General features: G+C 40.1%; 12 protein-coding genes across 23 annotated transcripts; 2 read left to right on the plus strand and 10 right to left on the minus strand.

Moving 5' to 3' along the window:
• Positions 1 to 18,457: 18,457 nt before the first annotated feature.
• Positions 18,458 to 27,757, minus strand: and1 (actinodin1). Of its 3 annotated transcripts, XM_085286754.1 has the most exons (7): positions 25,974 to 27,751; positions 25,434 to 25,514; positions 22,813 to 22,857; positions 22,306 to 22,451; positions 20,592 to 20,981; positions 19,963 to 20,169; positions 18,458 to 19,884 (listed from the first exon to the last, which is right to left on the minus strand). In XM_085286754.1, the coding sequence occupies exons 2-7, from the start codon at positions 25,504 to 25,506 to the stop codon at positions 18,910 to 18,912; spliced, it is 1,836 nt and encodes a 611-aa protein (XP_085142880.1). In that variant the 5' UTR covers positions 25,507 to 25,514; positions 25,974 to 27,751; the 3' UTR covers positions 18,458 to 18,909. The 3 variants fall into 3 exon arrangements, with proteins under 3 accessions (XP_085142880.1, XP_085142879.1, XP_085142878.1); XM_085286753.1 differs by having other exon boundaries at positions 18,458 to 20,169; positions 25,434 to 25,508; positions 25,974 to 27,757; XM_085286752.1 differs by having other exon boundaries at positions 18,458 to 20,169; positions 25,974 to 27,757.
• Positions 27,758 to 28,896: 1,139 nt separating this feature from the next.
• Positions 28,897 to 36,184, minus strand: cops9 (COP9 signalosome subunit 9). Its single transcript, XM_085286755.1, has 3 exons — positions 35,998 to 36,184; positions 34,690 to 34,762; positions 28,897 to 29,082 (listed from the first exon to the last, which is right to left on the minus strand). Exons 1-3 carry the CDS (start codon positions 36,058 to 36,060, stop codon positions 29,045 to 29,047), a joined length of 174 nt encoding a protein of 57 aa, XP_085142881.1. The 5' UTR covers positions 36,061 to 36,184; the 3' UTR covers positions 28,897 to 29,044.
• Positions 36,185 to 36,562: 378 nt separating this feature from the next.
• otos (otospiralin) lies at positions 36,563 to 42,220 on the minus strand. The gene is made up of 4 exons (XM_085286756.1): positions 39,431 to 42,220; positions 39,211 to 39,277; positions 38,731 to 38,754; positions 36,563 to 37,004 (listed from the first exon to the last, which is right to left on the minus strand). Exons 2-4 carry the CDS (start codon positions 39,266 to 39,268, stop codon positions 36,817 to 36,819), a joined length of 270 nt encoding a protein of 89 aa, XP_085142882.1. The 5' UTR covers positions 39,269 to 39,277; positions 39,431 to 42,220; the 3' UTR covers positions 36,563 to 36,816.
• A 496-nt stretch (positions 42,221 to 42,716) lies between these two features.
• LOC146567134 (apolipoprotein D-like) lies at positions 42,717 to 46,204 on the minus strand. The gene is made up of 5 exons (XM_085286770.1): positions 46,163 to 46,204; positions 45,844 to 45,959; positions 45,163 to 45,284; positions 43,892 to 43,977; positions 42,717 to 43,119 (listed from the first exon to the last, which is right to left on the minus strand). Exons 2-5 carry the CDS (start codon positions 45,952 to 45,954, stop codon positions 42,890 to 42,892), a joined length of 549 nt encoding a protein of 182 aa, XP_085142896.1. The 5' UTR covers positions 45,955 to 45,959; positions 46,163 to 46,204; the 3' UTR covers positions 42,717 to 42,889.
• A 367-nt stretch (positions 46,205 to 46,571) lies between these two features.
• LOC146567135 (apolipoprotein D-like) lies at positions 46,572 to 58,469 on the minus strand. The gene is made up of 6 exons (XM_085286767.1): positions 58,453 to 58,469; positions 49,360 to 49,420; positions 48,598 to 48,713; positions 48,352 to 48,488; positions 47,573 to 47,658; positions 46,572 to 47,447 (listed from the first exon to the last, which is right to left on the minus strand). The coding sequence occupies exons 3-6, from the start codon at positions 48,706 to 48,708 to the stop codon at positions 47,221 to 47,223; spliced, it is 561 nt and encodes a 186-aa protein (XP_085142893.1). The 5' UTR covers positions 48,709 to 48,713; positions 49,360 to 49,420; positions 58,453 to 58,469; the 3' UTR covers positions 46,572 to 47,220.
• Positions 58,470 to 66,119: 7,650 nt separating this feature from the next.
• LOC146567136 (apolipoprotein D-like) lies at positions 66,120 to 81,066 on the minus strand. Of its 4 annotated transcripts, none has more exons than XM_085286763.1 (5): positions 80,355 to 81,066; positions 67,903 to 68,018; positions 67,681 to 67,811; positions 67,399 to 67,484; positions 66,120 to 66,807 (listed from the first exon to the last, which is right to left on the minus strand). In XM_085286763.1, the coding sequence occupies exons 1-5, from the start codon at positions 80,413 to 80,415 to the stop codon at positions 66,575 to 66,577; spliced, it is 627 nt and encodes a 208-aa protein (XP_085142889.1). In that variant the 5' UTR covers positions 80,416 to 81,066; the 3' UTR covers positions 66,120 to 66,574. The 4 variants fall into 4 exon arrangements, with proteins under 4 accessions (XP_085142889.1, XP_085142891.1, XP_085142892.1 ...); XM_085286765.1 differs by lacking the exon at positions 80,355 to 81,066 and adding an exon at positions 73,302 to 73,569; XM_085286764.1 differs by lacking the exon at positions 80,355 to 81,066 and adding an exon at positions 73,302 to 73,569 and having other exon boundaries at positions 66,122 to 66,807; positions 67,903 to 68,131.
• A 3,565-nt stretch (positions 81,067 to 84,631) lies between these two features.
• LOC146567137 (apolipoprotein D-like) lies at positions 84,632 to 92,788 on the minus strand. Of its 2 annotated transcripts, XM_085286768.1 has the most exons (6): positions 90,175 to 92,788; positions 89,811 to 89,880; positions 87,018 to 87,133; positions 86,813 to 86,934; positions 86,109 to 86,194; positions 84,632 to 85,126 (listed from the first exon to the last, which is right to left on the minus strand). In XM_085286768.1, exons 3-6 carry the CDS (start codon positions 87,126 to 87,128, stop codon positions 84,897 to 84,899), a joined length of 549 nt encoding a protein of 182 aa, XP_085142894.1. In that variant the 5' UTR covers positions 87,129 to 87,133; positions 89,811 to 89,880; positions 90,175 to 92,788; the 3' UTR covers positions 84,632 to 84,896. The 2 variants fall into 2 exon arrangements, with proteins under 2 accessions (XP_085142894.1, XP_085142895.1); XM_085286769.1 differs by lacking the exon at positions 89,811 to 89,880.
• A 147-nt stretch (positions 92,789 to 92,935) lies between these two features.
• arhgap21a (Rho GTPase activating protein 21a) lies at positions 92,936 to 194,394 on the minus strand. 6 transcript variants are annotated; one of them, XM_085286761.1, is made up of 26 exons: positions 194,006 to 194,394; positions 193,062 to 193,317; positions 145,237 to 145,425; positions 141,604 to 141,625; positions 125,536 to 125,628; positions 124,622 to 124,700; positions 120,808 to 120,862; positions 117,441 to 117,464; positions 114,041 to 116,009; positions 107,346 to 107,492; positions 107,153 to 107,255; positions 106,595 to 106,631; positions 106,181 to 106,300; positions 105,583 to 105,882; positions 103,828 to 103,892; positions 103,592 to 103,734; positions 102,580 to 102,722; positions 102,331 to 102,489; positions 101,955 to 102,033; positions 101,792 to 101,865; positions 101,589 to 101,678; positions 101,291 to 101,416; positions 101,171 to 101,212; positions 100,076 to 100,181; positions 96,620 to 96,651; positions 92,936 to 95,253 (listed from the first exon to the last, which is right to left on the minus strand). In XM_085286761.1, the coding sequence occupies exons 2-26, from the start codon at positions 193,137 to 193,139 to the stop codon at positions 93,568 to 93,570; spliced, it is 5,961 nt and encodes a 1,986-aa protein (XP_085142887.1). In that variant the 5' UTR covers positions 193,140 to 193,317; positions 194,006 to 194,394; the 3' UTR covers positions 92,936 to 93,567. The 6 variants fall into 6 exon arrangements, with proteins under 6 accessions (XP_085142887.1, XP_085142886.1, XP_085142885.1 ...); XM_085286760.1 differs by lacking the exons at positions 193,062 to 193,317; positions 194,006 to 194,394 and adding an exon at positions 183,016 to 183,449; XM_085286759.1 differs by lacking the exons at positions 193,062 to 193,317; positions 194,006 to 194,394 and adding an exon at positions 149,922 to 150,479 and having other exon boundaries at positions 107,153 to 107,225.
• A 6,575-nt stretch (positions 194,395 to 200,969) lies between these two features.
• On the minus strand, positions 200,970 to 215,938 carry prtfdc1a (phosphoribosyl transferase domain containing 1a). The gene is made up of 10 exons (XM_085286774.1): positions 215,817 to 215,938; positions 215,586 to 215,674; positions 215,045 to 215,151; positions 214,133 to 214,316; positions 210,832 to 210,897; positions 208,566 to 208,583; positions 205,577 to 205,659; positions 205,171 to 205,217; positions 203,698 to 203,774; positions 200,970 to 201,177 (listed from the first exon to the last, which is right to left on the minus strand). The coding sequence occupies exons 2-10, from the start codon at positions 215,634 to 215,636 to the stop codon at positions 201,130 to 201,132; spliced, it is 681 nt and encodes a 226-aa protein (XP_085142900.1). The 5' UTR covers positions 215,637 to 215,674; positions 215,817 to 215,938; the 3' UTR covers positions 200,970 to 201,129.
• A 1,863-nt stretch (positions 215,939 to 217,801) lies between these two features.
• Positions 217,802 to 220,787, minus strand: enkur (enkurin, TRPC channel interacting protein). The gene is made up of 5 exons (XM_085286773.1): positions 220,613 to 220,787; positions 219,484 to 219,629; positions 219,165 to 219,397; positions 218,914 to 219,060; positions 217,802 to 218,129 (listed from the first exon to the last, which is right to left on the minus strand). The coding sequence occupies exons 1-5, from the start codon at positions 220,693 to 220,695 to the stop codon at positions 217,953 to 217,955; spliced, it is 786 nt and encodes a 261-aa protein (XP_085142899.1). The 5' UTR covers positions 220,696 to 220,787; the 3' UTR covers positions 217,802 to 217,952.
• An 89-nt stretch (positions 220,788 to 220,876) lies between these two features.
• Positions 220,877 to 227,349, plus strand: thnsl1 (threonine synthase like 1). The gene is made up of 3 exons (XM_085286772.1): positions 220,877 to 221,342; positions 222,249 to 223,652; positions 224,155 to 227,349. Exons 2-3 carry the CDS (start codon positions 222,279 to 222,281, stop codon positions 224,956 to 224,958), a joined length of 2,178 nt encoding a protein of 725 aa, XP_085142898.1. The 5' UTR covers positions 220,877 to 221,342; positions 222,249 to 222,278; the 3' UTR covers positions 224,959 to 227,349.
• Positions 227,350 to 233,022: 5,673 nt separating this feature from the next.
• On the plus strand, positions 233,023 to 240,342 carry LOC146567142 (patched domain-containing protein 3-like). The gene is made up of 4 exons (XM_085285941.1): positions 233,023 to 233,742; positions 235,838 to 235,959; positions 238,116 to 238,261; positions 238,490 to 240,342. Exons 1-4 carry the CDS (start codon positions 233,023 to 233,025, stop codon positions 240,058 to 240,060), a joined length of 2,559 nt encoding a protein of 852 aa, XP_085142067.1. The 3' UTR covers positions 240,061 to 240,342.
• The last annotated feature ends 5,173 nt before the right edge of the window (positions 240,343 to 245,515 follow it).

The following is a 245,515-nucleotide window of genomic DNA, read 5'->3' on the forward strand; positions in this document are numbered from 1 at the left end:
GCTGCCCCACTTTTGTGGCCCTTCAGATTTAATTTCCGGAGTGTTTCATTACTTAAAATGTGTCAGAGGTGACACGCAGTGGGAAGTGGAGCAAATGTTACTTTTGTTCAGAGAGAGCCAAGTTTGGGGGGGAACGAAAAAAGAACACACACACATCTGGCAATGTTTTAAAAAGCGATTAAATATTAATCAGGTCCACTGTTAGCAAGGGATGTGCCCGCTTTGAGCTGCAGGATGATGAATGAGCGCTCATGGCGAAGGATAGTAAGACAAACACCGCAGCATTGCCAAGAGACAATAGAAGGCTGGGAGATCTATCACAACAGTTATTGTCGTGGCAACCTGTCGCCGGTTGTCGCCATGCGACCGCTTCATGCTGCTCACTTCTAAGGGTCGTGGCCCTGGAGCATCACACGACGCAGAATCCAACAAATCAAAGCAAAAGGGGGAAACTTTTGAGTGGATCCCCGACACACACACACACACACACACACACACACACACACACACACACACACACACACACACACACACACACTTGGCCTTGAAAAACTAGGCTTTTTTCTTTAAGTGCCAGCTTACAGCCTCGCACAGGGAACACAAGCAAAATTACATTTCCATAATAATGTTTGTATGTGGATCGAATAATTGTTTCCAACATGCCTAATATCGCCAACTAATTAATAGCAATTTTCATGTAAATTTGGTATGAAATTAGTTCATGGTTTTTAGTCTCGGAGCGACCCTGCTCCACAATGATAAGACAACCCCACACTGCGTTTCCCTTTCTGTCTCTCTTCCTCGTCCTTGTTAGAACCATTTCTGTTTCCCTAGGGAACACGGGGAACCTTAATGACTGAACTATAAAGAGAAGTGATCCAGTGCCTCCACTGCAAACAAACAGTACAATCAAAATTAACTGCTAATGGTGTAACATTTATTAATGTCTAAACAGCTTACAGTAAGTTCATTCCTCACCTTGAAAACAGTGATTTTTGTTTTTGTTTTGTTTTTTTGGGGGGGGGTTGCCGACATTGACTATCTTTAATTTTGGCAATCAGGAAAACCAGGCTCTCTGATGACCTTAACCAAGGACGGAAGCAAATTCAAAGTGCCATAAAACTTGAAAACCTGAGGACAACGAATGAATGAAAACACTGTATAACACACAGGGCAAAGTTTTCCTTTAAATCCCTTCAATATTAATCTTGTGGCCCCTTCTCGTGTGTAATCCTGCAGCTATAGGGGCCTGTGTAATCTGCCTCTGGAAAACGCTGACTCTGTCTTGCTTTGACCTCTTTATCTTGTCGTAAAGTGCAGAGATGATGCAAACATACAGTATGACTCCCTTGCTTTCTATAATACTGTATGGGATTGACCTTGAGCTTTGAGATGAGGGTCTGTATGTTCATGTAAATGTAACCCAGGCCACCGGTGAAAGAAAAGCTTAACCGGTTAAAATAGGATTTTAGTCCAGTATGAATAAATGTATTTGTCTACTTTGTATGTGAAAGATGTTCTGCTCATTCTCACTGCTCTTTCCTACATAGGTCACATAACATTTTTGGCAGCACAAATAGACTTTTTGTTTTTGTTGTGCACAAGCTGTGATCGTGCTGCTGCCCTGATATTCAACTATCTTTGTGGATTTAATCAACAAGATATAAGCACATTTTTATTTTTTATTTATCACTGTAAAGCAAGTGTAAAGAGGTAAATTTCAGTGAGCAAATGTAATTTAAAATCATCCGTATATATTTAGTATATATTTTAGCCTTGATGTAACCTATCACTGACCATGAACACCACAGCCTGCTCTGCACCAGTCAAACATAGTGGCATCAATGTAAACTTCACTGCAGTAGTCCAAGTTAACGTGTTTAAGTAACGCAACATTTCATTTAAAAATAATTCAGCAACTTCTCATGTTCTTGTCACGTTCCATCTTTCTTAAAAATTTCCTCATCTGTCAGTGCACAGTAACTTTTTTTACCCTCTCCCTGGAAAACACAGCAGCTGTACATTTAGCTCACAGACACACTTTGTGACAAACTGCACAGAAACGTTTGTGTGTTTGCTGATATTTTTTGAAATATTTGAAAAGTTCCATTTGAAATGTCCTGCCACTTAAAAAAAAAATACACATGTATAATATGCATTAACCTGCGTGTCAGAGTTAATTGCTCATTAACTGAAGGAGTCAGAATGCCGTTCCAGACCTTTCCAGCCCACTTTAACCCCTGCAGGGAAGGAGTAGAAAATGAATTGACTGATGAGTGTGTATTTGGATTAAAGTCACAAATATGACTCCCATATCACACATATATATATATATATATATATATATATATATATATATATATACATACACACATATATATATATATATATATATATATATATATATATATATATATATATATGTGTGTATGTATGTATATATATATATATATATATATATATATATATATCTCTATCTCATGTTCTGCTTTCCTGAGGTGAATATAGGGTTGTTTTTGCGCCATTTTTCTTTAAAGCATTGGTCTTTAGGAATAAAACAGAGTTGCCCTGCTGCTCAAGCTGCAAGTGCGTGATTATGTTTTTGAAGCAAACAATTAGATGGTAGACAACACGACACCCTCTTATTAGCTCCAACAAAAAAATATTTATTTTGTAAGCACATTTCATTAAAACTACCCCTGCTGCTTAAAAGAATCAGTCTAATTACGCACATACTTTATGTGGCACGACTCGTCACCTTGTAATTTAAAGTATTGTACTGCTGAACAAAGTACAATAATTAATAAAAGTTATCAGAAAAGACTCATTAGAAGCTTTCTTTGTTCAACCATGATTTTAAAGGGCAATGAGTCATGTATGACCTTTATCGACCTCCATTGCTATGTTTGGCCGACTCATCAGAGGATGTTCCTGCACGACAGTTATATTTCTACAGCCAAGAGGAAGAAAAGCGGGAAGGTGACAGTTCAGTGCAGGAATACGGAACATCTCTCATCCGCATTGTAATCAGTAACGTGGGCTGGAATATTTTTGCACTTCCAGGCACTGTGAATTCAGCCTTTTTAGCCACACACCTGTTTCCCTCTTTTTTCACACCTTGTCATCACCTTGCTTCTCTCCTCTCTTTTCTTTGTTTTTACCTACCTTTCACCTATTTTTCTCCCTCATTCTTGCTTTGGGTCACTAATTGGAAAGCTGGACCCCCTAATGTTTCTTTCTACCTGGCACTACTTCCCAGCTCTGTACATAAGGTGAGAGATATCACACCTTTTTTCTTTTTTTATTTTAGGTGATGCAGCACGCTGACAGATCTACTCATTTCTAGCTGTCCATCAGGTGGAAGACCTTTTTACCCTCCCTCCTAATCTTATTTCAGAGCATGTCACCTTCTTTATTTTTAATGAAGGTTCGAATTAAAGGTTGATTAAATAAATTTTTCTCTTGTCAACGTTGGCTCTGTTTATCTCACTGCCTTTTCATTTTCTTAAACATTTTAACATTTTAATGTAATGTTTTCACACATTATTCCCATTTCTTTTATTTATTTTACTCAAAATTTTGATTCCAATTTAACAAGGGTAAGGAGAACAAGGTTGTGGACTTGTCCTCTTCTGTATCATTTTTGCAGTTTCAATTAAGACCAGGGCAATATCCACATCTCAGAATATGAAACAAATTACTTTTTTTTTTTTTATCACTTTTGCTTTTAAAAAAATATCTGATATATCTGAAATATCTGATCACAGCTCCAATATTTCAGATTTAAAGCATCGCTCCAAACGCTGTCCTTGGAATTGCTTTTCTCGTTACACTCCAGATAAAATATGGATCCAATCAGCGGCACACACTTAGATCCTGAAGGTTCCTGCTTATTTTCTTTGGATTCCTTTCTTTGTCTGACCTGGGAAACATCACCAATCCTCATGGACGTCCTTCCAAACTGCAGTCTCAGATCTTTGTGCATTCTGTCTGCCTTGCTAGTTCAGTTAACCTTGTCTATTCATACGTAAGCTGTGGTCCCTGTTAGTAACATTTTTTGCATGCTTTTGATTGATTGATTGATTGATTGGTAATTTATTTCAACATGTGAACAATATACAAGTACATTTAGAAAAGAAATAAGAGAGAAAAAAAAAATACTATACAAATTACATACAAAAAAACATTCTGATTAATTTACATGTTGAAAGGGAGTGGGAAGAAGTATACACTTATTTAATCCCACCCCTGTCCCATAAATTATCAGTGAATATTTAGTCAGCTTCCTTACTGATATAATTTGTAATAAAAATAGTGAACAGATTTCTGATATACTATATACTATAATATCACATCATGAATTTTTTGTTTGTTTGTTTTTAAATAGAGACATTCACTTAATTTAAATATTTTCCTTTTCTTTATAGATCGAGAAGATCATATTTTTATAACTCTTTTTGAACAGTTTTATGTTTGGACATTGCTTTAATTCCATATTCAGTTTGTTCCATAGTTTCACTCCTTGAACAGAAACACAAAAGCCTTTTCTTGTAGTACGTACCTTCATTGTTTTGAAGTTACAAAAACCCCTTAAATTATAACTTCCTTCTTTCAAAAAAAAAAACATACTCTGAATATTACCTGGCAGTTCTTTATTTTTTGCTTTGAATAGAATTTGTGCTGTTTGGAATTTCACTATATCGTCAATTTTCAATATTTCAGACTGCAAAAATAGTGAGTTTGTATGTTCCCTATAACCTGCATTGTGGATGATTCGAATTGCTTTCTTTTGAAGAGTAAAAAGTGAATGTAATGTGGTTTTATAGTTATTGCCCCAGACCTCTGCACAATAGCTTAAGTATGGTGAAACCAGTGAACAGTAGAGAATATGAAGTGATGTTCTGTCGAATACCTGTTTTGCCTTGTTTAGTACTGCAATGCTTCGTGATACTTTGGAATGAATATATCTTACGTGAGCTCTCCAGTTAAGTTTGTCATCTATTATTACCCCCAGAAATTTATTTTCACTGACTCTTTCAATATCAACACCATTTATTTGAATCTTTGCATTTGTATTTAAACTACTATTTCCAAATAACATAAGTTTAGATTTATTCAAATTTAATGATAATTTGTTTTTATCAAGCCAGAACTTCACTTTACTTATTTCATTAGTCATATCCTCCAATAAATTCTGCAGATCATCACCAGAGCAAAAAATGTTTGTATCGTCAGCAAAGAGAACCATTTTTAATACTTTGGACACTTTACAGATGTCGTTAATGTACAAGTTGAAGAATTTTGGACCTAAAACTGACCCTTGGGGTACACCACAAGCAATGTCCATACATAAGGAGCAACCACCATTTATTTTCACAAACTGCTTTCTGTCACTTAAATAACTCCGGACCCAATCTAAAACTACCCCTCTGACACCATAACGTTCCAGTTTTCTTATTAATATATCATGATCTATAGAGTCAAATGCCTTTGTCAAGTCTATGAATAACCCAGCCACATATTGCTTTTTGTCTATGGAATTTGTGATGTATTCTATTGAATCTAATAGTGCCGATGATGTTGATCTGCTTGATCTGAATCCGTACTGACTCTCAGTGAGTAGTTTATGTTTATCTATAAATTTTTCCAGTCTGTTTTTAAACAGTTTTTCAAGAACTTTTGAGAATTGAGGTAGTAAAGAGACAGGCCTGTAGTTTGTGAAATGGTGTTTGTTTCCAGATTTGTATAGAGGTATAACTTTTGCTATTTTCATTCTGTCTGGAAATCGACCAGTTTGAAATGATAAATTACAGATGTATGTAAACGGTTTTATAATAGCCTCAATGACTCTTTTAACCACTATCATATCAATATCATTACAATCCAAAGATTTGTGATTTTTACATTTTTTGACAATTTCAAGAACTTCATTTTCATCAACGGCTGTGAGAAACATAGAATATGGATTTCTGTCAATCAGTGTATCGGGTTTTTCCTGTGCTTTCCCAGGATGAGTGATTGTTCTTGCTAAATTTGGTCCAGCAGTTACAAAGAATTCATTGAGACTATTTGCCACAACATCCATATTGTATTCTTCATGGTCATTACAAATGAAATACTTGGGATAGTTCTTTTGTCCAGTCCCACATTTTATAACACTGTTCAGGATTTCCCATAATCTTTTATTATTATTTCTATTTATATCTAATTGCTTCTTATAGTATTCCTTTTTACTAAATCTAAGTATATTAGTTAACCTATTTTTATATCTTTTGTATCTGATTTCAGCATCTTTAGTTCTCGTTCTTAAGAACTCTCTGTATAGAGCATTTTTCTTTATACATGCATTTTGCAGACCTTTTGTTATCCATGGACAGTCCATATATTTCTGTTTCCTACTATATTGCTTTATTGGACAGTTGGTATTGTACAGTAATGTAAATATTCTAAGGAATTTATTATAAGCACTATTAACGTCCTGTTCCTGATATACTTCACCCCAGTTTTCCTTCAATAAATCTTTTTTAAATGCATTCATTCTTTCTTCTGTTCTTACTCGTCTGTACTCTTTTTTACTGTCCATTTTATTGATCTTGTAATTCCTATCATAGATTGTAAAAATTGGAAGATGGTCACTTATGTCGTTAATCAGGAGTCCACTTACAGTCTTATTTTCAATGTCATTTGCAAAAATGTTGTCTATGAGAGTTGCACAATGTGATGTAATCCTGGTAGGTCTAGTAATTTTAGGGAATAGATTCATACAGTGCATTGTGTTTATAAATTCCTCAGTGGTTTTATGTTTATTTGGGTTTAGCAAATCAATATTGAAGTCTCCACAAATGAAAACTTTTTTGCGAGCTATTTCAATAAATGTTTCTTCTATCCAGTCTTTAAATGTCTCAATACTACTACCTGGAGCTCTGTATATACAGCTAATGATTACATTTTTACTTTTTTCTTTACAAATTTCAACTGTAATACATTCTAGTACATTATCAATCACCATCGTCATCTTTTCCACCACATTAAATTTCAAGGATTTGTCCACATACAAGGCCACTCCTCCTCCTCCTTTGTTTCGCCTAGTTATAAATGTGAATTCATAACCCTCCAGTTCAAAGTCTGTTCCTTTTTCCATATTGATCCAAGTTTCTGATAAGGCAATGACACTAAATGGATGTGAAAACTGGTTAAGATATTCTTTGATATGACTAAAATTAGCATAGAGACTTCTACAGTTAAAGTGGATAATTGATAATTTATTCTCAGTTTTAATCCTCTGATTGTAGTCTTTATTTGTATAGTAGCAGCAATTGTTATTGTTAGATGAGAAAAAGTTGTTGTCTGGATCTATTTCATATTCCAAGTCGTGTGTATTGTGATCCATATAGTTAAATGTTTTCAGTTCCAATTGATCATATTCTGCAACTGTCTGACTGATGCAGCTGATTCTTCCAGATGTATCTGAGTTCTTCCTTCCAGTGTGTGTCATAAGTGAGTGTGTGGTTGTCTGTTACCTTGTTTGCCGTCCAGATCGTGTTGCTCACTGATATTTTTCGAGATCCGCCATATTTTTAATGGTCAGAACTTTGGCTTCCTCTGGTGATCCGTTTAGTTTAATGAATATTTTGCAGTTCGTCGTCCAAGTGCCTTGGATTTTTCCCAGCTTCTTAAGGTGTCGCGCTTTTTTGGCTATTTCAGCGTTGTGTTTGGTTAGATGTTCATTGATAAAGACATTAGATCCTTTTAATTTTCTTCCTTGTTTCAGCAGCGTAATCTTGTGCTTTCGATTTACAAACCTTAATATAATAGCCGGTATGTTGCCGTTCCTCCTGGGAAGAGGGTGGCATGCTTCGACAGAGTTACAGTCCAGGGCAATCCCTTTGGACCGCAGGAAAGCAGCCACCTGTTGTTCCGTGGAGCTAATGTCAAGCTCTCCAGGTTCCTCGTTGTTGTCAGCGGTCACCGCCTGAGCGTATGACCGGGGTTTAATATGGAGCCCAGTGATGATGACGTCGTTTATCCTGGAGTATTGTTCCAGGTCAGCGACCTTACTTTCCAGGTATGCAATCTTTTTATCTTTTTCGGCATTTTGGATGCGGAGGAGCTTTACCTCCTCCACAATTTCAATGATATTTTTCTGCTGCAACCTGATAGTAGAAATTTCCTCCATTATGAAGTCAAGGGACTTTTTAATGTCCTCGACTTCCTCAGCTTTATGGGGCTTTAAATATAAATGTTTTAATATTGTGATGTCAGTATGTGGTTCCACTAATCTTGTATCCTGAATACAATGACAGTAAAGGCTTTCTGTCCTATTCTAATGTAAATTTCCCATTAACAGCTGTTGACAGGATGGAGGGTGTTGACGATAGTCTGTAATTGATTTGACAGTGCGATCTATTGTTAGTCTTTAACAACTAATCAGTTTGGACTTGTTGACAGCATCAGTGGAGTCGCCTCCTAGAAACAAGAGGGAGTCCCAGCTTCAGCGTGTGTGTGTGCTCTGACTAACAGACAAGCGTGATTACAAAACACAAGTTTGCACCGCTCTGATTTCATAAGTGATGAAAATTGGGCTTTTGTTGCAGTTGTGTTTGTGTGCAGGGAATATGAAACTCTCAGCATCAGGAGGCTGAGGATGCTTTTTCTGTTGCATGCAAATGAGAACTGTGTCACTATTTACTTCTCCATTCAGCTGGAGTTTGTCTCACACCATCTACCCCATGATTTGCTTCATTGTATTGTTTTGTTGCATCAACCCTTTGAACCCAGATGAAGGATACAAACACAGTACTGCAAGGAAATATTTACTGATATATTTAACATGCGAACTCCTTCGTTAGCTCTTCCGGTGTTGTCGTCCTGTCTGCAGGAGAGGAGGAACTTACTGTGCAGAAATTGTCCCTTGTTAATCTCAGCTTCCTCAGCAGGATCTCTGTTAGTGAGATCTTTGATAAAAATAAATTTCTTGAGAGACTCTTCCCCACTTTACAGGTGTGAGAATTGTATCACAGTCTGTGTGGAAAAGTCCTCTTTCAATAAGTAGTAATGAAGTTAATTAAACACAAAGAATCTCTGGGTAAGAAGGTTTAGCATCTACATGGTGCTGCGTGCTGGGTGAGAAGGAGGAGGAATAAGTCTGGATTGGCAGGGGTTCAGACTACGATTGAGTTATAGGCACATGTAGTTAGTGATCCAAGACATGTTGTCAAACAGCGTCTGGGCATACTCCACCAGACTCCGGAGCAGCTGGTTGTGCCGACCCAGGAGGATTCCTTGGCTAGAGATGGCTTTTTGAGACTGTGGCTGGAGTCGAATAGTTGAAAAAATTACCTCCTATGTGTTTTTATAATCACTTTTCCTTGGATTTGATGGAAAACGTCATGAGGTCCAGAAAAGATGTAAGGGGAGACGTGGAGCACTGAGGTGAACTGTAGCAAAAACCTGACTGTACCTCTAATATATTGCTTAATACTCTGATGTCTATCATGTTTAAACTACGATGACCCTAAAATGAGCTACAAAAAAAGTGCATTCTTAGCATGTTGTTTCATGCAGGCTACACGGCATCGTTATTATGGACAAGCCTCGGGGGTCCAGGCTTGCTCGATAAAGTCACTGTGCCCTCTCAGCTGAATTCTACTGATACACTTTGACTCTAATTCATGCAAATTGATTAAACACCCATTTTGACTATAAGTTATTGCAGTGCAAACTCAGTTTAATTATTCAGTTCAGAGTAGTTTCGTGCTTCTGCAGAAATCGTGGTAAACAGCATGACTCAGATCAACACTGAGTGTTCACCCCTCATGTTTCTTTGAAACTAAAAAGAGATCCTACGTCTCCTTGTGCAGCTAGTTTTGAAGCATTACCCTACTCAAACATTTCAAAACAAATGGAAATGTGTTGAGGAGATTGTGTGCTCACAGTTAGCTGTTCTTGTGTGTGTGGTGAGTTCATTAATCCACTTCTGCACCTGGAAAGAACGTCTCAACTGACTGTTTCTGCTTTGACCCTAAAATCTGAAACAGGTATTTTTGCACTTTTCTAAGTGTGGCTTTCTTCTTCTATGGTGGCAATTCTGAATATGTTATGTGAGTGTAGAATAGCAAATTGACTTGAGCTGAATGCTCCAATGTCAAAGTTAGTTCCCCATTCAGTTCAGTTCATGTGCTCTGTTGCCGACCCTGAAGCTGCATAGATGGAAACATGCTGGTAAAGAATTTCACTTCATAACCAAGGCTGGAATTTAGAAGAAAAATGGAAATCAAGTGAAATGAGTTTTAATTTGTTGTTCATATTTTATCTTCTGTGAAGATATGATCCAGTGCAGGACCTAACTGTATTTAAGACTTTCAAGATTAAACTACAATTTAAAATACTATTTTATTTTGCTAATGTGACCCAATCCCTCGTATGCCTACAGAATTCATCCAGCTCTTATTTTGGCTGCCACGCAGATGGCATGGTAAAAAAAAAAAAAAAAAAAAAAGGCCTGTATTTGTATAGTGCTTTACTAGTCCCTAAGGACCCCAAAGCACTTTACACATTCAGTCATCCACCCATTCACACACTGGTGATGGCAAGCTACATTGTAGCCACAGCTGCCCTGGAGCGCATGATAGGAAATCTTTTAACAGAGCAAAATAACCAAAGAAAAACTGAGTTTTAAAGGTGCAGCCTGTTTTTGTGGAGCCTACTTTGGCCAGATTATGTAACAATTAACTGGCTGAAGCGCAGAACAGAAATGAATTAGCACCTTTACAATGTTTTGCTGATGAGTAAATGGAAGACAGGTGTGAAGGCTAATGAGCAATCAGGAGTCCAGGTGGAGGTGAGGACATGGACACAAACATAGAGACGAAGCAAAACAGTAAACACAGGAAATGGAACAAGAGCTGAAATGAGCACACACACAGAGACAGGTCTGTGTGCGCCCGCAGCAACTCTTAAACTACATTATGTGCTCTCAGATGTTTATGGACCATTGTTGGTGCCGTAATGTGGGAAAAGCCTGACTTTGAAATCCAGAAAGTAATTTCACCCATTACAGAGGAATGTCCGTGGCTTTCAGATGGCACACCAGGCGCTCACACACATGTAGACAGCCAATCAGAGGGCTCTATTACAAAACAGAATTTGGGGTTATCAAGGTAACTAGAAGTTTAACCACACCAGTCCTTCTGACCCGTCACTGATTATGTATTAGTTTGAGGACTGATTTTAGCACTACATTGCAGTTTTTTAAGCCCTCCACGGTCTGGCCCATTTCTATATAAGCAAGATGCTGACTCCATATGAGATGTCAACGTCAGAGTAGGGAAGGCGGCCGGTGTCCTCTGACGTCTCCAACCTATTTGTAACCCGACCTCCCTGAATCTTAGGATCAAGATCAGACTATTGAAGTCTATCGTCATTCCGACTGCACTGTATGCTAGCGAAACCTGGCGCTCAACAAATGCGATCACTTAACGCCTGAACTTGCTTCAACAATGTGGCCTGCAGCGAATCGTGAGAATTTCTTACCGGGACCGGATAACGAACAATGAGGAAGGCACCTGCCCTTTAGCTGACGTTGTTGGAGAAAGGCGCTTCCGCTTTGCGGGCCATATTCTACGTCTACCCCCTTATCGCCCAGCCAAGATTGCCATTACATGGTTCCTGCGCACTGGCCAGCGAAAGCAAGGCTGACCAAAGTTCACATGGTGTCGAACGTTTATGGATTATCTGAAAACCGTCGACATCGCCTGGGACAAAGCCGAGGCAATCGCCGCTGACCGGCATCGATGGAGATCGTTAGCTGTCCAATGCCGGCGGCGTAGGAGGGACTAAATGCTTAGTAAGTTAGGTGAGATCTGTTGGCATGGATTTGTGGAGGGCACTAAAGTTTGTCTAGTAAAAGTTGATCAAGCCTTTGCTACTGGGGTTCCATGACTTTGGAATTCCCTGCCTGAGGATCTCAGAGACTCTCTAACCTCTTTTAGAGCTCTCTGTATTGGTTTTTCCTTCGTTTTTCTTTTTCTTTTAAAATTCTTTTCAATTTCATTGTAGTTATTTAAACTTTAACTTTTCATAGCTGTTGCTTTCATTACTATTCAACACTTTGTAACTTTGTTTTGAAGAGTGTTTTATACATTTAAGTTCAACCTTTGATGGTGAGTATTATGAAGGTGGTTCTTTTTTTAACTAGGGTACATAACTATGGTAAGTTGTGCTGCAAACCTAACTTGCTCCAGAGCTAGCTATGTTCCAGATTAGAAATCAATAGATTTGAAATCATTGCTAATAAATTATTCATAAAATTGCAAAATCACTCGTAGAAGATTTCTTGGACTTCACACATCGGTGCATGGATGGATAATTTGATTGCCCTACATGGATTAGTAGAGCAGTCCATGTCTGTTATATGCTGCCAACCCCAACATCACTCATATCACATCTCATTTTTATTTCTTCACCTGCATGAAAAATAGTACTTTTGTGCGTTGGACACTGACACAAAAAATCTAAATTGCTTTGGAATAATCCGTAAGTAAAGATCAATGTTGTTGTGATAGAAGCCACAGAGAAATATGAAAAAAGGTTTATTTTTTCAGTGTTGACCTCTCAGAACATCCAAGTGCATCTAATATTTTCAAGATAAACTGTGCATGTGTCTATTTTGATATTATCACATAGTTAATTTCATAGAAGCACAATATCCTTAGGGTGGAAAAAAAATCAGATAAAGCAGAGGACACGGAGACGATAACCAGCCCTGTGAATAAACAGTTAGACATGACCTCACTTCCAGAAGAAAGTTAGAGCAGATTTACGACGCTGGCTTTGAATGAGCAATGAATGATTTCTAACTGGAAGACATTTAACAAATAGTTCAAAGAGGAGTACGAATTAGCTTGATGACGACAGAATAATTAAAGGACTCTGGTTTAGTCTGTACAGCGTTGCATTGGACAGGATTTTTGTCTACTAAGATGGTCACTGAGACATTGAGTCATGTTGTAGCTTTGCATGTTTCACTATCTACATGATGCATCTTCTCCTCCTCCTGCTGCTTCCTCTCTTTACTTTCATGTATCCTTAAATTCTGCTCTGTTCACTCATGATGCTAAGCCAGGGGTGGGCAATTCCAGGCCTCAAGGGCCGGTGTCCTGCAGGTTTTAGATCTCACCTTGGGTCAACACACCTGAATCACATGATTAGTTCATTACCAGGCCTCTGGAGAACTGCAGGAGCTAATTTAGCCATTTAAATCAGCTGTGTTGGTTCAAGGACACATCTAAAACCTGCAGGGACACCGGCCCTCGAGGCCTGGAGTTGCCCACCCCTGTGCTAAGCCCATCCCTTGAACACAGGGTTGTTTTGAACATGCAATAGCTCACTTAATGTTTAAAATCCTCCACAGTAAATGAGCAATGCCAAGGAGGATGATCTTCTGAAGCTCTTGTATTTATGTTATTATATTAAGATATTTTGCTGGGACTTTGTTGGTGTGGTCTTCCACCCTTTATTAATCAAACCTAAAGCAAAAATTGAGAAACCTGAATGGCATAACTCGAGAACGAAGCAACGTAGGAGCTTGATGCCGTGTATCTACTAAAAAGTTTAAATCTCAGTGACCTTGACCTCAAGGTTAGAGGTCAAGTTTTCTGAAAAAAAAATCTTCTGAATGCAATAACTTGTGAACATACTTTGAAAAGAGATTCTTTGCTCCTTAACTCATTTGTTGTCTTGTTCACGTTGGGTATATTTAGTAGAAGAGAAGCTTTGATTTGTTATCAGTACCTGGATTTCTGGTCCAGTTATTTTTCTCGGATGTCTTTAGTTAAGACATAAAAGGTCATGTTATTTTAGGTGAAGCATTTTACTCGCTGCACAGCTGTGAATCCACTCAGCAGGAGAAGACTGAAGATGTGCCAATGTGACAGGATTTTTTTTCTACTCTTTTATATTTCACAAAATAGAGTCAAAATTTTACTCTGAAAAGAACGTAATTAATTTGTAGTGATGCAAATTGTGTTTTTCTTCCCACAGCACCTCTGTTTTGTTAGATAAAACCTTTTTAAAACTTTTGAGTGGATTTTCAAATTTTTAGAAGCTCTCCTGTCAGTTTTTTTTTTTTTTTTTAATATTTTTATTTCAGTTACTCAAAAAACTGAGCCAATATTTGTAACTGTGATGATAGAAGACAGCTTCTTGTTTTACTTCCTACTGCTTTTCTTTCGGTTTATTCATCAGGCTAAATACACATTTCAACTAAAACGTCCCACTTCATTTAATTTATTTTTTTTAACTGTGTCCACAGTAAATAAGTATTCCAAAAAGAGGATGATCCAGCTTTATCAGTGCAAGTATCATCATTTTCTCCTACTCATACCTGACAGTGAATCATCCGACACATATTACAAGTCCATGATGTGTTGCTTCCAGATTTAGGTCCTCATTCTTCATTCCAATCTTAGAAAATTACTTAACCAGCCTTTACAGTGAATCGGGTCTATATTTGCTTTTGAGCATGTTGTTTGACAATGTTCCTCCTCTTCAAATCTATAAATGCTACCCTGCTGGATCCCTTTTACAACCATCCCTCTTTTAATTAACACCAATATGTGATGCCTCAAAGGAGTTCATCTCTGTTTTTATAAAAGAAATTCTCATCATATATTCATCACAACTTGCACCGTATCCCCTGATTTTTATTACCTAATTAAAACAAAACAAATCCTGCATACCCTTTGTCCTTTTGTTTGCAACTGAATGGTTTTCAGCTGAACTTTGAGGCCTACAAGAGCTTCACTCCAATCTGCTGAAGGCATGTGGCGTTAATGTGTTTGACGGCTCCTGGATCAATGAAAGTCGGGCCTCTCACCCTCCTCTTGCTGTGTCTTTTGGAGCTAACTGAGAGATCCAGCATGGAAAACAATGGAGTCACAGTTTGGATAAGAGTAGAGCAGAAGAAACCTCAAATTCAAAAAAAAAGAAGAAAGCATCAGTCCTCACTTAGAGGAAGCGCAAGTAGTGACTGACTCGACCAACATAAAAATAATCTAGGTTAGGACATACGAATAAGTAAATTTAGGAAAGTGATTACAGTTGTTTTGACACTGCACGCACAGCACTGGAAACTACAGCAAGTTGAATGACAGTTGCGATTGTTTAGTGTGAATCATGCAGTTCTTTCCTGCATGACTGTAACACTGCTGGAAGTAGTGATGGCCCGCTTGAAGCTGACGCTCCGGAGCGTGTGTCGAAAAAAACAACACACTGGTTCAGAAGCACTGTGTCGAGGCTTGCTTCGTTTGGCAAAAGTCACGTGACCAGTGACGTCCGAAGCTTCATTACGCACGTAACTGCTTCGGTACCTGATTCAAACAGATATAAGGAAGTGAATCATCCACGGGATTCGTGGAGTGTGTTGATGGTGACAGATAGCGACGAGGTGATCATTCCACTGACAGATATGGAGCCAGCGAGGAAGAGAGGACGTTATGGCGTGTGGAAATATTTTGAGTTGATTTTGCTCAATTCATTTTATCTGCCGAAGTGAAAAACTTGAAATGTCCAAAATCATGTTTTCATAATGTAAATATCATTATAGCATATGACTTTAGGAACACTTCCATGTGAATTAAAGCTAATGAAGACTACAAAAATGTATTTGGCACTATACGTACATTACATTGCTACAGTTTAGAAAATCATTTTGTTTATTGTTTTTAGGTGATAGTCTGCAGGACCCAGGAATACCTGCATATCTACCAGCTTGCAGTGTGGTTCCTGCACTCCACAGCCTCTTCTGTTCCATGCAAGTGGATTTTCTCCAGGGCAGGAGAAACTATTTCTAAGAAAAGAAACAGACTCAGCCAGCGCACAGTAACACTAATCCTCTTTTTAAATGTAAATAACAAAAGGGCTACCTTACATAGATCATGTTTTTACTTTGCAAGTTCTTGATTAGGGGTGGGTTTTGATTATCGCCTTTCTGATTACAATCCATGCTAAATTGAATAAAGTGATATTGATTCATTACAATCCTGTGTCGATTTGTAAATTAACGTTATTATGCCTGAAACGCCAGCATCTCAGGTTAAACCTCACAACATGTCGTCAAACACCATGCAGCTAAAACAGTAACTGGGAGCAGGTTTACGGATTCTGCATACAAACGTGAACACAGAGCGCGGACCCGACGCGTCAGAATCAGATTTTGATGTGTCGTCAGGTCCGCGCTAGCTGTGTTTGCCTCTTTTCTTCGCTGGCTTCTGCAGCTGCAGGTTTCATAACTCTCTGTTTACATCTCTAATTAAGTCTCACATGTGTCAGCTTTCTTTTAATAGACACGAAATTATGGATATATACTGTTAAATGATCAGAATTGTAATATTTCTGACTGAGGCAAAACTTTCCAGATTCCAATCAAATTGAATCGGATCCTGTATCGAATCAAAAGGATTCTACAAATCAGTGACGATGCAGCCGTACTCAGCCCCCTAAGCATTTTCCCTTTCCAGTTCACAATCAATCCCACCCCTAGGTCAAAAATATGTATAGGAATTGGCCTAATCTAATATTTTGTATGAACCTGTCCAGCTGTCCAGTGATTAAACGACAAGTAGATGGAGGCAGGACTTCACAGCAGGGGCATACTCCATAATGTGCTGTGCATTATCATATGTATATTATATATATTGCTCACTTATTGTATTTACCAACATCAAGGAGTTATGAGCAAAGAAAGGCCACACCATAGTGCATGTTTAAATAGGGAAAGTTTATTGATCAAAATGTATTACGCAGATACGCATTACATTTTTTTCAGCCCCCCAATCGAGAAAACAAAACCAATTACATGTTCAAAGCAACGGAACGGTGGCCCAATATCAGAGAGAACTCCACTCTTGAGTGAGCAGTGATAATTGAGCAGTCCGTTTTATTTTGCAGATTCAAGCTGCTCTTCAAAATTTTCACCACCAGATGTCACCGGAGAGGACTGTGTTGAAAAGCTTCGAGTAATGAACCGTTTTTCAATACAAGCTTCAGTGCTTCGGAAAGCTTCATTTGGCCATCACTAGCTGGAAGTGTAGTACAGCTCTGTCTCCTTGTGCCTTCATTTACAACAACAGTTCACACTCCATTGTGAGTGTTCATATGCTCAGGAACTCTGGCACGGCCGCACGCACTCAGTGTCAGGTCGCTCAGTCATCTGATGGTTTCTACCACACCGGCCACCATGAGTGCTTACCGGGGGTTCTAGCATGCTGCTGCATAAATAGGAGAGACTGATTAAACAATGTGCCACAGCTGTGCCACTCAGTCTCTGATTGGCACTGAGCTCTGAATCTCCTGTTCCACCTCTACTCCCCACAGCTGAGCCAAAACCACATTTTTGAGAAAACTAACAAGCACATTCCTAAAAGAAATTCTGTTTCGTGGAACAGCTGAACTCTTTTTTTCTCCTTCACAGCAGGCGTTGGGCCCCGAACATTTGGTGTACACCGTGTAATATACAGTACTCACAAAGGTTTTTTGGTTTTTAAAGGAAGACTATTAAAATCCCATGTGAGTGTTTCTCAAAAAGCAATGAGATGCATGAATTTATGTTAATGGTAAACACTCGTTCGTAGTATTTTCTACTTGACTGAGGCATTCAAACTGCTTTATACAACAGTCCTCATTCAAGCATTTGTTTTTCTTCTTTCTGCTTCACATTCACAGTCCAATAAACAATTCAGAAAAAAACCTGAGGGTTGCACGCTAACGATACTTTACTTTGGCATGCAGACTGGGACAGCCAGGGACTAAACCACCAACCTTCCAATTAGTGGATGACGTGCGCTACCTCCTGAGCTACAGCCACCCCTGTGTGTTAATGAGACAGAGAAAGGGAATAATTGACAAAAGAAATTTACACTTTTTGCATTTACTTCAGGGCATCAGTAGAAATAATAATAATTTTACACTAAATGATAAACCCTATAGTCTGTGTAAGTGAAGTATATTTAAAGTTTTGTACACGGTATGTGAGTGCAAATTGTCATTTGAGTAAAGCCTGCTAATCTGTCCAGTGTTTATTCAAATGGTAACCCTGGACCAGAATATATATTTCTGTTCAGAAGACTTCAAGATTTTGGCAGACAGCGTGCAATACCCAAGAAATGCTTGATTCTAATTAAAGTTTGCTTTTATTTATTTTGGACATATAATACAAGTCGGGATTTTTTTTTCCCCCCCTTTGCATTCATTCAAAAGAAATGAAAAACCAAAAATCAGTGGATGCTTATATTTCTTAAAACTCTACTTCAGCTTTTATATCATAGATGTAACCCCCAAATACCCATATTATGTTTTTTTCTTTCTGAGTGGATCCATTTGTTCCAGATTATAGTAGCTAGTCAGTATGTCATGGTGCAGTAAAATGCAAAAAAAAAAAAAAAAAATCAAAGCCAACAAACATATTTCTGTATTTTTTATTAGAACAATTAAAATGAAAAAAATGACAATCCATCTGTGTCAAAAAGCAATAAACAATATTTCATTTTAAAAATAATGCACAGATACAGAAGCAAAGCTGAGAGCTGCGAGGTCATTACACACTTGAAAGCACAGAGGAGAGTTTAAGGTAGAAAGTAAAAAGCAATAAATCAAAGCATCAGGCCTGAAGCAACTAAAGTTATAAGAAGGCGTTCCAGGAAAGTTTTTAGCAGGCTCCCAAAGCAAGAAGCTGTGTTTGGGATGTACATGCATGTACTTGCTCTCTGGGTCCATCAAATTCACCTGTGTCCCACCTCTGGTCCAGATAGAACTGGTTTCTCGGGGCATGAGGCGTTCAAGGGCTGAACTACAGGAACGCATTGGGACTGTGCATTCATGTCCATCTGCATGCTTTTGTGCGTGTTAGCCTGTTTACTTCTTGTGGTAGTTGTCTGCATAAGCTCTGTGATCCTCCTGCCCGGGATACTGGTCTCCATAGCGCCTCAGTATGTCCTGGAGGCTGGGCATGCCTTGTGAGAGAGGCTGGTAGGGTGTGTGAGATTCCTCCTGGCCGCTCTGGTAGGGCTCTGCTTCATACTGGTCCTGATTAACCTGCTCTCTCTCGGCTGCCGTCTGGCTGTGGTCCTCTGCAGCATGACGTTCAGGCTGGCTTTGAGGCTGCTCGGTCTCATAGCGACGCAGGCGGCAGTCACGGTCATACTCGGGGTCACAGTGTGGGTTTACAGGCTCCAGGACGCCGTTGCGGGTGCCGTCAGAATTCAGGTGGGGCTCATAGGCCTCAGCAGGGTAAGGGATGCGACGTTGAACTCCAGAGCGAGGTGCGCTGGGCTTCACGGGATAGCATTCACGGTCATAGCCAATGAAACAGTCGTAGCCCTCCTTGGTTTTGCCTGGGGGACCCAGAGGGTGGCGTTCCTCCTGGGCAGGTTCCTCATAACTGGGATGGGAATAAGGGTGCTGCTGCCTGGGGGAGGGAGGGGTGTGCAGGTGCATAGCGCCTGCTGCATCACGCATAGTAGAGTAAGGATCGTTGGAGTTTGACTCAGAAGCAGCCCCCATACGTGGAGCATATGGGTCATTAGTGTGAGCTTGGGCCATGTATTGGCGCAGTACAGCAAAGAGATCAGTAGCTGGAGGAGAAGTTGGGGCACTGGCCTGGCGATACATAGCATAAGGATCAGTGACTCTGTTAACATTAGAATAAGAATCCCTATACATGGAATAGGGGTCATACTGCTCAGCAGGAGGGGCAGCACGGATGGCAGCGGCCTGATCTCTCTCGTTACTTTTGTATGATTCTGGAGAAGTGGAAAATCTGGTGGCGGTAAGAGGGTTGCAACCGTCTTCAAAAAGAGGATTGCAGGATCCTGGTGCAGCTTGGGGAGCCTGGAGGGATAGAGTAAAATTAAAATACAGTAATGCAGAAAGCTGTTGAAGGAAATTAGTATGACGAATAAGACGTACCGTACTGGAGGCAGAATAGGCATTCATGTAGAGACCAGCAGGAGCTTTCTGTAACATTTTGCAGGCAGGATCTTTCTTGGGGTCACAGCCAAGGTGGGCATATGATGGACGGGACCCACCAGAATACCCATAAGCAGCTTTCAGATGGTACTGCAGACACTCCACATCATCAGAGCCACAGATCCGCAGCAACTCTACCTTCTGCTCCTGAAGCACGAGAAACAAGGATCCATATTATGAGATGGGTGCAAATTTTTTCTCATCGAAAACATTTGTAAGCAATTAAATTATTGCTCCTGCTGAATGCATCCATCTTGGGCAACAATTATAGATATAGGTTTGCAAATCTTACCCATGGGAGCTTTCAGATGCACCACTGCCCAGCAGTCTAAGGTTCTATTAACTAATAATAACATAAGTTTCAACAAGAACTCTAAATTCTAAATAAAGAACTCTAAAAACTCTCTAAATTACCTTAAATTTAAACAATAATCAGTTTTTCAGTTGTAAACAGTTTGAAAAATTGTGATATTTTGTATGCCATGATACAAAACGTGCAATGAATAATTAATTAATTAAAATACAGTAAATATACATGTATACTATGCACAAAAAATACTATAGCATACCATGGTCAGGAAAGGCATCGTGGACGGCGAGTAGTAGTAGTACCCTGACTGAGGGTCCTTGGCTGGAGCAGGAGAGTGGACGTACTGAGGAGCAGGGGTGGCAGCCGGGAGCACCAATGGCTTGTAAGGGCTCTTTCCCTGGACTAAAGCCATGTACATGCAGTAGGGGTCCTTGGTGGGGTCACAGGTTTTTACTGGGGCAGGTTTGGGGGGTTCCGCTTTAGGACTGGCCCTGCTGGTGTAGGAAGCCACGCAGTTGGGGTCTTCAGTATCGGAGCAGGATTTATAAACATCTCCCAGGTGTCTCAAGTAGGCCTTGTAGGAGCGACGTCCCTCAGCACGGTTCTTGTTCTGGAGGTAGGCGAGGAAGATGCGATCCATCTCCTGAATCTGAAGGGAGTAAGGGTTTATTGTTTTTTCACTGATCGGATGACATGTAACATCAATAAAAGTAAAAGGCTTCTCAGAGAACCACCACTCTCTGAACATCCAGTTTTACAGGGAGGCGCTCAGAAAGAAACTATCTCTGGCCGAAATGATAAACTCTGTGTGGTCAACATTTGTACTCTGGCAATTTTAATTATGGTTTTTTAATATAAGAGTATGAGACTGTAAAACAGCAGTAATAACCGGCTTCTTCCTATTCATAAACACGATTGTCCTCCTAGCCTCTGTTTTTGAAAACTGGTGCTATCAAGGAAGTAACTGACCAATCAGCATGCATTAGCAGAACGCTAGCTTTTTGTTGGTAACCCTGTTTTATTGATTATAATGTTGACATGTAAGAGAAATGTAATTTTTGTTTGTTTCTTTTGTTTTATTGTGTTTTGTAGCAGGTGTGAATCTTTAGTTTAGCTGTTTAGGTGAACTGAACCTTCTGGTGAAAGAAGCTGGACAGGCCTGTGTAGATCTGGTGCCTGCTGCTGAGTCCTTTGAAAGGACATTTGGTTGTGTGTGTTTAATTCCTGTTTGATAAAACTCACTCCGTCAACTTTTCCCAGCAGAAATTCACGCAACTTTTCAAACTACTCCTGATTTTACTGGCTCATTAACTTTATATGTGAGAGTTGTTAGTGATATATTCAGGTTTAGGATGATAATAATATTTGCGACTTCTTAGTGACTCCACTCATTTTTCCTGAATCCAAATTCCGAGTCCTTCCTTGCCCCCTTGTCATGTCTAAAAAACAAGGGCAGCAACAATAAATCAAAGCAGTGAAGCTGAAAGGAACCAAAAACTGTGCTAAAAGGTGCTAAAACAGTAGAGATCAGATTTAATTTATGGTTTGGTCACTGCAAAAGACTCAAGTAATACCTATAATACCTCACATTTGATACATACAGTTTTTGTGAGTTATGGCAACTTCTACATCATCAACATGATTATTTCCCCCACAAAAAACCTAAATAAACTGCACAACACATTTTTAAGCAATACATTGCAAAATAAATGCCAGATTTGGCAAATACAATACAAATAAGTTGGCATGTACATTAATATATTAAAAATCCATTTTAATTATTTCATGGTTCAGGCTTTAAAGGGTTAATATAAAAGCATTAATTAGAGCAGCTTTAAATATAAGAGAACCAATCATCTCATTAACAACTTGTCAATACCAAAGAGTTTTGTTTCATATTGAACAGCTGAAGTGTTACATGGAAACTTTCATTTCATGACACCGTTAATGTCGAAAACAAAGCGTTCACTCACTGCCTCCTGGTTGCCGTTGTCAGTAAAGTACTTGTACCATGCCCAGAAGTCAGAGTGCTGTTTGTACCAGCTGATGTTCCTGCGGTTGCGGATCAGCCTCCTGTGTGCTGCTGCAGCAGCCGCCTTCTCCTGGATGCTTTCCCCCGCTGAGGGCAGGAGATGAGGGGAAAAAGCAAAGACACGGCTGATCCAAAGGCTTCCACGCTGACATCATATTCAAGGACTTTCTAGTGACTTTTAAAGTTTCCAACAAAACATTCAAGGACTCAAACCCCTTTTTTTTGTATTCGCTAGAAAACGGCTTCCATCTCACATTAGCTCTCAATCACAGGGTCAAGAGTTGAAGCTACACAGAAGCCAGGTGAGGTGGAAGTCATAAATCTGTGTTTACTTTCCAATCACAAACCTCTTCCATGGACAAACTTTTCAAAAACTCGGTCACCGTGCACTCTTTAGAAACAAACACACATGTTGAAGTATCTTTAAAGGTAAAAACCACATACTTACCATCTCCTCTGGGCTTTTGCACAATTGGTCCAGCAGACAAGAATGCTGCAAACAGAGAAAAGCAAAAACAGATGTTGCTGAAGTCAAAATTGCTGATTCTTTCTAATCTAATTTGTCTGTAATATCCAAGCGATAACATGACATTAAACCTCAAATGCTTACGGGCTGATAGTTTTCATTAAATAGGGCTGGGGTAATTGGCACTGCCTGAAGCACTGGTTACTGCAGTTCTTTGTAGATTTTTATAGGGGTGCTTGTAACACGAAGCCCCACGCTGTGCTTTCAAAGGGCTGTGTGTATCTGTATGCACATACATGCACACGTGTGCACAGTTTGAAGTCGAAGGAACAGCAGATTCAGATTCAGCTCTGCTCCGGGTTCCTTTCATCTCCGCAGGGAGAAGGTGTTAGTCCCTCACAGAAGGGGAGGAAGAGGAGAAGGAGGAAGAAGAAGAGAGGAACAGATGACAGCCTTAAAAAGATCCACAGGGGATAAATTAGGGTTACGTGCCGTGTGTTTTAAGTGGAAAAAAACATTAATCTCTTGATTTTTCTTCTTCTTTTCTTCTTTTTTAATGTTGGGATTGGAAGAATGGATATGCACTGTCACCTGTGAGGTTAAACTAAAGGTATGGATCCTAAAGTTAAAGGAGAAGGTGGGAAGGTGACCCATGGTGATGTTTAGGAGGAGGAGGAGGAGGAGGAGGAGGAGGGTGGGCTGAATGATGCTGCCTCAGTATATCCACTCTATTTCTCTCTTTCTTTCTTTTAACAAGCCTGTAAAAAATGGCAGGCACATCTGGAAACAGCAGCACTTTAAGAGGGCATAGAGGAGGTGATGCTGACAGGTAATAATTTTTTTACTGATCAAAGTAACTCCTCCTCTTCCTCGTTACTGTATTTTTTCCCCTTTATCCATCAGGGAGCGTAACTTTGAAAACCAATTTTAAAAGAAAGCATGTCAATCAAGAAGAGAGAGAACTGGAAACAGGTGGTAGGGGAACAAACTGTCTCCATGTTGCAACATCGCCGGTGATATATGAGCATCACAGGCATGTTATAGAGCCGCGTGATGATATATGTGAAACCCAGTTCTCATGAACTCATCAGATGTACTGCAACTAAACTTTAGCTTTAACAAACTGAACCTTGAAATGAAGCAATAGCTCAAGGCAAATGCATTTTAAGGAGGCTCGAACAATCAAAGGAAAGTTGGAAAAATAAGCTGCTAAACTGATCCACAAAATCAAAAATGTTGTAAGTCTAAAAGCTAGATCCTCTGGCTCTGAATAGCTTTATTAGTATCACACTGATCTATAGCCAGCTGTGTGTTTTTTATTGGTTTAAAATAACTGCATGTCAACCTAAATGCAAAAGGTAAAAGCTCTGATTCATGAATATTTAATTTTTTTAAAAACAAACAAAGAAAGAAAGTCACTCATCACTGCTGTGTCCCTGCTAACATTAAGAAATAATGGCTGACATTCGTCATCAATGTGGACTTGAATGACTCATTCTTACCCACAGTAAAGTCTACCCTTCACCTCACGATTTACTCTTCAATCATTCAGTTTTTCAACTCGTAAAACTGGAAACATGCTTTTATGTCATCATTGTTCTTTTGTTCTACCCATCAGTCGGGACATGAATGGACTCTTATTTGCTCAAGGACTGTATTTAAGAACAGACTTGCAGTGCGAGAAGTGAGCATTCACCGGAAACTGCAGTCTTTCAGGGATGTTTTTTCACTTTAAATGGCAGCATCTCAGCACTGAAGACTTTTGGGGAGTGTGCTTATCTTTCAGAGTATCCACGTGTCATAGAGGCACCGTGTTTTACAGGTAACTTTGCTTTAAAGTGGAGCTAGAAAAGTAGTTGAAAGTTGCTGAGGCCTGTTTGAATAAGATGAGTTTAGACAGATTTTTAATTAGTTATAGCTTTGTATACACTGAAGTATTAGATAAGAGTGTAAGATATTAATAAATTTTGTTCTGATGAAAGATACGATGGGTTGCTGGTTTTGGAGTGTGAGGTTTTAGTGCTTTTGTGCCTTTAATACAATTTCAAAGTGATTATCTTTAGGTTTGGGGTTGCATCTAAGATATCTGATGACATTATCTCAGACTTTGTTGGAGGCACTTAGAAACAAAACCCTCAAGTTTGATTAAGAAAATATTTGTTGCAGACCTACCAAAAACCCAAGCAATGTATATAATATAAATAAAAGAAAAAGCTCCATCTTTTCACCACTAACACATTTTCATTTGAGATCCTAACACTGTCACCGAGCTTGGAATGCACCCATAAAGCAGACTAACCTCCAAACTCTTGGAGATCTTGGAGCTTTGCTGTCTTGCAAATATTTTTTAATAATTCTTTAATTTATTGGGCTCCTAATTGTGCATCTTCTGATTGTGTTATTGTGATTGTTTCTTCCAATAGAGATTTCAATCTGCAGTATTATAGAATATGAATATATTTACACTGTGAGATTACTAATCAACATTATAATTTAGCTACCTGTCATCATTTCCATAATTCGCTATAATATAATGTATAGCTGACAATCTGGCCTTGTTATCTGACGCCGTCTGTAATGTCCCATGTCTGCTGGGTACTCACCAGGCAGCAGCATCACAGCCAGCACAATGGTGATCAACACACCGGAGAAACTGGTCCGTCTTCTTTCAGCCATGACTGGACCTCAACAAAAACACAATCTTGAAAACCACTGTCACTTTGATCCTTTCTGTGCCTGTACCTGTTTGACACTTCACATGATGCAAAATCCTTTTTTTCACATATACTTTGATCACTGGCTCCAAAAATATGGTCCAACCAGCCATAGTAGTAATATTTTAGCCACGAGTCACTATTTTTCTCACAAAGATGCATTTTAAAGCTCAAAAATAGCTTTACAAAACTTTTAAAGCTCTATCAAAAGCCTCAACAGTTGGAGAAGTGACCTCTGCCTGTGGCTTGGAATTGAACTTTTGAAACAAACATGTTGCCACAACGGCTCCTGGCTGGGTTCAACCTACTGGTTTGTCATAGTAAAACAGAACCAGGTGTTTTTCAGCAGAATTTCAGCAGAATTTTAAGCCTCGGAAAATACCTGATTCTACCAAAAGTAAACACAGACTGCACTGTTTGGTCACTTACCTGCGGTTGTTTGACTTCAGAGTTTCCTTTCAGAGGATCCAAAGTGGACTCGGATGAAGCTCAGTCCACCAGGTGTGTACGTGGGAGGTGTTTGTGTGTGTGTTAGGGACTCCTTGCCTGCCCTGCAGCTCTTCTTACAGACTGATCTGACAAAAGGATCCAGCAACGTTTTAAAGTGAGCCCATCATCTCTGACACGCACTAAAAAAGGCTCAGCATGATTACCTGAGGGGGGTCAAGGGCCACCCCAAGAAGATGCCTGATTGGCTGAAACTTTCAGCCAATTGGAGGCACTGTAATTAAAGACAGAAAAGCAGAGACGGTGGGAGAGCTCTGAGTAAAGATGAAGACGTGGAGTATTGGGTGAAAAGAAGAAACCTCAAGTTGTTAATTTAAGATACTTCACGGTTGATTGTTTAATTATATTAAATGTAAGAAATCACATCTGTTTCAGAGATGCAACAATAACTCATGTAAAGTAAAATAAAGACCACAGAGGAGGCAGAGGAAAGACACAGGGCTGTAAAATAAAGGGGCGTTGAGGTGCCACATAAGCACTTCTCAGAGACCTCAATGAGGGCCAAACCACAGCTTCTGTCTGAACACACACAACATGCAAGCACAGCTGGTCCACACATGAGGAATTTGATAATCTACAGTTTCCTCCTGAGTTTAACTGTGTTCAGGCATGCCAGCCACGTAAGACACACACAGGTACACAAACACACACACACACAATGATTTTAGTAGAAAAACGATGTATCTGAGATATATGATGCAATATCACCACATCTGACTATATAAGCCTATAATTCATTTAGGCCATTCAGTAATGTTATCAGGTTTATGTCCAGAATAGCTGCAGGGGTTTTTTATTGTTTTTGGTTCTTTTACTGAAAATATTTTTGACACTAAATGTAATTTAATTTAAAACAAATATGACTTTTAAGAGAAAATCAGTTTTAAACATTGTCTTATTCCAGAGAGAGAATATGTTTAACATTTATGGAAGTATAAGATTTTGAACACGGTGCTTAAATGACTGATTGTGAAATAGCTAAAGACTGAACTACAGTTGGAGGATTTTGAATAGCTTGAGGTGTTTTAGTTTGGTCACCATTAGAGAAAACTGCAAGTCCTTGTAGAGCAAAAGGAAGAGGCCTGCTCTTCTTTACAGCGTTGCTTCATTTTGGTTTGAGATCTGGAGTTTGACTGGACCATTGCAACACTTTTTCTTTTTTCCAAACATTCTGATGGAGATTTGCTTCTGTGCTTGGATCATTGCCCCATTGCATGGCCTAAATTGGGCCAAATGTTAGTTGTCAGACTTGTGGCCTTACTTCTGACTCTAGAACTCTTTGATATACAGAGAATTTCACCATCAGCCTAATGGGTTTAAGTTGTCCAGGTCCTTTGCCTGCAAAACAAACCCAAATCATTAGCCAACCAAAGTGCTTAACAGCTCGTATGAGGTGTTAGTGCATAACATCTCCAATGTAGTTTTGCCTGTGCAAACGGCATTGTTCCAGACTTTAAGGTTTGTTCCACTGAATTTTTGCAAACCTAAGCTGTGCTGCCATAAACAATACTTGTTCAGTCTTTATCTTACTGCACTGTCATGAAGTTTAACATTTAAAATTCTAACTGAGGCCTGCGTAGTCTGAGATGGAGTTCTTGGGTTTCTCTGAGCATTGCATTGTCTGCTGGAATGTGTACTCCTGAGAAGATTGTGACACTGACACACACCTGAATGCAAAATTTCTGATTTAAAGATGTGGTAAAGGGATAAGTGATTTATAAAGTGCATTTGATTAGCAGCACTTGGATGCTTAGTACCCTCTTAACTTTTAAAGCTGTAAGGATCAAGCTAGTTTTTCACAGGCCTACATAGAGCCCACGTGACTGTGTCAAAAATACCACTGCGCTTCAACTGGTAATGTAACTACTCATTACAAATGTTATTTTATTGACAGTATCACCTGTGTAATTGTCCTTTTACAATAAAACACTAAATCTTACACATGCATTTACTGTATATCTCATTTATCTGCTATGCAGAAGAGCTTTCTTTTAGTAACCTTAGTGTTTGACCTGATTGGTTTTAATCTGGCGTTAAATTGTAAAATGTTTCCCATAGCAAGTTTTCCACTTGATGACCTGCTGTAGTTTGGAACTTTCCATAATCCGAGGCCTATACTAAATACAAAATCTGCCTTTAGTAAAGTAAAATTAAACTTTTTATGAAGCATTAGGTAAATACTCTTGACAGCATGCTACTTGTAAAATATAACATACAAACTTCATTATTTTCTTTATCCTGTACAGAATGTAAATCTTTCCATCCACCTGTTTTTAAAGCCTCACTACAGATTTTCAGTTTCATTAAGATTTGGAGTTTTCCTGGCCATGAATCCAAACTCTGATCTTGTGCAATTAAGTTATTGCTTTGTCTTGAGACATGTTGCTCAATCATGCTGGAAAATTCACAAATTGTCACCAAAGTACTTGGAAGAAGTTGGTTTTAGTATAGTCGGCCATTAAAAAGAGGGTGGACGAGGAGAAACATCTTTTTTCCATTTTCTCTGTTTACAGTACTTTGCTGTTCCTGCATAGTCATACCTTAATTATTGCACACTGGCTTTTTATTTCTTTCATGTTTATTTGTTCTGGAGTTTTTGGTTTTTTTTAGCATTTCCACATTTTTCCAGCCCTATTCCTGTCCCATCATGCTCCCGCTGATCATTGAGTGATCACGTTAACACATATGTAATTACGTCTGCTAACAGGTGGTTCTCAGGAGAAACAAGCCTACAATCCAGGCAGGAGCAGATTCAAACAAGACGACACCAAAACCATACTCATAATTTTCTCTTCAGCAGGAATGTAAGAGATTCTCAGAATTCAGACACCTGGTTCACCACCACTTTTTTTGTAAAAACAAAAAGGTTTTATTTCAATATTCGGCTGAGTGATTTACACGAGGGAAACTGTACAAATAAGAGACTTGTAGAGAGAATGGGGCAATTTCTTCATTCCTTTTATGTACATGTTCAGCAGCTCAAACAGGTGTCATCACTGCAGGTCATCGTCATCAAACAGATCCTCAAAATCTGCAAAAAGAAACAGGAGAACAAAGACAAGGAAAGAATTACAGAGTTTAAATCTACTTTATATATTGATCACAATTCATGCTGCTCTGTAGATACTTAAGAATTTTTTTTTTAATGCACCACCAACACAACACATACGTAAATAAATAATTATCTTATACCCCAGTGACGCAGACCTACACACTGGTTGGTGACTGCCTGGCAAACACTGGTTGTTAAGAAAAAAAAAAATAGGTATTCACCAACAAGTTGATGAGCAGTTCCACAGAAGATGCTGACATATCTGCAAACACTTGCCAATTACCCACTAAGCAGTAATTGATCTGTGAGTGTGAGCAAAAAGTCTGAGTTCAAAGCAAAATTTATGTCTTCTGAAAAGAGTCGATTTCACTGACTGCTCTCTAGGTCTGTGTAACTGTGGCCTTAAAAAGACAAGGAAAACTCTTATTTACATATCTGTTCACACAACGAGGTAATAAAGTTATATGACTGGTCTGAGCATCACAGGTGGAAACATTTAATTTTTCGTGATTTCTATTTTATTATCTTGGGACATGAGTGTTGGGTAGATGGAAACCACTTAAATATACTTGGAACCCCAGAAGGAAGAGGAACAAATAATCGGCCAATGGATTGTTTTATTAATTAATGACATAATGGAAAAAAACAAAAAAAACAAGTTAATGACAAAATTTGTTAGTTGCAACCCTAGAGGTTAAAAATAAATAACAATACTACTAAAAAGCCAGTATTTTCACATCTGGAGAACGCATGGTATCTAAACCACTACAGATGACTTCATTAGAAGACATTATGAGGTTCTTCTGAGACTTTTCCCCCACTTTGACAAAACTCTAACAGGCCAGTTAGCAAACTTAACAGTCTGACTGGTGTGAAAATTACTCATCACCAGAGGATCTAACTGGCTCTGACAGCTCGATATTAAAAGGTTAAAATAGCACACAAGTGATTTCTCATCCAGGGTCAATAACTGGACTTTTAACAAGACATTTAGGGAACAAAACGAGGCAGTATGTTCGCTCTAGTGTTGCCATGTGCCACTACTACTGGCCAGAAGGAGAAAGTCACCAGAAACTTATCAAGTGAATGGGGGACTGTCTATTAATATCAGTTACATTCCCTCTAATCAAGGTGGAACTTTCCTAAAACTGCCTTAGATGTGACACTATTTTACACATACATTAAGATGCAAATGCACAAATTTGAACCTGCTTACATAAGCATGAATCAAGCATTTCTTCCTTAAGTGATGAATTTTCAGTTATGACAATTATGACCATTATCCGTCTCTCTCAGTGCTCATACTGCCGCATACTAACTGCTCTTGGATGCAAAGCTGTGAGGTTTTGTTTGGTGTAAACTAGGGATGGACCGATCCGATATTACGTATCGGTCCGATACTGACCTAAATTACTGGATCGGATATCGGAGAGAAATAAAAAATGTAATCCGATCCATTAAATATCACACATAACTCAGCTCATCACCTTAGCACATCGGACCAGTATGCGTTACTTGATAGAGCGGCTGTGGCGTGCGACACCTGTCGGCGGTCTGGTTGAGCATTTGGAGCCTCGCTACCAAACCGGCATTTCATCTCTGAGAAAGTTATTCCCGCGAGAAGTAAAGCAAATGTGTAAGTTCATCTCTGAATGTTTGTAAAGCATTCCCACGTTAAGTTTAACAACCGATATATGGAGCAACTGCCTCTTCTCTCTCCCTCCCTCCCTCTCCTGCTGCTACTTCAATCATGAAACTGATCAATGATCAGCTGATCGGCTTTTCTGTTGCGACTCCCGTCTCTCTTCTTTGTTTTTGGCCCACTTTGCACTAGAGAGAGAAAGCCAGCGGCTAAACAACAGCAGCACGTTTAAGCTTGATAAGCTGTTGTTAGAACTTATTTAATATTACTTTCTACACCAGAATCCTTTTCTACGAATCTGACGGCTGGTAACTGTGCAGGGGCGGATCTAGCAAAGTTTTGCCAGGGGGCCAGGTGGGGCATTAACAGGAAAGGGGGGCACAAAGACATACTTTTCTTTCTTATTCTCATTTAAAATGTCTAGCTTTTAATAAATAATTGTCTGAATCTTACACCCAAAGCTTTAATCTTATGTAAAATGTACTTGTACTGTGTACTATTTAATTATTGTAGAAAAATAATTTGTTTCTGTGCATATTTATTTATTTATTTTACACGTGCATTAATCAATGCAATCAACTTTAATTTAAGCATCACGAGGCAGAGGGTGGTTCCCTATTTTTGTTTTGCTTTGAGTTGGCAACCCTATTAGTTAGGTTGTTTAATATTTCTTCTAAGTACTCTTTAAAATACCAGAATAGGGAGGATGGTGTAGGGTTCAAGTTTATTAGCTCAGTATTGATGAACTATGAAATATTTTGGGTGCAGCGTATTTTTTTTGCATACAGGTTTAACAGAATAGCTTTAGTGTTTTTTTTTCTTGAGTATGAACTTATACAAAATGCAGCAAGATATTAAAAAAACAGTTTTGTTGAATAAAACATACACTATATCAGATTCATATCGGTATTGGCAGATATCCAAATTTATGATATCGGCATCGGACATAAAAAAAAGTGGTATCGTGTTATCTCTAGTCTAAACTGCACTCTGACCTTCCAAGTTTTTAAGAAATCTGCACCAACATAGTGAGACAGAAAATACCGATACAACTGTGCAACCACTTATGCCGGTCATATGTAAGAAGGTTTGCAGACTAAATTTAATTTGTCAAAATATCCAAAGGGTGGCTATGATTTGCAACAGCAGGCTTGAGAAACTGTTTGACGAAGTGAACATTCTTCAGTCTTCAGTAATGAGGGACAGTTTGCCCTCGGCTACCTGTAATGACTTTCAGTGGTGTAAAAATATGGCATAAAAGCCAAAGCTTCCTTGACACACCTCACTTTCACAATCTGTCTTCAAAAGAAAAAAAAAATCTCATGTTTCACACTGTTGCATTGACCTTATACCACACTTACAGAGCCCTGTCTCTGAAATAAACCAGCAGTTCTGCATGGTCATCCAGCTTCTATAAACAGATAGAGCCAGTATTCACTGACCATAAGAGTAAAGTGAAATCTCCAGAACAATGGCCTCATTTTTAATTAGCATGATGCGACTTGGCTCGATTTGACTCGGATATTAGGGTTTTCCATATTGGGGACAATACCTGGTACCAGGTAGAGCAGGGCAATAGGACCAAAAATATTTATCACGATATACATTTGAAAATTTGCGATAACAATATAACTGACGGTATAATTGACACTAAACAAAATACTTTACAACTCCAGCAAAGTCGTACTAAAACATTTGACAGATTTTCGAGCGCCGTGTATGACATAAAATCATTTCGAGGTCAGTAAACACAACCAGAGTTCATACATAAGGCACACAGGATTATAAGGGGCACTGTTGATTTTCAGAAAAATCAAAGGATTGATTTTAAGTGTGCTGTATTTTCAAAAAACACGGTAATAACGACGGCCCGCTAGCATGCTCTACCAAAAATAGTGCTTTGTTGTGTATCTGACGGACAAAAGCTAAACCAGTTCCACATCACTGAAGTTGCAGCATTTTTACAAACCAATTCTGGTTCATCTGTTTCATTCAACGATCCGCTTTCGCCCTTCTCATTCTCCGTTGCCGCCTTGCTTTTTCTGCAATGTGCGTATGAAAACAAAGGCACTGTGCATGCGCGTTTTACCCATATTATTGTTGCCCAACATTATAACGGTATTACCATGAACGGTATGATATGGCCCAGTCCTAGTACCAGGTACTTTTTAATACCCAGTAGGCAGGGATTCCAAGCAGACTGAGCTAAACCAAAAATGTGACGTCAACAAACTGCATGCTACTGATTAGCCAGGGAGTGATATCACTGATTCAGTCATGTCAGTGACTCATTCACAAAAATTAAATTCAATATCCCTGGCAACAAGGAACGGTTACACACAGAGCAACACCATGGCCCAGTGACGAGGTGCAGAGACTTACAGTCAGTTTAGCACCAGAGATAACATTAACTTGATATCCTCTGTTGTTGTTGTTGTTGTTGTTGTTGTTGTGTTTGTGTCACGTACAAATTACATCACAGGACTTTTGAGCTACATTGCTATAATGACTTCACCCACACTGAGATGGTACCCAAATTTAATGGAAAACATCCGAAACTGACTAGAGTCAAATCAAGTCAAGCCAAACAAAGTAGGTTATAGTGAAAAAGAGGCAAAAGAGTCAACTACAACTACCTGAAAAGAGGTTCTGGCTCCAAACCAAACTTTTATGTCAAAGTGTGAACAGCAAGTTATAGCGGAGCTTAAAGGTGTTAATGCTGCAATGGGCTTCAAAATACAACGACTAAGGCCTCTATTACATATGCATAAGACGTAACATAACTGCACTCACCCTGTCACGTTTAAATGTGATCTGGGGACCTTTGCCTTCTTCAAGTCAGCACAACCCCTTCTTTAATTACAGGAAAAAACTAACAACTTTAAAAAAAGAGCTTTAAAATATGATGATATCTATAGTTTTACAATACCCTTAAGTACAGAGCTTATTAGGTAGAGGGGAACCAGTTCTAGCAGTGTTAACGACCCAGGTGATGAGTGCCGATGTGTGTGTGCAGCTGACTGGCGAGGTGTCCCGCTGAGTTTCGGTCTGACAGCAGCTATAAACTCATTTTACCATCCTCTTTCTCTCTCATTTCCCTCACGCTCTCTTTTTAACAATCAGCTCTTTTCTATCTAGGTCATGTGCTGCTGAGCCAAAAATTGTTCCACCGGCAGCCAGCACAAAACAGATTTGCTCGGTGTTTTATAGTGTGTCTTCTGCGTCTGTGTTTGCACATAAACTGGTGTTTACAGGGGAACAATGGGATTGCTGAGGGTTAATGTGAGAAGATAACGTGGTTAAAGGAAGAAAATGGGTAACAGGTTTAAGGCTTTCTCAGCCACAGCCTTTCAAATTACTGAAATAATATACTGGAACATATAGGGTTTATTTCACGTCTTTGAAAGTTTATTTGCTGACTTTTTATGTTTGTTTGAGTTGTTCATATTTACACCTTAAGTTACACTTTTAATGTATTTTAAACTTTAAATGAAGGTTTTGGAAAGGCAAAACGTCTGCTTGTCCTATTAGAAATCTAGATGTTTACCAGTTTTCTGTTATTGCCTTGAACATTAAAGAACCTTCCTCTCTGCATGCAAACACAATCTTGCTTAAACTAGGCAAATTTACAAACTGGGGACTCTTAAATGGGTTTTTACTTGTTAACATCACACGTTTTTCTATTAGATGTGATCAATAAACAGAGAAAGGAGCATGCCGTTGCTTATTTTTGGAATGTTATACCATGTGTTTTAATCACATTTGTTTGCCTCATGAGACAAATTAAGGAATCGTAGCTTAGCCGTGCCATATGAAAACAAGATTTATGTTTAATTCCAGCTCGACTCTGTAAGCCCTAACCTCATTAAATTGAATCAGTGAAGTAAATTTAATCCTCATCAAATTTAATAATTTGGGAAGAGATGCAGAAACCTATCCCTTACCATTAAAGAAATCGGAGTGCACAGCTTTTTCATTAGCTGCCAGGTCCATGAGCAGACCGCTGCTGCCTCCTGCCTGCAAACACACAACAGTGCAACCAGTCATACCACATGAGAAAGATCTACATGTACACAAACTGCTACACTTACTGCATCACAGCAGTGTATGCTATGGAAATTTCCTCCAAAATCCACAGGTTAAAAGTTCAGGTCTTAGAATTTCAACTTACCAACTCAAACTTCTGAGAAATAAACTCAAAATTGAGAAAATAACTTGAAACTTCAGTTATTAAGTTGAAATTCTGAGATAATAACCTGAAAATTTGAATGTTGCAAATGGATGGGATTTTTTTCTTCCAAGTGAAAACAAAAGCAATTAACATTAACAATTTAGCCAGAGCTTACTTAGAGCTTTTAACTAATATCCAGCACAAAGATTTAATGTTACACAACAAAAAAATAAACACTCAATTATATTTAAAACTAAAGATAACAGGCCCAATATAAAGTGAGATAAGACAAATCTTATCTATGCCAAAGTTGTAAAATACCCTTGTTATAGCAATTAAAACTAATTAAAAACAACAACAATAATATTTTAGGACTGAAGTCTCAGCTGTCAGAGGCGGTTTATACCCAGCACAGATCACCAGACAGTCTCACTCTTACGTTAGTTTAAAATCTCCAGTTAACCTAACACACATGTCTTTAGGATGTGGGAGGAAGTTGGAATAACAAGAGAGAAACTCTCCATTTAAAAAAACAAAACATATGAAAGCTGGAGCCTATCCCAGCAATCGTAGGGTGAGAGACGGGGTACACCATGGGCAGGCTGACAGTCAATAGCAGGGCTAACACATAGAAAAAGATAACTTCCTACTGACACTAATGGGCAATTTAGAATCATCAGTTAACCTAACCCCATTAACTATATGTCTGTGGACGGTGGGGGAAGCCGGAGTACCCGGGAAAGCCCACTCAAACACGGGGTTAACATGAAAACTCCACACAGAAAGATGGTGAACTCAAAATCAGACTTCTTGCTGAGGCAACAGCATAGACATGCACGCATTTAACGGGATGAGCTGAGGTGTTTCTATCAAGAACACTGAATAACCCAAAATGTAACGTATTAACGCAGTTAAATGTAAAAAAAAAAAAAACAACAACCCCAAAACAAAAACAAAAAACAAACAAGCTAGGCGATTATATTCATCGCTTCCGTTTCATGTCATTTTAAACATATGGAGCTAGTTAGCGTTAGCACATCTAGACGCCATTTAATTTAAAGCTCTAAATCTGAGAACCTACCTCGTCCAGGTCCACATAGGGACCAGCTCCTTCAGGAAACATTTCATCCACTGCAGGCTTCATGTTATTCTAAAAGCAGTTCCGCCGCAATTAGGTCAAACGGTGCGTTTGCGTTAGCAGTTATCGAGGCTTAAGTGGTGGTAAACAAAACAACCGTGTGCAACACTAATTCATGCCCGGTTTTCGCTGCTGACTTGCCGCTTTCGGTCCGCCCTCAGAAAAATATGGGTGATTATAATATTCCTCAATATGACCACGCGCAAAGCACGTTAAATCATTTCTAATAAATTAATAGATCAAATTAAAGTTCAAGTCTTTAAAGTTAAAACGGTAAGTGCGGTTTGCTCCATTTAAGTCCTGTTTTGACAGCCTGCAAAATATACTATAAATAGTGATCGCAAATTTTGAGTCTTTTTGTAAGCCTCTTGTTAAAGCAAAAATGGCAACAACAATAATAACAAATAAATAGATAATAACAATAATAATAATAATAATAATAATAATAATAGCAATAGTATAGAGAAAATACTAGATCTCTAAAGACTAAAAGAAATCTCAGACTCCATTACATATTTGAAGAATGGTTTGTTTATTTATTTGTGGCACTTTATATGACATTAAGAGGGCTATTTATGTCTAATTCTATTGTATATATGTGACTAAGCTACTAAAAAAAATCTGTGTTCCTTTTCACATCCCCCTTTTGTTTCATATTTATAATAATTTCCTTATTTCCCTTTAATAAACCCTCATGATAACATTTTTTTTTTCATGTCATGCTCTTGTTACTTTTTCTCTCTTTTGGGTCTAGCTCCTCTCTTAGTGTTCATGTCCTGCATTGGTCTCATATCCTAGAGTGTCTCCTATGGGCTGGTGGGCGAAGAAGGCCCGGGCCATCTCATTGATGTAGTTGTAGGCACCGATGGATCTGAAGTACTCAATGTAGTTCCAGAAGTCAGAGGTGGTGTACGGCCAGTAGGGAACAGCTGGTGGTTCATCATAAGGCACTGAAAGACACATGGCATGTCAGAAAGGACAGGGTACATACAGTCTCAAACAGATGCTGTTACAGACCATAAAGTATCATGTTAGGGATTTACTGATGATATTTTGTAGTAAATATAGTTTTTGGTAGTAGTTCATATTCACACATTCAGAAAAGCACCAGGTGTTTTTAACTCCTGATATATCACAGGCACCGTTTCCCACATATGAAAGTGAAAAGAGAGGCAATGGCTATTTATTTTTCACAGAGAACAAAGTGAACCACAACGCTGCACAGGCATTGCCTTTGTTGACTTATTTAACATATTCTATGGAAAATGTGGTTCTTACAATGCTTTCATTTCCACCAGGTATTTAGATCAGCAAAGGGTTTTGTTGCTGTCCCAACTCAATCACAGAACAATGGTATTGTATTAGGTAATCCTAAGTGTAAAAGCTTTATTTTGACAGCTAAACACTGGCAAATCATAACAACAATAGTTGCCTCATATTTTAAAGTAAAAAAACAACAAAAAACCCTGCAACAATAGAGCAAAACCCCCAACAATCAGATGACCCCCTCTGAGCAAAAATAACAGGTGATAGTGGGAAGGGAGAACTGGTGTTTACCACTCTCAGAGAGATACAACCAACATTATAGCTCATTAGAAACATCTTTATTGCATTTAAAATCATATATTTGCTCTTGCTGCTAAATGCAAACGTTAATTCAGGTGTCCAGGTAGAAGCCTGTTTAAAATGAAAATTGAATGTTAGTTTGTAGAATAAATTCCTACAAGTCATGAGTTGAAGAGATTATTATAAAAAAAAAATGTGCATGTCATATCAACGCTCCTTTTAAAGGCTAAAAAGACCAAATTATTAACTAATATGATTTGTCTCTAGTATTTCTCTCTAAATAAATACCTGATCTATGCATCCTGATTTTTTTTAGCATTAAAAGTGTTCTAGTTTATTAAAGTTGCTTTAAGATTCCATTTGAAGACTGTTACCACCCCATCCACCCATTTATAAGCAAGGCTTATATCACTGTGGAGAAATTCTTTTCCTTGGTAGGGTCACAAGAGTCTCAGAGGTCACTCACCGCTGTTGGAGCCTACATGTGAGAAAATAATTACTTAGCATCTGTCATGTGAGTCAGTATTTAAGGACAAGCATAGCTGACGCGCCCTTTCTCCTTTGTATTCTTGTATTCCAACAACAGTGTGTGGGGAGGAAATTCAAATATACATGAATGGCTTTCCTTTGTGCGAATGCTCCCTGTTGACATAGTTGCTTTGAGTCGAGCTCAGTGCTATAAAAGGCTGTGGAAAAAAACTGAATGTCTTCAAATAACCCTCATGATGAACCTGGTGTTGAGTCCACATGACTCATTTGACCAAAAGACATTGACTAATTTATGGATGCTTCCCAATATTTATTTGAAATAAAAAAAATGTAGCAGTTCATTTTCCTATTTGTAAACATTATATGCCATGTACTTGTAATGTTATCTACAGAAGAGTTGTGAAAAGTTATAGAAAACTTTTGATGCAGATATAATAATAATAATAATAATAATAATAATAATAATAATAATAATAATAATGATAGGACATATATTTCAAAGAGAATGCAGGGTTTGATTCACCGGCCGCATTTGGCTACTTCTGATGTACAGCATGTATGCAAAGTTCATTGAGCTTTTTTATATGTCTGAAGACGTCTAAAAGAAGTTTGAAAAGTTACCTCCTTCTGGGATGATCCTGGCCTCTGCAATGAGGAGATGGAGAAGGAAGGGGGGAAGGGAGAGAGGGAGAAGGGGGGGAAAAGTTAACATTTCAGGCATTCCTTGAGCACAAAGATGGGATTCAGGTCTGGAAAAGAGAGCTTTTTCCTAGGGGACTACAAATACCTGCTGCCTCCTCAAATATTATTGTTAACTATTCACACACACACACGCACAAACAGACTAAACCAGAAGGAATTCATCATGGAGACTCAGTCAGAGTCCTCTTTGTACACAAAACAAATCCTCTCCAGCAGCACTGTTACATCACATGATTTCCAGCTATTTTCACCGACATTTCTACATGTACATATATCAAACTTAGTGTTAAAACTTATTAATGTTTGCACTGCATGAATAAACTCAACTTTAGCTACAACACACCAACTCTTGAATTCAAGGGAACATATTTTCTGTGGATTAAAAAAAGAAAAACTCACCACTGAGATGACAGGCAAAGAGGCAGAAGACAATACCGAGCAACACCAGCAGCTTCATGTCGCCCTCCTAAATGAAGAAAATGCACACCAATGCTGTAGTTTGTTTGTTTTTTTATCTATGTTGCAAAAGTGAAATCTCTTAAACATTAAATAAAGTGAATATCTTGATATATATACTAGAAATCTTCTGAAACCAGAATCAAACTCTGCAGCTGTTTACCTGTGAATAGTCTGTGAAGCCGTGCAATGAGATGCTGCTGATCTTCTGCTGGTTCACTGAGGTCTGTGGTGTGAGGGGCTCAGTGAAGGAAGAGGCAGCCGACCTCCAAAAACACACTTAAGCAAACACACACATGCAAGCACATAACCCCGCCAGGCCTTGCCCAGATTATACTGTACCCTGTGTACTCAGAGGGGAGCTGTCCTCATATTTTCACAAATATTTCTCTCAGCTGTGTACACATCGCACCTACTAAAAAAAGAAAAAGAAGAAGTAGTTTGATTTGTTTTGAATTTCAGGCTCATTTATAGCTGTTTAATTTGGGAGGAAAGTAAAAAATTGAACACAATAGCAAGTTGGTCCTTCTGGACCACCACTGTCTATCCTGCTACTGATCGAGTCTAATAGTTAATGCTGTAAAACAGTTTTACTTCTGATAAAGTAGAGCTGAGCTGAATGGCTTTTATTATTTTTAAATGATTATTCTTTGTTTATAGAAATAAACAGACAAGCATTTTTTTGATAAACAGATAAACATTTTACCCCAACAAAACCTACTGCAGCAACTGTAATGTAAACTGAGGTGTAAATTCTGATTAAAACACCCAAACAAAAACTGGGAAAGAGAAAAGGCAGCATGAATGGCCACAAGTGTAAATCTCTCCTGACTCTTTTAGTAGAGCAGTAACATTTGGTTCCCCATAATAAATATTTAGTTCCCTGTATAAATAGTCAATGAACTGGTAATCTGCAAACATTTTTTTTTTTTTTTTTAGTCACATTTTTAAGGATGAAGCCAAATATTTGCTGGATCCACATTCTTAAACCTGACAAATAAAATTGTCACCATTAAAATTAAATGGCATCCTCACAGCCCCACAAGCTACGCGTCTGGTGCCTTCTTCACTAATCCAGACACAATTCTCAGTCCATGTCTCAGCTGCCAGTTCAGAGTTGGCTAGTTCTGGTTGCCACTCAATCCCAGGACTGACACAGAGAAACAGGCAGGCATTCACATGCACATTCATTTATAATGTCTTTAAAGCAACATCTTTGTGATGTTTTCATGCCACAAAGAAACCCCTGCATCACTGTGCTGCAAGAATAATCTGTCGACTATATAAAAGTGATACTTCCCCCCTTTATATAAATCATGTCAGCGGTAACCCTTAAAATCTAAAAATTTATTGAAAATACTGCATTTCCCCAATCAGAGTGAATCAGAATAGAATGTTCAATATATTAATGATGGTTGTAAAGAGTAACTGTAATATACACAGAACCTTTTTTTCATCACCAAGGAAAATGATCCACTCTAGTGTCAATATGCAAACATGAAGTTCAGAGAGTAATGTACATCATGATATCATCTTTCTAGCATCTCCTCTATCTTTTTTTCCTCAGTGTTGTAGTTATTTGCCTTTTAGGCACTTTTTCATGTTCTTGTCTTTGTTTTACCTGTTCCTCAACTTTCTCTACAGGGAGTGCAGAATTATTAGGCAAATGAGTATTTTGTCCACATCATCCTCTTCATGCATGTTGTCTTACTCCAAGCTGTATAGGCTCGAAAGCCTACTACCAATTAAGCATATTAGGTGATGTGCATCTCTGTAATGAGAAGGGGTGTGGTCTAATGACATCAACACCCTATATCAGGTGTGCATAATTATTAGGCAACGTCCTTTCCTTTGGCAAAATGGGTCAAAAGAAGGACTTGACAGGCTCAGAAAAGTCAAAAATAGTGAGATATCTTGCAGAGGGATGCAGCAGTCTCAAAATTGCAAAGCTTCTGAAGCGTGATCATCGAACAATCAAGCGTTTCATTCAAAATAGTCAATAGGGTCGCAAGAAGCGTGTGGAAAAACCAAGGTGCAAAATAACTGCCCATGAACTGAGAAAAGTCAAGCGTGCAGCTGCCAAGATGCCACTTGCCACCAGTTTGGCCATATTTCAGAGCTGCAACATCACTGGAGTGCCCAAAAGCACAAGGTGTGCAATACTCAGAGACATGGCCAAGGTAAGAAAGGCTGAAAGACGACCACCACTGAACAAGACACACAAGCTGAAACGTCAAGACTGGGCCAAGAAATATCTCAAGACTGGTTTTTCTAAGGTTTTATGGACTGATGAAATGAGAGTGAGTCTTGATGGGCCAGATGGATGGGCCCGTGGCTGGATTGGTAAAGGGCAGAGAGCTCCAGTCCGACTCAGACGCCAGCAAGGTGGAGGTGGAGTACTGGTTTGGGCTGGTATCATCAAAGATGAGCTTGTGGGGCCTTTTCGGGTTGAGGATGGAGTCAAGCTCAACTCCCAGTCCTACTGCCAGTTTCTGGAAGACACCTTCTTCAAGCAGTGGTACAGGAAGACGTCTGCATCCTTCAAGAAAAACATGATTTCCATGCAGGACAATGCTCCATCACACGCGTCCAAGTACTCCACAGCGTGGCTGGCAAGAAAGGGTATAAAAGAAGAAAAACTAATGACATGGCCACCTTGTTCACCTGATCTGAACCCCATTGAGAACCTGTGGTCCATCATCAAATGTGAGATTTACAAGCAGGGAAAACAGTACACCTCTCTGAACAGTGTCTGGGAGGCTGTGGTTGCTGCTGCACGCAATGTTGATGGTGAACAGATCAAAACACTGACAGAATCCATGGATGGCAGGCTTTTGAGTGTCCTTGCAAAGAAAGGTGGCTATATTGGTCGCTGATTTGTTTTTGTTTTGTTTTTGAATGTCAGAAATGTATATTTGTGAATGTGGAGATGTTATATTGGTGTCACTGGTAAAAATAAATAATTGAAATGGGTATATATTTGTTTTTTGTTAAGTTGCCTAATAATTATGCACAGTAATAGTCACCTGCACACACAGATATCCCCCTAAAATAGCTAAAACTAAAAACAAACTAAAAACTACTTCCAAAAACATTCAGCTTTGATATTAATGAGTTTTTTGGGTTCATTGAGAACATGGTTGTTGTTCAATAATAAAATTATTCCTCAAAAATACAACTTGCCTAATAATTCTGCACTCCCTGTATATTTGAGTTGTGTGTGTGTGTGTGTGTGTGTGTGTGTGTGTGTGTGTGTATATATATATGTGTGTGTGTGTGTATGTGTGTATATATATATATATATGTGTGTGTGTGTGTATATATATATATATGTGTGTGTGTGTGTATATATATATATATGTGTGTGTGTGTGTATATATATATATATATATATATATATATATATATATATATATATATAAATAAATAAATAATTTTTTTCTTGGAGTAATTAATAGATAATGGGTTACCTAACTCCTTTGTACAATTTTAACACTTTAACTTAGTGATCATTTTATTTAGAATTTACATGTCTTTTCAAAAGGCAGCAACAATTAAAAACAGATATATTGAAGTGGGATGAGTTCATAAGAGAGGAATAACTGAACGTGTCTATTGGTTATTATTTATCCTTGCAGTTCTGATCTGTGTGTGTCATCCTGAAAATGTCGATTCCTTCATCAATTAGCAGCTGTTTGGCGTAATGCACAGTCTCTGGAGGCAGATAGGGCGACCGGGCAAGAATCCAGCTGTAGTTGAAATGAAATATGCGAAGGATGTCTGTGCAGGAGTACACGACAGACAAGCTGGTGTAGTCAGTAGTCAGAACCCAGTATGGCACATATGGAGTGACTGAGAACAAAGAGGAAAAAAATGTATAAAAAACAAACATTTTTCCAAAGGAGAATCTCTATATTGATTTTCTGAATAAAACTGATCCAACTTAAATGTGTAATATTATGGAGCCTGACAAATATATGATTTTTAGTGACTTAAAAATCTGCTTTTGGTTTTCTTTTTCTCCGACAAATGAAACAAACAGATTTTGTGTAGTTTTTTTTTATTGAACTATTTATGCTTTGCCTCTGCTCTGATCTGCTGGTTGATTTATTTGTGGCTTTCGAGTTTGTTTCAAACAGGGACATAGCATGGTGGAAGAAACAAGCAACATCAACATTCATAGCAAGTCCCAAGGGTGTTTCTTTTATTGGCTAAAATGCTAATACTGATAGATCAGCAAATATGTAATATGAGTTGATAAAATCAGCCCACTGATAAATTAGTCAAGGTAATTACAAAATTAAAACATCATGATGATACAACAGGTTCAATAAATAAGACCGGCTACAGCCATGACATTAAAACTGTACAGTATCACAGTGCTTTAAGGCAAATGCTTGTATCAGCATGTCAGTATACTCACAATCTCACACTATATTGTCATCAACTAAAGTATTGGACAGCTCCAAATTATAGCCAACAGAAGGTGTTTGAGTGAAAAAATACAAATGTCAAGATGTAATTTCAAAGGACCACCAGACTTCGTACAATTTGATCTCAGTAAAGCAGGAATACTGCAACGTTTCATCAAATAGTTGATAAAATAAGGATAATAAGTACTTACAATATGAGAAACTGACTCCCAGTTTGGCCGGTTCTCGTGGGTCTGAAACTACACCTGTCCCTTCTGCATGCCTCTTCTTATCTTTGCTGAAATGAAAAAATATGTCAACAAAGATTTCAAACAGACTAACTATTAATTCAACTAATTATAAAATCTGCTGCTGGAGGCGTGGCAGACAGAAAGACAGAATCCCTCATGTAGGTAAACTCCACCTCGGGTGTGCCGGCAATCAGCTTTAGGTCAGTTGTCCATGGTCAGTGTCAGCTTTATTACTTTTTGCTCATCATACAATACACACCCTGAAGGAGTCTAAAAAAACTCACAAAAAAATCAAATCACCCATCATCATGGCTTGGACCAAGGTGTGCTTTGAGCTACTGCTGTAAGCCCTTTGATTTGAACATAGATGTATCTTCCTAACCACGCTAGAAACTGAGACAGACTCACTATTCGTGGAATCTTTTGCTTTTAACATCCTGGTCATAATACCTATAACCAGATGGCAGTTGCCTATCCCCTGGAATGTTTGACTCTTAGACCTTATCACCTTTGTTTTACTTGTTTGATGTTTCACATGCCTTTTGCCTATGTTTAACACTCACTTGTGCATTGATGTAAATAGCATTCCTTTTCAGGGTTGGCTTACCTATTCATCACTTGTCACTTAAAGCCGATGGTTAACTGTTTGTCATTCCAGGCTCTGGATGTAATCTCTGAAAGTAATCCTCAAATTTATATTGTATTCTGTCATCTGTGAGTCGCCAATATACTGTGCTCCTATTGGTTGTCTTTTTCATTACTTGCATCAAAGTTGGGAGAAGTTTGTCACTGTGGCAACATGGCAAACTAAAACGGCAAAAGTCCTGTGCAACGTTAATTCAAACAAGAATCTTTTTTCAAATAAGAGGAGTTGCCCATTGCTGACCATAACAAAGGATTTAGATTTAAAGCACTTTTACGCTGTTTACTTTCTTGAATCTGGGACTATATACAGACATATTTCATACATAGAGAAGAACATGATTTTTGGTACAATGAGTTTTGAAACAAAGCATTCTTTCTGATTCTTTACACAGACAACAGTTTTTATGCCAGAAACAGTAGAATTATTTTTGTCTCCAGCATCATATCAACCATACAAATGAGAGTGATATCTTTTCAGTGGTATCAATATTCCTTCAAAAGAGTATATGCTAAAAGAAAAATGGAAGTTGCAGAGAAATGTGGTGTCAAGCGAACCAACAATAAGAATCCTTTGCTATAGTACTTACTAGATCTGCGAGGTCAGCAGCTGGATGGTCCCATCTCTCCTAATGGAGTAGTTTATCTCAATGCACTTTCCTCTTGCAAAGGGAGCAGGCAGCTTCTCAATCTCATACCATTTACCCAGGTACTGTAACAACCATAGGCAAGTCATTAGATCTGTGCAACTCTTTGTTTAATAATTATAATTATTTCATTTGTATATCATTAAATAAAACACAGTTAGAAAATGCTTCACAGTTTGCATAAAATCACACATTGAAGATAGGTGTACATATTCAAGCACACAAAAAACACGGTCAGACATGTGGTCTTACACTCATTCTTGCATACGCACTCACATAAATACATATTAGAAGAACAAAAGCCAAAAATATTGGGAATAAATTTGAGGAAATGCTAACCTATAGAAATTAATTTTCAGAAGGCTAAGGCTGACCCAATGTTTAGAATTGCAATAGCCTCTAGATTTAAAAGAAGAGGGTGTGTGAGAGGGTGTAAAAGAGCCCAATCAGATGATCAGAGAGGACGACTGTAGTTATAAGGTCCCAGTAGCTCAGCTATATATATATATATTTAGGAGCCTTTATATTTAGGAGGTCTTTATATGTAAATTTTTTTTAATGGATTTCACTGAAAGGCGGAGAAGGAAAGCCATTATAGGAGTGTATGCCTTAGTTTGTACTCACCTGCTGAAGGTTAAAGTTGGGCTGCACCTTCGGAGTAGGACAGGGACCCCAGTGATAAGTCTGAGCTGATAGCAGAGGGAGCATCAGAAGGAGAAAGCACACACCAGACATTGTTCCTTCAGGAGATTAGGGTAGAAGTTACATTAGACGAGAGCTATTGCAGGAGTGTATATTTTCAGTAGCAATAATGCAAGAGCTGCATTAATAATATACTTAGAATTTCAGTAAAAAGATACACTATGGGTATTAAAACATAAATCTTTATGCTCAAGATGTTTGTTGTATTTCCATTTTATTAAAGTTATTAAAGCGTTCTTACCTGAGCTCTGTACAGATGTCAGGTGGAAGTTAGAGGCTGAGCTCTCGGTCACTGTCTGAGCTCTCCAGACAAACACAGGTCAGCCTTCGCATTACGTCACTCGGACAGCATAAGGACATCTGTTTAACTAATTGTAATCATGCGCACATTCCTGTATGGTGAAAGTGCTGTCACTGTGAGAAAGGATGAATGTCGTTATTCATTCAGGAACCGCTGTGTTAATGCTGGGTTCATCCCCGAATTAAGCTGATTTATTTCTTTATCATTTTCATTTGAATTGTTTGTCATACACCTGAAGATGCCACCTTGGAATGAGGGAAATTATATAAATGATATTATTCTTCATCACCTTTAAATGGTTTACAGATAAAATAACTAGCTGAAAATCAGTACTGCTGGCTCTTCAGTTGTACCGCTTTATTGTGATTTGAGGCTAGGAACAAAGATGATTTATGTGTGATATTTCTTCCACTTTATTACAGTGAAATTGCAAATACTTTTTTCTTTATTAAAAATAAAATGCCCCTCAATTATTTCACTGTGGGTCAGGATCGTATAGCATTTTCTTCATTTAATGACAGTTATAATGAATGTAAGCCAAGCCAGTGTTTAATCGGTTCATCTTTAATGCCAGCAGAATCTTAGCAAAGTTTTTCCTACACCAAGTACAGCATGTTTCATGGATTATTACATGCAATCAAGGATATGCAAACACTCTTTAGTTGATTAAATCCAAAACCTTTAAAAATAGGACAGCTTTTACTGAATAGTTTCCAACTATCAGGCGGCTCACACAGAGTTCAAACCATTTCTGTGTTCATGTCTGTATGACAGCACTTTGATTTTTGAAGAACTGTGACATGAAGATGAATCATGATGGAAATAACTTTTGCTCGATGAGATGATCGTTTAACTGCAAAACATATTAAAACACAAAAATAATGTACTTTTTAAAAACAAAGGCTCATGTAAAAAGTTACAGGCGTAGGTAATCAAGGAAAAAACCCTCAGAGAGAAAAACACACTCTACAATAACCGAACATCTCTGCCAGTTCTTGCTAAACGCTACAGCTCTGATCTGTGGGAGTCATATTGGAAATGTCGATCCCCCCGCTGATCAGCATCTGCTTGGCCTGATCCACCATCTGTGGAGGCAAAGAAGGTGACCGCGCAAGAATCCAGGCGAAATCAAAGTAGAAGATCCCAAAGACATCTTTGCAGGAGTACGCAATGCTATAGTTGGTGTAGTCGGTTGACAGAACCCAGTATGGGGTGTAAGGAAGAACTGGGAATAAAGATCAGAAACAGAAATAAAATGTTAAAAGGAGTGTTGTAACAGTTAAAACAAATATATATATATATATATATATATATATATATATATATATATATGATAAAGGAGGTACCTACAAGACAAGAAGTTGACTCCAAGCTTGGCTGGTTCTTGTGGGTCTATAACTTTGGCTGTCCCTTCCAGGTACCACCTTTTACCCTGACTGAGAGAGACAAATATGCGATTTCATCAATCTATTCATTGTGTCATATCTCTTATCATACCAAGGTCTGTCTCTAGTGCATTTGCTCCTAATCAAAACTTCACTTGAGGTGTGTCACCACTAAGCCTTTTGTCAATATAGATTACATGGCATTTTTTCATACTCAACCCAGCTCTTCAGAAGAAAAATACTTGTGCAAACATTAAATCAACACTCGGAACAAATCCAAAGAAAAGTCACTAGAAGTAAAGTTCAAGGTTTCACCCTGCAGACAAACACATCCATTATTAGCCATCTATTACCAGCGGCCAATTGCTTCAACAACATTAATGCTACTGCAAGAAACTAGACTTTTTTTCTTTGTTTTTATAGTTAAAAGGATTTTTTGATATCTGCAGGCGGAAGTATACTAGCTTTTCCCTGCGTTATTCTCCTTTATGCTAAATGTAGAATGTTTAGCTGATTTTAGAGTTTAGAAATGTGTTAACATAGAATGTAGAACTATTGTAGAGACTCTGCCCTTAAAGTAATAAAGGCTGACTGTGTCGTGAACTTAGGAGTAGAGTGTAGGAGACCTCCCCCACTGAGTGGAAATTCCCCAGCTTATCTAACTCTACGGACAAATGAATAGTATCAGTCCATCTAACCTATATTCCAGTCATCAATCCATCGACCTGATCCTTCAGTACTTACTGGTTCTGGGGGTCCCACACCTGTGAGTACGACACTTGAACAGACCCATCTTCCATCATGGTGTTTTCCTCCCTGATGCACTGTCCTCTTCCAAAAATATCGGGCAGCTTTTCAATCTCATACCACTTACCCATGTACTGTAACAAAAAAAAAAAACAAAAAAAAAACAAAAAAAAAAAAAAACACCCAGCTATGAGTTCTGCACTAAAAAATGTTTACTCTGGATGCATATATCTCTTTGCTCACCGGTTGAAGGGTGAAGTTAGATTGCACCTCTGGAATAGGGCAGGCACCCCAGTGAAAAGTCTGAGCTGAGATCACGGGGACCAGCAGGAGAAGAAGGTACGTAGCAGACATGGTTCCTTTAGAAGATAAAGGGGGGGATTGCAGAAGTTATGTTATGCGGCATTTATACCTGTCTCAGTTCATCCAGCCTTTTTAATACATGTAGAGAGTGTGTTTCACTCTATTTCTAAAGTTGAAAAATATCATCACCTTTTATACTGAAAGGTTAACGGAAACTAAATACAATACATTTTTTCCTCACTCTTAAGATTTGAAGCAAGTTCCCCATTTAGTTGTGAAATGGTTAGAAGGTCACAGATTTATTAAATTAGACAGAAGAAAGCGACAGAACAAAGTTTTGCATTCTGTGAGGGTTAACTATTGTAGCAAATATTGTCACACCTGTTTTCCTGGTTTCAAAAATGCTTTCTGTGAGACACTGCGAAGCATGTGTTCAGCACCATGTCATAATCATTAAAAATATATATTTTAATACGGACAACAAGCATATGGTAAATGCAATCTGCAAAGATATCAGAATACATTCTGATTTAGGATAACACAAAAAAAATGATAAAAATGAGTGAAAATTAATGCTGGAGTGAGTATTACAGAAAACTGTATTTAAAAATATCAACATTGCTAAAACAGTACAAATTTTCAATTGAGTTTGGTGTTTTTTCTGTTAAAAAAAAAAAAAAAAAAAGTAATTTAAGATCTTACCTGAGCTGTGTGCGAATGTCAGGTGAAGGTCCGAGGCTGGGAGAAACTGAGTGTGTGAGCTCTAGGAACAAACATTTTATATACAGTTCACAGAACAACAGAGGTTGGCCTCCACAACACGTCAAACAGCACTCACCAGCTCCTTATCGCTAGTCATAAGAATATTCTTTTGTTGTGAAATGTCACTGGGATAAGGGTTAAATATTATTGATTACATTTTTTCATTCAGGCCTCATATGTTAATGCTCACTTTATCTCAGATTTGCTTTGTCATTATGCAATGTGTTTTTTGCTATTATTGAAAAATGTACCTTTTTTTTTAGGTAAATTACATGATAGATAAACTGTCAGCTTTAACTATTTGAAGCTGACATTTCTCTTCTTTACATAAATCATAGTTCACTGTCACTCGCAAGGTTAATAATAGTTAACATAAAAATAAACCAAGCTGCTGTTTAATGTGCAAGAAATTTTAATCTATACTGAACCTTAATAAAATTTTTCAATCTCAAGAACAACTCATTTGACTTATTGTAGTTGTTGTCAATAATAATAAATACACTATTAGGCAATGAAACCAATGTCATGTTGAATCTATAATATCCAGAGACAGTAAGAAGCTAACCCTGAGTTAAACTACAAAACATAGATATCAATGGAAAGCCCAGGATGTCCACTATTTAGTACATTAGGACTTAGTATGGTAGCTCAGATAACTCAAAAGAAATAGACCAAAAGCAAATGTCCAATACAAAGGACGTAAATGAGCAGGCTGGTTCTAAGGAGGATATGATGAAGATGCAATTTGGTCATTTAAGTGGAAACACTATTAAATTCTCAGGATATCATAAAACATTAAAAGACAGCAACAAAGTAAAACAGGTACAGATCTGAAATCTGAAAAGATAAAATTACTTATATCAGTTATTTCCTATTTCTGCAGTTCTGATTTGTGTGTCATCTTGGAAATGTCAATTCCTTCGTCAGTCATGAATTGTTTGGCATGATCGACCATCTCTGTTGGCTGTTAGGGCAATTGTACAAAAATCCCTGGGTAGTAGAAATGGAATATGTCAAAGTCACTTTTGCAGGAATACATTCTTTACAGTATGGCTGCTAGTAGTAATATGATGGCACTAGTCCAATATAGCGGCCAACCAAACCCGTTTGACAACCTGTTTGATCGGTTTCGTGCGTGTGCGCATGCGCGTTCAGGTGTGCTGGGGGTATGCGAGTTCATGTGTGGAAACACACAGGGCTCAGAGAGGTAATATGAGTTCATGTGTTTTTAACTGGGTTTTAATTTAATCAAACCATGGGTTTTTAATTCAACTACTTTTATTGCTTTGGCGTGTCTCAACATTTAGTTATGCAGACATATGTGTTCTTAAAAGCAATTCTTTGTTTTAGCGTGGAGTGGTGGAAGCCATTTTGGTTCACAGTGTGCATTAACATGCAGGAATGCTTCTTATTTACATCTAGTCAAAAGTGTTGGTAATAGTGTTTTAATCACACTCATTTTGTGATTCTGACAATGTCTCAGCTTGCAGTGATGGAAGCATTTTATTTTAAAAACGGCACAAAATGGCAATTTCTTCTGAATGGGCAATTTCAGCCTGTTCACAAGCGTTCCGTTTAATCAAACCACTAGTTTTAGTTTAACTAGTTTTTTTACGCATCTACTGGGGTTTCTTTCACGGGTTGATGCGATCATTTTATTTAAAAATCGGGATTTCGGGATGTTGAACTAGATGGAGACAGAGCCAGCTAGTTGTTTTTAGTGGCCGGTATTGGCTCTTTTTGTAATTCTACGAGAAGGTAAAAGCCCCGCAGATGTACCAGTCGAGCAGGGTCTCGCCTATTTTCTGAAGTAGCCAGCAACAGCGGACCCTTAGGCCTATCTTGGCCAGTTACACCGGAGCTCAGCAACAGCCTGCCCCACCCTCATTGTTTTAAACTTGCACAGCAAGGTGCCCTGCAGGTGTATCGCCCCCCATCGACATCTCATCTATTGTTTTTGGAAGCACCCGGTCCTATATGAAGCGTGCACCAATGCTAAGTGCATGAAGTATACCTTTACACCTATAGCTGAAAAGAGTCTGCATCCATAATTTGTGGATCAATTGATTTGTTTTATAATGTGGCACTTTTTTTTTCCCCACAAACTGCAGATGATGAAATCCTCTTTATTTGAGAAAGTGTCCCTAAGGTATTGCTGCTCACTGAGTTCCCTAGCTACTTCTTTACTATGTCAGTAAACTTTTTGAACAAGGCAGGTATCACAGATTTAAAGGCACATCTTAATTGAAGCAAAGGCAAAAAATTGGAATGAATTTTATGTGGCTGTTCATATTAAATCCATCAAAGAGTGAAAATCCAAAAAGCTGCTGCAATCCTTTGTATTAATGATCTCTTTCTGTGTGTGTGTGTGTGTGTGTGTGTGTGTGTGTGTGTGTGTGTGAGAGAGCGTGCGTGCTCGCAGAACGAAAGTCAAGGCAGGGTGGTTTTTTTTATGCATTTCCAATCAGCTTTTTTGTTTTGTTTTGTTTTATTTACAAGAAGTGTACACTGTTCCAAAAAAATAGTAATGTCAAAGTATCTTACTGTATATTTTACAGTTTTGTACTGTCTTTCTAGAATATCTTCAATTTACATAAGTAGACTGTGATTTTACATGTCAAAGGTAAAATAACATAACATCACTGTAAATATAGTAAAACACAATTTACTTGTTTTTTAAACATATTTTTTGTACATATGCATATTTAGATTGTAAAAATACATTCAGAAATGTATCATAATTTCACAAATATTTGTCTGTTATGTGAGAGAATGATCTGTTAAATTCAAATGTAATACTATGGAAAAATATATAAAATGATTGAAAATTAATGAGAATAATCAATAATTAAAGGAGTATTTGAATTATAATTTTGCTGAAAATTTCATGTCATCTAGGTCTGATTCAATAATTCAGAGGTAACAAGTGAAAATATCATTGATAGGAATAAAAACTAAAAAAAATTGCACGGCCACGCTGTGCTAATTATATATTTCAAAAAATAAATGTAGAGGTAGGAATTGCAATTAATATAAATCTCAAAGTATTCACAACATTCCTGAACAGAAATAGGCCTCTGCACCTGGGGTGAGGGTGTGGCCATGAAAACAATGTGACATTGTTTTCATGGCCACTCCCTCTGCATATTTCTTAAGAAATGAAGCGTCTTTACTGGGATATTTATTGTCAAACTATGCGATTTTCCAAATGTGTGTGGAATAAAATGTTGTGACCAAGAATCATTCAGGATTAACAACACAAACTGTTTTGATAGCAGAAACAGTCTGTCTTATAGTTCCCATACTTTACCGCTAGTTTTACAAACACATTCTTCTTCATGTCTGTTTACATGGTTTTTGTGAAACTGATTTTCAATAGTACAACCAATGTCTAACTTTTCTTTGCTCCCCAGTATGAATGCAAGAATTTTGCAGGCTTTATTGAAACAATTTAACACTCAATGCCATAAACAGAGTTGATCCATGTCTCTATAGACACTGTTTCATACATCAACAGCTCTGAAAATCACTTTTAAAGTAATGTAGAACATGATCTCTCTCACTCTGTGTCTCTAAACCCAGCAAACTGACAATCACCTCTAAACAAGGGGTTAGTTTATTGGTTTTTTGTTTGTTTTGTTTTGTTTTTCTATCAGGCGCAACCACCAGACTAAGTTTGTAGTCTCACCTACTAATATAATAATAATAATAGATTTTATTATAGCACAATATTCAGTTACTACTTTGACTTTCTTACTTTGAGCACATTTCTGAGCCCATACATTATCAGACTTTTACTTGAGTATTTCTGACGTTAGCAGCTATACTTCTACTTAAGTAAAAAATGCCTGCACTATCAATATATAAAGATGTCTGTAATTCTTGAACAGTTCATGCAAAAATGATAAATTAAACCTGCACCACAGCTAACGCTTTTTAATAACCAATAACAGGTGTATTTCTTAGATCTAGTGATACAGTCAAAACACTCTGCTTGTATAATGCCATATTCTCTCCCAGCGTACCCTTGTCTCACTACAGGGTGATTCCAAAAGCACAACTCAATAAACAGAGACTCTAAAACCAGAACAGAAAGATAATGTTGGAAGATCAAAGATTAAGGTTTGTGTTTTTATAGCACGAAGTAAACTGTCCCCCATAGTCTTCTAGGGCTTGTTGTGCGTACCTTAGAGGTCAGATTATACATTAGTCATACTTCCAAAACCATTTTGAATTCCATTTATAACTGAGATGTCAAGCTGTTATCAGACATCTTATGCTCACCAGGAGCATGTATCCCCAACTTCAAAACCTTAAGGGGTCAAATTCACAAACCCAACATGGGCTCATTCAACACAGAGGCCAGAAGTGAATGTCGGCCTTTACTGACACACTGTAAATACAGGGAGTGCAGAGTTATTAGGCAAATGAGTATTTTGTCCACATCATCCTCTTCATGCATGTTGTCTTACTCTAAGCTGTATAGGCTCAAAAGCCCACTACCAATTAAGCATATTAGGTGATGTGCATCTCTGTAATGAGAAGGGGTGTGGTCTAATGACATCAACACCCTATATCAGGTGTGCATAATTATTAGGCAACGTCCTTTCCTTTGGCAAAATGGGTCAAAAGAAGGACTTGACAGGCTCAGAAAAGTCAAAAATAGTGAGATATCTTGCAGAGGGATGCAGCAGTCTCAAAATTGCAAAGCTTCTGAAGCGTGATCATCGAACAATCAAGCGTTTCATTCAAAATAGTCAACAGGGTCGCAAGAAGCGTGTGGAAAAACCAAGGCGCAAAATAACTGCCCATGAACTGAGAAAAGTCAAGCGTGCAGCTGCCAAGATGCCACGACCACCACTGAACAAGACACACAAGCTGAAACGTCAAGACTGGGCCAAGAAATATCTCAAGACTGATTTTTCTAAGGTTTTATGGACTGATGAAATGAGAGTGAGTCTTGATGGGCCAGATGGATGGGCCCGTGGCTGGATTGGTAAAGGGCAGAGAGCTCCAGTCCGACTTAGACGCCAGCAAGGTGGAGGTGGAGTACTGGTTTGGGCTGGTATCATCAAAGATGAGCTTGTGGGGCCTTTTCGGGTTGAGGATGGAGTCAAGCTCAACTCCCAGTCCTACTGCCAGTTTCTGGAAGACACCTTCTTCAAGCAGTGGTACAGGAAGAAGTCTGCATCCTTCAAGAAAAACATGATTTCCATGCAGGACAATGCTCCATCACACGCGTCCAAGTACTCCACAGCGTGGCTGGCAAGAAAGGGTATAAAAGAAGAAAAACTAATGACATGGCCTCCTTGTTCACCTGATCTGAACCTCATTGAGAACCTGTGGTCCATCATCAAATGTGAGATTTACAAGGAGGGAAAACAGTACACCTCTCTAAACAGTGTCTGGGAGGCTGTGGTTGCTGCTGCACGCAATGTTAATGGTGAACAGATCAAAACACTGACAGAATCCATGGATGGCAGGCTTTTGAGTGTCCTTGCAAAGAAAGGTGGCTATATTGGTCGCTGATTTGTTTTTGTTTTGTTTTTGAATGTCAGAAATGTATATTTGTGAATGTGGAGATGTTATATTGGTTTCACTGGTAAAAATAAATAATTGAAATGGGTATATATTTGTTTTTTTGTTAAGTTGCCTAATAATTATGCACAGTAATAGTCACCTGCACACACAGATATCCCCCTAAAATAGCTAAAACTAAAAACAAACTAAAAACTACTTCCAAAAACATTCAGCTTTGATATTAATGAGTTTTTTGGGTTCATTGAGAACATGGTTGTTGTTCAATAATAAAATTATTCCTCAAAAATACAACTTGCCTAATAATTCTGCACTCCCTGTAAGTTCAATACAGGGCAACGCGGCTAACAGCCTTGGAAACGCTTTACATGAAATTCAACTTTTTAGAAAACCCTTTACAAGAATAAATGTGATGATCTGTTTTAGCTGAATCAAATGTATTTGTTTGTTTACTTGAAATAAAACTTATTTTGGAAACCCTGTACATGAAGTAAAAAGTATTGTGTTGTAAGTTCTGGCTTTAATATTTCCAGCTGATAAGGAGACATATTGCATTTCAAACGCTTAATACAAAAGACTTTTAAACGTCCACTTTGTCTGTAATGACAGTATCAAGCTACAAAGCATTGTTTTTACTAAAATTCAACATTTTCAGATGAAAATTTTACTGCTTTTAAAAAAAAAATTATTTTACTGTAACAACCCCCCGAATGCCGTTTTAGGATGATGTTCTTGGAGATTCCAATTATATAGATATATGCTTTTGGAGTGAGGGTGTCTAATACACAAGTTGTCACGCCACCGTGCGGACTTTGACGTCGTCCATTTTGATGTTGTGGGCAATCAGCAGACGTTGAATGGAAGGAATGAAACGAGGGGTGAGGAGACTCTCTTGCACGAACTGACATCGGTAAGGAAAGTCTTTGACGCCATCGCTGAGGCATACCACAATCTGGTGGGGTTGGACGAGGTGAAAATCGGGCAGCTACGGTTGGTCACAGAGTGTTACAAAGGAGGCTGCTAATGTTTTCTCTGAAACACTGATTCTTTCCAAAAAACAAAAAACGTATTGTACCGTATCTTTCAAACAGCTACCCTGCTTATTTTTTCAATGGTGTTGAATTGTGAAGTTACAATTCTTTTCTGTAAAAAAGAAAAAAGCATTTTTATTTTGTATATAAATAAATGTTGATGTTGTGCGACGGGATTGTGTGCTTCAATTTTACTTATAATGTGCCAAATCACTACAACATCAACATTTATTTTAAAAAACAAAAACAAAACAAAAAACATTTTGTGTTAAAAAAAACAAAACAAAACTAGCTGGCTCTGTCTCCATGTAGTTCAACATCCCGAAATCCCGATTTTTAAATAAAATGGTCGCATCAACCCGTGAAAGAAACCCCAGTAGATGCGTAAAAAACTAGTTAAACTAAAACTAGTGGTATGATTAAACGAAACGCTTGTGAAAAGGCTGAAATTGCCCATTCAGAAGAAATTGACATTTTGTGCCGTTTTTAAAATAAAATGCTTCCATCACTGCAAGCTGAGACCGGTCAAACAGGTTGTCAAACGGGTTTGGTTGGCCGCCATATTGGAATAGTGCCATCGTATTACTACTGCTGCTGTAGTCAGTAGACAAGTATGGATAGTAGGAAAGAACTAGAAAAAAAAAAAGAAAACTGAAAAGAAAAAATAAAGACGCTATTCCAGTGGGAGAGATTATCAACTGACTAAAGAGAAAATATCTTTAGTCAGTTTCCTCCTCATTATAGCTTTATGAACTTTTATGTGTCTCATCTAATTTAAACTGTATTAAGGCTAAAAATCTAAAAGACCAAAATGCATTTTGACAGCGACAGACAGAATGTCATCAAACTGATGCTGCTGTGTCATTAATCACATGATGTTATTGTTATTCTACAGGCATAAGTGTCTGTAGTAGGTAGTTTATGATCATTTCAAGTGCTTAATTATGCTTAACAAAATAGCAACCAAGGAGAACAATAACATGAAAAGTATGTTGAAAAAGATGACAAACATGTGGGGATGATTAAAAAAATGTTTGCAATATGAGAAGCTGACTCCAAGTTTCCCTGGTTCTTGTGTGGTCCATAACCTTAGCCCTCTTTCGTCCACCTATTCACCTTTTCACACTCATCAAACCTACCCAGGTACTATACACAACGACAATTCATTTATGAGGGTTTTTTTTAAAGCTTTTGTTTTGGAGGAAGGAAGGTTCAGGGTTTAAGTAGTCATCATCATGGGCTCATCCGATTAGAATGAGAATAAGCAGTCAATCATTAGGGATGGGTATTGATAAGATTTTCACGATTCTGATTCCATTTTCGATTCTGTTTAACGATTCGATTCTTTATCGATTCTTTTTTTTTTAAAAAGGAGAACACTAAGGTCGATTAGCTTAGAACTTTGTTTTATATCTTCTCTTTGAACAAGATAGAAATTTAGGAGTAACATGGCCTTACAAACCCAACAGTGAGATCTTAAGAGATCCAGAGCCTACGGCTCTTTGATGGGGTGTCACAGGGTCCCCAGGAAAAAAAAAATTGTAAATGTAAAATAATAAAATAAATATTCTTCTGTAACAATAACAAAGTGTAACATAAATTATTCAGCAGCAATTACACAAGAAGATCCAGTAATGTCCCTGCCTACAATTAAACACATTCACTTACCAAAAATCGGGGGCATCTGCTGTGGCAAATGGGTGCAAGCCTTTTACCACAAACTTAGTCACTGCTCGGTGACATTCGTCTATCCTGGCCTGAAAGGAGACGCTACCGGTAGACTGCAGCGAGAACTGCCAGCATCTGAGCCAGCCAGACTCTGTCTGTCTCTCTCATCATGGTCACCTAAATGCACAGTAATGGCAGGTTTTGTAATAAGGCAGATGGCGCTAACATAATATGCACTGTTGTTGGTTATTTACCTGCCGCATTAACGGGAGAGGACGTGCAAACGTTACCGCTGCTGCTGGGTTGAGATTCACGAGTCCGGAGCAGAATTAAAAACACGACATTCATTTAAGGTCATCGTGTGTTTTTTGCATATCCGTAGTGTTTCCTCCCTTAAATGAAATATCTACTTTGCAAGTTGCCCTGTTGTCATCCGTTCTCGTAAAGTATAACCAAACTTTTGAGCGTTTGAGCCGCTTAGGTACCATGTTTCCTGCCAGGTAAATGACGCTCCTCAACGTGGTGACGTCATTCGGGGCGACTGGAATCGATAAGGGAATCGTTTGCAAAAATGGCAAACAATTCCAAGGAATTGAAACAGTGGGAACCGGTTCTCAACAAGAACCGGGTTTCGATACCCATCCCTATCAATCATTTACAGGTTTTGTCGTTTTATTGAATAATGGGTAAATGAAGGAAAGACACACATGGACTGCTATCTCTAAAAAGGACATAAAGTATGATTTAAGTAACTCGAAATGATACATGAACTCAGGAGACTCAAAGAGATACTCACCTCAGCTGCCACCTCATGTGGGAGTGAGGAAAGAGTGAGGGGTAGGTGAGTGCAGTCCTTATATAACGAGTGACAGGTGAGTGCAATTAAGGCCAAGCACCACACCCAATCAAAGGTGAGGAAAAGAAACAAGGTGCATCTGGTGAAGTGAATATGCTGAAAGGTGAGCCTTTACAACAGCCGCCCCCATATTTCTACTGAGAAATATGTTCAAAGGATTAGAGATGCTCTTTTTCACAAAGCGGGGACAGAGGAATCAGACATGCTACAGGTCTAATATAGGTTCAGGGGGTCGACCTAGAGGTCGACAATGCAGGCCAGACAGTTCAGGGGGCCGACCATGTAGCCAGCGGTGGCAGCAAAGCAGGTCTAAATGCCAACCGCGTGGGATGCAGCAGCAGGCCCAGAACTGCAGACCTTCAGGCAGTTTTGCAGGTGCTGGGGGCAATGTACGGGGATTGGCAGAGGCAGGACCAGGTGATGCAGGAGCAGGCAGCGCCCTGACCACTGGCGGAATGGCAGCCACAGGCGGTGGAACTGGTGATATTGGCACTGCCGGTGACGACGTAGGTGCTGCTGATGGTAGAGTATGAGGTGGCTGAATGAATTCAGAGTCATCAGCGGACACAAGGATGTGCTGGAACGGTTCTCCTGAACTGGAAGATGTGAACAAACATTGGGCATGCGTGGAACTGCTCTGGTGTTGGAAGTCTGTGATTGGACCTTGGAGTGTCCATCCTAAGCGGGTTTTGACTGCTGCAGGAGATCCAAATGGTCCATGTCTAACTGTTGCAATAGGCGTAATAAGGTGGGTATGATCAGAGCAGTAGTGGAACTGTTTTGTTAATAAAGGGTAATGGAATACCTTGGAGATGCTTGTATCTCCGTTGGAGAGATGATACGGGGTAGGTGTGGTCTGAAAGTGTTAAGTGACTTGTAGCGAAGGCATTATTGTGTAAGTTTTCTCTGGATGTGCGATGGGAGAAATCTGGAAACTTAAAGAAGAACCTTGAATAGTTTCAAGTTCTTGATGGACAGTTCTGAGTGATAATTTTTCAGCTTTCCCAGTTAGGTGGAGATGCTGAGCTGCTGATGTCAGAAGCATGGTACATTGGGAGCCATCATCAAGTATTGCATATGTTTCCAGGGTTCTTTTGCCATTACGCAGGAGCACTTTCACAACTTTTAATAGTACACTAGGACAGTCACTAGGTTTATCAAAGTACAGTGTCCTCACTACAGGATTAGTTCCAGTTCTAGGTCTCTGATTCACCTCACATAGGATCTGTAAATGTCTTTCCATGCAGGTGGCACATGCTTTCCTCAGATCACACTTCGCAGCCTGATGAGTTCTAGCACAACGCCAACACTGTTTGTTTCTCTTTATCCAGTTTATTTTCTCCTCCTTTGTCTTGTTAATGAACTCAGGGCACTTGCTAATGTGGTGTTCAGGTGAGCAGCAATATGCACATCTTGCCTTAGTCATTATGATGGGTTGTGCTGCGTGTACAGGATCGGATGCATTTGAACCATGTAACATTGTTGTGAGTGGAGAGGTGTACTTATGGGCAGGTCGTGGCTGGTTAAAGGATGAAACAGGACTGTCCTTTCTTGGTTGACACTTGCATTCCATTTGCAACCAGGATGAGAACAAAGGTAAGTCATACATCATATCTCCTTGTTCCCTGTAAATGTGCCGTTTGAGGCGACTGGAATGCTCTGCGGGCAACTTTTCAAGTAGGCGATCGACATGGGAGCCACAATTTAGTTCTGTCTGTCCATGATCACCCATAGTGCTAAGCAAACCAACTAAAGCTTGCACACGAAGAGCAAAGTTATCCAGAGTCCGACCATCACCTGCTCTGATAGGAGGAAGCTCCAGTATATTCCGTAGCTCTTTCAATGCTAGCTGTCTTGGTTGCCCATAACGCTCATCAAGAGCTTTGATGGCTTGAGTGTATGGGTCAGGAGCATAGGAAAAGGAAATAGCTAACCGTTTAGCTTGGTCTACTTTCAGATGATCAAGAAGGACATGATATTTAAAGTGCTCCGTCTCATGAGGGCCAATCAGGTTAGTAAGGGCCATTCGTAACAGCCTATACTGGATTTCATCTTCTCTGGTAAGGTCTGGGAAAGACGGACCCTCAAGCTTATACACATGTGTTCTAGTGCTAACAGGGTGACTAGAACTAGCAGTAATGGGTACCGAAGGTTTTTGTGCATGCAAACCATCAGATGTAGCTGGTTGCTGCTGCCTTGGTTCTGGAATTCAAACAAGAGGTTGAGCGGGGTCTTCTTCTAGATGAACAGCAGGTTGAACACAGGAAATCTGGTGCGGACCTTGCAGTGGTGTGACCAGTAAATTAAAAGGAGTCTCATCTGGTGTAGGAAAAACTGGTCTAGGCAAACCACTTGAAGGAACTGCAGCATCTAATATTGTTGAATTAGGGACAGGAGGGCTAGCAGCCAGAACTGCACCAGAGTGACGGCTAACCTGTGGGGGCTGAGAGTGTGATTGACATGTTGCTGGATCAATCACTGGGAACTGCTCATGTTGCTGATGTGTTTGGGGAATGGCTTATAAACCGCATACAGAGGATTTGCTTTCATCAGATGAGACAGTGTGAATTGAAGATCTGGAGGAACTGCGAGAATGGGGAGGAGATAACTGAATCATGATTTGCCTAATCTCCCTCATTGTCATCAGGAGTTCCCTCATCACCTCATCTTGATTGGTGGGTAAAGGAGCAGGGGATGTCTCTGGTAGACTTCCTGACTCCCCGTCAGGATCCTGTAGCCCATGTGTGTCTGTGTCACTATGCTGGCATTCTGTTTGACTCTCTGTATCACATCTAGCACTTCTACTTCCAGGATACTGAACGTCATACTGCTGCAGGTGGGCAGGAGGTCGCCTTTCACGACCGGAACGTCTCAAATCTACATGACGCTAACGCTACTCCGGCTCGGAGGACCATGTTTTGGAGGAAGGAAGGTTCAGGGTTTAAGTAGTCATCATCATGGGCTCATCCGATTAGAATGAGAATAAGCAGTCAATCATTTACAGGTTTTGTCGTTTTATTGAATAATGGGTAAAGGAAGGAAAGACACACACGGACTGCTATCTCTAAAAAGGACATAAAGTATGATTTAAGTAACTCGAAACAATACATGAACCTCAGCTGCCGCCCCATGTGGGAGTGAGAAAAGAGTGAGGGGTAGGTGAGTGCAGTCTTTCTATAACGAGTGACAGGTGAGTGCAATTAAGGCCAAGCACCACACCCAATCAAAGGCGAGGAAAAAAAACAAGGTGCATCTGGTGAAGTGAATATGCTGAAAGGTGAGCCTTTACAACAGCTTTGTTTAATTTGTTTTTTTAATTTGTGTTCATACAGGTTTTGATCCGGGCTGCACCTTCAAAGTTGAACTGAGATCACAGCATGCTTTCTTTGTTCGATTACAAAAGTTATGTTGTGTAAGAGCTGCACCTAGAGCTTATTATAGCTTCAGTATACCCACTTTTTTTTTTTTTTTTTACATCTGTGTTTAGGTACACAGTCAATATTTACTTACTGGATATCACACACACTGATCAATCAAGAGAAGCATGCTGTACAAATTTGATTGATCATGAGCCAGCTTTACAAAATAAAACTGAGGATTAAAAAGGCAATATCTACTGCAGAATAAATTGATCGCCTTTTTGTTTTTTTAAAGAAAAATGATAAACTGAACACAAACAAAACCTTTCTATCGGGTTTTTTTAATTATTAGAAAAATTTCCTAAGATATTGTCCTCACCTTAGAATAAGAGAACTTGCATCACCTGAGCCTTTTTTAGCAGGAGATAAGATTACAATATGAAATAAATTATTACAGCAGACATTTTCATGTTCAGAAAATAGTTCATGTCTTAACTGAAGACTTTTCTAATGTCGGTTGCTTCATCTTTATATTGACTAAACAACTAAAGCTTCATCCACAAAGGAAACGATTCCCAGTGAGTCGAAATCAGTGACATTCGGTAGTGATTACAGACGGAAATATTATTTACAACACAAAGTGAGCAGAGGCAAGGCAACTTTCCTCAGATCAGCAATTTAGTCGCCTACAAATGAGAGAGCAGGATACCAGTGATTGACTTATGGTAAGGTAGTAAATACATTAGAGCTTTACCTAGTCAAATAGAGCCTGCTAGCAATCATTTATCACCTTAACAGCTCTCCCTTTGTCAATATCTTTTAACACAACGACAATGTCTAAAAGAATTTCCAAAAGGAACTTGGAAATTTTCCATATCTACATCACTGCACAGTAACACTGTCAGGATGATTTATTTTTAGATGCTGATGGAACTCAAAGTATATGGTGATGTTTTACAACAATATATTTTATAGTTTATCAGCTCCTTCCCAAAATTTAAGTATCTTAATCATTTATTGAAATATTGATCAAATAAGTGAAAACTGTGGTGACATCTTTCACTATCATTAGTTTCTCATATTTCATTTAAGGTGTAAAAAAAAGCAGGGACAATGTCATGAACATATACTTATACGCTAATATACTAAAATGTGCCCATCTCTGTGGCCAATTCTCCTCATATTCCTTAAAAATTCTGATTCGTCTTGATTGCAGAACACTAAACCAGCTCTTGAGTCTCTTGAGGATGCTCAAGGGTGCATGGAAATCTACTAAAAGAAAGAATTTTTGTTTTTGTGAAATGTGTTTTGGAAGTTTGGGTTATCGGGCCCCTTGTTATTGGAAATTCAGTCACTGTACAACCACAAGTTTTGTTCATGGCACAGTTTTTACAGTTCAACAGTAGAAACGGTGTAATTCTTTGTGTAATTCTTTTCAGCACAACCTCAAATGTCTACTAACTGGGCTGTTCAGCCCTAAACAACAGAACTAGTTCATAGGTAACAACAAGACATGTTACCCCAGGGCAATGAACTCTGCTAAGGCCGCCCTCTCTCACTGATTCTGTTTAAAACTTTTCATAAAAAGAATTTCTAGGTGCAGCCAAAGGGTGTGACTTTTGTTGATCTCTAGATCAGGACTGTCAGGACTGTTTGGGTTTTCTTTGACAGCTACGTTCTGTTGTTCCAGGCGGCAGCGTTACGGTTGCCATGGTTACAGGGCGACGCTCTCTCTCTCTCTCTCTGAGACTGTGTTTCCTGGGTGAGAGAGCGCCTTTTTGTTGTTGTTGTGCTAAGCTAACAGGCAGAATGCTACAAGCATATCTCTAAAGAATGTAGCATCATGGGCAGTGTAGTCCGTGTTGCAGGGAGAATGGACTGCCATACACGTTATGGGTCTGTGAGCGCGAGGAGCGAGAAAAAGGGGAGTGGAAAGGTACGAGTTGTCATCGAGGAAAAACGGGAGCTGGAAGCATGTAAATATAATAATAACCACTGCAGCCAAGAAGAGTGCCTGACGAGCCCAGTTGTAAGTAAGCTATTAGGACTCGACTGTACACCGTGTTCGTGTTTTCCTCCAAAAACTAAGTTCCGTTGGAGCAGCCTTTCAACGCCTCTCTCTGTCTCTCACAAGAAAAGTTGACCCACACAACAAAGTAAAGCTATTTTTCGGCTACAAGCCGACAGGGACCCCGCCGTATTAGTCAGAGGTCCCTTTACTACAGTTTGGAGTCGCGGACCTTCAGTAATAGTAATAAATCACACAGCAATAGTACATTCACGTTGTTGTAAAAAGCATGATAATATATTAAGTAATCCAAAGTATTCAGAATACGTTACTCTCATTGAGTAACGTAACGGAATACGTTACAGAATACATTTTGGGGCATGCATTCTGTATTCTGTAATGGAATACATTTTAAAAGTAACCTTCCCAACACTGGTTGTGACAGAGCCCCTTAATATCAGTGACATTACAAACATTACAAACTACTGCATTACATGTTAACTGATGTTGTTATTGTTGTGTGTGCCTTCAATCAAGATGAGTTCAGAAAAGCTTATTGAATGGTTACAAGGTAAACAAAGGTCCTATGAGTGAGGCAAAATATTGTTTTCGTTGTTTTGTCTTTTCATCAGTTTGTAATGATCTTAAGAGCCTAATTATCCTCAGGAAACAAAGAAGAAAAACAAAAAGAGTAATAATGACCAAAAAAAGGACAATTAGCAAGAAGAAATGAAAAGGTGCCAAAAGCAGTATATTTACAGCTGTAAAGAGGAGTGATAAGAAAACTACATACAAGGTGAGAAGTTGACTCAAGTTTTGCTGGGATCCACAACTTTGGCTATACCTTTTATGGACCACGTATCATCACTCCTGAGAAACACAAATAGAGTACTATTAATTCAACTGTGAAGTAGTAGGAAAGGGACTCCATTAATGTGTCTGAGCTGAGATCACAGGGACCAGAAGTTATATTACAAAGTTATGAATGTTGATTTGCAACATTTTTGCTTCACTTGTTCCCTATTAAGATGTAATAGTTATGACACATTGTAGTTATGTGGGTCTTGTTTTCGTGAACTTAGATTCCAGTAAAAATGTCAGAAATCTTTCCTTTGTTCAGGTCTGTTTCCTTTTGGGTGTTTTGCATACCACATGTTGCCACACCAGATCTTGTGGATTCACAATCACTATTCTATACTGTGTAACAATTTTAAAAAAAAAAGAAAAAACTAAAAAAAGAACAATTAGGAATCATTCAATTACATGAAACACCTGTTGATATTCCGAAAGTACTTGTACGTGTTTTATAACATATTTAAATAAATAACATCAAACTTTTAAGATTGCAGTTTGGTGTATTTCCCTTTGACGCTATTAAAGTTTTCTTGCCTAAACTGTTCACCGATGTCATATGGTGGTCTGACGCTGGTAGGCACCGAGTGTATGAGCTCCTACATAGCAGCTGACGTGCCCAAATTATGAAAACACTAACTATGACAAGCAATAAAATATTTAATTTATCCAGATCCCATGTGTTTCTGCTTCTTAATCATTATCTGGTTTGATTAGATTCATATAAATATCTTGAAAAACACGAGGATGACTGCCTGTTGACTGGCTCTAGATAAGGCTCTACTATGCCCATTTTCTGATTGGGTGAGCAGCCTACAGACTGTGTACAAAGTCTCCCACTGCTAACTCTTCACATGATCAGAAGATAAAGTCAGTGGATCAGGTGAGTAATCACAAAGTACGAGCATTGCGAAAAAAATACGCGCACACGCACACACACACACACACACACACACACACACGGTGTGATATTTATAATATTGTGATTCTAACACCTTTAACATAACAGTAAATACCAGCATGTTTTGGTTATGCATTGGTGTTATTGCTGGTAGAGAACTTGCACTGTCAGTCAATGACAACCTTTCAGTTTGCTCCACATTATAGTTTTGAATTGTTATTTCTCACAGTCCTACATGCATAACAACATGAAACAAATACATTCCTTATCTAACAAGCATACATTTTTCTTCTTCTATGAACCAGAGACATTCAGTGAAAACCTACATTTTGATTATTTTAAATTTGCAAACTTTGGAACAAATGAGTGTTCTAAATATTAGTGACTATAAGTTTGTCTAACACTTCTGTCATCTTCCACATTAAATACCATCTAACCTTGTTGGCTTTTCACCTCCAAATAATCAGATAGTATTCGTCAGGCTTTTGTTTTTGCATTTTTTGCTTTTTCTTAGTTTGTTGTTTTTTTTTGTCTTTGTCGGCCTAGAGAACCCCTAGCAACCAATTACAACGATCAGTTATAAAAATGTTCAGCAGAAGAATGAAAAGAGATGAAACAATTGAATAATGGATGTAACTTTAATTTATACAGAAGCTTTATAGTTTTTTAATTACCAAAAGTAGCTTGTTTCACTGATTATTGTAAGTAAATAAACATTGTTCTGTTAATCAAATAATATCTTAAATGAATACCTTAACATGCTGATATAGTACCAAATGAATATTTTAGATGTAACTTATCATTTAAGTGAAAAATGTACTAAAATTGTGACAAAATTCTCTGGCCCTAAAGAATTCAAAGGATTAAAAGGCCACAGGTAAACTGAGTAGTTTATATAAAATATTCAGGAAGGAAAACTCTAATGAACATCTGTATTAGACCTCAGTTACACAATTCACAGTTATGATCTGTGTAGGTCATCTTGGAAGTGTTGATTCCTTCTTCATTCAGCAGCTTTTTAGCATAAGCCACAATTACGCAGGGCAAGGTGGGCGACCGTGAGAAAATCCAGGCGTAGTTGAAATGGAATCTCTTAAAGATGTCTGTGCAGGAGTACACTACAGAATAGGTGGTGTAGTCAGTCGACACAACCCAGTATGGAGAGTAGGGAAGAACTGGAAACCAAAAAAAAAAAAAAAAAAATCAAAGATACTCAGACAAAAATGAACAAAACAATACAATTTTCCATTTAAAGTTGACAGGCTGTAAAGAGAGAGATTTCTTCAATACATATTGTACATTTCTATGTAGCCATATTTGCTCCTCTCTTTGGGCAGCATAGACTATAATACTTTGATTACATGACAACATTTTCAGAAAGATTTCATGTCAAATTTTTACTTATATAAGTGGCAGTATAATCTACATGATGATGATTTGGGCATTCATTAGGCTACAGTAAGAATAGTGATCACGTGTTTGGTGTCACGGTTTTTTAACGTAAATACTACTGTTAGCATGCTAACATACGAGCAGTGTTAGATTATTTATTCAACACCTTGTCCTAAAAAGTGCAAAAGTAAGCTTGTTATAGCCTAAATCAAGCAACAATTTCCAAAAGAAAAATTAAGCCAATACAGACATGCCATACAACTTTTAAGAGCCTGATCATCCTTATGAGAATAAAAGGCAAGCGAAAAAAAGAAAAGCAAAAACAGATAAAGAAAAACACTGTTATAAAAGAAGTTGATAAGATGGGTACTTACAAGATGTGAACTGGACTCCAAGCTTGGCTGGTTCTTTTGGTTCCATGACTTTGGCTGTCCCCTCTACAACCCACCTACCGCCATTCCTGAGACATACAAACATGTGCACAACATTATATATTAAAAGACTAATTATTTCCCAGAATTTTAAGTCTACCACACAGACAACACAGTGGTACGAGTCTCCTGATCTAATCTGCCACACCGGCAGACAGACAGAATAAGTTAAAGATAAATTTTGCCCTGCTGAATCAGCATATGGCCCAATCCTTCATCACTTACCGTACATTTAACACCTGAGAGGTCAGTACTCGCACAGTCCCATCTTCCCTCATAGAATAGTTTGCCCGGACGCACTCTCCTATTGCAAAGTAAGCAGGCAGCTTCTCAATCTCGTACCACTCTCCCAGGTACTGTAAACAAAGACAAGCCATTAGTTCAAACTCTTTATATACCGAGTATACATAGACAGTAAACCAAAAATATTATGCTATTTGTGCTCACCGGTTCAAGGATGAAGTCAGATTGCACCTTTGGAGTAGGGCAGGGACCCCAGTGAAAAGTCTGAGCCGAGATCACAGGGACCAGCAGGAGGAGAAAGTAGACAGGAGACATGCTTCCTTCAGGAGATCGGGGAAGATTACTTGACGTTATGCTGCACGGGTGTGCCTAAAGCTCATCGTTTGTGTCCACTTTGTTATTAACAAGGTGGGGCTCATGTGATTAGGCAACCCTTGTGGCACACCAATGAAACAAAAAAAATGTCACTCAACAAGTTTTCAGACAAAACACAACATCCTCGATTCTGACATGAAATAAGGGGAATCACCTTTTTTTTTTTTTTTTTTTAAGAGAAATGACAAACCCTTGTTGCTTGTGTATAGTGTAAGGGTTACAAAACACCCCACATTATTCTCAGACTTATTTTATGATGCGAGTTGCTGAATAATGTTTTTATGCCTGTAGTCGTTTAAGTAATGACTTGAAGGTAATGTGCAACGTTAGGAATCTCTTCATCTCTCTGTGTGGGCTTTCAATCTTTGCAGAAAAATCACACAATGCTACACCTGTTCTTCTGGTTTCACACGAAACCTTTCAAGGTTCTCCTTATGTTCAGCATTATGTAAATAACAAAGCTCAAAATATTTAAATCGGAATTTCAGGTTAGAAGGAAAGAAAAACTGAATTGGTGGCTGCTCTACTAAGCCTACCTCCCACTCTCAACACACCATTCTCAAGCTTAGGATTAAGCCTATAGAGCTCACTACTCTTCTTCACCTTTTCACCCCTCTGCAACCTACTGATCTCATCTGAATATCTCCTCCTTTGACAAAAACAAAGAACTGCATTCTCTGCCTTGTTAAGTTCTTTTACCGAGAGAAATCCTTTAGCAGCATGGTCCTTGACAGTTTGCAACTCTTAAGATTTTCCTCAAGATTTTCTTTAGTCACGCTAGACGCAAAGCTCTCTTTCAGCCGTTTCCTCTTTTTACTAAGTTCCTGCAGCAAATCTTTGAATCTAAGAATCCATGCAACCATCTTTTTCAGACGAGTCCACGAAGAAAAATAATTAACTTCATCGCACCATCTTTGTATTCATTTGCATCAACAGCATTAACTAAAACGGCCATTTTAATCTCTGGATCATTTGAAGAGATCTTTCCAAAAATCAAGGTTCACTGGCCAATTAATTTCTGGTTGAGCAAGAAACTTTGGCCCTGACAACCAGGAATCATCCATTTTTACCTGATTGCACCTAAAAGGTAAACCAATGGTGTAATGACCATCAACCAACTTAACAGAATCCATCACTGACTTCATAAACTGCTGATCTTCTCTAGACAAAGCAAACTGCTCATCCTGAATACATTCTGGAAAAATCAGCCTTCATTTGACGTTCCCACAGCTCATCCAATCTTGCCACGGAAATCCTATTGACACTCACATCAAAAATGTCAGTCTTACAATCCTCTCTGAGAGGACCATTCACCGTCCAACCCAGCATAGTTTTTACTGCACAGGGACCTCCATCCTGACTTCTAACAACCTCCCATGGCTCTAAAGCCTTGGGCACATTAGTCCCGATCAACAGGTCTACCCCGGAATTTATCTCCAGTATCTTAATATGGCACAAATGTGGCCATCTGTCGAGATCTTCCTGTCGGGGAATATTACATTGATGAACAGGCATGCTTTTCTGAGTAAATAAGTCAGGCAAGTCACAGTAGTGATCTAAATCCAAACCAGCTACTTCCAAATCTGAAACAACATAACTACTGACCATTTTCTCCTGACCCATTGTCCGCAAAAGAATGCCAGTTTTCCTTCCTGAAAGATTCAGCCTATTCATGAGCCCTTCAGTACAAAATGAAGCTGAGCTCCCAGGATCTAGGAAAGCATAGGTTATCAGTGACTGATTACCTTTCTTGGCCTTCACTCTAACTGGTATTATGGACAGAGCACTATTTTGCTCACCGGCCCCAGTAACACCACTGCTTTGCACAGCACATGAAGGACCTTCATCTGGTGGTTCTCACCCTCCTATAGTTTGCACTGAAACACTTTCCCTCTGCTTGGAGTGGATATGTAAGAGTGTGGGGTGTTTCTGTTTACAGACTTTACACAAGAGACGTTTCCTACAGTCCTTGCTTCTGTGCCCAATGCGCAGACAACCAAAACACACGCCATTCTCTTTCAAAAAAGATAATCTTTCAAAGTGCAACTTTCTTTCAAATGAAGGACACAAATCCAACATATGCCCTGCTCCACAAAACAAGCAAACCTTGGTCACAACTGGACCACTCTCTCGCCTCAATACTGGCTCAATCTTCCCTTCCACCTTGGCCACAGTAGTAGCAAAACTACTCCGCTTAGCCTTAGGGTAAAACTGAGACTTACCATTCCTAGCCTCTTTTCTGATGGCTGTCAGAGGATCCTGTATATCTCCAAACAATGGGTCACTTGTGATCTTAACTTGCCTTTCGACAAACTCAACATCGCAAAAAACCACTTTACGTTGAAACCTCTCCTGCAGATCGCAGACAACATTCCTCCACTTATCCCTGAGCTTATAAGGCAACTTCTTTATAACTGCTTGCATATTAGCAGAGACATCCAACTCATGCAAGGACTCAACGTCTCCCATTGCATTACAACATTGCCTTAATAAAAACCCATATTCCTGCAAAGCCTTCACATCATCAGATTTTATAGGTGGCCATTTACTGACCCTTTCAATGTAGGCAGCAGCGATTTTCAGCGAATTGCCAAAGTTCTCCTGGAGCAAAGATTTAGCTTTAGCATATCCATACTCAGCAGGGATATACTGACAGCTTCTGACCATTTCTCTTGGATGGCCTCTAGTATATTGCTCGAGAACATATAAACAATCCTTAGCACTGTGAGCTTGACTCTCCACCATGTGCTCAAAAGCTCTCATAAATGTTTGATATTGCAAAGGATCGCCATCAAATAACTGAATGTCACGCCTTGGTAGCAAAAACAGAGACTGCTGCTCAGCCAATAAACTTGTAATTTCATTTTGTTTCTTCAAAACTGACTAGATGATCATGACCCTCACCAACTTGCATTGTATGTGTAAGAGGTTTTGATTGTGCGTGAGACTGCGACATCATCTGAGTAGTTGAAACTGCACCTGGAAATACTTGATATAACTTCGCCTCTGACTGTTCCTTTTTTTTTTTTTTTTTTTTTTTCTCTAAATGAAGTGTCTGACTGTTCCAACAAAACGACCTTAGGCTGAGAAATATTCTTAACCTTGGGCCTCACATCCAATACATGTGCTTGATGATCACTTTCATCAACACCCTGATATGGTCGCTCTGGTAACACAGTATTGAACGTCGGAGCATTAGGATTTAAAATGCCTAAAAGCCCCTGCTCTCGTTCTAAATACGAATTCATTCCATCAGATTTACCATTAACAGCACTTGAGACTCGGGACATTTCAGAAGCTTTTAAAACATTCACCTTTGCTGCTGAGGCTGCTATTTCAGTTTCTAAGTCAAGCAGCTCCTTTCTTTTCTTAAGCTGTATTTGTTCTTCCAAAGCATGCTTTTCTTTCAACAACCTCTGTCGAACAAGAAGGGCAGCCATGTCAGCTTCTGCCATTATGAGTGCTGACAAGGCAGATGAAACCATTGAGCCACTGAGTGATGATTTACTTTTCCTACAACTTCTGCTTGCAACATTAGAGATGCTATCACTTTGATTAACATCATCTATCGCAGCACCTTTACCAACATTCCCGGCGTGCCTAGAAGCACCAGAACCATTTCCAGCAGGTAATACATCAGAAGACTCAACACCAGGTGGATTTAAATGTGGCAAATCAAGCTCAGACACCTGATTTCTACTCTGCAGGTTTCCCTTTGCATCATGAAGCCATTTCTTTATCTCTTCCATAAACTCAGTATTATGTGCTCGCACACTTCTAAACCAAGCAGTTTGTTTTTCTTGCTCTTATTGAGGAAGCAAAGGAAGCAAGGTTTCATGCAGACGAGTTGCCTCATTAAGCAACACAGACAAATTCTCTGAGCCTGAACAGTGGAAACATTATCTTCAGATTGCTTTAATTCTTTAATAACCTTTATGACCTTTTTAATTTTATTAATCTTAGTGGGATGTTCTGTTTGAAGTCTTTCAATCTGATTCTCCAAAGCCTTAGCAGTCGGTTTCAGCTATCTTTTTTTCCATCCACATTACCACATTGTATTAATTGGTGTGTCTCCATTTTTTTCACAACATTACAAAATCCAAACGCTGAACTGCACCTATGCCACACAGCCTCATTCCAACACATCAACTTGATGACATTCCCTTCAATAAACCTTGGACACACATAATTAACAGGAGAAATATCCCCCTCTGCCTATTAAACCTAACTCACTCAACCTAGTCTTCCGTACATACTAGCGGTGGGTATTTATGTACCTCCATACCGTCAGCTGTGAGGAAGACAAACTGTCTTAAACACAAACTGCGGCGGTACTCCCAAGCCAATGGCTTCAGCCGCCTGATGCACAATAACTAGAAAGCAAATCAGTACAACGCCTTGTGCAGCTGTACTGCTAAAACCTAACAGGGGAATATGACTCCTGACAGAAATCTATTTTGTGTAGCCAAAGGCTTAATCTAAAAGCTGCGTGGACAAAGGCAACAGCAAACTATCATCAATAAAACTCATCTATATATGGTAAATGGCCTGTATTTATATAGCGCTTTACTAGTCCCTATGGACCCCAAAGCGCTTTACATATCCAGTCATCCACACACACATTCACACACATACATTGTAGTCACAGCCACCCTGGGGCACACTGACAGAGGCGAGGCTGTCGGACACTGGCGCCACCGGGCCCTCTGACCACCACCAGTAGGCAACGGGTGAAGTGTCTTGCCCAAGGACACAACGACCGAGACTGTCCAAGCCGGGGCTCGAACCGGCAACCTTCCGATTACAAGGCGAACTCCCAACTCTTGAGCCACGATCGCCCGGTATATAAACAATCTAATAAAACCTAAAAACACTTTCTGTTGACAATTTGTTGCGGCTCCTCCAACCGCGGCAGGCTAAACATGAGGACACAGATGACGCGCAACAATAAAGGCATAAAATACACTTCTGTACCATTTGCTCCTTTTATTCCACATGCAACTGTCCAATATATAAATCAGCACATGGGATTAACTATTAAACAAATGCACAGATTGCACAAACAAATAACTGCAACTCAACAATAACTGCACTAATTACAATGCCAACTTACAATTTGGCCTATGGCATCAATTAGTGCACAAATATACATAAACCATCAAGTTCCAGTGAAAATACATCAAAATCATTCAAGCTGCGGGCAACAGAAAGTTTTGCTTCATGCTCACCCTGCCTTTCTGCTCATCAACATCAGGTGCCGTGAACAGGTGAGTGCAACCACATTTATCATCTACCACACCCATGAGACATGCCCCACACCCCTGCACTTCTTCTTCAGTCAAGTTTAACGGCAGCTTGCATCCAAGACGGGTGTGTATGGCTACGTTCACACTGCAGGCGAAAGCGCATCAAATCCGATTTTTTGGACCCTATGCGACCCATATCCGATCATGGTATGACAGTGTGAACGTAGCCTATCCGAGACTGTAGATTACAAAACCGTTCTGACCCACACTCCTTTCCAGAAGGTGGTGGTAAATGCACCTAAAAGTTGTTTGCCAACCGCCATTAAAATGTAGAAGAAGAAGCTTGCATCCAAAACTGTTGCATTACTGCCATCTCCTGGCTGTTAACCATCCGTCACTCCTGAATCCTCAGATCCTCTTGATGAGACCAGTACTTCTCAAAAAACGAAAAGCCACCACTTTCCCTTCACCATGACTTACATTTGAACAAGTGGTTAATAAGTTAAGTTCCCTTCCACCACTCATTTCACCCCACATCACCCTCCTGTGACTTACATACTTCCTACAACTAAGGAGTACATGCTCAACTGTCTCCATATCAGTGCACCCATCACACAACCCAGTCGGATGTTTCCCTATCTGAAAAAGAGTACCATTTAAAAAGCAGTGGCCCGTTCGTATTCGACTGATAACAACCTCCTCACGTCTCTGCAATCCGCTACTCCTCTTAGCTTCTATTGTGTTTTGCACCCTATATAAATGTCTCCCTTTTGTTTCATTATCCCATGCCATAAGTTCCGACTTTCTGCCCAAACTACACTTTTCCCTTCAGATTTTGACAATGGTAACTGTACATCTATGTCGACTCTTTTAACAGCTGCTTTTGCCAACCTATCTGCGCTTTCATTACCCAAGATACCCACATGAGCCGGAGTCCACATTATTACTACATGTTTATCTTGGTCAGACAGTCTATGATGAGCAAAAAGAATGTCATACAGAATTTGCTGATGGGTAGTTGTGTAACCCTGTTCAATACTTAATAATGTGGAAAATGAATCACTGCATATCAGTACTTTTGAGACCCTGCTGTCCTCCACCCATTCTAGAGCCAGCAGTATGGCAAACAATTCAACTGCATATACACCCAGACGGGGTGATGTTCTTTTCGCAATCTTGATATTCAACACCGGAATTACCACTGCTACACCAGTTGCTTCTGTCTTAGGATCTTTTGACCCATCTGTATACACCTGTAAAAAGTCACTGTATTTGCTGTCCAATCTGTTATAGAATTTTTGACAAATATCTGTGGTCACTTTCCGCTTTCCAGTGTCCGTTAAAGAGCTGTCCACGACAAGACACTTCAATGTCCATATGGGACGTAAAGGCCACAACACTGTCTGATTAAAGACTTTGTCAGACACTTTAAAAGTTCTTGCACTATCATCTCCAACCCACCCAAAACTATTTTTAAAAACCTTCCCTCTTTCCCAACAAGCCCCTAACGCTTTCTTAACAGGATGGGTTTCGGCATGACCTTTCAAATTTATCCAATAATTAACCAACAGCTGTTGCCTTCTAATACACAGCGGCATTTCTCCTGATTCCACTTGTAGAGCACATATTGGCGTTGTTTTAACTGCCCCTAAGCAGAGTCTCAGTGCTCGAGCTTGAATTACATCCAGCTTCTTCAAGGAAGCCGCTGATCCATATACCACACACCCATAATCCAATCTTGATCGAATCAACGCGAGATAAATACTCTTAAGTGCAGCAAAATTAGCACCCCATGACAGTCCTGCTAAACACCTCAAAATATTAAGAACCTTTTTACTATTCCCCACAACGTGCTCTACGTGATGTTTCCAAGTCAATCTCTTGTCAAAAACCACACCCAAAAACCAAAACAATCCACCCTTTCTAACTCTTTCCCATACAAGTACAACAATTCATTACCCCCAATTTTCTTATTTGTGAAAAACATTACTTTAGTTTTCTCAACAGAAAATTTAAAACCCCAGTCTACACCCCACTTTTCCACTTTACCTATCCCCTCTTGAAGTTTCCAGACGAGATGGTCAACATTCTTCCCCCTCACTACATCAAAGACAGCAACCACCACCTCTTTATTAACTTGCGCTTTCCTGATATCATCTTCCAGACATAAGACAGGATCCATCGGCCCTCTTCCTCTACGAAAATCACTCTGACAGGGTGCTAAGACATTTCTTGACTCCAAAAAGTGAACCAATCTCACATTCACCATCCTTTCCATTAGTTTACACATATTGGAAGTCAGAGCAATGGGCCTATAGTTTCCAGGATCGCTATTGTCTTTCCCTGGTTTCTTTATTGGTACAATTAGCGCTTCTTTCCATGACGTGGGAGACGCCCTACTGTCCATACCTTATTAAAGAACATTAGCAATATATTTAATGCTGCATCACTTAGATTTAGGTTTCTTCCTGTTAAAAGGGAGTTTTTCCTTCCCACTGTCACCAAAGTGCTTGCTCATAGGGGGTCATATGATTGTTGGGTTTTTCTCTGTATCTATGAAGCGCCTTGAGGCGACTTTTGTTGTGATTTGGCGCTATATAAATAAAATTGAATTGAATTAGATGTTTCAGCATAACATAAGATAAGATAACCTTTATTAGTCCCACACGTGGGAAATTTGTTTTGTCACAGCAGGAAGTGGACACTTGATCTCATTCTTCCCTGGAGCACTGTTCCTAGTTCTGCCCAAAGCTCTTTTCAGTTCCCCAATAGAGAAGGGACAACCCATTACATCCGCAGTACTGTCCTTCCTCCCTAAAGCGTCAAGATATCTTTCTTTAGTTCTCTCACGTCCTCGTTTACTTTCCTCTGATAAATTTCTCCCACTATGTACATCAACAAAAGTACTTGCCAACAAATCAGCTTTTTCCCCATCAGTAACAGCTACTCGACTATTCTTTTCAAGAACTGATAACTCCAGCCTCTTCTGTCACCCCCCATTTTCCTGATCATCCCCCACACTTCCCCCAATTGAGTATTACTACCAAGCGTACTACAGAAGCCTCTCCAGTAAGTTCTCTTAGTTCTTCTTATTGTACTTCTGACTCTTGCTTGTGCTCTTTTGTAATCAATTAAGTGTTGAAAATTATGAGACCGTTTGACCAACTTAAAGGCTCCATTTCGTTCTCCAACTACTAACTGATATTCATCATTCCACCATGGGACGTCTCTCCTTCTAGCTTTCCCTGTTGTCTTTGGAATAGCCTCCCCAGCAGCACTTAAAATACATTGACTGATTTTACGAGTCATAATTTCGACACTCAAATGACTTTGAACTTGTAAAAGCTTCCTCTCACAAACCCTACTAAACTTCCCCCAATTCACCTTCCCAAACACCCACTTCCCAAATCCAAAAAAGGCTTCAAGTATGTTTCCTGAATACAAATTAGGTCAAGTTTTTCCGCCTGTGCGTAAATAAACTGCTTAAAATCTTGACCATTTGACAAGAAACTCCTGGCATTCCACTGTAAGAGTAATATGGTTATAAGAACTAACCACCACATTATCCCTCTTGACTTGCCTGACTAAGTAGTTCACCTCTTATATCCTCCCACCTGATATTCTTCATGTCTAAACTATGACATGCCGCCTGTAAGAGCCAAAGTCAATGTTTATGTTTTTCCTTTTTGTTTTGGTGGCACAGGTGTATAGCTTTACCTGCGTCTCAGGTGATGGTATGTGGGTGTGGTCACAGTTACCTGATGTCGGTGTTCGCAGCAGGTGTGTTGGGTGAGTGGTTTGTGGGCAAACTTTTCTGTTGACTGTCATTTTTTGGCACACCAGTTAATCCATGCGCTATTTGTAAATTGATTGAAAGCGCAAATGTTTGTTTGTGTTTTGTTCTTAAAATAAATGCGCAAAGTACAAGTACGACTCATTATGGATTATTGGAGGCGCGTCACAGGGACACAACCAACTCAGCCGGCTTTATTTACGGCTTTATTTACGGATGAAAGTTGCAACACCGCCTTCACAATAATCTGGATCCTCTGTCTTGGACTTCACATCTGAAGTTGCATTTATTACCCCCGCAATAAATGTCACCATCTTCTTCCTCTCTTCTTCTATTTTCCTTTCAACCATTGCCATAACCTTCACCATTACGTGTTTCTCCTCCATCCCGTGTTTCCCAATGCCTCTGCATATGACACTCTCTGCAGTACCCTGGTTTTTTGAATGACTGTCTGCTGCCTCAACACTTCACATCCCCAAAAAGCAACACTGTGCTCCTCTCCACAAGTACAGCATTTAGGTTTTACTCCCACACCACACTTCCCACATTCATGATCACCAGAACATCGAGCACATCTCCTCTTCCCTCTACACACTTTGGAAACATGTCCAAATTCTTGGCAATTGAAACACCTCATTGGTTTAGGCACAAACTCCCACACACTGAACCTTATTAATCCAAAGAAGACCTCTTTTGGCACCTCTTTCGTGTCAAATTCCACCACCACAGTTTCTGTTTCTACTTTCTCAGGACCTCTTGTCATTCTCCTTGCTCCTTTAACTTCCCCATTTCTCAGTGTTAAATTCTCCATCAGTTCTTTCATATTTACATTCAACGGCACACCCACAATAACTCCTTTATTTCCACTAGTGCTCCTTTCCCCTACTCTTGCAGTATTCTTCACTTTGGCTTTGCACACCCCCACAAGTTTCCTAGATCTTTCCACCTGCACTTCCATGTTACAACCCACCAGTAAATTGCCATCCCTGAGTATCTTAGCATACTTGATTTCCCCAACTTGTGCCTTAAGTGCTCTTGTCAGCTTAAGTGGATCTATTTTCTTCACACCCTCTGCCTCAAACCTGACAATGACATTCATACTCTGAGTCGTTCCTTCTTCATTACCTTCACTGTCAGTCCCTTCCTTACTACCCTCAGTTCTCCTTTTCCTCTTCCTTTCACCAGCTCTGCGCCTCTTCCCCCCCTTTCCCACTTTTTCCCACTCATTCTCACCACCCTGGACAATCTCTTCCTCTTCACTACCATCCATACTATTCCACTCACTCCTCCCGCTCTCCATCGGTGCCAACCCTGGTCTATGAGAAGAAGTCTGCAGGAGACCGTTACCAGACCTGTACAGGCCTTCGGCCGACTCTCCTACTTACCTCACTCACACACCAAACCACCAAAAGACGAATCACAAAACACGCCAGTTAACTTAGTGGACAGATGCGTCCTTGATCCCCACGGACTTCCTCCTTCACTCTGCAAACCGACCGACCTCCTTCCTAGCTAGCCGCCTCGTTTATGTGGTCTCCCCACACCCGTGGGCCAATACAGTGAGTCCATTTAAACCAACCCACTTAGTCAGAAAGGAACAACTCATATGGCTCCTACACAGTTTATGAAAGACTCCACACAGCTGGGGGGCACAGGTCTTGAGGACGAGGGGACTCACTCCGTCTGGTCCAGCAGACTTGCCTGAGTTGAGTCTCCTCATTTGCATCTCAACCTGGTATTGCGTGAAGGTGATGGGTGGGGGAGGGGTGTCAGGAATCTCACAGGAGGCAACAGCGCCATGTGAAGAGAGAGGCTGGCACAGCGGTGTGGCTCTGGATTCCAGGCTGACTACAGGTGAGGTTAGGGTTGCCAACCGTCCCTTAAAAAAACGGAATCGTCCCGTATTTAGAAACAAAAGTACACGTCCCGTATTGAGCTAATAAGGGACGCACTTTGTCCCGTAATACAGTGAGAATCAAAAGTAGTCTATAACTTTTAATGGAATTAACGCTTTGTTTGAAAACATAATTCCCAGCCCCTCTCCTGCTTTGTGACCAATGAGCTGACAGCACACTTATGACAATTCGAGTATGACAATTCAGATTACCGCTCATCTCATTGGTCGAGGAAAGGTCGCTTGCGGAGAAAATACCGGAAGACAACAGATGACCACAACAAGAAGCATGGCCAACAGGGAAACAAACGCCGACACTGCAGTGCAAGTCTCGGACGACAGTACACCTAAAGCTGGGCAGACACTGTGCGATTTTTTTTAGTCGCGCAATACAGCTCCTGCTCAAACTGCACGATTTACTCGCAGGGGTTAGAAGTTGGTAGGTCACGATGCAGGGTCTCACACTATACCGCCCGATGCTCTGATGCGACCTGAGAGCTCACCCTGTGCGTCCATAAAATTAAGGTTATAACAGAAAATCTGTCGCTCGCTCTCTCTGTCTTTCACTCACACAGACACACCACCATCAACTTTGCTAAACTGCTAATGAAAAACATTGATCATGCAGCTGTGATTGAGCAGCAATGTAAATCCAACTATTTTCACGGTTGTTGTGGTCGTGATAATTTTGTGAGGCCACATAGAAAAGGCTCGGATGAGCTTTCCAAAGTTCTACAAGTTGTGCCTCCATCGCTTGTGTCCAGATCACACGCTGCACAGCCGTGCTGCTCCGTCTTTTTCACCGACGTTTGCGCGTGAGCAGTGTGAGCGGCTGTGGTGGTGTAATACCTCAACTGAAGCCAATTGTACTAAATGTACTAAATGTGCACTGTTACAAGAATGTTTTTCTTTCTATTATTTTAAGTTAAGCAGGACAGAGTTCTTTTAAAGAAAGATTTACTTATATTCTCAAAAGTTAAGCATGACAGGCTTCTGTTTAAGAAAGACCCGTTTTATTGTGTTAATGTTGTCATTTTGAGCTAAAAATAAATGGCTAAATGATCACTTGTTTGATATGTGGTCATATCACAAAGAATAGAATATGCATCTACTTAAATCAACTTCAAGTCAAAGGGTTAAAAAATAATAATTTCACACAAAAAAAAAGAGCTAGAAAATTCACCACACTGGGAAGGGTGAAGACAACTGGGTTGCCCGGCCCTGGCCACGAGGTGTCCCTTATTTTTCAGGGAGTTGGCAACCCTAGGTGAGGTTGTGGGGGTGGGAGCAGACACTGTGGTGTCGAATCTATTGAAAAACAGATTCAACTCGTTAGCTCTTTTCTCACCTCCCTCAGCTCCCCTGCTGTTGGTTGGCCTGAATCCAGTGATGGTCTTCATGGTGACCATGGTGGTGGTCTTTCTCACCTCCTGTCACAGCTGGGCAGCAGTCGTGTGGTGAATTGAGAAAAGGATCCAAAATGCAGGCACTGGCTGGGGTGCGAGTGAGTGTTTATTCACAGAGGTGATACGGTGACAAAAACAGGAAGAGCAGAGCTGAGAGCAAACAAACCTAAACTGGGGAAAACTAAAGAACTAAACTTGAACCAAACACGCACAGGAGGAGGAACAAAATGCACAAAGAAAGATGGCGGAGAGACGCAGAATGAACACCGGGTTACACAGAGTAATGCAGACGGACATGGCGTTAAACAGACGACACAACAGAGAGCACAGGAAAACACAGGGCTTAAATACACGGGGAGTAATCAGGGAATGGGCCACAGGAGGGAGACACAGCTGGGAGCAATTAGGCTAACGAGACAGGGGAGAGGTAAACTTGAACACACTGACATGAGACATGAACTTTCAGAATAAAACAGGAAACTAACAGACACAGAGAACCAGACAGGACACTGAACTTGACAGGCAGACTCATGAGCAGACACAATAACACCATGGGCAGACAGAGAGAACACAGGCAGGCATGGACAAAAACACTAACACATAGCAAACCTAAACAAAAGACAAAACAGAATAACCGAGAACAAAGAATAATATAAAGAAACACAAAACACCGAGTCCTCAGACTCAGGACCATGACACCTCCTCTTTATTGCCCCCTCTGAAAGCCCTCTTGTTGTTGTTGAGGGGGGCTTTGATGTCCTTAGTCACCCACGGCTTGTTATTTGGGTAACAATGAACAGTCTGAGCTGGAACAATGGAGTCGGTGCAGAAAGTTATGTAGTCTGTAATACACTCAGTAAGCCCACTGATGTCCTCAGCGTGAGGCTCACAGAGTGTTTCCCAGTTGGTCACCTCGAAACAGCCCTGTAGTTCCGCTAAGGCCTCGTCTGACCATCTCCTAACGCTCCTCGTGGTCACAGGTTCCCTCCTCACAATTGGCACATAGCAGGGGTGAGATGAATCAGGTTATGATCTGACCTACCAAGTGGGGGGAGGGAGGAGGAGCTGAGAACCAGGGGAGAATTTTTTCTCCCCTGGTTGGACAGTCCACATATTGTCTGAATGTTGGTAGTGTATTGTCCAGTGATACATGGTTGAAGTCGCCCGAGATTACAATAAAGGCACTCGGATATCTAATAGAGGTCTGAGCTGAGTGAGTGAGCTCTTTGGTCAAACCTTTCATAAACAGTCTATGGAAAAATACAAGAGAGAATTCACATTACATCACTAACTGTGATGCACGGATCACATGCCAGCATTTTTTTGCAGGAATGTCTCATGACAATGACGTAAGCGAGTGTGATGTTCGTGACAACAGCTGTGTGCAGATCAACAATGGATCATATATCAAGTGCAAGAGACAGTATGAGCGTGCAGCGTTTAAAGCGTGGAAGTACTGACCTTACTTTGAGTTTGATTCCATAAAAAGTGACAAAAATATTAGCATCCGTTGTGCGTGGGAAGAAAACTTCCTTTTACAGCGAAAAAAAAACCCCTAAACAAGCACCGAGTGCGCAACGACGTAATGTGAAATTCACAGAGAAACTCGCGGATTCTTCCACTGACCGCTGCGGCACACCTGCACCAGGGCAAACCTCCGCCTACCCCACTCCTGCTTTCCAGGTGAAAATAGAGCAACAGTACCGCTAGTCTTTGATTTTATTTATTTTCTGCTGTGTTTTACTTGTAACCTAGAAAATAGGTTTAAATGTTAAACAAATTTCTTCCAGTCAGAGAATGTTGCATATAATTACATTACATTACATTAATTACATTTACATTAATGCATAAAGTTAAAAGATTAAACCAATAAAACAAGTTTTAAAAAGAGACTTTTCCACTTGATTACATTTTGTATGATGGATTATGTAGAAAAAGTAGAATTGGGCGGAAAGATCTATCGCTTTATCACCTATTCAGGATGTAAATCGTGTTTTTAAAAAGTAACTAAGTAATTAATTACTTTTGAAAATAAGTAATCAGTAAAGTAACGGGATTACTTTTTGGGGGAAGTAATAAGTAATTAGCTACTGATTACTTTTTTCAAGTAACTTGACCAACACTGCCCATGAGTCACTGAGTCATGTGAAAACTTCATCTTGCGATTCAGTCACTTGTATCTTTGGCAGTGATGCCTTGAGTAATTATTTTCCATTTGATTTTATCAGTTGCTTGTGCAGAGTTTGAGCCCACTCAAATCATCATCCCTCCATCACCAGTTTGCTTTGCAGTTTGTATAGGGTGTTTGTGCTGATATCTTGTATTTGGTTTTCTCCAAATGTGGAGCTGTGTGTTTGTTTTGGGTTTCTTCTTAGGTTTTGTTTGTTTGTTTGTTTTTTCAATTTTATTTAAGCGTATGTGTGTGTATTATTGTATCTGTTCATGTAAGAAAAACTAACAAATATGTGAGGGGAACAGATTGTATTGTCATTGTAAACTAATGTACACTTGTCTATTAATTAATAGACCTCTCTGCATTGAATCATATCTGTTATGAACCTCTGTCTCTCTTCCACAGCATGTCTTTTATCCTGTCTTCCTTCTCTCACCCCAACCGGTCGCAGCAGATGGCCGCCCCTCCCTGAGCCTGGTTCTGCCGGAGGTTTCTTCAAATCAAATCAAATCAAATCAAATCACTTTTATTGTCACATCACATGTGCAGGCACACTGGCACAGCACATGCGAGTGAAATTCTTGTGTGCGAGCCCCACAAGCAACAGAGATGTGCAAACACAACAACACAAACGAGCAAAATACAAGAATGGCCAACCTGAAACTAATAAATATATGTACAATATATAATAGTGTATGCATTTCTGGATGTGTATACTAAATATTTTCCTTCCTGTTAAAAGGGAGTTTTTCCTTCCCACTGTCGCCAAAGTGCTTGCTCATAGGGGGTCATATGATTGTTGGGTTTTTCTCTGTATCTATGAAGCGCCTTGAGGCAACTTTTGTTGTGATTTGGCGCTATATAAATAAAATTGAATTGAAATTGAATTGAACTTGTCTCTCAATAAAAATATTTAAAAAAATAAATAAAAAATGTGGACCTGTGGGTTTAGGACCAAACATCTTCATTACGGTCTTGTGTGTCCAAACGACATTGTTCAGGAGTCTTGAGCTTTGTTCAGATCCAACTTTGCAAGCCTAAGCCATGCTGCCATGTTGTTTTTAAAGAGAAGAGGCTTTCTCCTAGCACCCATTCCCAAAAAGTCCTATTAGTTCAGTATCTTTTTTTTCCTGTCATGAACATTAACATTTAACATATGAGGGCTGTGTGCAGGCAAGATAGGGCCCAAAGTGCCGACTCTCAGAGACTTTATTGCTGAATACCATAACTAAACTGAAAACTAAACAGACAGGCTGGCCGACAAAACACACAGCACAGCGGGTAAAGACTGAGAACTAAAATACACAGGATGGAAAACGAGGAGATAGGAAACAGGTGGAAACACAGCTGGGACTACCGGTAATCGGACAAAAAACGAGATGAGGAAAACCAAAACTAGACACACTGCAGATAGGGCAGAGCATTCAAAATAAAACAGACGTGTGGAACACAGGAAGGGGCACAGAAACAGGACAGGAAACCAAAAACTCAAAACACAACCATCCTAAGAAAACAAAAGTACAAGACTCAAAACACCAGGTCACCGACCCAGGACCGTAACGCTAAATGAGGCCTGTAGAATTTGACGAGTAGCTCTTGGGTTTTTTGCAGTTTCTCTGAGCAATGCACAGTCTGGCTTTGGAGTGAATTTGCTGCAATGTCAACTCCTGAGAAGACCCTGTAAGAGTACAGAAAGTCACAGTAGGAGTACACTTAGTTTCTCACCTTCTTTGTCACTGCACAGTGTTGATGTTGTCACCCACTCATCAGTGAATTCTGATTAATTTCATCAGTATTTAAAGTTGCACATAGAATCATTTATTGCATCACTGTGAGACAGGACTACATGTTCAATAGATTATTTCCAGTTCAAATGGGGGAAAAAAAACAGCTCTAATTTAAGTAGAACAGATCCACAGTTTCTTTTTCCCTCCATCACCAAGAACAGCTTGATTTGCTCATTGTTGTAAATAATAAAAGATGCACTATAGATAGAATATAAAAAGGATGTTGCTATTTTCGTTGACTAATTACTATGCAAACCAATCACTTTTTTACAGATTTAGTATTTAATTCTTTGCAAGAATATGTACTATATAAATGTTTTAATTATCAAATGAATTTTATCTCAAAATATTACTTTAATCCATTCACTTTGTAATCAAATGACAAAATTAAAATGATGAAAACAATGATGAAATAAAAAGAAACAACAATGTAACAGATGTACTATGATTTCATGGCTGGTAGGATAAATAATTAGTTCTACAAACAGAAAAACCCTTTAATGAATGAACCTCTCTGTCAGTTCCTAAATATTTCCACAGCTCTGATATGTGGGCGTCATCTTGGAAATATCGATTCCTTTATCAGTCAGCAACTGCTTGGCGTAATGCACCGTCTCTGGAGGCAGGGAGGGTGACCGTGCGAGAATCCAGGCGTAGTAAACGTGGAATATGCGCAGAATGTCTGTGCAGGAGTACACAATGGTGTAGTTGGTGTAGTTTGTCTCCAGCACCCAGTATGGGCCATAGGGTGTAACTGGTAACAGAAAGCACAGCCACAGAAAGATAAAATACAGACAATAGCAAACTTTTATATGGGTGAGTTTGCAAATGATTTAGATTTGTAAAGCAGAATTGATGCAACATGATATACATTACTCCAAATACAAAGCCATAAAAAGTAAAATGACAAAGCCACTATATATGAGGTCTAATGATCCATACAGCTGCAGTGAGATCTTGGTCCACATTGCCCCTTTGCTGCATTTAGATGTCAAACAGAGCATACAGTGACACCTTTGGTCATCTCAGGATCATGTCTCCAATTTGAATTTGTTATCCTGCTGACTTGTTGACTAATGATCTCCAGCTTGCACTAAAGTGGTGTGTGTCCTAGTGTGAAGTGTTATGGATGACACTTAGCACCTTGGCTACAAATTGCAGATCTGCGCTATCATCCGATCCAAAAGGTGACTGAGTTTCTTAGTTTTTTGTTTTTGTTTTTTTTTTTTTAAACATGAATTTGCCAGCTAAACCTGAAGTTGTGAAATGGTATACCACTACATTTGATTACTCCTTCCATCTTTAATATTCAGTTTTTGGCGTGACATTGCCATCTCTTGGTTGCTGGCATTCTCAAAGCCCTAAATAAGGGGCACCAAATTGTTTCTGAGAGGTCACTGGCACTGAAACTACTTCCAGCTGTTCCCTTATTCACAAAGGGCTCCCACAGCAGCTGGTTCCACATGTCTCATTTGGCAGGTTTTTACACCAGTTGTTCATCCTGACACACCCCCAAACCCTCCTAGAATTAAACCACAAATCTTTTGCTTGCAAGGTGAATATTTAAGCTACTACACTAAAGAACCACAATCTATCTCTACCAACGCTACAGAGAATGATTTTATGGTCATTTTTAATGCGGTCCAATAAAAATGCCATAAGTTATGTACTTTTTTTGCCCTTTAATGATGATAGAGTACTTTATGATTTAAATGGGATGATAACAAAATACTTACAATATGAGAAGGAAACTCCAAGCTTAGCTGGTTCTTGTCGGTCTGGAACCACAGCTGTCCCTTCTAAAAACTCCCTTTTACCACCCCTGAGACACACAGATACTGTATGAGTTTATCAAGCAAATTACTTGTTACCACAATCAATTACAGCAAATTAGACAAAATCTCTTTCCTTTGTGCAAACTTCTGTTCAGCACGAGCAAGCACCCTGTGTCATTACAGCAAACGCCACATGAGGTGTGCCGCCACCGAGCCTTCAGTCAACAGTTCAGGGTCAAGATGTTAATCATGTCACTCAGGTTTGTTTTCATTCTCCTCGTACAATACATAAGAAGAAAGGTGCCTAGTGTACACGTTAAATCCACACCCTGAACTGCACCTTGCAGGGGAGAAAAAAAAATACCCGTCATTGTTGCCAATATTGAGGTTTGTTTGGTGAAAGGTTTTTTTGTCTTTGTTTGTTTTTTCAGTGATGTACATATTGATACAGCAAATACACAGGTGCAATAATAAAACATCGATTCACTGATCCACACCACCAGGATATACAGCAATGACATCGGAATGTCGTTCGGGCTGGAGAAGTGTAGTGGCTGGACTGGTCGTCCGTGCAAAAACATAATGAAAATCAATTGCTATGTTATCACCTGTTACAATTAAAGTGGTGTTTTCCTTTAGCAAACCACAAGTTGCTTACTACTTACAAAACCTGAGAGTTCAAGACTCGGATGGTCCCATCTTTCCTTACGGAATAATTCGCTTCAATGCACTGTCCTCTGGCAAAAGAAGCAGGCAGCTTCTCAATCTCATACCACTTATCCAGGTACTGTAAATAAAGATGAACAATCATTTCTGTACAGCTCTTTGCTTACTTTGTATGTATGTATACAGAATACTGTTTGTGCTCACCAGCTGAAGGCTGAAGTTAGACTGCACCTTCGGAGTAGGGCAGGCACCAAAGCGAAAAGTCTGAGCCGAGATAGTGGGGACCAGCAGGAGGAGAAGGTAGACAGCAGACATGGTTCCTTTAGGATATGATAAGGTATGTTACACAAGAGTTGCACCTACAGCTCATCCATTTTGTCCACTGGCAGTTTAATACAGCAGGCTGTACAGTGCAGTATTTGCAGGAAATACCGAAATCCATTTTTTAAATGGTAAATTAATTTATTAAGGGGAAAAAAATGTTCAGATCTATCTGGCTCTGTGTTAAAAAGTAATTTTCTCCCTGTTTTCTTGTTATTTAGAACCACTCACATACTCTCACTGAGTATGCCAATTGCTGTACTACTGGCCTGCTGTTGAATCAGTTAATGTTCATTAAAGTATATCTGGAAAGCACTCTCTGGGCCCCACTCTCTGATCGGAGTCCTTGTCCTCAGGGAGTTATCACACCAGCATCCCAGAGATAACTCTCTAACACTAACCTAAGAACGGATTGTGTCACCCTTGGCAGCAAGAACTGCATATCAAGTGTTTGTGATAACTGGCAATGAGTCTCTCATACACTTTGGAAGGATTTTGGCCCACTCTTCTTTGCAGAATTTTTTATATTCAGCCACGCTGGAGAGTTTTGAGCGCAAACAGCCCTGTTTAGGGTCATGCCAAAGCATCTCAGTCAGATTTTAAGTAGCCCATTCCAAAACCTTCATTTATTTATTTCTTTATATTTTTGAGCCATTCAGAGGTGGACTTGCTGGTTTGTTTCAGATCATTGTCTTAAGTATAACCCAAGTGTTTTTGAGCGTCAGGGCACAAACTGATGGTCAGACATTATCCTTCGGGATTTTCTGCTAGAAAGCAGAATTGGGTTAGAATGTTAGTATGATCTTCTTTTTATAAAAAGCTTTGTTAGTTTTAGATCTGACATAACAAGGCACAAGACTTCCAAAAAGTTCATTTTTTTGTCTTGTCAGTGGACAGAATATTTTCCTAAAAGTTTTGGGAATCATGATGGGTTTTTTGGGGGGGTAAATGTGTTCTTTTTTGTTCAGCAGTAATTTTTGCCTTGGAAGTCTCTCATGGATGCTATTTTTGTCCAGACTTTTTTTTTGTAACTGTATCAGCAACATTGACCTTATCTGAGGCAAGTGAGGCCTGGAGTTCTTTAGATGTTGTCCTGGGTTCTTTTGTGAGCTCCTGGGTGAGTCAGTGATCTTGGACTAATTTAACCTGGGAAGATTCACCAGTGTTCCAAGTTTTCCTCATTTGTGGATAATGGTCTCAATGTGGCATTGTAACCCTTTGCAGACTGATGATGGCATGTCAATGACTTTGTTTCTCATCTTCCGTTGAGTTGCTCTAGATCGAGCCATGACGTGTTGCTTTTCGAGATCTTTTAACTGATTCTATTCAAGTAATTTCTTGATTCAACTGCTCTGGCAGTAATCATGTCTGGATAATGCATTTTGTATTTAATCAAGTTATCTTTAGTTAATAATAAACTTTACTTTCTGTGAAACATTTAAGTGTGACAAATGTGCAAAGTTAAGAAATCAGGAAGGGGCCAGATACTTTTTTCACAGCACTGTATGTTCACAAGAGTACTGATTGAATAACACTGCAAACAGCCGGGCCCCAGGTTTATAAGATATAAAGCAACAGACGAAGAGATATATGTGAACACTTGACCAAAACTATTGAGCCTAGATTATAAAACCTTTGTGTACACAGCTAGCTAACAGGTGGTACAATCTACATCTATTATTGAAAACTCTCATGATGTAAACAGCTGCACTAGCTGACATGTTTTAAAGCATATTCTTATGATAATTATTCTTATTGGTAATTGGTTTTGGCTTAAATGGCTGACATCTACTACCAATAATTTTATCCTACAAAGGGAGCTTATGCAGGTGAGCACAGTGTCTTGTGATTTACGGGATGAATCAGTTTGAAAATTCTGAACCCATGTTGTCGAAATCACTGTGATTTTACTTTCCACAATAATTAGCTAACACGACATAACACACTTTTCAGCTTTCATTTATTTTGAAACTGTGTTGTTGTTGTTTTTTAGATCTGGAATGTAAAAATGTTTGTCTGTTTAAATGTGCTGTGGGCTGTAAATTACACCATCATGAAGATCACCACAAAAGGGTTCAGCAATTTTTCACAGTGTATGATTGAGGTTTATTTATTTATTTAACAGAATTTAGTGGGCTACATATTGAACTTCTCAATATTCCCCTGAGCTGACTTCTTCCCAATGTGGAGGAGTGGCAGCTTCACTCCACTCAATCTAGGCCAAAGAGCCTAATAATCTCTCAAGTGTAATGAAAATTTCAACCACATGGAGGCAGTATTCTACTAGTATGTGTGCTTGATTTTTACAAGAACTGGGTTTGCTTAAATAAAGCAGGAATGTGTCATGTAAGAGTCAGGGTTGAATGTTACCCTGACTTAATGTGGTTTAAAAACAGAAAGTAGTATTAGTGAGAGTCCAGCCAATGTCAGGTTCAGGGTATTGTTTTAACACAAAACAGCATGGCTGTTTTTAGTAGTTTAAAAGCTTTCAAAGTTAAGTAAATGTTTTAAACATGATTGTTTTGTAAAAAGAATTTAACTTTCAATGGTAGACACCATGTATACACAATACTTGCTTTTTTGTAATTGTTTGCATTGTTTTACTTTATTTTACTTGAGAAAATCTCTGCTGCTCGGTGTTTTAGTTTCGGACAGCAAACAGGTTGTTTGTCGCACCTGTTACACCTGTTCTTCTGGTGTCACGTAACAAATTCCTGTGGGACTCAGGTGCTGCTTCTTCTCAGTGCTATGTAACAAGAATGCAAATATTTGAAATATATCCAAAGACGGGATTCCATAATATTATTAAAGAAAAATCACAATAAACTCTCATCTAAGACAACGGACGGTTAAACCAACGAGAAGAAAAGAAGATCAAACCGTAGAAAATAATCTTTTGTTTTGTTATCTAAAAATTGAATAAATAAAACAAAACAAAAAAAAAAAAAAAAAAACCTTGCCAAATAAACGCATGCCATCTTCCACTTTCAGATAGGTGCTCTTTTCGTTTCGTTTATTAAAGTAAATAACTCTGTCTTACCTGAGCGGTGCACAGGCGTCAGGTCAGGTGGAGGCTTGCATAAAGTGAATGTCTCCAGCTCTACGGAAAAACACGGGCTCGCCTTTACGTTACGTCACGCGAAGCAGAGTTTTATGTGCGCTTTATGTGGAAGGACCGTGACAATTGTGCATCTTGGTTCATGGTTATTGCAGCTTTTGATGATTTGGTGCAATGACAGGGCAAGGCTCAGTCTTTTGCAAAACATACAATCAATAATAATAAAGCAAAATATGCTAATTGCCTTGCTGTGTCAGTGTAGTAAAGGATCCATTCAGACCCCACAGGGTTGATGTTGTCAGCTCTGATTCGCTTCTTCCTCATAATGGAGTTTACTTTTATGTATTTTGAATTGTTCAACACGCTTATGTATGCTGATTACGGAAGTGTGAGGCTGATTGGTATGTCACCCAGAAACAGGAAGTATAGAGTTGCCATGGATACCATGAGTACTGCCGTACTGTGATGGGAAACGACATTTAATAAGCCATTATTTATTTATTTATTTATTTATTTATAACACATATCAAGAAATGAGCGAGATTTGTGTCATTTGTATCTGCGTCCTAAACTCCAGCCTTCTAATTCTAGGTTTAAAAAAAGAAGAAAGGAAAAAAAAACAATCGCGAGGCATTAGAGTAAATATAGTGAATGAAAATGTCCTTCATAATGAAAACAAACTCCATCTCACTCTAGTAAAAAATTAGTAAAATAAAAAAAGAAATTCTTCAGGAGCAGTTTAATCCTCTAAACCAGTTTTCATGCTGTATTTGTTAATATAACTTTATTCTGATTTTAACCACAACTAGCAAAGTAAGACAGGGTAACGACACCCATTCAAACCTTTACTCTGATCAGCTCTGATCATTACAAAAGCAGAGAGCTAAGTAGTATCTGTCATATTCTGGGTTATGTTAGTGCCTACATTGAGCCGTGGGGTATTGTGGATTTACGCCATATGATATGCTTTTGCGGCAGGGCTGTCTAGTAGTTTATTCCTAGCTGTCGTACCCGTTATTGTGTTGTTCTAAGTGATGGATGCTGAGCTGCTGATAAGGAAAGCTACCGAGTGGTCATTCTACAGTATCCTTTGCGTTTTCATTTATTCATTTAGTTCTTCTGGTGTTTTACTTGTTGAAATTCATGCTCCGCAAACAGCTTCACTTTCCAAATTAGTTCTTCCCAACTAATAATGATGGACCAGAAAAGAAAGTAGTTCTTTTCAGAAGAAAAAATAGAAAAATCAAAAAAATTAAAATTCATCAGATCCTTTTGGTTTACTGTGCAACTTATCCTACAATTTCATTCTGTTTTATTCTGTAGGATTAAGTCATATAAAAGAGTCGAGAATAAAAATATAAAAATATACATTCCTATTTTTAAAAGATACAATCTTTAATATGATAATAATTCATATTGCTAATTATTTAACTGAATTTCAGCATACGTCTCAGGTTTTCTGCATTTTTAAGAAAAGTTACTGTAGTTAATGAAAGCAATCTGTCAGCATGGCTCTTTGACATTTAATATTTTGAATCAATTTATAAAACTACAGGAAAAAGTTGGTGGAAAAACAGGAACTTTTCTCTTTACTAAATTACTTTTGTTTAGTATGAGTGGCCAATGATGAGGTCTTCATCAGTAGGAAAAGTTGTAAAACCCTCCTTCCCGTTTTCCAAAGCCTTTCTTTCTGTGGGCTGCTTCTGGACCCCGAGCCTCTGGTTTGCCACCCTAATTATGACTTTTGTTATAAAACAGGAAAATCTACAAACTTTGGCTGTAAATTACAAGAGCAGTAAGTTTTTTGTGTCAGTTATTTGTAATTTGTTTATTTCTGCAACTATTTATGCTTCATATTGTTTGCAGCACATGACCTGATCTCAGATTTCTATTTAAACTTCTTGGAATGAGGCAGAATTTTATATCTTGAAGGCATCAAAATTAAGAAACATTTGTCTACGATCCCTGTCAGTTTCACCCCATCTGTTTAAAGCAGGAAAGTAAGCCAAGAGATCATTGTATATTCCTGAGCTTTGAAGCTGGTGTTGCATTACAACAGCTGTCATGATTGTTGTGATTTAAATCAGGCTGTTGTAATATTTCAACGTGATGCAAGCATACAAATCTGAAGAGCAACACAATGCTTTGATAAAAACATATGCGATTTATTGTAATAAATATATTTGTTTGGACAAAAAAAAAATCTGGTCTATTATTCTTCCCAGATGTTTTCTGAGAATAACAACAATGACGCCAAAGAGACGAGGGTCTAAATAAAGGTTATTTATTTCCAGTGTTTGTTGAGGGGAGGACGTGGTGTTGCGCCCATGTTTTTCTGTAAACACGGGCGAGATGTTCACTCTTCAGCAAACATTGTCTCATGCAGTTTCAAACATTTTTTTTTTTCTCCCAGCTTTTTAAAGCACCCGTTCAATTTTTACTGCAAAACCCGGGGGGGGGGGGGGGGGGGGGGGGGGGGTGGAAAACTGAAATAAAACTATAATGAAATATTACCGCGATAAAAATCCGATGTTGCTCCGATGCTGCTGTGAGTTTAACTAAAAACAGGATAAAATCTGGAATGCCTGTGAGGTTAAAAGAAAAAAAACAACCCTCCTTGTGTTTCCAACCATCCATAAAAACAGTTTAAAAACAAAACAAATAAAAGAGGCACTTTTTTTTCGTATGTAAAAACTCACTTTTTGGACTATACCTTCACAAAACTACTGTACCAAGCATTACATACTGTAGTATCAGCTTTTATTACTGTTTTCTCAGTCTTTTATTTCATAAAACTATAATAATCCCCCAGTTCCTCAAGCTAATATCTGGCTGTTGTGAGTGTGCTGTGAAAATACAAAATAAAACGACAAGAAACATAAAAAGAAAAAAATAAACTTCCCACAGCACTCAGCTCAGAAAGCAGCCCTCAGTTACTTCCACGTACTTCAAGTACAGCCGAGAAAAACACAGACATGCCGTTTTGAAAAAGACATTATTGTCACAAGCAACTCATGTTAGTCCAAAAAGTGTAATACATTCTTCATACCGCTCCAAAGAGGAAGAACTGAGTCATGATTCCTTATTAAAAAAAACTCTTGCACCTGCTTTCCTCAGTAATACTCGAGTTGACCCTTATATTTGTCATCGTGTCCTATTAAAGTCAGATTCTTGCACTCGTTGGGTTCGATCTTACAGGAGAAAAGTCTGTGTTAGACATCTCTTCAGTCGAATTCCAGTAACAATCATAATAAGTATGTACAGTAGATACATAAAGTATACTTTGTAGAAAAAATATTGTGCAGTAACCTCAGCTAAAATACCCACATTCATACACGTACACATTCATCCCGGTTTTGTTTTTTGTTTTCCATTTCACAGATACTGGTAGAACCGTGAGCGGACAACTTGCGCTCCAGAGAGTTTGTGTGGGTGAGCGTCGTCCCCTAAGGAGCCTTTGTTTTTGCTTTGCAGCCCTCTGCCGTTAATGTGCTCCCCGGCTGGAGGCTGAGCCCCAGGGGAATCCGAAGGCGGTGGAGGTGGAGGTCTTTCGGGAGGTCTTTCTTCATGCACTTCTGCGTGATCATCCTCAGGCACCGCTTTGGGCGCAACCTCGACGCTTGGCTCGGAGCCTCTGCTTTGCTCCCTCGCAATCCAGTCTCGAATGGATAAGTCCTGAGAGGAGCATCTAGGCCTCAGGGGGTCTAGAGCTGAGAGTTCAGCCGCCTGGTCCACCCCACCCTGCTCCCGCCAGTCGTTGATGATTGCCAGCTCTGCGAAGTCTCTCTGCCCGCCCATGGTGTGCCTCCGTCGGATGTTCTTTTTCTTACTGCGACCGTCGGGAGATCGGTTCTTCTGAGTAAACATGTCATCAGCGGACGTTCGTAGCCTAAACTTGAGCCTCTCTGTGATCTTAAGATGCCAGGCTGGTTCGGATCGCTCTGACTCACTGCGCGAAGAAGAGCTGAGGCTGCTCGTGGATCGGCCCTTTTTCATCACCTCCAGGACTCGAGACAACCGGCTGGAAGACTCCGCCCTGCCCTCGCTTCGCTCCCCGCTGCCAGCAGCCCCTTCGACTGATGATTCACTGTCTGTTTTCTGTTTCAGGGACCACCTTCTTGAGAGGGTATCGCACTCGATCATGCGGTGTGTTGGGAAGAGCCGCCGTGCTTCCAGTTTTGGTGAGGTGCCCCCTTCGATAGCACTGCCCCCTTTGGCCTCTGCCTTTTCTTGACTTTGCGCTGGGCAGGGTGTGGACTGGCTGCTGCCGCCGCCTGGAGCAAAAACTGGAAAGTCGCTCTCGCTGTCTGTCTCCATCGGTCGTCCCTCGCTGATGAGCTCACTGCGCTCATCATCTGCCTCCTCGCCACCCTGCAGCTCTGGACTCAGCACGCTTGATTCCGCTCCAGTCAGGAACGTGATAGAGGAGGTGGTGGAGTAGTCAGAGGTGATAGAGCTCACCTCTGCGCCAGCGGACGCCCCCGCACCTGCTCCCAGAGCGGCTCCTGCTGGCAGGTCAGGGGACACTCCCGCAATCCACTTTTTCGGTCTGGATCGTGGCACTGATGCTCCAGAGCTCATGGTCCCAAGGTCTGAGGTGTTTTCATCAAGCTGGGACGGAGGGTCTGACAATGAGGATTTTCCCTGAGGAGCTGTTTGGTAGCTGATGTTGGGAGAGTTGGAAATCTTTGGGGAAGGTAAAGGTGAAGGCGAGGAGCGTCTGGGGGTAATCTTCTCCCTCAGGAATAAAGAGTTTCGGTGCTCTCTCTTAGCTTTAGGTGTGAGCTCCACTGTCCTCCCGTTCTCCTTCCTCTCTTCTGTCCGTGCTTGCTGCTTCGTGCTGGGTTTGGTGTTAGGGCTGGGACGAGTCTCGCCCTGTGCCTCGGTCTGCTGGTTTGGCTTCTGGCCAAGGATTTCCTTCTTGAGGAATACAGAATCCAGATCATCGTCTGAGCTGCTAGGCTGCGGCTTCTCCCTTGACTTCTTTCTTTTGCGGCTGGCTACAGCAAAGATGGAGGAGACCAGGAGGTCTCTGCTGCACTGATCCTTCCCTGAGGAACCCTGCACAGAGGAGAGGGGAACAGAAAGAGAGAGCACAAGAAGAACAAAATGAGCACTGCTGAATCTAAGAAACACAAAAGACGACACAGAAACTTTTAACCCCAACCCCTTTCCTCAAGTCTGTACTCCACCTGTTCCCATGAAGCACCAGACAAACAAGTAGACAGAAAGAGGGACATTAGCAGCATCATAAACAGGGAGCACAGTACTGATTCATGCTGGCTTTAAAGCAGAAGCAGAAGCAGCAGCACAGCATGAACTGAAGCGCGGCTGAAGCTGAAGAGAACAGCAGTGCAATGATGGAAAGCATCTGCCTTTTTTTCCCTCCTACATCCTAACAAGCTGTTGAACACTCCCAAGTTCCTCAGCCACAAGTTTTTAATCCAGGGTGTCCCCGAGAAGGACTTCATGAAAGACTTGATGCACAGCAGCCTTTATGGCTCCAACTCGCTGACCATCTAACCATGGAAATTGTTTCGTTTTCACTGTGGATGTGAGGGTCAAATAATGTGTGGTCACAGCACTGAGAATACACAATGGGCCTCAATCACTTGTATGTCCAGACAAATATTCTGAATTACCATCAGATTCATAGTGAACTTTTTTGTTATTCACCAGGACAAAGATTTTCCCAGAAACTACTGAGAAATCAATGAAGTTGCTGTAAAACGGAACAAAATGCAAAAAAGGAAGACTTTGGTGAATGAAAGCCGGAAGCGGCACACCTCCTCCTCGGGTAAACTGAGAGAGCTGGGCTGCAATAACAGATGTGGAGCCCTTTGAACCACAACTAGAAGAAAATGAAAGAAGCAGGTGGAGGACAGGGACCACGTGATCTTTTAATTTTTGTGAATGAGGCCCAGTGTGTAGCAACAGATGAGTGAAAACTGTTCACAGTGAGGTCTGTGGGTGTTTTGAAGTACAAAATCCCTGCACCCTGTGACAGCAATCGTGCATGTTTTCAAACGCCAAACAAATTTTGTGGTCAGTCATTTGTTTAAGTTTTGTGTTTACAATCTTTCTTTCTGATCCTCTGGTATTTAACACCAAATTATCTTTTTAACGTTCCTTATTTTTTGACAGGCTGTCTTTGAACCATAAAACAAAGTCCAGCATCACATCTGTCTCTTAATGAGAACATTGCAGATGTTGCTGTTTAACTTCTTATATGTATTCTAGTAGTGTTGTGAGTACCACAAATTAGTCTTTTTCACTGTTCAGGAATAAGGCAGAAAATCAACAAGTAAACAAGATGCTGCTATAAATTAAATTAGGTGAAAATGCCTTCAGCAGTAAGTTTATATCATCTGTTCTCTTCCTACCTCCTCTCATCTCACACCATCAGACACTGGAGACACACACTCACCTTTGATTTAGCCGAGTCACTAGTTGGGGAATCTGTAGGTAAAAGAGAAAAAGAGAGACACGTTAGATGATTTAACAACACAGGTGAGCACACAGAGGGGGTTAAACGTGTGGAAATGAGTGTGACAGGAAACAAAGGAGGAGAAAGAACCATGTTGATGAGAAGAAGCATGATGAAAAACACGAGACCGATGAGAGGTGAGAGCAAACACAAGCGGACAACAGGCCATGCTGCACACGGGGACAGATGAGCTCAGCGTTACACTCAGGTCCACGTCTGTATGTGTGACATGTGACATGACATGTGACATGACATTGTTTCCTAATTAAGTGTAGACCAGAGGGTGTCAGAAAACCCACAGAAGATGCTGACGGCTATTTCCATCAAAGCTCATCTTGGTGATTCTGAGTGCAACTTTTGCAACCAACAGCAGCGGGGCAGATGACGTGCCATGCAACACGAGGATGGTGATCGATTTGTTATCCAGGAATGAAACCGTGGTCCTGTGGTAGCATTTTCTGATAGAAAAAAAAATTGGTAGTGGCCACATATGAGGATTTCTCCTGATACTTTCAACAATTTCTTGGGCTGCACTGTAAGAATTATGAACAAATGCTTCTGTTGTAATTGTCACTGCAAGTGTCAACCTCTCACGTGTCTTAATCTCTGTGGTTTGTGCTACTTTTCAGATCATCCAACTAGGTTTTAAAAAGTTTCTTTAGGTTAAGAAACACTTGAGTTTACTATCATTTTCAAAGCCATGAAGAGGTGAAACTGTCCAAAAAGCATGTAATTTGTTACTGTAGATGACCCAGTTCATATCATTCACATGCTAGAATATCAGCTAGGAGCACTGCACATTAATGTTGATTGCATCCTGATGACACAGTAACTGCTAGCTAGCTACAACCCATAGACTGTATATAAAAAATGCAAGAGCCACCAAAAAGGCTTCTATTACCTGTACTTTTAAAATAGCAAGCACAGACTGAAATTGCTTCTTTAAAAAGTCAGTGTTCAGCTGATGTTCATACAGTAAATTATGATTTCATGTAGCGTAAAATGGACAATAGAGTCTGGCTTCATTTTGACTGACTGGTCACTATTTTATGAATGGGCAGTATTTTCAGTTCCTCAGTGAGATCCAAACCTCTCGTCATGTCAAGTTTAAGGTGAAAGTCTAAATTCCCAGTTCATGTTTTACACAGAACCTTAAAAGTCAACAGAAGCGGTTGCTTCCATCTTTTACATACAGTCTATGATAAAACCACAGTATATAGAGATTTTGGAGACACGTCGTCATAGCTTCTTTTTTCTGACTAAGATTCGTTTGCCAGAAAGGAAATAAACACATAATAAACAAAGTTGCAAATAATTTGAATGATCTGAATATTCTTTTTCTGATTTTCCAGATATTGCAATAATGTTGTCATGAAGCTTTTTAGCACAAATATTTGTACAGTGACAATCTAATGATGTGACAGCCCTTTTCCTAGCCATGTTTTTTTGTAACTGTCAACCTTATTTTAAAAAAAGCCTAAAATTAAACTTCAGTATTAAAATAACAAATATGGTTCAAGCTTCTAACTGGAGATCAATGTCACCGATCCATTTCTGTCAAAACAGGTTGATACCAAATTTGCCAATGAAGCAGTGTGAGATGATATGAGGTCTCAGACACATTGACACAGTGATGACAAAAAACATCTATGGAAGAAACCAAATAAAGAAAAAAAGAAATGAAGGTGACGGGGGGGTCACAGAGGGGCTAGCTATATGAGAAGAGAGGACACTACATGAGAATGAGTGTGTCAGCAAGGAAAACCTATAATCAGTCCTCACCTGCTCTGCAATCTGTCACTCATAGCATCCCTTAGCTAAAATTTGTGTTTGTGTGACATAGCCAAGCCCCCCTATACACCCCTTACAATACAGATGGAGGCACAATATGCAGGTGCACACTGACCAGTGACGTAGAAACCGTACCATGCTATCTCTCCTGTTGGGAAGCTTGCGAGACAGTGAGGAGAGACAGCGGAGAGCCTTTCAGACAGTAGCACCGGCCTGTGTTAGGTATACTCTGATAGAAAACCGGACACCGTACAGTACCGTGTTGCCGCTTCGCTTCCCCTTTTCATCAAGCTTTCTTTGATTAACTTTTTTGTTTGTTTTGTTTTCTTCTCTCTCTTTGGCATTTCTTAATAGAGCTGCGGGTTCCTGCAGACTAGGCAGCTACACTGCGGGCAACAATCCTCCTTCTTCCTACAGTTCCAGCTGTCCATCACAGACATTATAGAGTCCATCAGTGACATCATGGTGTGATAGACTCCTCCCACTTGGCCTGTGTCAAGATCAGTATGTGTGAATGCTGGGAAAGCCGTTAGGACACCCGACAGAGCCTCACTAGAGACAGAGGAATCAGAGGTCGCCTTTTACTGTAAAAACATCTAGTTCTGACGTGCCAAAGAACATGCCGTATTAGTGCAACAGTAGGCAGGAAAAAGAGGGGGAAATGGGGGTACCAAAAAGGGCAGAAGGTTGTTTAAAAAGAACTGCTTAAAAGGCTAGCATATACCGAAAAGGAGGCATAGATTTTAAAGCAAATGAAGGAGGGAGGCAATTTTTTGCATCCTTTTGGGGATGCAAATAAATTGCCCACTGAATCCCACACAGGGATTTGGACCGGCCTGTTCTCATATCGGGGCTGTCAGATAATGCCGTTTTGTCAAAGCTGCTGGCGTGTCTCAGCAGAAGGTGTCCTTTCGCAGTAGCGTGCATAACACGCCGGGTTATAGAATCAACGAATGGATCTTTAAAGAGGTGTAAACTTAACCAAGGAATAAATATTAAGACAATCCATGATTTTTCCCTGTGCACAAAACTTGGAATAAATTGGAATAAAGATGTTTTTTTTACCAGGTGAGCTACGTGGGGTTTCATTTACAGAAGTTAAGTTCTTGAAATGGTCAGAATTAAGATGAAAATTCAGACTTTTGTTATGTGATATGTGGCCCCCAAAAGCCCAGTTTGAGGTAATAAAAAGTCTTCTAAGCTCAAAACAGGATGCGAACCACAGTGGCATCAACCACAATAATCGTGCTGTTAAGCTTGTAATTTCTGACACTGCCACCCTTACCGATGTCCTAATTCCTAACACCTAATAAGTTTACAGAACTGCAAAAGCAGGGCCAAAAGACACCTGACAAAAGGGCATTATGTAACGTCCCAGAATGAGAATTCATTGTTTGGACTCAGTGTTAGCCATTCTTCCTAATGGCAACAGCCAAAGGAGCAAAAGGGGAAGCTTGGCCTGGGGAAGAAGCAGCATCATCAACATTTGTTTCTAATCTTAAACACAACCGGTCCCTCCCAGCTTTGACCACAGTGCTCAGCGGTGAAAGGGTAGAGAAAGGTTAACCCACCACAGAGTTGGCCTGCCAAAATGCAGCGTGTTACCTGATACTTCACCCTGCGATGTGCCCGTACGGCCGATGTTGGTGAGCAGGTGATCGATGTTGGGGAGGGGCTGAGACTCCACTGCACTCTCCTCCTGGGACACAGTCTGAAAGGAGGAAGGAGAAGTTAATGATTTGATTTGGGTATCTTTCATCATAAAAGGTAAAACAGTTTTTTGCTGGTTTGTTAATTTTCTTCATTCAACGTCCAATCAAAAAGCAGGTCAACTTCATAGCAATGTTCAGTGAATGCAGCTCGGTGTTGGGCACCTCATTCTTCCATTAACTTTGCTGTTGTAACTGTGAACTATCCTTTGAAAGAACACATACTTAACTTCTTGGGTGCTGCATAAGTTAGTTGAAACCAATTTTCAAACATGTACTCTGAACAACATCAGGAGTCTAAAGCTGTCCTTTCTCACATGTAGCACACAGCACATGGGAAATACTCAGAAACACCACAAGGGACAGTGGTGTTGCTACTAGAGTGTTTTAGTTGGGGTAGGAAGCATTGCTGCAGTTGTACTGTTACTTCTTTCACACTGATGAGGTTCCACATTTCAACCAATAGGAGAACGAAGCATTACAAAGATGAAAGTGTTTCTTTTAGGAAAATCATGGTGGGCAGATTCTGCAGGATGCAACTGAAAATCACATCCAGTAGCCACAGAATGGCACCAGCAATTTGTTGGTGGTGGAAGAAAAAAAAAAAAACACTAAAATTTTGTCCTACCACTTTTTGCTTTTCTATTTGATTTAGCAGCACCCACAAACCCTCCTTTCCCTTGCAGTCTGCCTCTTTTCTTCGCCTTTGGAAAACCTCTAAGCAATAAATACCGTGGCTGAGCCACGTCCATCTGGTTTTATGTTACTTCCCTCCTTCCTAACAGAGCTGGGTAGTAACACCAATCATGTTTTTGAACCGCAATGTTTTTGTTTTCACTGAGTAAAAACTGATCAATGCTTTCGAACTGATTCAGTGTTTTTTCTCTTTGCCATCTACATTTTTTTTGCCAACTCCCTTCACCAAAACTGCCTTTTTTGTTTTAGTATTTAGAGAAGAAAACAATGTTATTGTAGTAACGTCTGTACCCACCACTGGCTCTCCATTTCCATCTTCAGTGAAGAACCAATCGTACTGCAAGACACGAAATAAACGTGAGAAAATAAAAATTTGTGTGCATGTTTGAATCAGTGACCCAACACTGAAACTCACATTTTGAATGAGGGTCTCCACTATCTTGTACTGGTCGGGCATGTGCGTCACCATATGGGTCATGTTGTCCTCGGTGGTGCGCACCAGAGTTGGGCCGAACACGATGGCCAGGTTCCTCGGTTCCATCTGACATTTTTTTTTAAAAAAGTTGTTTTTTTCTTTTTTTTGTTTGTCTCCAAACTGAGTAACTCAGAACAGAGGGGTCTACATAATTGTATAATAAGACTATAAATTACACTACAGACAAGAACAAAAATATGTAAACAACAAAAGCAACAATGACAACAACAACAAATACCTTATTTTTCTCAGAGTTGTCAGCCACAGTTTTCAGGTGAGCTGAGAGGAACTTGAGGGTCTCGTAATGATGAGCCGGTAACTCGTGAAGCTGTAAGGAAAAGAGAAATTACACAAAACACAAATTGAATGTCTGACATCTTAGTTTCTTGCATTTTGTGTAATTTTAATGAGGTTAAATGTTACAAAACGACTTCTACTCACCAGTCTCTTCAGCACTTTGAGTCTCTCCACTGGGTCCTCTATCCTGTTGGCCTCTATAAAATCTGAGTACCTCTCTGCAGGACGAAAAAAGAAGAAGTAAAAGTACTTTTACAGATGACAGTTCTCCTTTTTAACCACTAGATGGCAAGAAGAATCAACTTACCATTGGTGAACAGGGGCTCGGGGAGTTTCCGAAAGAAGGACTTGAGTAAACTACTGATCACATTGAGGTCCCTCCATTTCTGTACAAAAACACAATTAATTTAGCAAAAGGCTCATTTGGGAAAACAAGTATGATGGTTTTCTACAGCTTCCACTGCTGCTGCATAATGTTTGTGATCCAGAAATACAAGCTTACCCAGCTTCTGCAATAAATAGATATTACATTTTAAAGATTTACCCATCACTGGCCAGAGTACAAAGATGTAGAAAAGAGACCTGTCAGTCTGCAGCTTTTAAAAATACTTCAGGCCATTAGGGAAACGCACTTCAAGGAGAGTTTAATTAAAGCAGCAGCAGATCAATGAAAGGACACTCACATCGTCTTGGATGTCGATATCATTCATGCCCTTGTTATTGAGCTCCTCCTGCATGTTGGAGATCGCAGCATTGTTTCCAGGAACTCTGTAAATGCCCGTGTACTCCAGCCCCCTCTCTTCCACCAGCTTACAGCAAACCTCCACAATCAGAGGCACAAACTGGAACACAGAGGAATGAGGACCGTGTTTTAAAAGGCCCATTCCAGAGCAGAACATTGGGTTTGTGCACTGAATAAAACCAGCCCGAACCTTGTTGGTCTGTGCAGGAGGACAGTCGTCCAGTCTCACTCCAAACGTGACTCCAGGAGATGGCTTCTTCTCGAAAGGTTTCCTCATCAGTCCTGGGATGCCCTTTCGCCATGTCCCTTTATCCTTGGGAGGGCTGGTGTCATCTGCACACACAGGACAACACACAGGATACCGTGAATAGTAGCTTCTAATTACAACATGTCTGAGAAGGATAAGTTAAGGATATGTAGTAAAATCCAATAACTCCTTTTATATGATTGATGTTTAGCTACTGTGTGTAAATCCTGAGCACTTCTGCTTTTATTCTTATCTGGATCCAAATGCTGTCAAATACAGGATTTATTAAGCACAGAATGGATTCGACTGTCAGGATTATTGTGATGCTCCAGATATGAATACAGAACTATACTGACTGTTTTCTTGCAGTCTTCTTGCCACTCTAATACGTTTTGTACTGCTAAGCTGAGCAGTTTCTGGCACAAGGTGCAACAATCTTCAAGTTTATTACCTTTAACAGGCACGAATCAAGCTCTACGGGTGTTGTACTTGAGGCACAGCTCATTGAACGTGTACTTACTTGCATTAAAGTAACATTAACTGTAAAACAATGAGTTATTACTTCCAGAAGTGATACCCTCCATCGTCATCATCAAAACACCTTCAACGCACTGTGCAGTTTGCTCTGTGAGCATTTATGATTCATTTCCTTTAACCATTTGTACCCCTTTAAAAACAGCCTGTAAGAGTTTAACTACAAAGCATTGTATTAACCATATAGTCACGCTGCCTGATCTAAATATGTAAAGGCTGCATAAAGCAGAGGCACCGTGTACTCAAAATGAAAACCAGTGATCAAACTGCCAGCCTTCTGATTTGTAGATGACCTGCTCTGCCTCCTGAGCCACAGCCACCCCAGTAAATGTTTATATACTACTTTTACATAACAAATGAAGGAAGCATTAGTAATTAATTTTATTATTTATCAGATATAAAATGTTCTTCCTTTTCATACCTTTGTGCATGTTCTTCCTCTCCTGCTCAGCTTTGGGTGAGTGTGGGCTTGTTGCTTTGGTCTCTCCTTTCCCTCCCAGCAGCGTCTGCCTTAGCGACTGGCGTGAAGTTCTGGGAGACGGCTCCGTCTTGCTGCCAGTCGGGCTGCATGAGACATGGACACGAAACTTTCAGAGCTTTCCCATGAGCTATGAGACACCTCCCTTCCCCGCTCACCTGCTTTCATGTCACCCTTACCTCATCAAGGTGTTGTACTCTTTGATCTTCCTGCTGATGAGGTCGTGGCTAGTAAAGTCGGCATTCTAAAAAAAGGGAAGACGGAAAAAACGACAGGGCGTGATATGAGACGTGATAACAAATGTTTATGGGAATCTGGTGCAATTGTGCCCTTCAGCCCGGCCTTACAGACTATGACAGATCGTTATATAACCTGCAGCTCTCAGGTGACACAGGGAGGACTGTTAGAACAAAACATTTGGCTGGTTAGGTCCTCAAAAGAGTTTATATTTCAAATACGGGAAGATGCACCTACTTTGTTCTTCATTTCATCTCCAAATTGTCACAAAACATTCCAAAAAGTTTCATCCAACCAAAACTCAAAGAGATTCAGTTTATTCAGTTTTAGTCACATAAATGTTACCCAGAAGTCCAGAAAAAGAAATGAACACAACGAGTCCTGCTGACAGAACTCTGCAGATGAACACACAAATTCAGCTATTTTATTGTCCCTGTGCAACTGAAATGTAACTGTGTCATCCTTAACTGTCACATTTATTTTGAAATCCCGCATATTTAAAACAAATAATTAGAACTAGAATAAGCACCATAATAAACACCATGGAGTCACAAGCTAGCGTACTCCTAGTCCTGATCCCAAGCTCGGATAAATGGGAGGATTGCGTCACGAAGAGCAACCAGAATAAAATCTGTGCCAAATCAAATATGCGGCTCTATCCACTGAGGCGACCCCCTGGAAAATAAGGGAGCAGCCGACAGTACCAAGAATCACATGAATGTTTACACTCGAAAGAACGCGGAAAGAGCACAATTGAGGAAACAAGTAAATACAAATTTGAAGAAAAACTAACTGGTGTGGGGAGTTTTGATGAAACGCCATGCAGAAATTCTGCATTTATGTAGCAAAGATCGTCGCTGCCTCAGTGGCTTTTAGAAAGCCCCTAATTATTAGAAAATATCAATAACTGAGCGGAAAATTAGAGCAGCACTGTATGTGAGAGAAGAGGGTGGCTTATGGATCGCTAATTTGATATTTTCCATTAATATTTTAATTCGATAACTTGAGTAAAAATATTCCAACAGCTCATCTGTTTAAGAAGAAAGTTGTAAATCTTTGTTTAGATTAGAGCTGTACAACACATGTTCTCGCTGAATCTGGAAGCTGTTTTCTGTGCTAAACATTATGAATTTTGTCCGTCTTTTACAGGAATCAAATTCCCGTTTATCTGCTTTTTAAACCCCAGTGTACTCGCATATGTCAGCCTGTAACCCATGCACTGTACTTCATAAAGTTTCAACAAATAAACAGATGCTAATCACACAGCTATGGGTTGAGGAAAATGTCTAAACTTGCCTTGCAAGAAGGTTACATGCTTTAAAAGCTTTGCTCAATCAAAGGAGATGAAAGCTAATGCGCATGAAAGCCCCCGAGGACACTCTTAGTGAGAACTACTGAGCTGCAAGCTGCCAAATATATCAGTAAAAATCGTAAAATTAAAAATGCCAAACCGCTTATTCAACCCGTGACGAATATGATAATATTGGTATCTGTTTTTATGACTTTATCACATCTGAAAACAAAATTTTTCAAATTCTTTCAGTGTTTTTTTTTTCTCCCGAGGAGATGAGCAGAGTCACAGCACTTGGACTCAAACAACTTAACTTTAACTTAATTTGCCTGCTTATGAAAGTTTGGGTCTTGTGACTGCTTTTTGTATAATGACTGTCCCAACAGTTTGAACCCAAGACTCGCACCTCGTCATCCAGGTTGCTGTTCTCCTGTATGACTCTGATCCAGGCCAGCATGTCTTCCCGGTCCTCAGCCTGGAACAGGTACTCGCAGTCCGACGTGGTCAGCCTCAGGACGTTCTTCCGCTTCGTGTCGCTGTAGGAGATGTCAATCAGGCAGGACTTGATGCTGATCGGCAGCGGCTCATCCACTGCTTGGCAGTTGGCGTGTGCTTGGCCCTCCTTTTTGTCTTTGTATAGGCAGAGGTAGTTTCCTCTCAACACGGCGTACATCTGTTTCCACGGCCGCATGCCGCCTCCGACACGCTACATAAAACACGTCATGAAGAAGAGAATAGTTTACAAAGCAAAACAGCAGGAATTCAACCAATCTTAAAAGCACTACTATTGCTTTATAATCACGGTGTTGTGGACAATATGAGACAAGAAAATCTAAACTGCTCAAGCAAGTAAAACAAACAGCAGAGGAAATATAGATAAGATATCATCAAGAAGGAGCTGTTATGGTTAATAACCCAAATTTCGAGCAGGTCAATGGATATAAAAGTGTGTGAGGCATGATTTCTGTGGCACTGTGTGGGTTTTAAACAGAGACGGTGCACACCTTGGCCTTTTCTGTATGAAGCTGCTTAAAATGCAGCAATCCCTCCTTGGTGGCGTCACAGAAGACGTCTGATGAGGAATCTCTCCTTGACCCTGAATCATCCGATGACCTGTCCACAGCCTGAAACGGAGACGAAACCAATGCAAACGCATGAAAGCCCGAAAGGTTTTCAAGTGCAAGACGAGGCGAAAGTGCACCAGTGATATACAGTAAATTAAAAACTCCTTTTAAATGAATCATTTACAAAAGCAGCATGACGCAACTCCCACGGCTCTCCCAGTTTCCACAATATATTCACATTACGGTGAGAGACGTTTATAATGTGGGTGTGAAACAAAGGTTGCATAAATATCTGAGCAGGAAACGCTGATAAAACAAAGAGCCGACAGTGAGCTCATAAAAAAAAAAACTTACCTTCATAAGACTTTTCAGACCAGGTATCAAGGACCGCCTAGACAGAAATGGAAAAAAATGTGAGGGCAGCAGAAAGTATGAGATGTGTGTGAGAATAAGCGTTTAAAACTACATCAAATAATAAAACCTGCTTCAGTGGGATTGGTTCAAACAAAATGTGCTCGTTCTCTTTGGTTTTGGAGTAAAACAGAACCAAAACAACCTTTGACTTTACTGCTTAGGAAAGACAACACCCTCTCTTTCTTGAGAGTGTAAAAGCAAAATTGATCAGTCACAGGAGTAAGGTACCCATAAATCCATCCACTGCCAATAAGCTTTCCAGAAATGTGACCTAACAAGTGATCAGTAAATTGTTAAAACTCTGCACACAGCTGATGGACCCGCATCGGAGTTAAACCCAGAGGTATGTTTCGCTTTTTGTGCAGCGCCATGTTTTTACTACTAAACTGTAAATAATCTACTAAAACCTGCCTTTGTTTGTCCTGTTTTTTTTAAATACAAGACTGATAGTGGCTGTTTTCACAAGTTTTTACATGCACTGTTGTGAGAGCATCTTACCCTTTGCCTTCTTCCCGGTAGTTATCGAGGCCTTCATCGTACGACTTGGAGCGCTCAGTTTTAGAACCAGAATCTGACTCAATAATTGTGAGACGGAGAGAATCTATTAAAAGAGGGTCACATAATTATTTGAAACTGTCCCTTTCTGCGCCAAATTCAACAGCTGACTAACCCTTTGATATGGAAAACACACCTTGGTCATGTGACAGCTGGCGGCGAATGAGAGGGGACGGAGAAGGGGGGCTGGCTGGGATGGTGGTGATGATGGGAGTTCCAGATATCACGGCTGAGGCGGGGATGTGCGCACTCTCCAGGTCGATGCTCGGACTGGACGGTTCATCTGAGGACAGAAAAGAGGAAACTGAGTTCAGCAAGGCAAGAAAATCATAAAACACTCCCCTGAACATGAAGTATAATAGTCAGAATATATCCGCTAAAAGCTTAAACATACTTAAAAAAGGATCACATGAACACTCAGGCTGGTTTTAAAACATTTCTTAAACAAACTGTAGTAAAATTACAACATGTTAACTAGGTTTTTACCCAAATATTCAACTTTTCATATATTTGACTATTTCACTGGGTGGATCCCTCGGGTTGGTTGCTTGGCTACAGAGTGTCTAACATAAGGACCAGGCTGGCTTTGGAAAACGTAAAATGCGAGCATAAATGTTGGACTTTTAATTGCATTTCTAAGTTTCACAGCTTTTTCTACTAATAAAGATCTCCCCCATTTAAATTCATGCTACACCAAAATAATTAAGTTACAGATTTCTGTAGTTTTACACATTTAATTCTTAAAATGTAAGCTCAAAGAGTGCCGCTGACAGGAGGCTTTTATACAGGTAGCACAACACCTGATCCAGAACTGTAATTAGGATTGGCTTTAAACAACGTGAAAAACTGTGTGCATGTAACCAAAGTAAATGTGCAAACGTATCGTAGCAGTCGTAACCAGATTCCTACTAGCGCCCTGTGCATGGGGCTTGTATTGTAGGCAGCCTGGTAGCTCACCTGGTAGAGCAGATGGTCAGAACCTGCATGCAAAACGGTCACTGGCCAGTTTTGCATAGAGTCAAACTTGCAAAGAAGTCATTAGTAATTCTAGTTTTTCACTGAAGTCCATCTCTTATAAATTATGCAAAGATTCAGTGAAAGTTGTATTTAAATTAGGAACTTCATCATAGATTTTCACTAAGTTTATAATAAGATTTTAAAAGATTTTTTAAAATCACTATTATATTAGGGTAAGAAGTAAAGAAGAACATTTGTGAAACTAATATGAATAAAAGTCAATAATTTATACAGCATAAGAAAAAACATCAAAGACAAAAATCATCATGAAGTTAATAAACTACTGTGACTCAATCAGGCTTGTCACAAATGGCAGGCACATCTATGAGTACAGACACAGGCCACTTATTGTTATGAAGCAGCCTGAGCCCGAGGCTCAGAGAAGACAGACATGGTGATGATTCAGGAAGACCTGACAACAAATCAATGATTACATTAAGTCCTCAAAAGTTCACAATTCAGTTTCAAACTGTTCAAGTCAAAAACATGAGGCTCTTCCAGTGTATGACAGAGGTTGCACAACCACAGGAAAGTGAATACCATTAATGGTACACGGCCATAAAGTGTACAGATAAGCTGACGCTGTCACTTAAAGGGAAGAGAGCTGTGACAAACCAACAATTCCAACCATGGCATAATCATGATCCAAATATGTATTTTCCTAACACAGTTAATCTGCTGGAGATGCTAATCATACCACATCTTTGAAATGTATTCAACTTAACTCAATAGGAGCCATAATACTGCAAATTAGAGCAACATTAACCAAGGTCTACGTCATGTCTGCTGTCTCAACTTGAATAAACATTGCAGCAAACCGCAATAAAAAGCAGCGATAAGACGTACGGAGAGAAGACTACATGATGCAGACAGAGACTCAGTCAGTCAGTCAGCTGATAAGCACTTCAGTCCAGATAAGCTGCTACAACCCCTTTCCTTTAAATACACAGATGCAGTACAGTCAGCTTGCATTATATCATCACAGGCGAGACTGTGTCATAATGAGTGATATGCAATATCTGCAAAGCGGCAAACCCTAAAAACAAATTAGGAGACCGGTACAGCGAACAAGTAGTTGCAGAAATGAATCTTATCAGCGAATATGGTGATGAAGAAAGTAGGGCGAGACCACACCGCGGATATTGTTACTGAAAGCTCTCTTTATAATAGTGCAGAGCACAAGTAAATGGTTCAACCAGAGACTTCAAACTTGTCAGGTCATTGTGGCACACCTGAAGGAAAGAATACCTTTTTCAAATTCTTACAAATTCATCTCCAGAAACGTAACTGTCGCTGTTATTTAACTTGAAAAGTGCCCTGACTACAAAAGACAAATAGCTAAAAAAGAACAACAGCGAAAAGATCTAAAAGACACAATTTCCTTGCAAACTTTCAGTGGTGCCATTTAACGTGAAACATGTGCTCATTGTAGGGTACAGATTCCTGCTGTGAAACCTCTCTTTCCTCAAACCGCAAAGACATCTCCCATGACACTGCAAACCTCATTTCTGCAAGCAAGCCAGATGCCCATTTGCTTTAATCACTTGTTTATATACCTCTAACTCTGTTTCTGGGAAGATGGTGGCAGCCAGCGAGTTTTAACACGTACAATTACAATTTATTTATTTCACTTTCATACATCAAGACTGATTTGGCTTTAAGCAGGAGAACATGCACCTATCCACATCTAGACAACATGTTTGGTGTCTTTTTGTTTCTGGTCAATATAGTAAATACAAGTGTACGTCGTTTCTGTGGGTACAATAAAGTTCTCATAAAACATCTCTACAGATATGACTTTCATATGGTTTTATTTGTGTTCCGTGTGGAAAATAACAGCATAAACTCATTAACCTTCCAGATCTGTTCCAATATATTTACCAAAATCGTTAGAATATAGGCACACTACATAAAAGCAAATGGTGACTCCAATTCAGTCAGAACCACTGTAGTGAAAAAGCCTGTTACTGTATTTCAGTCTGCAGTAATTCATATTATGCTTCAATCACAACTGAAGTACAAATAAGCCTCTACCGCCTTGTGACTAGGAAAAATCGGTGGTTGCCTGGTAACTGCATCGAATTTTTCTGCTGTCACACACCGATGGCAAGCGATTGGGTCACCACTAATGACTGCAAAGCAATTGGACAGGTTGCCTGATGGGAGGCAACCTGTCTCCAAATAATTGCAGCACAGCTTGGACCGACTGCAATCACTCATAGACAGACTGTCACAGGCTTACTAATAGCTAATTTATTGATGCAGACAGATTGCCAACACAGCAATCAATTTACAGCAAAATACATTTCTGTTTAATGTAAATTTCTCTGCATGCACACAATTTTGGATTTTCACCAATTTCTCACAGCTAATCAATAATTATCACAAATAGATTGCACGTTAATGCCAACTTGACCCCAAATTGACTGACAGCTGACTGACTCCACCTTATTGCCGTTTAATTGCCATTGTTGATGCACCAAAGTTGCTTGGAAGACAACAGCTGACTTCCAAGCAACTAGCTCAAAGTCAACAAGATGCCATGTTCATTGCACATGCTGTGGTCTCCAAACATTGGGCAGTATTGCTCTTTTCTGGGGGGTCCCTACCTTCCCGTGGTAGGTAGCACTGTTGTTATCAAGTAACAGGACTGCAAACTGAGCTCAACTTTTTGACTTGTCAGCAATAAAGCTAGTATTTTAAATGAGGCTCATTTCTTCCTCTGAATCTTGGAAATATGTTGTAGTTCTGATTTTCAAAATAAATGCTTGGACTTCAAAGTACAGAATTCACAAACACAAAGTGGATCTAACAAGTAAATACACTGGAGTCTGGGACAAGTCTGCTGTTGCTTGGAGTAATTTAAAGTGAGAGGAAATGGGATAAATAAACAAACTACCCTCCAACTTTCATAGCAAGATAGAATGAATTTACACACTGCCATCAGTTTCTGTAGATTTAAACAGAGGGGATCCAACTAACCTAGATCTTGTCCAAAGTTATTACATGTGGATTTTTTATGTTTTGGCACTCATCCATGAGGGACTCTGGGAAAATCAATGCAAGAAGAAAGATTCCAGCATGCAGGCTCCAGATGCTTCACATCAAGTAAATAACACGTAAATAGTAAATTAATGAGCTTCAAAGTTACTTGTTGGTTGATTTTGTTATCTTTGGGTAAAAACCACGCTAAACCTCTTTCCATCCTCTATTCTCAGCTAAACTAACTCCATGCTGTTGCTTAATATACAGCAGACTGCCATGAGAGTATAAGCAATATCACACTGCCGTCTCATAACATGATAAAAAAAACAACCCCAGATTGTTCTGATTTAAGGCACATTACTGCTATAGCACCAAGATCTCCATCTAATCTTGATCGAAATGCTGTGAACGAGACCATGAGATGTGAGGGCTGCCTCTGTGAAGTGCTGCTGGAAGAGGATGTGATTAATCCCTGCAGGTTCTAGGACACCAGACAGACACAAGAGCTGCTCTCATTGGATGGTAATGAGTCATCAATGAAGACACAACTGAGGATGCAAGGTCGAGTTCAAGCTTGTCAGCCTCTAGAGTTGTACGAGATTTGGAAAGACAGAAGATGCTTCAAACATTACTCAATAATGTCATTCTATAAACACCTCAACGTGTAAATGCAGCTCTCAGCTTCAGTTCATGAGGAAAAACACAGAAAAAAAAGAATCATCAGAAACATGAGCAGACGTGACATATCGCATGTTTTTCTAGTAGTGTATGTTACATTCTGTTCCCTGCAAAAGAAATACATGAAATAAAATAAACTTTTGGCAGGCAGATAATGTACAGCAGTTGTTCCACTTATTGTTTGGAAGCTTACAATGAAATGTAATTGAAGCAGATTGCTGCAGGAATGCTCTCATTTCTCCGCTATGTCATAGTCCATTAGGACGATACGCTTAGGTTTCTTTCTCTGTGCAACACTGGTGGAAATATGAGATGTTTCAGGGAGTGTGTGTGCGTTTATTGACTTGGAAAGCAGCTCTGTGAGTGCGTACGTGTGCATAGTGTGCACCCTGTGTACTTTTTCTGTGCTGCCCTTTCGGATGCCGAAGGATTGTCTGAATATGTCATGCTTACTGGCAGTACCGTGTCACGTTGTCCCAAGTTCAAAATGCTGAACACAAACATTGCTTAACAGCAGCAAAACTTTTTAAAAATTTAAATTTCTACACTGAACAGTGTCCTTTAAAAGGCAGTTTACCACCAAAACACAGGTTAACTGGATTCATTCTTATTCACACTGAGCAAACCTTGCAGGGAATTCCCCCACCTGATTATGCAATAGTATAGCCATGATGACATTTAGACACAATGTATTTCATTGTAGCAGCAAAAGTGGGGCAACAACGGACAAGCTTAAAGTTGATTTTTAATGCATTTTTCTGATGAAATGCTACAGAAACAGGAAGTTCAGACAAATTTTTTATTATAATTATTTGGCTTCCATGGTTTTTGGTTATGGTGATTTTTATTTCCTTTAAACAGGAAGATACTGAAGGCGTGTCTGCATTTTTGTCCTCAGGCAACCAACAGTGGAGAATATCACTCTCACCACCTTAAACTGTGGATTTTGAGATGGGAGTGTCATGTGGAAGGAAAATATGTTTCTCACTTTTCATTTGATATCACTTTAAACTTGGGTTTCTAACTGCTAAATATGGAAATTACATGTGAATTAATTATGAATTAATTACTCTTTTTTTAACATTTAATAAATTACAAACATAACCAAAACATGCATGAGAAGGTATCACTGGGTATTATAGATTTTTAAAAAGATTTTATAAAAACCCAAGGAACCCCTGAAATATAGCTATGAGCAAACCAGAGTGTGAACTCAACAGCCCATTACTGCATGATCATTTCACCTACAGAGAATTAAATATGTCATATGTCTTCATCTATTGATCTATAAGAGTGTGTTAAACTACTGATTGTATTTTTACTGTGAAGTTCTGCCTGTCCTGCAAGATTAATGCCCATTGTCATGCATGGCTAACAGTAGCATTCAACTTTTCGATACAAAGCCTTTTATCTAGACTCAGTATTTACACATATATTATTTCAACACTGAAGCATGTCAGTATTTATTTTATGTAAAACCTCTTTTTATTTAAAAATGAACTTGATCATTTATGACAATTAATTTTAGTCACTTAAGTCAAAAGAAGACAGTTCTTCGCATCCCCAGTTATTTATATTTGGTGGCATGGCTCTAGTCTTTCACCTTTCCATCTTTCCTTGATGCATTCATATGTTGAAAACCTAAGACGGGAGAGTAGCAGCAAGGTCCTCGTATAAAAAGGAGCAGGCATCAATGACCACAGACATTATTTAAGTTAGACACAGCATAAATTGAAGAGGTGGGCAGCAAAGCGGCTTGCAGATGAACAGCAGCGGTAAAGCAGCTTATATAGCTTATATAGCTCACCCTATGTAAAATCAGCCAAATCATTAGCTGATGTGAACTCACACTAAGATCATTTGATCTGTCTATACTAATACTATGCTAAACTCTATGCGTAGTGCCAACAGGTGCCAACAACCATCCTCAAATTAACTGCAGTCTGAATTTTCTGCTTCCAAGTTCTGAATGGGGAAATACAGTTTTACCTAATAAGTAGACATGAAAGCAAGATTGTGCCTGATGATTTGATGGCAGCTTTCTGATAGTTGAAGCTTAAAATGAATTCCAGCAGTACTTTAACAAAACAGACTGTTCTTGTGTCAAATTTGTTGCTATAGAAAGAACATATAAAGATAAGGAGGTCTTACCTATGAAGGGGATTGAATCCAGAGAGTCATCCAAGTTGTTGGATCCGGACTTTTGCCGTGTGTCTCCCAGCCTTCTCAGATGCATCTCCCTGTAGCTGTCACTAGACGTCCAGCACATCGCTGCATCTGCAGAGCCTGCTTTCACTAAGTGTGGTGACTTATGAGTCACTCCTCTCTGGTTGTCGTTAACAGCTATTACATAGGACGGAGGGCGAACATGAGCAGTTCCAGAGTTTTTGTCCCTTCTGAGGACCACAACGGTAGCATCAGGTCCTTCAACACCTTCTGCAAGACTGCCGTTAGTCCATACAAGAGAATTAGCGGAACTAGAGGTTTCTTTGACCTTTGGCTTTTGGGTGACAGCTCCATTACTGGTAGAAGCACTGCCAGCACTTTGTAGTTGTCTCTGCGTGGGCAGTTTAGACGAAGGACCAGAGCAAGAGGAGGATCTGGCTGCTAGCCCCGCCTCTGACCTGCTCTCTATTTTCAGACTGTCAGCCCTGGACCTGAGCTGCAGGTGCAGAGGGGAGGAGTAGCCCATATGGTTGCCCATGATGTTAGCTCTTTGGTCTTTTAGAGGGTCCATGGGTTTAGTGGAAGGTATAGCAGGTGAGGCGTCTGAAATGGCATTTTTGACAGGCAGACGTGACGGCCTCATTATGATGCCATCTGTCCTCGATGGTAGTGCAGAATCTGTTGTACCTTTAGTAAACACAGGAGCTGCTAGAGGCGAGTTGGAAAATCCCTGTCCTTCTTCCTCTTGTCCAGTGAGACTCCTGTTTAGATGAGGTAAAGCCCTCAACTCAGATCCCTGCCTGCTAGCCCTGGCTTCCTCTCCCTGACCCAGCTGAAGCCTGTCCTCCACTCCCAACCTGTCTCCAGAGAGACGCCCACCTAGCTCTCCGGGATGCTGACCCAGGTAATCACAAGACCGAGCACGAGGTTTGGTGACTCCTGTTGGGGTTGAGAAAGGCAGAGCATCCTGTGAAGCGCTACGAGGCCAGTTCCTAGTTGTTATCGTCCTCTCTGCCCCGCCTCCTAGCCTCTCCTGGGAGGCGCTGCGTAAAGGAGCTGTCACTGCAGCACCTTGACTACCTGTATCCACCCCACGGTCACTGGATGCACTCCTGCGTCTAACCTGGGATTCCAGTGCCCCTCTCTGACTGGCAACGGGAGGAGATGTTGTTCGTTGCTGGGTGTAGACAGAACTAGAACTGGAAGCTGCACGCAAGGTGTCCAAGCGTTCCTGGATGGTGCGGCAGCCATAACTGTGCAGTCTTTTGGCATCAATATAGTCCTTATAGGTGGTGTAGTTTTTCCAGTCAATGTTCTGGTGAGGGGAGGTGGAGGGAGCTGTGGGAGAGGGTGAGTAGTGGTTGGCGCTGGGTGAGATGGCAGTGGAGAACGTGTCCTGCGAGGCCCGTCCAGGTGGAGATAAGGTGTCAGGATAGATTCCAGGTCTAGAAGTTGAGGAAGGGGGGTAGACTGGCATTTCTGTGGTGCGTGAGGAGGGGTACTGTAACTGAGCGCTCCCAGGGACTGAGGGAATAAGGGGTCTTGGTCGGGCCGAGCCAGAATCTGTTGTAGGACCATACCGGTTTTCCTCAGTCCTGTGGCTGGGTCCAGCCCGGGCCACCCGAGACCCCCTCTCGATCTGATCAGGGGGCACTGTCCTCACATTGTCATTACAGACACACACCACTGTCTGAGACTTTGACGTCTGCTGGGGAGGAGAAGGAGGAACAGGAATTTCCACCCGATAGCTCTTCTCTGTGGCGCCCCCTCGCCTCCCTGGTCCTTGAACTGGCCCTCTGGGAGTCTCAGTGACAGTGACAGGCTCTGATGACTGAGCCATGCCTGCAGCCTTGACTTCTATCCGTGGGTAACATATGGGAGGGGGCTCAGGGATATTCTGGGCATTTCCGCTGTATGCCTCATTTCCTTTGAGGTATGCATCCTGGGAATACGCCTGCAAGAGATTATAAGAAATTATATCACTTTGGTTGCAGAGAGGTTTAAGAGCTAAACCAATCCCATCACATCCACAGAGATCAACCTAACCAGAGAACAGATATTTTAAACTCTCTTAAAGGACAAGCATGGAGTGGGAAGTGCTGTAGAGTTGACACAACAACACTTGACACAAATATAACTGGTGCAGACGCATTTCCAAAAATATCCAAGAATACAAAGAGTGGGATATCCATTTTTGCCCTGTCATCTCATTTCTCAAGCAGTATTGCTAAAGATGCATTTACAACCACATCTCATATTACACCTCCACTGCCATTTCAGCCACAATAGCATGTTCCTATAGAAATACTACATCTGCAGTACAAAAACATTGTAGCTCAAGTTACAAAACTGGAGAAGAGCTCGTAATCCACAAGTGTCATTTATTGACAGGAGTCTTTGTATGAGCTGACAAGATTATCAGAAAGTCAAACACTGCTGCATACCCACAGCAAACTGGACGTGACAGATGGGACAACTGGATTGATCCCGTCTATACCACTAAATGAATAGCACGCCATTTCTTCAAATCAAACACAGCTCTGCTCAAAGTTTCTCAATTCTTTTTCTAGGAGACGGCAAACAAATGTTGCAGCCTAAACTCCTCTGTAAAAAAAGAAACAAGTGGGAAAAGGAGGCTGCCAGAGAGGGCAATAAGTAGAGAAAGAAAGCTGGAAAATCCAGAATAAACCCTCAGAGTCTGAGTGAGGATTAATCTGGCAGGGGCTTACCCACCTTTGGTACCGAAGAGTGTGCCCTGAGGCATGAGGAGAGGGTGAACGGGGGTCTCCTCTGTCTGCCGTTGGCAGCTAACGTTACTTCTGTCAGCATGGCTTCACAATTCTACAGTCACTGAAGCCACCGAGGTACTTTCCGTGATAAAAAGTTAAAGAAAAACACTTTGTTTTGCCACAGATGGCGTCAGGAAAAAACTCCCGGCTGCATACTGAACAGACTGTATTTCCACATCCTTTCAGCACAGACGTTCTTGAGAAAATGAAAGGGAGAGAGTTGTGGCGTTGGACTTTAATCGATTGCACTCTACCTGAGGTGTCAGATTACAGCTGCATTAACAGTAACAGCACTACCTCAGCTGCCGGGTGCCTCCCTCTGAAACTACGTTCAATCCAAGAGAAGTCAATTTCCTCACCGTGGAAAGCACAGAGGGAAATTTAGAAGGTCTGTTGACAGACGATTTCAGGGCATTTGTTTATCCTTTAAACACATCTTTCCCGTCCTACCCTTAACCTACTTATCAGGGTAAGAGAAAAACACCCTGCTCTACCTGTCCTACCACTGCAAACACAATCTCAAGACAAGGGGAGATCTTTCATAAGAGGTGAAGGAAAGTGGAAGATGAGAAGATTAGTATGATTTCCCTTCTTACCAGAGCAGTGATATCCCTGGAAAACTGCAGTCCACAGGTTAGATAAATGGAAGCAGAGAGAGAAAAAAGGAAATAAAGAGAGTAAACAGGTAAGAATAAAGAGATAAAGAGGTACCAACGATAGACTTCGGCAAAAGCTAAAAATACATCTCGCTGTAGGAAGGCTGAACAGAGGCATCACGGTCAGTCAAAGTGGAAAAATAAGAATTGAAAAGAGCGCAGCTGCCCATTTGGTGTTCGTCTTAGACCTGAATACCTTCCTGAGCCTCGTTGTTTGTCCCCATTATTTCGTCCCCTCACCTTCCTCCGCCTCCACCACACAGCACAGTCGCTGTCAGAACACACTGGCAAATATATTCTGCTGGCTTTTTCTCCTTCTACATACTCTGCATTTCTTCCCTTTGCTCTGTCACTCTCACCTGCTCACTGTGGTAACGCCCCTCCCTTGCCCTTCCTCGCCGGCTCCTGGAGCATTTCGTCGCCCTTGTGTGTTACACTCTCTCCACACTTGCCTCTTTCCTCGTCTTCCCTCTGATCTGTCAGATGCTGCACTGTCAGATTTTTTTTTTTTTTTTTTTTTTTGCTCTTTTGGGTGAGCACCCTTACTTGCCTGATCTGCACCAGCTTCCGCCTTGTAAACAGAGCACTGAGGGGAGTCAGCTGACTGCAGCTGCACTCCCTCCGGTTAGGACTCAGTATCTCCCAAAACATATTTACTGGTACTTGTGTTGCCGCTTCAAGCTCCTTTTATCTTATGGAAACAATATTAGATCGAGTCTTCTCAATCTTGTCAATATGAGCTCCACATGAATACCAGAAATTTCATATATTTCCGTTTTATGGGATAGAATCTAATGCACAAGATCAAATATTAAATATGGAATGAGAACTATGAGCTTGTTTATTCACATTTCACTTTTATGTGGGGGCTCATTCTAGATTTTAAATAGGTCAGATTGTTGTGAACTGTACATTAAAATGGTGAAATTAACTCTGATTGTTGTTTTCCTCCATGAGGAGAAACAGCTAATTGCTTCCTTTGAATCCCTTGTGAGCTCTGATTCATTCCAAAAGGCCAAAAGCAACTTTCTGTGGCTTTTTGGTGAGCTGAGGCCAAACTAACAAGCTATGTGAGGAATTTAGCAACACGGTGGGATCTGACTCAGCTCTCTGCTTCAACGGTGATTTTCCCAAGCAGAGGTGAGAAACGTGTGGCGACTGGTTTGACACGGCTTTGCAATGTTATCGTCTGGGGTGCTCTGGACCCTGACTGATGCCGTATGCTGGTTGTTTGCGTCACTGAGCTCCTCAGGCTGATCGGTATAAACTCGCGGAGCTGCGGCACGAAACCCGGCTAGGCGGCGTTCCTATTTGCTGGTTTTACTCCTGGCTTTTTGAAAACTAGCCCACCCACATGGGACAATCAATACAAGCTTTAAGTATAAGAACAACCCTTAAGAAACACTGCATAGAGTGGGTGGTTAAACATTGACTCAACACTGGAATGATTACTAGAGTTCCTCCACAGTGGATTAATCATGTGACTACAAACTGCAGCCTGTAAATCCCTGCTAGTCTTGACTAGCTAGCCATAATCAGACGTTAACGACACATTTTTCTCATTATAAGATGTTTTCTCCTGATGCTCAAATTGATGTAAATATTTGTTTTATTTAAAAACGTAAATAAAATAATAAATTATGGTGTAATTGTCATTAATACTGTACTGTGGCGCCATATGACATCTGAGGTCATCATACTTGGTAAACCCTAACACAACCCTAACCCTTTCATTTGGAGAAAGGTAAAACAGACTCTTTTAGATAAAAATGTGAATAGTTTTTGACGTGTGCCAGTCAGAATGATTATTTTAGTTGTTTATTGATTGCAAAGACTAGCAGAATATTTTAATGAAAACAAAACTTGTGTATTCTGTTTGCCTGGGTTATGCATGATTTGCATCTATGCTGAATCCATGTAGAGGCCACCAAGTAACCTATGCAAGTGGCCAGTGCTGTTGCCAGCATTGTGCCACCAACACACTAGTTGGTTCTGGAGTTTCTCTATTTGAATGGATCCATTGTATTCCAGTCAAGGTGAAAAATGAAGATAAACCGATGATGGTACTGAACAGGCCAATCACAGTCTTTACAGGCTGCACTGATGCAGCGCAGTTAGTTTCTAAGAGTCACGGCGTCGGGTTTCAGAAGGGTTTGTGGTCACAGCGTACCTCCGGCATAGATTTAACTCAGAAGCTTAGATCCCACTTTAGAGTCACAGACCTCAGAGGGTTAGGCAAAACAGCATAATTTGCAGCCAGTAACACAAATGGTAAATGGTAAATGGCCTGTATTTATATAGCGCTTTACTAGTCCCTAAGGACCCCAAAGCGCTTTACATATCCAGTCATCCACCCATTCACGCACACATTCACACACTGGTGATGGCAAGCTACATTGTAGCCACAGCCACCCTGGGGCGCACTGACAGAGGCGAGGCTGCCGGACACTGGCGCCACCGGGCCCTCTGACCACCACCAGTAGGCAATGGGTGAAGTGTCTTGCCCAAGGACACAACAACCGAGACTGTCCAAGCCGGGGCTCGAACCGGCAACCTTCCGATTACAAGGCGAACTCCCAACTCTTGAGCCACGATCGCCCGTTGTCTGCTTTGGAGTCTGGACACCAAACTGACAATTTAAAGCAACTGTTTGGCTACATGGCAAGCATCTGTGGAGCTGCTGCAAGAAAAATCTGACAAGTAAAGTTTTCTCTGGCTCCAGCTGCACAGTGGAGAGCCACAGAAAATGAATCTAAAAGCAAACTTCAAGAATGATCTTGTCTGTAGCCAGCATTTTGAAAGGGATGATGAATGTGACTATTGTTGGATAAAAAAATTCCTTACTGAGTCATATTTGTTCATTGAGCCGGGAAACCAGGTGCAACCAAGGTAATGCTTTTGTATATTGCTACACAGGTTAGCTGACTATACGTTACTGTATATACCCGACTGTTTGACACAATCACAAGCAAAACAGTGACAGCGAACAAAGTAAAATACTGTAAAGTATCTCATTGAGTCTGGTTTGTTTGACACATCCAGAGCATTTTTCTTCAGCAGAACAAAGGTGATTATTTAATGTAATTTCAAAAGATTAACAGGTTAAGTTTTAGTATGCCTGCACACATACTGCACGATGGATGGAATGAAGAGACAGACATTTTAATGTCAACATAAGTGAAAATTAATTATAGCCATTCATAACCTAATCCTAGAGTCTTAAAAGCTGCTCTCCAGTTTTACAACTGGGGATTATCTCTTTAGATGTTTGTGCACTTGTGGTATTTACAGATAAACAAATGCTTACCAGCTGCAAAATGTCCTCATCCTTTGGCATCACACAGAGTTCCAGCAAGGCATCACTGATGGATGATAAACATAAGAGAGAGAGAAAGACAGAGAGAGAAACAGTTATAACATAGACCTCAAGGACGTGTGAACATTTCTCGTAAGAAATGGCCAGGTGACATATTAAAGGAAAAAAAAACTTGACTCTTAACCACTGCAGTGACAGGGTTGGGTGTCTTTGTTATGCCATTGGGGGCATTTCAATGGCAAACTTTGGATTGTAATGTGATTGGTATCTTCTAGAATGAGAACCTGGGCCAGGCCACACCAGCAGGACATACATTAAAGGGCTGAATGACTAAAGTTTCAAAGCAAATGTTAAATGAGATCTCAACCCAACTGAACATCTCTGGGAGATGTTGGACTCATCAGATTAAGGTCTCGCCATGTCTGCATTAGAGATGGACCGATCCGATATTACGTATCGGTATCGGTCCGATACTGACCTAAATTACTGGATCGGATATCGGAGAAAAATAAAAAATTTAATCCGATCCATTAAATATCACGAAAGCACCTCACAAAACTTGCAACACGCCGTAACTCACCTCAGAACGTTAGCATGTCGGAGCAGTATGCATCAGGTGATAGAGCGGCTGTGGCATGCGGGACCTGTCTGTGGTCTGGATAGCATGTGGAGCTTCGCTAGCAACCCGGCATTTCATCTCCGACAAAGTTATCCCCGAGAGAAGTAAAGCAAGTGTGTAAGTCCATCTCTGAATGTTTGTAAAGCATTCCTGCGTTAAGCTTACCAAACGATATATGGAGCGACTGCTTCTTCTGGCTGCTACTTCAATCATGAAACTGCTTAACGATCAGCTGATCGGCTTTTCTGTCGGGAGTCCATCTCTCTGGTTTGTTTTTGGCCCACTTTGCACCAGAAAGAGGAAACCATCGGCTGAACAACAGCAGCACGTTTAAGCTTGATAAGCTGTTGTTAGAATTTATTTATTATTACTTTCTACTCGAGGATCTTTTTCTACGTAGCTTACGGCTGTAACTGTGCAGGGGCGGATCTAGCAAAGTTTAGCCAGGGGGGCCAATAGGGCATGAACAGGGAAAAGGGGGCACAAAGACATACTTTTCTTTCTTATTCTCATTTAAAATGTCTAGCTTTTAATAAATAATTATCCGAATCTTACACCCAAAGTTTTAATTTGATGTAAAATGAATAGAAGTCCATTACTGTATATAGTAACTATTAAGTCTAATATATATACCCTAGTAAGCTATAGTACTTTTTCCTTTGGGAAGGTACCATCTGTGCAGTCTGCAATTTTGTTGAAGAAAGATGTTGAATCCATTTAATATTTCTTGAAAAATAATTGATTTCTGTGCATTTTTTTTCACACTGCATCAAATTAAGGTTGATTACGTTGATTAAGCATCATGAGGTGGAGCGTGAGGGGTGGTTCCCTATTTTTTATTTATTTATTTTTGTTGTTGCTGGGAATTGGAACCCTATTAGTTAGGTTGCTTAATATTTACGCTAAGTACTCTTTAAAATACCAGAATAGGGAGGATGGTGTAGGTTTAAGTTTATTAGATTGATCAGTATTGCTGAACTATGAAATATTTTTTTTTTGCATATAGGTATAACAGAATAGCTTTAGTGTAGTTGTTGTTTTAAACTTGAGTATGAACTTATACAAAATGCAGCAAGATATTTAAAAAAAACAGTTTTGTTGATTAAAAAACATTATATCGGATTCATATCGGTATCGGCAGATATCCAAATTTATGATATCGGTATCGGACATAAAAAAGTGGTATCGTGCCATCTCTAGTCTGCATGTGCTGATGCGTGGATGACTCAGGTCTGCTGTAGCTGTGCACTGTCACCAGAAGGAAGAGTCAAAAATATGAGGGCTACTCTTATTTGTGTTGTTATTTCTGAAGCAGGGATGTTAAACTCATTTCACTTTATGAGCCAAATACACCCCACTTTGATCTTAAGTTTATGTTAATTCAAATAAAATGTCTGGATTGGAGTCTTTTCTGGGCCACGGGCCTTATGTTTCACATTCCCGTTCTTCTTTTTTCTGGTTCACCTCCCGAGCTTGTTTGTACAACATTGTCCTTTTTTGTTTTTTCAAAGCACCACACTGAAAGTCCCTTTGACTAACAGAAAGTGTGCGTAAACGTCAAAGCATCTGCCGGGAAGCACTCATGGGCTTAGCTGGAAAGTGTCTCAAAGTGTGTGAGGCTGTTAAGCTGGGCACTGGGATTGGTCTATTAAGAATGACGTGAAACCGAATGTTAAAAACAACATGTGCTGCTATTTAGATTGTTTTTTCCACATTTCTTCCTCTCCCTGGTGAAGCCTGCTATCATTCTCTTTCCTGTTCCATTTCAAACATTCACCATTCTTGGGAGGACTGCATGCAAGTGTTTCTCCAAAGCATCTGCATATTACAGTCTTTCTCTCTCTAAGTGCAACCAAAAAGTCATGCAAGCAAACACAAATGCAGGGCCTCATATTCTGCATGAGGCAGCACTCTCCAAAATCATAACGGTGTTGCCACAGAGTAACAGAAACTGGCATTTTCCCAACTGTAGTTTGTTTACTTTGGTCTGAATCAGCTGATAAATTTGTAAAACTCTAGATGTTTCCCATTTTTTGGTTTCTTTTAATAATACTAACAATAAAAACTACGTGAGAATGTTGAGTCCGCTTATTGGCCACATGTGTCGGAGACGGGAGAAACAAAAATCAATCAATATGGAAGCGTACCTTGTTGCTTGTCTAAGCGAGCTCTTTAAATTTATGGCCAGTTGCCAAGGTTATCATACTCAGCATACTCGGGGCGATTACCTGGAGGACTACGTAACCCTGCGCTGACGGATGCTCCACGCCAGTCCCTTAATCACCTCTCTGTGGTAACTAGACTCCCGCGAAAGCGTTGCGCTAATGTTTTATTGGAACTGCGTTAAACCTGCCTTCTTGTGTTTAAGATTTCGATCCGGCGTCCAGTGTCTGCCACCTGCCTGTCCTCCTGCTCGATTGGATCACCCGGTGCTTCATCTGGCCTCGTCACTAACTCCACGAATTCCCTTTTCACGGACCTTCCCACTTCCCTCCCGAGCCCCACGGTCCCACTCCGAGTGTAAGCCCGCTACTCTAACCTTGTCTTGTTGTGCTCCCCAGCTTCCCGGCTCACTAGTAATCTTCTCCCCTTTCTGTTGCAGCCTCCCACGGTCCCGATTCCGGCTTCCCCGTTTCATTTGTTTCCCCGGGTTTTTTAGTTCCTTATTTGCTCCTCTGGTTTTCCCGGGCCGCCTTTTGTTATTTACAGTAAAGTGTCCTTTCCTGCTAACACTTGAGTCTGCTTCTGGATCCTTTTGTGCACACGCACCTCGGTGCATGACGACAGGAAACATTTCACTTAGACTAGGTGGGCCAGACTGGGGTAAGATCACGTTTTCATCATAAATGGAGATCATGAAAAAGACTGTTTTTTTGGTCCACAACACAGTGCCCCAATCAAAGTGCACCAAAGAGGATAAAAGAGTCAGACTTTGATTTATGCTAGTATTCTTTTGTCACGTCTCTGTGCATCTTTTCACAGCTAAATGTAACACGTGGATGTGAAAGCATGTGGGCTTTCTCTGAGAAGGAAACTCTCTGCTAAAAAGGAACATGTTTCCCAACATCTCTAACTCCTTTCCCATCAATAAGCCACAAACATTTATGAAAGGATTAGATCTTGTGAGTCATTCAGGCTTTTTGTTTTCCCTCAAAATGAATCATTAACTGAAACGTGCAATCTTACCTGTTCTGGATCAAGGCTATGACTTGAGAGTATGTCTTCCCAATGATGCTCTCTCCATTCACCTTCACTATCCGATCCCCTGGGCAGAAAAGAAAAAGAATAGATGAAAGAGCAGCACGTGTTTGTGCTCTGAAAAATGATCTGAAATCACAGTCAACGTGATTATTGACTGAAGAAACCACGATGGAGTGACTCCTTCCAGCACAAACACACATTTGTGTTCAGATCAAAGGAGAATCGTAATACCAGCGCATGTTTATGTATGTAAAAACCCCATGTTAGGACCTATCTCCAAGTTTTCTGAAGATGGCCATCATACAGGAAGAGAGGGGAGGTGAGTTTAGGAGTGAAACTAAATAATTGTGGGAAAATACCACTTGCTTGTCCCAGGAGGAGAGCGAACAGATAAAGGCAGGCAGCTTTAGACGGCTTGTCTGGACCGCTTTACATTTCCTGTAAAACAACGTGCTAACCTGGCAGTAATTCTGGCAGCAGTAAGCCATCACCTAAATTCCAGGGAAACTGTAAAGAGCAGGAGCTGATCCATGCTTTCACCAAAAAGGGGATATTTTTATGTTCGCTGATTAAAATTAGAACTGATTCCTGTTTTGATAAGACAAGAAAAAAAGTGGGAGATGTACAAAGACAAATTTAAGGAGAGGTCAGAATAACAGCGTGCATATTACACTTTGCTCAACCCCCCACGAAGGAGCCATCTGTTATTTTGTAACCTCATATCTGTTTTGCCTGGCAGTTTACAAGGAAGTGAGTTACCTACAGTACAGACGTGAAGAAATCTTGGCATAGAAAAGCACTTTGAGGTCAGATATGAGACAGGCAGAGTTAATCAGATCTGCCGGTTATTACACTGTGTGTGTGTTAATGTGACTGTGTGTGTGTGTTTTTGTGTGTACCTGTACAGAGTCCAGCTCCGTGGGCGGGACCTCCCTCCTTCACTTGCTTGACGAAAATCGTGTCCATTGGCTCCAGACGATTCCTCTGTCTCCCTGGCAACCAGAGAGTGAGAGAGAGAGTGAGCACACATGCAGAATGGCGATTGGTCACACAGTTAGGAAAAGCAGCAGCAGTGGAGTCATAACTAGGCCAAATTGCATTGGGAGAATTTAACAGCTTCAATATTCTGCTGATGATGCTGATTATTGCATATTTCCCCTTTGAAGCCCTGAAATGATGTAAATGCACACAGTTTGTAGCAAAAACACGAAGTCCAAGGAAAGTATAGAAAAAGGAGAGTCCATAAATTTTAGACTGTTGATAGATGATGACTTGCAGAGTTTTTTTTCCTGTCTCAAAGAGTTCTTTTTTGAAGGTGATTGTGTACATGAGTATGACTGCTACACATACACTTTATGGATAAATATACTGGGCCACCTGTACTGGGAGCTGCTAAGCTTGGGAAACTGATACTACAAAGGTTCTGGCGAACCGTTTTTGTGCTGATGTCAATGCCAGAGGAGGTTTGGAGCGCTACAGTTCAATTTATTTAGCAGCTTTTACACACTTTTAACACTCTGCGATTCCCGCTCTGCAACTTTATGCGGTCTGCCACTTCATGGCTGAGTTGCTGTGGTTCCTAAACACTTCCCCTTTGCAATAATACCACTTACAGTTGATGAATGAAAAGCTAGCGCAGAATACATTTCAAGAACTGACTTGTTGCAATGGTGGCATCCTGTTACAGCACCACGCTCAAATTCAATGAGCTCTTTGGAGAAACCCATTCTTTCATGAATGTTTGTAAAGGCAGACTACATGACTGGGTGCTCGCTGCTATGGGACTGAAAATTCAAAAGTTTAAGATGTATACCCCAATATGTTCATATTGAGTATAGTTAGGGCAAAGGATAGTCTGTGCATTCTCCTGTTATTTGTGAGAATACCTACTTAGTAAAGATAACTTTACTCAGGAAAAACAGCTTACAAAAATAGAAAAAGAATCCAATGAATAAAGTTGGAAGGTTCAGTAGTGATAAAAATCACTTCCATCAGAACTAAATATTTGGAAAAATTTTCAGCCATTTTCATTTTTCCTCTTGTCCAAAGGAAACACCTGGGTTTTCAGTCAGTTTAAAGCAGCAGAGATTTATTTTGCTCTTTCTTTACTTTAAAAGTCGAAATGCAACAAAATAAGTGCTGTTAATATATAATCAAGTTGCCTGCTGTCACCAGATGTTGTATTTTGGGTGTTTTTCACTATCTTACTAAACATGCTGCAGCTAACAGTTAGTCAGCTGTTTGGTGAATGAGAAAAACCTTTCATTGTCATATGCACTGTCACAGAGGGTTTCAATTGTCCTTAAAGTCCAAGGTCAGATCTTTTGTTGTTTTTCTTATCAGTAATTCAAAAAACAAAAGGAAATGCATTGAATTAAATTAAAACAATGAAAAACATATTACAAGCTAGGATTAAATAGCTAAAATGTTTGATATCTGCTCAGAAAATAGCCAAACAGGTTAATTTTATTACATTAGCTAACACTGAATGACGCCTTATTTTCAGTTCTGATCAGTGTTGCATTTTCAAACTTAACACACCGACTTCTTTAGCAGAGCTACACAGAAAAATATATTATTTCACATCTCAAAATGTCATCATCATAACATCCAAACACTGTGCATCAGTTCACATCCTTTCACTGGCTAAGGACAGCGAGGGGAGGTCACAGGATGCTGACATGGCTGCACGCGAACAAGCCACAAAGGAGGTCACTTTCATATGGCAGAGGGAAAGCTACCACAGCATGCCATGTGACGTACAGTGAGGCAGGCTAGTGGAGAAAACGTAGCTGATTAAGGATCAATACTATCATATTTCAAACATATTCAGACAGCATCTATCTAAAGGTATAGCCAGCAGTTATCCTTGTGTGTAATGAAGATAATAACTGTCTTTAACTGAGCCCATTAAGCCACAATCTCAGTTAACATCGGCTGCCTTTGAGAGCCCACGGGCTTTGCGGAAGTGCAACATCAGAGCATCCCCACTGTTCTTCCCTCAGGGAACGCTGACGACCGTGCCCTGCTTTGAGTTCACACATGCATTTACTAGCCAGAGGTTACTCTGACAGTCGGTGTGTTTTAGAGCTCTGAACAGCTGGACCGGAGCAGATGTTGCTAAAGAAAAACTTCAAAGATGAGGAAACATTCACTTAGTTTACACATGTGGGTCTGGGATCCAACTTGTAACACTGTGTCCCTTTTTTCCTAAAATCATGACTACATCCAGACTGCATGCATTTAATGTCGAATTCCTGCTGGGAGGAACCACAGAAATGTTTCCAGAAGAGCCCGTTGTAATGCAAGTGTGTCACCTTAGTCGTCCTCTTTCCCTGCAAGCCAGCATGTTCAATGTTTATACCACTGCCTCCCTCCTGTGGCTGAATGTGTTACTGCAGGAAATTAACATCCATTATACTGGAGGTTTATAATATTTACTAAAAGGAACAGCATCTGCTGATAAATGTTGTCCCTTGTATGTTCTGGTTTATTTAATCCTCACAATGACAATACCATTATCTCAACCATGTTAGTTCAGGAAGCTATAATGTCACAGATTTCATATGCAAGCTTTATGTATACAAAAGTCAGTTTATTACTCTGATGTCAACATTAAATGCACTTCAGAGTTTGACTGAGAGCAGCTGCACGGTTGTTTCTGATCCAGCAGAAGGCAGCAGAGGCTGTAAAATGACTCATCACCCAGGTATAGCGTAAAACTGTTAAGAGCAGCTTTTCACTCTTCATGCTGATATGATGTCATTGAATTACCCGGTGACTAAACAGTTACCAAAACCTTTGCATGCTGACATTGTGGCTCTTCAGCACTCCAAAACAAGCGATGAAAGCTGCACTGATGCATTAGGGCGTGATGTTACAGGCACATTTAAGGACGTGACTGACCCATGCCGTAGCTACAGATGTCAACAAATACTCTCCCCTCCCTCCCCCCTCTCAGTGTGTGTACTAAGCAGGTTCCCCCTCTGCTATTAGCCAACCTCAGCAGGCTCCAGCTCTGCAGCAGAAATTGGATTGTGGAAGTTTCCATGCGCTGCAGCTGGATGAACGGGATTAAATATGGAAAGCTTTGGATAGATTTAATGCTCCCAACTGTCTTAAAGCAGAAACTATTATGTGGATTAATGAAATACATCAGTCCGCCTCAAAATGATTTCAGCTCATCTGAAACACAGATGGACAGCTGAATAACCGCAGTGATTTTTGGCGGGAAAATCTTTCACAAATAACACTTATGAACCAGCTTGCGTCACCCTTTTACGTCACAGTAAAAAGGCATATGACTAAAGCAAACTGTGGCAAAGAAAGCATGTGCAACCTGTAAGGTGCCAGCAAAGGTATATACACTATAATGTCAAAGGTACTGAGCCACCTACACTCTACCACCTACCCATGATCTGTTCTACTATGGACACCCATGCCAAGAAGCTCCTGGCGTTCAGTTTTGTGCTGCCGGTAATGTCAGAGGAGTTACTGAGTCAGCAGAGCATTGGCAGTTTTTACACACTAGGCCTTTGCACTTGGTGACCTCGCTCTTTAACTTTACCTGGCCTGGCACTTCATAGCTGAGTTGCTGTGGTTTCTTAATACTTCCAGATTGCAATAATACCACTAACAGCTGATTGTGAAATATCTAAGAGGGAAAAACACTCACTAACATACTTGATGCAACATTACCCACTGGTTCACAAAGGTTTGTAAAGGCAGACTGCTTTCATTTTATGCACCAAATGGACTGAAAACATTTAATATGTGTGGCCCAGTACATATAGAGTATATAAACCACAGACTGTATATAAAAGATGGGATTAGAAGCCATATCATCACCTATTAATTTCTATAATCCTAGATATAATCCTACATAGGTGGTTGGATTAAACTATAATTGAGTGAGATATCAAATCAGTCTGAATCCTAAAGCAGCCACGCTTTAAGATACTATATAACTGAAATGGTTGACCTGCTAAAAAGAAAAATACTACTTATAGACAAAAGATCTATAACAGGCAATAAACATGTTTATTTTATCTTTAAAAATGAGAATTTTACAGTTGAGCCAGCCTCAAGCAGCCATTAGACGAAATGCCTTTAAAAATGACTTCAGGTATTCTGTTTATTCATGTAAAGGCAAGGGAAAACATCGAATGGGATGAGCTCATTTGCTTGAAAAAAGGTCCTTAAATGACTAATCCATTACTAACATATTATTATTTTGACTTGTTTAGAGAAGCAATTCTTTCAGATGTACTTTTGGTTCCACAAATGTAAAACTGAAACGCAATGTTGACACATCTTAATCCATTCAAACCCGAGACAGCTTCTTATCAAGGCCTTTTGGCACTGTTCAAATAGTCTCCAAATACCAAATACCATGCATTTTTGTTCATTTCCTCCATAACTGAAACAAAGTCAGAGAGAAGAGGAAAGCAGACATACGTGCATAGACATGCGTTCAGTCTGTTTTTTCTGTTGTTTTCAGTTTGAATCAGTTTTATCAGGTAATTCACTTGACTTTTTGAACCTAGATTTAAATGCTTAATGGATGCTGCAAATTAGCTCCAGCTAGATGCTTTGTATTCATTACGTCTGTATTACGGCTTGCACATATGCAGCAGTATTTATCTGTATTTCTTCCTTTGTATTTATGTTCCAATCTAGAATTTTACAGTCAAAGGCTTCAGCACTACTTCCTGACTTCAACAAGCTTGTGTCTGGCTCAGGTCCCTGGCTGCACAGCTGGGCCTGGTTGCGTGGGCCAGCTCCCCGCCCCCCCGTTGTTTTGGGTTAGATAATGTTATTCTACAGAGGGCTGGGCCCGCTGCCCACTCCCTGGATTAACCCTGGCGTAATGCCTCTCTGTCCATCTCGCTGTTCTCTACCACTTGTGTCACTCGTGCATTTGTAAGCATTTCAAATACTAATAAGAAGGTCTGTGCTGGAGTTTAGATGGTTATCTATGACAGGTCCGCTCCATTGGGGAAATATCAAAATGGGAGGTGCCTGACCCTGACACAAGGCAGTCCCCCCATAGTGCAGGAAGGTCAAAGCACAAGTACACTGCACATAAATCCATAAACTCTAACTTCCTCGAAAAGCAGAGCTTGTTTTAAGGCCAAACATGCGCTCAAAGAAACTGAATTGCTTCAAGGCAGAAGATCATGAAAATAAATACTGTAATTCTGCCCTTCCTTCTTCAGTTTCCATAAAGAAACAACGTACACAGTTCACACAAGCCAGTCCAAAGACAACTCTACTGTGAAAGCCTAAACTCTGCTGAAACACCTGTGTACCCGAGCCCCGACCTCTCTGAAACACTGAACAAACCCACATCCTTACAAACTGCATCAACAATGATGCGGCGACTTGTAGCTGCCGACATCAGACGGGCCAGTCTTATTTCACTAAACACTGGTTTTTGTTAACAGCCACACAGCTTTCTGACAGTAACATAAACACACGCTGGAGCAGGGCATGTCAATACATCTTGAAACCCCTGTCATCACCATTCGAGTTAACTCAGGAGTGAGTCAGCTGTGTTTGTGGCACCTCTACACAGGCCAGAGTGTTGCTGTATTTTTGAGGCCAGTGGTGAAAACTGTTAAGGTTTCGAATGTTGACTGAAGTTGTGGCTTGTCAGGAGCAAACAAGCTGTGATTGGTCAGCTTCTAATTCCAGTTACACAGAGTTAGAGTTGTTGTCATCAATGATGATGTCTCAAGATCAATTTCTACTTCTGCCTTTAATCCATGTAAATGCAAGTGTCTGACGCTGTTGCAAGTATTTATACTTGTATCCATACGCCTGAACTTTTATGCAATTTTGCCAAGACACTAGTTGGCGAAGGGAGTTTCTCTCTGTAAATCTAAAACGGAAAGTTTTCACATAAATATTAATCAAAACCTAAAATGTAGACATCTCAAAAGGGACCTACTGTATTTACTATATAAAAGTAATAACATTCTCTTCTGTTCATTTCACTGGAAATCTAATTTGTAATAAAGAAACTGCACCTCTTCAACATATGAATAATGAAGACTGACCACATGCTATTGGTTGAGCAAGAAAAACAGCATTTATGCGCCCTGAAGTACCATGTTTTCATCAAACAGATTCTAAAATACCTCAAATACAAATTCCTGGTAAATTTGGCCACCACATACAATGCTACTATTATTCACAATCCAAGTAATGATATCATCAACACAATATGTAGTAAGAAATGTAACCTAATATGTATGTGTAACACCCAGCAGGGCTGGATTCCTGCAGTTCCGGGATCATTAGAATATAAGTTACTTCCAGGACTCCAGCATTCCTAACCTGGGACACACGCCGAGGTAGAAACACATGCCTAACAGTACTGTGTGCATATGTCCACTCATCACATCAGATTTACACACAAACATGTCTGGTGTTTTTTCTCACCAGGGCAGGAAGGTGGTGGAGTACTTTCCATCACTTTTTTTCTAAGAATCACACATACCACAATCCACTGAGGGGAAAGCGGATATGTATTGACATTACACTGACATGCACAGCAAAAAGAAAAAAAATCAGTATTTTGTTTTCTTTCTGTGAAACAAGCCAAACTATCCACCAGGGGAGTTCAAGTTCAAGTGAGGGAACAAGTGACAAACATCTGGAGGCACATGGGGTAATTTTAGTCTAAAATGTTGTCTCGGGTCTCTTGGAAAATGAGCTAAACCTGTCCCCTTAACACTAATTTTCCACTTGCAACTCAACAACAGTAACCAGGCCTGTCGAGCTTCTAATTACTTCACACATGTTGAAGCTGCATTCATGGGTCTGTACTGTGAATTATTGCTTTCGTTGCCTTTTCGTAACCAAAATACCAAATCAAATATCGAAGGAGTGGCAAAGCCCAAGAAATGTGCTATTCGCGTTGGCTGTTAATTGTTCTTTTCACATGAACGTGCAATTTTGTAGGTGGATTACGGTGTAATCTATGCTTGAGTCATTCAGTTTAATAATACTTTTTGTCCATTTAGGTGTAGTTAATTTTATCTTACCATCACAGCTTTATAATAACTGAAGCTGTTTTGAAATTCATCCACTTAGAATGAATTTCAAAACAGCTTCAGCTTTGAAATTCCTGCTCAGTGTCGTGCTCCTTTCAAACACATGCCAAGCAAACTGATCACACCGTGCACATTTTGTACAAAGGGCAGGTGTTACTCATGGAGCACCGTGACATCAAAACTACTGATTTACTTGTCATGTGGGTTGAAATGTGACATTTTCATATACTTTATTACCTCTTGAGGTGAGTTTGGCTGTAGTTACCAGTGTGAAATAGTTAGTAGTTTGTAAAATTCAGCTTTTAAAGTATCTTATTTAATTCTGTTTGTGAGGCAACCAATGTACTGATGTTTTTAAGGGGGTTTGTTTTGTTTTTGTATTTCCCTTTTCTGTGGATTTTTTTTTCATTTGACTCAGAGCCATCTGGTCAGATGATTTTGCCTGGGTTGTTTAATGTTTGCATCACTTTTTACGCACAACGATGTAAGTAATGGGGGGATTTATATTTTTGCATTAAATCTAATCTTTCCTACATCACAACTTATGCCATAACCTATTGTGAATGTAGCATAATCTCATGTCACTTCAGCCTACAACAACTGTGATTGGCCAGTCTAGTTGCACTGGTGCATTTCCGGCTAGCTCTCCTTCTGCTGCCACTTTTCAAGCTGACTGAAAGAGAGAAGATCAACCTGATGAGCCAAACCTCATTGGCAACTTAAGTTGCAATGGCAAAGTTGCAGAGGAATGCTCGACATACCGCGCGCAAAGCTAAGGGTCTCCCACAAGCAAGGACCTTAGCCACGTGCGTACACAATGTAGCAGGCTTTACATAGCTTCACCCAGAAGTCCTAAATAGGCTTAAGCAGCCATCAAGTGCATATTTAAGAGTTGTTTTTACAAAATACTGACTTTAGAACCAGTCAAACAAGAACATTTATAACTTCCCTCACTCACTATATCTGCAACCGACAATTGTTGTTTCAGGAAAAGTGATGTTTGCCAGGTAGAAGTGATTAGCCTGTAGACCAATTGCTCTGTGTGTTCTCTGTTGCAACAGAAAGCTAGACAGTCACAGCAAAGATCTATTTACAGTAGTATGTTGAATCGTTGCAGAGCTGACATAATGCAGTAAGTGATGTTCGTTGTTTGCATTTATAATTGAGCACTGGTGGGTCTGTATTGCTCTATCATCACAAGTGAAACCAGGCTGTTTATATTGGACCTGGACCTGATAAATCAGTTGGGGGAGTTGGCGTTGGGGGTGGGGTGATACTTCAGTACATGTATTTTCACAGCTAAGAAAACAACCAAACAGCATAAGTCCACACAGGCAGACTAATGGTTATTGCATTAGCACTGTGAACTAGCTAGATACAATTACAAAGCTTTGCATTTCAGTTTACAGAGGCTCTCCATGGGAGTCTTCAATAACATATTATGATGGATAAAAAATAAATTTGTGGCTGGCCAACAAACAACATTTTTAAGAATAAAGACTTACATTTAAATTTGTATTAAAAAAATAGAAACATTTCTGAAAGGTAAAAACAAATTCTTGAGACAAAAAGGCAAATTACAAGAAAATCTTGTTTTTAGAACCTTTTTTCCTATTAGATTTCCCAGCTTTTATACTCAAAATATCTAATATGTTCAACCATCGATCCAATCTCTTCTGGTTATCCAGTTCAGGGTTGTGAGGGGCTGGAGCCCTACCCCGGTGCAAGAGGTGAGGTACACCCTGGACAGCTCACCAGCCTGTCACAGGGCTAACACACACAGACAGGCAACCATTCATGTTCGACAATTAAGAATCATCCTGATAATTAATGTCACATTTTCAGTTTGAGTGGGTGTATGAGCTAAATAATACCGATAATATGTTAGATTTACCATTACTCATACATGCCTGTGGAGTCGGTGCAGAAAAACACTGATTGAGAGCTCAATGGGGTGAAAGAAGGACATGACAGGAAAACTATTTGTAAGAAACTAGAGTTGCAGAGGAAAGAAGTCACTATGGGAATTGAGAAAACAGAGAAAGAAAGGGAAAGAGCAATCAAAAGAAAGGCAGTATGAGAAGCAAAAAGGGGGAGAAAAGATTAAACTTTGGATGTAGCTTTGTTAAAAAAGGTGGGGCATCAAAAAGCCCACTGGAGAATACAGGGGAATTCTGTTTGCTTGTGCTGCATTACATTCCCTCTGCAGAATTTATGGGAACAATCTGAAATTTGACTTTTAAAATAAAGCTGCAGAGAAAATAAAGCTGCAGAGAAAAGAGTTTCACATTGAATGAAAAACAAATATTTGAACAGATGGAGAAATTTTTGTGTTGCTTCTCTCGCTGTGTAGTTTCATAAGCATTGCACACTACGCCTCATTCAGATTTCACCCTTCAACAGCTCGCTAAAACACACAACTGAAGAGAAAAGACATACAGGAAAGGGAGAGACAGGCAGAAGAGGGAGGGAAGAAGAGAGGAAGTGAGATAGAGAGGACGATTTGGGATAACAGCCGCTTGGTATGTACACAACCGCTGTGAAGGGAAATAAACACATCCACATTTGAGACAGGCACAGTAAGGAATATCCATGTTGTTTTTATGTCTCTGTACGTCAGGGTTTACGTATCTCTAAATCTACATCAGCGTATGTTTCTGCTTTCTAGAAGTTTGAAGTGTTTCCAGCGGCAACACCCAGCTAGTCGACATGCGGTCAGCTCCCCCCCTCCCTCCTCCACTAAACACCAATAGACTCATCACACGCCCTGGCCCGGAATCAAGCAAATAAACTCCAGTGCAGCGCGATGGGGAGGCCGCAGTGAACCTCGCAGACCTGACTCGAGCTGAATGCAACTTTTTTTCATTCTATCTTTTTTTTTTTTTCTCGAAACATTAAAACAACCAAGCACATGGGACGGATTATCTGTCTGGGTTTCACATGGTTTTTCGATGATGCTATGAGTGTTTTTGAGCGTATGTCGTTTGCTATGATAGTGATCAGTGGTTGTCACATAGCAACATCCACAATTTGAACACATCAGTGAGTAATAATTCCAAAGCCGAATGTTTAGAAGCACAAACACATGCCAAAGTCTTTTATTGCACTCATCCTTCTTAGTTCTCTGCCGCATGCTATTTTATGACATACAGCAAATAACAGATTATTAGGAAATTGAGGAAACATCTCCTTCTGGAAAAGACTGTGTAATATTTTGTAGGATCAAAAGCTAAAATATATAGATGTCATTTAGTGACTCATTTCAGCATTTTATTTATTTCTTTTTGTCAAAGAAAGCCAAGCCATCCACGACTGACTTAAACAGTGGACAATGCCCTCTACTTTATTTTAAAGGGTTGCTTTTAAAATAAACTCAGGTGTGATGTCACTACCAAGTTCCGGCATCCAAGTTCCGAGATATCTGGAATGTGGCGTCAGTCGTTTACCAGGTCCCAAATACAACATTGATATAATCGAGCTGCTAACTGAGGTTACAGAGCATAAGGCCTCAATAATAATAACAATAATAATACATTTTATTTAAAAATCGCGCCTTTGAAAGCACCCAAGGACACTGTACAACAAATAAAAACACAAAAACTGGAAATATACACAATAATAAGAATAACAGATACAAGTTAGGAGCATACAGAGGTTTAAACATAAGCAATTTTAAACAGATGAGTTTTGAGGGTGGACTTAAAAAGAGGGAATGAACTAATATTTCTGAGGTCAGGGGGTAAGGAATTCCAAAGTCGAGGGGCAGAGCAACTAAAAGCCCCGCCCCCCATTGTAATCAGACGAGCGGAAGGAGAGAAAGAGAAGATGAAGATCTGAGGCACCGGGATGGGAAGTTCATCTGTACTAAATCAGAGAGGTATGGTGGAGAGAGAGAATGAATAGCCTTAAATGTATAAAGGATTCTTTTAAAATGGATGCGAAATTTAACCAGGAGCCAGTGTAGCTGCTTCAGGATTGGGGAGATGTGGTGGGTAGAGGAAGTTCTAGTAATAATACGGGCGGCAGAGTTCTGGACACGTTGGAGCTTGTTAATGGATTTTTGTGTAAGGCCAAATAATAGTGAGTTACGGTAATCAATTCGAGACATAACAAGATTATGGACGAGAATGGCAGTGGCATGAGGAGTGAGGAAAGGGCGGAGGCGATTGATTTTACGGAGTTGAAAATATGCTGCACGTGTGACATTATTGATATGTGAATTAAAGGATAATGTGCTATCGAGAATGACACCCAAGCAGAGATGGGCAGTAACGCGTTACTTGTAACGCATTACTGTAATCTGATTACTTTTTTCAAGTAACGAGTAAAGTAAGGGATTACTATTGCAAAAACGGTAATTAGATTACCGTTACTTTCCCGTAGGAACGCTGCATTACTGCGTTACTAAAACCGTGATTTTTTTGCGAGAATGTCTCACGACAGTGAGGTAAGCGAGTGCGCCGTTAGTGACAACAGCTGTGTGCAGATCAACAATGGATCATATATCGATTGTGGGAGAGAGCATGAGCGTGCAGCGTTTAAAGCGTGGAAGTACTGACCTTACTTTGATTCCATAAAAAGTGACAAAAACATTAGTGTCCATTGTGCGTGGGAAGAAAACTTCTTTTTACAGGGAAAAAAAACCCCTAAACAAGCACCGAGTGCGCTACCACGTAATGGGAAATTCACAGAGAAACTCGCGGCTTCTTCAACTGACCGCGGCACACCTGCACCAGGGTAAACCTCCGCCTACCCCAGTCCTGCTTTACAGGTGAAAATAGAGCAAAAGGACCGCTGAGTCTTTGACTTTATTTATTTTCTGCTGTGTTTTACTTGCATCTATTTGAAAGACTGAATGTAAACACAAAAAATATTTTATTTTATGTGCTGGAATGTGCAGAAAATAGGTTTAAATGTTAAACTAATTTATTCAAGTCAGAGAATGTTGCATATAATTACATTTTTGCTTGATGCATAAAGTTAAAAGATTAAAACTGATAAAACAAGTTTTAAAAAAAAGATACTTTTCCATTTGATTACATTTTGTATGATGGATTGTGCAGAAAAAGTAGAATTGGGCTGAAAGATCTATCGCTTTATCACCTATTCAGGTTGTAAATCGTGTTTTTAAAAAGTAACTAAGTAACTAAGTAATTAATTACTTTTGAAAATAAGTAATCAGTAAAGTAACAGGATTACTTTTTTGGGGAAGTAATCAGTAATTAGTTACTGATTACTTTTTTCAAGTAACTTGACCAACACTGCACCCAAGCTTTTCACAGAGGGAGAGATAGGGACCAACGAATTATTGATAGTGAGAGAGAAATCGTTAATTCTGGATAGCAATCGTTTAGTGCCGACCAGGAGAAGTTCTGATTTATTGCTGTTGAGTTTAAGGAAGTTGGAGGAGAACCAGGAATTGAGTTCAGCTAAGCAGAGGGTGAGGGAGGGTGGAGGAAGAGTAGAATCGGGTTTGGTAGAGAGGTAAAGCTGGGTGCCATCGGCATAGCAGTGGAACTGAATGTTATATTTACAAAAAATGTGTCCGAGTGGAAGAAGGTAAATCGTGAAAAGGAGGGGCCCGAGGACAGATCCCTGGGGCACCCCAGTAGATAAAGGAGAAGGCTGAGAAGTGAAGGGTTTTAATTGAATGAACTGAGTGCGGTCAGACAGGTATGATTTAAACCAGGCTAATGGAGTATGAGAGAGACCAAGAGAAGCTAATCTGCTAAGAAGAATGGGATGAGATATGGTGTCAAAGGCTGCACTCAAGGAGAATAAGGATGGAGAGGAGACCAGAATCAGCTGCCATAAGAAGATCGTTTGTTATTTTTATAAGAGCAGTTTTAATCCCACAAGCCTACAGACTGGTTGGTGACAACCTGGTCGCTAGGGAAAAATGTATAATCTGGATGCTTCCTGGACCCTGTTGAAAACATTGCTGTGAGTGCTGCGAGAAATGATCAAGTGTGCCATGGAAGAGTATCTGGTTCCACCTGATTCGTATTCTAAGCGATTGGCGAGAGTAACGGGCAAAACAATTATATTGCCTTCCACTAGAGGGCAGTACAACTACCTGCTCTAATTAAATGGGTTGTCAACTGCCAGTAACACAGAAGAAGAGGAAGAAGAAATTACATAATAGTCATGCTTTTATGAGATGACACAGCGCATAATAGCAACAGATAAATATTTGAAATGAAAAAGTAGTCAATCTGGCCTGGGCCCTGGAGAAAATTCCCACCCAGATGAAGGCCCTAGCATGAGTAGTGGTCAGAAAAAAGCTCAAAAAGGTACCGCTGTCTGGTGCGTGGGTAAAATTATCAATATGCTTTTTGTGACATTTTTGTTTGGTAATTTTTCTAATGTGAAATATGTGCCGTGGCTCCAAAAGGTTGGGAACCACTGCATTAACCAGTTTCTAGGCCTATGTGACTGGGACGTAAAAGGACATTTAGTTGCAGATGGAGTACATCTGTGGGACAAGAGACTAACTGGGGGCTAACTGTTCATTATAAAACTCAATTGGAGATGGTTTACCAGACCAGTTCTTTACAAAGACTGAGAAATGCAAGAAATCAAATTTATCAGTACAGTATTTAGCGTCATAGCAAAGTCTGTATCATTTTAAATATTTTTTTATCCAAACAGTAATATTCAATTGTAGACTAATAAGACCTTACATTTTGAGACTCCACAGACATCCTGATGGGGAGACTGTTATTAGCAAAAAAAACTAGACTAGTGTAGACGTTCAACATTACAGCTTATTACGAAACTAACTAAAGTTAGAATTTAACATAATTTTTAAAGCCTAGTTTTTGCTAAATGACTTTTTTTTTTCCACCCACGTGTAAAATTTAAACAAGCTTCTGATACAAACAGTCCCAACAACTCTGCATTTGAGAGGAAGTCGTTACAATAAATTTGAGTCCTGTTGTCCACACCAGTATAGTGTTCAGCGTCTTGCCTCAACATAGAGTATCTGGTGACACACATAACCAACCCTATAATTAACTGCCGGTCTCCTCCACCATTTGAACACAGTCAGCTTTTATCATTCAAATATCTAGCTCCATGTCGAGAAGCAATTTCTCAGTCAGCTTAAAAGCGTTTTACCTTTGCTTCTTTCATCTTATTCAGCTTCTTACTGGCTCTAAAACAGGACCATCAAAGGCTGCTCTGTCTGTCACGATAGCGAGAAGTGTTTAAACACGTCAGCAAGAAATCAAATCCACAAACAAACACAAGCATGCGGCAGCTTCAAAAAACACTTTCAGATTGGTGCATTACAATGATTGCTGTTCATCAAATCAATGTCAGACCTCGGATAGAAACACATAATAGGCAATTTCTACTACTATTCCTACAACTGGTAATAATAGTAATAATAATAAGAAGAAGAAATTGCCTTTAAGTATGTAACTACAGTCTAAGAACCCACAACATCAATATTTTACAAGTCATTATGTGCTTATTGTAGAGGCCTCACAGGGAGGTCCCTGATGTCCCTGATATCATACATCTAGGACCCTTCAGCATCATCAACACTGCCCTCTGAGACACAAAAAGGAATTTAGTATGAGGAGCTAAGAGGCTTCCTGCTCAGCAGGAGAGAGGCTCTCAAGACCAGAATCATTATTCTTCATCTAGTGAGTTTTAACAGGAATTGCTCTAATGCACTTGAGCTAAATTCACACAAAGAAATTAAAGTTCATAAACTATAATACTGCCATGCAAAGAATGTGCAGACACTTACTCCCTAAGGGGTTTCCTTTTGCCAAAGCGAAGACCCCACGTGCGTGTTAAATACTTGGAGGCCTGCTTTAAATGAGGATGGATAAGCATGTAGTGGTTAAACTGGGTAGGGAGGGGGTAGCATGAGGAATGTGACACCACGAGCAAAGAGAGATGATGAAGGTCGCTTGCAGGAATCTCACAATTTCCCACTGAGAGGCATTTAAGAGTCATATTTATAAAAAGCCTAACCCTGGATTTTTCACTTTCTCTTTCCGCTCATGCCTTAATGGTTTACTGAAACACGTCTGGCAAGGCTTTAGGGTCACTGCAAGCTAAACAAACATCTAATTGTGGTTATCTTCTCAAATTTCCATGTTTACTTCAGTTTAAAAATACACAACTTTGTTTTTAAAAGGAAATCTTAGATGAGTAAATACAGAAGACTAAATAAACTGATGTCTTAGAAAAACACAGATATGTGCAGCAATAAAAATGCTTTGGATTATTTCTTTAAGAGTGCGCTGTAGCTGTCCTGTCTGTGTGTAACAATAGGAGTCCATGTAAACAAGCATTGTGTTTCTATATACAGACAAGGCCTGCTTAGGAAGGCTTTTGATGAAGAGCAGCAGAGCGACCCTCCTGCATTCATGCTGGGCTGCAGACGTGAGCAGCATACTGAGGGACTGGAATGACAAGCCGGATGCTCCAAGGAATGCTGAGGCCTTGCCAAGCCAACGGCACATGCAGCTCTGACTGCTCCTCTAAAGAGTGAGGGCTTGAAATGCAAAAGTGCAGCACAAAGCCACCCTACTGCCACACAGCGTGCAGGAAAGACACCTTCGCCTTTAACGTGTTGTTTTTCTAAATGTTTTACAACCACTCCTGGGTGAAAACTGTGCTTTTATAAGGCACTCAATGAGATTCAACTCCTAGTGTTAATGTGATGCTCTAACAAAGACTTGAAAATGCATTAATTCTATCCACGCAAAGCAAGAACACATTAGAGTAATGGACTGTCAATCCTAATTAGATAATCATTCAAGGGGGCTTGTGATGGAGAGCTGCAAGGAAATGGTTTGTGTGCATCTCCCTCATGCAACACCTGAGGTCCAGCTCACAGTGCACATCTAATGCATGCAGAATTTGATAATATACTCTCTGACTTACCTCTGCTGCCATTTTCTTCATCCTGGTAGAGGAAAGAAAAAAGAGAAAATAAGCATCAGCATTTTCCTCTGTTGATTATTTCTTAATATTCTTTTATATTGGCATATATCTCCACTGCATTTCATTCGGAGAAGCCAAGAAAGACTCTGTAAACACAAATGCAGATCATTTCTCATGTCAATCATCAATACCCATCCTATGCTAAATATTAGCCTATATCTAATATGCTAATATGCTTTCGTGAGAATTCAGCTTATAAATACAGTTTTGTGTAATGAAGCACAGAGCTGAATACCACCATACGATGGTGCCTTTTTGTTTTTGTTCTGTGATGCTAAAATGGAAATGTGTACACAGACATCATGTGGGTTGTGGGGAACGCAAGTGTAGCATCAAACTGTGGTTGTTGGACTTATAGCAGGTGCTCGGAAAACTTCAACGTATCACCACACCCCATGTTTACTCACAAACGTTTCCAAAAATGAAAGTAACAAAAATGAACTACTTGTGAAGCACAAAAACGCTGGCAAATCTTACTATGATAGACTCAAGAGCTGAGAAACCAAAGTAAGCGTGCAGGTACGTCTTACGCTGTGTGCACGGTCGAAGCATTTCCTTTTCTGAAGTTTTAGGTGAGGGACTACAGTGATTGCCAATGAAAGTGAAGATTACAACAACAATCTCTTAAACAGTTTAGACTAAAGGAAACACATTTCATAGCCATGCTTGTGTTTTTCCACTTATTTAACACATAAAACTGTTATTTCCTTCAGAGCCCACACACTTCTGCTTTAATCCACCTCCGCTCTGTGACACACATGTTCTGCATGTACCCTCTAAGTCACCCTGCTCTCCCAAGGCTTTGCTTAAGACGGCCTGACCCTCTTCAAACTAACTCCAATATCCTCACATTGCGATTAGTCAAGAACTCGAATCCAAGACTCTAAAAGTAATTACAATGAGAAGAAGTGATGGATGTACAGGCATGAGCTCCTTTTTAACTGTCCTCTTGTCGGCTAAGGTTATGTAATAGAAGAGCTCGTTATGGTCAAATGTAATGTTTCATTCTGAATGCTTTTTCACTGAGCTAAAAGGAAGCGAAATCTTGCGAAACAGCTTGTAATTCTTTACACCAACATAACTAAAAGAACAGAGAGAAAAGTGCTAATTGCCAAGTGTGGGAGACGACATTAGTGCCTCGAGTTTTCTTTCTAATGCCAGCTCCATATTGAAAATGTTACAGCAAGATCACAGAAAAAACAAGTAGACCCAGACTGGACTTGAAAGTGCCCGAAACAACACTGTGATACCCAAGAAGACCTCTGGGAGAATCTGTCTATCTCTCTGGTTTCATAAAAGTCTGAAAATCCTAACTGTCGTGCCACAGTTTCTCTTTCAACATGCAGAACCGAAGCCAAAAGCTATAAACAGAACATGCTATGCTGACTTTGTAGGAAATCCTTCTGTGCAAAAACAAGAGGTTGTCAAAATAGACTTCAGAGGAAAGTAAACGCAACTTATCCAGAATTATCACTTACAAAAACTAATAAGAGGCATGCTATGATAAGCTTTGAGTGAACTGACTCAAAACATCGGCACATTTTCCCATTAAAGGAGACCTATGTGTGCAGCCAGAGCCCTTTACCCCATGTTAGTCTGTGCCCATTCAGAGCCGGAAGCACTGCAACGACTGGATTAATACCAAAGGGCAGATTGGTCCTGATGTTATCTAGAGGATGGCTGGCAGAGTTCCTAGGTGGGATCAAAGAAGTGAGGCATGGCTAAAACCCCTGCTGTTGAACATAACTAACACTACACAGGAATATTAACATTAGAGTTTAACTAAAACACAGTGAGGTTGGTGTCTGTGATGGCGGAGCTTCCAGTTTTCCATAACGCTCTTACAAAAGCAGATGCCGAACTGCAAACTAATTCCAAGCAGCTCTTTGACTTTTGTCCACACTTTAAAAGTGGCAAAAGTTTGTATGAAAGATATGTGCTTTATTTTTAGCATGCCATTTCTGGACACTGTTTTTCACATTTTTATTTTAGACACTGTCGTTACATTTATAAATCCAATAAATCTTTTCCTCTTAACACAGTTGGAACACTTTTATGGCTTGGATAAAGAAAATAATCAACAACTTTCAGGAGAATAACAAAAATGTTACATTTTTATTAATTTGATTATTTTTTAAAAAAGAACAAGATTAGCCCTCTGAGGTTTAAGTCATCGTATTTGGCACCTCTAACTTTAACCCTTAATCTATATTTTGGAGAAGGCCAGAGCAGACGTTTTGGAGGGAAAATATGACATTTTTTATCTGTGCCAGTTAAAAAAAGACTTGGGAGAATCTTTTAATATGACCTGAGTTGGGCTTCATGGAGTTTTTAATAGTATCCAGGTCCTGTGGCTGCAAAACAAGCTTAAATCATCACCTCTCCACCTCTGTGCTTGACAGTTGGTATGGGGCATTTGTGTTAATATGTTGTCGTTGGTTTTCCCCAAACGCGGAGCTCTGTCTCCACATTGTTCAAGAGGTCTTGTGGTCTCCTCAGAAGCAAATTTGCAAACCTAAGCTGTGCCATGTTCTCTTTAAAGAGAAGAGGTTTTCTTCTGGCCACTTCCAAACAATCCATACTTGTTCAGTGTGCTGTCCAAAGTGAGCCCTACAGAGTCTGACATGCAGCTTTAGGGTTTTTTGTAGTTTCTCTGAGCATTGGGGTGAATATGTCGGGACGTCCAATCTTGGGAAAATTTGCTAACTGTATTAAATGTTGAATTTCTATCCTACATCTGTAGGTTTCTCTCTGTAGAATGATGGACTTCAAATTGTATGGAAATGGCCTCATAAGCCTTCCCAGGTTGGTGAGCAGCAAAGGTTTATTCTTTAAAATTAGTTTTTAAAATGTCTTTCTCTCTCAGCACTGTGTTTACACACCTGAATACTCCTGGCAGCTACTTATTGCACCTTCCACATAAAACTGCATTTTGGCTTGGCAGGGTGTGATACATCCTGTAGTGTTGTTCTTCTGATGTTGTAATACCATAAATTTAAGATTTGCTGGGAATCGCATATTTTTTTCTTATCTACTAATATGTAAAACTTTTGAATTTAAAGAGAATGTGCTATCATTTGCATATATGACTGTGTTAAAACAAACCCAGCTGCTTTTTCTTGGCAGTTAAAAGAACTGGGATTATGTATTTTTCTAGTCTCACGCAAATTTGATGATCACTAATCAGTGTGGCTACCATAAAGCTATTTAACGTAAAAGAAAGATAAAAAAAGACTAATAAAAGGATGAAAACACTGAAGTTGAAGTTCCTCCAAGTATAAAACTTTAAAAATGTCTTTAATATCAATATTGTCCAATAAAATGTGGATGCAGTATAACAGAAGCTAAAACAAAGTCTAAAAGATCTCCTGAATGTTTATATATGAAACCAAGTTTAACATGCCTCAAAAATACCAAAGGCCTGATATCAGATCCCCAAGTTTGATCAACCAATAACCTTTTATGGAGGCATCTTTATTTTAAATTAAGTGAGATCCTTCTTCGGTTGGTTGTATTGGGAGGTTTTTTTTTAATATATTAATGTCACCAGAGAGGTCAGAGATATTCATTGACCTTTAGTGAGTTGTGGACGGCAGACTCAGGCGGGTAGACGATAAAGTGTCGCAGTGTGAAGCCGAAGCCCTGGGATGTCCGGCGCAGGCGAAGCGTCTTGGGCCCCGGCCAGGAAAAAGGCTCGTCGTCCACTCCGGGAGAAGCGGCGGCTGACGCCTCGCTCTGATCCCGCCCATCCTTCTGCTTGGCCTGAAAAGAGGAAAAACAAACAGGAACTTGAGTGTTTATCTTCAGAACAGAAAGTGCAGGTGGAAGCCGGACATAAATACTAGAAAGGAGGTCTTTAAAACATTAGCTTGACGTTTTACAAACTAATTTTCTAGTGTTAGGTTAGTGATATGGTTTCACTTTCTTCTTAAAATAGGAATTTGCTCGGTAGCTGACGTCAGCACCACTGGTTTCGCTTTTTTCCGAGGTCGTTAATGAGCTGTTTACTTATTCCAGCCAATCACTACAAAGGTGGCTTAAAGGAAGAGGAACTAAAACAGCTTATTTCAAACAGTTAATGAGCTGAGGGGATGCACCACTAATAGAAAACTAGACTAGTAGAGTGCAAAAATAAAAACAGGCACGAATTAGGATAATAGGTTCCCGTTAAATGTCTAAGATTGTAAGTATAGCTTGACTGAGAATTTGTTTTTAACATGAAAACTAAACAAAAAAAATTGCATAATTGATCATAACCTCACCCCTAAAAATGAGTGGAAATCCCTGCTGCAGATGTTGTTCTGCATTATCAGATATGAAATCTGCTATTTCAGAGTCAGAACAAACTAAGAGCCACATAAAAGAGCACTCACTCCGCTAACAACACCCCTGATAATTGTGTAAAGCAAAGTGGTTTTTGGTCAAACAAAGAGAAGTGTGTTTTTACTTTTAAAAAAAACTGCCCATGGCTATGCACAGATCTTATTCATCAACTTGATGTAAAAACACGAGAAATCCCTTGTTGGCGATTCTTCACAGGTATCACAGAGGAGCAGGTTGTTCCAGCTGAATAACACCGGGTCATTTTGTGGTTTCAGAAACAGGAAGATAGAGTCAACAAGAGGGTTCACTGTTAGTTCAGTGTGTTTTCATGTTAAGTAATACTTCATAAATAACTGCCACCTGAAAAAAGAGCTGTTGAATATCTTTCTTTGTTCCTCTCATCACAAACACTTTGGAAGATTAACACCATCGCAGTGGATGATTAACATTCAGTAAATCTGTAATATAACATCTGTGGGAAGTCAAACAGCTACATATTTTTATGATTACTTCCACCAAAGCACCTGAAGCTCGTAAGGGGATTATTTTGGTTTTGTTTTATGGACTTTTCTAAACTTTGACTTCACTGACATTTTGCACTCCAGCTCAAAATGTCTCAAATATAAAATTATCAATACGATCTGCCAAAATGGTGAGAAATTCATCAAACTCTGTGAAAGCTGTTGATTAAGACCTCATTTCGGGCACATGTTTTTGTTTAAAACAGTTGAAATTCTGACTAAAAACAGTAAAAAGATTTTGTTCTTGGGTTGTGGTTAATGTCAGAGATCACAGTATCTGTCAAAATAATCAGGACTGTCATTTAAGCCTTTTTCTGCTTCCTCAACCTCCACACAGCCATACAGTACATATGGCTTCAGTTATTGCACATTCGGGGCTTTGCAGGGCTATTTGACATACTTGCGTGATGACAGACTTATCTTCTACATACCAACTGTGACTAGCACAAGATAAAAAAAAACCCAAAACAACCTTTTTAAATGCTGGCAGCTCTCATGTTGCGTAACATTACAGTTATGCCTACGTAACACAACACATGTGGCACATGAGCTGCAAAACTCTCACTTTAATCGTTGTATAAGGGGGGGGGGGGAAAGAAAGTGTAGCCGAGATGACACAGTGCGTCACTGACTGCACACCATGCTCATTTTCTGAAGATGAAAATTAAAACTGTATGTGCAGAAAGGCTGTGTGGTTGTTCATATCTGGGCTTATAGATCTAGGGTTGCATGTTGATGAAATGTGATCGGTTTGTGAGCCAATACATTTTTCAAGAGCATTATGTGGAAAAAAAAGGAGATATGCATGTATATAGATGAACATAACATACAGCAAAGTCCTAAAAACTATTAAACATTATTAGCTTTAATAGTGCATTATTAGTTAGTATCATTGTTATTATTAGTTAATTACTCAATAATTAGTAATCTGTTGCGATTCCTTAACCATTCCTAAACTTTTGGACTATTAAGTGAAACTAAGTTTTTGGAGCACTGAGAATATTACTGGGAAAATTTGAGTAGCATTTACTTGTTTTCCAATTTCGACTCAATTGAAACCAAAGTAGCGACTAAGTATATCACACGGTGTTTGGCTGAATCGATACTGTGTTCATAATGAATAGCCACATTACAGGAAGGAAATAAGGCTTAATTATCTTACTGCCATCTGTTCATGCTGCAACATTGCTGGAACTTCTAATGTTATTTCTAATCTACAAGAGAAGTCTATCTGATATAAAATCATTTCGTCTGATGCAAGAGTTTTTGTAAGAATTCTTGGATGCACAGCTGTAGAAAAACTTTATTTACATGCCCACATAGCAAAATAACCATTGAGGACTGAAGAAGATTTGGTGGCAGAAAGTACCACAACATACTGGAGGGGTGAAGTAATTTATTTCTCATCTAATACGAGCCGCAGACTGGATTTAGGTGTTAGACTGATTGAAGACTGCCTCCATCAAAAAAAAACAAAGGAGATGGAGGTCCATCATTCTCCTCATCCTTCCACTGAAAGAGATGCAGACACCCGGAGTGGGTGCAACTCTGTTGCTCTGTCTTCTCATGATGAGACAGGACACAGGGAAAGAGCTGAACACCATGAGCGATCAGCCTTTCATCTTTCAAATTTTCCCACAATACCATTAATAAAGTACTGATGGAGGAGGAAATAGCCGCACTTTTGAGTAAAAGAGTACAAATGAGCTTCTCTTCCAATGCTTGGTGTGTTAAAATCAACTACGAAGCATTAAATCACAAGTAATGATCTTTTGCTTAGTCCAAAGTAAATTTTCAAACTATTTTTGTAACCTTTACAACAGTACTAACATTGCACCTTGTTCAAGCAATAGGAAATATTTTATCGTCTCAATCACAGCGACTCAGTATGACGGCATAAGCGATCTTTCCTGGTGCTGTCTGAGCAGCGAGACTCCTGTCACATCCATCACCAAAGTAACGATGGAGCTGAACCACTGCACCACAGGGCGTGCGTTAGCGGTTACTGCTAACACTACCATAGTCGTTCCAGGATGCGGGAGCCTGCCAAGAGTTTCAGCCTCAACCCAGATCTCTCCACAGGCTCTTCTCCTACCAAAATACGGCTTAGGTATGGATCCAAAACAAAGACATTGTTTCTCTGGTTCCTCTTTCCTCTCTCCTGCCTGTCTGCCTGGGAGCAGCACATGTAGAAACCTCCAGAGAGTGGGATGGGTGTGGGCCTAATGGTATGACTGGTGAAATCACCACCAATATCCAGTGGTGTGGAGCTGGATGTAAGCCACAGTCCATAATGTAACCAGAGGAGAAGAGGGAAAAGAGCTGACGCAGTGCAACTCAGCTGTTTGTTTTGATTTCGTGTTTAAAATTTAAATTCGCATTATGCAATAGTTGAGCTATTAGGCTTAAATGCCTATGGCAAAGCTTTATTTTTCTTACTACTGAATTATAGAAAAAAGAGAAGCAGGATAGAAGGGAAACTATTACTGTCTAGATATTTGAAATGTATAATGCTATAAATCTTTTCTAAACAAGCTCACAATTACCTGATAAATACTAATCAATTATGCATGCAATCTGTTCATCAAAACACTCACCATTATGTGCACGCTGAGGGCTTGCTGCAGGCTCTGGTACCATATGGCAACACAGACATCAAAGTACATTTCCAAACCTGTTCCCGCTTCTTTATGTATATGCAGTTTGACCAAATCTAAATGGCATTACTTGTGGACTCAGTTTTCTTTCCTTTTCTTAAAAAAAAGTGTGTGAGTCACACTCTGCAGCTTTCATACTGTCTTCGTTTTCTTTCCAAACTTCTCTCCCCACAGGCTCTAACATTAGTAATCCTTATTCACTCTATCATAGGAAAATATGCCTTTAATTCCCTAATTTGGCAGCGCAACGGTTGACTTCATTTCACTAAGGTTTAGCCCACTCCACAGAAAATAAAGAATGGCTGCTGTCATGGTTATATTTAAGAAAATAATCGTGAAAATATGAGGTGCAGATGGAACCAAAAACAATATTGTCCCCTGACAATGTCATTCTGAATCTACCCTAGGGACCAATAACAATAAACGAAACCTAACCCAAACACACAGAGACACACTCACATTACCAGAGATATCGGTCAGTGAAACAGGACTACCCTGCTGTTGGGGAGCAGGATGACGCACACAAAATTCCTCAGACAGTACAACAAAGTGTAGCTGCCCCTAACCTCTCCTCCCCGCTCAGATGCTTCCTATGTAAACCTATATGCCTCTGCCAGATATGCCTTAAACACATTTTTTAGGGAGTTTGGTTATCCCCCAGCGCCTCAAAACTCAAGCACAGCTCCACTCTTCACAATCTCAAATTGCCAAGATGCTCTCCAGGATGCTCTCATGCACATGTACACCCACTCCTTACCCGAGATCGGACGCAGTTCTTCCTGGAGGCTTCTCGAAGCCGAGCCCAGGACACGTTGCGGTTGGGACTGGTGAGCCCCAGTTCCACTTCGCCCCAGTAGGCTCTGGCCAAAAGCTGGAACCAAAGACAGTATGGCTCTGACAAGCAGCCATCCACACCCGCTAGTCGAGCCCAAGGGCATCCTCCGGAAGATGGGGAAGGAGAGAGAGAACAACAACCCTGGGATTTCACATCCACATCCCGTAGATCAGGGTGATCCTTCAGGTGAGCTGGCTTACAGCCTGGAGGGAGCCCGTTCCTCTGGGCCAGCATGGCATAGCCAAGACCGAATAGATGAAAACTGCCTTCAAAAAATGCCCCTGTTTGTGTGTCTTTTCTTCTGGATATTCTACTTCAAGTTTCTAGCAAAGCTCATTTTGCTGCGTCTCTCTTCCTCGGTCTGTTCTGGTCTCAGTCTGGGGAAACAAGGCTGTTCCTATAAGCGTCCAAGAGATACATGATGTTTCCAGTCAGCCGAGAGGAGAGCACAGCGGCTGAGCGCACTGCAGAGAGCCCAGGCCGACTAACTGACGCACCCACCCACTTACCACACAAAACTCTCCTTGAAGTATGCACACACACACAGACACACACACACTTTCAGGCAGCCTGAAGTGAATTCTCCTCCTTTCCAGTCCCCTTCATCTCTCTCTCTCTCTCACTCTTCTCTCCCACAGCAAACCCCCTTAAAACTTTTAGTTGTGCGCTTGCCAACTCGCGCATGCACCAACACGTGCCGAGGGCAATCAATAAATCATAAGAACAAATAAAAGGAGAAAACAAAAGGCGCACACAAGTCAAAGGAAAGAAAAAATGTTCTCAAATTTAAAGTTTCTGAAAGTTTTTCAAGTTATCTGACAGGAAAAATGAACAACTTCATCTTTGGAAGGAGGCAAGTGGGCCTAAGGCAGATAAGGAAATATATATAGTCCAGAGAAATCTATAACCCACAAAAATGTACTAATAATAATCCACCCACCTTTACATGCCTGCAGCTCATCTGGCAACTACAAAGAGCTGATGCCTGGGTGGCACACACGGTGGTCGGAGAGAATACCAGAAGTTGCACAAACACACGGTGACTGCTGCATATTTCCCCTTTATTTATTTGCTTATTTAACAGAAACCATACAGTTAAGCAGAGCTACAAAGCGAACGTTAATCTGCAGCATGTCCCTGTTAGGCTTCTGGCCACATTTTGCCTACAATCTGGCTGAGTTAGCAGCTGTTGTCCAAAGCCAAAAGACAGATGCCGGAATAAAGTTAATAGAGTTTAAGATTTTCAGGGATTGTTCATACACAGCCAAGACTAAGAAAAAAACCTGTCTGAACCACAGTGTTTACTGCAGTCTTAAGCCTAAGCCTTAGGCTCAGTGTTTACTAGTACAAGTGCTGACCATCTTTAATAAGAGCATCCACTGTTACAACAGGAAATAATAGGAGGTGATGTGTGAAAGTATAACAGGTGTCTTTAGAAAATCTTTTTAATGTGGTGTTTCTGTTGCTACTATTCCATGAATAAAGAAACAGAACCCGAGGAAACAGAGTGAGCAAGTGTCATTTCTAAAATTCCCTTTTATCTGACTTCTCCGACTGCTGAAATAATCAGATGAACTTTAGAATTAATTTATATACTGAACAAAAAGCATGGATCTCTTTCCCATCTGTTATTATATAGCTTTCAACTCATTCCAGGAAATAGGCAGCAAGAGGTTTGTGGGATTCTTAGATCACTTTACAGCGTTAGCATTGTAGCTGCTTCCTCCTGAAAAGTGTGGGGAAAGACAGCAGGGGAATTAGATGCACTCAGATTAGACTGGAATTCAACCAGGGACTGTCGGGTAGTCTCGTAATCCATTATTACTTCACGTGACGTCTTGGAAGTAGCAAGTCATTGAGAACATCTGTGAGGCACCTTTAGCACAATAAATAAAGGCGTGCAGACAAAACAAATCCCACAAAAACACAATTTGAGGTCTTACATGTCACAGAAGGTTATCTACCTTCACCTGTGACGTCTTCTGCATGCACACTCTGGTATTTTAAACTCTGTCTGCAGACACGAGGGGACACAACTGGTACAAGAACCACTAACTGCATTTGAGCTTTTCAACGTTAGTTGCGTTCCATAAAACCCCCAAATAACCTTGAGCATGACAGCGATACCCCGCCTCTTTGCCCGGAACAATTTGTTCTCAATTAGACCCTCAAACTCTGCAACCCTACAGCCAACGCCTTCATACGTCCCCAAGGGAACACCTCTCAAATCCTTCCACCTCTCAAGCTCCACAGAGGCTCAGCAACTGCCTTTTATTTTAGGAGCAGTGAGATGTCTGGGATGACCTCAGCTCTCATACCTTTTAGTAAATCTCTCCGGAAGAGAGCACGGCCCAAACATCAACTTAATATTTAATCACATTTTTCATCCAAGCACTCTCTGGAGCATTTGTGCCGCTTTAACAGCAACTTCAGGATTCCGATGTTCAATGGGTGCGCTTTACACAAAGTGGTGCCATCTTTAATAGCCCGGCGTGTCTCCAGAGTGAGGCATTATGACTGGACAAATTAGCAGTTCACTTCTAGCAACAGCTAATGCATATCAGTGAACAGCCGGCGTGGTGTGTAAAGTCGTTTAGAATGAGAGAGAAAATGTAAATACAGGCCTATTTTGATTCTGAGGAATATTTGCCATCCGAGACAGCAGCGACCATGAAAACAACATCAGGAACCCAGTCGTGGAATGTTCCTTCTCCGCGTTTGGTTATGAGCATCTTGTTACCACATTCACTCGGCTCGATATAGCATGTGGTATGCTGTATGGAAAAGACGGCAGAAATAGAAGTCGCCAAACACAGGCAGCTGAGACACTTGACTTGAGGAAGCCAAAACAAGGATTAAGTCTCACAAGAATGGTTATGTACAAGATGCATACAGTGTGTTACACACATGGGGGGTAAGTCATGAGGTACCGCTTGTGTCTCAAGGCAAACAAGACTTCTTACCTCTATTAATGCATTTAAGGATGTTATAGGGTTTCAAACCACATCATATGTATCGGAATTCCTGTAAATCTAAAACACATGATAAGAAAAATGAATTTGTGTTGGCTGGGAATTACGCTTGGTGCAAAGCAAACAGAAAGAACCAGACACGCCACACAGAAATATTATGCCGTTACCCCGGCAATATACCTGACCACAACAATGCCATCCACTGGAAACGGGTGTTCTCAGTGTGATTTCATGGTTTGTGTGTGTCCGTGATCAAGAGGAACAGCAACTAGTGCTGATTTGAGGCTTGACGCTGGCTGTCCGTCTCATTTCTCCTGATGTCTTTTAATGTTACCACACACAGAAGGTGATGATTTGCCACAAACTGGACCTAAAGGGGTCATGTGTTACAGCCGTGCATGATTCACAGTTAAAAGAATAATTCTTATCTCTCCTTTACTAGGCTTTGGTGCAGCCCCTGCATTCCTCCACTGAAATAATCCATTTTAGCTGTCTAAATAACTACATAATTGTTCTCTTTGTGTGTTTTTGTGCAGTTATGGTAACAGATTCTCTTTTCCAGCCTCAGGAAGTTACTTTATTTTTTCAACTTTTGCAGAGTTTAGCAGTTGAGTTGAAATCGGTGAATGTGAGTGTAAAAATAGGATGTCATGTTTAAGGATATTATTAAGTATACATGGCAACTTTCATACATCTTAATAATTACAACAGTGTCCTTTTACATGCTTTCTTTCCCATCCTGTTCATTTTGATCAGCACTTGCTTTGCTTTTTTTTGTTTTCTTTTTGTTTTGGATGTTAGTTTGTTTTTTGCAAACAATTTCTACATGGATGGTCCAAAAATTAATTAATTGATTAATTGTCTTGGTGCTGGTTTAGCTCATTGCGTGGAGTAGGCAACCACATGCCATACGACTGAGAGTGGCCAGCCCAGGTTCGAATCAGACCTACGGCCCTTTACCGCATCTCTGCCCTCACCTTTCTATCCTTTCTAAACTGTGTCTATCAAATAAAGCTGAAATAAAATCAACTTCATCTTTCTAGCACTTTTTTGCGTCTTGAGCTATGAAAACTGTTTGTTTATCATTTCCTTTGACTTTCTTTGATGTTAAAAATCATCATTTTCTTCACATTGGACTTAAAAGGGATCTGATATGCAAATTTCTAGCTAAATGTTTTTATTGAACTCAGTTCAAGTAGCTTTACATGATTTATAGTTACAGTTATAAATACTTACCGTGAACCTCAGTGCAAGCTGTTTTAGTTCCTCTCCCTTTTATCAAACTTTTGTTTGACTGTCTCCCACTTGCAAACAAAACGTCTTAACGGTAGGTGGGTGGGGTTTCTAAGGTCACGCCCAGAGCTGTGTGACTGACTCGACCACAGAGAATATCTGCCTTTATTGTCTTCATGCAGAGCCAAGAGTATAATAAACGGCCTCCTCAAAATGAGTGTTTACTGTCTCACAGGGATTATTTGCACATACACCTAACTCAGCATTTGAAATTTTGGTTATCTTCAATATGAGCGTGCAGCATTATAATCAAATATTTGACAGAAAATAAGGAAGACCATAATAGGTACAACTTTTTATATGGATATAAAAGTTTGACACAGGAGTAGTAAAAACTTTAAAAAGTACTGAGTTGTGGATTTGGCTTTGGGGTTTTTTTTTATTATTATTAGGGGAAATTGGATTGTAGGCTGAAATATTCACAGCTTCTGGGATAATTCAGGGCATATTAGTGAATTACCATAATTGCTGCAAGGACTGTGTCTACAGAGACATTTCATGGCAACATTCATCGGGCGGCCAACCAAAGAAAAAATCTATTCAGAAAAAAAAAACTAATTCAGTGTTTTCCATGTTTGTGTAGTTGTAACTTAACTGTATAAAATACACTAAGCTCAAACCTTTGCAGTCTAATACTACAAAAAAAAAACCCATTAATGCTACAAGGCCTTAAAGACTCAAGTCTTTCTCAGGCTTTTGTGTAGCGCACAGCCTATGTTTTTGTTAGTTTATAAAGAAAGTGAAATAAAATAAATGTCATTAACTTTAAATAAAAAACACTAAATAAACTTCATAAAATGTCATGAAATCTGAAAAACTGTCAACCTTATCGTGTCTTTCAGACAGCCAAAAAACCAAAAGTATTCAGTTTATTAAACAGAGAAGAGCTGCAACAGGTTAATGGGGCGCTGCCCATGTTCAAACACATAATAAAACAGCTCTTTAACACCAACCACGAAAATACTTTGAAGAAATTTATGAGACAACACAAATGTGTAAATTGTCCAATGCTGTCAACCCAAGAAAAGCAGTAACAACAACTCGAGCCTGGACCAGCTGAGAGAAACAACCTGAGGCCAGTCACGGATGGTTGTGAAATTCTATCAGTGGGTGTGGAGGGTGGCACTGTGAAAAACTGACCATCAGACAGAGGGTTTACTGATTGTTGCTGGTCACTGCCCTTGTTGTTGCCTAAACCCAACACACTGCAGTTTGGACTTGCAGAGTTGTTGCCCATTCATGAACTCCATGCATCCATCCATTACACAGAAAAAAAGACTAGTTCTGGTCATATTTTTAACCAGTCTGGTGTTGTTGCTTAATCTAAAACCCGTTCTGAAACAAAACAAAAGGCTAGTCCTAAAATTGGTACCATGAAACTAATGAGTAAGTATATTTTGTCCATTTTGGTTATCCACCCATGAAAACTGCTATGACTTCTATAGAGTTTGAAATGTTTGGTTCAAAGATCTTTCCACAGTCATATCCTCTAAAAATAAATAAATAAATAATAACTCTGCATTGTTGTGGCACACTTGTGACATGTTAGTGTCAGAGTTCACTCTGGATTGTATTTTGACAGATTTTGACAGCTGTAGTCGTCTATAGCTTTGCATGTTTGCAGAGTACCATCTAATCTAATCATCTAATGCCATCATCTCAAAAAGCACCAAAACTGGATCTAGTGCTGGTGTTGTGTTGCTGAGAAGACTGGCACAAGATGTTACGACTAAAGCAAGAGCTTTGCTGTTATTTTGACAACTGTGAGCGGCGTTAAGCCCAGTCTCTGCTACATAATGCTCAGCTCTACACATTCCTGAAATGCTGCGGTGTTCTAAAAGGACAAAAACTGGCTCACCATTGGCAGTGGCACCATACTGGTGAAAATTAGGTACTGGAGTCTCCCCTGCTGATAATTCTACAAATGGCCTTGTGGTGTCACACAACATCACTTGTAAGGCCAAAGACAACTTAAAGACTGCAGCTGTGGTGAAATAAAGGCATAGATGAAGAAACAACCAAGCGTTTTAGGGACTAGTGTGGGATTTTTAAAGACCACTTATGAGTCTTTAAGATGAAATCACATTAGTGACATGCTTATACACTAGACCAGACCAGATCAAGTCCAGTTTGGATTTCTGGATTTGGATAGCCTAAAACAAGCTGGAGCTCGTCCTGTTCTTTTACTTGTAAAGGAATAAGCTAGCTCTTACAACAGAAATATCCTCAAAATCTAACAGCCAAAGTTGTGTTTCGTCAGTTGTTAAACTCATATCAGATGTTTATATTTCTAAGGGACACAACACAATGGAAACGAATTGCTGCTTCATTTTAATCCACTCAAATCTTGGAGTCTCGGATTTATTAGATGATTATCTGCAGCTCTTATTTGTATAACAAAGGAGAAAAGGCCTGTGGTCTGTGCGCAGCTGACAGGATCTCTGGATGGGGATTAAAGACACAAGGCACCGACCAGGCTCCAAAAACTACAATAAGTAATTTTGAAGTCTCCAATTAGTGTGCGTATGTGTGCGTGTTACCCATTATGTATCTGTGGCTGTGAATGTGTGTGTTTTTGTGTCTGTGTGTGGTGCAGAGAGCCAGAAAAAAAGAGAAAGTCTTGCAGGAGGATTAGGCTCAATTCAGGGGTAGCTTTTCAAGACTCCTGGCGGGTGTAAGATCTAATCTGGACATGCTGCATCTGGGATCCGCGCGGTATGGCTTACTGTAACAAAGGACTGGCTAATGAGGGACAGGGGACAGACTGCACCCACACTGTTGCACACCCATAAAGCCCTTCTTCATAATGCTCTCAGAGGGGTACAGAAGGGGTATGAACCCTGCAAGTTACTACTGTGGGGAAGTAACAGGCTGCTGAGCTGATCAGGCAGATATCCAAGCAGACTGAGCTTGTTTTAAGCTCAGTTAAGTACCCAAATCTGAGTGTATGAGGCCATGATTGTTTATAAGGGGTTATAATATAATTTTAGTGCACTCTATCTGCCAGGGAGGACAGAGTTTGGGTGTACATGCACAACCAGCCTCTTTCTCCTGGAGGGAAGGGATAGTAAATAAAGACAAAGCAAGAAAGTCAGGGAAGCTGTTGCAGTTAGAAATAGTATAAACAGTGTCTTTAAAGCAGTAAAAATCAGAAATACTTTAGTGAGTTAAATAAGAACATACAATAGGAGAAGCTTGCACAAAAACATAAATAAGCGTCTTTTTATTGCTTAAGTTTGTGTTCACATACATCAATAGATGCATCTTGTTAATCTTTGTTTCCTTGTTTGCCATGGTAACGCCTCACTTCTACCTACTTCCTATCAAAAAACATTACGTGTGAATTTGAGCTTACTGACATGATAAATACCTGGCAATTCATGTCCATGACTGCTAAAAAGCTGATACATTTGCAATCGATTTTCAAAAGTCAAAAGCCTCAAGCTAAAAAATCCTCTACCAACACAACAGCGGACTTTTCTCCTGCATGCTTTGGTCATGAGGAGGATGTTAGCACAAGCTTTCTTTCTTTTCATGTTAAAAAGCATCCAACTCAAACATAAGCCATGATGCAACATCTCAAAATCTACCAGTCCAAGTCCCTGTGAGTCATGCCCACGACATATTTATGAACCAGTGCATTGCTTCTCTTCCACTGGCAAAAACAATTATCAAAATCCACAGTTTGCTATGGAGACCATCTGTGTGGAGCAGAGAAGAAATTGCATGACAGCCTCAAACTTCCAGGAAAGAAAAAAAAAACCAGGGGATTTCCTTCAGGTCGGCTGCAGTGAGAAGTATGTGTTGGACACTCACGGAAAAACTAACAGTTGAAGACAAAAGCCTGGGTCCAGGAGGAGGAGGAGGAGGGTGGCAGGGGTGTGGGTGGGGGGGTTTGCATAAGCTTGGTGTATTAGCAAGCTCCCCTGTGAAGGAGCCCTGCCTGATCTGGACAATTGTCCCCAGGCACCTTCAGACAAATGCTTCTGCCAATCAAGCATTCAGTAGTCTGCACATTCACTCCTCAGCAGCTGCTCTCACACAGAAAGAAAAGCAGCAAATATGTTTCTGATGACAGCCCGACCCACACCTCTCGAATGAAAAAGAAAAATCGCTGCCGATGTTTAATTATTACATCTCTCCTTCTCACTCAGGCAGTTTCCCTCAGGGAGAAACCATATGGTTCAGAAGAGGTGAGATGACAAAGAGGCCCAGATCATCTCAGAGCGTTAATGAAGACACAGCAATGCTCCTGTCGGACTGACAGAGATGTGCGATAAACCTTTGTTTGAAGTCCGCCTCACTGGGTCAACATGCATCATCTTACCCGCCGCCGCTACTATGCAAACAAAGCAGGTCTGACATGGCCCTGCTTAACTCTCAGACATCTCAGACTTATGTCCCTATTTTTGGCTCTTCTGAATTCCATGTTTGTAAATGATTATGTAACCTCAAGCGTGTAAGACACAATCAAGCTATATACTTTTTATTTTTTAGGAAAATCAGGGCAATCAGGATATGTGTTTCAGTCATGTCACTTGGTTGCATTAAAAGCTATAAAGCAATAAAGACAAGCAGATGGGTAGACCACTGGGTGTTTTCCACTGGGTTTGTGGAGCTCACCAGTTAAAGGGACTGGAACGAGAAGGTTGACTGGTTATAACTTAATAATTTATCAGACAGGCACACAGTAATCACTACAAGCTTCACACAAAATGCAGAAGGACACACATATCTACCAATTAGACACAGCTGAAACAGACAATGTGTGCCTCAAGCTCTCTTCTGAGCCTCTTAGCTCCAGCTGAAAGTCATACACAACACCGCAATAATAAGATCCCAGAAAGTAACAATCTACAGATTCTGACAACCCTGTTTTTGTGTTGCATTATCATAAAGATTTTAAGGCTGACTACCTGCAAAGAATAAAAGAGTGGGTTTCTCAACTCTTGACACTATACTATTGCTTTTTTCAGTCTAGGACTATCCAGATTTACAGAATACGAGTTGAGCACCAAGGTGATGATCTTAACGAGTTGGGATAATAACAAAAAAGCGTTAAAATGATCAGACAGATCAGCTGTTTCAAGCAACATGGGACCCGTTGGCTAGCCTCTGTGGACACTGGTCAATTTTTCAAGACTTCCTGTGTAGCCAAAAACTATTAATGGGCTAATAAAGAGCTAAACCATCATAAGTTTTCATTTGTGCAAAGAAAATCTACTCAAATCCAAGTGTTGAACAGAACTCATACTACTCGAGGACTTCAGACAGAAAGCAAAAAGCTTCCAGTTGCAGATGAATGTGCAGAATTTGTTTGCAGTGATAAATAATCATGCAGAGTCGCTAAACATTCGCAAGTTGCAGCTGTTCAAATTGCTTGCAAAAAATCCATAACATGCAGCTGACATTTGCTTCTAAAGAACTAAAAAGTGAATTGTGAGAAGACTGGATGTTTATTCACAGTCAACCCAGTTTGTCCTGTTATTCCTTAACAACGACCGTTCTGTCACTGATTTTGGGACAGATGGTCCTCAAACCACGTGATTCTCAAAATTCCTTAAAATAAATAAATAAATACCTACACAAAATTATTGGTGACTTTAAACTCTCTTCCAATGTCACCTGGGATTTCTACTAACCCCCCGTGACCCACTGGAGGGCAAAGAGGATATAGATTATGGATGGATAATGCAGAATAATGCACCACTTCACACATATCTGCTTTGTTCCATTTCCAGTACAACTGCAACCAGTACTGATGAACCTGACATGAAGAAATCTCATTGAAGCAATATATTTTTAACCATGTAGCATGGCAATGGTGTGAATGACTCTACAGCAGTAGCAGATGCTACCAGGGATTAACTGTGGGAGCAGTTTGATGTGACTGGGTCAGATTTAACACATCATACACAGGATTTGTGATTAAATGTGGTTCTATAGGGTCTGTTTAGGCTTCAGAAACCAAAAAACCCCGATGAAAATGAAACAGGATTCACTGTACATAAGATACCACTATTCATCCAGAATGCCATAAACCACCCACATGTGGAAACTGAGCGCAGACATCATCAATCAGTCACTGGCACGTGCGGACAAACACCTGAGTCAGAAATGTGGGAATATGGTACATAGGCTAAGCTGTCCACCCTGAATGTAAACTCTGGCTTTGGAGCTGTCTGAAAGGCTCCTTTGAGAAGTTGTATTACTCCTATTTGCCACCGTGCGCTTCATAAAGAGAGCATATAGCAACGGTGTAAGCTGATCTTGGAATTCCAATAGCTGAGGTTTGAGGCTACACTGCTGGAGGGAGGATAGGAGTGGAGGGTCCACTCATTCCAGACGCATGCCTGATGGATGCATAATGATGGTGTAATGGGTGACAACACATGGAGAACAGCGCCCAGCCAGGCAGACACACTTGGCTCAGCATAAAGAAACTTCATTTAATAAAATGTTGATTCATTAAAGCAAAGATAATGTAGTGCAGGCTGTCACTGTGGTTTAACTGGTGCAGCAGGAGTTCAAGCGGCGTATAATGACACATAAACCATGTAGGATTAACAGGGGCTGATGACGGCCTGTGAGAATGGGAGCAGAATGTCCGACTTAGCACCTTTTTAAAACTACTTTAATAATTAAATGAGGGATTATTGGGATTTCAAAACCCTGTTTCACATGTGTGTTTGTCATTACTATAGGAAATGAAATAATGACTATCAACCTATAGTCACTGGCTACTTTATTAGGTATAACAATTCAAATGTTAACTGTCAAATGGCATTGGTTTGTTGGTGTCAGACAGGCTGGTCTGAGTATTTCAGAAACTGCTGAACTACCTGGATTTTCCCACAAAATCATCATTTTCACAATGGTGTGAAAAAAGAGCACCTTTGGGATATGGTGGACCAGGAGATTGGCATCATGAATGTGGAGCTGACAAATCTTCAGCAACTGTTTGAAGCTATCATATGTACAAACCAAAATCTCTCAGGAATCCTTCCAGCACCATGTTGAACTTATACAAAGAAGAACTGAGGCAATTCAAGAGGCAAACGAGGATCCAAGCTGGAATTAGAAAGGTATGCCTAACAAAGTGTGAGTGTATTTAGCTAATATTATCAATTTTATGGCACAATGAAGAGCTGAAATACTTCAGAATGGATGCACATTGAAGATTTGTTTTGTTATCGTGGCACAATTTGAGAGATTAAGCAATGTAAAAAAAATAATGTGCAGCACTAACCAACCAAATTACCATTTTAATCACTATTCATATGAGCCCAGAATTGATTGGAACTGATTGGTGCATACTTAGTAAGGATGGTCTGAATTAGGTAACATCAAGTAACATCAAATCCTCACATCCAAAGACACTAGAGCCAGAGAATATTTTACTTTTTTATTTGTTAAAATCACTACAACAAATACTGGTAACTGAAAAGTTGCCAAATAGTTTTTCTTGTTGATTGGCTAATTGATAAATTTGATATTCTTTTCAGCTCTAATCACATGCTTTACATTTAATCTACAACTCATCTGTTATTTAATTTAGAGCAAATCATATCATGTGATGCCATCAAAACAACACTTAACTGCTACAGGAAGACGATTAGTGAATGATTGGAGAAGACAACCATTAATAAAAAGACAAGGCAGAATGAAGCGCGCGATCACCTGTCACTGCACCACTCAGTAAATACCCAGCCTGTCATATCTTGCATCCAGCCCCGGCTATTCTAGTCGACTGGTGAAATATTCAAAGCTGCCATTCAAAATTCATAAGCTACTGGAGAGATGCTATCAAGCTCTAAAAATACCCTTTACTACATAACAGAATATGAAATATTCATCTTGATATGAACACTTTCAGCTTGTCTGGCAATGTCTCATGTTTACTTCTGTCACGTGCAGCACATTGCTGAAAGCAGCAGTAAATATTCTCTTGATTGCAATTATTACTGCTGAGAGTCATCTACTTTAGAGAGGACTGACACACAGCTCTGCAGAACAGGAGTGAGCCTGCTTTCAGGATTGTATCACTACTTTTCAGGCTTTTGGCTTCCTAATATGAATTTTTCATGTTTTCTTTGAAATGTAACCAACTATGACATGTTTAACATGTAGTTACAAATACAATTTCAATTCACTTGCTAAAGGAGGATCGTCAAAGTGGCCTGCTAAAGGTTTGATCCAGCCCACTGGATGGGTTTGTAAAATGTGAAAATTAGTCATTAATTCCAATTTTATAAAATAAAATGCCTCACTGTTCCTGCTGCGAGGACTGTATAGCCCGAGGCTCCATTGCAGGAAGTCTGCAGGTTCAGATGGGTGCAAAATGACTCTCAGGTAGCAGCAACCAGTAGAGCAATGAAGAGCCAAAACTGTCAGCCAACTGACAGCAGAAACCATTGGTGATTGGAGACTAAGACAGCTTTCCATAGGTTCACCTACATGGCGCTAGACAGACCACATTGACTAAAGGTTGAATTTCCATAATTTTGGCTTCAGCTGAGACGGTGAGTTCGGGCTGTTAGGGTGGGGTGAAAGCATACCTCTGTAAAGTAAAGGTGTGTGCTTGAATTATAACACCAGGCAAAATGAGAACTTTATAACAGAAATTAGTTCATTTTATCTCAATTATCGTGTTTTCATAATCACTGGAAACCAAAATCACACTTGAGATTTAAATAATATTAATACCCAGCCCTGATGCCCTGTAATTTTAGTAATTTAACATTGAATTCATTACATAATAATGAAAATAACAGCTGAGGGCCTTCTTTTCACTAATAGATGAGTCCTGGTAACAAAACATTTAAGGGTATTTGGCTAATGCTAACGCCAACATATAAAAGATAATCTGTAATGCATTTCTGCATTTAGTGGACTGTAACAGATCTGGTATGTGACAGATCTGGTACTGGTTATGACAAGAGGCACTCTGCACTCGAGCCAACACTGATGAGGGCTGTGGGACACGCCCTTTAAAACACACACACACAGTGCTGGTCTGACCAAGAGCTGTAAATTACACCACTATTAAGACCCAGGAAGCGAGGGACTGTGTGATGGAGAATAGTGAGACAGAATATGAGAGAAACAGAGAGGAAGAGTTAAAGAAAATGAGCACTCTGAGTGTGGAAGCCCAGAGTGTGTGAGAAAGGAATGATGGTCCTTGGAAAACACCATGGTGCTTTCCCTGCATACACATGGCCTGACTTGGAGAACATACAGTACTGCAGATCTCCCCTCCTCCTTCATCCACTTCCTTTCATCCCTCATTTTTCTGCCAACGGGCGTGTCCTCTAAACTCCCCCTCTTCTCCCGACGCCCTTTGCTGCACTTCATCAGACCGCCGAGTTTAGCCGCAGAAGCTTCATCAGTTTAAACGTTGACATGCACGCCCAGCAAGTCACTCAGTGACATCATGTTGCATTCAATCAAAATGACCGCTCTGCAAAACCACAGTTGTTGCATAGTAACAGTCCGACACAGCACATGAGCCTGTGCCATTATGAAGATGTGATGTAATATGTAAAAATAAAACAAAAAAAACAAACAAACATCTCTGGGACAGAATTACACTGTCTAATTTCAGCTTTATGAGAAAACATATATGTATTAATAGCTGATTGGGTTCGGGTATTACTTCTCAGCTCGCTGGGTGGCATATGATCCGGGTCTGATTTATGATGGATCAACATTAAAGCAACAAATATTCCAGATTCAATTATATAATCAAATATTAAAACAAATTCAGTATTTGATGGTGAAAATGAATAATCGACTGTGGGAAAAAGCAGCAGCACCAGCAGCTTTTTGTCTCCTTAATGGCACAAGACGTAAAGCTGCATCAGGACCAGAAACATTGTTAGACAAAGCACTGCTGGGGTTAATTGATCACTTTGTATTTGCATTACCACATATGTTGTTGCAAATTAGGAACAGCCACATGGCAATGGTTTATGTTTGATGTGTTGGTCACAGGTTGTGTGAACCCAAAGAGCATTGCATGCCAGCAGTTGTGAAGTCTATGAATTTGACAGGCTGGATAAACTGCCTCCTGCTAGGAGGGAGAAAGCAGGAGAGAACAGACTGAATTAACCTAGTGTCATTTGGAAATATAAATGGAGTGATATGAGCTGAACAACTGGAAGTGAATGAGCAGCATTAAGTCATAACATCTGTCTGGTTCTTTTGTTTTTTACTGCACTCTTTTAGGCCAGTCTGTCAGATAAGTGGAAGGAAGTGGGCGGATGGATGAATGGATGTAGTAGTTTTGTATCTCCTAGGGATTTATGCCAGTGTTTTGAAAGATCAAATGTGATTTTGTCTGATTTTGCCATGACTTTAATCACAGGTGGAAGTCAGGACTTACTTCTCGCTGTGTCGTTCCAGAAAAGATCGGAATGAGGATGTGACAGAAGCGGCAGTGAAAAACAGAGGGAACAGTTCAGAAACTGGACGTTCCAAGTTAGTGTCTTCGGAAGAAAAAGGAGGGCCAGGAGACATCAGTGAGATAAGGCCATGAATTCAGGGTGAAATAAGGGATTGCAGATAAACTAAGAGCCCCAAGAGATGATGGACTCAACTGAAAAATGGTCTGGACCGTGCATAGCTGTTGCTAACGTCAGCCAGCACTGCCGCTCAGGGTGGAGTTCATGAGGGTTCGTGTGACCTGCTGCAGAAAGAGAGACAGACATTGGATTTGTACGGGGCGGGGCAGGTGTGGCCGAACAGTAATGTCCTGTATTAGCTGTGGAGACAAGAATGTTGTCTTTCAGCTGAGCGCTGACGTCACCTGGAGGAGAACAGTTCCCTGACTGATGCTGTTTGATGTCCGTCTGGGTTTTAACAAGCGCATTTGAATTATTGACCAACATCTAGCATCCGTTCGAGTCTAAAGGCTGCCTCGTTTCATTCAAAGAAGGACCATCACACAAATACTGAATCAAAGCATTCTTTTAATGCAGAGTATTTACACAAACAGCATCCATGTATTCAGCTGACATCACAGGCTCTCTGCAGCTACACAGGTCCCTGCTTTTCTTAGACCTGTTCTATTCTGCTCTCTGTGAATCTATCCAACAAAACCCAGTTATGTAATAAGGACCTAGGCCAGCTGAGCTGAAGAAAAGACTATTTAGCTTTCCACCTCCCTCCCTACAGCACGGAGCAGCTCAAGCCATTATTCACTGGAATGTTTTCCTCCCATGTTTGTCCAGAAGGACAAAAGCTCTGAAGCCACACAGTCGACAAATCAGCACCACGTATGTTTGTGTGACTGTACTTTTTAAATCTGGAGTAAATGAGACCACTCTGACTGATGAGTAACCTTTTACAGGAACCACTTAAACAATAGCTTTTCTTAGACATGTTTAAACACTTTTAATCTGTAATGCCTTGCGCATCAAACATGTCCAGAGTCTATAATAATGAGTTATGTGGGCAAATCCCCCAAGAACTTGGAAGGGTTTTTTTGTTAGTTTGTTCTTTATATCAAAATTAATATCATAGTTTCAACAAAAATTGGGTTATTTTAATGTCAAGGATGTAGAGGATCAGAATAGGAATGACACTAGGAAACAATAAGAGATCTTTCTAATAAACTCAGAAAACATGCCAGTACTTGGTTTTCTGAAGCACTGCAGGTACTGTAAGCAGTGTACATACGTAGGATACAATTCTTCCGGAACCGATAAAGGCAGCAGACACCTACAAGTGTTAAGTCTTACCTGCTGAAGAAGAAGAAGCAGAAGATTGCCAGCAAAATGGAAAGTTGGTGACTAGTGCAGTAAAAATTTGGTGTGGAAGTACTTTACATCCTTCTCCATGTTACCATTTTGCTTAAGAACAACTAGCATTGGCTCACGGACAGTAGAAAACACGGAGGTGGCTACTTTGATGTCATCTATTTCTTACTGAAGTCCCATGTTGAAGCCTTAAGATAAGAACTTCTGTAATCCCCATCACCATTTTAATTCAAATTTACCTAAAATGAGTGAGTGGGCTTATCATGAAAGTGTTTACGGAGGTAAAGACAGAAAGTCGTTTTCCCGCAGACTTCTAAAGGACCCGGAACAATTTTTGCAACCACAGCTATCGCCATCTGGTGGCCTCCATGTGAAATGCAGGTTAAAGACACTTTTTTTTTTTTCTGACCCAGATGAAAATGTTTTATACTATTCGTGCACAAGATAAAATGTTTGCAAATAAAAGGTTATGCTCATGCAACAACCTTTTTAATAACATTATGTAGACTACTTGGCAACCATCCTACGATTTCAGTCAATGTTAACATTTCAAATAAACTGTCTAATGCCACTATGTTGGGGATTTAAAATTTAAGCATATGTGATACTAATTTTGTTTTGGTAGCAAAATGAATATCAAGCATGATGCAATTCTAATTTTACTTTTAATGGCGTCAACGCTTTAGCGCGGTTGGCTCGTTGCAGCCCCACGCACGGGGCGATCCACGTTAACTCGCTAACAGAGATTTGCCACGTTAATGCAGTTATGGCGTTAACATAATTTTAATGAGATTAACGCTGACAGCACTACTTTTAATTGAATTTGGAATTATTTAAACTTATTCAACTGAACTGAATAAGTCAGTTTTTGGTACATTATCTCATTTCTACGTGCACTTTGATACAAGGCTTATCTTCTAACCGTGACTCCTTCTCTGCTAAAATAATGAATGTAGCCGTTTATGAAATAAAGGAACAACGCTGCACATTTTCTATAACAATTTGGACAAATCACACTGATCAAACAACTCAAGGTCCTGAAGAAGCTTTGTAAAATCCCTTCAACATGGCCACGTAGAGGAGCCTGGATCACAAAAGGTTTCAGGATGTTCTCTTAGCAAATTGTGGTTTGTAGCCTGTTAAGCTTGTTGCAGTTTTCTTTTGGCATAAAATGAGATGTCAGTTTTATACTCACTTTACTAAACTTTAGAGGAAAACATCCGGCTGCTCTGACAGTTGTGCTCCGAGTCCTCATCTATTGGCTCATACTCAGATTATCTAAAGGATCTGAAGTGTGACTGCTAACTGAGGAAGAAAGTGTGGATCGACAGTAATTGTTAACATATGTGCCAGCTGCCATGCACAGTCGTAGAACTTTAAATTGAAATTTTCTGTCTCACTGTCACAAATTTCCTTACTCCCCACTTGGGGCTGTCCACACGACCTAAGCATTAATATACAATCTAAACATGAATTAAAATAAATCACTGCTTGTTACTCTGCTGCATTTTTTAGCTTTCAACTAAAGCTTATAATAGCGAACACTGCTGCCTAGTTATTTTAAAACTGGCATTTTGGTTAATTTATTTGTGAGCATCATTATTTCAGCTGCGTTCTTCTTGTGTCAACATTCTTAGCATTTACAACCAGTTCAGGGAGAGTCTCCTTTGTGCTTATTAACGATCTCCCCTCAAAGAAAACTCGGTTTGCAGCAACCATAAAATATTCAACCAAACATAGCATGCATAAATAATGTTTACAAATATATACAAATGAGCAAAAACCATTCCTGGAAAAAAGGACTAGCAGGCTAGCAGAATTAGTGGAAGGAAAACAAAACTCAAGAATATAAAAGAGGGGCCCAACAATACAAACAATTGCATGTCCACATGAATAAAAGGTGTCAAAAACTGTGACTCAGCAGCATCTATTGTTTATACTGGGATAAGGCACATGTGTGAGCTTATGTGCTACTGTAAAAGGGAAAGAGAAAGGGCTGTTGGTGCTACTGCATGTCCAGATTGAAGGCCAGATGGCTTCACAAGCAAACCACTCTGACTGCCACTTGCTTGTGCCACCACCATGGGAGGAGGGAGAGGGTTTGTGTGTATGTGTGTGTATGGGTGTGTTTGTATGTACAAGAAGAAGTCAGTGATGGTGGTTAAGTGATTAAGTATTAAATCTGTTTCTAATCTGCTGGCGGGTGATTTCTACAGGAGACAGAGAGGACTTTTGTGCAGCTTTCACACATATTAAAACTAAAGAGAAAACAGTGCCGAAAACACTGACATACACAAACACACTGAGCTTTCACTGGCATGTAAAATGGTGTAAGGTTTCAAGGTTAAGGCTAAAGGTCAAGGGTTATAGGAGAGCAGCACACAAGACACTTAGTCTTAGTGGAGACGCCAAGAGACAAAGGCACCGAGTCAAGCGAGGTGGGAAGGCTTCAGACAGTCTTTGTTTATTTCACAAACCTACAGTGTTTTGATACTTAAACAACAATTTAAACAGGTCATTGTTGTGGTAGTCTCCTGTCTGGAGGTTATTTTTTACATTAATGCAAATGCAAAAAAGCTTACTGGAAGCTTAATCCATCTAAACTGACATGAGAAAAAAAATCTAAGGTTAATCTTTGGAGGAAAAAAAAGAGGGAAAAGCAGAGAAAGTAGTTCAAAACGTAGCAATGGTACCCTTAACCTGTTTATAGTAGGAAACTGCCACGTAGTGATACTAAGAGGGCTGTGGATTGCTGTAAAAGCAAAAAGCTACAATTAAATAGCTCTCAAGGAAGAAGTGCAAAGACAAAAAAAAGGCAAAGCAGCAGGGGTTCAGCTAAATCCAGACCTCATTAATTTAGCACCTTGGACATCTAAATTGGCATGGACCAATCAAGCAGGTAAGAGTGAGACAAGACTGGCAGCAATACAGCCACAGATAACTTTAAGTAACAGTATCAGCCGTCAAAGAATACCTAACATCTACTCTGTACGCACAACAACTCCTAATCCATTTAGGAGAGCCAAGATCAGCTGCTAAACAGAGTAAACCTCGCCCAGTCAATCCCATTGACAGGAATGTTCCACCAATCACATCAGGAATAGTGGCAGGAGACACTTTATAGCCCTGCGTTGCTGCCTCAGGACTTTACTGCAATAAACTGGAAGCAAAAGCTGAAGCAGCCATTCTCCAATCAAGGGGCCAGAGAGTGAACAAGTACTGCATTACTTTATGACACAAGGTTAGATGTTCTTTTGCACCATCATAATTATTATGTTTAAATAAGGTAAGAAAACAATTATGTTCATGGTTGGAAGTGGGATGTTTTGGGGTTTTTTTAACATTCTGCATTTCTGCGTAAATGGACTTCCCTGTTTGCATCTGCCCTAATTATACAATAGCCACACGGCTTTGTCACTTGCCGGGAAAATACCACTTTTAACTCCCAAAGCCTCGTTTGCAGACAATAGCTAATGATCAAAACATCACCTTTACTCAAGCTTAAAATAAAATGTTGAATGACTGCTTTAATCACACATGGACGATTCACGCATATTTGTATAGTGACCCGACTACATAAAAAGGTCTATTTTAGGCCAGGAAAATAAAAACATTGCATGCTCTGTCCCTCAAAAAACATAACAAAGACTAATCCTAATCCTAAACCACTGAAGGCGTGTGAAAATTGGGAAATATCAGTGACAAAGTTGGTAAGTTGGCAAAAATTACATAAAGTGAAGGGTAACAATCACTGCTACTGAGCTCAGTGTCACACCACATTTTGTAAATTGAACCCACATTCTCTGTATGAGGTTATGAACTGCTCTGCTTGGGGTGAGCTTTGAGGAACAACCTGTGTGTGTGACCATCCCAGACGTTTCCTGTAGCGCGGATGTGTTGTGACCTTCAGCCAGAGTGCACGTCTTCAGCCCGATAGGCCTGCACGAGTATCAGCCCAACAGGCCTGAGCTGAGAATGAGACAACAACAGTCCCCGTAATGTGACACCTCAACATCAAGGGAGAGAGGAAATGGGAGATTAGTACTACAGTATCCAGGTAACAGTCATAAACAGTGCCAAAGCACAACTGAACTCAGAGCGAATCAAAGCCCTGGACCGCATAATGATACACAGACAAAGACCAGCTTTTGTGGTAGTTAACCAACTGAATGGATAAAATTACTCACTGTGTTTGCGTGCTTGCTGTATGTCGTTATGGCTCGTCTGCTAGGCGGAAAGTGAATATTACACCTGCCAGTAGAATCGTTCATTCAGCCACTTTTTGGCTACTGATCTGCACTTTGCTTCACAAAATTTCCTTAGCCAACTTCTTCCTTTGATATTCATTCAATTGAAGACTCAAGATTCTTTATTTGTCACGTGCATGGTTATACAGGTATAACACGCAGTGAAATGTGACCTGATACGCTCCTCGACTGTGCAAAGAAAAAAAGAGACAGACAGACAGAACTTTATTTGATATTGAGCAAAAGAAGGACGCGAAGCATCCACAAGACCACATTTCTACACGGATTCCTGGACTAAAGAGACTCAAGCCACATTCTGCACATACTCTGTCTTCAAAATCAAGATATTCTGCACTCATTGAACTCAGCAACTACATTTCAATGTACACCTACATCATTGCTGAGGCTATAAAAGCAAATCCTGTGATGATGTTCTCCAAAGGCACACAGTGCTCCTTTCAAAACACTCGGAACATGCAGTCTGATGATGGAAAATGTTTGCTTTTAAACCGCTGGAAAAGTGTGAGCCTTAGAAATACATGAGCTGAAGACCGTAGGGCCAGTGTAGTGCGTGCTGTCCAACACAGGTCTCTGAGGAGGGTGACGCAATACAGGACGGGAGGGGATGTTGAGGAGAGAGGAGAGGGGGCTGAAGTATGTTGACTATTACGAGCTGAAACCCCCCCCCCCCCCCTCCTGCTTCTCCACCACGTCCGCGGCAGTCCCACCCAACGCTGAGGCCCATCTGGAGTGCCTCGTGACCTGGCTGATTAAAAGCAGTTGGGGCCTTCAGTGAGATACGGCCAGTGGAATGTGGAGACTGTAGAAAAGGCCCAGAGTAAGTGTGTCTAAGAGGTGTGTAAATTCATAAAAATGTGTATGGGATATTCAATGTGCTCTCTGTGTGTCTATGCATCCATTAGAGCATTTGAATCACACATCTGTGAGCAGCCTTGCGTCCATTAGTGCCAGTCAACAGCAATCAATCAAATCTGAGACGAAGGGGCCCTGAGCTCAGCTGATGGATGGATGCCCCTCTGGGACTGATTGGCTGGCTGAATGGGAGCATCTCTGCACCAGAATCACAGCTCTGTGCCTTACTGTTCCTTGACCCTGTTAGCCTACACATAATGGCTCCTGCACATCCAGTGTTTAGGATTATGCCCATTGACCTCCATCAACAGCAACTAAAAGTCTCCTTCCACATAGACTGAAGTGTTTTTCCTGCCTCTGCCTTCACTTTTTCTACCTAACCATCTGCTCCTCATCCACCCCAGACCTGCCAACCTGGCTTTCTACACCCTTCAAGCCACGAGCATTTACTAGCAGCACCCGTTGAGCAGCATCACCCTAGTCGAAATGGAAACCAGGCCGAGAGTCTCATGGCAGCCGCTAGAGCATGATATAAGAGCCCACGGTTGAGCTTTACTGCTCTCGTCCCAATAGGGGCTCCTCCATGCGGTTAATGTCAAGCTTAACATGTGTTTTACGGCTTAATTGAATAATGAAGCGATGAGAGAGGAGGAAAAACCACACGACCGAGATCTGCACCAAAAGGCTGCCAGAGGAGGATTGTGCGGTGAGAGACGAATACTTTGGTTTAAAAGCGGTGTTTTCATAACCGCTGTGGCTGTACGACTTGTCAGCGACACTTTCATTATCTCACTAAAAGTGAATCCTGCACAGAGCACCAAAACTGACCACCCCACAGCCCTCTGTCACAGGCCATCCATCAAAGTGATCACAAAAGCAACTGTTTTAAGTCTGCCATTATGATATTTAATTGAATCCATGCTTTCTAATTTAGTTTGCCTAATATAAGTCAATTCAAGCCAAGTTTTTCGCTAATGGTTTTTTTTTACCGTCCATCTGGCTGCCTGTTTTCTTCCCGTAACTGTTTGGATTTTTTTCCATCCTATCTGTACACAGTGTCTCCACACAATTATCAGTGAATAATGAAACAATGAAGCTGCAGGTGTTTCTTTACTTTTCTGGAAACTGGAAAACAGAAAACCAAAGCATGTTTCACTCTAATGAAAACATTCCTCATCAGTGTTTCACACAGATTAAAATTTCATTTATGGTAGCAGGCTGAAGCCCAATCATGCATTTTTAAATTAAATATTAAATACTGAATAAAGCATATATCATAACAACATAAAACAGAGCTATTCTTCCTGTTAAAAGGGAGTTTTTCCTTCCCACTGTTGCCAAAGCGCTTTATCATAGGGGGTCATCATAGGGGGTTTTCTCTCTTTTCTTTATATTATTGTACGGTCTTTACCTTCCAATATAAAGCACCTAGAGGAAACTGGTATTGTGATTTCATGCTATATAAATAAAATTGGAAAATGTTTAATTAATCAGCTGACTCTGTGGTAAAAAATAATAATACTACTAATAATAATAAACCATTAAAAAATAATGGTTTGGGCAAGTTGGAGTTATTTTCCCTGTTTGTTGTGATCAGTGTTGTGGTCATTACATTAAATAATGTATTATGCACATTACACAGAACGATTTTCTTAAAAGTAATGCAAAAGTTATGTTACTTTCATGTTTCTCCATAAAATGACACAAAAAGCATCATCTCACAATTACCATTTAACAATATAAACATCTAGGCTACAGTTCCACAAATCAACATAAATCCCTATGCTAATGAGGACATGCATATGATCTTTGTCCTGGTACTTTGGTAAGAACCCAAAGACAACAGCAAAAAGCAAAAATGAAAACCAGCACAGAGAGACTTTAAAGCAATCGCCACAATGAATCGACTTTAGAAACATGAATAGGTGGAAATGGAGGCTGCAGCCTGATTGTTCATCAGTTTGTTACCTGTTGAAGTTCAGGGTCTGGCTGCTGAGTGAGAAGCAAAAGCATGCCAGCGTAAACAAGAGGGGTCTGCTTAATGTATAACATAAACAACAAAAAAGGAAAAGAAAAATGTGATGTGAAATGCAAAATCCTATTTGATTTTTGCATGCTATGGTTAAAGAGACTCCAGAGCAAACTGAGGATCGCTCTCACCAGCTGCACTCCATGACACTGGAGTAGGAGTTCATGCAACCAGGATCAAGATACTCTAAGAAAATGACTGTTACTACCAACATCAAGGAACCCAGTAAAACAGCAACCAGGTCAGGCTGCTAGCAGGTGCTACCTGGTTAACATTTAGGAGCAACTGAAATGTGGGTCACTCTTTTGGACCAAATGGAAAATTTATTTAAAATGCTAAAATTTACCCATCTATCCATTTTCTACCACTTACCTGGTCCAGGTTACAGGGGGGAGCAGTCTAAGCAGAAAAGCCCAGGTCTCCCTCTCCATGGCCGCCTCCACCTCCTCAGAGGAGACATAGAGGCATTCCCAAGCCAACAGAGACATAAAATGCCTCACTCAGGTCCAGGGTTTTCCAGGACGCATCCTAATCAGATGCCTGAACCACCTAAACTGGCTCATGTTGATGTCGAGGAGTAGCAGCTGTATTCTGAGTCTCTTCAACCTAACTCTGAGGGAGACTTACATTGTGCTTAAAAGAAAGCTTATTTCTGCATCTTCTACCCACAAACTCATCCTTCTAGTGACTACCAGAGCTCGTAGCCACAGGTGAGGATAGCAACGCAGATTAACCAGTAAATTAACAGTTTGCCTTTTGCACTCAGCTCTCTCCCCACCCCAACAAAAAGGCACACAACTTACACTGCACCAATCCACTTGTCAGTTTCCCTTCACTTCTGAACAAGACACTGAGATGCTTACATTTTTTTCAATTCAATTCAATTTCGATTCAATTTTATTTATATAGGGCCAAATCACAACAAAGTGACTTGCAAAATCTATTTAGGCAGCCATTAATATACCTCAAAAGCCTGGCTAAGTAAACTGTATGGGTGGGAAAACCCTACCTCGTATACAATGTACAGTATTCATGTACATATAATAGTCTTTCAACCTGTCATGAAAGACAAGACAACAGTGATGACAATGAGAATACACAGTAACCTGACAGGACAGGAAGTGCTGACTAAGTTGCAGCCTTGTCAGTTTTTACCTCAGCTGACCCTGAACAAATAATAAAACATGTCGCAGCAGCATCTAGTTTGATTTACAGGCTGCAGACACATATCTGGAGTTCCTGGGTTTCCGTGCATTTCAACAAATCACTCTGTCAAGGAACCTGCACCGACTGCAGCCAAACACTGCTGCTGCACGTTTACAGTCTGCACGTAAATCCCTAAAATTGAACAATTTCAATGAGAAATAATGTCACACAACAGCGGAATTAAATCACTATTAGGTCAAACACATGCAGGATCATCTGCAGCAACAAAACAACACACAGAGAAGCCATTTGGCAGATGGATCAGGGACTGTGAAGGAGCAGAAGTAAACGCAGCAGGTCTCCGGGCCATGATGGCCACACCCGGGCCCAGCTGGAAATGATAAAGCCTCGTGCTCCTCATCTCTTTCACTCCATCTCTGGTCCTGTATTGTTGCCCCTTCTCGCTGCTCCTGACAGCAACTTTAGATCTCAGTCTCTAATTTTGTGTCTCTTTCCCTTTGCACTTCCATTCCTTTTGTCTGCTCGCATCGGATGGTTTTCCAATCATCTGTGGGCCCCATATTACAGAGCGGGAGTGTCCACTGCATTCTCCATCACCACAGTAAACACATAGTCAACCAGTGAGCCACCCTCTCTGGCATGCACAGGCCTCTTTTAAAAAAAAAAGAAAAGAAAACACAGAGCGAGAAACAGATGGATGTCGTTTGCGCGATGAAGACAAACAATGGCAGTGAAATAGATTTCAGACTGCCAAAAAATAGCAAATTTAGCCCCATCTTCCTCTTGTTACCTCCCCTATAACACTGTCAAATTGGTTTTGGTTGCAATTCATCACTGCTGATTAATAAATCAGGGATCAGCCAATCTCTGACATGCTATCAAAGGACCATAGGTGTGGAAGTGCTCTGAATGCTAATGCAGTATCATCTCATCAGCATGAGAACAAAGCTGTGCTCACAGGCTGAGTGATAGGGGACAGAGGGCATCATTATCACTGTAAAGCCTGCACTGTTTGTGCTGCCTGCCAATCACGTGCTCTGGCTTTGGACCGGCAGCCAATTAGCGCTTCGTTTACTGCGATGCCTCAGGGTTGTGTGAGGAAAACACAAAAATATGCTGGGCTCACCATTTTATGGAAGAGGAGAGAAGGAGGACGTGGTTGGGGTTTTGATGCTTTAAATTACATACTGAGAGGGGAAAAAAATCATCTCAACTTATTCATTTATCCATCTCAGCTAAATCAGCCACTGAGGAACAAGGGTTTCATGGAGAGGGTGACCGACACACACCAGTGATCTATAGATTCTCTGTCAGATGGATTATCACTCCTCCTCTGCCCGTCTTGTATGACGTAACTGCTCTTAGTGGGCTGCCTGAGTTTAAATATACAGTGTGCATTTACAGAAAACAAACCCACACAAATAAAAATCAGTATAATCAGCATTTCTTCTCCATCATATGGGTGATACTAATAACATCACCTCAACAGATCCTGAGGGGCGGTCAAAAAGGCCAGTGTGCAGTGTGTAAACAAAACAGCACCTTCTCACAATCACACGATCGCACATACATGCATGCTCACACAGCTCCACCCACTGGCGACGCTCCTCCCAGCCCTGTCTGCATTGCACCAAAGAGAGCTGCATCTTGTCCAAGCAGGTTTTTCACCCAAGCCAAGGAGTCTTAGCAGCATCCAGACACGTCCTATTCGCATCCTGCACTCTGCCTCTAGGAGACTGTTGCTCTTGATTAAACTCAAAAGAAGAAAGGGGTCTACGCTTTCAAGGATGAGGCGTTTGCTGGTTTTGCTGATTTTTTTCAGCTCCACAGAGACCCGTAGAAACAGCATCCCTGTTTGTTTTTACGGCAGCACTAAGTACATATGTCGGCAGGATTATGCGTCTGTGTGGTTGCGTGCGGAGGGGGAGTGAGTGAGGGGGTTATTGTGGCAGTAAGGGGTGAATCAGCATTCTGTTCACGCGGCTTTTCACTACAGCTGCTGAGGACTCAAAATCAAATTTGCGGCAGTTTGATGCAGCAGGAGTAACACCAAAGGATGCAAATGTTTCCTTTCTAGGTATCAGACGTGACCTAATTTTGTGCGAGAACAAAAAAAGTATAAGTCGATTCATGATATTCTGTTACTTTAGGAATGATTTGATGTTGCTAGGCTGTTTAGCTGTGTTTTGTGCTCAAATGAGCACAATTGTGTGCCTCCAGCGAGCACTGCTTGTAACAAAACCCTGTTAAAATGCTTCTACTGTCATCTCCAAGGTTCATGCACCCATAGATAAACTATCTTCACACACAGGGTTTTGTTACAAGCAGTGCCCTTTGCATGTAAACATTAACCAAGTGGCTCCATAGTATAGTGGTTTACACATTTGCCTAACAAGCAAAAGATCCTCGCTTCAGTTCTGGGAGGAGACACGTATCCCTTTGGGGTTGTTTCAGGAAGGGCATCCTCTCCTAAATCACACACCCAGAGCTACCTGCTATGGCAACCCCTTGTGAATAAGGAAACAGCCAAAAGTGGCTTATATTTCTAGTATGTAAACATTAACCTGTCTCAGTGGGAGGCATTGCCTAATGGTTTCATGCCTCAGTACGCCCAATGTGGTCCAAAACTATAAGTGAGCAGTTTGGTGTTGGAGGTAATCTTCGAAGAATAGCTGAATAGTTTTCAGTGAAAATAAATTTTTTTACTGGAAATGTCCACTACCACTTGTTGAGCAGCACTTACTGTTGATTAATTATTTATATAAGCAATAGTTTGAAATATTACCCTTTTAGCCCTAACCTTTTCAAAGCACAAAACTGTCAGTTTCAGCTTGCTCACCTTTATCAAACAGAAAAAGCAACATGTTTTACCACTTCAAGTCAACATCTTTCACAGCTCAATGAGCTCAGCGGACTATTGAAACCCCAGCAGAGACTCCTATGGTGGCATGTGGACTGCACTAGGCTAAACACATCACTTTAATACACGATGTTGTCTTCCACAGTGTCTTTTATCCTATCTTCCATCCACAAGATGATTGCCCCTCCATGAGCCGGGATATGCTGGATGTTTCTTCCTATAAAAGGGAGTTTTTCCTTCTCACTGTCTCCAAGTACTTGCTCATAGGTGGTCATCTGATTGCTGGGGTTTTCTCTCTACTTTTGTACTGTCTTTAACTTACAGTTAGCTAGTATAAAGCGCCTTAAGGTGACTGTTGCTGTGATATTGTGCTATAAAAAAATAAAATTGAAATTAATTGAATTGACATTTATATCAGTTTAATAAGACAAAAACAAAGCATTTTTCTGTTGTACAGTTCTGCCTGAGTGCTGCTACAGCCTACTACCAGAATCTTTTCCTTTTCTAGCTCCTTTCATAAACATTAAGTCAGTTAGAGCCATGAAAAATGTTCTCTGCTGGGGATGAGTATGAAAATCCACTCTTACAAAATTATGTGTAGCAGTAATGTCAACAACCCTCCCGTCCTCTCTTTTAGTGTTATTATGAATACCAAGTACAGTCAGTCCACCACAGAAGGGCACATTCAAACCAAAAACCTTTGGTTGAACAACATGTTTCCTTCAAATGTGTTGCAATGCTGTGCAGCAGGATTTGAGGATTTGTTTTTTTCTTCTTTCGTGGGAGTGTCAGAAGTGTTACCCAATCGGCAGCGACGTATATACACGCACATATATATAAACCCACAGATATTAACCTAGAAGTAAAGGGGATTTGCTCCCAGTAGTGCCTTGTTTGCATAACTTAAGTGCTGTTTAATTTAATAAAATGTTTTCCTATTTTTTTTTTTCTTGAGACTGAATGCAGCCCAGGTGCTGGAAACCCTAGATACCCCATGATGGAGGTTTTAATTCTTTAAATTACTTACTAAGAGGGAAAAAAATCTCAAGTTATTCATCAATCCATCTTAGCTAAATGAGCCACTGAGGAACAAGGGTTTCATGGAGAGGGTGACCGACACACACCAGTGATTTATGGATTCTCTGTCAATCAAACCTATCACTTCCAAAAAACAGAAATTATATAAAAATCATCAAATACTGAAAATGTCAATATTTTCACATTATTTTCTTCTTCTAGTGTTGATGACAGAATGCTAGAAAGTCTCAGAAAACAAATGATTAGATGTATCCTCCACCTTATGATCTAAGTTCAAGGAATCAAATCCTTATGAATGACTGATTTTATGCCTGAGACAAGCACATGATCAGACTATATCATCATGAGTGTTCGGACATTTCAGGCTGAAAAAACGTAGTTGAACAGATAAACAAGTTTCTCTCTCTTTTTTTTTTTTTTTACTGACATGCTCAAATTGTCAAGCATAATAGTTCAACATAATTCGAGAGTAAAACCTCAAGCATCAAACCAAATGAGCAGACAACTATGCGCTTCTTCATTAACAAACATAAAGATTTCCCCGAGGAAAATGCATGCCACAGAGGCACATGTGCTAGCATGGGGCTGATTAAAGTTCTGAAGTCTGCTCGGAACTGATTTGAAAGTTTTATGACTCCCCTTCCCTCCCTTTTTCCCGCCTCATCTCACTGCCCCTCGGCTGCTTTCATATGCTAATGGACGGGCAATTGTGCGGGCCAACAGCCTGGAATTCCTCTCCACAAAGGAGAAATGGAGATGGAAGGAGAAAGGAGAAAAAGGGACAGACGGACAGAGAGAAAGACCAGCCGACAGTGGGCCGACACACATCAGACGCTGAAAAGGGGTTTACTGCAAGACCACACGAAGCCAAAAAAAAGGTTTTCTACTCAAGTGTATGCCAGTTTAATTATGTTTAGAGCTATTAACTAATCTGCAGCTTCCTGCTGCCATTAATTAATTAAAACCTCAGCCCCAAGAAGTAGTCAAAGTGCATTAACATACCCAACACCTTGAAATAAACCATCGCATTTAACTTATTATTAATATACACAAGGATCTGCTGTTTAGGAAAATCATTTTACTAATACTACTAAAATACCAATAAAAATACTAATAAAGCTTCATGGAGCGCTTGGAAAGCCCTTCCTCTGGTTTTGGGTGTGGTCCATCAATATGGGGATGTCAGAGATGGCTTCCAACACACCAACAAAAAAAGCCATCCCCCCACGTGTACAGCTCAGAGCCAGAGGCATCCAAACAAAGACAGTGCGGATATACACAGCGCCCTTACATCCAGTCACCTCACCAACCCCTTAGAGAAAAGAGAGCAGGTGGGCCAATTAGAGTCCCCAGGGTCCCCCCACCCCCAATGCAAGCAAGGCCCTGTATAATTGCTTTCCTCATCGATGAATTATTAATTCTAGTTGCTCTTTGAGGTCTTTTGACAGCGTAAGGTCGTGACAGTGTGCCCCCATGACACATACACTCTCATGTTTAACCCCCTAGTGCCATGTCAGAAGTACTCCTCAGACCAAAGTGAGGTGAAACATCCAACCAGCCAAGGTGGAACTGATGCTACCTACGACTGGTAGTTGCTTTAGTTTGTATGCATATTAAAAGAGACTTAAACCTAAAGACAAGAGTAACAGTTTTTACTCATAACAAGTTTTTAAAATAGTGAAACTGAAAAAACCTAAAAAAAAAAAAATAATAACACTATGCTGTTTGATGAAGTTTTTTTTGTTTTGTTTTTTTATCAACATCAACACATCTGCATGATGCTAATAATCTACCAGTCTGTTAGCCACTATTAGCATAACACAAGCTACAGTAAATCTTTGATTTAACTATTGGAGGTGAGGCTGCTCAGAACAAAAGAAAATTATAATGAAGGGTTTCTTTCTGTTGCCTAATTGGCCTTTGGGGTATAATTATGCATGCAAAGATGACTGAAAAATTAAACCCTGCTTAAAAAATCTGGAAATGATTTTATTACAGTGCTGCATGAAACATATTTGTTGGGCATCAGATTTTTTCTAGTAGTATAAAAAAAACCATAATCTCAAAACAACATATATGACCTTGACCTAGAGTCCAATCTGGATGAGGACCCATCGGATGATTGTTGCATGCAAGTTTGACCAAATCCTTCCCAATACTGTAGGAGGAGTAGCAATGCATGTGAACTGTGGACAGATGGACAGTGGGACACTCCCAGGATACAAATGGGAGTTTGGCCAAAACCAGGATGTGTTTTTTACTGTGAATCTTGCATCTTGCGAGCTACAGAAGGTCTACAGCAGCAGTGATTATGTTCATCTTCAAAAACACTGATACAACTTTTTAATCTTCTAACAGCTCTGATAACCAAACACTCTCTTTCCTTCATCTTGGCTCAAGTGAATCTCAACAGGGCGGGCTTCACGAAGGAGAGTAATCAATCTTGTTTCCATGATAGTTGGACCCCAGGAAGCCAATTGTAATGTGAAAATAAAATGTGATTAATTGGCCTAGTCCTAGTTGGAGTTAAGGTGCATTGTTTGGTGAAAAAAATTGGCATTCGTAGAATAAAACGGCAAACAACCATAGTTCTGCTGGAGAAATTCTATTTCTAAATGTCCATCACAAAGGTTACAGCACTTGTACAAAGGTCCAAGTAATGGCCTCTCAGGAGGTTTTCATATACATAACACTCCAGTAATAAGTAATATATGGAAACAAAAAGAACCAAAAGTAGGCTATATTACCAGCTACTCTCACTGTCACACAGCTGGTCAACTGTTGGTTTCAGAGGGTTACAGATGTCGCTCCCGTATCCAATGCAGTATAGAGGGGAGGTTGAAGGAGTTTCCAAAATTAGGAGTAGATCCAACAGCTTTAACTTAACCCCATCTGGTGCCTGAAAAACTTTCTTTTACTTCTTTATTTAGACATGCGACTGATAAAACACAATGTTTAAACAACATGACATTAATTTCAAGTGTTATCTGATGTATAAGTGTTTAATTCAAACCTGTTAAGAATAAAGCAATCCCCCAACCAAATAATAACTTTGAGATAGTCTTTGATTATTTGTTTAACTTGAATATTAATAGTGCCGGGGCCTCACAGTTATTTGGTGGCAGTGTTGTTGATTCCCTGGCCTCTCTCTCGTAGTTTCACACCAGGTGTGAGCCTGTAAATATTTTATGGAGCCTCGGTGCTGTGCTACTGGCACACAAAGGCTGTTTTCAGCGCCCTGGACAGCAGCGGCTCTCTGGAAACAGAGGCCTATCAGTTCGGCTTGGGACGCAAACAATTTTCAGCGCAGCTAAAATTAAATTAGGGGAAGGGGCAAGCCAGAGAGCAGAGCTGCCACATTGCTCAACACGGCAAGACTTCTTTAGTCCTCACATCAGGCATTCCATGGCAAAATGAAAAAAGGGAGAGGGGAAAAATGCATGAAACAATGAGCTGTCTGTGTGGGTATCCAGTGAAAAACCCTAAGAGGCATGTCAGAGATATGAAGGGTTTGTTATGGTGCCAAGTTGACTTCTCTGCATGTAAAGACAGATGGATCCAAACTAGATAACACAGAAAACAGCATTGTATGGACGAGACATCCATATTCATATACTTGGATGTCCTGGCGCTTACATCATTCTCTCAACATAGGACGACTTCACCCTTTACTAGACATCCCACCCCCATTAAAGAGTAAAAGTACAACTTCCTCTAGATTTCAGCAGCCAGGCTTTGATTCTAAGCTAACCCGATAAGTTTATTCTTCACTTTTGAACACCAATCAAGAGTATTTTTTGCATTTACAAATGAGCCCGAATCAATGTTGGGCGATATGTTGAAGCCGGCCACCGCCCAACGGTAACTGCCGATAGAGCTAGCAGCACACAGACGCAGCTAAACACCTGGCATGTGCTCTCAGATAGCTTGTAAGCTCAGTCTGCATGATAACGTTGCCAAAAATTTGGAAAATGCCTGTTTCATTTGCTGCTTCAAGCTAAATTTTTAAAAAAGTTGTTCAGCATTTTTTTCAGTCTTTTTCTATAATTTTAAGGTTATTTTGCTTTCTCCAATAGCTATGTAACAGTGATATTCACATTATCCCAACACCTTTGCTTTAAAATATGTCCAGCATTATCTTTCCACCTGAATTTATAGAATCAACAAAAATTTAATTTAAAAAAAAATGCAAACCAATGCAAGAAAACAACCATCATCATAGTAATTGATGCAAAAAATGTACCACTGCTCCCAACTGGGTCAGTATTTCTCTTATCGCTCTTATCGTATTCAATCTAGTTTCTCCTCCACAGTCCTTCCAATAAGTTGCGCTGGACAGAGAATACTTCTTATTAAATCACTTCGTAAGACTGATTTTATAAAACCAAGTTTAGCGTCGAGCCACCTGAGGCTACACGAGGCACTCTGTCTGCAAGAACAGGGACACTCAGAGGTCAGCATGCCAAGCACTCCACAGTCTCTAATTCCACACTGCACTTCTGAATGAATGCTGGCTATTAATACCCGAAATGTCAGGGATGCCTTTGCTGGAGAACTCCAGAGAGAAACAGGGGCTAGGGAGGAAGGCGAGTTCGTAAAGAAGAGTAAGGAGAGGTGACTGATATCTACAGGTCAAAGTAATGCTGCTGCATGACTGCTGCAATGGGAATGACTCGCGTAAGGGAACTATGTTAGTCTGATAGCTAAAAACAGCCTTACAGCAAGATGGCTCTAAATATTGTTATAATACCAAAGAAAAAAGAAAAGAGAAGACTGACCTGATTGCTCCAGGCGCAGTACAGATCACAGATCAACCTCCAGTTGTTGTTAATCATACAGTCGAGAACTTTAAGATGAGCCATTATCACTGAAGAAACATGAGCCGCCCAGACACCTGCCCCTCAGCTGTGTGTACCATACCCCGCTGTGCCCAGCGGCACCCTGCTGGCACCGTCGCTACTTCTTCTCCACCCCGGAGAGGCGAGTGCGAGGAGCCGAGAGAGAAGCATCAGCAGAAGGGTACGTCCACGTGCCCATCTGCAAGCCCAGCAGGTACCCTGTCAGCTGTGGCCATCGCCCCAGACACGCTTAATGAACAATATGTTAATGATTCAGGCTGCACAGAAACTCGGGGGATTATCTTTGCATTTAAAAGAAAGAAAAAAGAGAGAGGAGTAGGAGAAAAGAGTTAACAGCATGCTGACCGGCGGCGGCGACGCCTAAAAGACAACGCAGAAGGATGCGCCTCTCCTTGCTATGCGCCTCTGCGTTTTGCTAGGCTCTTTTTGATGTTCTCTGTCTCTCTTCCAGGCTGGCTGTGCCTCCCGGTGCTCGTCTCTGCAGTGGTACCAGGCACAGGCAGCTTGAGATTGAGAGCGGCACAGGATCACTCTTAATCTACATGCATCAGGCCACAATGCAGGACAACCAAATGACTACCCTCCTCTCTTCCTCTGCCTCCTTAAAAGTCTCTGTCTTTGACTTGATCCATATCTTCCTCTGCAGTCTCATACTGAAGCTCAATTAAATGCTTGTAATACCTAAACGGGGCACAAGATATTCTGCAAGAAGGTATAGTAGGGAGGCGCTATGCAGGCGCTCTGCCTCAATCTGAAAACCTGAGTGATGCTGCACTTTGCCGGCAATGCGGGACGCTGTGCAGCCTGAGTTATTTATTTCATTACTCTGCAAAAAACTCTTCAGACTCCCTGACAAAAGGCTGGAGGAGTGCCGCAGCCCCCACCCTCACAGAGTAAAGTCCCACCTTGCGCTCTTAAGTAAATGAGCGTCCAGTTTAAGACTTCCTCTCGCTGTGGGATATCAAAGAAATAAAGCTTTTAAAAGAAAGAAAAAGTATGCAGTGAATCATTTTAACATGTGAGAAGACAGAATCTGCAAACTACTGGATGCCAGTAAACAGCTGCCTGGGACTACTTATGTTTCTTCCACTCCTTTGATGCTCTATGACGTCCAGATGCTTGTGACTGTGACAGCCTGCTTCATCAGGGAGATGCATTAAATCCACTTCAAATGAGAAACGCCATAACTACAAAGCAGCCTGAGGTGGGATTTAAAATATTCATACATTTTTAATAAAAGCTTCTGTTTTTCTCCTTCTCTAAAGATTGCAAAGCCTAAGCAGGAATTATAATTAAACGTGTGCAAAATTCAGAATATGTAATCCATAAAATTATCGTGCCCTCATCTGAAAACGTTCAACTTTTGAGTGACATCTGCACACACAAGGGGACAACAGTGAACTGGCACCAACAGCAGCAGCAGTACTCCTTTCATATTTTTAAAAGAAGAGTGAGACAGCTTAAGTAATCATGCAGACATGAGACTGTGTCAGGTCAGGAGGCTACAAACACAGTCTGGCCCAAAAGGTCAGCCAAGTCCCCACACTCGACCGGAGACCAGACATGGCTACCCAAAACTCAGTGCTCACCAGCTCGGGAGATGAACACTCACTGGCTCTTCTCTGCTTTTTCCTCTGGGCTATAGTGCTATTTACCCACCTAGATTGCTCTGATATGAGTTTCCCTTTTTTAGGGATATCATCTATAGAGATGTCTACTAAACTTAATTAAAGGGGTGTCCACTGTGGGAGTTTGTGGTGAGCAATTTCATATAGGAACTATTTTCATTCTATCAAACTACAAAATCAACCTGTAACAAAGTGCAGACACAATAAGTACCTGAAACTGCAGTTCCTCCCCTGGCCACTTGAGGCTTGCTTCAGTCACTATGGTCTCACATGTTAAAATGCTCAACGTTACACCAAAGCATGCTTATTATAGCCTAGTATGAAAAACTGTTTAGATCTATATGGATAACAACTATGCAACATGTGAATTTACTTATAATAATCCATGTGGATTTTAAGCCCAGCTTTAAGCATTTATAAAGTGTGGCCAGTGTGTGCAAACACAGTGTCCTAGGTCTCAGTACACTGTTTTTATTGTAATTATGTGACAAACATTACAGCTTATTGAGTCAAAAAAATTTTGCTTCAGTTCCCGTGAATTTCTTAGTCTGTTACTTACCATTAATGACCTATATCTGTGTCTATACACTGCACCCGTACTATTTATAAATGTACATTTTTAACCAGTTGCAGTGACTCTAGTAGTTAATTTAGTACCTCACCCTCTCACCATAATATGGTCACTTTCAGAACAAAAAGATAATATGTAAATAAGGATGAAGTCACAGTGGCTATCTCTATCTTTTATAGGCAGTCGATGGCATATAGCTGTGAGGAGAGGCTGACATTCATGGGAGTGACAAGATGTAAATGTAGATGTTTGGTGTGAAGTCTGCAGACTGGAATTAAAACATGCATATTTGATTTTACTGTGAAATTGCTTCTTTAAACTTACAGCTAACTTTACCTCCAGAGTGGAGGCACCAAATATGTCTGGTTAGCTTAAAAAAAATAACCACATGGGTGGAGGGGGCTTCTGTCAAGATGCTCAGCAAGACAAGCCAAAATATCACATAGAATAAGTCAAAACATGATGTCAGTCAAACCGTCCAGCTGTCTGCAGACTTCCTGGCGAGATTAACGACGTCAAAGCCGATGTTTTGACATCTTACATTTAAAACAAAACACAACAAAATGCTTAAGAAGTCAGGGGGATTAATACAAGCAAATCTTCGACCAATATCTTCAACGAGGACTCACTGTTCCCACAATATCTAAATCTAGGCCAGGCAATTCTAATAAAGTGCGTCATTCCTTGGCGATGTTTCAAAAAAGTGAAATTACCTCTTAAAAGGCATCAAAATGTTTCTGAAAAATATTCTGAAAGCAGTTTGTGAGAGAGGACTTTGCATCAGTTCAGTTTTCCATATAATAGCAGAATTTGTTTTAGATTTCTGGAAATTAAAGACCTCACGTTAGTCCAAATTATCTCATGCTGGAATAATTTAAAGCATAAAATGCTGAATTACTGACACACAACTGTCTAAATAACATCTAGACAGTAAACCGCTGTGACATAATGCAGCACCATGTGGCTCCAAAACTCCCCCCGTCACACGCCAGGAATAGTCCGGTAAAGAGCAAAAGCATGTGCCCTCCCCCCACGATGAAGCCAATATAATCCAATCAATTGTGAGTTATGGATCTCGTGGCGCTCTCACGCAGGCAGTGCCACACGACCTCGCATTCAAAACAACACACAGCGCATGTGTGTTCCACAGATATCCACGTTACCTCAGTTCACTGACGGAAAATAGATGAGGCCATCAGGAAGAGAATGCCATGAAAGTCACAAAAGGACACGAGGCTTATTGAGACAGCAGATGGATGAGGTGGGTTATTAACATCAGTGGAGAAGAGTTAATACACATCAAAATTAGCATTTTTATTCAGTCCAAATCCATCCAGATAGCTAATTTTTATAACTGCTAAACAGAAAATGCAGGTAAAGAAATCCCAAGGAGGTGGAGCAGGCGATCCGCTAAGAGGAAAGTACGTGGAAGTGCCTTTAGTCAAGAAACTAAACCCTCCCACGGTCCCACCCCAAAAAATCATTGCGCTATGTATCATTAATTTGTGTATGTGAGTGATATTTAAAAACTGTACTTTATGTGTTCAAACTCAAACCTCAGACGGCAGCATGCTAGCTCAGGTTTAGTTCTGCTTGGACCAAGATGACAGTAAGAAAGTCGTTATTGAACAAGAAGGCTACGACAAATTAAGCCATTTGGTAACCTTAGTTTCAAGAAGCCAAACAAGAAAAAACAGCTGCAAATCAATTTGTTTTGTTAAGCTCTTTCAAAAGTTATTGAGTTATTGTGTTAAATAAACATGACGTCAATGGTGACCAGAATAATCTGATTATGACTTGTGCTGTGAGACATTAATAAGTCTAGAAAAGCACTGCCTAAATGTAGCCGATTTTACCCTGTGTAATGACTTCAGACTGCTTGTTCTTTCAACCTAACGTTTTAAGACTAATTTAGAAACACATTTGCTATTGTTTGTTTGTATAATGTGCAAAATGGTTTCATTGATTATTATTACATTTTTGTCAAAACAAATAGCTGATCAATCAGCAACACTTTCCAGTTCCACCAGGGGAACTTGAGGCGTTCTCAGGTCAAATGATTATATTTTATATATATATATATATATATATATATATATATATAAAATCTCTTCAGTAGGTTCTGGGTCTACCCCAGGGTCTCCTCCCAGTTGGGCGTGCCTGGAAAACTTCCAAAAGGAGGTGCCCAGGAGGCATCCAAACCAGATGCCTTAACCACCTTACTATCTCCTTTCAACATGAAGGAGCAGGGGCTCCGCTCTGAGACTTCTATCTGACCTCCCCACCCTGTCTCTAAGGCAGAGGCTAGCCAAACTTCCGACCTTTGTATTTGCAACTTTATGCTTTCGGTCATCACTCAGCTCTCACAAACATAAGTGACGGCTGGAACATAGACTCTCTGCTCTGGTAAAATCGAAAAAGACACGTTCCGCTCAATCCTCTCTTGACTAAAACTGTCTGGTACAATGCTTTTATTATTGATGACATTACACCAATCCGCCAGCCCAGCTCGTGCTCCACCTTTTCATCAGTCATGACTAAGGCATCCCCAGCAGCCAAAAGGTCATTCCCAGCTCCTTCTCCTGGGGATGCCACAACCCACTGGGACCACTTTTTTCCACCAAAGACCCATGGTCTAAAAGGTTCCCGTGTGGCCTAGCTCTGATTAAAATTATATTTAAGGCTTCAACAAACAAAAAACATCCCATATTCCCCAACTGTAAATTAGAGTATTAAATCGCAGAGGTTTTCTAGCATTAACTGTTAGCTTGTCATTTAGTAACTGTGGTCAAGAGTTCCTACCAGCAGCATGCATCCCGACAGTCTGGCAGGCCTGAACACCTGCAACAATAACTCGAAAGAACTATAAAGAAACTTTAAACAAACATAGAAAACAACAGGCAAATATTATGACTTCATACTTATTTGCCTGTTCAGTTGACATGCTTCCATGTCTCTCCTCTCACCCACCATGTGCACGCAGAGCAGCACTTGCACAGCTCACCTATTTGTCTTGTGTCACTCAGTTAGCATTATAGCAGACCGAGAGCGCTCCAGTATGTGCAACATTAAATATACTCACGCTGACCTCACCAGTTCCACTTATTTTTCTGTGAACAACTGCCAGACTGTGATCAAGAAGCTGTGTTCAGTTTGGTGTTGTACACTTTAAAGGCCATATTAAATAAACCTCCAACAGCTTCCAGTGGCTTTGCTGCCATCCATTCATGAAATCATTCCTTCATCAGAGTGCCCTTGTTCACTTCCACTGCTGATGCTAACAGGAAATAATGTGGTTTCCTGCCAAGACCTCAGAACCCAGACTAACACCACAGGTTACGATATGTATTCTGATAACAGCCTGTTACATAAGGTCCTTTCAAAAACAAACACTGCTAATGCGCTGAACTGAAGAAGTTTCTCAGATGAGAGGTGAAACATCTTCAAGAAACTTTAAGCTCATTAGATTACCATGACCTGGATGACTGAGAACCTACGCAGACACTGCTAATGAATAACAGCTATACAGTATATGCTTCACTTCCAAAATAAATAATAAATGTAAGAAAAGGTCATATGAAATGTTTGCTCTTTTTCGATGTATGTGTTCCACATATTCATTATCTACCAGCAGCCACAGTGCAGTGCATTACATAATCTGTGGTTCATGACGCGTGCAGGGTGTAGAATATGACAGGATGAAGGAGGAGGAGTGTGAATACCGCCTTAAGAAATGTGCTATGCAGATCAACTGAGCACACATCTGAGCAGTGTATGTCATGCCTCGGAGCCAAAGAGAGCCAGATAGGGGGCAAGTGTTGATGGAGGTGCCTTGGGCATGTGTAATGGATAGTGTATCATGCTCACTGAGCATTAGACTGGTTCTGTTCTGCCTGTCTGCCTACATGTGCAACCCCCCCACTACCACCACCACCCAAACTCCTACCACCCCCCTGCCCTCCCTTAATCTTACGTAGGGGCGGGGGCATCCAGGCAGAAGAGGCTGCGACACTGAGCCAATTGGCAACAACAACAAAAAAATAAATAAATAAATAAACAAAAGATGAGGAAAGGGGGGTATTTTTTTTTCCACTGGATAAACTCTCATCTTCCCGCTTCCTGCTCCCACCCATTTGTTTCCCCCCTACACATCCATCAATCATCTGTCTGTGCTTCTAACTAATGGAAAAATAGCGTCCAGCGTGACTGCGGCCTGTGTGGCCGAGCGGAGAAGCCTTACCGAGCGTTAATGTCACCCCCTCCACAAGAGGAAAAGATACGGGTGCGGTCCAACACACATATGCACACATATCCCGGGTGACCTTGATTTGAGTGCAGCATGCATGCAGATTTCCTTTTTTGTCTTTTCCAGGAAAAAAAAAATAGCTGGGAAGCTTGATTCCGATAAGAGATGCCAAAATATACACACATGCACTCCACTTTCAGTTTGATCACCAGAGCGAGGGAGAAGTGGCGTTCTCAAATGGGAAAACCCTTCAAAGACCGTGCTCCTGGTTATTCCCATTACACCTTCTATGTGTGTGTGTGTGTGTGTGTGTGTGTGTGTGTGTGTGCGTGTGTGCGCTAAATCAGAAGCCAGGTCATGTCCAAGTCAATGCCTTGTTTGCAGAACATAAAAGTGGCCTGATCTACTGCAACGAGACACATTTGTTTTTCAGATGTATGCAAATCGACACCCCTTTGTCACTGCTTTGACTGATAAAACATCATGGCCCAAACACGGTTAGATCCTTTGGAGACTTTGCACTCCATAGCTAGATATTTCATTTTCATGAAATCATATTAGGGTTGGGAGGTGACACTGAAGACGTGTCCAGCTGGGTATCTGTTTGGAAAAAAAAAAACCTGACTCTTTCTGTAATTTCCACAGAAACTGACCAGTGTCGCATTCCCTGAACCCTAAAATGATACTTGTGCTGACCAACATTCACGTGTTTGCTGCTTTTAACTGCATTCGGGAGAAAAAAGGCAGCGATTCCAGTACAGTGACTCCATTTTTCCCCTCTCAGCATTCGTCTTTCCACGGGTTAAATATAGCATCGTAGAAAACACGCGGGAATAGAGGACGGGTGAAAGACAAGCATGTGGACGGGTGAGGAAGAAGAAAAAAAGCGCAGGGGTTTACAGAATTAGTAAGGGCTATATTTAGTCCAAGAAAGAGAGCATCACCGCTGCTTAGAGCACCATCACTGGTCTCCTCCTCCTCAACAAGGGATGCAATCAATGGAGAGCTGGAGAGTTTCATACATGTTTCCAATCCTTTACAAACAATTTCTCATTCTCCTTTAGTTTGGAAACCCAAATTCTTTCTTCACCGAAAGTAACAATGAAACTGAAATTTAAGGGCTTTGGAGAGAGAAAGGTTTTTCCCAGTAGTAGTCATCGTGTGGACCAAAAAAAGCCATTTTAGCCTTTCTTCCCGTTTTTGCCTCATGTGTCCCAGAAAACCAAGGCCATCCATGACTAATCGTCTAGAGCACAACCCCTTCGTTCTTAGTTTGAAAGTTCGGTTGTTGATAACCAGACAGCAACCTCTGAGTCCGAATAAAAGTCAGCACAGTAGTGCCAAAAACTTGTTATGGTGGACGATTGAGGTTGGGAGCAAAAGTAAGTCAATGCCCAGAGACGCTCATGTGCTGACTGTGAGGCTCACCCTCTACAGATGGATACAGATGGTCTTTGAACAGTAGTCCCTGTTCTGCTCTAGAGATCCACCACAAACTGGAGGGTCTAACCAGAACCCACAGCAGGTGGAGAACTGCTTCATTTGTCTGTCCACAGGACATAGTGGCATTGTAAAGCGCTTTGGGTGCCTTGAAAAGTGCAATATAAATCCAATCCATTATTATTATTATTATTATTATTATTATTATTATTATTATTATAACAGAAGCACCTAATATGGTATTATTTAATAATGCATGCACACATGAGCTGCAACCAAGAGCTAACCTGCTTATATTCTTTTTGGTTTGATGTGTTTTGTTCTTGAAACAAAAGGTTATTTAGGACACACACTCTGACTCCATAGTAAAAAAAACAACATTCACAGATAGTGTAGTCTTTTGCTTTTCAATATATTTTTACTGGAACTTTGAGATGTAAACAACTCAGGGCCTCAGCTGCCTTATAGCTGCCCTGCTAGCCTGAACGTGACAGTAGGTCGACTAAAGAAAAGAACACAAATAAGACGGATAGACAGTGTGGGGTGTTTTTCTCCTAATGACCCGGGCAGCTGTGTCTAAATTATCACAGAGTTGCTGCCATTGCTTTGGCAGTAGCAGGATGGGGTTTGGTGGGGGCAGGTTTAGAGAAGCCACCCCCTGAATTCTCCCTCATTAACAAGCCAAGATGATGGAGGTGGGGGTGGGAAGCTGGAGAAGGAAGAGCGGGAGCACTCTCACTAGACCCCTGGGAGGAGACAGCAGTTCATAAGCAGCCAAGCTTTAAAATTGGGCGTTTGTCTGCGGCAGGCATCAGGTGGATAAAAACACCTGCCTCGCTCATATGTCAGGCCCCGGGCTGCAAATATTCAGGTTAAACACAGGCACTGACTCATGGGTGAGTCATGGGTGAGTCACGGCTTCAGCAGCGAAGCAGAGGTGTGATGGAGAGTCAGATTTCAATTGTATCAACCTGCAGATTCAGTGGGCTGTCCCTGAGCATGTTACGAGTATCAGCTGTGGTTCTCAGCTGATTAAAAGCTCTAAGTATCGGACTTCCAGTGAAAAAGGAAGCTGGGAGCTTGCTGGGATATGGTGATTGGAGTTTTCCGCAGTGTGGGAGAGTTAAGTGATGTTGTGGCAAGCATTTATTAGATTGCAGAAACAGGCAAGTGGAAAACTTCACCGCTGAGACACAAGGAAAAGGTTTTGCCTCATGGCAGTTTGTTTTTACAGACAACATATAAACTATGTTTGCTGACAATCCAGCCTGATGGCCTCATTAAGATTCACTTTAAACCAAAAGCATTAGCAGGCACCTCCTTTTTAACCCCATCAACCACTGCAAAAACAGTCCAGCTCTGCTAGGATGCTGAGTTACTCCATTCCCAAAAATGTATGTCCTCCATCCACAGCTAGTACTGACACAGTAAGAGGATTAGAGTCACACACACACACAAACAGAGAGAGAGAGAGAGCACTGTTGCCATTTTCTGATGATGGATTAATCCAAAACATGCCACCAGTCCAATGCTGTTATGACATGCTTCAAGCCTAGCTGGTCCAAGATGATGATTATGATGATGTAACCGCTGAAGCTCTGGCGCACAAGAGGAAAAGGATGAGCTCCACAATGTGCCATTTATCAGAGTTTGGCATGCAGACACACAAAGGACCCAGTAAGATTAGTGCCGCAAGTATAAAACTCTCTTTGTGCACTTAAACAGTTGCAAGAGTGAAGAAAAAAAGATGAACCCTGTCAACCCGAACACTGAAAGATGTGCTGTGCGCTACGCTCACACTCCCTTGTTTGCCCTCTTCTGAAATTTTGCCCCAGGTTTTGTGCAAGTGATGATACCTCTATATGACAGCGCTGATGATGTTAGGTACTTTGGAGGTTTTAGGTGATGAGTTCTGACAAGTGAGTCCACATGCAAGCACCTTGCACAACAGCACAGAACTCACATTGTGTCAAAAACAGATGGTCCATATGGAAGGGGAAAAAAAATGCCCTTAATGAACTTTGATGCACTCAATAAACAGTTATATGATCAACTGCCACCATCCTGCAGCTAGTCCTACCTTGCCACATGGAGTTATGGCTCTGTGTTTACGCTCCTCATTGTCCTGGGGTGAATCACTCCAACGTGCTGCCATCATTTCATTCCAAGCCGCAGAGGGGGAAGAAGTCCTTTAGAGCCCACATTTAGGACGAGAGGAGGGGGGATTAAACCAAAGAAAGAAAGATAGAAAGAAAGAAAAAAGAAAAGAAAAAATGGGTAGGGGAAGATCCTAATCCACACCGTCTTCCTTCTTCATGTCCATCAATGGCTCAAACCTACGCACAAATAATTATAAAAAAAAAAGTTAAACTAAGTCAAGCTTTTGCAGACTTTTGCAAGCCTTTAGAAAATTACTACAGCCACTGAACGCCACATCCTTGCATCATTATTGATAGAAAACAACACGTCTCTAATAGACTTTATACCGCCTTAAATTCTTACAGAATTAGAAATATGACAGCGATATCGTAGCACACAGATACCAAAGTGGGAAATCAGTCAGCACCTGTCTAAAATCTAGCTCTAGTTCAATTGAGGGAGAGCTAAAAGTGAGCGGTGGCAGGTGCATAGGGGGAGTGGGTTTGTTTTCTTTAAACGAATGCTTTTAATTAAAGACACACCTGAAATAATAATCTGCACAAATATATGCGCGTTAAATGAAAGCGTTATTCGTGACTCCATGGGGAGGAAAGTGCACATCAAGCCCCACGTATGCCACTGCGATGTAAAGGCAATACATCAGCCACCGTGTATAATACTATACGCTGCTCACTCTCTCTCACACATGACACAAAGGCTGCAGAAAAAGCAACATTTTTGTTATTTTTCGGCTACTTTAAACAACAAAATCGTCCCCTGTGGCTATGAATACGGTTCCCTGTTGCCAAATACTAACCAGGCGGACGACAGGTTGTTGCCATAAATGCGAACATTGAAAAAAAGAGAAAAAGAAGAAACCCATACCTATTACAAATTCAGAAAATAACGCCCAAAAATATCCAAAAAAAACACACAGTCCATATTTCTGTTGAGAGTAGACAAGCCTCCGTCGAGCCAAAGATGGGTTAAAAAGGCTGTCAAGAGATTACAAAGCGGGATATTCAGTCTCCTTACAGAGCTGCACTGACTGAGCGCTCAGGCTCACTACCTGTTAGGAAAAACACACTGGAAAAAATACGGAAAACGCCCTTCAGTGTACATTTCTCCGTCAGGGAGACCCGACGAAAATTAAACCTCATTCATTTCCACTCATTTGCGTGTTTCACTTCGATGTTAAATTTCTCCAAATAGAGACAAAAAAGTAACGTGTACTCCTATGTGGTCCCGGTTGGCGGCGCGACAATCTGTACATAGATTGACGAATCTCCGGACCAGCACAAAGCTCCGCCCCTCGGCCTTGCCTTCCCGCTGGTGGAAACCCAATCAGGTGATCAGTTTAAATTTGGAATTTTAAAGCGGGCCAATGGAAAGCATTGTTACATAACAATTTCAGTAAAAGGTAGAAGCTGGTTCATTCTGGTTACTGGATGAAAACTATTATTTGCTACATTGTTACTATAGTATTTTATGTTACACTAAGTTTGTATTCCGGTGTGTACGGTATTTCTTACCCCAGTCTATGAACAAAATATATTTTTTACCCATATATTTTTTTTCTAATTAATTTTCCAGTTAATTTTTATTAAAGCATAACATGTTGTACACACTGAAAAATAATTTCAAAGTACTATACATACTCCTTATAAATATTCTGATGTAGTTTTTCTGATAACACTTTTTCATTTAAACTCAAAATAAATTTGAGAACAGAAGCTTTACTCTTTGTTTGAACAGGCTTGTTACTATGTTACCACTTTTATATTCAAATACAGCTTCATGTTTTTACATGACTGAGATTGTCTTTTTAAATTCAGTAATGGAAAATTTAAATAAATGAATGAATCAATAAATAAAAGAGGGGCTTCTCAAGTGGTTTCCTAATCTTAAGTACTTTAGCACTTTATTTTTGCTTTAGTGCTTTATACGTATTGTCAATCTGCTTATCTGAAAATTACCGAAGTACTGAACTCCTTACCCTCCCACCCCTTTTTAAATCATCTTCCAATACTGATGACTAATGATCGGCATTCGTGACAATGACAGGGACAACTATACACTCACAGAATAAACAGCTAGTCATTTGCTAATCAGCACTTTATTCCTATACTGTGTCAATAAGCCATTTAAGCCTTTTAAAGATAGCAAATGAAATCACAAGAACATCATTGTAAATACTGAGGGGGGGAAAAGGCTTGAGGGCTACACATATGCCGAGCTTCTAACATATTTGCCTTTCCATTATCAACTGTAACAGCAGTGTCCTTAACTTTATTACGGTGACATGTAGGGCATGGCAGCCACATGGGGCTCCGCAGAGCATGAAAAAACAGGGATGCCCAGCTGATCCGGACAAAGACAAAGACTGACAGTGTTCTGTTTGCAGGCTACTCCAGCAGCACAATAGAAGATAGGACAATAGGACTCTTTTCACCCATACTGTGGTGAGGTTTCCCCGGTTTCAGAGAGCATCTCTATTGTCTAAAGAGCCGGTGCACCCTCATTCAGACAATGGGGAACTTTAAAATGATTCAAGTGAGACTCTTGCATTATGTGATGGTAAACATGAGGTTCATATTCATTTAATTTGTTTACTGAACCCGTGCCACATTATTCAATGCAGTTGACATCAAGTGTTATTCTGCATCAGAGACAAAACTCAGTTGGAGGTGGAGTATTTTCCCACACAAACAACCCACAATCTGCTTCTCTATGAATCACACGTGTGCATAAAAATTCTCCAGAAAACTATAAAATAAAAAATAAAACGTTTTACTGGTTTCTGTTTACGTGGGGCTTTCCCTCCACTTCAGTTACTTCAACACTGCAGACTCTGACGTGCACAACACATTGAGTGCACGCAGTTCTGTTTTTATGAATGGTGAGGACAGAGGATTTTAGATCAATGAACAAAGCTCATTGAGAGCTTGTAGAAAGTCTGCAGGCTGCTGTATTCGAGTGGGTGAAACCTCTTTCATATCTCACTGAAGCAGATAAATCTCCCCTGCATTTTTCCAGGGTTTCAAACTTTGTTTAAAATACTTTCACTGCTGATTCCATCGTGCCAAACGCTGCAGAGTCAGACTGACTCAGACATTCAGCAGAGAGGAGATTACCAGCTCTCTCGTGGCAGCAAAATGCTTGGCTGGATTAGTACATCACATGAAGCCCAAGTTCAAAGCCCAGCAGCGTTAGGATTAGGACAGGTGGAAACGCCTTTCCAGCACAGCATGCTGAGTGTATGTAAAATAGGTTCTCAACAACCCATGAGGCATAAACAATCTTTGGGCAAGGTTTACATTCATCAGACATGGCATATATAACTTCATTAAGGATTTTTTTAAGCTGTAGCAGAGTTTGAGAGTTTAAGAGGATGAGGATCACTCCCTACTCCAGGTTGTGTAAGTGGATCTGGCACACAGTTTGATGACTGGACGAAAGTCAGCGGCAGTCAATCTATCAAGCACACTGGACAGCCAGTCACTGAGTGGAATACAGAAGCGGAGAGGATGTTCTTTCTATTTGTGTACTGAGACACGTCAGTAAAAGTGAAGCAGTATTTTATTAAGATCCAAATTCTGTTAATTAATATTATGCATATATATAATAAATGGGTAGAGTAAAAAGTCCAGTACATAATAATTTATTTTAAAGCTGAATCTGCAAGCATAAAGAAATAACAAGGTTTTTGTGTTAATTAGTGAAATTTAAAGTTTCAAACATATTTTTCTAATCAAGCTCTCAGAAACAAAAGGTTGTGCAATGATTGTATTTCACAAAATTTCTGTTCTTTTTTGTTTTTTTGTTAAGCCAAAGCTGATGTGTGATAAAATGAAGACAGTGTGGCAGAGCCAAAAACTGCAATTCATCTAATGGCCACTTGACGTTGGTTTCAAAAGTGAGTCGGGCTCCATTGACTCCTGTGTTAAAATACCCAACTTTACAGCAGAAATAAACACCTTTAAAGCCTGTAATTTTAGCCGTAATTACAATTTTCTGCTCATCCGTGTTCTGCCACTTATCCAGGTCCACAGGGTAGCTATCTAAAGTGGATCTATTGCTCATTAGGGAGGTTGTGTGTTTGCAATCTGCTGGCAGTCCAGGTACAGCCCATCTACCCGAGGAGAGCTTTGTTGTTGATGGAGGCAGTGTACAGCGAATGTGGAAAAAACACTCTTGAGGGTCAAGAAGGTCTGGTGTCGCTCGCTTCCCTATTCTGGCCTACTTGGCAATGTGCACTTGGGTTTTTGGAGGACTACATGTGAGCATATGTTGGGTAGTGGGTGGAAATGGTGGGTGGAAACCCCTCTCCTTGCTGTCTGATTTCATAAACAACAAATTGGTTGTGGGGTACAGGACCACAAATTACGCTTTAGCAGAGATACCCTACCCAGCTAAGTCTGCCAAAACACAAGACACACCATCCACAATAAGAAACATGTTAGGTGTGTGATCACAACTGTACAGGGTTTTTTTTATGACTTAGCTGCTTAAATGTACATAATGCTTACTGCTGTGCATTATTGGCTACATATTATTATTATTATTATATAAAATGCTTTTTTGTGTGTTTAAATGTGCTAAAAATGGTACAGAGAAGCTTGTACTCTGGTTTTCGTGAGTTAAATTCTGGTATCTTATTTATTTGTCATCAAAATTAGCATATGTTTGTGTTCTTCCATTCCCTATGCAGAGCTAGTCTAACAGACTGCTGGCTGTGTATTTAACAGACATGAAATGTCAACCTCTCCTCTAATGGTAGAAGAGCCAGATAATTGCCATCAGGAAAAAAATATGCCTCATCTGCTGTGCTGGTGAGATGTAAATCTATCCAGCTGGCTGTTTCTAACTACAGGCTTTATATGTCAGATGCAGGGATGTGTGGCCATTCAAATGCACAATTCCCATTTTGTTCCTTTTGTACTGATCGCAGTTTACCTGTAGCCTACTTTCTGCGGTCATCCCCAACCTCTGTTCCCTCGACGAAGCGCTACAAAGCTGCAGCATGTGAACCCTACAAGGCTTTTTGTCCCTTCCTCCTTTCACCAAACTCTGCATGGAGGTGAAGGACAATGGCCTGCGAGTTCCCAGGGCAGCGCAGGAGGGCATTAGCGCTGGGATAAGTTAACAACTACCTCCAAGTGCTGATGTCTTATGATAAGGATACACAGCAGTACAATGGGGGTATTTGTAGCTCAGACTGCACAGAGCTCAAAACCAGACAGCTGTGTGATTTATTTGTAAGTTTTTCCTATTTCTTATCTCACACCTCTGCAAGATTCACAAACAAGAGCTGAAATCTGACTAAATCCAGGGTTCCCCTAAATATAATAGCTAAGGTGCTGTGAAACCTGAGAGTGTTTTCTAATGCAGGAGCTGAGTGCTCCAAACCTCCCAGAACTCCTTTGTTTGCACTCATTCATATTATCCAAATAGCAACTCATTTAACAGGTCATTTAATGCGGAGAGGCCTTGTAGCTGGAGACGCATCATTACCTTTGGCTTGGAAACATGTTTTTAAAATGTGAGAAAAACACACATTTGATTTTTGAATTACTACAGAGAGACGATGAGAAAAAAATGAATTTCCTTTTAATATATTCTTTCAAGCCAAGAATCACTTCACATCTTGGTGGCCTCTACATGAAACAGCGAACGCAGTCACAAGTTATCGGCATTAAGTGATGAAGACACCGACTAAGAGTAAACATAAACACACTAATTATTTCATCTTCTTTTAGCTGAGATGCGATTTCAAGAAATCTTTTTAGATCTTTCGAAGGATACCTCCGTGTATACATGCATTCCTGTTATGTGATGTGACGGCTGTTTGCAGTTTCAGGTGATTGAGAATCAAGAGCGCTTAGCCACATGATAACACTCCCCGAGTGCTTGCTATGCAGTGAAGCGTGCTCTGGTCTGTCTGTCGATACGCACAATTGACTCCTTTAGACTTAAACCTCACTATGAGTGTGTGTGTGTGTTTGTTTGTAGAGAAGGTTCCTCTAGACTGCAGATATTTTAATGTGGCAAGTGTAGAGCAAGCCTTTTTTCCGGAAATCAGGAGCTCAGACAGTAAACATACATACATAATATAAATATGCAGTGATTCTTTGCGGCTCAATCACACTAAAGTAAAAGGCCTCATGAGTAGGAAAAATTGATGGTTACCCGATTTTATTTTTGATGTCAGACGTCAGACATCGATTACAAGTACTCGCGTTGCCCAGATGTTGAGCTTGTTGGTCGTTCAACTTCTGGGCAACCAGTTTCAATCAGAAGGTGATTACAGAGTTCGCCTGGTGAGAGACAAAGTGTCTCCATTTATTATGGTATGACTCAGACTGACTGCAATCATTCTCAGACAGAGTGGCAAAAGTTTGCAAATAATTGTTGTCTCGTTTTTAAATGCAGGTGGATTCCCAACACAACAATTTGAGTCTCTTTTCAGTAAGGGACTCGACTCATCTGGTTGCCAAATGTTTATAATTTGGTTAAATTCCTTTATGAAAGCAAGGCTGCTTTGCACTTCAACTATGACTGGCTGAGGACTATTTTTTATGACTTGTTATTCTTTAGTTTTGAACTTTTGCTTTCAATTCAGGTTTGTCTCAGTTTGTTTCCTGAGTGTGTATGCTCCTTTTAGTTTAGTTTTTTTTTTTTTGACCAAGCTACTAAACACTAAAGCTAAGGGCATTTCCTGTATATATATATATATATATATATATATATATATATATATATATATTTTTATTAAAATTTACTTTATTTAAAATGAGAGTGTGGCTTCCCATGATGCACTGTGTGTTTCTCTTTGACCACACACCACTCCTCATTTATTATTGTAGTTATTCATTAGTTATAATTCATTTTAGGTCCTGTTTGCCTTCTCTCATGCCCAACCGGTCAAGGGAGATGGCAAAGCCTCTCTGAGCCTGCTTCTGTTGGAGGTTTCTTCCTGTTAAAAGGTATTTTTTTCTTCCCACTGTTGCCAAGCGTTTGCTCATAGGGGGTCATCAATAATTGTTGGGGTTTTCTCTCTATCATTGTAAGACCTTTACCTTACAATATCAAGCACCTTGAGGTGACTTTGGTTGTGATAAGGCGCTATATAAATCAAAATGAATTGAATGGTTTTAGTATTTTAGCACAAATATTCCACATGTTATGGTACTGTAATCTTTATGTGGTTAGGTAAAATTTCTCATTGGTGTTGGCCACATACAGTTTCCCGCTAATGTGTTTTGGCTTGAGAGTAATGTAAATGTCAGATATGACTTGAATACAAATACACATATTTATTTATAGATTAAGAAAACAAAAATTCATTTTTCTTTTAGCTAAAGAATTTTTGTTTTAAAAGTCACTCAAGTAACGTAACACTGAAATTACAATTTTGTAGTTTCCAGCTTTCACGGCACTTTTGTCAAGGCCACGTGGACTCCCACGGGCCAAGAAATTATTTTTCCTAATTAGTCAGGCTTGTGCATCTTTGCCTTACGCTCAAAGGTATTGCAACTTTTAGCAAGTGAAAGTAAAAACATCTACTGTCAAACGCTACACATACATCATCCTATATAGAGAAGGTCAAACTTACACAGGAAAAAAAAAACCCACTGACAGAAACAAGCAGATACAGTGTGGTGTGGAGATGCAGTACCCACTGTATGCTGTGGGCGTCATCCGGGTATGAGGATGCCAACGTCCATAAGCTCTCTCCATCTGTCACCAGCGTCCTGTCCTGGTGGGCGGCTTGTCTTTCTTTTATTTAACACTTTCTTTGTTGCAGTGTGAATCTCATCAACATGCAAATAAAGAATGAGGCAATAACTGAATTAAATGCCTTTTAATTCACACATAAAAACATTTCACAGTGTCCATCCAGCACTGAATTGTAATGAAGACCAACCCCCCCTCCCAAATTGTTACAGCAACGGGAGAGAAATATGTGCTGCTGTAAAACTGAGTATAACTAATGGCTTCATGTCTTCTCATATCTTGTACTTCATCTTTCCTGTTCTGCTGAGGACACAGATATGCTGAAATGACAAGGGGTGATAAAAAAACAAAACAATTAGCTTTGCGATCATTTTTACAAACTTTAAATTCCATTTGCAGCATGAAACCATAAAAACCAGCAAATTTGAAAAGAGAAGAAAGTGATCTCCAAAGATATGACTCATTCATTAATCTAGCTTCGGGTGTCCTGGGGATTCAACTCATATTTCTTCTGTGGGATGAGGACAGATAAGAGGGTAAGCTTTAACTCTGTCTGATTATCAGAGCCTAACCTCTACATTCCACAGGTCACACGCCTTCAAACTTTCATAACGAATACCACCCCCCTCAAACATGGACAAGAGCCATACACACAACCATACAGTACAAACAGTGCATGCTGCACATACTGTACGTGACTATGGGAGTCAAGCTTAGTGTTTCACATGAGTAAGAGGTAAATTCGAGGTCACGTTTCACAGATAAAAACAGCAGGGTCCATATAGATTTGAACTTATCGCTTTCAGAAAGACTTGAATTAAACTGAATTCATATCAAAAAGAAAGTGAGAATATTTACAGAGGAACAACAGCCTAAAGAAAAAAACTAATCTAAATAATCCATATGTTTTACTATATTTCCACTAAAAGTAAACAGAAATAAACCGATAGAAAAAGATTGCGCAAATGCTTGTGTAGTAATTTAAAGAAAGCAAGGAAAATACAGAGTAATTATAAATTGTGGGTCATGTGCTGAGCTTCAGCAGAAAGAATAATGATATAAAAGCACAGGAAGAGGTAATCCTTCTCAAATTAAAACATGGAACAAAAATAAAATGCATGTACATTATTATTTGAGTTCTGACCAGTGCTTATTTATTTAGCTTATTTCACTACCTTAACGCATTGTTACCTACACAGGGTTTAATATTTTTTACCTTCTGTGTTAAGCACATTGCGCTTACAGTAAGTAACCATGTGTCCTGCTCTTAGTGGTGTAATGCCATTTGGAGGTTGGAGTTTCTAGGAATTTGAACCAAGTGGATGGGGGCTTGGAAATAAGTAGTTTATCATAGGTATAGACTAATTCAACATTAAGGGTTATCTTCTGCTGTTTTTAAGACTGGGTTGTAGTTTGGTGACTATTAAAAATGTGCATTTAACAATGTGCAAAAGATAGATGATATTTGTAAAGTGTGAATAGTGTGTGGATTTGGATATTGAAGAGGAAGGCTTTGCAGGTATAGCGCTCAGTTTATTTTATGCTTGAATTAGCAGGTTGAAGCAGGATAAATGATAATGGAAAACAAAGGAGGGCAGAGAAGCTATCCTTGCCTAGAACCCCTGCGTAAAGTGAAGCACTGTGATATTAGTTCATTGGTAATAACTGCTGCCATTGGTGCTGTGCAGTCCACTCTATTCTCCAGAGGAACTTTTACATAGCTTAAAATAAAACAGCAGTCTTCTTAATCCTAACATTTAGAAGCAGTGGATAAATCTGTGTTTTTTGTTCAACTTAAAGCACTTTAGAACAATTTTTCAGATTAATATTTGTGCTACAGTTTGAATCTTGACTCAACAACAACGTACGCTCACTGTACACTGTATTTGGTACCTCTTGCTAGTACTGGGTTGGACCTCTTTTGTCTTTAGAAGTGCCTTGATTCTTCATGACACAGATTCAACAAGTTCCTGGAAACATTCCTCAGAGATTTGGGGCCGTACTGGCATGATAGCATTACACAGTTGCTGCAGAACTAGACAGCTGCACTTCTATGTGGACGCCATTGCGTTCCACCAAATCCAAAACTTGGATTGAGATCTGGTGACTGTGGAGGCTACTTGAGTACAGTGAGGTCACTGTCATGTTCAAGAAACAAGTTTGATGTGATTTAAACTCTATATTATGGTGATTTTATCCTGCTGAAAGGAGTCATCACAAGGTGGGTACACTGTGTCAGAAAAGAGCTGTGGGCCAAAGTGTGCCAAGAAAAAATGTTCATGTTCGAAGTCACCTAAGAACACTTTCCTCCCCATTTGGTTTGAATGGGTTGTCTTGACCATGGCTTCATGGCTAAACGCACTAAGTTGCTGCCATGTGATTGGCGAATTAGATATTTGTTTTAACAAGCAGTTGAATTAATGTACCTCACAAGTTGGCTAATGAGCGCTGTTTGAGATCATTTTGGGGGGTTAGTGCATCAAGTCTGTTGGTTACATCTTCATACAACCCAGTAAACTCACCATTTATGGTTTATCAGGAACTGGAAAAAATAGACACAATACTTCATTCATTTTTATCTTACATGTAAAAAAATCTATCATCCATATCATTCAGTGACTCCTGTCCTGGGTGACACAGACCTCCTTGTGAACACAGACAGAAACCACCTGCTCTGAGCTACTTTGCCTACATGTAAAATCTCCTCGTGGCGGGGAGCATACCTGTTGGGTGAGTTTAGGTTTCAGGCAAAAGAAATGTCGTCTTTGATTTACTATGTTTACTCTCCCCTCCTGTCTCTTTCATCCCTTTCTCTCAGCTCTTTGGAGTGTCAGACTTACATTCAGGTCACGGAAGTATTCATTGTAGTCAAGGGCATAGCCAACAACAAACCGGTTGGGAATTTCAAATCCAACATCTGACAATGCAAACACAGACACGAATGTTAAGTATCCTGATTTGTTTAACATTAAACAAAAATTCCATGTTAGTCTTTTGACTAAACCAGGAGTGAGTGGCTGTGATATCGCACATAACAGCTAGAAATACACATTTTGATGCCTTTATTTGAACTAATTATGAGGTGTAACAAATAAATTTCAGCTCAAATTAAAGATGACTGATAGGTGTTGATGAAGCAGTCTCACCTGAATCATCACATCTGATTAAGCGAACAAGAGAAACAAGTGACACATGTTAGGAGGAAAATCTAACACCCAGAGCTTAAACTCAAAGAAAGAAAATTTAAATGAAAAGAGAAAACTAGGTATGTGACTTTTTTAATGTAGCAGACTTTTAAATTTGTGCTAATACTTCTGAGTACCCTGCTGTAAGCTGCTGTAAACTTTTATTTTTAAATACCAGTATCTAGAGCTGAAAAGTTAAGCTAAAGATGATGTGAGAAAATCTGCAACACCTCCACTAGCCACAGGAGGCCAGTTCACAGTTCAAAGCTTGGTTCAAAAAATTGTTTTTTCATTTGATTTGGACATAAAAGGACTGTCTTTGATGCTTTCTGTGTTTCCAGTGCTTCTATTTTAGTGTGTTAGTGTGTGTGTGAGAATGTTAGACACAGCGCTTAGGTATAGGAAAAAGTGCTTATATGAATATGCATGTGAATGAGGCATGTAGTAAAGATCTGTGCATAAGCGAATTACTGCAAATCCTAATGAACAACATTAGCAACATTGTAAAGAAGAGTGGGTTCAAATTCCTCCACAACAAAGTGAAAGACTGATAAAATCCCACATAAAATGATGACTTGCTAAAGATTGTTTTACAAGCTAAAAAATCATGGAGTGTACTTAGTTTTAACCGACTGTTCCTGCATTTTGGCTTAGTTTTTCTATTACACATAAAGATGTGGCGTAGATCATGTATGATTGTTCATATGAGGTTGTATTTAGGTCATTTCAGAACCTGCTAAAGACTAGATCATTTTGATTATGTCCTGATATGCAAGGCTTTAGAGTTCAACAAGAGTATACTTTCTTTTTCCCATGACTGCAGCCAGTAGTTAATATTTGTAACCTAAAGCTATATCTTGTTTGTTTAATTTGTTCAAAAACTGACTTCCTGAACTCCAGGAGGTCACTTACTTGTGTCATGTGGCAAGGCACCTTGAACACACACTTCTTTTGTATTTTGGGATTAATTATGCGAGGACTATCAGGTCAGGACACTTCCCTAATAACGAACAATTTGCTAAATTATCTCAACTTTGAAAAAAGTGAAAGAATAAGAATAAATGAAAAAGACTGGCAAGTAGGGTACGGTGTGGGTGCTACGAAGGTTAAAACAAAGAGCATAGTTACAGTCTGTCAGACTTTCAGCCATGTTAGGGAGCCTCTTCACAAGCAGCCTGAAATACAAAATAATAACGTTAATTACCCTCAAATGTTAAATGATGTATGCAATATCAAAAAGTTGACTTTTTCAGTTTAATTTCAAGACATTTATTGGTCCAAAAACCATGGTGATAAGACAAAGACTTGAATATTTTTAAAAATGTACATTTTTGGAGTGTTTTCACAATCCAGAGGAAATAAACTTTCAACATGAACCATGTGTGAGAGATGTTTATCATGTTTCTGTGATCTCGGGAATGCATAGGAACAGCCCACAGACACGAGATAGCAGTGACTGTGGACAAGTGATATCTTCTTGTGCTTGTCACACGCTTGACATTTCCTTTACAGGGGAAAACACAGACTGGCTCACCCTGCGACCTTGACCATCTTGGGTTCAAAGGTCTCCACATGCTCCAGAAGGGCCTTCATGGTCTTTCCTGTGTCAACTATGGCCTGAGGGGAGGGAAGAGCAAAGGAAGAGAGGAAGAGATTTGGAGGAAAGAACGTGGGATATATGAGAGTAAAAAAAAGATCAAGATACAGTACTATGCAAAAGTCTTGAGCCACAACTGATTTCTTTATATTTTGCTTGCCAGGAGGAGGCAGATTTTTTTGTACTTTTAAAGTTTTTCAGGCTTTATGAAGGTCTTTTAAACTTTGCCTTTGGACATTGGCTGGTTTTCATGTGTTCAGTCCTTGCACACGTCCATCAGAGGAATTCTGAGACAATTTATGAGCAGCCTGTCACAAAAACACTTTTCACTATGAAAAATGCCAAAGATAATGCAATTGAGGTGTTTCCCAAAGAACTCTTAGGAGGACACCAACCTGATAAGTGGACAAAAGAAGAAGAAGCAGGTCTCATAAAGCTACATATAGCAGATGGACAGAATCTGAAAGTCATGTCATTAAGAATTAGGAAGAAAATCCAGCAAAGACTTGACACAAGACCTTAGAGATCCATGTGACCCTTCTGTTGATCCATGCGTTTGTTAAAACCTCGTCAGAAATGGTCACGGTCGAATGGGGAACACTAGCAATATTATAGAAGCAGTGTGGGGTCTTTGAATAGCTTCCTGAAGCCTGGAGAAATATTCCTGAAGACTACTTAAAGAAATGAAAAGAAAGCTTGCTCAAGAAAGTTCAGACTGTGTTGAAGAATGAAAAAAGCAAAAAACAAATATTGACTTTCAAGCTTGTTAGAACTGTACAAAGACTGTTTTTGTGTTATATACTGTATTTTTATTTATGCTTAGACAAATCTCAATAAATTTCTGCACCTATTTCCCATTTTCCCAGAAATATAAAAAGGAATGAGGGGTAGCTCAAGACTTTTGCACAGATATTGATCAACTGAAATAGGTAAATGCATTGATGAGCGATTAATGAATACATGAGTGGCATCTGAGAGAGGATTTCCAGTTACAGTGGGGAAAAAAAGTATTTAGTCAGCCACCGATTGTGCAAGTTCCCCCACCTAAAATGATGACAGAGGTCAGTAATTTGCACCAGAGGTACACTTCAACTGTGAGAGACAGAATGTGAAAAAAAATCCATGAATTCACATGGTAGGATTTGTAAAGAATTTATTCGTAAATCAGGGTGGAAAATAAGTATTTGGTCACCTCAAACAAGGAAAATCTCTGGCTCTCACAGACCTGTAACGTCTTCTGTAAGAAGCTTTTCTGTCCCCCACTCGTTACCTGTATGAATGGCACCTGTTTGAACTCATCATCTGTATAAAAGACACCTGTCCACAGCCTCAAACAGTCACACTCCAAACTCCGCCATGGCCAAGACCAAAGAGCTTTCGAAGGACACCAGGAAAAGTATTGTAGACCTGCACCAGACTGGGAAGAGTGAATCTACAATAGGCAAGCAGCTTGGTGTGAAAAAATCAACTGTGGGAGCAATCATCAGAAAATGGAAGACATACAAGACCACTGATAATCTCCCTCGATCTGGGGCTCCACGCAAGATCTCATCCCGTGGGGTCAAAATGATCATGAGAACGGTGAGCAAAGATCCCAGAACCACACTGGGGGACCTGGTGAATGACCTGCAGAGAGCTGGGACCAAAGTAACAAAGGTCACCATCAGTAACACACTACAACGGCAGGGAATCAAATCCCGCAGTGCCAGACGTGTTCCGCTGCTGAAGCCAGTGCATGTCCAGGCCCGTCTGAAGTTTGCCAGAGAGCACATGGATGATACAGCAGAGGATTGGGAGAATGTCATGTGGTCAGATGAAACCAAAGTAGAACTTTTTGGTATAAACTCAACTCGTCGTGTTTGGAGGAAGAAGAATACTGAGTTGCATCCCAAGAACACCATACCTACTGTGAAGCATGGGGGTGGAAACATCATGCTATGGGGCTGTTTTTCTGCCAAGGGGACAGGACGACTGATCCGTGTTAAGGACAGAATGAATGGGGCCATGTATCGTGAGATTTTGAGCCAAAACCTCCTTCCATCAGTGAGAACTTTGAAGATGAAACGAGGCTGGGTCTTCCAACATGACAATGATCCAAAACACACCGCCCGGGCAACAAAGGAGTGGCTCCGTAAGAAGCATTTGAAAGTCTCCAGACCTCAACCCCATAGAAAATCTGTGGCGGGAGTTGAAAGTCCGTGTTGCTCGGCGACAGCCCCAAAACATCACTGCTCTCGAGAAGATCTGCATGGAGGAATGGGCCAAAATACCAGCTACTGTGTGTGCAAACCTGGTAAAGACCTATAGTAAACGTTTGACCTCTGTTATTGCCAACAAAGGTTATGTTACAAAGTATTGAGTTGTATTTTTGTTATTGACCAAATACTTATTTTCCACCCTAATTTACGAATAAATTCTTTACAAATCCTACCATGTGGATTCATGGATTTTTTTTTCCACATTCTGTCTCTCACAGTTGAAGTGTACCTCTGGTGCAAATTACTGACCTCTGTCATCATTTTAGGTGGGGGAACTTGCACAATCGGTGGCTGACTAAATACTTTTTTGCCCCACTGTACTTAAAACTTTTCTGTTACATTCATTTAAGAGCTAAGACATCGTATAACTGAGAAAGATTACATTGAGCTTGAGCAGCTGTTCGTTGTTTTGCATCTGAAGCTATCAGAGCATGCTTTTTTTTCATGTTCTTATGTGTGTCTGAATCTAGTCCAGAAACCTTCACAACTGGAACATGATCCCAAAGAGGAACAGAATGAGTTTTTTCCCCCTACATTGACATAAACAACAACAACAACAACAACAACAACGACTTTTCAAAAGTAAATGATGTCTCAAAGGGGGCAGAAATGGTTCTAATTGAAGGGATTTATCCGACAAAAATAGAAAAACATACACACACACTCACCTCAACAATGAGCACACTCTTGGTAACATGTGAAAAACAAGGAAAGAAAAAGATTAGAGAACGGTCACCTTTGAATTTTAATACTGTTCAAGCAAAGCAAAAATAAAGGCGGTGTTGTGTCTTTGAATTTCTTAGAGATGGTATCTATAGCAGCGATGTTGGCAGTATTTTTAGCGCCTGAACAAAAACACAGACGACTCATTCTCTTCTCCTCAGTAATGAACATCTGTGTCTACAGTGAGCAAAAGTCACTTCGGAGCTGCACACTTTCACTGCTGCACACTTTCAAATGAATTCTTGTTTCCTTGGCTGGGTGTATGGGACTCTTTGTGAGAGCGGTGGAGAGTATCTATGGTTTTGGGGAGAGTGATCGCAGAGAATGCGGGCGCCTGGCCAGTGTTCCCAGTCTACACCTGAACACTCTTGCATAATGCTTAATAGGAACAAGTAAAGAACACAAGAACTACAGCACAACATACCTGTCTTACTGCCTGCTGCAAACTATGGAGCCAGTTGGGCAACAAATATGCACTGGCAATTATTTCACTGTGTATGGCATCATTGGCTGGGATTTTATGATTCTCCTAGGATCTGTAAATGAGATGTTTTGACTTGTTTTTGTAATTACATTTTTGGGAACCTTGGGAATCACTTGTAATGTTTACCAAGTTAAAGCTGGTAAACATTACAACGTTTTTCTTTTTTTCTGGGGGGGACAAAACATGTCAGAAACCTGCTAATTGAGATTTTTGCTTTTATTTCAGTGAGGCATGCATTCAGTACATGGCCAGTTGGAACAAACAAGGCTTTCAGGTCATCCAACTTTTAACGTTTTGTGATTCAAGTGATCTAAGAGGGAACTAGTTGTCTGCACCTCCTCAAGTCTCTGTTTTCAGGCTTTTGAAAATCCATCCCAGTTGTGTCAAACATACGGCCCGTGGACCAGGACTGGCCGTGCAAAGACTCCAATTTTGCCCACTGGATGGCTTTAGAAAATGTGAAAGAGGGCATACACTTTTGAACTTTTAAGGTATTTTTATATTTTTTTGTTTTGAAAAACTGAGATATGCTGTTGAAATTGTGCCATTTCTTATATTAAGATATCTCAGGGATTAAATGTGTGACAGAAAGAGGTATTTCACTTGTCCGATCCACTTAAGATCAAACTGAGCTGTATGTGACTCACGATAAAAAAATTAGTTTGACATCCCCGATTTAACCTGAAGGAGGAGAGCTATATTTTCCTGATTTAGACCCACTGCAATTTTACCTTTCTTAGTTTATTCTTTAAATATTGTAACACCTTTTAATTACCATTAGAAGGAATAAGTGTTAATTTATCACTGAAATAGTGACCCGGCGATGGCGCCAGAGGAAAATTCAGAAACTTAATTGGCTGTGGGTCATCCTGTGCACCAAACTTTGTGCAGATGCCCCCTGTGATGCGAATCAAAGTAGTAGTAGTATCATTAATATGGTCATCTCAGGCACAGCTCTGTGTTCATGTCACCTCACAGATCAACATAACATTTACATCACTGAGCTGACATTATGCTGGCATCATCACAAAGAAACTCATACTCGAATTGGAACTGAGCCTCAGAAATATTTCGCCGAGGAAATGATGATGACTGATGATTAGTTTTGTTGATAATGTATGAGACTTGTGGGAGGCTTGTGTGTAACATTTCCGTCCAGAGGAAGAATTATGACAAGAGCACCAACATTTTTTTTCCCCAAATGATTCATGCTTTCTGTGTAAGGTGCCTGTCAGATTTTCTGTTTTTATTCCCTCTGACCTTCTTAACCGAAGTGAAAATATATTGTAGCTAAAGCACATTTTGACAGCTAACTTTAAAGAATTCAACATCAGTGGGTTTTTTTTACTCCAGGGTAATTCCTCACAATGCCACAGACTGTCCTTACAGGCTCCTCAGTCCTCCCTGCCAGGGATTAGCAGGGACAAACAGTCAATAAATCTGCCTTCTTCATTTGCCTGAAATCTCTGATTCATGGCCAGCCTGGAGACTGTAGGACGATATGGTGAGCAAGCCTCAAAAGTCAGAGCATAACGGTGTGGTCTTGTCTAAGACTAAGTCTAACAAATGTAACTGTGTGACTTTGATCACTTGGGAAAAAATTCTACCTAAAGACAGATTAACTGACAGCTCCCTCTTGAGGCTAGGGTAGTTTCTTTTAAAACAGCATGTAAAAATATCCTTATCCCATGTCATTATCCTGACTTTGCTTAATTACAAACACACACCTTTCCACGCAGAAAAGACAGATCTCGGCATCCTATGATGTGCAGGTCCTCTGTTGATTGGTCATTCTGGTGAGAAGATGAAAAGAGGGCAGTTAATTTTTATTTTGCAACCCAGCAATTGTAATTTTTGCCCTTTTTGTTACTCCATGGTTCCTGTTAATTACAATAAATTGCCTTTAACTGTGATTTACAGTCAGGGATATTTGCAGCAACCTCAATTAACTGCATTGGTTTTCAAAATTTGTTTTTGCTCAAGCCACACCAAAATTTCAAGGCACACCCATTCTCATAATTGGAGAAAATGGCCTCTAAGTCATCTGGAATATCAGCAGTTCTTCATTTGCTGCTATTGTCAGATGAAGGAACTTGCAGGAATACAGATCCTTACATCTGCAATAAACTCCACTTGTATATAACTTGCATCAATCTTGTTATCAGATACTTTTTTGGTGTCTGAATGTGTGAATGAGTGTATCTTAATAACTCCTTTCAGCAAATGATACACTTGGGCAGAAGGCTGTCAACCCCAGTCCAGGTGAAGCGTAGCTTTTGCAGTAGTGTCTTTTGACAGTTTCTTTTGCGGGGTTTTCTCCACACATGATAGTGATTATTTGACTTCAATAACCAGGGCCTCTAATCAGGGAATTTCATGTGTTCTAATATAGCACATCTAAATTACATTTGTTACTTTTTGTACAGTGACAACACAAATGCTTAGTTGACACAAAATCTAAGGCACACTATTTGGGAACCACTGTGTTAAAAAAGCAAACAGATCCTGACAGGCTTGAAAAAGGGTCAGAAAATATAATAATTTAGTAAAAGTAATGGATAAGCAGTAGAGAATATCCATTGAAAAGAAATACACATTAATGATAAAATTATATGGTATATTAAAGTGATTAAATGATTGTAAAATCTCACTAAATATTTTGCTAACAGTTATAATTATTAGCTAACAGCTAACACTAGATAAAAAATTATCTAAACATTCACACAGATATTTGAAATGCAGTAATTTCTTAAAACTATGAATAAAAAGCTTTTTTTCTAAATAGACTAGCAGCTATATGTTAACTAATGGTATGAATCAACAGCTAACTGCTAGCTAATGGTATGAATCAACAGCTAACTGCTAGCTAATGCTACAAACAAAATTGTTAGGATAGAAAATAATGAATGCTTGATCAGTAAGCTTAATGAAATGTATCACTATTATATGACGCACCTGCAAAAACAGGGGCGTAAGAACACTAAAAAAATACCGTTCTTGCTAATATAATAGGAACGCTATGGGTGGTTTCAAAAATTTTAATTGTAATCCAAGATCGGTTGAACTCGAACTGGCTGAACTTGGATTTAAACATGAAGGTGTTTTTACTTCATCAGACAGGCCACCATGGGAACATCAGAAAAGAAGATATAGTGATACAGGGATATATATATATATATATATATATATATATATATATATATGTATATGTATATAGTTACCACTGTGTGGTACATAACTGCACATAGGGAGACATATTTCACAAAGTCTTTGAGATAAAATGTCCTGAACATAAACAAAGATATGAACTCTGAGGAAGCATGGTATTTAAAGCTTTTAAGAATGAAAGCTTTGAAGTTAGACTTGGGCTGCTATAGATGCATCACTCGGATAAGAGCAGCAGTGACGTGGACAAAATCCTGGCCTGGGGCAGGTCACATGTCTCCATCATGATCTGCGAGATTGACTAATGACATTATCACTCAAACACACAGTCCTACAGTGCAGTAACAGCAACCGCTACCCCAAGCCATGTTGTTGACATCAAAATACAATGATCAGGAATCAGATGAACTTTAATATAAGATTATACTTTTGTATGGTCTCTTAACTTGTCATCATATCTTTTCAGATTTAAGGTTGATTTCTGCCAGTTTTGTACTTTTGTCTTAATTTTCTGTAGCCTTCACAGAGTTAAATAAAGCTCTAGTAAGTTGAACTTATTTTGGTATTATTTAAATAACTCATTCAACCTTGCCCTAAGAAAAATAAAAACCTTATTTTCTTAATATCGTGGAACATCACAGCATCACTAGGCTGTCCTCGCTGCTTTAACCTCCACGAAAGCCAGTGAATCCTCCCCCGTGCTCAAAAGGGACTAAAAAAATGTGACCACATGTAGAGAAAAACAAATCACATCCTTTCAGATGTGCTGCTTGCCAAAACACACCACAATAAAACAAGTGACTTTGCCGACAGTTGATATAATTGTTACCACTGCTGCGTCGTTCCACAGTTTATGCATTCCAGGTGTTGGACTCCATCATGACATGAGCAGTTTTTCTTGGCAGCAACAGCTGCACCAATTAGCAGACTGCTATTTTCATGACCTGAGCTATGCAGTCACTCCACAATGAGTCGTCCTTGAGTTGCCCTGTGTGAATGTTTCACATTAAACATGAACAACAGTGACATCTGGTGGCTCTGGCTAAAGTCTGCGTTGAAAGCAGGGCTTCCGCAAAAATTGTGGTCATTATCATTTAAGATTTTGTTTTACTTTTATTTATTTAAGGTTAAAATAACAAAAAAGCACAGTAAAAATGCATGTTCCACTTCCTGATAGGAGATTGGAATCCTCACATTGCTTGCTTCGTCTGTTTACACAACATATTCAGTCAATTGACTGATATAAAACTGCAAAGGAAGTCCTCCCAGGTGGAAAGCTAGAACCAAGAATATTTCACTAATATTTGAGCTGGAGTGTATAAGAAGGAAAAAAATGGGACGATGTGATTAAAGCATGTAATATGTTGTAATGTTTTGACATTTGCCATGTGTTCATTAGTTTGTAAATCCTCAGTTTACCTACTGCCATGTTGTTTTTCAGCCAGAAGTGATCACATCTGGATGAAATGATGGAGTTCCAAGTTATCAGCCCACAGTGGCAAGCTTGGTTAACAAGGTGCATCCATAAACTTTATGGGTTCATTGCACAGACAGAGATGTCTTGTAATTTGTGATAGCAGCATATGGCTAAACTACTACACCTTTACTCATTTACAGACTTTTTGCCATGTGATTTGGCAGATAGTTACTCCAATAGGCACCTACACCTCAATTAAAATTAAGAGGTCCAGTTCTGAGACTTGATGGAGAGCTCAAAGCTACGTGAAACATTCCTAACTTAAAGCATTAATTAAATGTAAAAATCTAACAGCGTACCTGTCACACCATAGGGTGGAGATGCTGGGCAAAATGCCCTTTGAGGCAATTTATGAAAGTTTTTTCATAGATTGCTGCACTACCCACCAGGTAGCTCTTCAGACGGATGAACTCTACTCGGGTCTCCAGGTACTTGTTGGAGTTCCGGCCGAGAATCTTGATGAACTCCACCAGATCTGCACAGAATTTGTAGCCTCCCTTCAGAACACACAGGACCATTATGTTGTCATCCCGAAAGTCATCCATGATGTAGTGGGCCAGGCGTTCGGTCCTGCAAGAGCAAATCAAATCATACTACAAATGAGAACACTCAGAGATCGCAGCCCCCTCCTAAGGGCAACAGCCCTTTGATGTTTCATGCCTTTTAGTTTGATGTTTTATGCTGTCAGCATTGTTAATATAGAAATCTAGGATAGCATATAATGTTTTCGTGTCATTGTAAAGCAACATAATGTTGTATTGGGAAAATAATAAGCTCAAACAAAGATTGTCCTCCTTTGACCTGTGATGTTGAACGCTACATTCTGAAATAGTGTATTTTATTTTCTTTACTCGTATGCCTCATTAGGGGCGATTGTGGCTCAAGAGTTGGGAGTTCGCCAAGGTTCGAGCCCCGGGTTGAACAGTCTCGGTCGTTGTGTCCTTGAGCAAGACACTACACCCGTTGCCTACTGGTGGTGGTCAGAGGGCTGGGTGGCGCCAGGGTCCGGCAGCCTCGCCTCTGTCAGTGCGCCCCAGGGTGGCTGTGGCTACAATGTAGCTTGCCATCACCAGTGAGTGAATGGGTAGATGACTGGTTGTGTAAAGTGCTTTGGGGTCCTTGGGGACTAGAAAAGTGCTATACAAATACAGGCCATTTACCATACGATTGGAGCAGAAGTGGCTGAAATCTTTTGTTGTCAATAAGCTGTAAAAATGTGACATTTTAACATATATTCACGCAGCGTGTGATTTTACGAAATTTTATGACATCATTGTGATGTTGTAGGCCTTTCTTACCTATTCATGATTACCCCATGTGGAATGTAAATACTCTCGATGTCATCATGGTAGTGCTCAGGATAGGTGAACAGGTCCAGACTGTAGCCTGGCCAATCATCTTTTATCTAGGACAGGCAAATTATTGTCAGGACCGATTATTGGCAGTATAAACATATGCTGGGAAGATACAACAATACATACATACATACATATGCTACAATCATTATAGTGTGATGATGTTTGTTTTAATCAATTATTTATATTTATTTAATTTACGTTACTATAAAATTGCTTTGCTTTTTCATTTTAGTTTCATTTAGTTGACTTGTGTGTCTTGATAAACAAAAAAATTTGGAAGTTATATATTTTTTTAAATCTCTGAATTAAAAAAAAACAACTAAAATTGAAAGCAGACAGTCGTCTTTACTGCTTTGTTTATTACAAAACCACAAAAGATATTAAGTAGCAAAAACGGGAATAATAGCCTCTAATAGCCGTAAAAGTAACTACCAAACAATACTTTAGCACTATAGATGTTTAAACGTGGTGTTAAACATACCACAATTCTTTTTTTTATCTCTGCATTGTCCATCTGTAGCAGTGCTGACATTGTGGCACAACTTATAGGTGAATCCACGTGAAAGTGACCTTAAGTGAAAACACAAAAACAGCTTACTTCCTTCTGAACAAGACAAAAGTGGTAACACGTAGAGAAACATTTCTTCAAATACGACCTTCACTAACATCCAGAGCAACATCTCTAATCTGTTGTTAACAAATCATCACTTACTGTTACTGTTGCCTTCTTTTCAGCGCCCACTCACAAAGCAGAGAGGGAAAATAGGAAGGCGAGGCATCCAGACGAGTCCCAGCCAGCCTCATGGGCTGTGCGATCACGCTTGAGTCATTTGTGCAAAAGGAAAGCGTTGTTTTGGTTGTGGAGATTTACATGGATAATCAGCTTCATGTGATGCTGTGCTGGCTCGTGGCCGCATCGCAGGCCACTGCAGACGGGGGAAGGGGGAAAGAAATCTAACAACAAATGATTGGTTCAGTATGTAAGCAGTAAATTTTATTCAGTTTTCTGAGGGATTATACTTTTTAAGGAACACAATAAGAAATTATTTGTCATTTAATAAATGCTTAAATTTTAGCTCTGGATTTATGTATTCACAGAAGGAGAAAAGAAGAGCTAGACTTGAAAATCCACTTGAATGAAGGGCTGCTCAGTGACAGTAAAAATTGTAATTGCAATTACTTTGGTCGATATTGAGATCACAACAATGTAATGTGATTACTTTGGGGAAATAGTGGGTAATTCATCAGAAAAAACAAAATGAGAAATGTGACCTGAAGTAAACACAGCCACAGCCTTGTGGGGGAGTGAATTTGGGATTTCATGGAGGACACTTGTAAATGAGAACTAAGGGGCTGAGATCACGTTGTTCTGATACTTATTGAAAGCCAAAATCCATTCGTTTTCTTAACTCCTTATCCAATTTAGTGTTGTGAAAAGGCTGGACCTGCTGTTATAAAGTTAAATTTGGGGTGCACCTTGAACAGCTTGCCAATCCATCAAAAGGCTAACAGCAAGAGACAGATCACCATTCAAATGAAGGCCAAATTTCATTTAACAAGCATGTCATTGGACTGTGGGAGGAAGCTGGAGAACCAAAGAAAACCCACACAGAAAGGCACCAAGTGACTGATAGATTTAAACTCGAGACCTCCTTGCTATGAAAAAACTGTTCTAGCCACTCCACTGCTGTGCTGCCCAACTGAAATAAAAACTTCAGTTAACAGCACAGTCCTGCACAAGTGTCAAACAAATCAGAAAGTCTGAGGAAAATTTTAGTACATGACTTGCCAAGTTTTTTGACGTCACATCGGGCTCAAAAACATGACAGACAAAAGCAAACATTTAGATTTATTGTAAAATGTTTTTCCATTTATTTTGCAAATTCATGTGCCACTTTGACTTACATTTAACTTGTATTAAAGTGTCACGTTGCAACTGTCGACTGTCCTAATTTAACTGGAACTGTGAGTAATGGAAATAACGTGAAAGAAAAGTTGTGAATAGAGTCTGATGGTTTTGGATATTAGCTATTTATACTGGGCGACAAGTGAAAATTTATAAAGTAATGACAACATCAGAGAAACACCGTTCAACCATGATATGAGTGTTGACATTGCATTGTTTTCCCCAAAGAGTTCCCTCTTGGCAGCTACACAACAAATGCCAGAAAAAGATGTTTATCTTACATGTGACTGACAGAAAAAAATGTATTGGCTGATATATCAGAATTTTAAATGCCCAAAATAGTGAATTTAGTATTGCTCTTAAAAATCCTGCATCATTTGGGCTTTAGTCATGAAACAACCTTCAAACTCAAAAGGCCAAACGTTGGAAGGGACATGAGCGCAGGAGGGAACAGTCATAGTTTCAGTATCTTAAGGGTTGATCTTCTGCCAGAACTCATCCTCAAAACTCAGTTTAAACTGAGATCATGCTGGAAAACAACAACAACCTTGTAATCTACTTTCCCCTGATAGCTTTAAAAGAGCAAGAGGGTTAAAGGAAGTCGGTGTTGAGCTTGTAACCTGATTTATGTTTTGAGCTTTTCTTCCTCTGTTAAAATCTCACAGAAACTAAATAGCAGGGCTCGTCATCATCAGCCAAAACTTTCTCTCATGTTATGACACAGCACAACAAATTTATGTTTTTGGACTACACATGGAAGTGGCCCAAGTCATAAATTCATGTGAGTGTTGTTTGTCTGAAAAAAAATCTTGTATTTTGTATTAGCTTTGTAAAAAAATGAACTGACACTGCAAAAAATATACAGTAAATCAACCAGTTTATTTTCCTCATGAATGGGGCAAATAACAACATTCACTACACTGCATCTCATCTCTGCTGAGTTTAATCATCGTTAGGTATGTAGATGATTTTGAACCTCTCGAATAAGTCGATGTCGTCCTCCAGCTGCTTCATTTGCCCTTCGAGGCAGTCCTTGGTGGCCCTCTGTGACATAGTGTCGATGATGAGGGGAAGGGCCTGGTACTCGTGATGTAGCTTATCCCAGGTCTCCTTCAGGCGCTGGACAGAAGATTTGGGGAAGGAAACGCATCAATGTCACAAGACAGACTATCTGTATTCAAGGCTTTTCTGAGTAAACAGGCATCAGTCAGAGATGTTACAGAGGGTAATTATCTAAGAAATCCTGCTGAGTAAGGAAGGAAAACTGATATTTTGCAGCCAGATTTGGCTTTGGTGTATTGTTGTTTATTTTTGCATGTGCAGCAGTTAAGGAGGAGAAATCTCTTGAACTAAAAAACAGTATACACGAGTATGAGAGTTCTAATTAATTTGATGTTACATGCACTTTATACAAGTTTAGTTGTGAACATTTTTATAATTAAACTCAGAAAATGTTGCTGGAATGATCTCAGAGATCTCAGTTTTTGTGCCTCATACCCCGCACAGGGACAGACACTGTGTCGTGTTAATGGCTAAACATTAACATTGTTCTGTGCCATATGAATCACTGGATACCATATCACCTACTCACACGAGGCAAAGCTTAAACACAAAATAATGATGCCCACATTGAGAAATCAAGGATCTAAAGTTAAATATCGATGGTCCCGCTAGTCTTCTGACTTCCTACTGCAAGTCCTTATATAGAAAAATCAAGTTTAAATGAAAAACTGTACTCTGACAAAGAACCCTCAACATTTACTTTAACTGAGAACAATCTAACTGTCATCCTACAGCTTCACTGTGTTAATGCATGTGAATAACTGAAGTTCAAAACCCTGTATAACTCAAGTTAAATCCACTAAATTGTAAGATCCAGCATGGTTCCCCTGCATTTATTTACCTTCAGGATGGCTTGTCTCTCCTCCTCTGTCATGTGTTTCATGGCCCTCTGCTCCCGCTCTGCTTTTACAAAGTTTTCATACTCCTCTCGAGCCCTCCTCTCTGCTTCGCTGCGCTGCTGGAGGTACGCTGGTACTCTACCAAAGTCCTTCATGCAGGGTGTGTTTTATGAGCAAATATAAACATGATATTATTCTAGCATGCCTTATGTTGATATTTAAAAGACTGCAAGCAGCAACTGTAGGAAAATACCTTTCGTGTGATGAACTTTGGGACAAGCCCTGAGTTTTCCAGCACCTGTTTGTGCCCCTTGCTGGTGTCTACGCATGCAGGCTGTGGTTTCATTGGCACCAGTTCAGGTGTTTCCTTTAAAAAGTCCCTCTTGGTGTGAATTCCCATCAGTGGTTTGTCATTCCTTCTGGGGACTGGAGGTTTCCTCTCAGTGAAAGAGCAGGTTTTATGAACATCTTTGGAGCTCTGTGTCTCTGAAAGATGCAATGCCAAGAAGCTCATATTCACCATCTCAAGGCAAACCCACACGCTAATAAAACGGTGTGACAGATGAACTCACGTTCAGGCAGTTTGGGCTCTTTCGAATGCTTCTTGAGGAAATTCTCTGGAGATGGCAACTCCACTCTGGCAGGTCCCATCATCCTTATCGGCTCCTTCACCAGTTTTCTCTCCAACATAACTGCAGGCCTGAATTTTGATACATACCTTAAAAAAAGAAAAAGCAACACATTAGTTGAAGCAATCACTACAAAAACTTAAAAACAAAATTATTATTATTTTAATTAAAAACAAATGAAAACTATGCTTTAAAATAAAAGAAAACTGAATTGATATACTGTACTCACAAAATGTAATATTATAAATCACTATTTTTAGTCTTTTCTGCTGTTATTTTTAAGTCAAACTCGTCAACAAAATAGGTAGTGATGAGTTTTTTTAGTTTTTCATTTTAATTTACATAACAAACTGAAAGAACATTAAATCAACTACATTATTACACAATACTGGATTTCCCCCCCTATACTATTTTTAAAATACCGTCCAAAAGCTGCGTATCTGTTTTACGACCTAATCTAAATTTACAGTAGTGTAGAACATCTGACTAGTGGGGGTTTACCATACCTGTTCGAAGCGAACAGTTCACTGCGCATGCACGCAGGAAAAATGTCTAACAGGACTGGGTTCCCACCCCCGGAGTCAAGCTACTTGCATGTAATGTCTCCTCAGTTACACACAGTAAAAGCTTACAAGGAATCATGAATCCAGAGTCTTTACTAAAACATCAAACAAGTATAAAATCTCTCTAATTAACTCTTTACATACGTAAAAGGAAAAAAGAAACCTTTAACAGACACCAAAACGTTTCAATAAAAATGAGCAAACATACTCTAAAAACAATCTCCATAAAACTAAAAGCAAACATTTAAAAACGCAAATAAAAACAAAGCTATAGGAATGTTTTTCTTTTCTCTTTATTTTAATAAAAAATTCTCTGTAAAACTACAATTTACTACTTACGCCAAGTTTATTAGTTATTTCTGGAAAACAAAACAAGCAAACAAACAAACAAAAACCCAAAAGACTTTGTAAAACTTTAATGTCAAACTGATGTCGTGATTTTGTTTTGTTTACCCCAAATAACACTTTAAAGCTAACTGCGTACTTTGAGCTAAGTTGAAGCAATTTACCTGGGCGCTTTTTCCTTCTTTTTGTCTTCCACTGGAAGGAGATTGAAGGCACTTTCTGGAGGATGGACATCTTCAGACATCATGAATAAAGAGGCGATTAACGAAAGAGTGCTGTAGCTTCTTTTGAAGGCTAATAGCCTTAAATTGTCCAAATTTGTTTGACACCGGCTAGTTGCTAGGAAACAAGAACAGGAGATGTTGCGTTCATGAGCGGTCGGAAAGTGTCTCATTTAGGGTTATATCTTGTTATTTTTGAAAGTTGCAAATGTAAAATGTTTCACGTTATCCATTAAATTGCATAAAATATTCTTCTCCTCTTGCTTTAAGATTACTAGGGCTATATGCTATTTTCGCGTGAAGTTTGTTCGGCGTTTAGAGGGGGGATTTTCGAGGCAGACTTGAAAGCAGTAAAGAGTTCAGCTTTGCCTTCAGATTTTCTCTTTGTTTTGTGGATTTTTCTAGATGTTTGCTACAACTTCCAAGCTGTTTGGTTACAGTTTAAAACGTCGCTGAATTTATATGTAGTTAAGCATTTTTTCTTTCTTTTTTTGCTTCCAGTGATAAATATAATTTTGTCCCTCTAGGCTTACCATAGTTATTTATGGCGACTGTTGTGGAGACTGTTGCAGCAAAGAGTTCATTTCCTTGTGTAAACTAACAAGATCACAGAATTACGTAATTTACAAAGTCATTTATTAACAGGTGGAGCTTATGGAAAGTCGTTATTTGCGTAAGTGTATTGCTCATTCAATTTCATTTACGGTCATCTGCGAGTGTCCTGAATAAGCCGAGAAGTTATCCCAGCCTTTTACGATATTTTATCAAAGCTTATAAGCTTGGTAATTACAACTGCAGCTGTCTTTAAATTCCTCGGCTAACTCTCTAAACTTCGAAAGCAGAAATCTAAGCATGCTACTGATATCTGTGATTATACCTTAACGGTCCATTTAAATGAAACAAACTGACCTACGTTAAAAAAACAAATAAATACTTTTTATGCTGCTGTTGAACACTATTGAACTGTACGAATTATGAAAAAAAAGTTCTTGCAATGAATTCGAGTTTTCTAGTTTGTCCCCCGCAGACTGCATATGGGGTAAAGCACATGTTTGCGTGTGAAGGTTAAAACTCACATCAGGCATCTGAAGGACAGATGCACTTTATCTTGTTTTATACAAGCTTACCAACTTGTATAAAATCAAAGCGGAGGTTTGTTTTTATGATGTTATCTGATATTTTGTTAACCCCACCTCCCAGTAATCAGATACTGATATCTTCAGCAGATATTATCTTTTCTTCTGCCTGATAATCATCTCGCTGCCATTGTAAATTAGAGCCTCTCGCTGTGTACAATGAGGGAGAAAAATTTCTGTTTACATTTACAGCTTTGGTATGGCTTTTTAGGGCCAATGTAAAAGCAATAAGAGTTATTGTCTAAATGGAAGAGATAATGATTTTAGAACGGTGTCTTCTTATCTTTAAGATGTTCGGGTGTGTGACAAGATTATATAATACTTTTCAAGGTCTGTCAAAAAGCTAACATGCTGACTTGTAAATTTAGGTGTACTATAATCTTAGAATACCATTGTTCTAAAAAAAAGAAAGAAAGAAAACTGAAATATGTTCTTTTTCACAGGGGTAAGGGCGGTTGTCATTTGATTGCTGAATGGGTTTACTGAATACAAGCCAGCTTCCAATAAGAGCTGCCAAATGGTGCCTGAGTTCACTGTCTACACAAAAATCATGGCTTTCCGCCAGATCCACCTGCCTGGGAGACAAGAACATCCTGCTCATGGGTCCTCCGGGAGCAGGAAAAACTACGGTGGGGAAGATAGTGGCCCACAAACTGGGACTCCCTGTCATAGATGTTGATGATGATGTCTTGGAGACGGCATGGAAGATGCCTGTTGCCGCTAAGTTGGCAGCAGTTGGCGGAAGGTGTTTCTTGGAGGAAGAAGGTCGAGCTTTGTGTAACTTCTCTGCCTCTGGGTGTGTTGTTTCCCTGACGGGCTCTAATCCTCTTCATGCTGAAGCAATGCAGCATGTCAAACAGAGCGGGCTGGTCTTCTACCTGGATGTGGACAGTGAGGACATCTTACAGAGACTCACCAGCATGAAGGTGAACAGGATAGTGGGCCAGGAGGAAGGGGTATCCATGAGGGACATTTTGCTTTACAGGAAACAGTTTTATGAGAAATGGCTGGATGTGAGGGTGCTGTGTGGAACAGGAGACACAGTGGAGGAGGTAGCAGAGAAGGTGCTGAAAGCTGTGGAGAGATACCAGAAAAGTGATGAAGAAACATTCATTTCAACCCGATGTGATAGCGCAGGATTGTCCAAGCAGAAAATATACTTTAGTGATGTGGTTGTGGAGGGTCTGGCTCCAGATGGAGGACTTTATGTTCCCAAAAATGGCTTCCCAAAGATAGGCACACGCGAATGGCAGAGGTTAGTTGAGATGTCGTACCCAGAGCGAGCGTTAGTTTTACTTGAAAAGTGCATCCACCCTCTGGACATCTCTGCTTTGGATCTCAGAACAATGATATTCAAGGCGTATGGGTCAAACTTTGGCAGCAAGGCTGTCGCACCTGTAAAACACCTCGCCCACAATCAGTACATTCAGGAGCTTTTTCACGGCCCCACCGCCTCCTTCAAGGACCTCGCTTTGCAGCTGATGCCTCAGCTCTTCGCCTACTGCCTCCCACCCATGTGCAACTACCTCATCCTGGTAGCCACATCTGGAGACACTGGCAGTGCAGTGCTCAGTGGCTTCAGCAGGCTGAGCGGCACTGACAGACACCGCACCGGCGTCCTGGTGTTCTTCCCGGAGGGAGGAGTGAGTGAGATTCAGAAGCTCCAGATGATGAGCTACAGGGAGGGCAATGCCAGGGGTGTCAGCGTCCTGTCAGACTTTGACTTCTGCCAGAGAAATATCAAGAGGATGTTTGGGGAGGCGGGGCTGACAGGGCATCTCGCTGTAGAGTACGGCACAGTCCTCAGCACCGGCAACTCCATCAACTGGGCACGCCTGTTGCCACAGGTAGGTTGCTGATCACCGAGTGTCGCTGCAAGAAGACATTGATTTTTATAAATATAAGCATTTAATTATAACATTACATCTTAATAAGCTTTTTCGTAGCCAACATTGTGATTGCTTTGGTTGCCAGCAGACTTCCATGGTTACCAAAAATGGTTGTTTCAGAGCTGCAGCCAACGTGTTTTAAAAAACTGATTTTGAAGGTGAGTGGTGTCCATTTCTGGTTTGTGCTGCAAGGAAGTGGAACTAAACTTCAAACTGTGACCCCAGTATGCAGTCTTTCTTTAAAATGCAGAAACAGGAATACAACGTTATTGTAAAGTGAAATTTTATTGTGTTTCCCATTCTGTTGTTGTGAAAACACCAAAAGTTTGATCCAGGTGTTTTGCTGTTCTTCAGGAATTCACTTACTTGCTAAAAGTCTGTGATTTTTTAGTCAGTCACAAGGGCAGTATTATTTTGGCAACACTAAGCAAAGTTTTACTAACATTTTCTCCTCTTTCAGGTGGTCTATCATTCATCAGCCTATCTGGATCTGTGCAGGGATGGTGTCATCAAATTCGGCGATCCCATTGATGTTTGCATCCCTACTGGCAACTTTGGCAATGCCATGTCAGCTGTGTACGCCAAACAAATGGGCATCCCGATAAGAAAAGTTATCTGTGCATCCAACCACAACCGTGTCATCACTGACTTTATCAAGACAGGCCAGTACGATCTTCGGGGACGGTCTCTGATGCTCTCCCACTCCCCCGCTATAGATATCCTGAAGTCCTCCAACCTCGAGAGGTTTATCTACCACGTCTCCGACGGAAACAGCCATCTTGTCAAGGACCTGTTCACACGCTTAGACAGACAGCAGCACTTTCAGGTTCCCGAGCCTCTTCTTGGCACGATTCAGCAGGAAGTGCTGTCTGGCTGGTGCTCTGAGGATGACTGCTTGGCCGCCATCCAGAGAGTTCACACACAGACGGGCTACGTCATGGACACACACACGGCTGTGGCTAAATTCGTCGCTGATAGGCTGCAGGATGGCTCGTGTCCCGTAGTGTTTTGTTCCACGGCTCACTATGGGAAATTTGCTCCCACTGTGTTCAAAGCTTTACAAATCCCAAATATTCCAGAGGATCCCACTGAGCAGCTCAAGAAGCTGGAACTTATTGCATCCAGACCAGAAATGCACAGAGAGATGATAAAATGCCTGAAAGAAAGTGCCAAGAGGAAACACAGCATTTGTGAAGCAGAGTACAGTGTGCTGGTAGACCAGGTGGAGAGCATGATACAGGACTCCTTCTTAAAAGTTATGTAAAATGATCCCAGCTTTTGTTGATGTCCAGCTTCAAGTAATTAGCCAGAAATTACAAAAGTACTCTTTTTCTTTGTCCTCTTTGTTTCATCCACTTGATTTTTACTGCAAACAGAACACATTACCAGGGGTGCACATAAGTGGTCCGCAGGTTCGCATTCGCTGTCAAAATAAAAAACGCGCACAAGATAAGAAGTTGCAACGCGCATTTGTGTACATAAGATTTTCTGGAGGAGGACAGACATGTGTTTCGAACTCTTAAAAATGTTGAAGAAGCTCCTTTAACCAGTTACTTTGGTGTTCCTCCACCTCCAAAGAAATATCAGGAGTATACGTATACTCGGAAAAGTGGTTGCAGAAGGTGAGCTGGCTTCAAACAAATGATGAACGCACAGAGATGTGGTGCAGAATGTGCTGTGAAAATCCCTCTCTAGCGGACAAAAACAGTGCCTTTTATATGTACGCAAACGCGCGTTGCAACTTCTTATCTGGTGCACGTCTTTTATTTTGACAGCAAATGTGCACCACTTATGTGCACCCCTGCACATTACAAAAGAAAAAACCTAAAATCTTGATTAACATGTCAATAAAGGGAAACAAATGAGCGAGCAACCTCGTGAAAATGCATTTAAAGACAAATTAAAAAGGTAAATCTGTCTGAGCCCCTAGGATTGAGAAAAATGAACATATTTTACACAAATTATACTCTAATAGAGCTTTAAACAGCTTTATTACTCATTTATTGATTATGCAACATTTGTTCACATGAAAGTCTGGATTCCAAGCTCACTAGATGGGGATGTCTACCCCTTGGCTACTGCTGCGTTCATCAACAGTATATGGATGTAGATGCAGGGGGAAGGTCAAATACCAGTAAAATATGGTGTAAAAATCAATATTGTTACTTTAATCACACATTTCTGCAGTAATAAAATCTGACTGTTAAATCATTTTTTAATTATAAAGTGATGTTTTATTCACCTCATCTTTTCTTAGTAATTTGCGTTTTTTCCAGTATTGACCATGTAAACCTGGAGGAGTTTAATAGTTGCTCGATAAGCTAGAAAATGCTTTTTTTGTCATAAAAACCAGACTTCTGACATATAGAGCACCGTGTAAAAGTCTTAATCCATCACTTGATTCTTAAATTTGTTAATTCCAAGGAGCTAGACTTTTTTGCAGTTGTTTCAAAAGTGGTCTTGAGCAATAGTCCTCCAACCTTTCTGAAGGGCTTTCTAAGATCTTTGGTAATTGACTGCTTTTTCACCCATTTTCAGTCCAGTCCTTGAACATGACCCTTTTCAGAATGTCTACAGGCATCTGTAAAACATGATGGTGGCTCTGTCATGGTTTGGAGTTAGCATTTCAGTCAAAGGTGGCGATCTTGTCAAAACTGATTTGTCAAATTTTCTCAGATTTTGATCCACCATGGATCTGAATAGTGTCTAATTATCAACGGCTTAATTTATCAGCATGACAATGGTCCCAAACACACTGCCAGTGCAGTAAAAACATACCTGGACAGAAGAAAGAACAATGGAGCGCCATCGATCATTAACTGGTGTCCTCAGGGCCCAATCATCTTGACTGAGAACAGAAACAAAAGGCATGAAGAGCTGTGAATGTCCTTGTGAACTATTCATGAAGGCCACTAAAGTTTCCTATTTCCTTAACAAAATATCACCAAACTACAAGTGGTCAAAGACTTTTTTACTGTATGGTATCGTCGTGGATTTTGATGATAAGAATGCAGCACGTGAACTTGTTAAGGTGGTGGTTATAAAGGAATGAAACAATTTACAGTTATTCTTCCCAGATGCCTCTCACATGAGAAAGAATAGAAACAGGTCTGTGGGTAATTTCTCCATCCTCAGCTGTCACCATCAGGCGTTCAGAAATGAGTCTAGTCATTTAAATCCAGGTGCTGCCTCAGCAGCTGTGGCAAGAGGAAGGGGGAAGATACGTTTCATAGATCTGCAGGATTGCTTATGGCTGCAGTTGTTAAAATAGATGGAAAGTCAGGCCGGATTTGACAAAGCACTTTGCTAGCATGCCCTCTGATCTGGATCACTATCTCTCTTTGCAGGAAGTGAGAAGAAGTATTTTCTGTAATAGTAACTGGCAATCTGGTTAACACTTTAATATCACAGTCACAGTGTGTAGTACCTATTAGGTCTTCTAGAGCTATGGTTTATCAGCTCATTTGATTGCCTTTTCATTATCCATCTGTAGTTGCTATTGTTTGTATTTTTTAGCACAGTCATGTTTATGCCTGTCTTGTACTTCCTACACTCATACTTTGAGAGTGTATAAAAAAGGGGCAAAACACACAAATTTAAAGCCCCTGACTGTATTCCCCATTCAAATTTGTATCAAACATCATACATCAATAAAACCTTCATTTTTATTTATTCTTTTGTTATTTAAGGGAATGTCGTAATTCATTATTAGAACCTTTAGTCTTGCATTGGTGTTCCTAACTTGATCCCACTGTTTTTCAATCAGAAAAGTCTAACCGAGTCAGTATTGTTTCTTAACAATCACTTTGTCGTTGCTTACATTGTGTGTGTGTGTGTGTGTGTGTTTGTTCTTCCACACTTACAGGATGACTGATCGCTTTTCTATGCATGAATATATTACAGAACACACTGCACTGATTCTGTGCGTCACCTATGTGTCTGCGGTTTGTATCGCTCTGAACATTGGCCTTATAAAGCTGCTTGGCAGGTGAATGTAAAGAATGGGTGGGAAGGAGTCTGGAACCACATGAGTGTGGTGTGCAGGTGTGTGACTGTTAGTGTGTGTGAGTGGTGGAGGGAACGAGACAGCCAGCTGTCGCTCAGCACCTAGTGACCCACGGCTGGGTGAGCAAGGAGAATTGCAGGTAGCAGCCTGTTCCCATCTCTTTAATGTGAACCACTGGCATAATGGAAACTCCTCTTTAACAGTGAAGGGAAATAGAAAAGAGAAGAAGAAATGAATGCATCGCAGGAGTTTAGAAAGAAAATCCAGTGGACCATGTTGAGATTGTGCTTCTGCTTCTAGCTGCTTGCTTTTATAAAGATTCTTTATATAACCTATAAAACAACAGCACTGCCAGGTAATTTATTAACCTGTGGTGTTTATGAAGAAGTGTTGCACGACTGCAGTCAGCTGTAGTCGGTTTGGGAACTGGGATTTTTCCCCGCCAAAAAAAAAGAATACATACTAAACTAAACACAACTAAAAATGATAGAATACGATTGGTGAAGCACTGGAGCTACTAAAAAAAACAAAAAACAAAACACTTCAAGGAGGATCTCAGCAGGGCCAGGCCAGACCGATCAGCAGTGGTGTTGTCCTTTTGCCTTCAGAGCTGCCTGAATTCTTAATGGCACAGACTCAATGAGGTGTTAAAAACCTTCCTCAGACATTTGTTCCCTTTTGACGTGATCAGTATCACACAGTCGCTGCTAATTTGTCGGCTCCACATCTACGATTAAAATCTTCCTTTCCCAGACATCCCAAAGGTGCTCTGTTGGATTGCTATCTGATGACTGTTGAGGTCATCTGAGTAGAGTGAACTCATTCTTATGTTTAAGGAACCAGTCTGAGATGATTTAAACTTTGTGACACAGTGATCAGAAGATGTGTACACTGTGGCCATAAAAGGATGGACATGGTCAGCAATAATATTCAGCTAATTTAATTGAATTTAACCTTCCTGCCTTCTTGGGACCTTTTTGTGCCACTGCTATGTGTTAAATGGCTGCCATTTCCACTGTGTTCAGTGGAATATAACCAAACTTGCCACAGGATAGTTTTTACCTGCCAATGTTAATATTCCAGTGGGAATTCCTTAAATCAGCCTAAAATGGCTGAGCAGCAGAAATCCCCACACCCATCACCCTGGGGACCATTTTCTGCCCATTGACTTCCATTATAAACGCTATTTTTCAACCCCAAATTATCATCATATGATTTTATTTTTTCTTCTTTTCTTGGATGTCAATGAAGACTCAGGGCCTTGAAGTTTTAATTTTTAAATTGCAAAAAAAATGCAAAAAAAATAATGGCAGGTCAAAATGTATGTTGGTGCCAATCTTTGGTCCATCTAAAGGCCTACTTATAATGACAATCACATATTACTTCAACTGGTTTTTTGTGGAAATATTTAGTTTCGTTTTTTGGTTTTTGGGGCTTATAACACAGGGCGCTCATGTAATAACACTGGGATTTGAAGGGTTAAAACAACGAAAATATAATTAAAACTTTACATGAATATTTCAGGGAGAAGTAGTTTTACAAGGTTGGCTAATTTAAAGTGGAATAAAATATGGATATATGGTCTTTTTATGGCGTGGCTGAGAATGGTCCCTAGGGTGATGGGTGTGAGTTTTTTAAAGGATGGCAGGAGGGTTAATTTAATTCAAGTAAGATGGTGCAAATTGTAGGCTCAGTTTCCTGTTCTTAGGTGACAGAAGTGATACTCTGTGTGGTCTTCTGCATCAAGGATCAACATGTTGTGCATTCAGAGATGCTCTTCTGCATACCTTTGCTGTAACAAGTGTTTATTTCAGTTACTGTTGCCTTACTGTCAGCTGTAAGCTATCTGGTCACTCTCTCCTGACCTACTGCATCAACAAGGTATTTTTACCACCCACTGAGTGTTTTCTCTTTTTATGACCATTCCCTGTAAACCATAGAAAGCATTGCGTGTAAAAATTCCAGTAGATCAGCAGTTCCTAAAATATTCAGACCAGCCCATCTGGATTCAGCTACCATGCCAGGTTCAAAGCCAGTTAAGAGATCCTTCTTCCTCATTCTGATGCTTGGTTTGAAATTTAGCATGTTCTCTTGAGGCCATGTAATTGGCTGATATGATATTTACAATAGCAATTCTAATGAAGTGGCTGGCAATGTGGCACAGTCAAATTAAAACTGCAAGCCTTTCCATGGTTGAGTTTAATGTGTGTAAAAATATAGAATGTTTCCCCTGTCTTTTCAAATTTTACACTCATTTGTTGTATAAATGAACTGCAGCTTCTAACATCCCCACAGAAAGTCATTAGCATTGGTTCAGTGTCATTTTACTGTCCCTTGATGCTTTGAATAAATGCTATTTCAGAGTCTTCTCCACTCTGCCAAGAATAAAACCCACAGGGGGAACAGTTAATCCTTGTCCATCTTGGCACATTAAAAAAAAGGAAAGCATTGGCATATAATTCTGGCACTAAATATTGGTACTGAAGCAAAGGTAAAAACACTCGCCCACCATTGCAAAGATCTGAGTTAAATTCTTGGCAGCTGGTTACGTGCTTTGGTGAGAGTGTTTGGGTGGAAAGCCATTAATAATAAAGTTTAATATAAACATTGTATGGGTTTAGGAGGTTTGGGTTTTCATCTTCGTCATTTGATTTTCGTTAATGATACGATTATGATATTACAAAGGTCGTCATGACTGGTTTAGAAATGTTTTTTCTTTGAAGGGTGCCTGTGCTCTCCCTTAGAGGTAGGGTGAGGAGCTCAGAGTAGAACCATTGCTTGTCAACATCAAATGAAGCCAGGTTTTCCTGGTTTTCTGCAACACATTCACTAACACAGGAGGGAGAGAAAAGCTAATGAAAGTGTCAACTTTTACTCATCCATCTGAAGATGGTAGCTTTTGGAGTGGAACAACTCATTTGCATGCTGATGCAAACTGAGAGCTAAAGAACAAACACCAGTGTTTGTGTCTATTGTTTACAGTCTTTAATAGCCTTAAAGACAAAAGGCAAGTTGAAGAAAAGATTTGATTTAACTGATGTCTCCAGCAGTCTTCTGCCAACTGTCTGCTAGAATCACCAAGAGAATGAGAAATTGATGACCCCATGAAGGACCTCTGCAAGATGAGATATGAGCTGTGGCTCGAAGGCAGGGCTCTGACTGACAGCTGAATGACAGGGGTTAAATGATATCAATGGAGACAAGCTTGGAAGTGTAAAACTAATCCTCCTGGATTTTCACACCTTGTGTGTGTTGCTAAATTCCAAACACATTTTTATAACTGACCTTCAGTTGTCCCTTGAAACATTATGGGGGAAATTATAGTTCAGTGGTGGTAGCACGTTGGCAGTCCACGGCATTTTGTGCCCAGCTAGGAACTGCCTGTCTACCTGCTGAACATCTGTTGTCAGATGAAGGCAGCATCTATAACACCGTTTATGGTGCAACTATTGAATTTAAGTGCTGTTGTTGGTCCATCATGGAAAAGAGCAAGGTTAGAAGACACAAAGAGCTGGAAGGAAACTGACTGGAACACTGCCTGCACGTTGTTCGCAGAACATTTTTGATCATCAATTGTTTAAATTTTCCCATTCCTGGTGAACTTCATTGTCAATTCCTTAACTGTTTCCTGTTGACTGATGCCCAGTGCCATCCACGTCGAGTGAGGTGCATTTGGACTGCATGGAAGCATGTTTGCATTGGTTGAGAATCACTCTCTGTAGGCAAATACATAACAAAATCCACAACACTGCAGTACAGTAAATTTAGTGTGAAGCTTAGGTTACAATCAGGTGTGGTTAGCTGGAAATCCAATGACCGAATAGTCATTCCTGTCATAGTTCTATGATGTTGACTTTAAGGACACTGCCTGGGGTGCACGTGCAGTTGAATTATAAATATATTATAATGAATTACAATCAATTAAAAATTGTCAGAGGACGAGTCTCTGTGGTCACAAAAACTCCATGTGAACCAAAATGTGTCACTACAAACCACGTGATAATGTTTAGTCTGGTCACTGGCCAGATGTGTTTGGGTTGGGAGCAACAAATGTAAGTACATGACAAAGGTACTGTGTGAGAAAAGTGTGAATTTATGTTAATTTCACAGCTAATTGCAAGCCTTCATACACCTATAGTACATTTTGAGATACAAAATGTATTGTAGAAGTGTACTATAGACCAGAGTACCACAAACCAGAGTGTTTGTGGTAATTCTGGGGATTTCCAGCATCTGGACAGTTTGACATAGAAGTCGATGTTCCCTAAGGTCAGTGGGTACAAATGGTCATAACAGGAGATTTAGGTTGCATCATAGCAGCAGCAATGGAAGGTTCAAGTAGTTCACAGGGAGTTGACTTTAATTAATCAATCAGTGAAATCAATCAAGGCTTTATTCACCTCTTCCCATCGTTTCAATCCCAGCGGGCAGCCTTGTGGGGGTTTGAACAGCCGGTTTCGCTTTCTTAATTCTTCGATAAGTCAGGGCCAAGCCAGCTCTGATTCGCCAGAACCCTGTTACCATGGTTCCGAATAGGTAGATATCTTCAGCACTCAGGCTCACCCAAGGCCAAACTTCTCGTTGAGAAAGGGGTGTCAATTGCATTTAGGGACCAGTTGATCAAATCCATAATTCCTCTTTTAGGTTTTAGAGAACGGACTGTGAGAGAATGTTCCAGGGATAAGTAATACAAAAAACACGAGACTAGACAAGGACATAAGAGGCTAAGCAGGGAAGCTAAGGGAGAGGAGGAGAGGAGCTACATGCTACAGCTTGGTGACAGAAATGCTTTGACCACTCATTTTAAATTTCAAAATGTCAAAAGAGTCTTCACAGAAAGGGATACTTTGATATGACTAACTAATTTAAGAAGTAATCAAATTTTTTTATGAGCTTGTTTGTCTTCAGCATTGAGTCTTCTTAAGTAATTTTAGTGACATGACACAACTACAAAGTAATTTAGTTATAAAGTCACATAGTTATAACACAGTTTTACAGGTATAGTTGCAACATAATGTCATAAAATCGGATTTTTCACCGCCCTGGTTATTTTCATTAAGTCAGAGCAAGGTCAGCATTTGGTAATCCTTGTCTAGGTTCACTAATTAGCTTGTTTCCTTTTATCATTCTAAAGGCTTGCCTTATCGTTTTACTGTCACAGAATAAAAACTGAACACTGAATAATTTGCATGTCATCTTGTTTTTCCTGGAATAAGGGTAGCTCTTCCCAGAAGCAATAAATATTAGGATTAAGCTTATCTTGACACCCTTTATAAGTGTGCAGTCACAACAGATCCGTGTCACTGCCCTGCAACACTAAGGATGGATTCTAGACGCACTGACTGCCTGACAAAGCCTCTGTCACGGCTTTTTGAAAATCTTGGATCAAAAGTAGGATCCTATCCATTATATTTTTTCATTGTTCCTGTGTTACTCTCAGCAGCACTCAGCGGGGGTTTCATTTTTCTCGAGGGAAGACAGGACAATAGTCTTGAGCGCCAGTTTACGCCAACTAAAGGACCCTCAAAGGCAACCAGAGCCTTTGTGAAAGAAAACTTTCCCTACAATTACTCCATGTTTTCTGAAGACAGGCAGTATGACAAGGGCAGCTTTGCATCCCTCATTGCTATGGCTAGGAACAGCCGTAATCTACTGGACACACTTGTTTTAGAGGACATCATCTCACTTAACAATAAGATCCTTGATATCACTGTGGACAATGGAAGACTGGGCTTCAATGAACTGTGTGCCAGAGCCAACGGAGAGTGTGTTTCAAACATCATCCTTGAAATCCTCAGCTACAGTCTAACCAATCAGACCAGCATCACCTATCCAGTCCACATGCACAAAGCTACTCCACTCTTTCTAGGTGCAGTGCTGGGTGGTGTTATTACAGATGATAGCGACTCAGTCAGAAATGCTGAAGCTGTCAAACTTTTCTACTACTTAGATGATCGGGAAAGCACAGCTGAAGCCTCAAAATTATGGCTGAGAGAATTTAAAAAGCTCCTATCAGACAACACAGACAGCGAACACATTTATGTGAGTATCACATCATTACTCATGTTTTTATTATTCATTTTCTTTTTAAACTTTAAAGTTGAAGCAAGTAACATAACCTCTCTGAATGCTTAAACGCAAACAGAGATTCTTGGGTGTATTTATTCGATGTGCATTTACGATGAACTATTTTTCACATGACTGATGAAATGCTTTGCAAAAGCCACAAATACTTTTAACAATGCCATCAAATGATGCTTTTTGTGTTTGGTAATGAGTATTATTATTTTTTTAATAAATCTTTCATAAATTTTGAAAAATAAAAAAGTTTTGTGCAGACTTGTGCTTCTAGCCCAAACTCTTCCAGTCACATGGTTGCAAAAATTGGGGCAAAAACAATGACCTCAATCACAAAACTAAAGCAACATAAAATGATCACAGAAAGATACATTTGACCACAGACCGACTACAGAAAGATTTTCTTCATTGGAATGTGCCACCAAAAGCTTTTTGACAAAAAAGAAGCATTGGAAGCATTGTGCGGTTTAATGTTCTACTTGAGTTAAAGACAATTTGGATGAAGGTCAAGTACGTGCCATCAGCAGTGGAAAACTACCAGCCACACTGAGTGGTTGTTTCTTTTTTTATTGTCCTTTTTTATGTTGTTTGTTCTCTTTACCAACAGCATGGAAAAACTCCATAAAAATACCAAAGTCATGCAAAAACACCCCCACAAAATGTCACGTTACAGTGTTTTTAATTCATAATGCCATTATCAGTGATGGTTTAACAGCTTATTGTAATGTAATTCTAGTTTTAAGCCTCATTTTATTTAGTTAAACAAAATATGATTTAGGAATAACTACTTTACTTTTATGTTGTTTGACACTGACATTCTCTCACTTTATGCACAAACTAGTTCATGTCTTCCCCCTGTATTTTTTTGGAAAATAACTTTTTAAATCTTCAGTGGGCCAAGTGGAGTCCTCTCTTAGAGGAAGCTCTTTTCTGCCGCTTGTATCTGCGATCTCGTTCTTTCGGGCACTACCCACAGCTCGTGACAATAGGTGAGGGTAGGGACGTAGATTGATTGGTAAATTGAGAGCATTGCTTTTACTTTGGGTTCTCTTTCTTCACCACGACGGACCGGTACAGCGTCACTGCAGCCGGAGCACCAATCCATCTGTCAATCTCCCGCTTCCTTCTCCTGTCACTCATGAACAAGACCCTGAGATATTTAAACTCCTCCACTTGGGGCAGGATCTCATCCTTGACCCGGAGTGGGCACGCCACCTGAGGACTATCGCCTCAGATTTGGAGGTGTTTATTGTCATTCCCACCGTTTCACACTTGGCCACGAACCATTCCAGTGTGATCTGAAGGCCATCACCCGATAAAGCCAACAGAACCACATCATCTGCGAAAAGCAGAGATGAGATTCTCAGACCACCCAAGTGAAAGCCTCCCACCACTTGGATAGGCCTAGAAATTCTGTCCATAAAATTTACTAACAGAATCAGTGACAAAGGGAGCCCTGGCAGAGTCCATCATGCACTGGAAACGAGTCTGACTTATTGTCGGCTATGCGGACCAAGCTCTTGATCTCAAGATGAAAGGAAACTACAAAAATGGAATAATCACAAACTGAGCCATTAAGAAAGTATTCCTGAATAATAGAGTCATTTATAACCTGAAAATGGTTGTAATGTGAACTATGCACACATTTCTTTTAGTTGGCAGATGTGTTCCAACATTAAACATGCTCATTACAAGGTCTGAAGATTTCCTTGTTGAACTAACATTGTATGATTTGAAGAACAAAAAACATTTCTGCAGGGTTTCTTGTAAAAGTACTGTACTGCTATCACATAGTGCATTATATTCATGAGAAGATAGACTGTTTGGATTGAATTTCCTAGTTTTTGGAAGTAAACTGTAGAAAAGTCTAAGTGGAGGAACAGGCAAGCATTACAGGCCAGAGGAAAAATCTAAATATTTGACTTTTGTGGGTGAACTGCCCTTTTAAATCCAAACTGTTGAGTAACACTGATGTAACAGCTGCCAGGACTTCCATGTGCAATCATTTTTTGTGACTTAAACGCTCAAGCTGACTTCCTTCTGCTGTGCTCTTTTGTAGGTGTCTTACTACACCTCGAAATCCAAGCAGGATGAGATTGACAGCCACACCACAGATGGCTTCCCCCTATTCCTCATCGCTTATGCCTGTGCTGTCACCGTCTCTGTGATATCCTGCCTGAGGTAAGAAGTGATCAGCAACCGTCACGCAGTAAGTGGCAAAATCCAGGATGCAGAGCGCTTGTCTGACCCAGGTCAGGTTACATGTAGTGCAGTACAATTAACTTTTTTTTTTTGTTTTGAGCTATTTTCATGTAGATTAAGAAGTTTGAATTCATAGTTACAGTTCTAGTAAAAAGAAATAGACCTTCTTTAAATTCTAAGGACAATAAAACTAATCTGGTACTTAACAGTTATGGAAATACAGCCTGAGGTGAAGAATAACCAGGATCTATATCAATGTATAACAGTGTCTTTATTAATTTAACAAACAAAAAGCTGAAGTTGAATCTGAAGCAATGTGTGGAAACCTAACTACACCCCCATGATTCAGAAGCTTGTAAAACCACCTTTAGCCTTAATAATCTGAAGTAACGTGAGCAATTGTTTTACAGCGTTGCTTCAGCTCATTGAAATCTATGCACAGCTCTCTTAAAGTCCCACCATTTCAGTCAGGTTGAGGCCTGGATCTGGATGTCTCATGATCTAGTTTCAGTTTTAGCTGTTAGATGGCCTCACGTTTGACTCTAGAATAACTCCTCCTATAGAGGAGTTAATGACTGATTCAATTACTACAAGGTGCCCAGCTCCTGTTGCTGTAAAACATGTGCAAATTATCACCCCTCCTATTAAACACTGATAAGACTCACATGCTTAGTTGTTGAAAATCAAGCTACAGCCAGAAGCTTAGTCAAAGAGAGAAGCTGCTGGCCTAGTTTTGTCTTGAGGTAAAGAGCAATAATGTCTCACTTAAATCTTTTGTACTTGGAAAAGTTTTTATTGCACTTTGATTTATAATCCAACTGAAGAAACACAATCTCAATTACCGAGCTTTAGAGCTTCAGAGTTACACATCGGAGGCATTTTTTTTTTACCTTTATCAGAGCCAAACATTGTTTCCATTTTTCATATTTAAAGCAGCTGATGCCTCTATCTTCAAACTGTTTGAAGACATAAGAACGTATGGTGAACAGTGCTTTTAAAAACAGTTCATGTCACATGAAATGTCCTCTATTTTCTGAGACTGACACCCTCCCCACTTTTAAGATTAGGTTATAATTTATCTTTTTGACAACACGTACAGTATAGGCAGGACTTGATCAGGTGTCCCTGAATCCTCCTTTAGTCACACTGCTAGTTCTAGGCTCCCATGATGCATCCAAATATTTAATCTTTACTCAATCACTCTGTGTTTATACACAACAGTGCATTTAATCATTGGTAATATTACTCTGACTCGCTTCCGCAGTTCTTCCCCATCTGGTAACAGCAGATGGCCTCCCCTCCCTCAACCTGGTTCTGTCAGAGGTTTCTTCCTGTTAAAAGCGAGTTTTTTCTTCCCACTGTCACCAAGTGGCTTCTCAAAGGGATTTTCTCTGTATTATTGTAGAGTCTTTAAAAGTTTCTTGACTTATTATCACTAACAACTTCAATTAATCAACAACACGCTGTGCACTTAATCAGTAAAATTCTTACTTACTTTTCAATTTACATAAAAATATTATTAGAACATGGTCTTACATGTTAGGTTAACATACAACTGCCCATGTTTACCAAATGATTACTTTCTGAAGATACAATTTAAAAAACATTTATGAAATCTTCCATATTTTTCTTAAAAAAAACTACATTTCTATATTTAGCTTAAATGTAGATTTTTTATAATCTTATTCCACAGATTTTTAAGGCGGCACGTATCTTTTTTTCCTGGATATTTAACCAGGTAATAATTAACAACAGGGAATATAACATATAACTTGAGTAACAGGGAAAGATAATAATTAACAATCAGGTCAGTATATTTACCTTCTGTTTCTCTTTTTATGACGGGACATTTTCAGAGCGTGTGATAGCTATTGTTTATCAGGTTTATGGCTCAGATTGTGTCAGGTGTTGCCACCTCTGTATTAACTATGAACAACAGGCTTTTTTTTACAAGCTTCACTTTACAAATTGTAAGAACATCCACAATAAAAGGTCATATTTAGGAAGTTGTTTTGTTATAAAACATCCAACAATGATCCTTTACAGGCTGCCCAGAAAAACTGGACCTTGCCCTCAGTTCACTGTTATCTTTATCATCTGTATGGATTTAAATACAATTTATTCCTCCTTGGCAGGCTGGACAATGTGAGGAACAAGGTGTGGGTGGCTGTCTTCGGTATCCTCTCCGCTGTGCTGGCAGTTCTGTCTGGCTTTGGCCTGCTGCTTTACATCGGAGTGCCGTTTGTTATCACCGTCGCAAACGCCGTTTTCCTTTTACTTGGTGAGAAAAATTCACTCTTGGCTTCTTTCCTTCCACACTTTAGTTTTAGCTTTTAGCTGGAGGTGCAAAACCAGCCAAGTAATTAAAAGTGTAATAAAAGTAATAAAGGTGACAACATAAAAAAAGTTTCAGTGGTGTTTTATAAGGTGGTGACTTTATTCATTTATAAGCATGTGAGTCATGTGAGTACCGTAAAACTATCATGAACTGTTATCACTTTTTTTCCAGGAATTGGTCTGAACAACATGTTCATAATGGTGTCTGACTGGCGGCACACACATGTGAATGACCCGGTCCCAAAGAGGATGGCTCACACTTACAAAGAAGCCATCATGCCCATCACCATCACCGCTGTGACCGATGTTCTCAAGTTCTTCATAGGTGTCAAGTCTTACTTCCCATCCATGCAGGCCTTCTGCTTGTACACCAGCACCTCAATCATATTCTGTTACATCTACACCATCACCTTCTTTGGAGCCTTCTTGGCTTTAAATGGGCGGCGGGAAGGCAGCAACAGGCACTGGCTGACCTGCAAGCGAATCCCATCAGACAGACCTAAAAATCGCTCTGAGCTATACAGCATCTGCTGCGTGGGAGGTGACTTTGATAAGAGCACTGGAGCAGAGAAGATGCAACCAGTCAGCTATTTCTTTAAGGATTACTACGGCCCATTTTTGATCAAACCCTGGGTCAAGGGAATGGTGATCTTCTTCTTTGTGGCATATTTAGCTGTAAGCATTTATGGATGCCTCCATGTACAGCAGGGGTTTGAGCTTCACGACCTGGCAGCTGATGACTCCCTTGTTAACACATTCAACAGGAAGGATCGGCATTATTTCTATGATTATGGCCCATCTGTGATGGTTATTATCAGTGAGCCTTTTCCATACTGGGATGAAACCAAGCGGCACGAACTCCAGGCATGCGTGGAGGACTTTAAAGGGCTCCGCATTGTAGATAAAGGCATTTTTTCATCCTGGCTGGACTCTTATTTGTTGTATGGGCAGGCAAATAATTTAACCCTTAATGATAAAGATGCCTTCCTCAAAAATCTCCCTCATTTTTTTGAATTATTCCCTTTCTACCAGCAAGATGTGAACATCACCGGAGATGTCATCCACGCCTCCCGAGTTTTCGTACAGATGGTTGATATTGACAGTGGCAGCATGGAACTTTATGCACTTAAAGCACTTCGGTCCACCTCAGCTGATTGCAGAGCAGCTTCTTTATTAGTCTATAACCAGAAATTCATCTTCTTTGACCAGTATGATGTTGTAGTGAGCAGCACGATCAAAAATGTTGGTGTGATCGCAGCTGTGATGTTCATCGTCTCTCTCCTGCTCATTCCTAAGCCTATCTGCTCATTTCTGGTGACTTGTTCGATTGGTTCAGTGACTGTAGGCGTGACCGGCTTCATGGCGCTCTGGGACATCAGCCTGGATTCCATATCCATGATCATTTTCACCGTCTGCATTGGCTTCACTGTCGATTTCTCCGCTCACGTGTCTTACGCCTTCGTCTCCAGCAAAAAGACGGATCCTAACGCAAAGGCTGTGGATGCTCTCACACATCTGGGGTTCCCCGTCCTCCAAGGTGGCTTGTCCACCATTTTCGGGGTGTCAGTGTTGTCTGTATCAAAGTTTAACACCTTTAGAACATTTTTTAAGATTTTTTTTCTTGTCATGTTTATCGGGATGGTTCACGGCCTTGTTTTCATCCCAGTAATCCTGACAATATTCACACGCAGGTCAGAAAAGGAAGAGAGCAAAGAGAACACTGTGAAAGTCACCAAACTATAACCAAAAGTGGCTACAGTAAGGACTTTTAGTCAGATTCAATTTTAGATGAAATTAGAACAGCTGCTTTGAAAGTAAGTGATTTCAGTATAAGTTAGATTTATTTAAATAACAACCTTACAAGTGAAAATAATTTAGACTTTATGATGTAAGATATTCATTTATGAATGTGTTGTATTGTCTAAATTAGAACTCCAAAATCTGAGACAGTGCCCCTCCCAGTTTATTTATTCTTGTTTTAGACACATTGCCAGTGGCTAAAACAACCTTGTTTGATCTTGTTTGAGATGCTCCACTGATTTATTGACAAATGTAAACAATAAAATCAAGTATGAACACTTAAACTAAAGTCTTATTGACACTGGATCTCAGCTACAGTGAATATTTTTCAGTGCATTATATGTTTTGTCTGCATTGCATTGTGGGATCCTTATGCTGTTACAGTGTCCCATGCATGCACATTCCAGGAAACAGTATGCATCTCACTACTGTTGGGTGCATGATAAATGGTGAACAGACTGGTTCTAATATAATGCTTTTCTTCGCACTTTTATGTCTACTTGAGCGCTTAAAGCGCTTAATACAACATACCGCATTCATCCATTCACACACCCATTCACGCAAGCATGTTATTCTGTGTCCAAGTGCCTTCTGTCTAACATTCACACACATTCACACTCCTGTGTATGCACTGGGTACAGCTCGAGGTTCAGTATCTGGGGCAGCAGCGACTGAACCACCAACCTTCCAATTAGTACACAAACTGCTCTACCTGAGCCAGAGCCACCCCCCTGCATAATAAGGTCTTGAACTATTAAAACAAAATCTCACAATGTGCACCGTAAAAAAAAAAGAAAAAAAATTTAACAAAAAAATCCTTAAAAAATATTCTGGGAGCTAGAAATGAAAATGTGATCTTCAAGTTGACGCAATATAGACTCAAAATCTTCAAAATACTGAAATAGTTCAGCTGATGCCATTTTGTAAAGGCAGAAAATTCAGAAAAACCTCAACTCTAAACATGAGGTTCATTCATTCTATATACTCAAGTGTTTCATTCTATATTTTCAAATTTCATTATATATATATATATATATAAAATCTTTCAGGGTTTTCACGTAAATATAAGTGTAATTTCTGAACATCCCTAAAACGCATATGGTGCAAACTCACCTTTTCACTAGCCCTTGACACCAACAAGTCATAATGAATCTGCCGAGAGAAAGAATAACAAATGTGAGAACAGGGGACACTTAAATAGGTAAATAGATAAATCTGTCTAAATCCAAAGAGGCATACTGCTTAATGCTAATTATTTTGTACAGGTGGCTGAAAAGCTAAAACGGCTAACATCACCTCAGCCATTAGCATTGCTAGCAAGTCCGCTCTCCTCTTAATATCATGAGAGGGAAGAGTTGGTTCAATAGTTTCTATTGTTATTACTTTACTAAACTTTTACCAATTTTGGTAATATGAAATACATCAACTGTGAAATTAGCGTAATGATAGCTTTTGACACAATACTTGCAGATTTTATACACTCATAAAAAAACATTGATACAATTTTTCCACCAGTTTTGTGGTGATAACCTCTATAATTTCACAACATGTCTGTTAATGAATAAACAAACCAATGTTAAATTACAGTAAAATTCCTTTTTCCTCTGTCATTCTTTGTGTTATTTTACACTAATTTCATCACATTTTTGATATGTTTGTACAGCATAAAGCTAGTTTTCAGTAGTTATATCTTTTAAATAAAGAAAGCATCTTAGCATATTATGTTTATATTTTTTCTGTGTAAAAGTAAATAAAATGTTTCTGTTATTTTACGTTAGAAACGTCAATATAGAGACTATTTTATTTTTGTAATTTTACTAATTGATAAACCAAACTAGTTTTATGTTTTTTTTAAAATACGTTTGCTGCATTTAGTGAGAAGATGTAATTTAAAAAAAATCTTGAGACAAAAACTTTGCAGTGTTTATGGTTTGTTTAAAATTGAGGAAGGCAAAAGTAACCCACAAAGACACTTATTTGGGATGTAAAGGAATAGAAGAGTTGCACGATGGATCAAATGCAGCCAGCAAATCAAACTGTATTATGATATCATGTCAGTATGGACCAAAGTCTCCAAGGAATGTTTCCAGCACCTTGAATATATGCCATGACGAATTAAGGCAGGCGAGCGTGTGATGTTGTCTAAAACCTACCAGTTAAGGAAATCCTGATAGTTATCTTAATGCCATTATTTGCATTAAGATAATCAGAGAGATAAGATGACTTTTATCTGGATAAATCGCTGCAAAAGTTAAATGAATGTTTATGAATTACTAACGTGAATGTCTATTTTTCTACTCTTTTTATCGCTGCCTGGTTAGACAATAAAGAGTGGCATTTATATTGTGCTTTTTCCCTCTTATTAACCACTCAAAGGGCTTTATACTACAAGCCCCTTTCACCCACTCATTCATACAGGCCTTTATTTATCACACTCACACATCGATAGATACATCACGGACAATCTGGGGTTTAGTTTCTTGCTTCAGGAAACTTCACCATGCAGACTGGAGGAGCTGATTAGTGGATGACTCTAACTCCTGAGCCACCGCTGCCAGTATGTGGCTTTGAATAGTGCCCTGAATTACCATTAAATAGATTTCAGAAGCAATCGGGACTCAAAAAAAATTGCAAAGCTGCCACAATTGCCCCCCCCCCACCCTTTACTTCATTTACATGCCATTCAAATGTCACATTATTCCAAACCGTCCATAATTAAGCTGCACTACAATTTCTCAGTTTCAGGAAGTGGTGTTGGTGGCATATTCATCATAATGGCCTCCAACTGGCAGCGCATTAAAAGCAAGAACCCATACAGATGGCTCACACCTCAAAAGGAAGCGTTATGTCCACCAAAGCTACCACCACCATCCTTGTGATCATGACTGATGTTTAGAATTTTTCTATTGTTTCAGTTGCATTCATTTGTAGCATTTTGCACAGAACTATAAACCGCTGGAGACCAAACAGAAAGGAAATAACTTAATTATAGATATGCTTCATGCTTGTTGCTGCAGATAGGTTAACATTTAGTGTGCATATAAACTTTAAATATTAGAATGTAAATTGTGAGTATTCTTATTTGAAGACTTTCCAAAGAATAAAACAACACACTGAATTGGGACAGATAAACTGAATAAAGAGGTTCTTACTGCTTTTTCCACTCTAGGGTAAAGAGTGAATGCTAATCAGATTGCTTAGGAGCAAGTGTTTTGTGTACAGCGGTGCTGCAACGGTAGCTGCCGGTGTCTTGTTGTCGGCTCTTTACTTGCAGATATGGAGAGTTTAACAAAGGAAGAGAAGTAAGGAGCCTTGGATTCAGCTTTACTCTAAGTAGAACTTAACCCCCCCTCCCCAAAAAAGAAAAGTCTTCTGGTTTTAACTTTCTGCATCTTTCATGGCTGCTGCACAGCTCTGTCACCCTCCGTCATGCCTGTCTTCCCTCGCCCTGCTTCCTAGGCGAGATGCCTCTGGACTGCACAGCATGACATGAGATGGCCCTACACCCAGGATGAAGGCAGAGCTGGAGAGAGTGTGGGTGTATGTGAGAGCATCAACTGATAAGAAGAGGGATTGGAGATAACATAAAAAAACTCATCATGTTCCTCTTTTTCCTGTGTAGTAAAATCCCACATCTGTTAGTGCACTTTTACATGTCTAACACTAGTTTTTATTAGAATTTATAGAAAAAAAACAATATGTTGCAAAAAAAGATAACTTATTCTCTCATAAAATACAGCACCTAATTATATATTTTGAGATGTAACTGGGGTGTTACATGCTAAAGCACTACTACTGTATGATGCTTATTTGCACTTGAACCTCTGGTGAAAATTTTGTACCATAATGTTAATCAAAGCTCTTAAAAAGTGGGTAAAATTAGAGGCAGGGGGACACATTAATTTATATATTACATATATTTGTTATTTATTCAAATGTGAACGGGTATTTGCATAGCACTTCTTTAATTTTAACCAAAGCTTCAAAGGTTTTCTGATCTGACATTTGATTTTACTGCATGCCAATGTGAATGATAGGTGTGTCTACATGCCTTATTAATGTGTGCATTCAGTGATGTCTTGAGTATGCATACCATGCAAGGCTTTGGACATGCATGTTAGGTTCGCAGGGAGACTGAAGATCTCATGAAAGTTCAACTCCAGAATCTTTTTGCTGTTACCTTCTGCACCACTGTGTCACAGAAATAAAGACAGAAATACTGCAGAAAATATTAAATGCTTTTCATTCAACTTACATAACCAAAATGTGTATTTTTTCTAATTTCTTTCTGTTTTTACATTTTTTTTGTTTGTTTTACATTTTAGGTCAGGAAAAGACTGAGAGGAACAGACTGAGGAACACACAAAGGAAATTGTCCAAATATAGAGTTTTTAGAGCTTGGGGACATTTTATTGCCCCCCAAAAGTTAAACACAGTTATCTTGTGGTCAGTTTTTGTACCTACAATTCAGTCGTATCTCCTAAACTCATCAAATGTAGGTAAACACAAAATTATTGCTTTAAAAGTGCGGTAAGGATAGATTCACTGTGTGTGTGTGTTTGTGTGTGTCTGTGCGTGCCTGTCTAAATATTAACAATGAGTGACACAGACTGGCTTTTTATGTAAATTAAACCCAAACATACCAGCTGTATTTTAGAGGAACCAGTTGGAATCTTAGAACAAAAGAGTGACAAAATGTTGGAAAAGTCAGAACTTTTCTACCTGCTCTTACTTCCCTGCACAACAGTGCAGTTTTGGACCAAAAGGCGTGATAAAGAGGGCATGGATTTTTTTTAGACCATAAACAAAGTTCAGAAACAAAGTAAATCCAAAAACTGAAGATCACACAGTTGGAAACCTAACAGCTGAGCATGACGGATGCATGTTGTGCCCCATACTGAAGGGAAGACAGGACTATTTATACACAGAGGGCTCCTTGGAAAGATTACTGCAGGCATATAAACAACAATGAAACCAATCAGAAAACACACAATCATATATTAGATGAAAACAACTCAAAAAAGAAAGTCTTAAGCCAACACAGGCATCATCACAAGGTTTAAGTGAGCAGCACGTTGTTGTTGTGGTTAAACTGAGATTGGAGGCTTGGCTTTAATTTCTATTGTAGAAAAACCTTTAGCCAAAACATGAGAACCTCTCATCCAAATGACTTCAGATTTGGTGGTGCACTTATTCATCTATCCAACAATACACCAGCATATTTTTAAATGTGAAGGTCAGGTGAATTGTTGTGGAAGCAGGTGAAAATCAGAGAAACGCAGATAAATTCTTAGTCAGAAGCATTTCAGCTTTCAGATTTGAAGATAGCAGAAATTTAGAAAGAAAAGATGAATCCAGTCTGCACCTTGCTCCAAAAGTTTACAATCATGAATCAAAT

Source organism: Mchenga conophoros, linkage group LG9 (assembly GCF_057382185.1).
Source record: "Mchenga conophoros isolate Kocher_MC1m ecotype Shallow Benthic linkage group LG9, M_conophoros_male_GT1.1, whole genome shotgun sequence".
Lineage (NCBI taxonomy): Eukaryota > Metazoa > Chordata > Actinopteri > Cichliformes > Cichlidae > Mchenga > Mchenga conophoros.

Coding starts and splice junctions, on each gene's coding strand:
- and1 (XM_085286753.1), bottom strand. CDS start 25,506: ATGGCTGAAAGAAGACGGACCAGTTTCTCCGGTGTGTTGATCACCATT. Junction 22,858..25,433: donor GGCTGTGATGCTGCTGCCTG/GTGAGTACCCAG, acceptor CTCTGTTTGCAG/CATTCTTGTCTGCTGGACCA. Junction 20,982..22,305: donor ACAACGGCAACCAGGAGGCA/GTGAGTGAACGC, acceptor TACTCCCTTCAG/ATTCAGGAGATGGATCGCAT.
- cops9 (XM_085286755.1), bottom strand. CDS start 36,060: ATGAAGCCTGCAGTGGATGAAATGTTTCCTGAAGGAGCTGGTCCCTAT. Junction 34,763..35,997: donor CCTATGTGGACCTGGACGAG/GTAGGTTCTCAG, acceptor GTGTGTTTGCAG/GCAGGAGGCAGCAGCGGTCT. Junction 29,083..34,689: donor GCACTCCGATTTCTTTAATG/GTAAGGGATAGG, acceptor TTCTTTTTGCAG/ATTTTGAGGATCTGTTTGAT.
- otos (XM_085286756.1), bottom strand. CDS start 39,268: ATGAAGCTGCTGGTGTTGCTCGGTATTGTCTTCTGCCTCTTTGCCTGT. Junction 38,755..39,210: donor CTTTGCCTGTCATCTCAGTG/GTGAGTTTTTCT, acceptor TCCTCATTGCAG/AGGCCAGGATCATCCCAGAA. Junction 37,005..38,730: donor CAGGATCATCCCAGAAGGAG/GTAACTTTTCAA, acceptor TGTGTCTTTCAG/TGCCTTATGATGAACCACCA.
- LOC146567134 (XM_085286770.1), bottom strand. CDS start 45,954: ATGTCTGGTGTGTGCTTTCTCCTTCTGATGCTCCCTCTGCTATCAGCT. Junction 45,285..45,843: donor CCAACTTTAACCTTCAGCAG/GTGAGTACAAAC, acceptor TGGTTGTTACAG/TACCTGGGTAAATGGTATGA. Junction 43,978..45,162: donor CTGCTGACCTCGCAGATCTA/GTAAGTACTATA, acceptor TTTTCATTTCAG/CAAAGATAAGAAGAGGCATG.
- LOC146567135 (XM_085286767.1), bottom strand. CDS start 48,708: ATGTCTGCTACGTACCTTCTTCTCCTGCTGGTCCCCGTGATCTCAGCT. Junction 47,659..48,351: donor GTGTGGGACCCCCAGAACCA/GTAAGTACTGAA, acceptor TGTCTCTCTCAG/TCAGGGTAAAAGGTGGTACC. Junction 47,448..47,572: donor TGGAGTCAACTTCTTGTCTT/GTAGGTACCTCC, acceptor CTTTATTCCCAG/TTCTTCCTTACACCCCATAC.
- LOC146567136 (XM_085286763.1), bottom strand. CDS start 80,415: ATGGTCACCATGAAGACCATCACTGGATTCAGGCCAACCAACAGCAGG. Junction 68,019..80,354: donor CAGCAGGGGAGCTGAGGGAG/GTGAGAAAAGAG, acceptor GATCTCCTGAAG/GAAGCATGTCTCCTGTCTAC. Junction 67,812..67,902: donor CTGACTTCATCCTTGAACCG/GTGAGCACAAAT, acceptor CTTTGTTTACAG/TACCTGGGAGAGTGGTACGA.
- LOC146567137 (XM_085286769.1), bottom strand. CDS start 87,128: ATGTCTGCTGTCTACCTTCTCCTCCTGCTGGTCCCCACTATCTCGGCT. Junction 86,935..87,017: donor CTAACTTCAGCCTTCAGCTG/GTGAGCACAAAC, acceptor CTTTATTTACAG/TACCTGGATAAGTGGTATGA. Junction 86,195..86,812: donor GTCTTGAACTCTCAGGTTTT/GTAAGTAGTAAG, acceptor TGTGTGTCTCAG/GGGTGGTAAAAGGGAGTTTT.
- arhgap21a (XM_085286757.1), bottom strand. CDS start 150,233: ATGCTGGCCCAGAGGAACGGGCTCCCTCCAGGCTGTAAGCCAGCTCAC. Junction 103,893..105,582: donor ACAGCAACCTGGATGACGAG/GTGCGAGTCTTG, acceptor CCCTTTTTTTAG/AATGCCGACTTTACTAGCCA. Junction 102,034..102,330: donor ATATCGACATCCAAGACGAT/GTGAGTGTCCTT, acceptor GTTTTTGTACAG/AAATGGAGGGACCTCAATGT.
- prtfdc1a (XM_085286774.1), bottom strand. CDS start 215,636: ATGTCAGCACTGCTACAGATGGACAATGCAGAGATAAAAAAAAGAATT. Junction 215,152..215,585: donor AGATAAAAAAAAGAATTGTG/GTATGTTTAACA, acceptor TGCCTGTCCTAG/ATAAAAGATGATTGGCCAGG. Junction 203,775..205,170: donor GGCTGAAAGTCTGACAGACT/GTAACTATGCTC, acceptor TTGCATTGTCAG/ATGTTGGATTTGAAATTCCC.
- enkur (XM_085286773.1), bottom strand. CDS start 220,695: ATGATGTCTGAAGATGTCCATCCTCCAGAAAGTGCCTTCAATCTCCTT. Junction 219,398..219,483: donor AGAGCCCAAACTGCCTGAAC/GTGAGTTCATCT, acceptor TGCATCTTTCAG/AGACACAGAGCTCCAAAGAT. Junction 219,061..219,164: donor CAAAGTTCATCACACGAAAG/GTATTTTCCTAC, acceptor CCCTGCATGAAG/GACTTTGGTAGAGTACCAGC.
- thnsl1 (XM_085286772.1), top strand. CDS start 222,279: ATGGGTTTACTGAATACAAGCCAGCTTCCAATAAGAGCTGCCAAATGG. Junction 223,653..224,154: donor GGGCACGCCTGTTGCCACAG/GTAGGTTGCTGA, acceptor CTCCTCTTTCAG/GTGGTCTATCATTCATCAGC.
- LOC146567142 (XM_085285941.1), top strand. CDS start 233,023: ATGGATTCTAGACGCACTGACTGCCTGACAAAGCCTCTGTCACGGCTT. Junction 233,743..235,837: donor CAGACAGCGAACACATTTAT/GTGAGTATCACA, acceptor GCTCTTTTGTAG/GTGTCTTACTACACCTCGAA. Junction 235,960..238,115: donor TCTGTGATATCCTGCCTGAG/GTAAGAAGTGAT, acceptor CCTCCTTGGCAG/GCTGGACAATGTGAGGAACA.